The 201,947-nt window shown below is 44.7% G+C and overlaps 2 protein-coding genes and 2 long non-coding RNA genes across 12 annotated transcripts; 1 reads left to right on the top strand and 3 right to left on the bottom strand.

The window, feature by feature from the left end:
* Positions 1-635: 635 nt before the first annotated feature.
* IGSF5 (immunoglobulin superfamily member 5) lies at positions 636-119,744 on the bottom strand. Of its 9 annotated transcripts, XM_070597536.1 has the most exons (14): positions 67,318-67,457; positions 64,968-66,849; positions 63,825-63,884; positions 49,656-54,032; positions 49,287-49,564; positions 46,863-47,041; positions 38,249-38,327; positions 30,770-31,087; positions 25,669-25,968; positions 17,393-17,533; positions 12,647-12,671; positions 9,302-9,414; positions 7,979-8,052; positions 636-1,457 (listed from the first exon to the last, which is right to left on the bottom strand). In XM_070597536.1, the coding sequence occupies exons 7-14, from the start codon at positions 38,304-38,306 to the stop codon at positions 1,362-1,364; spliced, it is 1,125 nt and encodes a 374-aa protein (XP_070453637.1). In that variant the 5' UTR covers positions 38,307-38,327; positions 46,863-47,041; positions 49,287-49,564; positions 49,656-54,032; positions 63,825-63,884; positions 64,968-66,849; positions 67,318-67,457; the 3' UTR covers positions 636-1,361. The 9 variants fall into 9 exon arrangements, with proteins under 9 accessions (XP_070453637.1, XP_070453638.1, XP_070453639.1 ...); XM_070597537.1 differs by lacking the exons at positions 64,968-66,849; positions 67,318-67,457 and adding an exon at positions 119,607-119,744; XM_070597538.1 differs by lacking the exons at positions 63,825-63,884; positions 64,968-66,849; positions 67,318-67,457 and adding an exon at positions 54,700-62,272.
* B3GALT5 (beta-1,3-galactosyltransferase 5) lies at positions 111,269-155,263 on the bottom strand. The gene is made up of 4 exons (XM_070597544.1): positions 155,099-155,263; positions 136,279-136,357; positions 122,388-122,549; positions 111,269-121,718 (listed from the first exon to the last, which is right to left on the bottom strand). The coding sequence occupies exon 4, from the start codon at positions 121,716-121,718 to the stop codon at positions 120,783-120,785; it is 936 nt and encodes a 311-aa protein (XP_070453645.1). The 5' UTR covers positions 122,388-122,549; positions 136,279-136,357; positions 155,099-155,263; the 3' UTR covers positions 111,269-120,782.
* Positions 155,264-159,079: 3,816 nt separating this feature from the next.
* Positions 159,080-169,050, bottom strand: LOC139079887 (uncharacterized). The gene is made up of 2 exons (XR_011533878.1): positions 168,761-169,050; positions 159,080-159,452 (listed from the first exon to the last, which is right to left on the bottom strand). It is a non-coding gene; the product is annotated as an uncharacterized lncRNA (long non-coding RNA).
* Positions 162,344-164,077, top strand: LOC139079888 (uncharacterized). The gene is made up of 3 exons (XR_011533879.1): positions 162,344-162,493; positions 163,279-163,384; positions 163,591-164,077. It is a non-coding gene; the product is annotated as an uncharacterized lncRNA (long non-coding RNA).
* Positions 169,051-201,947: the final 32,897 nt, after the last annotated feature.

The raw sequence follows: 201,947 nt of genomic DNA, 5'->3' as shown, positions 1-201,947 counted from the left end.
TAGACATTGGATGGGCATCGACCAATCAGAATAGAAATGCTATATGGGCGTCAGCCAATCAGAAGAGAAACCTGCCCAGGCCCCAAGCTCTGCCAGCAAATACCCCTTGTTAGTTGTTGATTCATAGGAGGGGGTTCAGGGTAAGAACTGAACGTGATTTAAGATCATAAAAATATTTTATAAATCATGGTAGTCTATAGACTTATCTCCCATTTACTGGATTAGCAAGCAGGAGTGCTGAGTGATGAGAAACATCGTCACAATGAATTTGCATCTTCTACCTAGCAACTTTAAGGAATTCACTAAATTCTTAACATTTTGAAAGTCAAATTCTACTTTGGCAATAGCATGGTTGGGCATGGGGAGCTCAGAGCAGTTGCTAATTACTAACCATCGTATAAATCTATTCTAACCAGCTCAGAGCTCAGCCAAAGAATAGCCATGCCTCTAGGTTAATATGGAGCGATGGGGTGGGCAGTGAAACACACTGAGAATATCTCCATGAGAAAAAACTTTTTTTTTTTGTGGAAGTCTCCTGTTTTGCTTCTTGGACAATGTTTGATTTCTAAACACTGTGATTCTTTAAACTACCGTCTGAACAGTAAAGAGTTAAAAAAAAAGGCAATACAAGTGTCTTGGTGTTTTCTCTTTTATTTATTAAAGAACACATTACCCATCTCCAGTTTTTCACGGCGTTTGTGCTGTGTGAGGGCGGTCCCCTCCAAAGCATGATCCACATCTAACTCATTTGAGGACATGAGAGCAAGACTGACAAGGGAACAGAAAAAAAGGAATAACTTCATGTGAATATCCAATAATGAGATATTTTGCAAGGTATACATCAACTGTGGGATTTAATCGTATTTTTAACCTATGAGTTCTGATTTTCCAGGCAATTTTAGACGTCTGATTGATCCTAATTTTTATCCTCTTTTTCCACTGACAATATGCAATAATGCCCACATATTAAACATACATAAATATCATCTTCATATGATTTAAGATAATAAAGACATTTTAAAAGTCCTGGTTGGTTACAGACTTATCTACCATTTATTGGATTAGAAGCCGGAGTGTTGAATGATGAGGAACATTATCATGACGAATGGGCAGCTTTTACTGAGTCGCTTTGTGGAATTCACTGAAATCTTGAAACATTTTAAAAGTCAAATTCTCCTCTGGAAGCTGGGAAAATAGATTCCTTCTCTCACTATAAAACATCGTTCTGAGGATCCCAATATCACTTCTTCCAAGTGGTGCTGGTGAAGCGGGAGCACGGCATCGGGACAGAGAAGAAGGATGACTTGGTCGTGATGGAGGTTGTCAGCCAAGGGCGACATGGAGCCCAAGGGGCATCTGTCCTATACCAAAGTCACATTCCTGACCTTCCGAGGGCTGGCCATGATAAAGGAAACCTGTGGACGACTTGTTGGGCCCTGTTGATGGTCATCAGGTCCCTGGTAACAAAGGGAAAGAGATCGATTTAGTGGGTTGAGATCCATGTAAAAGACCCACTTGAGAAGGAAGCTCCACTCCTCAGATAAGATAAAGGGAGGGTGCAGAAAAGAATAAAGATGTTGATGCAGGCCCTGCCTTTATTTCACTATTTTCACTAACACACACTCTGGAAGTTTGCAAGTTCAGGGCCTAAAGAACCATCCGCTTCAAAGAATCCAATGGTTGTTTGCATGAAGGCAAATTACTACAAGGATTCACTGGTTTGTTTTTCAATTATCTTACGGAAATTCTAGCTTTTGTATGAAAGTAGAAAATATTTCTAACCTTCTTTAAATAACACACATTCCTGCTAAAAGAAAGGGGCAAAATTTAGAACTGACTCCATGTAGATCACCTATTGGTATCCTCGGACCATGCATGTTGCTGGCTCCCATCAGGGAGGCAAGGAGTCTTTGCCACTCTCGTTCTGAAATGTCCTCCCAAGCAAACCGCTTACTCCTCCAGACAGGCCAATGCCTGTGTCAGAGTATTGCCCTGCTTAAATATATACATGTTTCCCTGCCAGTCCTGAGAATGCCAGCTCAGGTTCCAGGGCATGGTAGCTGCATTTAACATCTTAAATAATGCAACCAGGCACCATAAATTATTTACATTCCAATGGAATGGCAGTGAGTCTTGAGGATAGAAACTCTCTGGCTCGTGGTCTCGGCTTGTTGACTCCCCATCACACCGGGAGAACTGGAGAGCTGACGGGGCTACCTCAGCAACGTGCTTTACGAATTGTGCTTCTGCTGGGGCTATACCTGACATTTTGGGTCTTGTTTTTGCTTTTTGTTGTCATTGTTGGGTTACACAAAGGCATTGCTATTTTCTAAATTTATCAGGAGTTTATTTCTGCTGATCTCAATAGGGGAGCAATTAGTGGGGAAGTCTTGATCCAGGTTTTGAGTTGTTCATCTGCTCACCCCCCAAAACTGACAGACTCAGGAGGAAAGAGAGAGTTGCCTAAAATAACCAGAAAAATTGACTGACAGTGAGTCCAGGCCTGGAAAGAAGAGAGGAAAAGGAGGGATCTTTGTTTTAAATATTCATCAAGATGCAAAATATTTGCAAACCCTGCAGCTTTGTGTAAAAATAAAAGACACTTGCCTGTCTCATTAACCGATTGCAATTTTTACTAAAAATCTCTAATTTTACTTATTGGTTTTGTCCTAATATGTTTCACAGGCAGTTACACCCGAGTTAACTGTATTTCATCAACAGAAACCCTTGTCTGGAAAATAACGTCAGTGTGATATATCCTAACTGTTGATTCATCCAGAATAGAAATAACCAGAGAAGAAAAGTGTCATGTTTTGGTATACGTCAGACTTGAAAATCAGTCTCTATTTCCTCCTTCTGATCCTTCCTACAATTCAATACATGATCTGGGGTCTCCACAGCCTGACATACCATTTCTTTCCTTCATATGGAATGCGGTGTGCCTTAAGACCCATCTAAAACTCCAGAGGTGTAAAAAAGTCTTCCTCAACTATGGTGCCACTTGCATTGTGGAGCATCTCAGACTCAAGATTCTTCCATTTGACATTCATCACTGCCCCTCACAAGCATCTCAAACTCTTCTCAGTGTTGTGGGGCCACGCAATACAAGCCATTCTAAATGCACGGTTTTAAGAAAGCCCCTAGAACTTTCTGTCAGAGACGATTTTCCCTTGGAAACAACTATTCTCGTCTGTGATGTTTTCACACTGGGCCACAAAAACGTTTTCTTCAAAGCAGATCATCTGCGGAGCACAGCAAAGATATCCATTCTTTGGCCCTATCTCCCAGAGATTATGATCCAGAAAGTCTAGAAGAGGCTCAAGAGTTGGCATTTTAACAAGCACCTGGAGAGCTTCTGGTCTACCGCTGTAACGAGCTAAGGACTGCTAAACCAGCAGGGTCCCAAGATATTCACATTTGTAGGTGCTAGATGCATCTCCACGTGCATCAGGCTTTCTTTGGGAGCTGGGATACAGGAAACACATCCCCATTTCTGCCAGCTGGTGGCGGGAACAAGGATTGCCCCATCTCTCAGCCTCTAGTGAAGAGTTCGAAGTTCAGGTAAGACCCCAGCAGAGAGTGGGCTGAGAGGTGGGGATGAGCAAGGGAGCGGGCTCCAGGCAGCCAGTAGGCACCTCTTCTCATGGTCTCTAACCTAGCATCACCCAACGGACCTGACCTGCGTCAGCCATCGGCCCCCTTGTAGCTTCTGCCCACAGTGGCTGGCCTTCTGTGGGGCAAACCTCCAGCACACAGCCTGTGCCTGATGACACCATCCCTGAGACGAGCCCTCACGCCTTCTGAAGTTTTCTAAGAACTGTCAGCACTGAAGGCATCAGGAGATAATTAGAGATTTGAAAAAAGAGCTTCCCCATGACATCTCATCTTGATCTTCCCCATGGCAGTGGGGGCCTCTGGCATTTTGGACCTTAACTGAAAGGATGTGGAAGGAGCAAGAGTTATGGGGGGCTGCTGCAGAGGCAAAGGCCATTTTCTATTCCTTCCTAAAAGTATCAAAATTCCAGCTTCCTGTGTTAGTAACTATTGAGTGTGAGATGTAATTAAATTCATGCTTGGTGATGCACGATGAAGACATGGCGTATAGAGCTCACTACAGCCTGGAGGTGTAGACACAGATGTGTAGAACCCTGAGTGGGACTGGAAGTCGTGGCATTGAAGGCGAGGGTGAGAGGAACCCAGAAACGCTGCCTGCTCCTCAGAGCCTGTGCTCAGCCCTGAGCTGGCTGTGGTCACATGCTCCAAGGCTCGGTGTCTGCAGCACTCTCCTCTACTTGTAGGGGAGGCCACATGATTCCAGCAAGAGCCCAGGCACCATCACCCCCTGGGAGGAGCTCCCTCTCCTCCCCAGTGTAGTTAGCACAGGTATCATGAATGCCTTTGGACTCTGAGCAAATCATAATTATTGGGTGGTGTGAAATTTCAAAGTAGGCAAGGTGATCTTTGGCAACGTCCCACTCGCCCTTCCAGCAACCCCCTTTTCTGTCTTGCTATGAGATAGCCAATAACCCTTGAACCCAGTTGTGTGTCAGAACCACCTCCAGTTGTCTAAAACACCGAGGTGCTCAGGCTGCCTCCTGAGCCAGGAGGTCAATAGGTGGAGACCAGGAATCTTGGCATCACAAGGCCACCTCGATGATTCCCGTGTGCAGCCTCTGGCCCTTCAGACCTCCCCTGTCTTGGATCAAGGAGACCCTTGAAGGAAACCAAAGTGCCCAAGACCATAAAGGAGGGAAACGGCAACTTGACATGGAATTATTTACCTTTTTTCAAGAACCCAAAAGAAACTGTTATTTTCATGTTGCAGACTCACGTATACCAGTTTGATAATATTTCTTGTCATGATTGGATTGTGATTATCAGCAAAGGAACTGTGTCTACATGCATACAGGCTCCTTGTATCACCTTGCTGTGACAACGTAACACTGAGCATTTAATGAGCGCCTAGGAATGCTGTGCTAGACTGTGCATAGTCAATGGTCATCCGTTGGATCTTCTGAAAATGCTGAGGGCAAATAAGGCCACCAGGTTGAGCGGATGAGAAGGCCAGCATGGGGAAAGTACAAACACAGGGACTCAACAGTTGCTGCCCTGTTGACAAAACCAAGATGGCCCTGCTCTGAGACCTATTACCACAGAGCAGAAGCTTCCATTGCTGCCATACAGGCTGTGTCTCCACAGACAGGACATGCTTCTGACCCACCCGGCCCACAGCGATGGGGATTGGGAAGTGCTGTTGCTGGAGGCTGCCTCATAGCTTGAGCTCTCTCAGCTTAATCTACAGGCTTTTCAGGACCGAAGCCCAGTGCAGATTCTCTGCAAAATAGTGTAATCTGTAGTCAACAACCCTGAACTCTAACAAGCCAGCTTTCCGGGAGGAGTCCCACTGGGCCAGCGGTGGAAACACCTCACAGCAGCACAGGTGGCTCTGTGACAAATTGGAGTCACAGTGAGGCACGTGGAGAGGAGGCCAGGATGAAAGGACAAATGAAGGGGCTCTGAATAGCTCTCAGCTGCCTCTCCTGGGCCCTTTAGGGAGCAAGGCTCAACGCAGAATGGAGAAAGTTTATGAAAAAAGAAAGCACGGATTGCGTTGCCCTTGCACCGTGGCCTAACGAGTTCTGAGGAAGGTCCTCACGGCCTGCACAGCAGGAACACGGCCACATAGGCCAGGCAAGGCTGCAGGCCTGGCCTTGGGGAGTTCTAAAAGGAAGCTGTGTGCTAAGAGTTGCCTTGACCTGATTCCACAAGCTCTGGCTCAGCCACCTGGCAGCTCTCAAGTGGCCAGTTGACCGCATGTAGGACTGCATCCTCTTGGGGCCAAGGACACAGAAGGGAGCCATCATGCTCCTAGGCCTGGCCCTTTCCGCTGCAGCCCATCTTGCTCCCTCCTTCCTTTGCCTCATGGGAAGCACAGCTTGTGTCCAGGTTCTCCAAAAGGGCATCCTGGAAACAGTGCCTTGGCTGGTACCTGCAAAGGCACCCTTCGGTTAATGATCAAAGATGGACCTCTTCAGAACTGTGCTTGTTCTAAGTTCCTCCACTCTAAGTAGAAAAATCCTGCTATTGAATAAACCCTCACCAGTTTTTAGCCCAGGCAAAAGCATCTTTCCTGGCATCCTGATTTGTTTCTTAAGGACCCTGATGCACTGCTCTCCTGGGAGCCTTACAAACACTTTAGGAAACACAGGTGTGTGTGACCAGCCCCAGGACTCAGCACCGCGATGGCCAATTTCCACCAATAGATTATTTAGCTGGTTGCATGTTTAAGTAGCAGACAGTTCTTAAATTTCTCTCCCTATGTACTTTCAAAACAACACTTGAAGCTTTCAGAAGCATCCACTCCCAGCTCTGAAATGTCATTCTCCATTCCTGTGTCCAAACGCACTGAGACTTCCCCTTTTCCCTCGTTGATTCTTCCAGGGCAATCATCTGACATGACCCCCTTCTGAATCTCCTCCCCACCTGCTCCATCACCCCACCCCAGACCTGATCATTGTGGCTTGTCTAATGGAAAGACACGCAACAGAAAAAGGTAACCACAGAAAGGCCACAGAAATAATGGTTGGCTTAAATGTGTTCTTGGGGTGACCATGTTTGGCGCTGAGTGGGCAAGGACCCTTCATTAGCCTGTGGCCCCCACTCAGGTCTAGTCATGGGGGTTCCAGACAAGAAACATCCTTCCCAGCCCAGCAATTACTCCCTTTCACCCCCACCTCTTAGTTAAGAGGCCAGACTTTCAAAAGGGAACCTATTGCATCTCTACAGCCATCCCTCCCAGTGCCAGATTAAATGCATTAAAAGATACGCATAGCAAAAGAGCAGCGTTGATGGGTAGACGTTTACCTCTTCATTTTCCTGACACCCAGCCTGAGGAAAGCAGCTTGAACTGGTAGCAGGAGCTCACCATTTGTCACTCAGGCCCATCTTCTTTTGTGCCGCAGACCCTTATCTGTCTGCCTGCCTGGCTACCTGGGTTGCACTAACAGCATCACTTAGGTCCTCTCAATGATACACGGTTGAGCATCCATCAAAGCTCCCCATCCCCCAAAGACCTGGGAGGCACACATCACCAGGAAGAGGTATGTGTTGAGCTGAATCCCAACTGCATGGGGGAATATTACAGCCTGGAGCTGCCTGGAAACTCAAGTGAATATCTATGCCAACAAGAGTGATGGGGCTGCGAAGGCACGCTCTCCGGAGCAGCACGTCCATCATGCTAATAGCGACTCCCAGGCAGAACAAAGCCAAGACCGTCTGACCCAGCGTGGTGTCAGAAATGCAATCTGTGACTTGGCGTTTCCAAAGGCTGCCAGTGGAGACCATCCGTACTTATCGCGGACACTATTGCAGAACCGCATCGAAGTACTTCTCCTTTGAAATTGCAATTATGCAGGTCAGAAAATGGTGCCCGTTATATATTTTTTGCATAATATGACTTTGCATCTAAAGAATCGTGTTTTCTGCATGTAAACTCTAATTCATTTATGTATGAAAACCAACGCTGACTCTGTATCAGAAAATTAACATACTGTGTCCTCATGGCTCCTAATCGGCTCTTTTCTTTGAGTTAATGCCCTTTGGAAGGACAGTGCCCATCAAAATTTGGCCAACAACTGACAACATCTACAACTCATGCCTCTCCTTGGACTCCAGACTTGTACATCCAGCTGCACACTCAACATCTCTATGTAGACGTCTAACCGATGAATCAAGATCTACAAGGCCCCAGGTAAACGTCTCATCTTTCCCCCCAAAACTAGCTACAAAGGGCAAGAGATACCACATGTCCCTGCCCCGTTCCCCCCAAGCTGAGCGGTTGACGTGGAGGTGAGCAAAGGTCACGTGCTTCCATCATGAACATTAAAAAAAAAAGCACTGTTTTATAAGCACTGATGACAATGCAACAGTTTCTAAATGGCAGAAAAAGTCCAAAAAGAGGAAAAATGGTCTAAATCACCTGATAAGGTTGCCTACTGCTGCGGTGTTCTGGAACACTGGGTTCAGAGGACCTTGGAGGGACAGAAGCACTCTCTGCAACAGAAGAATGATTTTAGAGCAAGAAGTGTCAAAACCCAAACTTCATATTTGAACAATTCTGTTTATAAAGAAATCCCTTTGCTTTTGTGTGGTACCCCTGGTATGAAATAATCCTTAACCATAAACAGACATTTTTTAAAGTTCCCTTGAAGTTGCATATCTTTAGAACTTTCTGATGAAATAAAAATATGCAAACAGACTCAAAATCAATTCCTTGCCTGACACGATAGTCTCATCCAGAGACAAGGATGAATTCCTAGCTTTCATGGCTGATCTGGGAAAACAAACACAGGGCCAGTGGGGGAAAAACAAGGCAGCAAGGTTTGGCTTGGGCCATGATTTTGGTCAAGCTATGGGATTAATTGCTCAAAATCCTAATGAATAAAATATTCACTCACAGGAAATTTTGCAAGAAGCTGTGATCAGATCATTCAAGGAAACAACCAATGCTTTGTGGAATTTTTTTAAATCTGAAGCACACAGATTGGACGTACATTGAAGACATCCATAATAAAATGGGAAGAATGGGGCAGGGGAGAATACAATCACAATCTTAGTGAAAATCAGTTGTCCAGGCCTCTCAGGAGGAGTTGATTAATCAAAAATCTTTTGTGGGATTTATTTTGCCGGTTAGCCGGGTCTCCCTCCCCCACTGCTAAGGAGTAATTTGCACAGCCTTCCTCTCTGATCCGCCCTACAAAGGATCTCGGTTCAAATCCTGCTCCTGCCTCTTCCTAGTGTGAGTGCCTTCAGAGATGCTCGCCCGTGATGACTGCATCCTCTAAAAGCAAGACATTTAGGGGCTACAAAAGGCTGTTCAAAATTGAGCTTAGTCTTTCAACATTCTCCAACACCCTTTAAAGTAGAATAAGAACAGATTTCCTGCTGAGCATCAGTTTTAATTGAAGTTTGGGGTAAGCTACCCTCAACATACTAAAATGCCTCTTCACACACTTTAAGGCAGAAGCTTTGAAAGAACTAGAAAGCCTGAAAAAAAAAAACTCAGAACTTTATTTTTTAAAACTCTTAGATGTCCACCTCACTGTATTTTAAACTTTAGACAATTATGTGGATTTTTACTGTTAATCTACTGCTAGAATATTTCTGGAGTTTCTCCTTCTTCTAAAAATTACCCGAAAAATAATGACCACTCGTGGCTAAGTCATCTGCCTTGTGACGCTGCTGTTGGATTGGCCAGCCCCTCTCTGGATACTCTCCTTTCCAGGTCTTTCCCCTGCCCCACCTGTCCACTCACTCGTAGTCCTTGGTTCATCAGAACTGTATCCATGGTTTTCATTTCCACTTTTTAACTTTGTCTGAAGAGTTTCTTTGTTTGTCTTTACAGTTGCAGATTTCCTAGAATTAGACAATTTTAAAAGCCAGACGTTAATTGGCCATGGATGCTGGGTTCACATGTTGAACTTACCACAAGGCCAAAGCTCAGTCGCTGGCCTGTGGGGAGTGGAGAGCATCAGGATGGACACTCACAACTCTGAGCACAGCTGCGTAGACAGCCTGCATGCTCACACACTCCCATTATGGGGAGACAGGCAACTTCATCATGATAGGCCCATGGAACTCAAACTCTCAGAAACCAGTTACCAATAAAGCAGGGTTGGCAAACTATGACCCACAGGCCAAATCCGGCCCACCACTTGTTTTTGTAAATAAAGTTTTATTGGAACACAGCCACATCTGTCTGCTTCCATATTGTCTATGGCTGCTTTCATGATACAGCAGCAAAGTTGAGTAGTTGTAACAGATAGCATGTGGTCCACAAAACCGAAAATATCTACTATTTGGGCTTTTATAGAAAAAGTATGCCCAACCTCTGAAATAAAACAAAAATTGGTGTAGGGTAAGGAAGTTTGGCATTGAATATCAAAAGATTTAAAAATATTTATTCTTGACCACTAAGATTTTATTATAGGGAAATAATCAAGGATATGTGCAAAGATTTACTTGAAAGAATGTTCATTCATGAGGTATTTATAACAGCAAAAACTGCAAACAATCCAGGCGCCGAACCATAGAGGACTAGTAAAATAAATGATGATACATCTCACCTATAAAAATTATTATAGATGAGAACTCTCATGCACTGCTCGTGGAAGCATACACCTGCTGGTACACCTACTTTGGGAAACTGTGTGGCAGTATCATCTAAAGCTGAACATATACCTCTCCTCTGACCCAGCTTTCACAGTAGATATATACGAAATGGAATACAAGACAGGAAGGAGTGCATGGGTATATGTCACCAAAAGACACCCACAAGAATGCTTAGTGCAGTAATATTCATAATGGCCCCAACCTGAAAACTATCCAAATGCCCACTGAAAGAAAAATGGAAAAATAAATTGCATACATGCCCAGAACATAGTCTTATATAATAATAAACAATCTACATTGACATTCAGCAACGTGGATCAGTCTCACAGCGTGAAGCTCAAGAAGGCAGATGTGAGTGAGTGCACACAATATGACTCCATTTATGTCAAGTTTACATGAATCTGTTCTCTGGGGCTCTGCAGACAGACGTCAGAAAACATGACCTTTGAGGCAGGGGAAGGCAATGATTTGACGGAGGCCTGAGGAGGGTTTGGGGTGCTGGGGGTGTTCCAACTCTGCACATCGGCCGTCGAGGCCCAGATACATATGTTTTGTGAAAACTGTTCAAACTCACCTTCATATCGTGTACTTTTCTGTATTTATGTCACACTTCAATAAGATACTTTATGAAGCAAATGAAATAAAAGTGTTGTGGGCAAGTATTTGTTAACAGAAACAACCTTCGGAATAGCGTCAAGAGAGAAGAACAAGCTATAGAACAATGTTTATTATGTTGCAAATTTCACAAAACGCATGTGAGTGTGTATCTATGTGCATCTATGTGAACACATGTGGGTAAGTATACACATACTCAGATGACAATGATTACTTCTGGACAATAGAATTATGGGTGATTTTAAAACCATTTGGTTTACCTATCTTTATTTTTAATCTTTTCTATAATAAACATGCACTGATTCTACAGGGAAAAGTATATATGTTCTTCCAATGCAGAATTCTGTGGGCAGCTGGAGTCAGCACGGTCGGCTCAGTGGGAGGAGAAGCAAGTGGGATACGGGAGTCCCAGTGAGTCACTCCGTCTTTCCTCCCCGGGCCTAAGTGTGAGAGCTGCATGTGGACAAGAGCACAGGCCCTGAGCAGGACTGCCTGGGTCACCTTCTGGCCTGCCCACTCTCTAGACGGACAAGCTGAGCTCCTGATCTAACATCTCTGTGCCCTGCAGTTTCCTCCTCTACAAACCCAAGACATCACGGTGAGGATGAAGTGAGAGAACAACCCTCCCAGGTGCACAACAGCCCCTGGCACACATATTAAGCACTCAGCATATGCCAGCTGTCATTGTTGCTACCATTGTCATGATTATTATTGCTGCCCTTGTTATTATTATTCTCCCCCGTTGCCCTGAGTAGCTGTTGATCACTGTGCTGTGTTTTGAAATCACCTAAGATCCCAGAGAAGGGAAATGCAAGCTGTTACACTGTCGTCAATGCTGAACAGAAGAATGCAGAATGCCATCCTGCCAGTGACAGCAATCAAGAGAGATGCTGGCGTCGTGACCAGGCTCAGCTCTCCTTCCCCTCCTCTCGCCTCCCGTCAGGCCCCCGAGGAGATGCATTTTCAGATTCCTGCTCTGTGGTGTCCTCAGGGAGAGCACGGCCACCACTCTCAAAACCAAGTTATCACCAGGGAGTGCCCAACCAGGTCGGAGGAAGAAAGGACCGTATCCGTCATGCGATGATTACACACGTCTTCATTCACCACATGTAGCCGAAAGATATTTTAAAAGCCCAGCATTTCAAAAATTAAAAGTATCAAATAAAATACTGAAAACTCCATGTGGTTTTGTTATAACACCCCCAACAAAACCACTGCTGTCTAAAAACCCCTGCTCTTAGAGCACTCATGATTATGGAAACATTGCAGACGTTTAAACTGGTTATGGTATTATTGTAAGTCCCTGACAGAGTTACCTTAAAAGTGCTTGCAGCTACTTCTGGACAGTTGTGGGGATGGCAGGAATTTTTCTGTCCCCTCCCCCATCAGTGGTACAAGCAGTGAAAACTACTAATTTGTCTGCCTGGTCATTTCATGTGCCTCAAGCCATCCAGCTCTCCTCACTGTCCACCGCCACCCCAGAAATTCCAGCAGGACCTCTGCCTGGTTCTTTCACGTCCTTGAAAATGTGCTTGAGTCCCTAGCCTTGACTCAAAGCAGGAGGGCCAACAGTCACGGCGCAGAGTGTCCTCTTGTGGAAAGAGATGCAAATGCCAGACACCAAGTAGAAAATCTGCTCCATTTTCTTAAGTGAGTGGTCTGCAGTAATAGCCCACCTACTCTGTTCCACAATTAATGCTGTCCTGTGAGTCTGTGACTGGCATACGTGTTTTTCACAGTGATCCACTTGCAGTACCTAATTCTGAGTAACGTAATCCTAAAGTCCCACAGGTTGGGAGCGGGGAGGGAGTTTGTTTATTTATTTTTGTTTTCAGAAAAATTGATGTGATTTCAAGCTTACCTTACTTCACTGTGATAACTAGATCCTGCAAAAAAAAAAAAATCACATTAGCAAAATCAAGATAGTTATTCTGAAAGCAAAAATCTCATAGATTATTATAGACCCCCTGATTTTAATACTGACATTACTGAATATTTGTGACCCACTGAGTATTATGAAGTTCCCCAACATGCAGTTATCAAATGACTTTCAAGCATAAGGAAAGTAGGATCCACTATCAACTATCATAGATATAAATAAGCCCTAGGTACCTGAAATATGGTAGGCCCCTAATAAGCACTTACTAGCATTGCATTTGATTAGCTAAATTATAAATACTCCATTCACCACCAAGAGGTGCTCTGCATCCCCAGTCTTCGCTGACATTCACTCAGTACTTACCCTGCGACAGCACCCGGCCAGCACTGTGCAGTATTATTTCATTTAATCATTACAACAACCCAAGAGGTAAGCGTTACACTAGTGTTGCTATATTTTTAACAGACTAGACATTGTTACACAAACAGAACCATATTTTTAACAGATAAAGAATTCTACTGCTGAAGCACTATGGTTCTTTAATTCTAAGATACATTTTCAATCACTATGTATCAATGGTACCAATCTATACAGTTGCGTCCACCCCCAAAAGCTGTCATTAAATTGCTAACGTTTTTACTCAATGGATTCTTGGACTAGAGGAAATGTGGAATTTGAAAATAGGGACTAACAGAGCCACACACCCGTCCCCCACCATGTGTCTCAGAAGTCAGTGTTCTTTGTAACTTTGCCTTCCTGTTGGGTCGTCTATTCATAAAGCTTTATTGGAATCCAAAAAATATCCATTTTCCTTATTTTTTAGATGATGTTATCACTTATTTTCAGTTGTAATAACATCTGCTGACTCACACTCCAGAGGGAACCTTGGGCAATCTTATTTGAATTGAAGGAGAGATATTGTCTGGTCCCCTTCTGATAAGAGGGAGATGTCGCTAGTATTCCCATAAGGGCCGGGCTGCAGGAGACGGCCTCTGGGTCCCTCTGCTGCAGAAGCTGTGATCGCAACTCCTCCAGGCCCCGCTGAGTGGGGTCCTCAGATGCCCTTAGTCAATCCCCAGTTAACCAGTTGGAGCACCGAGAATTCTCCAGGCGCCAGCAAAGCAGAATGCCAGAAAATGCTTTTAAAAAAACTTAATGTTTAATATTTTTAAGCATGGAAATAATTATCATGGGGAAATCAAAGATTTCACTGCATCCCTTTTTTTTTCATTGATTTTTTTTATTGTCACATTGGTTTATGACATTATACAAATTTTAGGTGTGCAGCATTATATTTCAACTTCTGTATAGAAGCATCGTGTTCACCACCAAAAGGCTAGTCACCACCCATCACCTTACCCATGTGCCCCTTTATCCCTTTCACCCTCCCCCACACTTTCCCCTCTGGTACCCACCAATCTGTTCTCCGTCTCTATGTGTTTGTTTGCTGTTGTTGTTGTTTTTATCATATACTTATGAATGAAATCATACAGGATTTGACTTTCTCCATCTGACTTACTTCCCTTAGCATAATACCTTCAAGGTCCAACCATGTAGCTGCAAATGGCAAGATTTCATCTTTTTTTATAGCTCAGTAGTATTACATTGTGTATATATACCACATCTTCTTTATCCATTCATGCATTGATGGGCACTTAGGTTGTTTCCAAGTCTTAGCTATTGTGAATAAAGCTGCATTTATCTTTATGCATCTTTATGCATTCATATTTTCATGTTCTTTGGATAAATCACCAGAAGTAGAATAGCTGGATCATATGGTATTTCCCATCTTTAACTTTTTTGAAGACTCTCCCTGCTGTTTTCCGTAGTGGCTGCACCAGTTTGCACTCCCACCAGCAGTGGATGAGAGTTTCCTTTTCTGTGCATCCTCTCCAACATTCGTTATTTCTTGTCTCATTAGTTATAGCCATTCTGATGGGTGTGAGGTGATATCTCCTTGTAGTTTTGATTTGCATTTCCCTGATAATTAGTGATGTTGAACATCTTTTCATGTGCCTGTTGGCCATCTGTATATCTTCTTTGGAAAAATGTCTGTCCAGATCCTTTGCCCATTTTTTAATTGGGTTGCTTGTTTCTTTATTGTTGAGTTGTATAGAGTCCTTTACATCTTTTGAATATTAAGCCCTTACCTGATATGTGGTTTGCAAATACCTTCTGCCTATTGTTAGGTTGTCCTTTCATTCAGTTGGTGGTTTCCTTTGCTGTACAGACCTTTTAGTTTGATGTAGTCTCATTTGTTTATTTTTCCCTTTGTTTCCCTTGCCTGTGAGACATGATATTGAAAAAGATGCTGCTAAGACCGATGTCAAAGAGTGTACTGCCTCTGTTCTCTTGTAGAAGTTTTATGGTTTCAGGTCTTACATTCAAGTCTGTAATCCATTTTGAGTTAATTTTCGCATGTGGTGTAAGACAATGGCCCACTTTCATTCTTTTGCATGTGGCTGTCCAGTATTCCCAACACCATTTATTGAAAGAGACTTTTCATTTTCCATCGTGTGTTCTGGCTCCCTTGTCGAATATTAGCTGTCCATAGATGTGTGGGTTCATTTCTGGGCTCTCGATTCTGTTCCATTGATCTGTGTGTCTGTTTTTGTGCCAGTACCATGCTGTTTTGGTTACTATAGCTTTGTTGTATATCTTGAAATCAGGGAGTGTGATACCTCCAGCTTTGTTCTTTTTTCTCAGGAATCCTTTGGCTATTTGGAGTCTTTTGTTGTTCCATATAAATTTTAGGATTCTTTGTTCTGTTTCCATGAAAAATATCATTAGGACTCGGATCCTTTACATTTATGGCAAGGTGAAGTGCCCATTGTGAATTACACCTGGTGGAGACTGGTGTCAGTGGGTTGTCACAGGCCCTGTTCAAAGCACTTACCTGGACCTGTTACAAACCAGGAGAACAAAAATAACTTGCTCTCATGTGAGATTTTCATCTCAAAGTTAAATAAAGGATAAAACCTAGAATGGATCACAGAACTATTTCATACATTAATTTATTTAATTCTCACAACCAATCTACAGGGTAGGACTTATTCCCATTTTGTAAATGAGGAAGCTAAGAATCAGAGAATCACCCTTCTGCACATCCTACATGGGCCACCAATGTCACAAACCTCACTAGGCTGTTGTGGAACAGCGAAAACCCTAAGAGAAGCAGAAATCCGAATAACCAGAATGTTCTCCAGCTATGCCACAATAGCTAATGTTGAAAATAATCATCTGAAGACACTGAACAATCCTGGTCACTTCTGAATTAAAATTTAAGTTATCCAATAATTTTCACTTAAAATTTGGTGTATTTTATTTGAGTAATCCATCTGTGCCATATAGAGTAACTCCCAGGCAAAAACAAATTCCCATCAAATCTGAGTCAATAGGCGTTTGCTACTTTTCATTTTATGTTTCCCAGGGAATAAAGTTATATCACAGAATTAATTCCCCAATCACAAAACAAATCTATGCAGGAGTTAAGGCTAGACCATTAAGTGTAGACCATACACTTTACATGGGATATCTCGCTAAGACAGACATATTCCATGTAAAAGAGTTAGTTAACACAGCGCTTGGCACACACACAAAAAGTTCTCATCCAATGGCAGTTAGTGTAATAAAATTAAAAATGTAGGCAGGCCCCGTGGCCAAGTGGTTAAGTTCGCACACTACACTTCAGTGGCCCAGAGTTCGGATCCCGGGCTCGGACATGGCACCGCTCATTAGGCCATGTTGAGGTGGCATCCCACATGCCACAACCAGAAGGACCCACAACTAAACGAAAATATACAACTATGTACTGGGGGGATTTGGGGAGAAAAAAGCAGGAAAAAAAAAGAAGAAGATTGGCAACAGTTGTTAGCTCAGGTGCCAATCTTTTAAAAAAAAATTAAAAATATAATTAAACTGGCATGCCACCTAACATCAAAGCTCTCATTTTAAGAAAAATGATTTAACTGTAGAAGATATTCAAATTGGAGTCGGTGAAGCTTTTATGAGAGAAGGAAAGATAATGTTGGACACTCATACCCCGCACTTGGAAAGCAGTGAGCTGTCCCCATGACAAAGATCCTTTTATTTCTGAAGTCACACACTCCCGAACTCTACAAGAAGCCCACCCACATGTGGATGAGCCCACCCCGACGTTGAGCCCGACACCAAACAAAGCCACTGCGTTCATGTCTTGGAGGACCTCAGAAGACCTCGTTCAGAAGAAATGCGTAATTATTTTTATTAATTTTATTTGTACTATTTTGATTAACAAAAGACTATATATTTCTCTCTACCACATCAACATTCACCCACCAAAGGTGATTTGGAATTATACAAAACAGCAAATGATCTTTTAATGTGCTCAGATAGGTAGGTATGATTCTAGAAAAAACACAGCATCTAAATAACAGATTACAGTAACCTTATTATCTTTGCAAATAAGCACAAAAATCAAATAGTCAGTGTCTTTTGTAAGAGAGGTGCTGCCTCAAAACTTTCTCAAAAGTGTGAAGATCTGTCTTCCTGGAGGGGTTGCACCAGGCCCCGAACGAGTGACTTCCTTCCTTGAGAAAATCCCTCCCCTCTCTATGAACTTCACACATTTCCTTTCGAGGATGCTGAAAGTCAATGTATCTTTCCAAAGAGCTAATGAGCTAATGAATTTCAACCGCTTGTACCAAAAGTTCTAAAATACATACAAATCTATACAAACAAAAAAATTACCTTTTTTCTCTCTCCCGGGGACACGACAGCAGCAGAATATTATAATCAGAACAATTATCAGGATCAAAAGCAATGAAAATGAGACTGCGAGTAGAGCTATGGCCCAGGTAGGCAAGGATGCACCTGGTTTATCAAGACTGCCTATAAGGTTGAAAGGAGAAAAAAAAGATATTTTAGTGATGTTTGCCACTGTCTAGCGAACGTAATCACTGATTCTCCCACACAAGAATTAGATCAGGTCTTCCAGACAACAACAAATAATCACATAGAGATAGAGATTGGATTGGTGGTTACCAGAGGGGAAGCGGGGAGGGAGGAGGTGAGAAGGGTGATGAGGCTCATGTGTGTGGTGATGGATTATAATTAGTCTTTGGGTGGTGAACATGATGTAATCTACACAGGAACTGAAATAGAATGATGTACACCTGAAATTTATACAATGTTATAAACCAACGTGACCGCTATTTAAAAAAAAAATTTTAATTCTTATGTTTTCTATTATTATTATAACTATTCAGCCTGCTATAGCTAGGTGTCCTAGGCCAATTTCTCTTTGTGCTTAAATACTCAACACTTTACAGTATCATCCACAATATTTATTGCTGTCAATAAATACCTGCTTAGTAACACAATCCAAGATCTAGTTGGTTAATGTCGCTAACATTCCTGAGAGGCGGATAAGGCTGGGGTGGGCAACGACTCCCTGAGATTGGGGTATTGATCACCATGTTCCACACCATTTATTTAGTCAAGAAATGCTTATTGAGCAGCTACTGCTGGACAAGACCGGAAGAATGCCATCTGGCTCTCACTTCCGTATCCCCATCCATTGAGAGTCCAGAGCCCAAAGGAAACGAGGACAAATTGAGGAAGAGCCACTCCCAAAGGAACTTAGCGAAAGGCCTCACTCCAGTGCCATCCATGCCCCACCCACAGAATTCCTTTCTCATCTAGTAATTGCTCTCTCCATGGCCCTTCGGAGGCCACCTTCACTAGTTTCTACTTTGCCCTCTTGTTTGATCCAGTAGTCACGGAGTCAGGAGACAGAAAGATTAAGGTGAGGCAGGGCCAGCAGGAAATGAAGGAGAGGTAGAAAGAGAAGGAGACAGAGAAAAAGCCATTTTGATTTTTTTTACAGCCACGCCTTAGCCAGAGCTGTCGGATAGACTTCATGTGGTTATCTAAATTCAAATTTAAATTAATTAACATTATAGACACTTAAATACTCAGCACCTCGGTCACACTGGCCACATTTCAAGGGTGTAGTTGCCGCAGACTAGAACGGTGCCTTCACCACGGAAAGTCCTGTCGGACAGCACGGCCTGGCTGTGGGTTTGTGGGAACTGCATGGATGTTCCGAAGAGCCCTTATGGGCATTTCACTCCCCGCTACTGAACCACGTCAAAGTCAAACCACGTTTAAGTTGATCTGTCTGAGTGTGAATTGCTAGTCAATAAAGTCCGTCACTCCTCCCTGAGTGTTCGGTACTATCTCAGTGTAAACGCATGCTATTTTGTTAAATTCTAGTCGTTCGAAAATAAAACAACAGACTTCCTATGAAGAAGATAAGATTTGCTTTGAAATCAATGGCCTTCCAGCACTTCAGAACCACAGGTTTGTAGCGGAAAAACAGCTCTTAGGGGTTCTTCCTTAAGAGTTTTCCTTGAAATCATAGTTTGCTATTCCTGCGTCAAAGTCAAGTGCTGGGAATAAGCTGTAGTCAGAGATGGTTAGAGATGGTCACTAATGCTCTGTGTCTACAGTCGTCAACCACCGGGGTGCTGACTCATGGAAAAGCAAGGATCTGATTGCAGAGCAATCCACAGACATCTCAAGAAGTTTGCTTTGAAGAATTACATAATATAAAAAGATATTTGTCTTCTGCCCTTTGTGCAAAGCTTCTCTGCATTACCTGTGATGGTTTTTAAAGTTTCCTTCTTTTTTTAACGTCTCACATTCATTGCCATCTTTTTCTTTTTTTTTTAAGATTGGCACCTGAGCTAACATCTGTTGTCAATCTTCTTTTTTCTTTTTCTTCTTCTTCTCCCCAAAGCTCCACAGTACATAGTTGCATATTCTAGTTGTGAGTGCCTCTGGTTGCGCTATGTGGGACGCTACCTCAGCGTGGCCTGATGAGTGGTGCCAGGTCCACACCCAGGATTGGAACCAGCAAAACCCTGGGCTGCCAAAGCGGAGTGCATGAATTTAACCACTCGGCCACGGGGCCGGCCCTCATTGCCATCTTAAATGTCCATGAAATTGACTATTGTGGCTTCCATTTCTTCTTACATATCTGCTACTATCTAAACTAGACTTTGTCCCCTCAAGGTCAAGGACTGTGTCTTATTCTACCTATGCCCCAAGCACCTGGCACATACTGAGCACCTTGAATGAATGGATGGATGGATGAATAGGTCGATGGATGGATGGATGGATGGATGGATGGATGGATGGATGGATCTCCGGATTACCCACCATTTTTCTGAGATGAGCTGGGACAGATAGAGAGAAGAAAAGAGTTCCCCAAAAAATGTAGGGGGGACAGGCTTATACCCTTCCTATGCCACCTTTCCCCAGCCCCAGAATTGGGCCTTTAAAACAAGCCAGTCCCTTCACATCCAGAGAGTAATACGGCTTATCCCTTTGTTCCACAGACAGCAGGATCCCAAGCGCCACCTGGAAAGCTTTCTGCACACGCAGATCCAGAGCCCACCTCCAGTGGAGCTGAGTCGGGCATCTGGAATGGCACCCAGGTAATTGTGATGCAGGTGGGTGGTGACCCACACTTTGAGAATCCCTAGTGTGCAGGCAAAATGCTAACACTGCCCAAGCAAACTGCCACCTTACAGGATGCTCCCATACTCTCGCTCTCATAGATGTGATAATAAGATTATGAAGTCCAGACTGCATTTATGATACTCACAATCTGGAGTTCAAAATCAGACCACCGTACAGAAGCTTCGTGACTGACAAAAAGCTTTGGGCTTCACATCAATGGAACCAGTGAAATCTCACGGCCACCACTGACTTGGGCTCCCTTTGGCCTCTGGCTCGCTCATCCATAACAATTCTTGCCCCACCAGGCTGTTCAGAGACTCGAGAGATGCATGTGAACGAGCTGAGAACACCGTAAGGTACAAAGCACACATTCGAGATTGCCGCAGCCATCCTAAATTCAGTCTGACGAGGTCTTTTACAAACCGAAGTTTGTAAATATTAGAGGTTTTCATAATAAAAGAGCCAGCTGGGGTGAAACACTAAAGTCTGGCTCAGGACTCAAGAGATAGGCCTGGAATTCTTACTGGCATAAGTCAACATACTTGTTGACTTCCCAAACACTCACTCTCAGGGTGTTTTCCTGCCCGCTAGAGGAAACCATCAGCATGCCAAGTTCTGTCAACCGAGTCCTGACATACAACCCTTCCCTCTGACCCAGCACAGAGACGCCTGCTTATCCTCAGGGCGGACCTGTTTAAAGGAAGGGAGGGGCCACCTTGCTGGGGTTGCAGCCGAATCAAGGACGACCTCACTCACTCTCATGTCCATAATTCAACCACCAAGGCAAACAAAGTGATGCCAGCACTCACCTCAAAGCCCCAAACTCTCACCGAACAGCAACTGACATCAGGAACCACACAGCTCATTCTTTCACTTCCTCTTTGCTGGGACCGCACCCCACTGGGGGTCAAATCTCCCACAGAGTTTCACATCTAGGAGAGGCTTGCTCTCCCTCTCCTCTGGTGGAGCCCAGAGAAAAGTGTGGGCTAGGTGCCATAAGGAGGCACGATTGGTACTGGAGCCACACGGAAGAAACTGTCTTATTTTCATAAAAATTTTTGATTTGTCATCTATTACATATATACATATACATATATGCAGATACATCTTGGGTATTTTGTTTAGTATGAGGCTAATTTTTTAAACGAGTCCATTTATAGTGGAGTGAAAGAAAAATAAATGATACTCATAGAGTGATAAATCAAAAGTCAATAGTGGACAGAAAACACAGAACCTTGGAATTAGCTCACCCATAATCCGACCCCTTCCTCGTACAGAAAAGACACTCAAGAGGAAGAGACTCAGTAAATTGGACAAGGACACTCAGAAAAGAAAAACCTCGACACTCTGACTCGTGTCTTTCCATCCTGCCATGTTGCATCTTCCATTTGGAATAATCCTTCCGGGGAAGATACAGCCCAGGCCATAGAGGAACGGGGAGTCTAGGTGGATGCTGGTCCCTGACTTGTGCCGTGGTGGAGGGTGTGGCATGATGGTTCGAGGCGAATGGCAGATGCTGGAGGGGACGTGTACACCATACCTGAGCAACCCACAGCCAGTGACTAAGGAAGATTACCTCCAAGCTCAAGTCTGCTTGCCCTCCTCCCTACGTCCCTGCACACAACTGCGGGCACGTTAGGGCTGCGTTACCGAATTTACTGTATAACTGTAATCTCAGCTTCGAGAATGTCCTTTTCCCATCTGTGAAGAAAAGGAAAATAGTGTTCCCCAGATGCTCTCACAGAAATGCTCAGAGTTTTTAACAGGCAACTAGAATTTCTAAAAACCAACTGGATTAATACAAAATGTCACCACCGGCACGTGCAAGCAGGCCCTGGTGCTGATGAGAAGGGAAACAGGAGATCTCTGAATCAATGTGATAAATGATAACAATCACTCACTCTCCTGTCCTGTGGGCTCTGGGGCAGGGACTGTCCTAAGTGATTCTATGTTTTAACCTGCTTCTTTCTCACACCAACAACAACCCTAGAAGGTAGGTATTATTATTATCTCAGTTTTACAGATGAGAAAACTGAGGCACAGAGAGGTTAAGTAACTTGCCCAAAGTCACACAGTGAGTAAGTGGGCAAGCTGAGCCCAGGCTGTCTGATACCCAATTCTGTGTGGATAGTAGCGCGTGATGCGGCTGGGCCAAAAGGCACGGCCTTTGAGATTTTCCAGATCAGCAACCTCCAATCCTGGCTGCCCAGTAGAGTAATTTGGAAGTTTTTTTAAAGTGTCAGTTCCCAGGCTCCAGTTAAACCAGAACCTCTGGGGTGGGGCTCGAGCATCAGCAGATGCACTAACGTCTCCGAGAGGCAGCCAGGAAAGAAAACTTCTGTCCTGCTCTTCTCCCCTCTTTTTACAGGTGAGAAAATGGAGCCTCAAAGGGTAGTGACTTGCCCAAGTCGCACAGCTGGTGCCAGAGCTACGACCCAGGACCGTCCCTCCCGCCACTCTTGTCTGCCCTCGAAAATGCCACTTCTCACCAAACTGGATTCTAACCAGGAATCGCTCCCTTCTACAAGGTGCTCCGATTTCCTAAAAGTCCTGCTTCGTTTGAACATTCCACAGCCCGTACACTTAAGCAAGTACACGGAGAACAATCCAGATGGGCAGACGGAAGGTGGAGGGTGGTTGTCTCAAAGTGGGCATGAGAGGGGCTTTCCTGCTGGTGGTATGCATGTCTGCAATGCCTGAACTTTGTATGACTTCTGGAATCAAGAAAACCGATCTTTCAGAAAACTTTAGCATTAGCCCTTTCAATATGCTTTTCCTTCAAGAATCCATAAGTGCGTCCATACAACTTCTTGGCTTAAACCAATTAGGCTTCCTAAATGCCATTGCTCTTCCTCTTTCATCGATTTACAGGGGCTATTCCAGAAATGAAGACAGATTCCTTGCACATCTAGGAAATGGGTGTGGGGGTTGGTGTTTATTGCTTCCTGAAGACGCCCGAACAGGCACCGCCTCATTCACCCCGGGCTCTCCGTCACCTGGCGGTGCGCCTTGAAGGCTCGCCGTCGCCAGCTGCGCCAGCCGAGGCTGGAACGAGGTCCTCAGCTGCTCGAACTTGCATAGAACACACAACATGCAGCCAGCCACCAGCTGCTCTGGATCTTGATGAATAATTTAGAAACAAATTACCCTTTTCCAAATGAGTCCAATAAAGCAAGACTCATGGCAACACACCCACTGTGCTTTCCTCTGAGGCTGCTGGGACTCCAGCTGCCATAATTAAGGCCGCTCACTTCACTGGTCCTAGACTAAGAAGAACTCAGCTGAATTAAATCTGATCAAGGGCAATTAAGGGCCCCTTGCCCTTCCCCTACAAAAGAAAAACTTTGCAGGCAAGCTAATCTCTAAACTCCATTTCTGTGGGGCGTCATCGATCAGACGAGAGCTCTTTGCTGCATGATTACCTTGTTAAGATGTGTGGTTTAAACAGGCAGTCTCATTCCATTTGGTGCTAATGGAACTTTTTTTTTTATCTTCCCTTTCAAAGCCTAGACCATGTTTTATCATATTTAAACAGCTTAAAAGCAAGTGAGGCTGGCTCCTTGGCGAAACGGCGGAACCCAGGCTGGGACAGGGGAAGTGTAAAGGGAGTCTGGGACATCTTACTGGACCAAGTGCCCAAAAACTAATAGTGACACATCAAAAGGACACCAGAGCCAGCTGGAAGGGATTCCCACTGGCCACACATCTAGAGAAATCTGAGCATCAAAATGAGTAATGACAGGAGCAAATTATAATGTATTGAACAAAACGAATCCATGCTAAAACTATTAAAAAAAAGAAAGAACAAAAAGGAAGGAAAGAGAAGTCTCTTTTTTACAGAAGAATGCCAACTAATAAATACAGAAAAATCAGGGAACCAGAAAGTCACTCTTTCACAACCATCATAGAAATGATAGATTCAGGCAATGACTAATGACAGAATACAAAAGTTATCAAGTAAAAGACTGTCAAGAAACGAGATATTCAGACAGTCTGTGTAGATTCTGTGTTAATTATAGTTATGATGAGGTCATACTGGATCTGGTGAGCCCCTGACCCAACATGACTAGTGTCCTTCTAAAAAAGGGAAATTTGGACACACACACACACAGGGAGAGCACCACATGAAGACAGAGGCAAAGATCGGGGTGAAGCATCTACAAGCCAAAGATTGCCAGCAATCACCAAAAGCCAGGAGAGGGGCCCCCAGGAGACTCTCCCTCAGGACCCTCAGAAGGAATTTCTCCTGCTGACACCTTGACCTCAGACTTCCAGCCTCCAGAATAGAGAGAGAATACCTTTCCGTGGTTTAAGTCCCTCAGTCTGGGGTGCTTTGTTACAGCAGCCCCAAGGTACTCATACACCACCCAAGTGACTGCTCACAGCGGAGGGCGGAGTTGATGGGTGAGCAGATTCCGGAGACACACTGCCAGGGCCACCTCCCACCATCTACTAGCTCTACAGACATGGGCAAATTCCAAGCCACACTGTGTCCCTGTCACCTTGCCTTTACAACAGGAACAATAGCAGCATCCACTCACAGGGCTGTAGTGCAGGGTAACTTAGTGAATATTTGAGAAGCACTTCAAACAGTGTCTTTACATGGTAACTGCCCTCTAGCACTGTTCTCTTATTATTATCATTATTGTCATCTTGCTTTGGATGTAGCTTTGTTCCAAACTTGGAACAATCTCATGTAATGGTGTTTTCATAGTGGGAAAAGCTTTAGATGTCCCCTCTGCCCCTTCCAGCCGTATGACCTGGAATACAGCCCAGCACTTCTCCAGGCCTCTCTTTCTTTCCTCTTTTGTAGAATGAAGGACTCAAAGTCAAGCTCCAGCCCCTTTTCCCCCCCGTTTTCTAGCTGGCCCAGGCTGACTCGAGTTCAAGCAGACTCTTGGGCCTTGGGAAGGTGTGTGGTTAGAGTTGCTGGCATACCTATGACTCTATAGCAGACGTATCTCTTGGGGATCTAAACTTTAAACTTATGTCATTTAGTTGAGTTAAAAATAGACATCTAGACTTGGTACTTTCACACACTGTGGGTTTGCTGGGTAAAAAATGAAACAGCGTAATTCCACTGAGATTGGAAGGAACCGGAGAGGACCTACACGCCCTCCTCAAATATTAGAAGAGTTCGCCTCGTGTTGGCCTAGCGGACGGGGTCAAACGAGAACAATGGGTAAAGCTAGAGAAAAATGTGGAATTCGAGTATTTATCTCTGAACTTCTTGCTGTTCCTGATAATCATCAATATTCTTAACAGTTTTCATCTGAAGTAGAAAAGAGAGAAGCTCTTGAAGATGGAATTTTAAAAGCAAGTGAAATTACAAGGTCATTAAGCCGACACTAGGAGAAATTTGTCTCCATTACCATCCCTCCCCGAAATCAAGGTCATCGTACGATTTTCCTAGGTGTTGTTGATTAAGTAGCATGACATATAAAATAGAAGTGCGAAATAATAATTCACATTCTATAAAGCAAGAGGTCTTCACTTACCCACGGGAGGCTGAACCGCGGTAAGATTTACAGTTACAGACTTGTGGACCTGCAGTGCCTCCACGGTAGCCACACAAGTCAGAGTGCCGTTGCCCTGTGGCGTGAGAGCCAGGATGCTCACTGTGCTCTGAGGGTCATCAGGCTCCCGAACAGAATAGTAGCTTGAATGGTTCACCGGAACACCAATCTCCCAGGAAATATCTGGGAGTGGGGTCCACCCCGATGCACGGCAGGTCACATTACAAGGTTCATCCTCAATGACTATGAGAACACCACTGGAGATGAACAGTTCCCCCATAACTAGAGAAGAGAAGAGAAATGTTCGAAGGAATGACCATGCCTCTCAGTTCCAGGTTTTCATTAGTTTTTCTTTCAAATTGCTTTTCATGGGAGCTGTCTTCCCAAGCCCAAATTGGCTGTGTCTGTATCGAAAACCTTAACTCAAGGTTTATCTGTGTCTCTCCTTACACCTGCCAGGTTCACAGGAGAAGGTGAGGTCGCTCACCAGAAAACATATAACCCCAGAGAAAATGAATAAATAAAAATCAGGATCCAGGGAAAGAGAGGGCAGATGCCTTCCATAGTGGGCTATGCAATCATTGAAGAGGTGTTGCAAAGTTGTACTGGGCTGTCCTGGGAGCCAAAGCAAAAAGGGAAACACCTTTACATTTTTTTCACTGGAAGGAGAACACATCTCATAGTCTCATGGGAAGTAAGTCTATCCTGGCCTTTGGTCTTTCAGATTCATTTAATTTATTTTTGGGGTCACATATTTTTAAACATAACGTCCTATGATATTGCCTTAAAATATTTTTCTAGGTACAAATTAAATCTAATCTAATAGAATTATAGAAATAATGACCCTAAATCATGTATCAGAATATTTTACTCAGATAAACTATTTTAAAGTTTTTATGAAGGACCCACTTGCGTATGCCACTGTTCACACTGTAAAGAGTCCATCTGAAAATAGCACTTGTGTTGCTGATATTACTAAAAAACCTGAGGGTTGGCCCTGGTAAAGACACAGCCTTAGTGAAATCTATACACCTTGAAACGTTCAAGGGAAAATATCCTAAACCCCCTGCTGCATGATATAATGGAAAGAACACTGGAATAAGAATCAAAAATCCATTCTCAATCCGGGCTTTCCCGAAACGCTAGTGTCACCTCGGGCAAGTCACTGAAATTGTCAGGATCTCTGTTTTCTGCCTGTCAAATGAGAGGATTTGACCAGGTCAGTGGTTTTCAAACATTTTGGTTTTGGTAATTTTTGTATTCTTAAAAATCATTGAGGACTCCAAAGACCTTTTGTTTTTGGGGAGTCCATCTACCAATATTTACCATCTTTGAAATTTGAATTAAATATTTGTTTATTTTTAAATAATAATTGATCATTAATTATTTAATAATAATAAAATTCATAATAATTAAATAAATAAATAGTTATTTTTAAAATAACAGTATTAACCAATTACATGTTAATATGGATTAATGTATTTTTATTAAAAATACTTTTTTTTTTGCAAGGAAATATTGGCCCTGAACTAACATCTGTTACTAATCGTCCTCTTTGCTTTTTTTCCCCCAAAGCCCCACTGTATGGTTGTATATCCTAGCTGTAAGTCGTTCTAGTTCTTCCAACTGAGCCACTGCCACAGCATAGCAACTGACAGACAGGTGGTGCAGTTCCAAGACCTGGAAACGAACTTGGGCTGCTGAAGCTGTGAGCGCCAAACTTTAACCACTAGGCCATCTGGGCTGGCTCAAAATACCTATATTTTTAAACCAACATAAATTCATAAGAAGAACAACATAGTTTTATATTTATGCAAATCTCTTTAATGTCTAGCTGGATTCTCATATGTGCTCCTGCATTGGACCTCTTGCAATATATTGCTTTGTCTGGAGTTTATAAAGAAAATCTGACTTCGCTGAAAATATATTTGGAGCAGTGAGGAGGCTTTTCAGATAATCACGGCTACTCTTTGATACCACACTAAAACTGGACAAGCGGTGGTTTCTTAAATGTTAGTTGCACTGTGGAATCTGAAACTAGATAAGGAACTTTCATTCTCTGTTACATTAAAATCCTTTACCCTTGGTGATTTTGTATCACTATACATCAGTCAGTTGGAAAATGCTGATCCACTGAGTTATGCAGACCTTTCCAATGGATAGTGGGAAACTCCCTGTACACGTGAGAGAAGGAGAGTGGGAAAGGCAAGTGACACCTTGGTATCATTTTGAAAATCATCATGACCTCACAGACCACCCTCAAAGAGTCTGGGGAACACCTGGAAGTTCCCAAACTAGATGGAACTGGATCGGCTCTGAAAGCTCTTCCAACTCTGAAATGTTAAATTTTCAACTACTCCTTTCCCGAATAGTCTCTTAGGGTAAGTAAAGCACCTTTGCTAATTCAAAGACTTCTGTAAACGCACTAGTAACAGAGGAATGGATTTGTCCCTTAAGACAAAAGAGTTCTGTGCTTGCTCTTTTTTGTTCACTCATTGTTTCATTGATGGAGAGGTTTAAGATGACAGAAATGGGAGGATGGTATTGCCTCCCTTAACAACAGGAGATCTTGAACTCAAGTCTTAGTGGCCCTCAAAACACAAGAGATCTAGAGTTTAGTGTGTGATTGTTTGGTGGATTGGTCAATAAACAGACAAATGCAGCAATCTGAAGCATTTCCTTTTTCTGTGTGTATTTGCAATTCAACTTTTCCTGTTGGCTTTCACAAAAGTTATCTGGTAGCATGACAGACTTTATACAAGGGTGATGGCTAGGACGTTCACATGGATTTTGGAGGACTCAGTATGGAGTTATGTAAGCTCTCTTTATTTTTCTTGTTAACACATGAAAAGGAAAAGAAAAACAATCTTTGGATAATTCACTTTCAAAATAAATTGGATGCTTCTTCCTTTTTCAGGATTCTTTTCCCTTGAAAGAGACTCTGTGGCTCAGAGGACATTTGTTCCTCTAAGAACAAAGTGCCATTGAGACCGATGGAACCAGGGTAAATGTTCGGGTTCCATCCCTGCTCTGTGGGTTCCTTCCGCGTGAACTTGGAGAAGACTTTAACTTTCCTAGATGCCTCTTCTTCCATCTGCATTAAAACCAAAGCTACAGTAATTATCAACATATCAAAATGCGTCTTAGGGATATTCAGATAACTTTGTAGGTTTATAGCTTTGGGGAAAGATGCTATAAAACCAAATGGATTTATGAGTTTGATACGCCATCAGCATACCAGTAATAAGTCACGCCTTTGACAGATGTTTCCTTCATCCAGGGGTGCCATCCTCCTCTCTCGCTTCCCCATTTTCCTATCATCTACAGACCTTCGAGGCACATCTTAAATGGTGCCTTCTCCACAGAGTCTCCTTGAAGGCTCTGCTGATTCTCTCACCTCCCTTCCCACTTCGAACCTGAGTTTGTCTCCCTCCCACTGCCTTTGCCAGCATCTACATTTCTCCAGTGTTATTCACGCACTTGCATTATCCACTCTTTCTGTAAGGTTCTTGAGGGCAGGACTGTGTCCTATTCTATTTATCTTTGAGTCCCTCTTAAATGCCTAACATGACAGTGGGCTGCTATTGGGAAGGCAGTAAATGACTCTGTGGGAATTGCTATGAGCCAGGTGCTGTTCTAAAGGCTTTGCATAATCTCACAACAGCTTTATGACAAGGAAACTAGGGCACAAGGTCATTAAGTAACATGTCCAAGGTCACACAGTTAGTCAATGACAAAGCTGGAACTCAAACCTGGCAGTTGGGCTCCCAAGTCCGCACTATTAACAGTAGACCACTCTAGCCCCTCAAGTCCGTGTGCAGTAAATTGACTCAGACAGGGATTTAGGGTCTTCAAATCATCCTCAGGCATGTTTTTATCTGATCCTCACAGTAAACCTGAGCCTTAGCCCCATTTTGAAGATGAAGAAATTGAGGCATCCCGGGGCCACCAAGGCAGATAATGGATGAAATCAAAACCAGAACTCCTATCTTTGATTCATTTTCCTGTGTTCTTTCCTTTATGCCACAAATTATTATAATAAGAATATAACCATGCAAACTAGGCTTCACCAAATGTTATCAAATTTGATTTGATAGCAACATGAATACACACCAAATTTCTGGGAACTTCTCCTAGACATGCAAATAAGTAGACATAAGAAAAAATTTGAAAGACACAATGTGGTCTATCATAAAAAATGCCACCATAGAAATCAGGGGCTCGACACGCTCTGATGCATCTAAATTGGAGTAAATACATAAATAATTGGAGTAATTACATAAATAATATGTAATTACATTTTTAAGGAATGCAAAATGATTAAACCTTGATAAAGATGTTCTGAATCCTTGTAAAGCATTCTTTTATTGTTTTCACTATATAGCATAATCTGAATTCAGCACCTTAAAATTAGCTTTGAAAGTGAAAAACGTTATCCACTATTATGAATTTTTTTCACTTTTTTCTAAAAGTCTTGGTAAGTTTGGTAAACACACACCTTTGACTACTTCTTAAGAGCCAATGGGGCAGGAAAGAGTAATACAGATTGAGGGGACTCAGCTGGAAAGAGCAAAAAGTCAAAGCATGATTTGAAGCTGACAAATTATGTAAGGATGTAAGGCAAAGAAATAAGAGTCACATATATGAAAGACTAGAGAAAGGGCAATGATTGTCAACTGTCTCTAAATCAAAGACAAATCATTGCAACTGGCCCCAGAAGAATTCCAGGATGTATTTCCAGAAAAGCTATTAGGTCCTGAAATGGATTAGATGGGAAAGTGATAAAACCTGTCTTTAGGAGTCTCAATAAGGGAAAAAGGAAAAGAAAGAGGGAAAGAGAGAGGGAGAGAAAGAGGAGGAAACGAAGTAGAAAGAGAGTCAGTGAGGAAGGGAGGAGAGAAATAAACACATAATAAAACATAAATATTAGCCAGCTCAGAATAATTCTAAGCATAACACGAAGTGAAAGTAGACCCCATATGTCACCTTATGTGACATGAGCTTCAGAAGGTTCCTTCCATTCCTGTGACATTTAACCCAATGGACTCCAAATGCTCCTTTTTGGAGCCACCTGCATACACACCTATGACTGAAAGGAAAGCGGACGCATCCCGGTCACTGTTCTGGAGACTGCATCTGACATGCCCCGCATCACTGAGTTGCACATCATGGATGATCATCTCAGAGATGAAGTTACCGCCCTCTTCATAACTTGCAGTGGTAAAGCGGTCACTGGTGATGATGGGCTCTGTGGGCGTGATGCTCAGAACCACGGTGCCATTCAGAGACCACATGATGAGCCTCCAGCCAGGCGAGATGGTGCAGTTGAAGCGAGCCTCTGAGCCCTCCAGCACCGTAGCATTCTTGGGACCTTCTATGATCTCATAGCTGGATCCAGAAGCTGGAAGACAACCAATGTTTCAAGACTGTGGATGAATCTACATAAGTCATCTGTACAATTTAACCCTTCTGTACACCAGTTGTGACCCCTGGGTGACCATCCAATGGCTGTATTAGATCAGGAGCTTCCAGTGGACAGGAAGCCACCCCATCCCTCCTTTCCACCCACCTCTGCTCACTCCACAGTCCACGGCGCTCCCAGCAGGATTGGGAGTGAAGGAAGCAATGCTCTGGAGGGATGTTACCTCAAATATCTTCCCCCAGCCTGGTCCAGAGAGCCACCACCAGCCCAACTCTCTTACTTTAGGCAAGTTTTTCAGCCTCACTGTGAAATGAGAATTTTCCTCCCAGTGAAACGGGAAGGACCTTTGCTTTCCACCTCCAAGAAGATCCCAAGGCTCAGAGGGGAAAGAAGGAAGTAGCTACTCTTCACAAAGAGGGTGGGGACCCCAGCATGCTGTGATCACGGCCCACCGCATGCCCTTGCATCCTTAGAGCCCCCAAATGGGTGCTTAGGACAGTGTCTGGGGCTGGAGGATGAACAAGGCTGAGAGAGAAGGAATACAGCTGAAGAGACACAACAGTTGGGTCCTGAGTTTACTGTCATGGAATGAAAGGAAAGTCAGTGGCCAAGGCTCAAGAGGATGGTGCTGTCGTTGAGGCCACGCCCCTCCTCCTAAGCACTAGAAGAGACACAGGTAAGGGAGACAGAGAGAACGAAACAGGTAGAAGGACACAGGAGAATGAGATCCCCTGCTGAGAACATTCAAGGGATGCATTTGGCAGCCTGGATGTGACCACATCCTAGTGTCGAATCTAAAACTTCAACAGGTGAGCAAGTGGTTCTACAGTGTAAGACCACAGACTCCAGAGTGAGGGTTTCAGCTCATTGGGCAAGTTTTCTCAATTTCTCCATATTCCACTCCCCTCAGCTGCAAAACAGAGACACTAGTACCACAGCAAATTGTTTTAGGAACCAATGAGACGATTCACGTAAAGCCCTTAAGATGACCCTCAAGCACTCAGTAAACAGTCACTATGACATGCCCTGCAAGAGGGGATCGTGTTGACCTGCAAGAAGTGATTGTGTTGACCTGCAAGAAGCAATTGTGTTGACCTGCAAGAGTGGATTGAGTTGACCTGAAAGAGTGGATTGAGTTGACCTGCAAGAACGGATTGAGCTGACCTGCAAGAATGGATTGAGTTGACCTGCAAGAACGGATTGTGCTGACCTGCAGGAAGGAATTGTGCTGACCTGCAGGAAGGAATTGTGCTGACCTGCAAGGATGGATTATGTTGACCTGCAAGAAGGGATTGTGTTGACTGACAAGATGAGCCAAGAAAACCATAGATTAAAATAAAATTGTTTCTTTCACACCTTTATCAATCTTCAGCCTTTGCTCACCAGATGCACTCTGACACTGGTTTTAACTGGAATGACAACTTCTGCCTGGTCTTCCACATCGAGTGCATCAAGGGCTTTCCAGCCCACATGAACTCAGTCACAATTACTTGAGATGGAGGGTGTTCTGCGACTGAAGAACTCAGGAAATCTTTTGACCATTTAGGACTGATATTCTTACCACCCTAGAAGAGCAAATTGGCAGCCAGAGTTTTCCGAGACTTTCCCACGTTTATAATAACAATCAAAGCAGAACTTGCAGAGCACTGGGTAGTCTTCAAGATCTCTTATTCTCATCTTTTTCCCACCTATGTTTTAACAATGAGGAAATGAAGACCAGCAATATCTCAGGACTTACAATCACAGTGGTGAGCAGGGACCCAAACTCACAACTTCCCACTCTGAATTTTCCCTCTTTCCCACTCTTTTCCCTCTAATCTCACTCAGAGTTTATAACAAAAAGACCCCCTGGCAGACCACACACCTTGGTTTCTTCTCAGCCGTGCCTGCCACATCAGCAAGACTGTGATGGGTTCCTATTACCTTCTGGAGCTGCATGATCCCTGTGGGTCGACCAGGCGGCCTGTCATACACATTGGGAGCTCCCCATAGACTGCAGGCCCCCTTTCCTCCCAACCTTAAAAGGTCAAGTTGTGCGGGCTGGCCCAGTGGCACAGTGGTTAAGTTTGCACATTCTGCTTTGGTGGCCCGGGGTTCACCAGTTCAGATCCCGAGTGTGGACCTATGCACCACTTGCCAAACCATTCTGTGGCAGGCGTCCCACATATAAAGTAGAGGAAGATGGGCACAAATGTTAGCTCAGGGCCAGTCTTCCTCAGCAAAAAGAGGAGGAGTGGCGGCAGATGTTAGCTCAGGGCAAATCTTCCTCAAAAAAAAAAGTCAAGTTGTAAGGCAGGTTCTAAAAGAATCTCGTTACACCCTTAAAGTTTTTTGGGGAGGAACCACACCACTGGACACATATTAACACATTAACACTGCACCTGAGTACCCACAATGCACTGCCCACTGCAGGAACAGGTCAACAGGGGAAATGAACCGCTGCACAGACAGGACCCAGGAAGCCAGCAGGACCAGGCCGTGAGGCAGCCGGGGGAGGAGAGAGGACACAGGCTCCAAAGAGGCAGGACTGAGGGGAAGTCAGAATTAACTATGACTAATCCCAAGTTTGGGTAAACATGCTCACTATCCTTTGATTTGTCCCTGGACGAGATAGAAAGAGAGAGAAAATGTGACTCTAAATAACAACACAAATTGGGTCTTCTCCCTTACCCCCGGGCACGTCTCTCCCATCCAACGATCCCTCTGATCTGGGATTTTAAGCAATGAAAAAAGCCTAAGGAAAGGAAGCCAGAAGTGATTCCCCAGGAAAGCCATGGCTGCCATGCCACCTTGGCTCTTTCTGAGCCCTGAATTGCATCTTAAGAAGAAGGACAAAAGACAAGAAATAGCCCAATCTACACCCCAAGGAAAGAAAGACGGGACGAGGGGTGTGCTCATACTCCGTGCTGTGATAGGGACCATCCTCCTTGCCCCTGACTCAGGTGGATGGGAGTTCACGGGACAGAGGCCGGCAGGACAGGATGCGGGAGTGCGCGGACAGGTGAGACCCAGACTCGCCATGCGAGGAGCTCCGTCTATGCAACTCCAACAGAATAAGCAAACCCATCTGAAATCATGGTTCCTTCACTGCCTTGTGAGATTATTTCACTCCTGCACGCTGTTCACTCCAAGCCAGTCTTTAAATATCCTGTGGAATGCACGCGCGACCCAGAAAACATTCAGGCTCCACACCTTACCTTGTGGCTGGGGAAGTGAGAGGGAAGGAGGGACTTGTGCTAAATGGAAACCCTTCCAGTTTGAACTTGACCTTTAAATTAAACAGGAGGGCCCAAATCCTCAGCACCAAATCCCCTGACGACATTCCCTGCGATCTTTGTTACCATGATAAGTAAACTCCCGTCCGGCTCCACCTCGTGACTCAGAAGCTGTGCTTCTGGTAAGGTGACGTCCCGGAGTCCATTCCTCTCTCACTTGTCCTGTCAGCTGGTGGTGGGTGTAACCCTGCCCCACACCCAACAAATACTAGAAAATTGTAAATAAGACCTTTAAGCAGACAGGCAGCTCCTCAGCACAAAACCGCCCTCCGGCTTTGTTCTCCCTTTCACTTTGTAGAGCAAAGAGGCAAAGCCGGGCAGAGCCACGGGAGACATCAGCATCCTACCCCCCAGGAACCTCCCTGGGCCACCAGCTACAGTGGTCCCCCAACACCAGGTCCTCCCTTGTAGGAGTTTATCCACTTGCAAGATGCTCATTCACGCCAACACTCTCCATCCGATTCCCGAATCTACATCTCCAGCCCCGTCGGTTGGCTTTCTCTCCTGCCCCACCGGCGCTGCTCCACCAGGCTTCTCCGCGGAGACGACTGGCCGCCACCCAGGACTGAAGAGCTTGTCTTCTTCTACTTGCCGCCTCCTAACATCTGCAAAACTGAAATCCTTTGTACAGCAGAACGTCGGCCAGCTTCGCAGCTCCCACCTGTCCTCCTTCAACTGATCCTAAGCAGAAGTACCCTTCTTCTGCCACGGCTTTTTCTCAGCTTCCCGGAGTAGCAGCTGGTTGTCTCCCTGGTGTGGGGGGCATGACGGGTCCACGTCAACCAACCATTCTGTTCTTGCGCTCTGCTCTTCCCCAGCTTTCCTCACTGCACCGTAGACCCGGCACCTTCTCCCATCTCTTACTTAGCGTTGGAAATGAGTAGAAAAGCAGACAATTGAAAGTCAGAAGGAACAAAGGAAAATAAAGTGGAGAGCAGTGGGTGAGAACAGCTCTTGTGAGGCAGCTCCGATGGAGAAAATGGAACTCAAAACATATCAGGGAAACAACCCAGATGCCCATCAAGGGACAAAGGGATAAAGATGTAGTATATATACATAATGGAATACTACTCAGCTACAGAAAAAGGTGAAATCTGGCCATTTGTGACACCATGGATGGACCTTGAGGGCGTTATGCTAAGTGAAATAAGTCAGAGGGAGAAAGTCAAATACCACATGATCTCACTCATAAATAGAAGATAAAAACAACTACAAACAAACACATAGAGAAAGAGATTGGTTTGGTGGTTACCAGAGGGGAATGGGGTGGGGGGAGGGCAAAAGGGATGATTAGGAACAAGTTTGTGGTGTTGGATGGCAATTAGTCTTTGGGTGGTGAATAAGATGTAATCTACACAGAAATCAAAATAGAACGATGTATGTTGAAATTTATATAATGTTATAAAAGTAAATAAATTTTAAAAACCATATCAGGGGTTGGAAGTATCGGAAGGAAACTGGGAGGGGAAGGAGGTGGTCCCCAGGCAGGTGGGAGTCGGCTACTGAGTCCTCTGACCGTGGCAGGGCTGCCAGCGTCACTTCCAGGCTACCACCACCACCCAGAGCTGCTCCCCACGTGGCAGCCAGAGGCATCTTCCCAACACAACAAAAAAAGTGGGATCAGGCACCCTCCCCTACTGCCCACCTCCACACCCCAGACTTTGTTTAAAACATTTCCATCATTTGGGATAAAGACCAGATAATCCTTAACAGCGTCTCAAGATCCTGCTTACTGTCACATCGACTTCCTCTCCAGCTTCATTTGCCCCAAACTCCACCCTCTGACACCTGACTTTAATTTATCAAACTCTTCTTTAATTTATCAAACTCACCAACTCTTTCTGGCACCAGGGCCTTTGCATAGGCAGTAGACCAACGTGGTGGGCCAGTGTCGCTTACTCCTTAGCTCCTGGCCAAGACATCTCCTCCTCAGGGAGCCTTCCCAGATCACCCTATTTAAGTTAAATCATCCTGCAACAGGCTTTTGAATCGGTGAAGCAGTTGTCACAGCGGTGTTTTTATATTGATTTTTTTCTGTCAGTTAACGCTTGTTTCCTCTGCTAGGCTCTAAGCTCTGTTAGCAAGGACGATGCCTGTTTTTGCTCATCACTGCACCCCAGCGCCTGCAACTAAATGGCACACAACAGGCCCTCAGTGACTGTTCACCGAGTGAGTAAATAAGATGGTCCAGTTCTACATAATCCGTTACACTGGGGGCAAGGCAGAGAGGAGAGGGCCAGCAGGAGCCCTCTGGGTACACGTGGAGGTTGCCCTCAGCTTTTCAAAGTCAAGTGTGTACACGAAGGTGTCTCCACCCCGAGACTTTCCAAGAGGAAGCAGCCGCGGGACTCAGTCTTCTGCGATGGACCCCATTCCCTGGGGGCTCTAGAATTAGCCCACAATACTCCCCACTGCCGGAACAGCCATCTCCAGGCCTCAACCAAAGCATCCTTGCTTTCAAAATGGTACTTTAGGAAAAACGTCTCAGAAAAACTATAGACCCAGAGTTCGTCAGTTTCCCACCAAGCCCCTGAAGAGATTTTTGCAACTGTCGCTGAAACAGGCCTGTCTGGAGCCATCTCCTTAAAACATGTGCTGAGCGTGGTCTGCTCGCCCCACGATGAGTCCCCGAGCTCCACCCGAGAAGGGACCTGTGCTCCAGTCCACTCTGCAAACTAATGTCTATTAAGCACCTACTAATGGCTTAGCCCCGCCTACCATAAGGAGGGGCTTCCAAACGTCCCTGCCCCCAAATATATTTTATCACCACAGCCCAGGGCCCACAGCCCGAACAAGCAAATACACCCCAAACCAATGGAAGTTTATGAAAGGGTCCTTACTGCCTGTAAGCCCTCTCATACTCCCTATTCTATTCTATTCCGTTTTAATTTTTCCATGCTGCCATGGCCAGACTTTTTTTCACAAAAACATTACCCGGCCGTCTGAAATAGAGTTCGTACGTATATGAAGGGCAAATTAAGCAAAATTTGTCTACACAGTTAGAAGTCAGAACCACGGCCGCACTGGGGGAAGGAGAGAGGGAGTGATGAGAGGGCGCATTCTGGAATGTTCTGATCTCACAGTCGACATGCAGAGCGTTCAGCTTGTGATGGTTCGTTAATCACTGTGTGTCTGTATTCTTCTTCAATCCAACGCCTTAACACCTCTGCAATGAGGAATATGGTGGGAGACACCCTGAGGAGGCTAAAATCCAGCTGGGAAAACAAGACAAACGCACCCGAAGCGATGACTCTAGACGAGACATAGTGAAAGCAAAGCTGGGGGTACAGACTCCAGTGACCCAAGGACGCCACGCTTGCCTGCTCTGCCTCCTGATCTGGAGAGCCTGGCTGGGACACTCTGGGGTCCACTCTGACTGACACCCTGGGAGGGTCCCAGGACCAGAAGGAGCCTGGGTAGGGGCCGGATCACACGCAATGCGCCCCTCACCCTGGCAATAACAGGACCTGGGATTATCACCCCGAAAACTGCAGGGCAAGGAAGGGTTCAAGGAGGAGATGAGGCCTGAGTCGAGCCTTCCTTGAAGACCAGATGGAAATGGAAGAGGAGAAAAACCAGACAGGGGAGGGGCATTTTGACAAGAGCGAGGACTTGTGGGGAGGTACTGAAGGCGGGCTCCCAGGACGGCGAGGACCCAATGAAGAGGACTGGTGGGGTCAGATGTACCTGGAGGACCACTCCTGGAGTCGAGAGGATGCAGCAGGAAATGGACCTCGCTGGAGAGGGCGCTCAGGGAAGGTGAGGAGTGCCCAAGGAAGAACCTTCTGGTGGCCATGTGCCCTGGCGGCCTCCTCTGAGTTCCCATCTGCCCAGGACCGTCACCCGGAGCCCCCGGGATCCCTACCTGCCAGCCCAGCCAGGACGACCAGCGTGGCCAGGATGCCTGTCCGGCTGCTCCCCATCTCCGTGTGTTCTTCCTCACCCTGGAAGACAAAGCAGCAGGGAACGGTCTGTCACAGATGGGCGTTCACCGTCAGAGTGCGGGAGCCCCTCGCAGCTCTCCGAGTCCCTGCATACATCAGTCAGGGCTTCTCAGCGGCACCTGCCTCCCCTGGGAACTTGTTAAAAAAGTAGATTCTAGGACCCACTCCAGACCTGCTGGATCAGACACGCCATGGGGAGCCCAGCAATCTGTCTAAACAATTAAACAGTGTTCCACTTCTGGTCCACGCTCAAGGTTGAGGATCACTGTGTTACATGATCTTACCCCCCAGCCCACGGATATGTAAAGGGATGCAGACGGTATGCCATTCCCACTGAATCACGGACCCAGAGGTAGGAGCGAGGGTTTCCTGCTCTTCGTTTTGGTCACGATACTTTCTTTAATCATTGAGGAAAAAATCCTGCCCACAATGAGTTTACACTCTAAAGGGAAAACAGGCCACAAAATGAAGGAATTGATCATGAGCCTATGAGAAGGTAGCCAGAGGTATGGCGAAAAATAGAACAGGGAGGAGCATGTGCGAGGAGGTGGGTGCATGAGATGGGCTGGCTAATGTTTCAAATAGGGGGGTCAGAGAAAGGATCCCCAAGAAGGTGCTCCATGAACAGTGAAGGAGGGAGGGCAACAGTCCACGTCAATATCTGCAGAGGAGCTTTCTGGGCAGAGTCACAACAGGTGCAAAGGCCCTGGGGTGGGACTGTGCCTGGTATGTTTGAGGACCTGCAGGGAGGACTCCGGGGCCAGGGCAGAGTAGGGGGAGTGGAAGAGGGAGAGGGCAGAGGTCAGGGTAGGTGAGGAAGGCCTTACTGGCCCCTTGGCAGCACACCAGGATCCCATCATGCATGCCTCCTGGCCCTCCTTCCAATCCCCTTGTTCTTTGACAACCCTCCTGCTCATCCTCCATCCTTGCATTTCCTCTTTTTACTTTTTCTTTCTCCCCTGGGACAGGCTTATCCAAGGCGGTCCCAGCACTGCCAGTCCTGCTAGAGGACTTGGAGTTCAGTCACCCACTGATTGTATCAGGAACTGCCTGCAAAAACAGCAGCTCCTGAGCCCCGGAGAAGGGTCTCTTTATTTCAAACATTTCTCAGCCCCAGCGACCTGTGGAGCACAGTGTGTGGGGGAGGACAGTCACTTTGGCCTTGGCATCCACACAGATTTCACAGCCCTGCTGGGGGATTCCAACCCCTCCCTCCAAAATACAGGGTGCCAGTTTCCATCAGGGACCCCGGGCAGGACTTTGTAATGAGTGGATGCCCCGTCCAGGATCACAAAGGCGCTCAGGCCTGTGACCCACATTGGACATGTCGGCCAGTTACTGGGTGCTCACAGCTCAAGAGAAGGAATGTGGGGTTTCCATCGTTTGTTTCTCGCTGTCTTTGGAAAGTAGGATCCAGCCTGTGTGCTAAACGGTAACGACTTGTGTGTAAGGTACGAAGCGTCTCTGCTACCGTCCATTCTGCGTGAACCCAGCCCCGTGCAATGATCTAAAACAGACCCAGCAAACCCCTAGAACGACGCCTCCATAGCGAGCTGTGCAGCAGCCGTACACAGACCGAAGTGAAATCACGGCCTTCCCAGATTGATTCAAGATCCCGAATTTTGATGCCCCAAAGAAATCATTTACTAATCTTCAAGGTTCAGCGAACACAACTCGACAAGTCAGTTGCTCTACTAGTCGTCGAGAATGCTAGAGCCGAGCAGAGGATGACTGAGAAATGGAGCTGTTGAGTTACAAAAGGTTACGCCTTTTACCAAAAGCAGTAAGTGCAAAGCATGGGGGCCAGCACAGTGGCGCAGCAGTTAAGTGCACACGTTCCGATTCGGCGGCCCAGGGTTTGCTGGTTCGGATCCAGGGTGCGGACATGGCACCGCTTGGCAAGCCATGCTGTTCCAGGCATCCCACATATAAAGTAGAGGAAGATGGGCATGGATGTTAGCTCAGGGCCAGCCTTCCTCAGCAAAAAAGAGGAGGATTGGCAGCAGATGTTAGCTCAGGGCTAATCTTCATCAAAAAAAAAATTTTTTTTAATATAAATAAATAAATGCAAAGCGTGGACTTGGCACTTTTGAAATGGCGGCAATAGCTTAAGGTCCTCTAGGAGATGCTTCCAGTTGCTGAGAGCCAAGGCAGCAGGCTGCAGATGAAGAACAGCTCAGCTAACTCTCAAATGCTCCATCCTGCCAACGTCCTGACACGCCATCCTCCCTTATTTTCTCCGTATGAGAGAATGAATGACTCCACTTCCAGTGAGCCCAGCAGAACTCAGCAGGTGGGCTGTGTCGGACCCCACTCGGAGCCACAGGAACCCAGCTGTAAGGTTGCCACAGACGTGGGTTTGTGCAGAGATGGTCTGGCGTGTGCAGGAAGGACTGTGGGAAAGCTGATTTCAAGTGTCCACTGAAGTCAGCCAAGTCGCTTTAATGAAGTGGGGACCTATGCCGAGTGATTGGCAAGTCACCTTTCTGTGGAGTGGTTTGACGGGCCCGAGATTTGACTTCTCATGCATTTCATTATGGAAGACTCGAATTACCTACTTTTAGTTGCAAAACTGTGAAGTCTTCTTAAAATCTTAAAATCTTATTAAAAAAGACAGGATTTTAACCCCCAACCAATTCCTTACTGCCCCAACAAGATGAAAACACCCAGAAGATCGTTTGGACCCAGCAAGCTATTCATCACAGGACAAAAACTGCTGAACTTGGTCATCTCACTTAATTAGCCACACACACAAACCCTTCTTGGGGGCTTCCAGGAAATAGCTGGATGTCATAACATCCAAAAGTGCCTGCCAGCGTCCTGTTTTAGGCAATAGCATGAAGCCCAAACCCTAAAAAAAAGGAGGCAAGTGCTTCTCAGGGGTGGCAAGAATTACAGGAACAACATCCATGCCAGGGGCCCGCTGCAGACCACCGCGCCTCACAGGACGGCCCAGCGCTCTCCTCCGCTCCCCCGACCCCAGCTCCCTGCACCCCTCCATCAGGAGGGGCCTCAGCGCAGCCTGCCAGACCAAGGGCCGTCCCAGCGCTTCCAGAGATGTGGGAGCAAGGCTCCTGTCCACAAGCCTTCTCCTGAGCTGGGAGAATAATGGCATTTCAAAGTCTGTGCGCTGAGCGTGAGTCACAGCAATTTCCCGGCATTTGAACCCTGACCTCCTAAACTCCAGCGAGCCTTGGCTTTCAGCGCATCCCTGAGAACAGCTCACCACGACAGGGCCGCTCGCTTGATGGGAACCCCGCTCGAACTCCTACACCCTCGGAGCAGCCAGCTCTTTTAATCTTTAACTTTGTGGAAGTTGGGAAACAAAGAATGTGTGTTGGATCGTCCAACACTTTCCCCCGGAGACGGCTCCCCGCGGTGGCCTCCCGAGGGCTCGGCGCCCTGCTCCTGGGGAGGAGACGGTTCCCCTGGAGAAACCCACCAGACACCCCCACCGGGGAGCCACACCCAGGGGCTGTCTCACCTGAGGCAGGTAAACCTCTGCAGGACATCAGAGAAGGTTCTAGTTCCCAAAAGTCTTCCCGGCCTCTCTCCATGCAAATGCAGGAACAAATCTGTCTGGCGACCAGAGAATCTCGGCCCACCCCACCCGGCTAACAGGAAGTTCCTCACGAAACGTTCTGTCACGTCACAGGCCAGGTCCTAAACCCAGAAGTGGCCTCCGCCTGCCACAGGCCCCTCACTTCCGGAAGGTGCAGGTGCCCCAGAGCGGCATATCTCCTGTTAATCATTAGCCAGCCCCAACCAGCGGCCCAGGAAGTCCAGGCCGGGCTGAGAATGCCAAGGCCACAGGGCCAAGGCTGTGCTCCCAGCCGGCTTCGGCTCGCTGTTCCTCCTCTGAGCCTTGTTCAAGCCCTGCAGAGCCAAGACGCAGCTGGGCCCCACGCCAGCCTGGTGGTCCTCGTCCACAGCTGAGCTCCTTCCTGCCTGTGGATGGCAGACTGGCCAACCCTGCTCCCTTCTGGCCTCTGACACAGGCCCAGGGGCTGGTGAAGCCGGTTCCTTCTCCCAGCCAGGCGCCTCCATGTCCACAAGAATAGGTTCTTTTATGAAAGAAAAAAAGGCCAAAGGGTGAGTCTCGGCTCTCAGTGCATCACGTGCCCCCGTGAGGAGGAAAGCGCAGTTCCCTGCGGCATATTTGCACCGGGACTGTTAGGAGGTTTAAGGCACGCCTCCCAAACCCCTGCCCCAGCTCCTCAGAGCAAAGGAGCTTGGTTTTTCAGAGCCCTGGGACAATTTCTGGAAAACACCGTCTCCCAAAACCCTGCTGCACAGCACCGTTACTAAACTGTCTGCCCCCATACGGTTCGTTTTCAATATCTGGCTTGTCCCCCTCGTTACATTCTAATCTTGTCAGGAGACTCAGGGTCAAGGGCGTCTGCACAACCCAGACACGATGTGGATCATATGTGTAGAATAAGACCCTGAAATAAATAAATAGGGGGAAGTACTGTCCCTTCCAGCTGAAGGGGGTCAGAATAGGCCACCCCAAAATGTGTCACTTTGGCATAAAGATTATTTTAAACCGAAGACATTTGAAATTCAACAGATGCAAGAAAAAGCCTTTTCAGTGCTTCCTTTTTCTGACTAAAAGCAGCAACTTCAGGGAAAGAAGGCCGCCATAGATTCCCCTTTAGAGTGGAGCCACCCCCAGAAGGGAGAACGTAAGTAAAATGTACTCAAGATCCCTTCTTCAGGAGTGTTTATGGCCCGGAATAAGATGGAAAGACCACTCATATCTGTATAGACAAACATTATCACAAACTTTCTTGTCTTTTGTTTGTTCTTCCAAAAATCTGTTTGTCTTTCCTAAATAAACCTATTTGTTCTCCTCCCTTCCCTTTCTCCTACTAAATTATGTATGTAAGCTTTTAACTCTTACCATTTAATGAGGCTGCTACTTCCTTTGTTCGTTCCCATATGCATGCAGAGTAAACTTTTTCTCCTGTTAAACTGTCTTGTCCGTTTAATACACAGGCCCCAGGCACTAAACCTAAGAGGGTAGAGGAAAACATTTTTTCCTCCTCTCCTACAAGACTCCGTGCTGGGAGCTGGTCAGAAAAACGGTCAGTAAAACGTAGACTCAGGGAGTCAATATATTAGTGAAATAATCTAACAAATATACACAGGGTTGTAGCATCTTATTCATAAGCTGTGTCCCTGAAGACCTAGCACAATTCAAAACGCAAATAATTGCAGAACAATGAGCCACAGAAATAAAAGTCTAAGACCGGTGTAGCTCATTTCTGCCCTGATGTGCTTTTTTATTTTCTCAGCTTCAGTCCTAATATTGAGACTATCAATCAGTGCAGGGAGTCGTGAGAAGGGGCCTTCAGGGCACAGTATAGCATCTGACTTTCCAGACCAAGCTCTCCAGCCCCAGCCTTAGCCTCAGCACTACTACTGGAGAATATTGTTAGAGCGTCTAGAAAATTCTAAGTTATAAGAACAATGAGTGTGTTGGGAAGGAAGAAAATTTTTTCCTCTACCCTCTTCAGTTCTGTGCCTGAGCCCTTGGAAATTAAAGTGACAAAAGATAGGTTAACAAGAGAAAAACAAGAGATTAACGAGTTTATGAACACGTGCAGTGCACATACACCCAGGAGAAACGCTGTGATGAGCAACTCCAAGAAGTGGTTAGAATTCAGCCTTTGATGGAATCTTAACAAGACAATAAGTTCGTAGAGAAGGGACAAGATAAAGGAAAAGGAGTTTAGGCTTTTAGGGGTGGCAAACTGTGGCCAGGTGAATATATAGGGGAAACTAATGGAAGATAAGGATTGTTTTTGGTAAAGTTTTTTATGTAGATTCTGGCAAGAGTCTGCAGTGACCAAGACCATTTTGCCCCTCCTGGTACAAGAGACGGGAGGGCAGAGAGTTTGCTTGGTGTCTGTTGTTTCTCAATTATCTTCAGTTTAAAATAATCCTTATGATGGGACTAGCCCACCGGTGTAGTGGTTAAATTCGTATGCTCTGCTTTGGCAGCCCAGCTTTCACAGGTTTGGATCCCAGGTGCAGACCTACACACCACTCATCAAGCCATGCTGTGGAAGCGTCCCACATACGAAGTGGAGGAAGATTGGCACAGATGTTAGCTCAGGGACAATCCTCCTCAAGCAAAAAGAGGAAAATTGGCAACAGGTGTTAGCTCAGGGCCAATCTTCTTCACCAAAAAAATTTTAAAAATAGTCCTTATGCCAAAGAGGCGCATTCTGGGGTGGCAGATTGTGACCTCCTACAAGGGCCATAACAAAGTGCATATATATAACAACAATAACCACTCTTAGAAGTTCTGTAGCAAGTGGAGGGTCCCCCACTGCCAACCCTGGGCCCTGGGTACTCCTGTCCACCAGCTCCTGAGCAGCCGCCCCAAGACCAGAGTGAAAACACGATTTGCGAAACATTGGAAGGGCAGCTCTGAAAGTGTGTAGTACTGAGGGACTTTTTTTTTTGGAATTTGGGAGGTTTGCATTATTTCAAAGTTTGAGCATAAAGAGAGATTTTACTAATGTTTTTAGCCTGTGCTATTTTAAAATCACAAAGTTCAGGTTTACATAAAACATATTCACACTGTAATTCAAACTGTGGTAAAGGCTCTGAAGTAAGTTTTGATGGGGGGGTAGGGGGGGAGTGGGAGTTCTCCAAGGAGATTGGGTTTGAGCTCAGATGGGGGTGGGGGGCAGGTTAGGAGTTAATCGGGTACAAGGTGGAGTCCCCAGAGGACCACCTCCTGCGGCAGAGGGAACCGTGTGCGTCCAGGCAGCGGGGTGGGCGGCAGGAAGCCTGGCTCAGCTGAGAAGTTAAAGAGGCTCCTGGAAACTGATGCAAAGAGCTGGGAGGCAGTAGGGCCTTAGAGGAGCCCAGAGAGGGGCAGGGGCCAGAATAAATGTAAAAAGGAATATCAGGAAAGTAGTGAAAAATTTTCAAATAAACTAAGAAGATTACTGGATTATCTGATAATAGGGCCTGAGCTGTCTTTGAACTAGTTGAAACTCTAAGTTCATGATGGTTAATTTTATGTGTCAACTTGGCTGGGACACGGGATGTCCAGATATCCGGTTAAAGATTATCTCCGGGCGTGTCTGTGAGGATGTCTCTAGAAGATGTTAGAGGATACGAGAAGACGTTAGGTTTGAATCAGTCAGTAGACTGAGTAAAGCAACTGGCTCTCCCTAATGTAGGTGGGCCTCATCTAATCTGTCGAGGGCTTGAATAGAACAGAAAAGTGGAGGAAAGGTGAATTCATCCTCTCTGCCTGACTGTTTATCTGAAACATTGGTCTTCAGCCCTCAGACGTTGCCAGTCCTGGTTCTCAGGCCTTCGGACTCAAACTGGAATGACACTGCCAGCTCTCCTGGGTGTCCACCTTGCAGACAGCAGACCGTGGGACTTCTCAGCCTCCGTAATCGCATGAGCCAATTTCTCGTGATAAACACATCCATATAGATAGGTTCTCTTTCTCTGGAGAACCTTGACTAATACAAAATTGTAAGAAACTGAGAGTAACACAAATGATTCCAGTACATAGAGATGCAAATAACCTTAGGTGAAGATGCAGTTGATTTCTGCCCTGCAGATATTGAGCAGTTTTGCCCCTATGTGTACAGCCACACATCTTTTAACGATGAGGATATGTTCTCAGAAATGCGTCCTTGGGCAATTCGGTCATTGTGCGAACATCCTAGAGTGCACTTACACAAACCCAGATGGTATGGCCCACTGCCCACCTAGGCTACATGGTACAAATCTTATGGGACCACCATCATATATGGGGTGGTCTCTCATTGACCAAAACATCGTTCCGCAGCACACGACTGTGAATGTTTCAGCACTCAATTATGGGATATATATGTGTGTTCTTTGAATTCTCCCCCGAATCAGTTGTTATATCTTGCTGGTTCCCTCAACCAATTAATGAGTTAAATAAAATCTTGGACGTGTGTTCCTTTCAGATTTGCATGAGAGCCACGATTTTAAATCCTTTCACAGGAGCCCTTTGAGGAATTTAAGTGTACACGTGGCACGATCTCTGTAGAACATTTAGCAAATATTAAAATATAAAGTAGGTCAAGTCACATAAAAATGCCCACATTTAACTGTTTTTCACCTACAGAAATGGCAATTTCATATTAGGCTCAACCTAATACAAAGAAGAAAATAAAAATCATCTATATTCTCTGTATCACCCAGAGATAAGCATTATGAATTTTTAATGAATACCTTCTATTATTTTCCTTATTACAAAAGTGATCCATACTCACTACATAAAAATTAGAAAATGCAGGTAAGCAAAAAGGAGGAAAACTTTAAAACGGATTGCTCTTAAGACTGCCTCACAGAGACAAGTACTGCTAGCACCATGGCAAGTATCTGCTAAAGTGTTCGTACAGTACCTACTGCTTAGTAACCAGGTTTCATCTGCTTAATACATTGCAAACCTCTGCCCCCTGTTAGGAAATACATTCTTTTTAATGACTAGGCATAGTTCCACCAACTGAAGGTCGCGTCACTTACCTTTGCAGGTTCCTCCTGTTGGGGTTCACATCGCTCAAGGTGGTGAACACCATCACAGCTGGATCAGAGAGTGTATGCATAATGATTTCCTTAGGATCACTTCTGAACAATGCGGTCTCATCAACTAAGGACCTCGGGGGATGATGGATTAGTGGAGACAGTAAACAGATCCGCGATCGCTGGAGAGGAGGGATAAATGAGAGGAGAGGATTCTTAGGGATAAATGTATAATACTGTAACAGTGGATCCATGTCATTATACATATGTTCAAACCCATAGAATGTACACCAGGAGGGAACCCTAGGGTCAACTATGGAGGTTGGGTGATTATGATGTATCAGCGTAGGTTCATCAATTGTAACAAATGTACCAGTCCGCTGGGGATGTTGACAAAGGGGTAGTCTATGCATGTTGGGGGCAGGGCGCATATGGGAAATCTCTGTACCTTCTGCTCAATTTTGCTGTGAACCCAAAACTGCTCCAAGAAATAAAGCCTATTGTTTTTTTTTAAAAATGCAATTGCTGGGTCAGAAGACATGCACGTTGTAAGAAGCCTGAAATATCCTGGATTAGCAAAAAGCTCTCCAAGATAGCTACATTGCCCCTAGCACCTAATGTCCAAGGCCATCAACACACTCAGCTATTTTAATTTTTGATAATTTGAATGACAAAAAAATTGTTTTAAATCATTATTGTTTCAATTATAAAAAGAATGTGTTGTCAATGTGGAAAATTCAGAAAAATTCCAGAGGTCATCAAGCAGAATCCAGAACCTTGCCACCCAGGGAGACCCACTATGATGTGTTTGTTATAAAGCCTCCCAATGCTTTAAGTGTGTGAATGTGCATCTATGCCTCTAGGAGTGTGTATGTGTGTGTGTCATGTATAATTATTAACTTTTTATTGAAGTATTATATATAATCTTAAATAGAATATCTGCATTTCTCACATAACCCACTACACTTGGTTGAACAGTGTCCCCAAAAATTCTTGTCTACCAAAACCTGAGAATGTGACCTTCTTTGGAAGTAGGGTCATTGCAGATGTAGTTAAATAAAGGTGAAGTCACACTGGATTACGGATGGCCCTAACCCAATAATGTCCTTCTAGGAAGAGAGAATTTGGACACAGAGAGAAGATTCTGTGAAGACACACAGGGAGAAGGCCATGTGACCACAGAGGCAGAGACTGGAAGGATGCTTCTGTGAGCCAAGAAACATCAAGAACTGCTGGCAACGCCCAGATGCTGAAGAGGCGAGGAAGGACCCTGCCCTAGAAGCTTCAGAGGGAGCGCGCCCCTGCCCAGACCTCGAGTTCAGACTCCTACCCTCCAGAACCGAGAGGGTAAACGGGTATTGTCTTAAGGCATCTAATTTGTAGTGCTTTGTAACAACAGCCCTGGGAAACGAATGCACCCACCTAACCAAACGGCCTAAATGTCTTTCCATCAATTTCTAATATAGAAATTTCTAATACGAAATACTTTTAAGTGGCTAAAAAGCGTTATGTTTTATGAATGTACCATCAGTTATTTAAAGAATTCTTTGTGATTAAACATGAAGTTGCATCTATGTTTCAGCTACTAGAAATCTTTTTCTTGAACAACCATATATATTTTCACATATTATATAGTAAAATAGTGTTGTCTCTGCAATTTTATATCCCTTTTAATTTAACACTATTTTATAAGCATTGTTGCATATCATTAAAAACCATTCACGAACATTGTTTCAATGGCTTCATAGTACTATGCTGCATTAGGATACATAACATCATGTCATTATGAGTGTATCATAATGGCTGTAAGAACACCCAGGTGGTTAAACATTGTGCTGTTTCCAGCTTTTCAATATTGCAAATAATACTGAGATGAATGTATTTATGTATATAGAGGGCTAGGGTGCTTTTTCTTTTCTTTTGTATTTGGTACTATATCTTACAGTAGGCTCTTTTAATTACAATCATATATCAAAACATTAATCAGTTTAAAACTATAAACAGTTAAATTAGTTTCCAGAACTATGCCGACTTGAGATCCTGCATTCAGTGCTTGAGACGACTTATGTCGCCACGCCCTCAACAGCATTGAATATTGTCATTTTTGTGAGTGTGGTTAACGAGGGTACAAAATTAATAAATCCCTCTTTAGGTAGGAATTTGCAAAATGCTCTCTGTCCGTTACATGCCTGGATTCACAAAATCCTAGGAGAAAAGTCAACTAGGAGAATATGCCGATAAAGTAGCAAGGACCATTTCTGCCCCTCGTGTAGGAATGCCTTTAATGGCTTTATTTAAGTTACTTTAACATCAACCCTATCAGTAGAGACATGATTAGCAATTTTGGCCCAGGGCAACAGCAGAAAATTCACCCTCTGTTTAAACCACCCTAAACCTTAGTGGCTTAAAATAAGAACAATTACATACTTTGCACTCTGGGCAGGGCTCAGCAGAGATGGCCTGTCCTGCTCCACAGTGTCAGCTGGAACAGATCAGATCTGCTGGAGGACCCACCTCCAAGATGGCTCGTTCACAAGGCTGCAAAGTTGGTCCTGAGCAGTGTCTGCGCTGAGGGTCTGCATTTCTCTCCATATGGAACTCTCTGTGGGACTGCTTGGGCTTCCTCACAGCATGGCAATCAGGTTCCAGGAGTAATTGCTCCATTAGACAGAAGATGGAAGCTGCTAGCCCTTTAAAGCCTGGACCTAGAAATTGGCACAGTGTCACTGCATTAGTTTTCTGTTACTGAGTAACAAACTGCCGTAAATGTAGTGGCTTGAAACAGTACCCACTTACCATCTCACCGTTCTGTAGGTCAGAAGCCCGGGCAGAGTCGGCTGGGTTCTCTGGCAAAATCAAGGCGTCAGTCACACCGGGGTCCTTACCCGGAGGCTTTGGGAACAAATCCACTTTCAAGTTTATTCAGCTTGTGAGCTGAACTCATTTGCTTCTGGTTGTAGGGCTGAGGTCCCCATTTCCTTGCCAGCTGTCAGACGAGGGCCACTCTCAGCTCCTACAACGTCAGCCTCTCCATCTCCCAAGCCAGCAGCGAATCCCCCTTCTGCTTCGAATCTCTGACTCCCTCTTGTGCTGCCAGCTGGAGAAAACTCTCTGCTTCGGAAAGGCTCATTTGCTTAGATGTGGCCCACCTGGATATTCTCGCTTTTGCCCCATAACATAACAGACATGAGAGTGACGGCACACCATATTCACAGGTCCGACCCACACTCAAGTGGGAGGGGGTTACACAAAGAAAGAGGTGATTGGGAGTCATTTTAGAATCCTTCCTACCACAGTCACTCCTGCTGTGTTCTATTGCCCAAGTCACCGAGTCCAGACTCAGGGAGAAGGGGCTTAGACCCCTCCACGGAGGGATGTCGAAGAATTTGGTGGTCATGTTTTAAAACCACCACATCCTCAAATCAGTTTGGCTGTGAGAAGAGGACATGAAGGAATGGGAGGATGTGACCTGTGTTTACAAAGGCTTCCTAGACAAGCAGGCTCCCAGCCCTGGACCTCAGGTCTCAGGGGTCACCTGTCCTCCGGGGGACAAGATACCTTGTGAGAACGATTTGGTTTTGTCAATGGGCAAAGAGTGGTGTTTGCTGAGAGCTGAAAGGGCTTTAAAATGTGAAAAATCTTTTAAAAGAAGTCGTTAAATTTGGGGGCCTTCTGCTGGTATCCTGGCCCTAAGCCAGGAGTTCCCCGCACCCTAGTAACTGTCTTGTGTATCATACGGTTCACACACTAATGGTTGGACAAAAAGCAAAATAAAAGTGGCTCTTGAAAAGGAACTTAGATCTTCAAAGACAAACAAGACATGTTTTTGAAAATGAATTCCAAAGCACAGATAAGTATAAATTGCCTTTGAAACATCATCATCTAATTTATTCTATTCTATTTTTACTAGAGAATTCTCATTTTAGGCATGTCAAATGGCTTGACACATCACAGGTGCGTGTGGCTAAGAAATGAGCACATTGCCCTTTTTTGGCAATTAGTATTTGCTTGGTAGATTAAACACTCTGGATGCTACTGTTGGCTCTCGCGGTGGCATTTTTCTCGCTTCTGTGGATGAGAGTTAAGTTTACTTTGACTTCAGATAGGAACATCCATCAAGCAAGCTGTTGTGGGTTGAATTGTGTCTTCCAAAAAAGATATGTTGAGGGGCTGGCCCCGTGGCCGAGTGGTTAAATTCGCGCACTCTGTAGCAGGCGGCCCAGTGTTTCGTTAGTTCGAATCCTGGGCGCAGACATGGCACTGCTCATCAGACCACGCTGAGGCAGCGTCCCACATGCCACAACTAGAAGAACCCACAATGAAGAATACACAAATGTACCGGGGGGCTTTGGGGAGAAAAAGGAAAAAATAAAATCTTTAAAAAAAAAAAAAAAAGATATGTTGAAGTCCACACCAGCAGGACCTCCAAATGTGACCGTGTTTGGAGATAGGGTCTTTACAGAGAAGTCAAGTTGAAGTGAGGTCATTAGAGTGGGCCCTAATCCATTATGGATAAAAAGGAGAAGTTTGGACACGCAGACAGACATATATAGAGGAAAGACAAGGTGAAGAGTCACAGAGAGAGGCTGTGTGAAGACAGAGAAAGAGATCGGAACGAGGCTGCCATAAGCCAAGGAACGTCCAGGCCTAGCAGAAGCTGGAAGAGGGCAGGAAGGAGTCTCCCCCACAGATTTTGGAGGGTGCATGATTCTGCACATACTTTGATTTCTTACTTCTGGACTCCAGAACCTTGAGACGACAAATTGACTTTCTTCTAAGCCACCCAGTTTATGGCTCTTTGATCCAGCAGCCCGGACTCTAAGAGACCAGTGTTTCCTGAATTTACTGCTCTCTCTAGTCACTTTAGATGGCCGGTGAAAATGCTGCTGTCCAATGATCTTTTGCTGGTTCCGTGCTTCTCATGGTCCCACTCTGTTTTATTCACCTTGTGTATCTCCTTCAAAAATTGAAGTCAGCATCAGTGGGTTGTTGGGGACTTTTTGGAATATCCTAAGACTCCAAAGGACTGTTCTTTAGGACATCTGTATTTCAAGTCTTGAACTGACTTAATGTTGCTTTCTCTTCCCCTCTTTGTTTCTTCATTTGTTTATTTTCTGTATTCTCCTGGCCAGGACCTGCTGACTGATCATACTCAGATGTCTACACTCCCCGTTTATTGTATTCTTGCCATTCTGTGGACCACACTGGCTATCTCTACTTGCTAATGAAACTTGACCGTGTTGTCTGCCTCTTCTGAACTCAGGGATTCCGATGTGGTCATCTTTCTATTCTCCAGAAGACTTGACACAGGGCCAAGCAGAAAGGGTGCCCCAAGAATAGCTGCTGGCTTGCTCCAACATCCATTTTTCCCCATTCTCTGGCAGTAGAACCCTACTCTTTAGCTGGGCGCAAATACAGACCCATCTCCCAGCCCTCTCTGCTCGCAGCCACGCATGGCCGTGGCTCCAAATTCTGATCAATGGGATCGAGTTGATCCTGCCCTTAAGAGAAATCTGTTCTCCTCTCTCTTCTTTTCCACCTTCCTACAGGGTGGAAAGTGGAAGTGGTCATGAGCCACCACAACTGCACCCGAGAGGTGGCAGAGCGAGAGGATGGAAGGAACCTGAGCCTTCAAAGGCTCCAAAGAGCAGGGCTGCCCCATGTGGGCTTTTGCAGAGAGAAATAAATTTCCACTTTAACTTACTGTTGTTTTGGTCTCTATAGCAGCCAAACCTATATACTAACTGACTATATAAGTGGATATATAGACAAAAGCTAGAGACCACTAGGGAAATTCAAGGTTTACTGGGCAAAGTTTTAGTCCTAGGTAGTTAGAAAGAACGTGGATTTGGAGTTATAAATGGTACAAGTTACTTAGCCTCCACCAGACTCAGTTTCTCTTTTGTAAAGTGGTGATACTAACATCTGCCACATGGGGCTGCATTGGATTAAATTTGATATGTTTGTAAAGCGTCAAGCACATAATAGCCGGCAAATGGTAAGTATCATTATCATTAAATGTTTCACAAAACAAGAGTTCATTCAGAAATGTTAAGTCTCATTTAGACACAAGTGTATCCCTCTTTACAGTTTCTTGGCCTGGGTTTCTAAAAAAGAAGATGCTAAATGAAAAAAAAAAAGGGGGGGATTGGTGAGCAGGTGGTTTATTTGGGAGATGACCCAGGGAACAGGAGAGGGGAAGAAAAAGAAGAGTGCACTAGCTTCCTAGGACTGCCATGACCACAAACTGGGGCTTAAACAATACAGATTTCCTCTCTCCCAGTTCTGGAGACCAGAAGTCTGATATCAAGATGTCAGCAAGGGCGTGTTCCCTCTGCAACCTGCAGGAGAGAATCCTTCCACGCTTCCTCCTAGTCTCTAGGGTGCTTGCCGTCGATCCTTGGTGTTCCTTGGCTTGTGGCTGCATCTCTCCAGTCTCTGCCTCTTTGTCACACAACCATCTCCCCACATGTCTTCACATCATCTTCCTATAAAGACACCAGTCGTGATGGATTATGGCCCACCCCACTCCAGCATGACCTCATCTTAATTTAACTGCATCTTGCAAAGACGCTATTTCCAAATAAGGTCACACTCACAGGTACCAGAGGTTGAGACTTGAACACCTCCTTTTGGGGGACACAACTCAACCCACAACAGTGAGATGGTGAAGGAAGAAGAGACGATCTTGTCAAGGAAACTGCTGTGGACAATGTTGCTCCGTCCTGTCTGGACCTCCTGAGAAGTGTAGAGACTGCCTCTACAACTGTTTGCCTAAAGGACAGGAAGTGTGAACACTTACTCACCAGCTTCTGCTCCCACAGGTATTTCCTGCAAGGATATTACTCCCCACATTGGGCTTCCCCATTCACAGCATCAGAGGAACCCTGGAGCAGAGGGTAAAAACCTGCAGCATATGCTTGCAGTAAGCTGTTATCAGCATGAAGTGGCTTGAACATAGAGCAGAAATGTAGTTCTAGCCCCTGCTGAAATCAGAGGTCAGGCCAAGAGGACACAAGTCCAAGCACGACATGCTTCCTGAAGGACACCCCTCTCACCTCTCAGATTGCTCTTCTCTGCGTTAGTTCCACTGTGTCATCAAGTCTGTAAGCTGGTGGCCAGCCACAATCCCTACAGACGACTCCATAGCGAAGGTGTGGGTGAACCAGCAACCTGCAACCAACCAGGAACCATGATGGAAATGTATCCCCTCCCTCCTCCACCGCTCATTCTAGACTTTCCTCATGCCCTCTCAGTGCTTCCACTGGTCCAGCTGGCTTGTCTAAGAGCTGCCCAACCATCATGCCTTCTCAGCTGGCACACTCTGATGAAGCAAGCAGTCATGTTGGAGAGGTCCATGTGACAAGGGAATGAGACTCCTGAGGGCAGACTCCAGTCAACAGCCTGCAAGGAGCTGAATCCTGCCAGCAACCACATGAGCTTGAAAGTGAATCTTTCCCCAGCCAAGCCTTCAGATGAGACCTCAGTCCTAACCACACCTTAGTCTTGTGGGGACCTGAGCAGATGACCCAGTAAGTTGTGTCTGGATTCCCGACCCACAGCAACCAGGAAATAATAAATGTGTGTTGTTTTAAGCTGCTTTTGTGGTAGCTTGTTACACAGCACTAGCTAATGAATGCATTTCTCATAGGTAAACTGAGAATAATTCACCCATAAAGAAAAATAAGGACAACAATACTGTCTATCTCATACAGCTTTGTGAGGACTAAATGAGATACTGCATATAAGCTTCTTGTGGAATACCCCATGCTTACTAAGTGTTTATTAATATTCTGGATGCTTTCAGTGATGTTGACTAATTTGCTTATTGAATACGTACTGAGCTTCAGTAGCAATGAGCACACAGAAGAAGTCTCTGCTTTGGGGAAGCCCATATTCTAAGGGGAAAACAGACAATCAATAAATGAACAGATAAATGTATGTTGGGTGGTGGTAAGTGTTATGAAGACAAATAAGGTAGGGTGCAAAAGATAGACTGTAACAGAGGATGCTGTTTTAGTCAAGGGTTGTTGTTGTTAAGTGTATCAGTCAGGATATGCTAGGCTTTGCCATGGTAACAAACAAGCCCAAAATCTTAGCAGCTTATCACAGCCCAAATGTATATCTCACTCACATAACGTGGGTTGGCAAGGGAATTCTGCTCATCTTTCTTACTCAGACACCCAGGTTGAGGGAAGCTTCATCTTAAAACTGCTGCATTGGGATAGAAATGTGACAAATCATGTGGTGGCTCTTGAAGTGCCCCCCCCCAATAGTTACACATTATTTCTGCTTATATTTCACTGCCCAAATAAAACCTCATGGCAGCACCTATCATCAAAGGGGGCAGGGAGGGCCATGTGCCTGGAAGGTAGGAAACCCCACATTTGGTGAACAGCTCTGCTGACATCACATGGACTTCAGTGGTTGTCATGGTTTCCACACACTTGTCATCTGCTTCCTGCACTTGCTCTGAGAGCTAATGAGTTGTCCTTCCCTCTGTCTGTCCTCCACACCTGCCCTCGGCAGCTTCTTTTCCTAGCTTCCTTTTCCATTGTCTGTGTTTTCTAAAAACATTCCTTTTACAATTAGTCTATACTGGGGCAAAGTCCAGCCCATCAACTGCTTTTGTAAATAAAGTTCTATTAGGACACAGCCTTGCTCATTTATTCACATGTCGTCTGCAGCTGCTTTCGCTCTGCAACAGCAGAGTTGAGTAGTTGTGACAGAGACATATGGGCCACAAAATCGAAAATGTTTGCTAGCTGGTCCTTTACAGAGAAAGTTTGCTGACCCCTAATCTATACAATTCAAAATTTTAAAAATGAGCATGATTTGTCATTCAGTAATTCCCCTTTCTAAGGAAACAACCAGAAATGTGCACGTAGTTTATATAAAAGAATGTACAGGAGAACAATGTTAGTGATTATCAATGACAGAAGAGTTCCAGCCTACCCTTCCTGATGGCCTGTCCTCTGGATTTCAGAGTTGCCTGCTGGAGAGATATATCTCTCTCTCCCACGGGTTCTGTTCCTCTGGTGGAATGTTCATTGAGATAGGCAGATAGATAGAGAGGTAGATAGATAGATAGAGTGATGTTGTGATTTACAATAATGTGTATATATATATTTGGTCTTCACCTCCATTCTTAGCACAGAGCTCCTAAAACTCTTGGAATTTCCTAAGCGATAAGAGAAATAAAGGTACCTTTGTTATTCATAAAAATTCCCGTTCAACCACACCTGAGTTTCTTTCTATGACTAATACAGTGACTTTTGGAAAGCCCTAAGGAGTGGGGCTGGTTGCCAGGGCAGCCAACCCTGTGATTAGAGGGTTGGAACATTCAACCCCACTTGCTGCCTCAACCCAGGGAGGGGAGAGGGCTGGAGGTTGAACTATTCACCAATGGCCAATGATTTCATCAATCACGTCTGCAGAATGAAGCCTCCATAAAAACCCACATGAATGGCATTTGGAGAGTGTTCAAGCTGGTGACCCAGAACGCATCCAGGAGCATAGTGCACCCCAAACTTCACAGACGCAGAAGCTCCTCTGCTCAGGGCCCTTCTGGATGTCTCCCTATGTGTTTCCTCATCTGACTGTTCATTCATATCCTTTAATATCCTTTGTAATAAACCAGTAGTCTACTAAGTAAGCTGTTTTCCTGAGTTCTGTGAGTCACTCAAGCAAATTAATCAAACCCTAGGAGGACAGCGTGGGAACCTCAATTTATAGCCAGTATGTCAAACGGCAGGTGACAACCTGGACTCGAGATTGATGTCTGAAGTGGGGGGAGGGGCAGTCTGGTGGGACTCAGCCCTTACTCTCTGGGATCTGAGGCTAACTTCAGGTACATAGTGTCGGAATTGAGTTAAATCATAGGACACCCAGCTAGTGTCACAGAATTGCTTGATGTAGGGGGACTCCCCCCCACACACACACATCTGGCCACAGAGTATTTGTGTGAATATTGAGAGTAGAGGAGAAACACAGGAGTGCTTTTCCTTTACAGATAGACAGTACAATGGAAGCAACCTAAAGAAGGAGAAATTGGTTCAATACAGTATGGTGATAATTTAACTAAATAAAAAATAAGAAATCCTTGAATGGAACTCCATGAAGTCGTGAAGATCCTAGCTGCAGAAGAATAGTGTCATGTAACAATGTACACTCTGCATTATTAATCATGTAATAATGTACGCTCTACATTATTAAATGATAAAAGCAAGATAAAACAATTTTTGCAACATCATTGTAAAAGATGTATGCATATGGGTGTTTATGTGTGTCAGAGAAAGAGAGAGACAGAAACAGAGAGAGAGAGACTGCCTTAGTCTGCCCCGGGCGCTATAATGTATACCATTGATTGGGTGGCTTAAACAGTGGACATTCAGTTCTCACAGCTCTGGAAGCTGCAATTCCACCATCAAGGTGCTGGCAGCCTCGGTGTCTGGTCAGAGCCCTCTTGCCTCTTGTGGGTGGCCACCTTCTGGCTGTGTCCTCATGTGGCAGAGAGAGAGAGGGAGGTCCCTCTTCATGTAGGGACACTGACCCTATCATGGGGGCCCCACCCTCATCACCTCATTAATCCTAGCCCCTCCCAAAGGCCTCACATCCAAATGCCATCACATTGAGGGGTAGGGCTTCACCGTAGGACTTGAGCGGACACAAATATTCAGTCCACAACAGAAACTAAAAACATGTACACGAAATAGAGACAATGGTTACCTCTGGGAGTAAAATTAGATTTTTATAAAATTCTTCTCTTTGTTCTTATTGGTATATTCCAAGATCGCTTTTGTAATCTGAGAAGACAAGGCAATTATTCCGAAAACCCTGTCGCTCTCTAGGGCTCTGCCCAGCTCCTTCCAGATCTCGCTGTCTCTCCCCACAGCAGGATCTACTCAACCCCCTAGAGAGATTCTCATCACACATCTGAATATTTAAAGCATCATCATCTGCCAAATCAAAACAGTGGAAGCTGGTTTTCAACCGCTCTGGCCGGCTTGCTCTTTGTTTATCTAACCACATTACTCCCATTCCCTTTTGGTCCTTAGGATGCTTCCAGGGTGTTCTGAAATAAATCTCCCCACTCCCCACTAGTGAGCATGTCACCTGGCTTGGCAGTGGGAGAGAAACACATTATTTATATTTAATGCTGCCTCGTTAGATCCAGGACCTGATGCTATCAGGAGAAGAGTGTGCTCCACACGGGGAAGGACACCACATTTTTTAAGCACCTGGTTATTTTAACCATAAATTAAGACCTCGTGGGTTTAGATTTCTTTAACTTGGAATTTGCGATACTATCAAATTTATAATTATTTGAAGCTATTCTGAATCAAACTAACAATGCAAGTAAGATACTGGTGTTTACTTGTGAAGGGTACAATTCTTAAAGGACTTTATCGAATCAGTTTTTGGCAGACAAATCCCATGTACTGACAACAAACAACGTAATTTTGAATTGGCATTCCAACTTCAGATAGCACGTGTACTTGAAAGAAAACGAACTCACTGAATTAAATAGGTTTTACAAACAGAATTTCCACCGTCAAACACACTGCCCTGCGAATCATCCCCGCGGTGCTCATCAGCGGTGGAGGGAGAGTGATCGCTTCCCTGGGCCAGACGCTGTGAAAGGGGCTGCTTCTATCATGTCCTCAAATCAACCCGACAGTCGTGAGAGGTGGGTACTATTATACCCATTTTACAGAGACTAAAACCGAGGCTCTAAGCATTTCATTATGTTGCCAGGAGTCACGCCATCAGTAAGCCAGGGGTTTTGCCTCTAACTCTTGACTCCGAAGTCTCCCACATTCTTCCCACTGTATTGTGCTGTCTTTTAATTCAGATATTTACGACACAGTTTATAGGCACTTCACTAATCTAACCTCCCATTTGGAAAACTGCCTTACGATAAAGATGTGACTTCAGATGTCTGTCCCACAGGTTGATTGTCACCTATAATTCAACCCACCAGCCCCTTTACATTAAGGCTCCTTGCTGTGAGGGTGGTTCTTACTCATTTTGTTTCGTTTTGAGGTATCTGGAAGTTTTTTTCATTGAGGTATAATTGACATAAAACAGTATATTAGTTTCAGGTGTACAACATGAGGGTTAATATTTCTATACATTGGAAAATGATCACCACAATAAGTCTGGTTAACATCTATCATCATACATAGTTAAAAAATTTTTTCTTGTGATAGGAACTGTTAAGATCTGCTCTTTCAGCAACTTTCAAATATGCAACAGTATCATTAACTACAGTCGCCACGCCGTGCATCACATCTCCAGGACTGACTTATTTTCCAACTGCAAGTTTGTATCTTTTGACCTCCCTACCCCACCCTCACCTCTGGCGACCGCCAATCTGTTTGCGTCTATGAGCTTGGGTTTTTTGTTTGTTTGTTTTAGATTCCACATGGATTTTTTTGTTAAATAAACTTTTTATCTCAGAGGAGCTTTAGATTTACAGAAAAAATTACGGTGATGATGCAGAGTTTCCATGTCCCTCTTCCCTCAGTTTCCCCTATTGTTAACATCTTACATGAGTAAGGTACACTTGTCACAGTTAATGACTCAGTATTGACACATTATAATTAATTAAAGTCCATACTTTATTCTTACTTCCTGTTTTGCCCTAATGTCCTCTTTCCTTTCCAGAATTCCATCCAGGAAGCCACTTGTGTGACATTTAGTTGTCACATCTCGTTAGGCTCCTCTTGGCTGTGACAGTTTCTCAGACTTTCCTTGTTTTCGATGACCTTGACAGTTTTGAGGAGGACTGGGCAGATATTTTGCAAAATGTCCCTCAGTTGGGATATGTTTGATGTTCTTCACAAACCACACAGATGTGAGATGATAACTACAGGGGAAACTGGACAGGGAGCCTGTACAAATACTCTGTGCTATGCTCATAATGCTACTGTAAATCTAAAACTATTCTAAAATAAAAAGCTTGTTTAAAAAACCCTAAGACAAAAAAAATGTTGAGCTGAGAACTAAACCATCAAGATACCTTTTTCCCGTGTCAAATTGCCAAAGAGTGCTTCGTGATTATCAGCATAATGCTCAGCATCGGATGTTACATGTGGCCCGTGGAAATGATGCTTCAGTCGGCCTCACTCGCTCTCCCTGGCCAGCGCACACAGTAGGACTTCCAACATGGCAGAAAATACACACTAATACCAAACCAAATGGATTGTTTTATACATTCTATATACAATATTTGCTGGAAAATATTTTAGGGGCAAATGACATTTATTGGGCAGCAGTGTATGGAGTAGTGTGACGCGAACTTTATGGCTATGACATGCACAGGAAATATATGTAATATATGTATTATATTTCCTGTCTGTTTCTTCTGTCTCGCCCCATACCAGTTAATGCTCGTCAATTACCAGCCTGATCATGACCTGGAACAGAACTAGGTCAAGTGGTGCTCAGCCAAGCCAACAGGCTGGCAGAGAGAGCCTGGGGTTGATTTTCTGCCTGAACTGAACCAGGTGAAGCCTCAAAGAGGTGACGTCGCCTCCAGAATTTTATCACTCAGAATACAGGAAGTCCCCACACCCATTCATTTACTCAACACACACACAGCATCCACTGCATGTCAGGGACCAGTTTTGACACTGCAGGTACATGAAACAGATGTGGTTTCTGCCCTCATGGAGTTTATAGTGGGGTGGAAGAGAAGGCGGGAATAGAAAGAAATCCCACAAGAAGCACGTAGTCTACACATGGTGAGGATGGGAGTTTGTGGTTTGACCCTTCCTGTGAGGTATTCATATTAGGGGCCAGCTGGTCATGGGGGAGGAGAGTCAAGACCTGCGTGATGTTTCCCCACCGGTACAATTCCAGGCGCTGGGACACATGTGTGCTAAGGCAAGACATGTAAGCAAGAGAGGGGCAGGTGGCCTTCCCAATGCCTCTCAAGTCATCCCCACAGGCCTCAGCTCCTCCATCCACCCATGGCCAGGTGGGTTTCCCACAAGCCTGCCCCGGGCCTAGGGGGCTGGAGGTGCCCTTGCTCCCTGAGGACACAGCACTGATGCATCCGATCAGCATTCATCGCAGGGGCTGACGATTGGCTTTGAATGGTGCATGAGTTCAAATTTAGTCGGTTCCCAGTGTCAGAAATCCAATGTGGATCATTTTAACAAAAATGACCAATTTGTTATGAGGACACCAGGGTGACTCCCAGATGTCATAGACAGAGCCAGGGTTGACTTCTGGAACAACCAGAGCCTGACACCTGGCCCCCTTCCTGCTTCTCCATCTCTGCCCCTCTGTGTGTGGGGGAGCCCAGCTCCCACAGCTGCTCTTTCAGTGCACATGGCCACCAGTCTATCCACACTTTATACCTCCAGCCCTGGAGAAAGACTGACCACATTCTTTGGGTGTCATGTCCATAACTCTGGGGGACACTCTCATTGACCCATCTCAGCTGGTTCCCACCTTCAGGCCAATCTGCTATGGCCTCATGGGCCAGGTCATAAGAGGTGATAGCAACTCCACACCAGTCCCCACTGGAGTGATGGGAAGGCAGCTCCCCGAGGAAGGGAGAGGGGCTGGGCCAAGCAAACGCGGGTGTCTACCATGTCAGCTTGGCATTTTTCACCGTGGCTTGCTGGTCAGCCTATAGGTGTAAGCCTCCTGTTTTCTGACTTATGTGGCTTCTGATTCTGCTCATCTCTAAGGCTCCCTGATTCTCATGGGGGACCCATGGATGATGCTACTTCATGGGCCCAAAAGGATGTCATCTCCATTCTGGGCACAATTTCTCCTCTGGCCCAGCCTGGCCACTAGGTGGTGACAGACCAAGAAGGGTGAGCATAGTGACCTGGGTACCCTGTCCTCTGGAACACCAGACCCCCAAATCCCACAGAAGGGATGCCTGGAACACTGGGACATGAGGTATGTCACCAAGGCAGGAAGGTAGCAGATACTTCACAGCTGCAGGGAAGGGCTCATGCATGGAGCAGACTCAGAAGGGCCCAAAGTGAGAGCAAGAGCCCCACTGCTCAGGCCGGGAGGGGGTCCCTCTGTGGAGTATTCTGATGCACAGGCATTTAGACTTAGCATGGTTTGTCGGCCAGGATCCGGGATTCACTTATAGAGGAGACATCCTGGGGAAATAGTCTACAAAGAAACCTATTTCTGGGTAAATTAATGATAACGTAGTGTTTCTGTGTTTCTAATATGAGAGAGGGACCCACTGGGTGGGGCAGGTGCTGGATGCTATCCAGGATGATGGTGCTGATGGTGTCATGCAGACAAGGAGGCTGAGGGGCTGCTGGGAGCACATGGAGGTTCCAGAACAGGAACATGATGCTCATTTGGGCAGCAGGGTTCCAGAACTGGGAGCTTGGAGGCCGCCAGGAAGCCAGCCCTGGGCTCCCCGATGCTGTTGAGGCCACAAGGTCCCTGCTTCTCTTTGTGGTTCTCCTTCCTTCTCCCACCTCCCCTGCCTCCCCCTCCTCCTGTACCTTCTCTCCAGTCAGGAACCTCCCAGCTCCCAGGTTTCTCTCTCCTCCTCAGGGGACCACCAGAGACTAACTAGTGTCTCGGGCCCCAATTCTAAGGTCCCAGGGGATGGACTCTGCTCATCCACCTTGGTCAGTGTCCCCACCACCACCTGCTGTGTGGGCAGAGGGACAAGCCACCAAGTACAAAAATGGCTGCCAGGGCCCCCATCTGCGGGTTAGAGGATAGATTTCATAAAAGGGGTTTGTGGACCAGGACACCCCTTAAAACACACATTCTAGAAGTTGGTGGCTCAGGCTCAGCCCTAGTACTCACAACCACAGACTGGCCTCCAGTCGCGGCTGGGCTGTCACAGACGTTGGTCAGAGAAACCTTCCCTCCCTGGGGGGCTTCAGTATGTGCCCTGCTCGACATCGTGTTGGGAAGTGAGCATGAGAATTCTCCTTAAGAATTCCCAGGCTCTTTCCACGCTGGCGTTGCTGAGCCGTGTGTGTGTGTGTCGCTCCAGCATTCACAGCCACTGCACAGTGCCCAGAGTTCCACGCTAGCATTTCTATTTTACCATGTGAAAATATTCTCCAGTCTTCCAGCATCTTCTAGTGCCTGGGTCTAGTTCTTCCTATGGCCAACTGTACTTTCTGCCCTAAAATTTGGTGACGTTCGCTAAATTAAACCCAACTGTGCTGTTAACCATTACAGCTCATGCCTTCACATACTACACAGTCCAAATCTACAGGCGCAGTCAGAAGAAGAAGTTCAACTGAATAGCTTGGACTTCTGCTTCCCCACCCAAACAGGTGCCTGTTGGTCAGGAGTAGACGCAGTTGCCAGAGGTGAGCCACGCAGTTAAGAGCCTCAGCTTCATTCTAGCAAGAGCTGGTTTCAAATACCAGTTCCATCTATGATCTTAAGTAAGTTATTTAACCTTTCCCAGTTAGGGTGGCCAGATTTAGGAAAACAAACAAAATAAACAACAAAAACAGACCATCCAGTTAAATTTGAATTTCAGATAAACAACAAATAATTTTTTTAGTATAAGTATGGCTCAAATATTGCATGGGATATACTGACACTAAAAATTATGCGTCACTTATCTGAATATTTGGGACAAACGTATACTAAAATGTTATTTGTTGGTTATCTGAAATTAACTGGACGTCCTACATTGTATCTGGAAAGCCTTTAATTCCCGTGTCTTCGTCAGTAAAATGAGGATAATAATTGAGCTTACCCTTCACGGGGCTACTGTGTGGAATTTATGAAGGGAGGCGTGGAAAGCATTGGTGCTCAATACGTTCAAATTATTAGTCTCGTATCTGGTGTAGGTTTGCCTTTAACAGTCTTAGTCTAGGCCTGTTGCCCCCGGGAAATTATTAATATTTTCCTTTTGTACATTCAAAACTATCCCAGTTTGGGTGATAAATTATGTGTTCATCACAGGGATAGGGACCAAATGTTCTAACTTAAAATTACCTGCGTAGGTTGACGTGTTTTCCTTCTTTCCACCACCAGATGGCACTGCAGGGCGACAAGCTGAACGAGAAGACATGGTACATATTTTACCTTAACATCTGTGGGTTGGTTCCTTCCCCAGCCCCTACACACGCGTGCACACACACGACCATTTTATTCAGTGAGATTGCGTGACTCAGTAATTCTATGAATGCTCCTGCTAAAGTCGGAACACAAAAAAAAGAAAATTGTAAATTATACTAATTATAAAACCCGTGAATGATGATCCTCCAGCCATACTCTCTTCTTGAATAAAATGAAATTGTGTTTCTACTTTCATAATTCAGGCTAAAATTAACCAGAACCTTCTCTGTACTCAACAAGAGCAAGGATCTATTTTCTTATTTGCTTACAATGTGTCTTTAGGATCTAAAACAGCGCCAGGCATGGATGGATAAGTGCTCAGTGGATTCTGAAGGAACAAAGGAATGAATGAATGAATGAATTCCAGGGCTGATTATTAAGAAGAGAGATATATGCACCTCAGTGGCTTGGACTGAAACTTCCTGGAAGTTGAAATGGTGTGGCCCAGTTGAAAACAAAAGCACACATTTGTTTACATTTAGAAAGAGGCCTTTTCAGCGTCAGGGATTATCAACTGCATGTCTTAAAAGAGAGAATTAAATGCTCTTCTTGGCAAAGAGAGGTCAACTAAACAAAAAGCTGAAATTTTCACCAGCTCTATTTTTGCGTATTCTACCCTCAATATGAAAATAAAGGGTTTTATTTTCCCTTCTAGTGGAGAGGAAAGCACGTTCAAGGGAGATTTTAAGCCCTGATGTTCAGGAGACAGCAGGCACCAAGCAACAAACTGATCGAAGATAAAAATATCTTTCCAGGCCAGTACACTAAGAAAAACATTAAATAATTTCTTTCTCGGTTCTATTAATAAATAAGACATACACCAATAAAAAGCACCTCATAAAATGTTCCTCAGCAAAACAGAAGAAGAAAAGAAGCAAGAAGCCTTTTCAAACACTTTGTCCTATTGCCTTTTGAATTTTAAGAAAAAGAAAATTTCACGTGATAACCAAATCTGTGTATTGTTTAGTACAAAAGAAATTCGCGATCATAAGAAAACACTGCAACATTAGGAATACTCACAATCTCTTCCCAGTGGCAGCCGAGAAACTGAAAGCAGTTGGAAGACGTCCTTTAAACGTCAGCGGTCAGCACCAGTGCTACGTGGTATCTATTCCTAAAGCACAGTTCTTACAGTAAAAGTGAATGTCTGGATCTATCACCAAAGCCAAAAGTTCTTGATGAGAAAGGATTCTCAGGTGTAATGACGCCTTCTCTCTGTCTGAATCTGTTCCTTTTAAGAAAAATTGCCTCACCCCGTCCTCCCAGATCTCAACAGTAAGTTTTCAACAAAACAGTCTGGAATCGGTAAATAAAAGCTAAACATGCCCCAAGTCAACACGGCAAACCTTCGGAGGAACCAGGATGCATTTCTTGGCCAACATGCCGACAGCCAGTGGTTAGGACCGTGTGCCCAGGAGCCCAAGCTGCATCTTGTCGTACCAATTCAGATTCTTTGGTTGCAAACAGCATCTAACTCTGGGTCACAAGCAAAATGTGGGGGAACATCAGGCAGCTCAAAGAATGGACGGACATGAGAACTGGATTTGGAACAGGACCAGATCTTAGTGTCTACACAGCAGGACGACTCCCTCCTCCAGTTCAGGCCCCATCAGTGGAATGAATGTGCTCCCACCACCTTTTTCAATCCTTAGATGATTCCCCCCAAGGTTAAATTCTCAGAGAGTCTGCTTGGGTCATGTGCCTGGCCCTTGGCTAGAACTGGCAGGATGCCTTGACTGACAGACCCACTGAGGCCACACACATGAAGGAGAAGTACTTTTCCGAAAGGAGACTCGGTGTTTTTAAGAAGTAGGAATGGATGCTGGAAGATGGACACATCACCAAATGAGCCACGGTGCTGAATTGAGGGAACCACTACCTCTTTCTCGTCAGAGGCCTGCCTGCCCATGGGGTGGACATTCCTAGTCTCTTGGAAGTTTCCATAGACATATCTACTCTTCCTTCTGCCTCTCACACCTTTCTCCCCCCAGGGGTGAGAGATGTAGGGAGAGACAGGGGGAGAGAGAGACCCCACACGGCTCTGCTCCATCAGAACACACTTTCAAGCTGGCCTGATCCCAGGTACCTGTGCGCTCTGCACATTCCTGTCCTGCCTGTGGGAAGCTCACCTGGATCAGGGACCAGGCCTGGGGTCTCTAAACTCCTTTTTGGGGAGTAAGTTCTGGCCTTGTGACTGACAGGATACAAGGTGGAACTGTCCACCTTAGCTGTCTTTGGAGCTGTACACTTAGCTGTCCTTGCTATGCTGGCTGGGTACATGTCACCTTGCACACCTCAGTCTTTCCCAAGGCAGACCCGTAGTGGATGCTGGAGTGACTACCAGATCTGCCCCCAGCCAGGGGTGTCATCTGCATGGCTCGCAGTGTAGTGTGTCTCCAGGAATGGCCCCCAGCCAAAGGGAGCTGCCTTGCTCAAGGTTTCACTGCCCTCCCAGGGGCAGCCTATCCAATGACCCACAGGTGTGGGGAGAAGGTCCAGCCCTGAGCCTCAAGTCAGGACACCTCAGAAGGGCCATGGGGTGACAACCACATTGCTGCTGCTCAACTCCCCCTTGACCCAGTCCTGCTTCCCTCACTCCCTGCTAGGTGCCCTTCCTGACAGCAGTCCCAGTGAAGCCTGGCACACGAGTCTCCATCTGTGTGTCCAGCTGATGACAGTGGGGACAGCGCTGGGCAAGGAAGCAGAGTCTAAAATGGGAGTAGAAAGGTGGATCATCCGCCGTCTGGCTGGCAGTGTGGACCTCACCCAGGTGGTAGTTGAGGCTCAACAGCTCCTGGGACAGTTCAGTGTCCTTGGATAGTCCAGTTCCAGGTGCAATTGTGACGCCCTTCACGAATGATGGACCAGGAGGGGATCCCAGTGGAAGGGAAGCACTGAGAGCCTCGGGACATAAGAGCATAGAGACAATGGCTTCAGCGGCTGTGGTCTGGCACTATCCACACGTTGGAGAAAACCAGTGAAAGTCTGACGATGATCAATCACTAATTTAAGACGAGAGTGGAAGAGACTCACTTCTCCCGCAGCTGGAGGGCTGAACCAGCTGAGGATCGAGCCCAGGAATTAAGCATGAGGGTGACAGCACTCCAGGGAAGGTCGACTTCTCAACCCCACAAGCCAGGTATGCCAAGCTGAGGGTCATGCTTGGGAAGGACCGAGACTCAGAGACTTGGGATGGTGACAGCTGAGTCAATACATCTGAAAATCCTAAACCCTCTGGGTTTATACAAATGGCTAACTCTTCCCTGATTAATGCACGCCTCCAACCTTGCTTGAAGGCAATGCAGAGGCCTTTGCCTTAAAAGAAAGCATGTGCTCCTCACCCCCTCCCCAGGATCTCCTCCAAACTTACCATGAGGCCAACAACCTGGGTTAACTTGCAACACGACACAGCCAAGGAAGAGTCAGGTTGGCTAAGGGAGAAAGGGGCTCTAGCCCACTAGAGCTGCAGGACCCAGCTAATATGCATCTGCAGGAGCTGGGGAAGCATGTGTGGGACTTGTACCCCCACATGCTGGATCAAGTGAGGGGAGAACATAAAGCTAGATAAGGCAGAATTTGTTAACATGGAGTCACCTTCCTGTGACACAGAATTCAACAAGCCTCCAGGAGATGTGCCAACAAGAATAGCCCCTGGAAACTCGGAGAAAGCAATCACCCATATTCAGTGAAGTAGAAAGGCCAGAACGTTGGTGGCACAAGATGAGAGAAGGATCAAAAGACTCAGAGAAGTGTGCAGGCCAGAACAAATAGACCACGCAAGTCCAGGAAAGTAACCCGCATCGGCTGTGTTCTTTGGGACTGCCTGGAGGACACTCTGCTCACAACGTGGGGAGGAATTCACAGATGAGAGGCCTCCAGCACTGTTAGGAAGCTGAGTGGTGGCTGACAGTAGGAATGTTGCGGCAGAACTGGGCTCCCTGAGAGCCATGAAGAGGTGGGAACCCTGGTGGTACTACAGAGGCCAGAGGGCAGAATTTCACCAGACAGATGCAATTATTGTGACAGGCAGCAAGATTGGAGGGGCAGCTAGAGGAGCCTAGCCCTCAGAGAGCCCTGGAGCTGGACACTGGAACAGTGACCCCAGAATCAGGACAGATGGGTGGTCGATAGGGTATTGCCCTGTCTCTGCAATCAACCAAAATCAAGGATGGGTGATGGGGACACTGAGGCCAGCCACTCCAATGACAAGTCACATCTCCTGCCCGGTTTCTGTACCTGAGCCGGTTCTCAGGGCTGAAGCCCATTGATGAGAGGAGACCTGGGTTCTCGAGAGGAAGGAGCCTCAACACCACAGCCAATGCACCTGGTAATGATGCTCCAGTCATGTCTGAAGAGACCTCTGGCCAGTTACGTGGGAGACTGTACAGTGAGCACAGGGGATGCTCACGGATGAGGACTGTTGATACCCCGGGATTCAAAGCATAATCAGAGCGCCAATGTTGGAGTGGTGGCTCCTCAGGGCTTGATAAAAAAAGACCGACTTGGCCCAGGCCCAGCAGGTCCACAGACTCACCCAGCGGTCATTTCCCCATCGTCCGTGTATACCTGGAATGGATGGACTTGGTAGTTGGTAAAACCCACATGGTATGTGGGTTGAATTTTGTTTCCTGCAAAATTCATACGTTGAAGTCCTAACCCCCAGGACCTCAAAAGGTGACCTTATTTGGGAATGTGGTCATTGCAGATGTAATTAGTTAAGTTAAAATAAGGTCACTAGGGTGGGTCCTAATCTGACATGACTGATGTCTTTATAAAAAAGAGAAATTTGGACACAGAGACACATGCAGGAAGAATGCCACATGACGACAAAGGCAGAGATCTGGCAAGATCGCCAGAAAAGCACAAGAATCTAGAAGAGAGGCGTGGAGCAGATTCTCCCTCACAGCCCACAGAAGGAACCAGCCCTGCCGATATCTTCATCACAGACTTCCAGCCTCCAGACCTGTGAGGCAACAAATTTCGGTTGTTTAAGCCACCTGGCTTGTGTACTTTCTTACCCCGGCCTGAAGACACATACATCACATGTGGATTCCTTGGCCTGTGCGATAAGAGCTCTGGAAGTGGAGAAGGGCAAGTGGAAACTTACGAAATTGCCTTCAGGCCAAGATAGTAAATCAAACACAGTATTTCCCAGGGGAAATGACAGGCCTTCAGAGACCACCATGAGGGCAGTGGATCCTATCATCTCCCTCATTTTATTCACTAATTGGGCCCCTTCCAAGTCAGAGAGATTTTGGAAGGTAGCAGTGAACTTCTGCAAACTCCATCACGCTGTAGCCCTGGAAACAGCTGTTGTGCCAGATGTGGTGTCTTTTCTAGAGCCAATTAGCATGGACATGGTACCCAGCCATTGATTTGATGAATGCATTATTTTCCCTCCTTATCAGGAAGGAGGATTAGAAGCAATTTACATTCACATGGGATGGACAACAGTATTTATTTATAGCTCTGCCCCAGGGCTATATTAATTCTCCTGCCCTCTGTCATAATATAATCCGAAAAGACCTGGACCATCTGGATACCCCTCAGAACATCACATTGGTCCACTCTGTAGATGACATATTAAGTAGACTAAAAAGTGGCAAGTATGTTGGAAGTCTCTGCGAGACCTATGTGCTCCAGAAGATGGGAGAAAAATGCTATGAAGATTCAGGACCCCAGGGCATGAGTAAAATTTTTAAGGACCCAATGGTCTGGGGCTTGCTGGGACATCCTCTCTAAAGTAAAGGGTGACTTATTGCGTCTTAGACCGCCCACTTCTAAGGAGGAAGCGCAGGTAGACCTCACTGGGTCCTGGAGGTAGCATATTCCAAACTTGGGAATATTGCTCAACACATTTACTATGTGACACGGAAAGTTCCAGCTCTTGGTGAAGAGCTGAGTGAAAGAAAAGTCCGAGTGCCAGTGTGGTGCAGGTTATCCTGCTGGTTGGCCCCTACGGCCTGTCAGACCAGCTATATCAGTGGTGGGAAAATGCACCACGTGCCATTCAAGACAAGCCCCAGCAGGAGAACCACAGTGTACACCCTTAGGATTCTACAGCAAGATCATGCGGACTGCAGCAGAGAAATATACACTATTTAAAAAAAAAATTTGTCATGCTATTGGGTCCTGATAGAGAATAATTACCTGACCATGGACACCAAGTGGTCATGCAACCACAACTGCCCATCATGACCTGAGTTCTATCAGGACCCACAAACTCATAAACTCTGGCAAGCAATCAGCAAAGAATTGTTACCATGGAAGAAGGACCTACAGATGAGGCTCCAGCAGGGCCGGAAGGCACATGTAAGTTGCACCTGCAGGTGGCCTAGACCCCCAAGTCATTTACCACTGTTACACCAGCATTTCTCCTTCAGTTTACACCTGTGGCCACACGAGGGTGAGGTTTGTCCCTTATCAACTGCTAAAGGAGGAGATCAAAGGCGAAGTTTGGCTCATAGATGGATCAGTTTGCTATGTGGTTCTACCTGAAAGGGGACTGTTGTGCTCTATATCTTCCGAGTACTCAGGGCTCCAAAAGACATGGTGAGGGAGTTCCTCCCAATGGGAAGACCTTTAAGCAGTGCACCTGTCTTCCATCTAGGGCAGAAGAAACGGTCTGAGGTTAGAACATGTATGGACTCGTGGGCAGTGGTGAATGGCCTGGATCCTTGTTCAGTGGACTGGAGGAAGAAAGATTTGAAGATTAGGGACGAGAAGGTCTGTGGATGGTCCTAGGGGAGTGGACATTAAGTGTAAAGATCTTTGTGTTCTATTCTGGCATCCACCAGAGAATGTTCCCCATGGAAGAGACAACAAACAACCAAGTAGACAGGATGACTCCACCAACTGAGGTCAGCCGTCTCCATTCATTGGCCACACCAGTGCTTGCGTGATGGATACATGAACAGAGCAGCTGTAGTGCCAGGGAAGGAAGCTGTGCATGGGCCCAACAGCTTGGGCTCCAACTCATGGGCTATTGCTACTGCTGAATCAACCTGCAAGCAACACAGACCAACCCTGAACTCTCAATGTGGTACCATCATTCAGCGACCGACCAGCCATCCTAAAAGGGATGATTCACCTTGACAGGCATTAACTCATATTCTGGTGTGAGTTTTCCTTTCCTGTCCATGGGGCTTCAGGGATCATCCCCAGCTGAGTGTTTACAGAATATTAGATACACCAATATGAGTCCTGCATAACATCTCATTGGACCCAGGGACCCACTTTACAGCAAAGGAAGTTTGACAGTGGGCAAATGACCAGGGAGTCACTGGTCCTATCACATACTGCTCCATCTTGAAGATTCTCACCCAATAGCTCCCTTTGAAGGCGCGGGCAAAGCGTCGGCATGGAGATGATACCCTACAGGTGTTTGCACTATCCTCGAGGATTCAGCATCCTCTCTAAACCAATAACCAAGACTTGGTACCATGTCCCTAATAGGTATTACATATGAGCATGGGAATTGAGGGTGAAAGTAATATGAGCCCTACCTACCATCACTCCCTTGGCATCATCACTGCAATGACTCACTTGGGGAATTGTGCTTCCCATCGTTGCAACTGGATCCTAAAGGAAGAGGTCCTGCTTCCCAGAGCCAGGAAAGGGAGTGCTCTTTCCATTAAAAGCCACCACAAAAGTCCCATTAAACCTTAAGCTATGACCTCCTCCCTGATAGTTCAGGATCTTGGTGCCATATAACCAGCAGGCAAGGAAAAGTATCATCATTCTGGCAAGAGCAACTGACCCTAATCATAAAAAAGAGGCTGCCATTACACATAGAAGGAAGGAAGAGAACTTTCAGCACAAAAGTGACCTCCTGGGATGTCTTTGGTACTCCCTTGTCCAATTTTGAAAGTAAATGGAGAGGTACAGAGCCATAGCTGAGGAAAGCGTGGTGACTAGCGGCTAACACTGTCCAAGGCTGAGAGTCTGGGTCACTCACACTCTAGGCCATGGTTTTCTAGACCCAGAGGACTAGTTGAGGGTGTGGAGAATCAAGACTGGATGGTAGAGGAGGAGGGAGCAAGGATCAGTCATGTTCAACTCGACTTCAGCGTGGAGACAGATGTTTCTCCTAATGATCTTCTTATTGCAGGTTTCTCCAGGAAAAGAAACCAACCAGAATCCTGGAGGCGCTTCTCCCATATAGGGTGAGCTTATTATTGAATGCAAATTGGTCCGAGCTATAGTAGATGTTGTAGTGTCTTGGCCACTGCCCGCCCTCAGTTCAGGGCACTCATGCCCTCAGATGGCATACTGTTTCCTGCTGATGGGTCACAGCTGAGTTCCTCTTCAAGTTTGTCCTTGGCCAAAAGGAGCTACCTTACCCTTCCCTAGAGACAGCCCGCATCTAGCAGCTCCTGGCTACTGGGATACGAAGGCTGGGCTCCCTTGCTTGAAGACAAAGTGTGTCTGAAATGCCATCCAAGCTTCAGAGTTCTCTGGGAGCTCAGCCGGGGCCTCAGATGCGTTGTATCGCAGTTCACCTCCTTCTGCAGAGTCATGCCCTCACTCCTTCATGAGTGTTGTTCCTGAGGGCCCACCCCAGTCACTACCTGCCTGCAAATCTCCATCTCAGAGTCTGTGTCCTGGCGATCCTGACCTACAGCAAGGTCTAAACTCTAGACTTTGGAAAGGCAGTAGATAAAGGAGCATGAAGGTTACAGTTCAGGCTCAGGCCTGAGTATCAACTGTATCAACCAGTGAGTAGAGCTAGTAGTTTGATGTTTATCCGACTCTACTTTTTTGCTTTTCAGTCGTTCAAAATTCAGAAAGGAAGTGCACCTTAGAAACCCCAACATGCCTGATTCCATTTACCGGTTGTATAATCTTAAGGAAGTCACTTGACTTTCCTGAGCTTCTCATCTAAAACAATTATATAAGAATCATCTACAACCCATTCGATTATAACTAAATGGTATCATCAGTGTAAATTACTTAGCACAGTGCCTGGCATATAGCTAGAGCTCTCGAAGAGTCAGTGTCTCAATCTATGAAACTCAGGTGGGCAACAGATGCAACATTTATTATTCTTGTATGTTTGTTATATCTGAATTTAATTTCTATCTCAAGCTCTCCCTTACCTTCTTCTAGCAGAATATTCAGTCTTGATAATTTTGGGTCAACTTAGTCATGTCTGGGTAAACTCAATCAACCAGGGGTTAATTTCCTCCTCCTTATCCCAGGATGGCCTCATATTTCTATGGGTCTTAGACAGCATCTCAGATGAGTGGCAGAGTCTGGTGCTCAGGTGTCATCCACCGGGGCTGGCATCTGCTAAGACATACGATACCCACCTGGTTCTTGGCCGGCGTCACCCTGAGGTGTCTGCATTCCCTCTGGTCTCTGATGGTTTGGACTGTGTGCTTCTTGAGGGCAGATTTGCTGGTTAATAGTCTAGGCTATCAAGTCAGTCCTGCATTTAAGTCCGAGCTCTGCTGTTTACTAATGGGAGATTTGGGCCACGCTTTTTTAACTTCCTAGTTTTAGATTCCTTTTGCAAAGAGAGTTCCTCCTCATAGGTTGTGTAGATGAAAGAGACAACAGAGAAAGTCAGCCAGCCCCGTGGGATAGCCAGGGCTCACAACCTGTCAGCCACTATTGCTCCCTGAACATCTGTCCCAAGGCAGGTGCTCAACAACATTCAGGGACTGAAAACACTCATTGGGTTGTGTGATGTTTTGTTGGTGTGGTTTATTTTCATTGATATGATTTCTTTATGGATATATACCTGTGTGTGTATCTCAAAACTTCTATTGCATTCCTAAGACCCTTTCCTTGCATCCACAGAGGATGGCCACGGGTGCCAGATGGGAATGGATCTTCCCTACAATGGAATGCACAAGCGAATACACCACAGTTCTAAGCGTACACTAAGGATGACATTGGGCTTTTTTGCGAAGTCTGCATCTTAAAGTGATGCACATTTCAGCATTAGCAACGAAGCCCACCTTCCACACAGCATCCTTTTTTGGCACTCGGGGAGAATGTGAGCGGGAAACTTGAGTACAACTGAATTTAATAAACCATCGTTTTGTTTTGACCCAAGGTCTTTCTCATAGATATGCCTCTTGATGTCATAGGGGCCCATCTGGTCAGCAATTAATTTAGTGACATTGTGTCTCAAACTTGGGAACTGTGAAGTCACTGCAAAATCATGCATTCTTTTATAGGGTTCTTTCATTCCCGTGAGCTGAATGTTTAAGAAAGTAATTAACACCTTGATTTCAATTGGCTTCTAGTTACGCCTTGATAAATTTCTCTATAACATCCTTGATTTTAAAATAAACCTCTGCTCTTGCCGGTCATCTCTCCAGGTCACTTGCATTGTCAATTGAGAAATGAGTTTTAAGAGTTGATGCCGCTCCACCAGCTTCTGATTTGTATAGTGAGCTCAGAACTTAAACATACAACATGGGTTTGTGGAAAAGCATAGAGTGTTTTGAGTATATTTAAATGTGGATGCTTCCAGACACCTTCCTGGAACTGCCTGCCTTCTTCTTCTGTTCATCCTTAAACTTCTTGACAGCATCGTCTGCATTTCTGCCTCTCCTACTTTATTATTATTAATTGTCCTAGTAACATATGAAATGCAGTCTCACAGTTTAAAATTCAGACACTTCAGATAACACTGAAGTCAGCTTTGCTCACCGTTCCCAATAGAATAAGAGCTAACATTTGAGGAGTTTTTACTTTATGCCATTCTTCTCTAAGCACTTTACGCCTATTAAATTCACTTACTTTTCTCAGTGGTTTTATGACATATAGATACTATTATTTTTATCCTTGTATTGAGATTAGAAACTCCAGGCCCAGAGAAGTTAGGTAACCTGTCCAAAGTCACACAGCAGTGGAAGACAAAGCCTGGATCTGAGCCCCAGCAGGCTTATTCCAGAGGCCATGTCTTAGCAGAACGGATCCCCTCAAATCCAGTCTCTTTTTTCAGAAAGTCGCTGTTACCATGTGGTGTGATTCTTTTCAGACTGTCTCCTCCACATTTAGATACATTTATGGGTGATTATGAAAATATAGATCCTTAGATGACACTTATTTTTTTCTCTCAAGGACATTTCACCTCATTCTTTGTAGATGCTGCAGAGAGTTCCGTAACATGTGTGTATCTGGTTTATTTAGTCTTCCCCTCTTGATAGACATTTAAAACCCAATTTTTCCATTCAAAGCAATGCTTCAGCGGAACGTCACTGTGCCTATCTCTGTGCACGTGGACAAGTATTTCATGTGATACCAGGGAGACACAAGAGGGGGATTGCAGGATCAAAACGCTTTAACTTTAACGGAGCCATTCTCTTCGCTCCCCGGGGAGCCCCCGCCCCCTTCTCTTCCCACGCCACTGAAGCAGCACCTGCTGAAGTCCCGTGACCTCCTGGTCATCAGCAACACTCTACTTGATCTCCTAGGATCATCTGACAGGGTGGAAACACAATCACCTTCCTCAAGCTCTTCCGTGAGTTTCTAGGAGGCTGCAGCCTCTTGGTTCCTCAGCCTCTCTACTTTTTCTCAATCTCGTTTGCCTAGTTGTTCTCAGACTTTGGGGAGCATAGAATGCCCTGGGGAGCTTAGGAAATGCAGAATGCAGGCCTCCTGTGCAAGTTGCAATTTCGCAGGTCTTCGTAGGGGTAGGGAACATGCATTTCAATGAGTCCCGAGGCGTTCTCGCGCACACCAAGTGATTCTGGTGCAGGTAACCAACAGAGAAACACGGGGCCAAATCGTGAATTCCCAGGTGGAATATGACACGTGGCTCATTGGAGCTCACTACTCCCATACTGAACTCCACGTTGGGGGCTCTTTGATTATTTAACCTCTAGAACACAGCCCTGTGAGCAAGTGCTTCAGTCCCCTTCAGAGAACCGTGTGCATCATACGGACATGAATAACGAGAGAGACACCGCCACCTTGAGCAAAGCCGAAGATGCTGTTAGTCATCTTGCCAAGGTCAAAGTCTCAGGGTTGAGCTCCCAGACAGGTTTACATACCCAGAGGTGGAGGCTGCTCCTTGCTTTACTGCACTTAGCATATGAAGCCCCAGGGAAGAATCTTTCCAAAATGTTCTCCAGCTTTAAAGAGCCTCCTGCTCTCTGAAGTTCATTTCAAAATAAGCAGAATGATCTTACTTACGATTACAGTAAATTACAGTGACGATTACAGTACTGATTCCACACATTCCATGACAACTTTCTTTGAGACATTTAAGCCATTTAACTCTGAAAACATCCTTGATGACAACATGGCAAGGGAGAATCAACCCTATTTTTCTTTTAAGAATCAACTTTATTGAGGTAGAATTTATATGTAATAAAAGACACCCGTTCTAAGTGTATATTTCATTGCGTTTTGACAGATTTGTACACTTTTGTAACCAGCAGTGGTAGGCTGAATAATGGCCCCCCAAGGATGTCCACATGCTAACCACTAGAACCCGTCAGTTTGCTACCTTATATGGGGGGGATGTCCTGACTGGGGGTAGACCAGTTGGCCCTCCCAAAGCCAAAGACAAGGGCTCAGAGCATGGAGCTTCAAGCCAGAAAGGCTTATTCTTAAACCTTGTAACCTAACAGAATTTGTCCTACTAGATTTTGAAATTGCTTGAGACCAGTAACTCCTTTTTTCCTTTCATTTTCTCCCCTTTTGAAAAGGAATGTCCACAACTGTTATCCTATGCCTTGTCCCACCACAGTACTTTGGGAGCAGACAATTTGTTTTCTCATTTCACAGGTCCACAGATGGAGAGGAATTTTGCCCCAGGATAGATCATGCCAGAATTTCACCCATACCTGATTTCAATGATTTAGATGATGAGATTTGGGACTTTTGATCCCACGAGACGTAAATGAGATTTTGGACTTGAGTTGATGCTGTAAAGATTTGAGGATCTGGGGGATTCTGGGATAGGGTGACTGTATTTTGCATGGGGGATGGACATGAATCTTTGGGAACCTGAAGGCAGACTGTGGTAAGCTGAATAGTAACCCCCAAGGATGTCCATACTCTAAACCCCTGGCCACCCAAGGCAACCACTACTCTGCTCTCAGTCACTGTAGATGAGACTAGTCTTTCCCTGAATCCTTATCGATGGAGTAAATAGTGTTAACACTTTGTGTCTGGCTTCTTTCGCTCAGGATCATGTTTTTGAGATTTATCCAGGCTGCATGCACCAGGAGTTTGCTTCTTGTTGAGGAGTGTTGCTTTGTATGAATATATCGACATTTGTTTATCCATTTTCCTGTTGATGGACATTGGGTTCTTCCTAGTTTGGGCTACTATAAATAAAAACTGTTATGAACACTCATATCCAAGTCTGTGTGGGCAGATAAACGCTGTTTTTAAACTTGAGCAAACCAAACAACAGAAATGAATTGACTAGCAAGTTATCCACACCTAAGTAAGAATCACACAGAAAGGCTACATATCTTGTTTAAAGTTAAACAATAATGTAGCCTTTATAGAATAGAATTAGTGTTTCTGTAACTATTCTTTGAAGTACACTCAAAGCTCTCATTCACACAATTTAGGGTGAAGTCACATAAATCTGCATTATAGAATAATGCAAGAAGAAATCCAACTTTTATGATTTCTAGGTGTACAAAATAACTGAGATTATTTGCCTCACAAGATGTTTCTAGGGAAAGACCCTGAGGTATTTATTTAAATAGTCAATTATACTCGATAGTAATTTACCTTTGACTCTTAATCACTTTAACATTCTCGCTGGGATCTTGATTACACTGTTAATTTGCTTAGCAAACACTTCCTTCAGAGTATAACGGGAAACATGCACTAAACATCTGTGTATAGCAAATCCCTAGTTAAGAGGCCCAATTAATGAAGTTGTAATTTAGAAGGGCATAATGCAGATCTCACCAATTCAGCCCAAGAGGATGGGCAAATCCCTATGGTACAAACAAGTGGGTGGGGCTGGGGAAGGCAAGGATCCACCAAGGGGAGGCACCCTCATGAGCGTCATTGAAAGTCGGCCATTGGCAACACTGGGTGGCCAGTCTCTGTTGGTTTAGATGCTCCCTAGTGGGAGAATGCTTTAAATGAAGTTCAGCATAAGGAAATTTTATGTTAAATGACTAAAGGTAGAAACAATTCATAATAATTCTCAACATGTCAGACCAGCTTACGATGGATCAAACATAACTGTCAGAAAAATTGGCCTATTAAACCCCCCCCAAAAAGAAATTAGAGTGAGGATGGTGTGTTTCCTAATCTGCATTACACAAAAGAAAATGGAAAGGTTGTAGAGCTCTGGCCAAGACTTTTGAGGAGTTCAGAGTAAAAGAAAACCACAGGCCTATGATCCAACCCACTCAGCCTCTGAGCAATTCCCCAGGAAGTGGATCCAGTCATCAAAAGCCTTTTATCTAGAGATGTGTGTTTTAGGAAACACACATTTCTTTCACCCTTAAAAAATGATTTTAGCAAGAGAACCTCATGTGCTCTTTTAGGGCACTGAGTCCCAGGGCTGTGTGCAGCCAGCATTTAGGATTCCCACAGACCAATTGTGTGCATCTCTGTTGCAAGCTTGAAATCAACCATGGTGAAATATTTACACCACAGAAATTGGCAAATGCACAAACTAGATCTCCATTTACAAGCACAGCACAGCCAGTGATGCTGTGAGGCTGGTTGACCACTCTATAGCTGCAGCTCAGCTGGTAGAAAGTTCTCAGAAATCACTTAAGGAGTGTAGGAGGCTTATAAGAGGTCAAAGGAAAATGAACTGCAGAAAATAAAGTACTTGTTAATCACCTTATGGCTACTGAGTGTGCATACCTTGTTCTAAATGCATTCGTGTAAAGCAGGCTAGTTTAAGAACTCTCTCCTTTATTTAACCAGAGGTATGGGAGAGGACATTTTGCAGATTAGTGAAGGGGAGCAGATTACACCCCCTTTGGCATATCGATTATTTCAAATTAAAGATACTTGTGAAACAGCCCATGCAAGAAAGTCATCTGACCTCCCTTTGTCCTCTTGAAAGCAGGTGATCAGTCTCCTATGTGACAGGGACCCTTCCTGTACCAGGAGGAGAGAAGGCAACCTCATCAGCAGAGACAGCGAATTTAGGGCCAGGAAGGCTGTATCAACAAAACTCGTCACTTCTTCAACAATTTACTACCCAAGCCCAAACCCCTTTGTCTTGTTAATTCTTCACAAGTTTATTGTTTGTCTAAAAGGTATAAAATCTTCTTGCTTTGGTCACTTCTGTAAGTCCCATATTTTTATGGGGCTCCCATAACTAAATTTGTAGTTAAATTTGCTTTTCTCCTGTTAATCTGTGTTATGTCAACATAATTATTAAACCATTCAAAGAACCCAGAAGGGAAGAAGGGAAAAGTTTTGCACCCCTACATTAGAGACACCAGGCTTTTTTTTTTTTTTTTGGTGGCACAAACAGAAAGCTTGACGAAGAATAGCTTGAGCAAACAAAGAGGTTTATTTTTCTCATGTGACTGATGTGAAGTTTAGTCGTTAACAGTCTAAGGCGAATGCCAATGCTAGAGGATGTCTGTGCTCTAAGTACCTGACAATTAGCTTTTTTGATTATAATGAGGTGCCTGACATGAAGCCTTTGATTGCCAGGCATCCTCTTCAAAGACATTCATCTGGAATAAACACATCACCAGCTACACAACTAGATAAAGAGCCAGGCTGCCCCACCCATGAAGTTCCCCTTCTAGAAAGTCCTAGGTGACCTCGATAACCGACTGTTTGAATGACCCCACTTTTGCCTTCTGATGCTTTCATTCTTTCTCTTATATTTTAAATTCACCAATAAAGAATGAGCCTGCAAAACCCTAGGCACCCCACCCTCGACCCCAATAAAGACAGAACCCCAGGTCCAAGCTCTCATACTCTCTCTACCTGTGACTTTGCTGCGTGGCCCTGGACGTGGCATGTACCACCTGTGAGTAATAAGCCTTGCGTTTTCAAAGTTCCCTGATGGTTGCTGAGGTGCATTATGCAATCATAATAAGAACCACAACAGCTGGTCCAACCTCAACATTGGCTCCAGTCAGGGAAATGTCTGTGGGACTCCACAAGTAGTACAGGCCCAGGTGAGTTCCCCTAGGCATTCCTAGCCAATAGCATCACTATCAATGAGTGACACCAACCCAAAACAATGTCATGGTTCTGTCTTCCAGCTTCATCATCATTACCATGTGACCCTGGCAGTCAAAAGATGGCTGCTGGTCCTCCAGCTCCTATGTCTGCATTCCGGGCAGACAGAGAGGGGAAGCACAGCAGAGCCTCCCCCAGGACTTCCGCCTACATCTCCTGAGCCAGAGATCTGTAAAGAGCCACCCTAGCTGCAAAGAAGCCTACAAGGTCACTTGCTACATACAGTGGATGGGCCCTGTCTGCTAGGATCTCTCAGTCTCATTGGAATAGCAAATCCATACCTATATGGGACATAGGGCAGACTCTGTGAGTGCTTCCTGGGTATAAACAATGTGCTATGGGAAAATGGAGAAGGAAAAGATTCATTAAATAATGGATTTATGGAAGGATCCAAGAAGATTTCCAGATGTGGAGTTCCAGTTGGGTGTTGACAGAAGAGAATCCCAACAGGTACCAGGAAAGTGTAGGCAGGTTGATGGGTGGGGGGTGGACCTATGTACTTAGACGTGTGGGGGTATGGGGTGGGTGGAATAAAATAAGATTGAAAAAGTAAGTAGGAACTACTTTTGGCAAGCTTTGAATGTCCAGTGCTAAGGTTTTAGGTTAGGATATCAACAGGACAGAACAAGTGGACAAGAATAAGGAGATTGGACATTGCAAATGAGTTAGCAGCCTATTGCAATAGTGCAGAGAAGAGAGAACAAGAGAAGTCAGCACAGGAGTGGAGAGGAAGAGGTTGAATCTGGAGCTGAAGTCCTCAACCTGGGCTGCATAACAGAATCAGCGGACTTCTAAAGTAAGGATGCCCATGCTGCACCCGCAGACCAACTATATCAGAATCTCTGGGGTGGGAGCCAGGCATCTGTGCTTTAAAGCTTTCCCGGTGATTTCAGTGTGTGTGAGGTTGAGAACACTATTCTAGATGGGGCGAGAGGCAAGCCACAGATTTTGATGACTAGTTGGATGGGGGAAGGGAAGGAAGGACCTGAAAATGCATCCCAGTGGTCAATTCCATGAATGTAGAGGGGGTGACGCCCTGAGATGGAGGAGCTAAGAAAGAAGCGGAGCTGCTCCTGGAGGAAAGGCAGTGCAGGTCAGGCAGGGGGCTAGGGGGACACCCAGCTGGAGGAGGATGCTGAGAAAGGGGCTGAGAAGTTCACCTCCTGTTGGTCTTGCCTCCATCGAGGCTTCGCAAAGGAGCCCTTACAAGGCAAGGAGGGCAAGAAAATGTCCCTTCCATCCTCACTCCTGCAGGACCTGTTCATTTTGCACTTTAATGAGGAGAAGACCCTCTTTGGAATATTCTCTTGGCGGCTCAGGTCTAAACAGATACCATGATTCTGCATTAGCCAGCCCCGGTGGTCTCGTGGTTAAGATTCGGCTCTTTCACCACCAGCACTCGGATTTGTTTCTTGGTCAGGGAACCACACCACCCATCTGTTGGTTGTCATACTGTGGTGGTTGCATGTTGATGTGATGCTGAAGGTTTATGCCACTGGTATTTTAAATACCAGCAGGGTCACCCATGGTGGACAGGTTTTAGCAGAGTTTCCAGACTAAGACAGACTAGGAAGAAGGACCTGGCCACCCAATTCTGAAAAAATTGGCCATGAAAACCCTATGAATGGCAGCAGCACATTGTTTGATAGAGCACCGGAAGGAGAGAGGATGGCGCAACACAACCGGGCAGGGCTCTGCTCTGCTGTGCGCAGGATCACTAGGAGTCGGGGTTGACTCCAGGGCACTAACAATCACAAATTTTTGCATTAGAACTAAAAATTGCATTTGGCGCCAGAACAATGGCAAACTCAGTCCCATATTCCTGCTCTGACACAAAGGCCAGTGACCAGCGGAAATGTCCCTGGAACGCCCTGGATGTGCACTTGGCTCTGACCTTCCTAGTTGATCTGAATCATTTTGGAAATGTGTCCATATTTTGGCTTTTACAATCTGTGAGTGTTGATGAGCTGATTAATTGTTCATTTTTTTTAAAGTTTAGCAACAGGCTGAGCTCCTTGGAAATCCTTGAGGACTTCAGTTTTGATTACAAAGCAATCTTTCTGCCCAAATTCCAATTACAGGCTATTTCAGATCTCCAGAGGAGTCCAGGGAAAGAACTTGTTCTCTCAATGGAAGTAATTTCTCTCCTGTCACTTCCACTCAACCCTGATTCCACCCAGCTTTCCTTATTGCTCCCTTAGTAGGCTTCTGAGAAGTTCATGGGGAGCTTCTCCAAAGAGCACCATTTCCTTTGTGATGTTTTTTTCCCATTAGAGCATTGGCATATTTTTTTTAATTTTTATATCCATGTAAGTCATGTGTAGAAAAGTTCATAAGCCGTAAGTATACAAATCGACAAATTCTTACAAAGTGATCACACACACTCAAGTCACAAAAAAGAATCAGCACCCCAGAGGCCCCTCACAGGCCCCCGCCCGGTTACTCTCCACTCCCTTCTTCTCAGAGGCTACCCTGTCAAAACTTCCGACACCACTGATTAGTTTTGCCTATTTGAGGACTTCTTGTAAATGCGCTTCATTCTTTTGTGTTGGCGTGATTTTTCACTCAAAATCGGGCTTGTGAGATTCATCCACACTGTTGCACATAGAGCTAGTTCATTCATTTTCTCTGTCATATAGTATTCCACTGTATGAACACATCACAATTTATCCTGTGGAAACTGATAAAAGAAACCCCAACTAAATTGGAGTCAGGAAGGCCTTTTGGGGAGCTCTCGTGCTCTACCTCACATCATCAACTACTCCAAACAGGAAAAGACAAACACTTACATCTCCGGCAAAAAGTGCAACTACTTTACTACTGAAGGAAGACTTCTCTCTACCTGGCAACAGCCCGGCCAATGAAAAACGTTGCAGCTCAGCCAAGGAGAAGCCATCACCACCCTGAACTGTTACTTTCCTCCAAGACTTTCATTTAGAACAGCCCCTTTGCTCTATGAAAGCAAGCCACTTCCTTTGTCTCTCTAGATTTGCCTATGGTTCCCCATAGCATGCACATTCCGAATTGTAATTCCTTGCTGATCTCGAGTAAACCCATTTTTGGTGGAGAAATCATTGGCTGTCTATTTCTTTAAGGTCAAGAACCAATTATACCATTTGGATTGTTTCCCATTGGGGCTAGAACGAATAGTGCTGCCATGAACTTGATGCATGTCTTTAGGTAAACATGTACATCACTGAATCTTAATCATGATTCTTGTATCTAGGTTAAGAAGACAATGCTTTATTTGAAGACAGAGAGACTAAGGTGGGGAGCAAGTCTTGGGGGAATGAAAACAACTAAAGGAGAGGAAAAGGAAACGCTTGGTTTCCCGCACACATCTCCTCTTTATTTAACTTCAGGATCCTCTCCCAAGGGCCACATTGTGGTAGGATGGAGTGGGAGACAACAGGTGCATAACCCTGGTGTCATCCTATTAACTGAAGGGGTTTGATGCCACAAAGTTGATTATCCCTTGATGTGAGCATGGCACTAAATTTGGGATTTCTTAATACAGAGTGGCATGATTTTCTGTTCCCTCGAACTTCTTCTGAAAATCCACATTGCTGGTATTCTTCTCTTCCATTAGTAACACAGCTCATCTTGGACGATGAGAGAGTGCATTTGGTATGTGAATCTGAGGATACTACCCACGAAAAACTATGGAAGAAACGCAGGGACAAACGAATTGCACTGAAAGAAAATGTGTAAAAGTATGTTTACCTGCCCTACTTTATTTCAAAGTTGGTGTGAATTTTCGTTCCTTTCACCACATCCTTTCTTTTTTTTTTTAAATAGAATTTAGGATTAAAAGTGTCCATTGTGAGTGGCAGAAACCCAGGTCAGGATAACTTATGACAGAAGGGTAATTTGTTCAAAGGATACTGGGGTAGTTCTAAGAACTGAAGAGAAGGCTAGGGAACCGGGGCTGCTCCAGGGGTCTCAGAGGCGCGGAAGGGGGAGTCGGTGCCACAGAGCTCTCTTCCACTCTTCACGCCTCTTGTCTCCGCTTGGTGTCCTGTCTTTCTACTGGCTCTCTCCATATAGCAAAGAATATGGAGGAAAGTAGCCCATCCTTCTGGCTCCCTGGGAAAAGTGTCAGAGGGCCTTCCCAAGTTCTGTAAAGAACATTCTCAAAGAAAGACTCTGGTGAGCTTGGCTTGCATAATATCCCCATCCATGAACAATTTGGCACAGAGGGAGGCTCTCTGATTGGCCAATACTGGATCACATGACCTCCAAGTCGGTCAGCAGAGGTGAGAGCATGTAACCAGAGAAACAGGGAGAGAGAAGCGTGCTGGTAGCCAAACAAAGCTGCTGTGCCAGAAAGCACATAATCCCCAGAAATATTGGATGGAATAATAGTTCTGCACTGTTTCTGGTTTTTAATAATTATGAGACAATGGCACCAAAGTTATTTTGGCCAGAAAATATTTGCTGTGCATCTGTGGTTTATCGGGGCAAAGCTCGATTCTGGAGAATGGTGTAAACATGTGTAAGACAAGAACCCTGTCCCCTCGTGTTTTCCTCTCACTGCAGGAAGCAACATGATCCTGTGAGACAACTGGTAAGACGTGACACTCTCACACGTGGAACACATCACTTTCCTCCTCCAAACGCCAACTGTTGCCTATGCTGGATGAGGCAGGTGGAAGCAGCCTGCCAGGTGGAAAGTTGCTCCATATGTATTTTTGTTGCTTTGCATATTTTTTTATTTCTCTAGATAAATATTTCTACCTTTAGAATAATAGAAGCATAACATACCTAACTACATATATGTTTCTCTAGATAAGACTACAGAGCTCATCCGCTGTTGAGGGTGGCCTCAGGAGGACAAGCAAACTATAGTTTATTATGCTGCGAGTCACACTCTTACAGTCAGGGAAAAGCTGCTCCTTTCCTCTCATCCACAAAGGGCTGTGAAGAATGCTGCCTTTGGTGCTCAATGGATTGGAAAAAGAAGCCATAAACGAAGAAAAGACAAAGGACAAAATCAGTCACAAAGTGGGTGGGTGCTTGGCAGATTTGAGGGTCAAATTCACCACACCAGCGCAGTTCAAGAAAGCTGAGCTGTGAAGTTGAAGTATACCAACCTGGTCAGGCACCTGTGTGCTATGCAGTGTGCACCTACGCACCAAACTCTCATTAGAAGGAGGCATTGTCATCCTAGGCCTCGGGGAATCCCACAAATAATTTTAAGGGCAGTGAGTAGCACACAATCAAAAAAAGTCAACCACACAAGAGCACAAGAATGTAACAACCATGACAATCTAATCAACTGTTACAGACGGCTAAAACAGACCTGAGTAGACTACAGATACTGGAGTTATCAGATATAGATTGTAAATACTTCTAAGTTCAAATAATAAAAGACAACCTTAGAAACATCATCAGCAAACAGAAAACTATAAACAGCGGTCAAATAGAACTAACACACTATATAAGAAGGACCAAGTTAAATCATGAAAAATTTTAAAAAACAACCAAACTAAAACTAAATGAATGAATTTGACAGCATATTAAATTTTCAGAAGAGAAAATGTGATCTAGAAGCCATATTCGAAGAAATTATTCAGAATTCTATACAGAGACAAAAAGGTGAAAAATACATTGAAAATGATGGTAGTGTGAGATAGTATAACAGCTGTTTAAGAAGGAGATCAGAGAGAAGAAACAGCGGAGATGATATTTTAAAAGATATTAGCTAATAGTGATCCAAAAATTGATGAAATACATCATTCCACAAACTCATATGTCCAGTGATTCCCAGAGAGGACAGATAAAAATAAATCCACATCTACAGTGAAACTGCAGAATATCAGACAAGGAAAAACATATCTTAAAGCAAAGAAATAATAGATTGATTGCTTTCTCAACAGCACCAGTGGAAGACAAAAGGTGGTTGGAATGAAATCTACAATGTATTAAAAGAAAACAATTGCTAACTTCATATATATCTGGTAAAATCTTTTTTTTTTAAGTACGTTTTTCTGGTGAGGGTGATTGGCCCTGAGCTAACATCTGTTGCCAATCTTCCTCTTTTCCCCGGCCCCCTATTTTCTCCCCAGAGCCCCAGTACATAGTTGTATATCCTAGTTGTGGGTCATTCTAGTTCTTCCACGTGGGATGCTGCGACAGCATGGCTTGACAAGCAGTGCAGAGGTCCCCACCCAGGATCTGAACCAGCGAACCCTGGGCCACCAAAGTGGTGTATGCTAACTTAACCACTACACCACTGGGCCAGCCCTGGTCTAGTGAAATCTTAAAGGTAGAAGGAAAGTGACCTCACGTGAAAGGTCTGAGATGGATAAAGATAACTAAACATAGATTATAAAATAATAGTAACAACAACAACTAATGGGGTTAAAGTGAGAGAATTAAGATATACGACAACATTAACATATTTCAGGAGGGGAATAAATATAATTAACATGTGTAAGCCTTGTATGATCCAAGAGGAGGGTAAACGTGTTGATGAATTCTAGATTTTGATCAAATAAGTATCTCTGTTGTGGTTTCTAGGGTTATCGCTAAAACAAGAGAATCAAAATGCAAAATTTCCAAACTATTAGAGGAAAAAAATAATTAATCAAACCCAAAAAAAAGCAAGATAGGAGACAAAAAGAAACAGAATAGGTAGTATAAATAAAAAGATCAAAATAATATGGAAATCCAAATATATCAGTTATTACATTAAATGTAAACAAGCTAAATGTTCCAGTTAAAAGGCAAAAAACTTCTGATTGGAAAAAAAAAGTGTAACTCTATGCAATTCACAAAAGATATTCCTAAAATAAAAGGATACTCTGGAGTTGAACATCACAGGAAGGGAAAAATATATCAAGCAAAAAACAGGCTATATTGAAATCAACTAAAGACTCCAAGGCAAAATGCTTTACTTGGATTAAAATGATGCAAAGCTCAGCAGACCAGGATGATCTAACAATTTGTAATTTGCACATATCTAATAACTTGGCCTCAAAATATATGTAACAAAATCCACAATTGCGCTGGGAGAATTTTAACTTTCCTCTGTCAGTAACTGATAGAACAAGCAGACAAAAAAATGATAGAAATGAATTTTCTGAATAACAAATATGATCTTACGAACATTTCTGGAAAATCTTCATATGTTAGATAATAAAGAAACACATTAGTAAATTAGATAATATTTGGAACTGAAAGTGAATGAAAATACTAGATACCAAAACTTGCAGACTGCCGCTGAAGCCATACTTAGGAAGAAACATATAGCCTTAACTACATATATTAGAAAGGAAAAAGGCTGAAAACTAATGAGCTAAGAATCCGTCTCAAGGAGTAAGAGAAGGAACAGCAGATAAAACCCAAAGAAAGCAGAAGATGAGCCAAGGGGATACAACACAATGCAATAGAAGCATCTGCTACATGTCCTTAGCCTCATTACAAATTGAGGAAATGCAAATTAAAACTTCAAGGAAAAACCATTATGCATTCACCATACTGGTAGACACTGAAGGAGCTTGGCAGTACCAACATCTATGGAGAATTTAAAGCAATGAGACCTCCTATAGGCCGCTTGTAGGACTGAATTGATATAACAATCTGGAAACCAATTTGATATTTTCTATTGAAGTTGAAAATACATGTATCAGATGACCCAGCAATTCCACACGTGGAATATGTACGCTAGAGGAATTAGTGTACACAGGCACCAGGAGACATAACCAAGAGTGTTCACAGCACATTGTTCTCAACAGTCAATAAACACAAACAGCCCAAATGTCCATCAACAATAGAGGGTCAATTTGGTATATTCACCCAATGGAATATATCATGGCAATGTAAACTATTAAACTACAGCTGTAAAGCTAAAAACCGAAAAAAAATAGATAAACTCAACTACATTGTTTAGGAAAGTGTACATAGGCAGTAGAACTATAAAGAAAGGCAAGAAATTAAATATCAAAAGAATTGAGAGTTATTTCTGAACGCAAGGGCACAAAAGAAGCTTGTAGCATGCTGGTTGACCCAGTATGGTTTCCTGAGTTCATCTTATAATTATTCATTACACTGTACACATGATTCATATTTTGTGTATATTTAATTTTTTAATGTGAAAAAACAGACAAAGAATGTACAGCAAAAACGCAACAATAATTAAGTGTGGGGAGCCTGTAGCATGTATTAATTTGAAGTAGAAATAAAACTCAATACACATTATTTTACTGACAAAATTTAATGAAAAATCTATGTTGAATAAGTAATACAATATCTGAAGACGACAGGGTCTGAAGAGGTAAGTCAATCACCCGTCAGAGAGAAGCAAAGACGTCTCTTGCCTTCTGTCTCTTGAGGTCAGTATCAGCCCTGGAGAGCGGTTCTCAGGCCCGCTGCACATTTAGAATTTCCTGGAGAGCTTTTAAAACTCCCCACACCCAGGATGTAGCCAGACCAATTACTTCAGACCCTCTCAGGAGAGACGCAAGCAGCAGCATTTCTAAAGTTCCCTGGGTGATTATAACATTCAGCCTGGGCTGAGAACCAGTCTCTAGATTAAAGTAAAGCATGGGGATTTACCTTTTTTCAACATCCTTTAAATAACTTTGTATGTGTAGAGGCTGCTTGTTGGCCATTTTTTCCACAATTGTTGGAGAGAGCAAGAAAGATTAACAATTAATATCCACGTAATTAAAAGTGCCCTCGTGCCTAAGGGCAAGGCTGAGAGCATTTTATAATCAAACACCTATCAGAAATATAGGTTTAGCCATTTCTCCCTCACATTCTCATTTAACACCAAGGTTTGTCTATTACAATGTAGGTGACGCAGTGAAACCTTTCCATGGATGTCACCCTTCGCATTTTGCATCGTCCATAGAGAGGCCCAGCATAGTTGCAATTTACTTGAACAGTGAAAATCCAAGAAAAACCCTGGAAAAATAGACTAGTTAATATGGAAATGTTTTCCGGTGGTGGTGTTGGGAACAGGAATGCTGAGTCCTGAGAACTTCAGTATGTGGGAAGACTGTTTAAAACCAATTGACTTCAGGGGCTGGCCCTGTGGCCAAGTGGTTAAGTTCGCACACTCCGCTGCAGGCGGCCCAGTGTTTCGTTAGTTCGAATCCTGGGCGCGGACATGGCACTGCTCATCAGACCACGCTGAGGCAGCATCCCACATGCCACAACTAGAAGAACCCACAACGAAGAATACACAACTATGTACTGGGGGGCTTTGGGGAGAAAAAGGAAAAAAAAAATAAAATCTTAAAACCAATTGACTTCAACCTTGGGTGGCCAAAATTTGGTTTTAATGTACACCTTTTCCTTAAAATTTCCAAATCTTAACTAATTTTTTAAAAGCTTTGAGATACCAAGATAATGAGATTCCATTATATGACGCAATTGTGGTCATTATTTTGGGGCTTACACAACAGCAAAATCTAAAGAAAACCCCCTAATCTTAAAATCATTGTATTGCACTAAAAACATTGCTCAAATGGTTTAAATAATCTTAAATACAATGTAATACATGGTAAAATGGTGAGTAATTTAAATTCTTCATATTTGCTGTAACTTCTGTTTTCTAATGTCCTTTTTTTTAAGTGTTATGAAACAGTGTCTACAAATTATTTTTTAACACAAAATACTACAAAAGGTGATATAGTGAAAAGGAGGCGTCTCTCCATCGCTAACCCCCAGGGTTCCTCTGCAAAGACAACCACTCTGAGGGTTCCCAGGGTACGCTTCCAGACACAGATGGGGAAGGTAGTTATTTTTAACTCCATTTCCAAATTCAGTCAAGCTATCAACAGCAATGTGGCCAACTGAGCAAGATATCAAAGCAAAGATGTCACATAAGCAAGATACCAAAAATTTCACCTTTCATGCACCCTTCCTCTGGAAGCTACAGAGAGCTGTGCTCCACCAACACAAGAGGGTAAACCAAGCAGGGGGAAGACATGGATTCCAGGAAATGGGATCCTGAATGCGAGCTGTGCAGCAAGCCTGGGGAGCGACCCGGCCAGCCCCAACCAGGGCATGAGGAGCTCCAGGAGAGAGGCCTCCAGGAAGTTACAACGGGAAAATGACCCATGACCTTTGGCCACATGGAAAATAGAACTGACAAGCAGTTGAATGAGGAAGAAAGAATTATTGATGGCTACATACATAAACTAAACACAGGAAAAATGAATAAATATTAACTCCAGCAAGGCAAGAGGAGCTTTCACGGGAAATAACCGTAACCATTGTACAAGACTTTCCCTAGCAGTCAATGATATTCACATGGTCATAAATAATAAATAGTGAATATAGATTTAACCAAAAATTGTGATATAATGAGAAGACGAGGGAGGAGAAGTCGTGGGAGCTATAGACCGGTTAAGTCGTCATCTGCAGTGATAGAAAAGGGGTAGAAAATGTCTGAAGTGACATCACAAGACAGAGCACTATAACCACGTTATTTAGAAATAGAGACTTGTAAAAATTAATTATTTTTATCCAAATGATACGTGTACAAGTCTGCCTGTAGGAAAATTAATGCCAATTGACAAGTGGAAATGATACTGCCAGTCTTCCACGGTGGTTCAACGTTCCAATTTCAGAGCTCCCAATTTCTGTGGATTCTCCTGCACACAGCTCTTAATGATACACATAGAAGGACTGGAGAGTAATTTCATTAATCAGGAGAGAATACGTTATGATGAATCAACAAAAACTCTGAAATTTCAGCGACTTCACACAGGAAAGGCTCACTTCTCACTCGTGGGAAGTGGGAGGGAGGTCACGGGCTACCCTGTCAACTGGAGTATGTGACCTACAAGGTGACTTATGTGGAGAAGGTAAGAATGGACAAGGTGCTGCCTTCCTCTTGGGTCACTGGCCAGAAGGCACTGGTCCCAAACTAATCACAAGGGAGGCTGGGAAGTCACTAGAGTTCACAGATTATTAGGCGAGCATTAACATGCTTTGCTGGGAGAACCACCCGCCAAAGCATCACCTGTAAATAGACAAGCAAGGAGGGGAAAGTGGAGCCCAAGGAAAGTGAGGCAGGGACAGTGGTCAAATCTTACCCACCTCCCCAGGAAAGGGGGATCTAACCCTTTGACCCACCTCCCAGAGTCTTCCTGAGATGTGAAAAGAGGATATGCTTTGTAAATCACTATCCGTATACAAACGAAAGCTGTTAACTTGCAGGTGGAGATGTGTGCATTTTGCCAAACCTACATTCTGTAAACACGTTTATTGTGGTTATATTGCCTTCTTGCTGGGAGAAAATTTCTTTACCATTTACTTTTTTTTTTAAAGGTCTTAACTAAGGGCTATAAAATGAATGGCTGACCGGAAAGAAGATTCCCTTGGTGGACACAGTCAAAGGGTCATGGGTCACCCGCCTCTTCTTGTGCCCTCTGCCCCTGACTGGGGTCGGAAGGTGTGTTGCCGTCCACAGTAAAACGAGCCAGCACGTCGCCGTTCTCATTGCCAAGAACGGCCTTCTGTTAGGCACAATTGTCAATTACGGCACTAAAAACATAAATCTCGAACGTGCTTTCTTATCTCCCTAATCCAGTTATATTATCATTTTGTCCTGTCTTTATAATTCTTAAAAGCTACAAACATTGCTTAGCCTCTATTCATTTTAGTCTTTGCCAAACCATTTTTTTCTTTAACGACTATGAGAGTCTCTAATAAGAAAGAAAGATATATTGGTGTCAGACTGCAGAGCAAAAATATTTAATTGAATACACACCCCTGCTCTCTGTGATCGTCTAAGATTTTGTAGCGGAAACACACACAACCTTTCATATTCAGTTAACTTAAGTGTGTCCTGTGGTGCCAGCATCAAACTGTACTTCTGTGATTAGCTAAGACCAAAGCCACTTCCAAACCGGAGTGCTACCGTTTCAACAAGTGGCCTCTAAACTCACTACCAACAGAGAAGAAAAAGCCTGAAGAACTCACACCCATTCTGTGCTCCCACCCAGAAGCCAAGCCTGGTATTTCTGCTTGTAGCCTATTGGTTAACACTGGTCACGTGACCTTGACCAACTACCCGGGGAGACACCATGTTCCGCTGCACCAGGAAGACAAAACTTAAATGGGATTTGGTGACACCACGTCTATCTTAATGAGGAACTACAAAGGCCCACTGGGAACTCACAGCCGGAGTTCACAGGATGATGTGGGAGCTGAGCAGGAAGGGCTCTGGGGAAGAAATCCCAAAGCAAGTGAGCACAAAGAGACACCTTTAATTTTATACCAGATGTATCCAGTGTTTATGAAAACAGAGTGGATTTACGCTTGTCTTTTTGCCTTAATAAACATAGTATGCTGAGCACAATTTAGCTTTTCTCTGTGGTTACAAAAGCAGCTGGGTGCGGTGGAATGAAAAAACCTAGGTCCCGTTCAACCTTCCTGCCAATTAAGTAGAAAAAGTTGAAGGGAACCTCAATCTGCTGAGTCTCAATGAACTTCTTCATCTGCGAACGGGAAAGAAATACACTTGTTCTGATCCACTCAAAGGCCATCGTGAGGTCAAATGAGACTGTATGAAAGGGTTTTGTAATCGGAAAGTGCTGTTTTCATTGATTGGTTTTGGGTTTTTTTTTTAACCAACTAGCTTCTTTTTATATAACTCACCATGTTGCAGTTTTGATTTGAAAATAAGGCCATAGATGAGGCAGACCAAATTTTACCTTTGACATCACCTTGTTATGGTTTCCCTTTCCGTTTAATGCCTTAGACGCAATCTACACAGTGAGGAGATGACAATATCTGCATTTTCCTCTTTGGTATAACGTATTAGGCAAAAATAGAATCCTCATATGCATGGTCCATGTTCAACTGAAAGTGTTTTTACCCCAAGCCTAATTGTTTGTGCCACGACTTATAAACACAGCCTAAAGAATAAAATGAGGGGTAATTTTTCTCAGGTATTTTTTGTTTTCTTACTTTTTATTATGGAAAATGTCTAACATATACTGTAGTAGGCAGAATAATGCACCCCTCCCCCCAAAAGACATCAATGTCTTTAATCCTTGGAACCTATGAATATGTTAGGTTACATGGCAAAGGGGAATTAAGGTTGCAGATGGAATTAAGTTTGCTAATCAGCTGACCTTGAGATGGGAAGATGATCCTGCGTTAAGCCAGTGGGTCCAATGTAATCACAAGGGTCCTTAAAACTATAAAACATTTCCTGGCTAATGAGAACCAGAGAGATAGCAGCATGAGAAAGACTCGACCTACCCTTGAGGAGTTGAAGATGAAAGAAAAGAGTCACAAGCCTAGAAATACAGGCAGTTCCTAGAAGATGGAAAGGCAAGAAAACAGATTTTCCCCTCGAGTCCCCGGAGAGGAATGCAGCTCTGCCCTGCTGGCACCATGACCCTAGCCCAGTGAGCCCCATGTTGGACTTTGGACCCACAGAACTGTAAGAGCTTAAAGTTACATTGTTTTACGTTACTGTGTTTGTGGTCATTTCTCACAACACTCTTAGAAAGCTAATACGTGTATGAAAGTACAGAGAATAATGTAACAACCCCATGTACTCATTAGCCAACTTCAATAATTATCAATTCATCCTGCTTCATTGACACTCCAACCAATTCCTCCCAAATACGTCAAATTATTTTGAAGTAAATCCCACACATTTTATCCTTCAATCCTTTAATACTCCACTATGTGTCTATACAAGACAAGAACTCTTCTTTCAAATATAGCCATCATACAACTATCACAGCTAAAATTTAATGATCATTGCATAATATCAGCAAATATCCAGTAGAGGTTCACATTTCCCCAGTTCTCTCCGAAATGTTTTATTACAGTTTATGTGTTTGAATCAGAAGACAAAAAACAGCCATAGATTGCAATTGGTCAAAATGCTGCTTCATTCTCTCTTAATCCATCAGGTCCCCCACCCCACCCTGCTACCACCTTTATTTCTCCTTACCACGTATTTGTGAAAGAAACTGAGTTATGTGTCCTGTATTGATAGGTGTATGTATTGTTATGTGTCCTGTAGCATTTCCCACCATCTGGGACATTACTGACTGCCGCTCTCTGTGGTTAGTCAAGAGATCCTTCTGTCTCCTGGGTTTCCTGCCCAGTGGTGGTTAGATGAAGATTTGGATCCAATTCAAGTTTAATCTTTTTTTTTTTTTTTTGCAAAAGTACTTCGTAGGTGATACTGTGCAATTCTATCAGAAGCACGTGAAATCTGGTTGTGTCTCTTTTGTCTGGTAAATGTAGGTATTTACAATTATTGCTTTTTTCCGATATTTGTAAAGTAAGGTTTGCAAAATGGTGACATTCTCATTCTCTCTCTCCTTGTTTATTTATTATCTTCACTAGAGCTATAAAAAAGAAACGTCTCCCTACTAACTATGTAGTCAACAGGCCGTAGGGCCAGATGTAAATATTTGGTATCTTTGTGGTCCATACAGTCTCTCTTGCAACTAATCAACTCTACTGTTGCAGTATGAAAGCTGCCAGACAACCCACAAACAAATGGAAGTGGCCGTGTTCCGATACAACTTTATTTACAAAATAGTGAAGAGTGCTCCAATAAATAGCCATTTTGTATTTTTACCCAGATAGCTGTGGGATAGATCTGAGAGACCTCAGTCAAAGCACAAACACATATGTGATTTTGGTAGATATTGCCTAGTTCCTTCCACACACCCTCTCTAATGTAGAGAGTTCCGTAAACGAAAACCTGCCGTAGTTTCATGTGCCAACTTGGTGAAGGTAGAATCCTGTTTCCCAGAATCCCCTTTCCCTGTGCAGTTCTGCACAGAGATGGCAAAACCAGAATTTGCGCACTATTTGGAAGGATAAAATGAAGCAACCATTATACTCTGCAGGTCGTCGTGGTCAGATGTGGTGACAGACAGACACAGACGTGCCAGTGGGTTCCAGTTTGCCCTCGCTCTCCTCAGCCTCTTGTCCAGCTCCAATCTCCAACTGGTGGCTCTGACACACACAGCCAGGCTTGTGGCTGCAGCCGCAAAGCAGTAACCCTCGTTGCTTCTTTGCTAAGCTGACCTGTTGGCTTCTCAGACTGACGCTGGTGACACTTTCTCTAATCCTCCAGCTCTGCGTTTCTAACCGCCTCTTCCCCCACCCCTCCCACAGTCTAATTCCTCCAATAAACCCCTTCTGCCATCTTGGTTCTGCTTCCCTGCTCAAACCCTGACTGATAGCTATCACCGAAGTACAAAATATTTTTAGAAAAAGCGCCCAGATCCCATCCCCCACCCAGAGAAAGATCAAGTGTGCTCTGGGAAGCGGCTTCTCACCTCCAGCTACAGACGGGCACTGGTTTATTTAGGTTTTGGACTGAGATTGTTACTGCTGCACCAGGTTCATTTTTGCCCACCACCTGGAAAGCCAAACACTGAGTCAACGAGATGGCAGCAGAGAGAGGGTTTAATCACAAGGCAGCCAAGTAAGGAAGCAAGAACATAAGTCTCAAATCTGCTTCCCCGAAAATAGGGACTCTGGGATATTTATGGGGTAGGGGGCAAGGTGGTGTGGAGAGAGGTGATTGGAGGTGAGGAGAGGTGAGGGAATTGATGGTCTGCGCAAGCGCAGTCAGACTCCGTGCCTCTTCATAGGCCCCATGCTCACAAAATGGCGGCAATAGCATCATCTGAGGGTGGAGTTTTTAGCCTCTTGATGTCAAAAGGTCGCCTATTGGACATCTGCACGGGCCCAGTTGATGGGTTGGTGGTCTCAACCAGCCTGAAGTGGACAAGGGGTTCTAATTCCTGAAAAACAGCTCACACACCCATTGCCATAGTGACCCAGGCTCCAGGGAGATGTCATCTATAGGAACCTAGTGGGAGTCAGAAAGCATATTGCCCAAACAGCACAGTTCACAATGGGTGGGTTAAACAGCTAAAAGCTGTAATCAGTAATTGCAGAAAGGAAAAAAACCGTTAGTTCCTCGCTACTGAATCATCAATGGCTAACTCTCTGACGGTTTCAAGATAGTCTATATTCAGACTCTACCCCTGCCACCTACTGGCTGGCTGCCCTCAGCTAGGGTTAAACCTCTCAGTTCTCATCTTCCAAGTGAAGGGACACTAGTTAGCGCCCTGTCCACAGGTTGCAAGAGGATGCCCTGAGGATTACACATGTAAAGACGAGGGGAGTGGGTCCCGGGACAGCACAGCCTGATCTGCCCAGAGTCTGTCTTCAGAGGAAGCTGAGGACAGAGAAAGGAAATCCTCTGGTCTACTGTTCCCACGGTGGACAGGTGCCTCAAATGGTGTTCTGTGGTTATTTCTTTAATTTAGAACAAACTCATTTCTCAAGGTGCAGACAAAATGCTTGCAAAGCGCTGGCCTTGGGCTGCATGTTAAATATGCCCAAATCAAGCCCAGCGGCTGACCAGTACAAAATGCATAATAGATAGATGAGAGCTAGAGAGATAAATCAATAGATCACTTGGTAGAAGATAGATGACAGATAGAAAGGTAGAGAAAAAGAAAGAAGGAAGAAGGAAGGAAAACAAGCCAAACGCAAACCTTGTGTAATCAACACCACTTCTGCTAGTTTTAACTCCCCATTTATCCAAGACTTCGTTCATGCCTGTCCCCTGAAAATTATAAAATCATTTTACCTCCTATGAGGCCCCCATTTTACTATGATCATTTACATTAGGTGAGTCATTTTTGTGGGTCAAAATGAACAATATAGTGCTAGCTAATATTTATCTGCTGGTTTACACAATTATTTCACACACGTTACCTCATTTCCTCTGCCCAGTGCTTTCTGAGTAGGACCACTCTGGTTGCAGACCTTGAGTAATCCCTTCCTCTTGAGTGTGGGCTGAACCTACAGATTTGCTCCTAATGCACAGAATACAGCAAAAGTGAGGAGAGGTTACAAAAGCCTGAGGCATCAGTCTTGCTTGGACTCCCTGGCTCTCCTCTCCCGCCTGCTCTGAGAAAGCCTGCTGCTGGGTTGTGAGCTGTCCTGTGGGGAGGCCCACATGGCAAAGAACTGAGGACATCCTCTGGCTGACAGCCCTTGAGGAATTTGTGATGGTCAGTTTTATGTGTCAACTTGGCCAGGCTACAGTACCCACTTATTCAATGAAACACTAAGCTAGGTGTTGCTGGGAAGGTGTTTTGTAGATGTGATTAACACCTACCATCAATCGATTTTATGCAAAGAAAATTATCCTGGATAATCTGAGTGGGTCTGAGTCAATCAGTTGGAAGCCCTTCAAAACAGAGCTGAGGTTTCCCTGAGGAAGAAGAAATTCTGCCTGTGGACTGCAGCATCAGCTCCTGCCCGAAAGATCCAGGCTGCCTTCCTGGAAGCCTGCCCTGTGGCTTGGGACTTACCCACCAGCTGCCACAATTATATAGATACAGATAGAGATAGAGATAGATAATATAGATATAGATATGGATATAGATATCTATAGATAATATAGATATAGATATGAATATAGATATTGATAGATAATATAGATATAGATATGGATAGAGATATAGATATGGATAGAGATAGATAATACAGATATAGATATGGATATAGATATCAATAGATAATATAGATATAGATATGAATATAGATAGAGATACATAGATCCCACTGGTTCTACTTCCCCTGATGGAGCCCTCACTGATACTGAACTAATCCTACCAACAGCCACTGAGTGAGCTTGGAAGTGGATCCACCACCAACCAAGCCTTCAGATGAGATACCAGCCACCACCTGATGCAGCCTTACAAGAGACCTCAAGCCAGAGACACTCAGCTAAACTGTACCTGGATTCTTAGGGAAACTGCGAGATGATAAATGTTGTTAGTTTAAGCTGTTGTGGTGGTAATTTGTTACACAGCAATGGCTAACCAATGCAGCCATCACTTAAGGTTGTGCAGGAGGTGCCTTTCCCAAGGGCACCCAGCAAAGAGGCCAGGAGGAAGGAGCACTTTTCCATTTTATGCAAAGGTGGTCTTACAGGATGGCAGTGGCCCTGAGTCAAAGATAAGGAAAGGGTAATGATCTTTATTTCACTAATGAAAAAATAAATCTTATAGAGACCCAGCCTCAGAGAGGTTAAGATCTTGCCCAAAGTCCAGAGCTAGGACTAGAAGCAAGAGTCAGGTTGCAGCCTAGATTTTTCTAGTAAGCCATTTGCCACCTAGATTCCTTGGTCTATGTCCCTACTCTGTCCTTTCGCCCTCTGTGGTCCCTACTGCGCTGTCCTTTCAACAGCTTCCTTGCCTTCTGACACAACAGCATGAGCCTCATCCTGTCCATTTTCTGCTTCAGACCACGAATCAGTCTTTTTCTCCAAGGAACTCTGATTCCTTTCACGGTGGAATTCTATTAGAAGCCACAATCTGGGAGTCATTACTTCTTAGCCTTTTTGATGGACAGAGCTAGGAAATATATTTTAAGAGAAAAAAATCCTAAGACTATTCTGATATTTCCCATTCAAATTTAATAGCAGAGGGCTTTTATTTAGCTTCTTTGACTTAATGCTTGTATCTCTTTTATATGAGAAGCCTTGGTCTCTAATAACAGTGCAATATTTATCTATTTATTTTACAATAATGAACATATAATAGTTCATAATAACACTATTAATATTACTACTAACAGTAAGAGTACCAGACGGAGTTTAAGATTTATTTGCTCTTCTTTTGATCCCTAAAACATCTTTTCTAAGGAATGTACAGTCAAAATGTTGTGTTTTAAAGTCACATCAAGGAAGTCTATTTTCTGTGTGGTTCTGCTACAACTTAATAGCACAGGGCCAATTGTTTCCAGTTTTCAAGAATTGCTTTTTAATCTTACTTTGATTTAATTTGTTAAACTACGTAAAACATTTGCATGGTTCCAAAATAAAACTGTATACTAAAAATATTCATGGAAGTCTTCCCTCCACACCATCTCCTACATTCTTGTCTTCCATTTCCTTTGGGTAACCATTCCTATTAGTTTTGTGTATCCTTCTAGTCTTTCTTGCTGAAAATATAGGCAGACAAGGAGCAGCACACCATAAACATTGTTCTGCATCTGGTGCTTTTCACCTAATAACACATCCTGGAGACCAACCCATATCTGTATAGAGAAAACTTCTCAATTCCTTTTCACTTCTTCGGAGTGACCCGTTGTGTGGATGTACCATGTTTCATTCAAGGGAGCCTTTTTGACGGACATCCAGATTGTTTCCAGTCTTCTGTACTTCACATGGATTTTTGTCCTCACTTCCTTGCCTTTGGTGCACTCCATTACTCCTTCATTTGGGTTTTCTCTCCTCCCATGCTCCTGAAAGGGCTCTTACCAAGTTCCCCATGATGCCTCTGTTGCTTGATCCAGTGGACCAGTCTCAGGTCCTCTTTTCCATGACCTTTGGCCATGTTTACTCTGCTGGTCATATTCTGGCTCCTTCTTGCTCTCGCTCCCTGGCCTTGATGACGTAGGACTCTGGTCTCCTCCTATCCCTCTGGGTTCTCCTTCTCACTTGCTTTTCCTTCTTGTTCTGCCTGTTCTTCTGGATTCCTAACTGCACCCTCTTCTTATCTATCTACTGTTCTTGGCGATTTTCATTCGTTCTTATTGCTTCTATTATGATCTAGAATCCTAAGTTTAGGTCTCCAGCCCAGATCTTTCTCCTGGGCTCTCAGACCTATATAATCAACTACCTCCCAGACATCTCCACTTGGATGGCCCCATCGGTTATAAACTCTCTGTGTCCAAACCTACACTCAATATTTTCCCTCCAAAACCCCAGTCTTCTTTCTGTGTTTTCTACCCCAGAAAGTGGAACAGTATCTACCAGGTTACCAAGCCTGAAACCCTTGGTGTCATCCTATGCTGCTCTTTCTCTCATTCCTCATATGTAATTAAGCACCAAGTTTGGTACATCTCTCTCCTTAAATATCTCCATGCAATTATCCCCATGGCTTTGGTCATTTCCTCTTGCATAGATTATGACCATGGATCTCCTTGCTTCCAGTTTTACCTGCTTTAACCTAACCCGTATAGAAAAGCCAGAGGAAGATTTTATTTGCTTATATCTTTTTTTTTTTTTTTAAAGACTGGTATCTGGGCTAACAACTGTTGCCAATCTTCTTTTTTTTTTCTTTAAGGATTGGCACCTGGGCTAACAACTGTTGCCAATCTTTTTTTTTTTTCTGCTTTATCTCCCCAAACCCACCCTGTACACAGTTGTATATCTTAGTTGCAGGTCCTTCTAGTTGTGGGATGTAGGACGCCGTCTCAACGTGGCCTGACGAGCGGTGCAGTGTCCGCGCCCAGGATCCGAATCCTGGGCCGCCGCAGCTGGGCGTGCGAACTTAACCAGTCGGCCACGGAGCCGGCCCCTGCTTATATCTTTTTTAAAGTTAACACCTGTGTACACACTACTCAGAGTTCACATATTTGCCTTAGACCTTTAACTAAAGAGCCTTTTCCTCTCTTCCTTGCCCTGCCCCTTGTGTCTCATATCCTTTCCTCTCTATCCAGAGGTAACTTCTATTTTTCAAAACTTTCTTGGGCATTCTTGGCCCTTTAATCTTCCATATGATTTTTGAGATCAGTTTGTCAAGTTCTATAAAAACCCCTGTTGGGATTTTTGTTGGAATTACATTGAATGCATAGATAAATTTTGGGAGAAGTGACATCCTACAATATTGGGTTTTTTCAAACATGAATATCATGTGTCTCTCCATTTATTTAATTCTTATTTTTTTCTTCAATTAAGACGTGTAATTTTCTTCCTAAAGTTCTTATATGTTTTTGTTAAATTATTCTTAAATAGCTTAGAGTTTTGTTGCTATTGCTAAGGGAAATTTTTTAATTATTATCTTCTAAAAACTTTTTATTTTGAAATAATTATACACTCACAAGAAGTTGCAAAAATAACACAGAGAGGTATTATTACTTTTTAAGTGGCTGTTGTTGGTATGTTATTGACTTATGTGTCTTGATCTTATATCCAGCAACCTTGATGAGCTGTTTATGGTTTTATTAGTGTTTCTAAGTATTACTTTCAAATATTCAATCATACTATATGCAAATAATAAACATTTTATTTTTTCTATTCCAGTCCTTATATCTCTTTTCCACTTGTTTCATGGTGCTTTCTAGATCCTCCAGTATAATGCTAAATAGAAACAGTGAAAGCAAGCCTCCTTGTCTTGTTTCTTACTTTAAAGCAGAGTTTCTCAATCTCAGCACTATTGACTCTATATAGAAGGTTTAGCAGCATCCCTGGCCTCTATCCCCTAGATGCTAGATGCCATAGCACAGGGTCCTCACCTCTGCCTCCCCACCCCTGCAAGATATTTCTTGTGACAGCAAGAAATATCTCCAGGCATTGCCCAATGTCCCCTGGAGAGCGATATTGTCTCTGTTCCAGTTCAGAAACACTGCTTTAAAAGGTAGTGCTTCTAACATTTCATTATGAAGTTTGATTTTTGCTGTAAATTTTCCATAGATATCAATTAGGGTTTATGGTTACAAACAACAAAATCTGACTGAGGCTAACCTTATCACAACAGCAACAAAAGAGAGATATCAGGTTTCTAACAGAATCAATGAGAAGGCTGAAAAAGCAGGTTGAGAGAATGGGCATGAACCAAAGGAGACTATGTGGGAACCCAGGGTCCAGGGAAAGTTCTAAGAACAGCCTGGTGAGGGTGTTGGCTAGTTCCTCTGCCCCTGCTGCTGGAGAGAGCCCCAGACCAGGCCTGCTTCACTGTGAGACCCTTCCCCATCAGGGTCACTAGCAGTGCATCAACTGGCTAGGCTTAAGGCACAGAGTGGCTGGGAGGGGTGGGGAGAACAGAGGTAGGATCTGCCTTTTGGGTCTTCTAGAGTGGGGGATGGGACTAGACACTCACTGAGACTCAAAGAAAGATGGATTTCCCAAAGGTAGGAAGAAGACGCAGATGCTGGGCAGCCTAAAAATATGCACAATTATTGAGATATAAAAGATAATCAGTACGCATTATAATTGCCTTTATCAGCTTAAGGAAATACCTTTCAAATCCTACTTTGCTTGTTTGCTTTTTTTCATCATGAAGGGTGTGATGGTCAGTTTGATCTATCAAGTTGGCTAGGCTTGAGTCCCCAGTTGTCCAATCCAACGCTAACTGACGTCTGGCTGTGGAGATATTTTGTAGATGTGGTTAGCATCTACAGTCAGTTGACCTTAAGGAAAGCAGATGACCCTCCATAGTGTGGGCCAGGCCTCATCCAATCAGTTGAAGGTCTTAAAGCAAAACTGAGGCTTTCCAAGGAAGAGGAAATGCTTCCTGCTGCCAGCTCCTGCCTGAGAGTTTCCAATCTGCCAACCTGCCTACAGATTTCAGACTTGCCAGTCCCACAGTCAGGTAAGCCAGCTGCTTGAAATAAATCTGTGTGCGTGTGTTTTCTGTTGATAGACAGTCATGCACTGCATAACGAAGTTTCAGTCAACAACAGACCACATATATGATGATGGTCCCATAAGATTAATACCATGTAGCCTAGGTGTGTAGTAGGCTATGCCATCTAGATTTGTGTAAGTACACTCTTCGCACAAGGACAAAATCGCCTAACAATGCATTTTTCAGAATATAACCCTATCATTAAGCAACACAACTGTGTAGTTTGAGTAGAAATACATACTGGTTCTATTTCTGTGGAGAACCCTGACTGATACAAAAGGTGTCTAATATTATTAAATGTTTTAGCTGCATTTAATGACAGAATCTTTTTTTCTCCTTTGGGGCAGAGATAGCTAGTCTTTCCCTATTATCTGTTCTCTTTTTCTTCCATAATAATAAACTTTCAGGGGACATATGGCCACTCAATACTTTCCTAAAATCCTTTGCACTGGATATGGTCATGTGACTAAGTTCTGGCCAAAGAGCTGTGATTTGAAGAAATGTCTGCAGTTTCCGTGTCTTGCCCTTCAAGGTGCAGCTGGAAATAGGGGGTCATGCTCTTGGCTTGACCATTTCCTCCTTCTTGCTAGCTGGAATATATCATGAATGTAGAAGCTGGAGCAGCCATCTGGACCACAAGATGGAAGCCATGCGTTGAAGGGGGCAAGGTAATGATTGAGTCTAAGTCAATGTTGATCAAGAGTCACCATACCAGCTTTGGACTATGTGCCCAGAGTCTTGTGTGAGACACAAAATTCTTCTCTGATTAACGTGGCTATTATTTTAGATCTCCCTGTTCCAAGAGTCAAACTTACATCTAAATACAACTTGTTGATGTAAATTACACAACAGATTTTCTAACGTTAAACAACCCATATTTTTCAATGTACCGAAACATTCATTTCAGTAGTTGGTTACTTATGATTTTTACATCTATTTTCACAGGTGAGATTGGTCTGTAATTTTCCTTTCTTTTACTGTGCCTGTCCAAGTTTTAGTACTGAGGTCTCACTAGCCTCATACTGTTCTCTGGAAAATGATCTTCCTCCTTCTACTTTCTGGAATAAGATGTACACAATAGGAGTTATTGAATCTTGGAAGATAAAATATTTCTCATAATTGCTTGAGCTGGTGGCCCTTTATTGACCACTGACCCAATTTTTACAACTGAGTGATACATTTATGTATGGATGTAGTTCTATTTCTTCTTGGGCCAATTTTGGTAATCGTTTTCCTAGAAAATTGTCTCAGTTCTTAGATGTTTTCAAGTATTTTGGCTCACACTTTCTCTTACAATTTTATATTTTCTACTCATCTATAATTGAACTTCCTCTCTAAAATTCCTAATATTGTCTGTTGCTTCTCTCTTTTTTCTTAATCATTCATACCAAAACTATAGCTCTTTTTAAAAGTACTTTCAAAGAACAATTTTTGGGGGTTTTTATTCTCTAAGTGTTTCATATTTATCTGTTTAATTTCAATTTTGTTGATTTCCGCTTTTATCGTTGCTATTTTCTTACCATAACTTCTTTTTTGCAATTATTCTATTGCCACTTTTGTATTAAGCACTTGGATCATGTTCAATCCCTCTTTTTAAATATATGCTTCTACGTTTACAATTTTCCTTCTCAGTACCATTTTAACTTCATCCAGGAGTCTCCTAGCCCCTATGGCCCCTTTGTGAAAACTTTTTAAAGGTGCTGTCTCTGGTGGACTTAGCTTTCTGGATGTACAGCTTGGCAAGCAGCTGGTGCTAGAATAGAAAAGCTTCCCCTTCCTCTGGGCAGAGGCCACTCAGCACCATGGGGCATACTTGGTGACTGAATTTTCGTGTCCCATCCCCTGCTCAGGTACCCTTGTGCTTTCAATAACCTGCACAACTGCATATTTTTGCCCCAGTCATATCCCCAAAACTATAATAGGCACATAAATTTGTATTCAATCCTACATATTTGTGACATCCATTTTGGCCTCTTTGACACATGAATTCTTTAAAGATAGGTTTTTCAGTTTCCATACACATGATAGTGAGGAAGGAAGAGTGGTTTTTTGGTTTTGCTTTTTGGGGTTGTTTGGGGGGAGGGCATTTATTTCTTTTTATATGCCACTGTGGTCAGAAAATGTGGTTCATCTGATAATCACTCTTTTGGTATTTGTTGATTCATGTCATGGGCTAAGCTGCGTCAGTGTTTATCAATGTTCCTTCTGTGCTAAAAGAAGAAAAAGAGACAGAGAGAGAGAGAGACTTAATTTTCTTTTTGTGTAGGGATTTGCAGATGTCAATTAGCATGAGTTATTAATTGTGTTAACTTTTCTGGCTTTAATTTTCTTTTTCCTGAAGTCCATCTCATAGCGATTTTTTTTCTTTAGATGTATTAGTAGTAAAATCTCCATTTTTGACAGAAAATGCCTTTATTTCACCTTTATATGTTCAAAAACGTCTTTATTCTACTTCTACACTTAATGGATAGCTTAGCTAAGTAAAAAAGTCTAGGTTGGAAACCATAATCCCTGAGAGAAAACTTCCTTCCTAGATACTGATACTGATGTTGAGAAATCCAAAGCAATTCTAAAACCTGTTATTTCTTCTCTGCAAAGCTTTTAGGATCTACTCTTTGGCACAGGTGTTTCAAAATGCCCCATTGGTTGGTGCGGCTCTATTGTCATCCAGTGTGCTTAGCACTTGATGGACCCATAAAATTTGGGAATTTATGTCCTTCAATTCTTGGGAATGTTCTTGAAGAATTTCTTCACTGGTATCTCCCCTTCCATTTCCCCCATTTTCATTTGTTTCTGGACCTTCTAGTTTAGGATGTGAACTGTCTTCTAATTTTATGATCTTTTCTTTCCTATTCCATCTTTATCCTTTTGCTCCGCTGACTAGGAGATCTCCTCAAATTTATCTTCTGACTCCCATTGAGAGTTTTCCTCTTCTGTTCTCATATTGTTAATTTCCAAGAGGTCTGTTTGGTTCTCTAACTGTTTATTTTTCAATAATCTCCTTCTTTTGTTTCTTCTTCTATCTCTGAGAACATTAACAATCGTTTTTGAACATCGACTCTCCTCCATTCTCTCTCAGTTCTCCTGAAGTTCCTGCTAGATATATTTGGGCTGCTAAAAGAGATCTTCATCTTCCTCAGATGAAGTCCAATTTTTTCTAACTTGGTTTGAATATTAGTTTCTTATTGCTGTGTAACAAATCACCAATACTATTTGTCCCATGATTCTGCAGGCTGAAAGACTGAATGTGCTGCTAAGGCCCTCACACAGTCACAAAGTGTCAGCCGAGCTGGGCCGTTATCTGAAAGCTTTGGGGAAGAACTCACTTCCGAGTTCATGCAGGTTGTTGGCAGACTTGGTTCCTTGAAGCTGTAGGATTGAAGCCCCACTTCCATGCTGGCTGTCTGCTAGAGACGCACACATTTCCTGACACACAGCCCCCTCCTTCTTTCAGCCAGCAACATGTTGCATCATTCTTAACCCTGGCATCACTCTAACTTCTTCCTTCCACCAGCCAGAAAAAACTCTCTGCTTTTACAGGGCTCCTGGGATTAGGCTGGACTCACCCAGATAAACTCCCTGTTCGTTAACTCAAAGACAACGGATAAGTAACCTAATTACATCTACAAAATCCGTTTTGCCATGAAATGTAACATAAAGAGGGCCGTGAAGTCTCCTCATATTCACCATCCTGGGGATCAGGGCAGGAAATCTTGGGGGACCGTTTTAGAATTCTGGCTTACCACATCTCGTAAAGCCATTCATCATCTGACTCCAAATTATCTGGTCTTGCCTTGGTCAGCAACAGCTGCCATAATAAATACAATAGACTGGGTGGTTTAAATGACAAAAATCTATTTCTCACAGCTCTGGAGGCTGGAAGTCCAAGATCAAGGTGCTGGCCAATTCAATTCCTGATGAGACCTCTCTTCCTCGTTTTGAGACGGACGCCTTCTTGGCTTTCTTGCTGTGTCTTTACATGGCAGAGAGAGAGCCTCTATCTTGTATCTCTTCTCATAAGGGCATTAGTTCCATTCATGAGGGCGCCACTCTCACGACCTTACAACCTCTCAAAAGGCTCCGCCTCCTAATGCCATCACATTGGGGATGAGGGCTTCAATATGCTAATTTGGGAGAGACACAAACCTTCCATCCATTGCAAGTCTTATCCCTTTGGACTCTGCTGTATTGACCAATGTTTCCTTCCCCAACTCATCATGCTTCTGCTCACATCCAGCCTCTCCACACACTACTTTCTCTCCCTGCAGCCCTCTTGCTCTTCCCATGTGGATAGGTCTTACACAGGGTTCAGGTAGATTAGATTTCACTTTCTCTGGAGAGCTCTCCTGGTCCCTGAAGAATATGTTAGGTATCTCTTTTGCATGCACTCATTGCACCCAGCATGAAATTTATCCAAGCCCTTTTCACCCTGCACTGTGAGTGCCTGCCTACAAACCATTTTCTTTAATAGAAAATAAGTTCCAGAGGGCAGGAACTCTGGCACACAATAAGCATTCAACAAAAACTTGATGAATGAATATTAGCAATCATCAGTCAGTAAACTGTTGGAAATCTAAGCATACAATTACACCTTGCCTCCTTAGAAGATGTGTACCTTCAGTTCTAATTTGAATTCCAGGCTTTACTGCAGTGAAGTTGGAGTTAGGACTCCAGGGTCAACTTCCAGCTGTATGACTTTGCTATGCACTGAACGTTCATGTCCCCCTCCCCCCAATTTCTTCTGTTGAAGCCTCTAATTCTCAATGTGACGGTATTAAGAGGTGAGCCCTTTGGGAGATAATTAGGTTTAGACGAGGTCATGAGTATGGAGCCCTCATGAAGGGACTAGTGCCCTTATAAGAAGAGAGACCACAGAGATGGGCTCTCTCTCTACCAGGTAAAGGCATAACCAGGAACCAGGTCTCACCAGGAACCAAATCTGCTGGCACCTTGATCTTGGACCCAGCCTCCAGATCTGTGAGAAATAAATTTGTGTCATTTATGCCATCCAGTCTATGATTTTTGTTGTTGTTGTTACATCAGCCTAAGCTGACTGAGACAGGCTTAGGCAAATTATTTAAACTTTCTGAGCCTCTGGGAAGGATGGTTTTAAATTTGGGGGTTTTGCTTACATATTGTTGAATCGGCAAATAATAAAGCTTTTTTTTTTTTACGTATCGTAAGTGCTATGATTTAATGTAGCGTTCAAAATCCAAATTCAGCTAAAATTATAGAGAAATGAGTAAAAAGGCTTTGTTTCTGGTGTCTTTTGTTGGCAAGTCAGATCTAACTCAGTTTCTTCATCTCCAAAATAAGAAAGTTGGACCTGCTGACGTCCAAGGTCCCTCTCTTGTCTGACATTCTTGGCTTCTTCCCTGAGATGAGCAAACATTACTGAAAGCATTGCTGCCAAGGCACTAATAAAATATTATCTTAATTTAGGTGCAGCCAGATCCTCATCACCAAACAGGAATCTAATTGTTGAGTGCCAATTTCCATCTCTACTGACAAAGGACATTATCCCCAAAGACTTCAGGGCCATAAGCCTTTTCAGACAATGAGAGAATAAGCAGAGGCATCTGTCATCAAAACGTTGGGAGTGGCCTTTTTCATACAACATTCCTGGTTGCAGGTGACTGGTGAGAAGAATGTTTTGTCATGGATCATAGACATTGGCCTTAACGTCTGAACGTACAAACTGGAATCACCTAGAATTCTGAAGATAGTCATAGGCATGGTTTTCCCACCTAAGTGATTCTCTTCTTACCTACCTTAGAGTTCTCTTCACAGGATAGTACACCTGAATACGGATTTCATCACAAGGGTAGGATGTTCCTTTGCTCAGTCACTCCTCTACGCGTAGAGAGAAAATCTTCAGGCCAATGAGAAGGGACTTGTTGATGTCACTGCTGATTTCTCCTTTGGCTTCCTAATAATCTAATGCAGGTCCCTTTGTCTGTTGTAAAGTGGGGATAATTCTAGTAGATATCCAAATGGAAATTAAAGGAAATAATGTACATAAATCAATTACTAACACACAGTAAATGAGTATTATTAGCTGACCATCTAAGCTATTTGGGATTAGTGGACTCACGAGCAGTAAAAGTAGACAGCTACTTGAGAAGTATGTTTTAAGAGGTATGCACAAGAGAGAATCTTCTCCCAAAGACATACACACACTGCTGTCTTTCGTTTTACCAGTACAGCTTTATTCCTTTTTATTTCAGAGCTTTGCCTAACAGTCTCTGTGGTTGGCCTCTATGACTTGGTCTAGGTAGCATTCTTTCCTTAGGACAAAGTATCCCCCTCTCTAATCCATGTGGTTCTGATGAGAGTGTATCAGTCTCCCTCTTTAACCCCTCAAGGCCACAGAGCCACAAGAATGGGCCATGACTCAGGCATGGCCAAGCTCAGCTCCTCCATCGGCAACATGAACTGATGTAAGGCATGAGCCTGTGACAGAAGCAGACCAATCAGAGAGCTTCATAGGGACTGAACCATAGAAGCTGGTACAGAGGCCCTCTTCTTTCACAGCCCCAGGGCCCACGGCCTCCATCACTGAGAGAGGACTTGATTCAGTAGGACACAATGAGATTATCTGCAAACAAAAGCAGGGGTGAGACTGACTGCCAGGGAGTCCTGGGGCCCTCTCCATTTATAACCCAGCTCACCCTTTGATCCTGTGGGGTCCCTGGGAGCCTGGCCAGCCAGGTGAGCCAACCAATTGTCCCTTCAGTTAAGGCTAATTGAGGTCAGTTTCTTTTACTTACCATTAAAAACACACTAACTCAAGCGATTTTTTTCAAATTTGCATTTATATGAAGATCTACGTTACATCTTTATTAACTAGTAATATCTGAATAGAGATTGCCATATCCAGGGTGGGTAAATGCAAAGTGGTAAGACAAGAGACATTTTTAATGGCCTTGTCAGAAAAACTGAAAATCTGATGACACTATGTCAGTCCCCCAAAATTCCAGGGGCCCAAATCAGATAGACCATATTCCCACAAGGTCTTTGATGATCCTTTCCTTCCCATCTGGTCTCATGAAAGAGGGGTGGGTGGTCTCAACTTGTCTTTGAGACAGCCATGTGCCCTCAGGCTGAGGCAGGGAGAGGAATTCAAGCCGACTTGCTAAGTGCGTGTCACATCACCCAGGGGAGCACATTCGGAACCCAGGGCTCCACATTCACTCTAAGTCACTGGCTGCAGGAGGTTGGTGCCTCACACCCTCTCCTGATTGGAGCCTCCACCCAGTGGTCCCACTACCTTTTAGTCTTGACCATTACAATCACCGGCCCACCCTCCTGCTCATAACATCAGGCACGCTTCGGCTCAATTCCCGCAAATCACAGGCTCATTCATTTGGTTCGGAAAAATGTATTCCTGTGTGGGAGGCACTGCTTAAAACACCAAGTCTGTGGAGGAGAGAGGCAGTAGACGTAAACGTATAAGATGGGATCTAGAGGAGATGAGTGATATAAGGAAAAACAGAGGAGGAAAGTGGAGGGGACTATTCGGAGCTGGACCGCATCCCCCCAAATTCCTATGTGATGTCCTCAGAATGTGACTGTGTTTCGAGACAGAGTCTTTAAGGCAAAACGAGGTCATGTGGGTGGGCCTTAATCCAATATGACTGATATGACTGGTGTCCTCATGAGAAGAGATCAGGATACAGACACACACAGAGGAGCGACCATGCAAGGATACAGGGAGAAGACAGCTATCTACACGCCAAGGAGAGAAACCTCAGAAGGAACCAACCCTGTCGACACCTTGATCTTGAACCTCCAGCCTCCAGAACTGAGAGCAAATAAATGTCTGTTATTTAAGTCCCTCGGGCTGTGGCATTTTGTTACAGCAGCCTGGACAGACTAATGCACATGGACACAGGTCATTTGACTTAGAGCAAGTGTCAGCGGAGAGGAAGAGAAGAGGTCTGAGGTCCAAACCTCAGAGCGCTCCAAAATGCTGGTTGGGAAATCTGGGAAGAGGAGGTGGAACCAGCAAAGGAAACCAGGAGTGGGGAGAGAGGAAACACAGCCATGTGGGGTGTCCTGGAAGCCAGGGGAGGGGAGCCTGAGGGAGGAGACTGGGTTCAGCAGTGTCAGATGGCACTAAGGGCTCCAGCAAGACATGACTGCCAGCCTGATGGAGAGCACGCGTGCCTCCACCAGAACTACTCCAGTGCAGTGGTGAGGTGAGGAGACAGTGGGAGCGGAGGATGGGCGGCAGCAGGAAGACGGTTCTTTAGAGAGGTTTTAGGATTAAGGAAAAAAAGAGAAAGGGGGCAGTGCTGGAAAAGGAGGGAGGTCTAGAAAGTTGTCTCTGCGTGGGAAGTGACAGCAGGTTTGTGTGCTGTGGGAATGTTCTAGAAGGGAGGGAGCGACTGGAGCTGCAGATGAGGGGGAGAGGGAATGGTGGAGTGGTGTCTGGGAGGGGAAGCAGGAATGGCACGTGGGGCAGGACAGGCCTTTGAGGGGACCACAGACAGCCCCACACTGTCACTGGAGGGCAGGGAAAGCCCGGCTGGAGGATAGAAAAGAGCTGGTCAAGCATCCTTTGAAGATGCTCCCTTCTCTGCCCATCTCCAGGCATCCCACACTCCCCAACACACAGCCCTGCCCCCCCCACCGGGTCCCCTCCAACTTCAGTTTTGTTTCTGGGACAGGCTAGGGATGCAGCCTGCAAAGAGCATGGGCGGACAAGGATGTCCAGGTCTGCAGCACCACAGGAACGGTCGCAAACACACACTAAAGGCGAAGAAAAACACGTCTATTTCAATCATTTTATTTCCGTTTAACGACACTTTAAAAGGTCAAGGATCCCATCGACACATCAAAGATAAGTTACCGTGTAGATTCAAAAGGTACAATCGTATCAATTCACAAGGCTTGATTTCCGAAACTTAAATGATAGCTTTTAAGAAATATAAATATACCTGAGAGAAAGAAAATTCCAAAGGATGCCTGTCTCATAATGCCCTGGGATTAAAATTCCCGACAGGCCACCACACCCTCACACTCACCCAGACAGTGCCCTACAGGTCGTCCACGAGTTAGGGCCCTGTTGTTTGGCTTCCAAAATCCAAGGGAAACAAGAAATGCCCATCTCTTACAAAGATAAGCACGGCGAGGTTGTTCAACATAGTTTTCTAAACATATAAAATCAGAGCTGAATTTAAAAATAGTTTCCCGAACACAAAATAAATATAGAAAACATCAACGTGGAATAAAAAAAAGATTGTCCAGTTTAGGCCTTCCATTGCTGACATTTCAAGAAGAGGACAAGTTTATCACATCTATCTACACCTTCGAACCAACCAAATGAAGTGCACTATGCTATTTTAATAATTTAATTTTTATTCAAGACGAATACCACTATTAATAAATCATAAATAAATACCTATGCCCACTCCCAAAATACAATGGCTTAAGAGTCTAGTAGATTCTCTCAAGATACAGGTAAACAACATTTTCAAATATTTTAAATATAAAGGCATTAAGTAATTTCCAGTCATGCTGGATTTCTCTTGATGTCTTATTTGACCAGGTGTAAAATAAATCAATTCTCTCCCATGTGATATTTTCCAAAGCAGAATTCAACTAAGGGTCTCTTCTTTGGTTTATCTCTTTGTTTGGGGACTAAAGGACTGGACCGTTGAGACAGCTGATCTTGCACTGACTTCCCAGGACCATGTGTGGGCAGGAGCTTGGGGCCAGGCTGTGTAAGTGCCACCCTGGCCATCTAAACTCTGGGTGCACCTGGCACTCATTTCTTAAACCAAAGAACAGAGGTATCAGAACCAACAGACAACGCAAAACAATGCAACATCAAAAACTAGATGTGGCTAGGGAATTAATTTTTCCACTGATATCTAGGGTTGATTATGTCTGATAAGGAAGGAATTGTTTTTTAAAATGAATTAGAAGCTAATTTTTTTGTTTGTCACTACTCCAATTGGCAGGCACCGGGATGCCTTCTTGCTTCCCCATCTCGTGTGCTCACCCAGCCCTTCCTGGCTCTTTGCCCCCCACACTGGGGGCGGGCAGCTTCACGGCTCAGTTTCAGGGCCAATTTGAGAGCCACGGGTCCTGTCCTGTCGTCACACTTGAAAAGCAGGACTCATGCTTCTAAGTTCCCAGTGGCCACAAGCTAGAAATCCTTCCACAGATTCAAAACAGAGAATGTAAATATATTTCATATCCCAGAGACATAATTGAGAGTTTATTTCAAATACATCTCCCCTCATGATAAAGTTTCCTGATGTTCACATACAGATTTTTGAATCATGTAGAACCAAACAGAAATAAAAATAAGTGGCAATAACAATCTATAAGAGGCTTCAGGAATTGCTGTTCAAAGGGACCTTACAATTCTCTTAATCCTGTGCTCTACTCCGCCATTCTGCCTGAATAACTCCTGTGTGCAATCGCCTTAAAACCCAAGAGATAATTATCGAGGCTCTCCTCTCCATCAGGCACCATGCCAGGAGAATCTCCTGGGAAATTGCTAAAATGCTAGTCCTGATATGACAAGTGCGGAAAATTCATTCTTAAAAAAAAAAATATCATGAGAAAACAAATACTTTCAAATGGAAGATATGGAGAAAAGGTAAACATCATCTCATCTATTTTAAAACGAGGAGGCACAGCAGCTGCTATGTTAAATCAGACTAGTTAATTATTTAATCTCTCACAGAGCCATAGAATCTTGGCGTGGGGAGCCGGCGAGAGTCACCAAGGCCTGGCCTTTTTCCTCTCAGCTGTGTATCCAGGCTCAGGGGAGCAGACGGCTCTAAGTACTAGTACGTGCACACTTCTTGCTTGTAAGAAATACACCCATACTCAATAGGCTGCTCCACCTCTTTCACTCTATTTCCCGCTTTCTGAATATTCTGCCTGAAAGTTGGAGTTCAGGAAGATTTCTGAACAGCATGACTGCGAACCATTCCTGCAGTTGGTGTTTCCAAGACACGGGGTGGCACGCGGCACATACTTGTCTTATATTAGTGTGTAACTGATTGTGCAAAGGTGAAAATAATCGAGAGCTCTCAAGCTCCACACTGTCCCCCTGACGGCTGAGGAGAACATCGAGGGCACCTGTTTTCTCACATCCCACATAAGCAAACATCGCCCCACTCTTCTTACTGCCCTTGGCTGACTCTTGGGGAAGGCAGATAACAGACACAAACCAGCTGCCACTGAGCATGGTGCCCTTATTTAGAGCCTCGGATCACACACACACACACACACACACACACACACACACAATCTGACAGAAGCCACATGTCTGGAGTGCTGAATCCACACTCTTGTGAGAGTTGGCTTGTTTTGCAAGAGCTTTAGGTAGAGAGAGGTGGAAGGTGGGTTGGACTCGACTGGAGGGGTTCATGTTCTGAAGCCAGACACTTGTTTGAGCCGTGAGATGAAGACTCGAGTAACCTCAAGACAGGGCTGGCTGGGACAGGAAAGGTCGGAGGACCTAGCTACACAGGAGATTCTTGGGAACGCCACAGATGAGAAGGGGCCAAGTCCCAGAAGGTCAAATAGGACTAGGAAGGAGCAGATAGAGACGCATGTCAACACTTGAAGTGACAGCAAGTAGGAAAAGGGACAAGATGGAAGGCTCTTTGGGTGAGGCCAGGCATGATCTTCCCTCTGAGTGGAAGACTCAGGATGCCTTGGCCATCCGTAGGAGGACTCCCCAACAATGCCATGGTGAAGAGCGAGCCACTGAAGGCCAAGGAGCTGGGTCTCAGCCACATCTGAGCCCGGGACAAGTCACTGAGTCCCCGTGAACCTCAGTTTCCTCAGCTCAAAACCAGGGGGTGAATTATAATAAGAATAGCTAGCTCGAAGGGCTGCTGTGAGGACTCCAGGAGACGGCAGACTGGAAATGGTTTACAACGTCTGTCCACAGACAAGGCACTGAACAAAGGCTTCTTTTTTCAGCTGTCAAGAGAACAGATGCCCGGATCACCTTCTTAGCACTGTGTTTACCCAGCTAAAGCTCTGTGCACAAAACCGCAGCCGCGAACCTCAGCTTGACCCTCATTCCTGACGTCCTGTGAAAAGCCCTGAGCAAATATGCCAGATGAATGAATAAAATGAAGGACCGAATGACTGACAGGAGCTTTCTGATGCTGGTTTCCAATCCCGGAGATGCCGCTAATTGAAGGACTTGGCGAAGTCACTCTATTTTCCTAAGCCTTGGTTTTCTCACTTGAAAAAGGAGGCTGTTTTTTAAACCACAGATAATCTATATGACACTTTCCAGCTCCACTTTTTTTTTTTAACCTGTTCAGATTTTCATACTTGCTGAATTAACAAAGTCTAGAACAATGTGGGTCAAGGTGATCCTGTTGGAGAAGGGGGTTAACCCCAGAGCATAACAGGAAGTAAAATAGATGCTTTTAAGAAATATAATATGTGGAAGACACTACAGGGTAGGTAAAGGTTTCTAAGAAAAAGTGAAACGACTGTGCTGCATGAAAAAGAACGGTTAGGATAATTTGATTAGCGCAGACTACGGAAGGAAGCTGTGCTGGTAGGACTGCCACCCAAATCACTGATGGGACTCATCGTACGTCTTTGAGACTGGACAGCAAGGGGACAATTTTCAGTAATTAAATACAAGGTAAGCATTGCAGATTGCAAAATTAAAAAGTTCTGCAATTTCTATTTGCTGTCATATTATAATGGTTTATTCCAGAGTCCAGTATACATACATAGACAGATAGATAGATAGATAGATAGATAGATAGATAGATAGACAGATAGATAGATAGATAGGTAGGTAGATAGGTAGGTAGGTAGATAGGTAGGTAGATAGGTAAATGGATAGATAGATAGATAGGTAGGTAGGTAGATAGATAGATAGACAGATAGATAGACAGATAGGTAGCTAGATAGGTAGGTAGATAGATAGGTAGATAGATAGATAGATAGATAGATAGGTAGCTAGATAGGTAGGTAGATAGATAGATAGATAGGTAGGTAGGTAGGTAGATAGGTAAATGGATAGATAGATAGATAGGTAGGTAGGTAGGTAGGTAGATAGACAGATAGATTCTTAGCTCCACTAGAACACATTTAATTAAACTATAGTCTTCCATTATTAAATATAGTCCTTGAAATCTATACAACAGGCTTGCTTATCAAGGAAACTGCCTCCTAAACCAAGACCTATTTTTGCAACCAAATCCCTTCAGTGGGGTCAGAACAGCCTCATAAGGTGACGCCCTTCCTGGGTAACTCGTGGACCATCCACATTCCCCACACGTGGGCCGACCAGGTCCCCTAAGTCCAGAATTCACCGACACAGCTCACCTACACAGCTCAAGAGAGCTGAGACTGCTTCGTAGTTCTGATCTTGAAAAATAAACTCGACTATCGGCATTGTGTGGTCTTTACCATCCACGGATGAATGAGCATGTGGTTATTTCATCCAGAAGACAATTGGACTGAAGTCACTTTAATGATCCCACACATACTTCCTGACAACTTGGTTTGCTGTTGTTAGTCTCCTGGGACCAAAAGTTGGACGCAGTTGAGGAGAAGAGGTATATTTCTCTAATCAGCAAAACAGAAGGAGGTGGTAGATGCGACGATACCAGCCATGTGGAGGCTGGAGGACGGGCACATGGAGGCATTACAGGACCTCATCTCCTTCTCAGCGTGTGAGGTTTCCCATTACAGCAGAAGGGGGCCTGAGGTCAGGAAGCACTGCTGGGTAACATTTCTGGGTTTTCAGTAAAAACACACCCATTTTCCCATTTACTGATTCATTTGGAACCATAGTGTTGGCTATGTTTTAGGAGCCCCTCACCTTTCAGTCTAGATTCACCTATTCCCCTCTAGAACCACCTTCCATAAAGGTCCTTTCAGTTCCACTCAACAAATATCTATTGAGATCCACTATGTTCCAGGAGCTGTGCTAAGAATTTGAGGCACATCGGTGAAGAAAACAAAGATCCATTCCTCCACAAAGCTTTTGTTCAAGTGGGATGAAATGTAAACAATAAACAAAAAAGATATTTATAATAAATAGATATTATATACTTTGTTAGAAATTGACATGTGCAATAGAAAAATGTAACAAGGTAAGGGGACGGGGGGTGGCACAAGTTGCAATTTCATATAGGGTGGTAGGGTATACCTCAGTAAGAAGGCAATATCTAACCAAAGACTTGATGGAGGCCAGGAGTGGGCCGTGAGAGTATCTGAGAAAAGAGCAATTGTGGTAGAGGGAACAGCCAGTGCAAAGGCCCTGGGGAGGTGGAGCATGCCTGGGATGGTCCAGGAAGAGCAAGGAGGCGGGTGAGGCTGGAATAGTAGTATTGCTGTCGAGGGAGGCCAGAGTGAGGGAGGGGAACACGTGAAGGGATGAGGTTAGGAAGAACAGAGGCAGCTCATGATATTAAAGATGTGGCTCTTACTCGGAGATAGGAAGCCACTGGAGGGTTCTGAGCAGAGAAGTGAGATGCTTTGATCCGTATTTTCAAAGGAGCACTCTGGATGCTGTGTTAGGAACAGACCAAAGGGATGCAATGACGGAAGCCGAGAGACCAGGTAGAAGGCCACCACAGGAAAACAGGTGAGAGGGGATGGGGGCTTGAACAAGGTGGCAGCTGTGGAGGTCGGGGGAAGTGGCTGGCTTCCAGACAGAACCGGAAGGTAGAGCCAACAGTCTCTCCTGAGGCACCAGCTGAGACAAAGCAGTCAAGGATGGCTCTGAGGCATTTGGCTTGAGCCACAGGAAGGATGGCATGACCCTGACCTGAGGTAGTGAAGCCTGCAAGTGCAGTGGATTCGGAGCCGGGGGAGGGGTTTGTCACAAGTTCAGTTTTGCATTTGCTCATTATGTGAAGTCAAGGAGGTGGTGGAATACACGAGACAAGCGCAAGACAGTGTTCTGGGCTGGAGATAAACAGGGCGTGGTCAACATGATGGAGGATATTTAACACCATGAGGCTGGATGAGACCACCAGACCACTGAGTAAAACTGGGAATAGAGGGGCTGAGGCTGAGCCCTGGGTGCCCCAGCACGAGAAGTCAGAGCGAAGACACGGAACAAGCAAAGGAGATGGCAAAGGAGGAGCAGCAAGAAGGAGGAGGACCAGGAGCGCCAAGCATCCGCAAGCCGGTGACAAGCGCTCGGCAGGGAAGTGGGCCAGGTGAGGACCGAGAACTGACCATAGACCCAGCAATGTGGGTCATCATCAGTGACTTCAATAAGAACCATCTGTGGAGTGGGGTGGGGCGGGGGGGACCAAAGTCTGATCAGAAGGGATTTCAGAAATAGGAGAGGAATTTAAATACATAAAACTCCCTTGTGGGGTTGAACTGCAGAGGGAATAGAAACAAGGAGACAGCTGGAGGGAAAAGGAGTGTCAAGGGAAGGCGGTTGATGGTTTCAAAAGATGGGAAATGAGAATAAGCTCGTGTGACACGTGCCGATGGGGCAATCGGCAGAGATGGGGAAATGGACATGGAGAGCGAGGCCCCATGCAGGAGTCTTGCTCTCAAAGAGGTAAGAAGAACTAGGAATCAACTCCAGAAGTGGAGGGGCTGAGGCCACAAGAGTCCCCATCGTTCTCTTCTCCAGTCCCAGTGGAGGGCAGGATACCGGGGTTCAGAAGCTGGAGGGTGGACACGGGTGGTGGTTGGAGGCTGAAGAAGTGCCCAGAAATACAGCCTGAGCAGCTGATGCAATGAGCTTCTGCATCTCCCTGAACACTGGGAGAGGGGCAGCTGACAGCCCGGGAGGATGCAGGGCTGACTGTCCCCAACACGCACGGGGGCCCCAACAGCCTGGGTGCACATCCTATTTCTGCTAATTGTCAGTTATGTCACCTTGAGCTGGCTGTTCACCCTCCCTGGCTGCCTCAGTTTCCTCATCTGTAAATCAGAGATATTGCTGGTAACCTGCCCCACAGAGTCGTTGTGAGCATTTAAGGAGATAATAAAGCCCTTATCTCAGTACCCGGCAAAGAGCATTTGCTATCAAAATCATTGCTCTCCAGATGCCTGCGAGGGAAGCCACTGTCCCACCAGCCTGGCTCCTCTCTGGTCCCATTCGGAAACTAATGTTGGACATTCTTGGAAAAGCATCGCTTTGCCTCCCAATTCACGCTTTCGCAGAGTTTCTCACTCTCACCCACAGGCAAGGTGGCGTGATGGGACACAATCTGAGCTGGACTCTGCCTTCCACGACAGTCAAGCTGGAGGCCTGGGGAAGCCTCTGGGTCTCTCTGAGCTTTCTTTTCATGCTACGTAAAGGCAGGACTGCATGAGCTCTAAGGTCGCTGCAAGTTCTAGAGTCACAAAACAATTTTTCCCCAGAGGAAAAAAAGTCTTCATGACATAAAGAAATAGAGTGGTAAAAAATGTTTTGCAGAAAACCCTTTAAGAACAGCAGAAGCTGTAGGTGGAGCCACGCCTGTGTCATGGGCCCCTGTGGCGGAGGGCTGTCACCAATGCTGAGAAGGCCGGGTCCTGAGTACCACACCTCACCCACACAGCCCGGCGGCCACAAAGACACTCACACCAGACAAGGCAGCCTTACTGCCAGACAAACTCCTTCACTCTCAAAACCCACCATTACCTTCAGAATCAGGGGCAGCCCACCCTATGGGACGGAGGGATGTGACTCTGGAAAAATCTGGCCTTCAAAAACCAAGCTCAGTCCCCAATTTTCCCACCTGAGAAGGAGGCTTTCTGAATGTGACCCAGCATGTTCAGAGTGGCCAGGATAAGAAAACATGTCTGCAAAGAAGCAGCTCGATCCAGGTACGAGAGATGCTGTGCAAAACAGGATGCCAGGGCTCATTGTGCATTTTAACATTGCCGCAACCATTTGCAACAAATAGCGCTTCCTGAGTTCAAGTAAGAGCTTAGTCTGACATTTGTAAGTCACGCAGCCACAAGAGGCCTTTGCTTTCAGTGCTGGTAAAGTCAGGTCTGATAAAGCAAAAAATAAGAACCAACCATTCCTGCAGTCAGGAGCAAGGGGACTTTGCATGTGACACAACAGTGGCTGGATGGGCCAAGACACTTGCAAAGAAGGGCCTCGTTTGCAGACGGCCCTGCAGAACAGGCTCATACAAACCTCCAGGGAGAAGAAAACTGAAGGTCACACTCCACACCACAAAACTTGGTTGTTCCTCGGCCATCTGAGAAGTTCAAAGAAGATGAGCTTGGGTGAGGCTTGCGAGGTGGCCGCCCCCCGCCCTGACCAGGGCTCACTTCAGTGCTCAGCATCCAAGGAGGTCCTTGAGAGCGTCTTGACTTAAATCCAACTGAATTCCCAGAAAAGCTCCCAGAATCCTTCACAGACAGAGCCTTGTGCCCAACTGCCCTTCAGTTTGAACTTGGAGACCTAAAGTGCAGACCAAGGGCATCTGGGGGTGCCACAGACGTCTCGGAGGAGATGCCACGCTCTTGGGGAGGTCAGCGTGGCCAAGAAGTCGGTACAACGGGCCAGGCTTTGCAATGATTTCTGAGCCACATCTATAAAAACCGATTTCTGTCTGGAGCTGGCGTTTCTCAGGGGCTGAGCTGCAGGGGTATCTTCTGGGAGCTGCTTGGTGATGAGGTGAGTGCCTAGCTGCTACCAGGGACTCCGTGTCCAGCCAGATCCATCCCAGTGAATGAAGGCAGCTGGGGGCGCATCTGTTCACCCCAGTCTTAGCACTAAAAAACCCCAAGGATTGGGTGTTGAGGAGGAGGGGTCTCTCCAAAGGGTCTGAAGGATGCCAGCAGCACGACTTCCCTCAGAGCCTCTTCACCACAGCTCTCCCCCAGGGGAGGCAACATGGAGGGGTGGACCAAGTCGGGGGCTGCCGACTGGATTCTGAGAATGCTCCATCTTCATCCCTGCTCCCACGTCTGTTGGCTGTGAGCCTTGGGATGAGTTCCCGCACCTCTCTAAGCTGCGTTTCCTCCTGCATAAAATAGGGATGGTCACACTCACCCCTTCAGATGGAGACGGATCTCTGAAATGGGAAAAGGAAGGCATCCATTGAGCACTCAGTGCCACAGTGTCCTCAAGAGATGGTATCTATTATTGCTCAGGCATCAAGTGGGAATCATCCAGCGCTTCCAATGAAGCTTACGTCCTAGTTTAGATTTGGAATGCCACAGGACATCACTCTCCATCTTCTCCCTCTTCCTTCCTCACTCTCTCCCTCCCCACTGATGATCCCCAGCGGTGCCATCCGACGATCTTTCAAAAACTATCACGCATGGGTCGTGGAGTGTGTCCAGATGTGCCGCTGGGCTCCCCTCAGACAGCTGGACACTCTTCTCCCAGGGAACTTTCCAGAGCATGCCAATAGATCAGCATATCCTTAGGCTTGACAAAATGGGAGGCCACGATCTTCCTAAAACGGCATGTGGAAAAGCTTAACCCACCTGGGAAAAAGGTCTGCTCAGAGTGGAGCTCCTCCGGTTTGATCTTCAGTTTTGCGAGGCAGAGCCCCACAAAGACATCTTCCAGTTTAAGGAACGGAACAGTCTCAGAAACTTCATACACCTGACGTGCAACATCGCCAGAAAACACGTAGGCGGTGCCCGAGCAAAAAGGTGGGTACCTGTCCCACGGATACTCGTATTTACTGACAAACCACTTACTCTGCTTCATCCTAATCGGGTAGTCGTGCATTTTTAAGAAGCCAGTAAAAAACCGAGTTGTTCTGTTTTTCTTCAGAAGCAGCTCAGTCAAATAGTAGATGTTGATAAACATGTCAGAGTCTGTTTTCATCACAAAAGCTGCCTGAGGACAGAAGCGGTGGATCCACTCTATACCCATCATGGTCTTCAGAGTTAAATTGAAATAAACATCCAGAAAGTCCTTCTGGATGATATCTCGATATTGCCGGCCTTCGTGGGCCACCGCTTTCGATGTGGCCTTACTGGTGGTGGTTCCCAAGAGGAAGAGCGTCTTTATTCGTTTTCCTTTCACAATCTTTTCTTGTCCCCACGTGTTCCGGATGACCGTGCGAGCCAATGTCTGTTCCTGGGATGAAGTCACCAGGAGGACAAGGAAGGGAGGATTCTGCCCACAGTCCACATCTGGGAGCTGAAGGAAGTTCTCCTGCCTTCTCTTGAAAACAAACGGCCCTTCTTTAAAAGGAATCAGAGTGTACATGCTCAAATACAAACAGAGGGCTCCCAGAACCACCAGTGAAAGACACAGCAACATCATCTTCACGTTGGCCATCTGAAATGGAACAAAATCAGATGTGTAGCCCTCAAAAGCAGGAAGCCATGTTTAGCTTTACCTTGGGAGGCTGAGATAGGGGAAGAGACCCAGGTTTCAGGGCTTATGTTTCAGAAACTCTGGAATCTCACTGCACACCGAAGTGAAGAGCTGTGGTTTAACGTGGAGGCAGAGACGACTGCCAGCACCATTCACCCCACAGTGTGAGATCAGGACCACAGAAAACAGGGCACTGGGCCCGGCTCCAAAGCTAGCCAGCCCTTCACCAGGGGAGTCTCAGATTCCTCATTTAGAAAGATATGGGACCACATCTCTCACTAGGTCCTTCCAGCTCCACCCTTCTCTGACTCCATAATTAACTCCAGCTCAAGAACCTGCAACACTGGAAACCGCATGTTCTAGGTCTAAATCTATGGAGCATTTGCATTCTCTGATCGAATCAAGCACCATTTTACTACTCAAATAAAAAGCAGGACCCGTAGTCTGATCTGCACAACCCCCTCGGAATTCCATTCCGCTGGCAGTGATGGTTATTTTTGGTTTTTTTTGTTTCTTTTGTAAACCTCCCAATTGATCCTTCCATCTTTTGTCCCATCCATCTCTGTCATCCTCAATGAATCCAGGAGCATCCATCCTAATGTAATTACATTAAGAAAGCAAATAACTCACTTTTTCCTTGGTAAGAGGAACCTCTGGTTTGAAAGCTAAGCCACAGGGTAGATTCCAAGAGGACGTTTGTTCCTAAGAGCTGTCAGCATATGACATTCAACACTTTCACATTCTGGGTTTGGTTTGTTTACCAAAAGTGATGGTTCCCTTCGTCAAGAATCACTATAAGGAAACAACAAAAAGAAAAGTGTCATTCAAGTCACCAAGCCTGACCGGCAGCTCTTCATCATTTGTGCCCGAGTGTTTTCTGGGGTGCTGCTTCTGCAGTCACCTACCCACGTGACCTTGGGGAAGCATCTGAGCCCCACCCCCAGCCTCACTTTTGTCATCTGTAAAATGGGTACGATCGAGACAAACCAATTCCACCACATGGTTCACCTGTTGACAACAATAACAGCATGCAAATATCTGAGAGTCTTTTCAGGTCTTTCCAAGGGGTTAGAACCCCACGGAGAGCTTTTTAAGCAGACATGGTCACTCAGAAGTCAGTTTTAGTCCAATTTCTCATGCAAATAATTTACCATCTCTACATAACAGAATCTGTGGCTGATGCTTAAAGACGTTAACACAGAGAAGAACTCCATCAATTCTCAGCTCAGTGTCTGTGTCTTCAAAATGTCATCCTGGGTGAGAGGACAGAGGAGCCAGCAAGAAAAGAAACTGACTGAGTGACATGAAGAAAGGGTTGGTTGTCTTGATGGCAAAAGAGGACCTCGGAATTTCATTGTGTTAAAATTCTGTTCCAAATATATTCACTATAAAAGAAAGGGAACAATGAGGCTGGCCCGGTGGCGAAGTGGTTAAGTTCGCACACTCCGCTTTGGTGGCGGGGCTTGCAGGTTCGGATCCCAGGTGCAGACCTACAGCACCGCTCATCGTCACACTGTAGCAGCATCCCGCATACAAAGTAGAGGCAGATTGGCACAGATGGTAGCTCAGGGCCAATCTTCCTCATCAAAAAGAAAAAAAGGAGAGAGAGAGAGAGAGAAAGGGAACAATGATGGAGATTTCCAGAACTAGCTAACTTTCTGGAGACCAACTTAGTCCAGCTCCTGTTCTTCTCGGCCCCCGTGGAGCCCCTGTCCAGCTGGAGTTCCTGCCAACTTCAGAGAAGTCACCTCAGGAGGCGAACAGACAGTGAGAACGTGTCTGAACTGGCATGCAGGATGCTGAGAATTCTATTCCCTTCTTTCTCTCTTTGTGAGGTTATTTATTTGCACAGTTAGGATGTATTGTGTATTCTGGTGGAAGAAGGGTGAGGGGGACCAAACCGCGTTCTCCCACAATGCATTTTAGAGAGAGACGTAAAACCCAAATGCAAGAGAAAGATGACATTTCTCTACTTTGCTTCCTTTCTCAGGTAAGTTTGCTCTTCTTCGGGGGTTGCCTCAATGGTAAACCTTCAGTTCTCATTCCCCTAGTGTGCTTTTTCTCAGGATCCTTTGCACGGATCTCCAGCCCCAGGGATGCTCGCTCAGCTCACTCCTGCATTGGTCTCTTGCTGGACTCCAAATGGCACCCAGGAGGCAGAGCAAGTGGCAGGGCCCTACTGGCCGAAGCACATAACCCATCATGTCCCCCGGGGCCCAAGCCAGCTGGAGGGGCCATGTGGAGGATGCCGTATTTGAGCTTGTCCCTGCAGGGCAGGTGTGATGGGACAGGTGGGACTCAGGAAGTGGGCAAGCAGTCCAGAGACCTGGCAGCCACCTTCAGGATACTTACTCCAGAGCTGTGGTCACATATCTGGGAAAACTCTCGCCATCTCCCGGCCCATCCCAGGGAATGCAGAACAGATGACATTGGGAATCTCCACCCTGAACAGCTCAGAGATTCTCAAACTCAGGGCCTGCAACAGTCACCCGGGACCCGGGTAAACATGCAGGTTCAAAGGGTCAGTCCTACAAAGATCCTGATAAAGCGGGTCTGGAGCCCAGGAATATGCATTTTTACATGTCCCACATGATTCTACTCTAGGCACCTTTGAAAACACCAGTGGGCACCACATCACAAACCAGTGGGGCCAAAGACCCCAGACCAGCATGCCTATCCTGATTTTTAAGTGGACTAGTTGTAGAGCTGAAAATATCCCTTCCCCTAGGGGAGAGGAGGAGAGCAGGAGGGGAGTGGACGAGGGTGATGGGGAGTGAATTCCTGGGTCACATGTGGCCTGGAGCCAGAGATGAGCCACGCCTCCCCGAAGTCCACCCCATGCCAACACCACCTGGCCCAGGGTCTGGAGGTTAGGCCTGGGCCTTCTCAAGGAAAGACGTTTTATGAGGAGGCTATTCCATGAGACTAATGACACTCTGCTACAGGACTACTCACCTCCACTGTTTTCTTTCTGTTCTCAACCAAAACTGTAGAAGCTTCAAGCACCGTGAAACCTGGCTCTACTCTTGGGCTCCAGTAGAGGGGAGAGCGTCCCCAAGAGTGAGCAGGAGCTGGGTGACCCCAGGTGTCCCCAAGGAATCAAAGAACTGCCGTGTGGAGGGAGGATCCCCCAACTGCCCCAGACCCATGCTGGACCAGCAACTCTGAGCTCCTACCTGGTGTCCAGCACCCCGCCCACTGGAGGAGGACCGAGCATCAGCATCAGAAGCAGAGGGAGCAGCGCAGCTCTTGGAGTCTGATGGCTAATTGTATGTGTCGACACGACTGGGCCACAAGGTGCCCAGGTATCTGGTGGAACGTTATTCTGGGTATGTCTGTAAGGGTGTTTTGAATGAGGTAAAAATCTGAATCAGTAGACTAATTAAAGCATATGTGCCTCCCTAATGTGGGTGGGCCTCATCCAGTCAGTTGAAGTCCTGAATAGAACCAAAAAGCCCACCCTCTCCCCAAGGAAGGGGGAACTCCTCCTGCCTGACTGCTTGAACTGGGGCATCAGGGGTTTTTTTCCTCCTTTCAGACTTGAACTGAAACCTCGGCTCTTCCTAGGTCTCAAGTGTGTCAGTCTTTAGACTAGAACTACACCACAGGCTTTCCTGGGTCTCCAGCTCGCTGACTACAGATCACGGGGGTTCTCAGCCTCCATAACCATGTGGCCCAATTCCTTATAGCAAGCCTCTTCTACCTATATCTTTCTCATCTCCCGTTGGTTCTGTTAGTCTGGAGAATACTGACTACTGCATGTGGAGAGCCCCTGCATCTTATGAACAGCCTGTCACTGATCCCTCAAGAGCAATTTAGTCATGGAGGGAGCAAACGGATTCTTCTGGAAGCATTCAGGAAGAGGAGTAAAGGCCACCTGAGGAAGACAGCAGGAGTAAGATCCTCAAGAATACACCCCATCACAGGTTTCTCAACAGGAGAAAACACTGGGTGTGGGGGCATGAGGCACACAATAACCACGTCATGCAATTCAGTTTGCACCCAGATGACTCCCCCAAGCTGGATGGTGGCCCGGGCAAACAGATATCTTATACAAAAGCTGAGGGGGTCTATCCAATCTTTTAACAAAGTTCACCAGTTTCCTTTCCCAGAGGAATAAGCTGATGTGCATTTTAACTGTGTAAGAAAACTGGCACAACAACAGACAAATAAATCAATGGAGCAGAATAGAGAGCCCAGAAATAGACCCACACGTATGGTAGATGATGAATGCATCATGAGAATTTAGCGGAGAAAGAGTGGCCTTTCAATCAAGAGTGCTGGGTCAATTTGATATCCACATGGGGAGAAAGAAGTACCTGACCCCAACCTCACACCATACATAAAAATCAAATCCAGATGCATTGCATATCCAAAGGTAAAAGGTATAGCAATAAAGCTTCTGGAAGAAAAGCTTTCTGATCTTGCACTAGGCAATTTTTTTTTGAGGAAGATTAGCCCTGAGCTAACCACCACCAATCCACCTCTTTTTGCTGAGGAAGACCAGCCCTGAGCTAACATCCATGCCCATCGTCCTCTACTTTATATGTGGGACACCTACCACAGCATGGCTCTTTGCCAAGCGGTGCCATGTCCGCACCCGGGATGCGAACTGGCGAACCCCGGGCTGCAGAGAAGCAGAAAGTGCGAACTTAACTGCTGCGCCACCAGGCTGGCCCCCAGGCAATTATTTTTATACAGGACACAAAAAGCACTCCATAAAAGAAAAGGATGATGAATGGAACTTGAAAAGATACCATCAGGACAGTTCAAAAGCAAGCCACAGACTGGGAGAACATATGTGCCAAACATATAACTGGCAAACAGACTATTATCCACAATATATCAATAACTTCTGTGAATCAGCAAGGAAATGGCAAAAAAAAACTCACAATTTTTTAAAAAATGAATTGTGAACAAGTTATTTTGCAAAAGAAATACCCAAATACCAAAAATCCAAGAAAGGACAACATCATTAGTCATTAGGGAAATGCAAATAAAACCACAATAGAATACCACTGCAACCCATTAGAACGACTGGGCACATACTCAACAGAAATGATTACTTATGTCCACCAAGAATGATGGCCAAGAATGTTCAGAGTATGTTGCTCATAATAACCAAAAACTATGGTCTCAGGGTCTATGGGTCCAATCAGGAGAACGAAATTACCTAGTAATTCAAAAAGAGAAAGTTTAATATAAAGAATCCTAGCAGATATAAGGAGCAGCCACAGCCCCCAGGGCTAAGGAGGAAACCTTGGGGAAAAGCCCCCAACTCAGGGCTGAGATCCAGACCTCCTTGATGAGGACAGCATGGCTCACGGAGAACAGAGAATCACTGCGGGTCCAGAGCCAGTTTCATGGGGTCCAGTCAAAAAGAGTGAATTTGGAGCCAAGAGGCAATAAATTGATATAAATGGCACAAATGTAAATAAGAAATTTCCATCAACAGCACAATGATCAATGAAATGCTAAACAGCCATTAGAAAATACAAACTTTTGGGGCCGGCCTGGTGGTGCGGTGGTTAATTTCACACATTCCGATTCAGCAGCCCAGGGTTCACTGGTTCAGATCCCGGGTGCGGACATGGCACCACTTGACAAGCCGTGCTGTGGCAGCCTCCCACATATAAATTAGAGGAAGATGGGCATGGATGTTAGCTCAGGGCCAGTCTTCCTCAGCAAAAAGAGGAGGATTGGAAGTAGATGTTAGCTCAGGGCTAATCTTCCTCAAAAAAAAAATTTTTTTTAAATACGAATTTTTGACACACCCACTATGTATTCATCCGACAGACATTACAATGAGTGAAAAGAGCCAGACATGAAAGAGTACGTACTAAAGGATTCCATTTATATGAAGTTCAAAACCAGGTAAAACCTACCAATGACGACAGGAGTCAGAATGGCAGTTACCTTTGTGGTGGGATTACTGACTGGAAGTGGGCACAAGGTCCCTTCCGAAGAGCTGGATATATTCTATTCTTGATCAGGGTGGTGGTCACATGGGCAGAGACACCTGTAAAGATTGATGGAGTCTCACAGCTAAGATTTGTGCACTTTGCCTATGTAAGTTATACCACATTAATATTTTTTAAATGATTTTAATTAAAAATAAATCTCTGGGGGCCAGCCCGGGAGAGGTAGAGGTTAAGTTCACGGGCTCCACTTCTGCAGCCTGAGGTTCGCAGGTTCAGATCCTGGGCACTCATCAAGCCATGCTGCGGCAGCGTCCCACATCCGAAATAGAGGAAGATAGGCACTGATCTTAGCTCAGTGCAAATCTCCCTCACCAAAAAAATTAATAATAAATAAATCTCTGAAAAGACGATATCTTCTATAGAACAGCCCAAATTTATTTGACCACAAATCTGATTTTTTTTCCACGGGGCATTTCAATGGCCAGCGTATCACAGAAGAGACCCACTCTGTGTCCAGGTCTTACTTCACAAAGGGGACTTGGTGATGACCCCGACAGGTCAATGTCACTGAAAGAAAAGTTGAATGCTATTTATAGTTTTCTTAGAAACAATAGTTTTCCACGCAGGACCACAGGAAGGACACTAGGTTGGGTCAGGAAGCAGAAGCAGGAGCAGGAGACAGGTCCAGGCCACGGCCTTTACTGAGTATTTTTGTGGAAAAGGCGAGACAGGGCAGGGTGAACAGCTTAGGAGGGGCTACTGTGAGATACTGCGGCGGGCTCTGGGAGACAGGGGTGGCCCCTCGCCGCCTGGCACCCGGCCCTGGGATGATGAAGGCAGAGAAATATTGTATTCCGAGGTGGGAGAGCCAGAGAGACGGTGTGACTCTGGGCTGGTCAGTCTGCATGTCCTTTGGCTTTCTCTGATAATTGGTTAGCCCTGGGAGCGGCAGTCTCTCTCCAGCCAGAAAGTCTTCTAACAGATCAAACATTGTAATATACAGAAAATTAAAAATAAGACTACTACAGCCCAGGAAATAAGGTCTGGGCTTGCCTCTTCTGTAAACCCGAAAGCACTGATGGCTGCTTTCACAGATCACCAGCCAGATACGGAAGGCAGGCTCCCTGACCCAAGGGTGAAGTTTCTATCACGATTCTACAATATTTCATTAATTGTCAAATCAGTCCCTACTGCATTTTCCATTACGAGTTAAGATGCTGCAGAGCAGATTTTAAAAGCCCCCGTTTGTTCAGTTCAGGCAGCCTGCTGGGATGGAAAGACGGAGGCATTTGGAAACAGACAATCTCGCCGACATCCAGCTCAGGCACAGCGTGATACTACTTGGCACCTGGCACTTGGATGCTCCAGTCCTGTCTCCTTGTCTCCGACTAGGGAGAGAACGCCCGCTCACAGGGAGGCCGGAAAGCATGGCCTGCGTGGCAGTGATCATTTCGGTCACAACTTCTAATCAAAGTGTGCCTTCAGTGGCACGGATGGCACCTACTAATATCAACCCAGTTCCCCCCTTCAAGTTCCACCTGGCTGGAGGTATGCTGCCCACACGCTCCTGGTTACAGACAAGCAGGTGTGCACTGTCCATGGGATGACCTGAACCAAAAGCAGAGTGGGAGGAGTGTCTACAGGGGACCGGGAGAATCTCACTCCTGGCTGGCTGCTCACACCCCAGGCCACGCTTGACGAGGCCCGAGGGCACCGGGAGAGAACACAGTCTGCAGGGCGCCTGCCCCTTGGAGCATAGTGACCTTCCCTGAGAGAGCCAGCGAGAGGAACAGAAGTGGGCCTCCTACAGTTCGCCCGGAAGGAAGTTCTTCCCAAAGCCAGTGAAGGAGCCCCAACCCCCCCACAAATGTTTTTCTATCATGGATCCTTCTAACACAGTTCATAAAACCAAACATACAGGATTACAAAGGAAGGCAACGATGTTGAAATAAATGCATCAAAACATTTTTTGAAGTGTGCCAAAGTAATACGTGCACTTCTTCATTATTACATCTAATAACGATTTCTAGCTCCAGGTCTAATAACCACCTTCATTTTGAAGGCAGCAAGAGCTTCGCCCGTATTTGGAAATGTCTACATCTACTGTAATGTGATGTGAAAATGAAGTCTCAGGCTCCAGACTGTGGTGATCAGTGCCTGTCATGGGCTGAATGGTGTCCCCCTAAATTCATACGGTGGAGTCATAACCCCCCGTACCTCAGACTACACGACCCCATTTGGAGAGAGGAGCTTTATCAGGTTATGATGAGGTCATTAGGGCCAGGTTACCAGCCCTGCTCTGGCACTCAGGGACTTCCACAGCCAGTGGTGGGCAGGCACACATACCTGAGCTGAGGAATGGGCACACTTCAAAACTAACAATGGCGCCGATTCAAGGGGAGGGAGAGTGGCATAACGGATATCCGAGGCACTGGGTGAGACCACCCCACATTTCCAGCCACTCTAAGGTTTTTTGTTGTTCTTACTGTCACTTCTTTCTAGTCTCACCTTCTGGCTGGGCGAAGGCTGAGCTAGGGTCAGGTGAAATGGGACATTTGACAGCTGCATGTTTTTTACCACTTTTTTGGGTAAAATATATTGTTTAATTTTATGGAAAAAATGGTGACAGTGGCTGACGATTTTTAAAATTTTTCCTACTCAAAATAAACCATCAACTCTATTTCAACCACTCCCCCATTTAAAAAATGTTTTCCCATCTACTCTGGCTCCCTGTGGCAGGTCAACAGAGTCCCCCACAAGAGACATCCTTTGGCTGTGGCCATTCACACCAGCTGCCCTTGACCACAGTGGCTGGGGTTGGCACTCAGAGGTGTTCAGAGAACCCTTTGGTGAGAAGGGAATTCAAGTGTCCCAAACCAGTAAGGAATGGTTCCTTTGCCTTTGACATCCTCTCTACCTTTGACATCACCTCATCAGCTCAAGCAAGAACTGTGAACCAAAATCTCATTCACCATTCACCTTTCATGCCGCCGGTGGCTGTGGGAAGTTGTGTTAGTGACGTGCCGCCGCTGGCACGGCCTCAAGGGCATCTTGCGCCCTTCTTTGGAGGCTGACCAGCTAAGACAGGAACACATCCTGTTGGAAGCCCACAGCTGTCACAAGGGAGGACAGTTCGTGCCCTCATCCCAGGCCCTTCTGCTGCCTCGGAAAACCTCTTCTGTGTGTCTCCTCGGTGGCAGCGAGGGGTCCAGGTGATTGGGGTTCAATGAGAAAGAAGACAAACCTTTGAGGGGCTCACAACCCACGGGACCAGCAGAGCAATAACCATGGAGCGATGCAGTGACGTGAGGTGAGCCTGACGTAGACTCTTCCTGACCCAACTTCAGTCAGGCTCCCCTGAATGCCCTTCTCAGCTGGGCTTCAACCTTTGGACTCCCGTATCCATCTGTGCATTGCCCAATTTTAGCAAGAACCCTGCCTAGTGGGTTTAGCCAGAATCCCCCACCCTCAATCTGACCAACTTCCTCACCCTGAGGCTAGGTATCTGACCACCTGGCCTGCCTTCAGCAAGATTCCCATCGAGTCAGTTTAGCCTGAATCCCACCCTCCACCCCTGATGTTTCCTCTCAGTAACTTCCCATCCCCCAACCCCGCCCTGCCCTTGACTACAAACCCCTGCTTGTCCGGGCTGTATTCCGACGTGAGCCTGGCTCTGAGCTCTCATTTTCCCGACTGCAAGAGTTCCAGAATGAAATCTGGTTTAGCCGCTCAGTCTGCTGTCCAGCTCCGGCTCTTCTCTGACACAGGGCAGAGGAGAGAATGGAGGTCCCGCCTGGGGGCCGTTCAGAGCTGCCCTTGGGAGGCCCCCCGGCAGAGGCAGGGGATCCGGAAGGGCCCGGTAGGTTCCAGGAACAGGGCAGGGTGCAAAGGGAAAGCCTGGAGTTGAGGTTGGAGAGCAGGCAGGGCGGGTTCAGCGTGGCCTTGAAGAGCATGTGAGGAGCCTGGCTTCTTCTGAGGACGTCAGGGGTCCACAGGCCTCCTCTAGGTCTTCGAGACTGATGATCCAGGGTCCCACGGGGCCTCCCTCTCCCATCCATGACACAGCAGAGAAGACTCTGCTTACGTTGAAGATGGCAGCGCCAATGGAACCAAGCGACGAAGGAGAGAGCGCCCGGGAATTCATACCAACGATCACTGTTCTCAGAATCGACGAATTTAGAGCTTTAGGAAGGCAACTTAGGAACCGACATTTCAGGCAGCTGGGGCTGCCAAAACCAAAGAGCACAGACGGGGGCGCTTAAACCCTTTATTTTCTCACAGTTCCGGGGGCTGGAAGCTGGAGATCAGGCTGCCAGCCAGTCGGGTGCTGGTGAGAGCCCTCTTCCTGGCTCGCAGCAGCCACCTCTCACTGTGTCCTCACATGGCAGAGGTGGGGGGGTCAAGGGGGACTTGCACAAGGGCTCTTGTGTTCTGGGGTCTCTGCTTACAAGGGCACTAATCCGATCATGGGGGCCCCACCCTCATGACCTCATCTAACCCTAATCACTCCCAAAGGCCCCACCTCCTAACTCCATCACACACGCATGAGTCTGGGGGGACATACTGCAGTCCTTTACTGAGTACCTGGTGCCGGTCACAGGGAGCAGTCCCAGGGCCTCCTCAGATCTCCCTCAATTACATGAACTTTCTCTCCAGAGGAAAGCATTGCTCTTTTCCAGGCTGTCAGCTGGGCTTCCTGCTGGTAAGCTCCATTTCTGGACCTTCTAGACTCTTATTCCCTTGGGAACGGGCAGAAGGGAACCCCACCCAGCCTCGTGCCTCAGACTCTGAGACGTCAGCCTGCCACGGGGGCTCTGGACTCATTCCGGTCCATTCCCTCGCTCTGTAATCTACCCCCTGCTGAAGCTTTCTCTATTTAAAGAAAAAAAGTGTTTTTACTTGCAGCTCCAAAACCTTAAAAAACACAAGAGCACAACTCAAGGTTTTTGAAACCTCATTCTTTTAAACCTCCAGAGCATTCTTTTCTGAACAGCCCAAATAACACCGAACGATTTTACTGAACAGTTTTATCCACGATGTCAAAAGGAACAAAAAGAATGGTGTCCATAGATTTAGGAAGGCCAATCTACCATGGGATTTTTTAAAAATAAGCTTTTGAGGGGGCTGGCCCAGTGGTGCAGTGGTTAAGTTCACACATTCCACTTTGGTGGCCCGGGGTTCACCAGTTTGGACCCTGGGTGCAGACCTACGCACCATCTGTCAAACCATGCTGTGGCAGGGTTCCCACACATAAAGTAGAGGAAGATGGGCATGGATGCTAGCTCAGGGCCAGTCTTTCTCAGCAAAAAAAAAAGAAAAAGAGGAAGATTGGCAGCAGATGTTAGCTCAGGGCTAATCTTCCCCCAAAAATAAATAAATAAATAAGCTTTGAGGGGCCAGCCCGGTAACTTAGCAGTTAAGTTCGAGCTCTCCTCTTCAGCAGCCTGGGGTTCGCTGGTTCAGATGCCAGGCACGGACCTAGGCACTGCTTCTCAAGCCATGTTGAGGCAGGCATCCCACATACAAAGTAGAGGAAGATGGGCACAGATGTTAGCTCAGTGCCACCCTTCCTCTGCAAAAAGAGGAGGCTTGGCTGTGGATGTTAGCTCAGGGCCAATCTTCCTCAAAAAAAAAAAGCTTTTGATTACTTCAGTAAGCTAAGAGTTGGGGCCTTTCTTCTGACCAAAAACTAAACAAATTAATAACAGCAAAAAAGTAGAATGTCATTAATGAGGTTGCTGATTATTCTGTGCAATCAACCACTTTAGAAAAATTTGGAAAAGCTCTTGGATTGCCTGGGTCTGGTGACATTAAGGAAGGATAGTATTCTTACCCCCATACAAAACACCTTGAAAACAAATAAAGAGATATCTCCCAGAGAACACTTCCTGCTTATTCCAGATGCCTACGCCCAAACGAATCTAGAGCCAGAGAATATAGGCTGCTTGAGTGACATCTCAATAAAGAATTCGAAAGTGACAGGAAGTCAGCATGCAAACCACATGTACGGGTGGAGAAAGAAGAAAGATAATTAAAACAAGGAAATGTCATCTTTCTGTAAACTATGGCCTGCCCAGATTCCAAATCATATGAAATGCCTCTTAAACAAGAGGCAATGAAAACGATAGCCAGCAATTCAGGTTGGACTGTGCTGCACGCAATGTGCATCTTGACTCGTTGAGGCATGAAATTTCATTTCTTGACTAACAAGTTCAGCCGATCTTTAAGATGACGATCCACGGATCCACCAGGCCCCCATAAATCAGCTCACGTCCTGCCGCATCTGTTCCAGCTGATCTCCCTTGGCCTCTACCTTCAGGCCACACTTGTTCTCTTTCCACTCCTTGAACAGACCCATGCGTTCCCTCCTGTGCAAATGTCCCATGCTGCGCGCCTTTCCCGGGGCCTCCTCCACCTTCCACCCTCACCCCACTTCTGCTCAGCAAACCCTACTCACCCCTCACGCCAAGTCCTCAGCAGAGCCGTTCCTTCATTTACTACTCGCGGAACCCACTGTCTGGTATTTTATCAGTTTCATTAACAGGACTGTGTTTCATTATTTCTTTGTGCCAACCTTGGACTTCTGCCCACCTTTCCCACTGGTTGATAACGCCAGGACAGAGCAAGGGTCCTTTTCTGTATCTTTCATCACTGTAGCATCTGTGGATGCCCAGTATTTGCCACATATAAGCCCAAAGGAAAGTTATTTTTAATTGAGGTCACACTGGTTTATAATATTATATAAATTTCAGGTGTACATCACTATATTTCAACTTCTGTATAGACGGCATCATGTCTACCACCAAAAAGCCAGTTGCCATTAGTCACCCTACGCTTGTGCCCCTTTACAAAGGAAAGTTTGGAATGAACCAATGAGAAGATGTCCATGTCTCCAAAAGCCAAATCATGCTTCTTTGCAACATTTTCTTACACAAAATCTCTCACTTTATATGGCATCTCCTAGGGACCAAACTGTTTTGCAAAACTTTTCAGTGCATTAGGTATTTTTGCTTTATGTGCATTTCATAAGACTTCAATTATTTCTCAGAAGAAACGGAATCTGGCTTATTTCAGTGGAAGAGGAAGCAACATCAAGCGTTTCACCCCCTACTGCTCACACTGAAGAGGCTCGTGGGTTATTAGAGGCAAAGAGTGGAGCGTCATTAGGACTGTTCAGAAACACAAGTCAGGATGCTTTAGCATGAAGAGGAATGAAAAGCTGTGCAGAGAAGAAAGACAGGGAAACCGATGGCACATACAGAGCATTAATTCCAGCATTTGCCTATTTGTGCCAGGAGGGAGGCATAGAATGATCATGCAGATGGAAGATAATCTTCGTTCAGGAAATAAGGCATACACAATAATAAAGAATGGCTGTCCAGACACAAAATTCAAAAGCACACGTGATTTGTCAACACAGCAGAAGTGACACTCTCAGAAGCAGTAAAACCTCTGTAGGGCAATCTCCTGACCTTCCCTCTCCACGTCCCATGTCGACCGCCCTCAAGCTGCTGCTTCCTGGACTGCAGGAAGTGTTCCTCTCCACAAACAAGGACACTTAGCCACGCCCCTTCTTGGTACCACCACAGCCCCTTGCACAGACCTTTACCAGATCGCTGTCAGAGTACAGTTATTTGCTTATACAGCGCTCCCCCACTTTACTGCGAGTGGCTTGGAACAGGAAATACTTTATTCATGTTTATTTAAATCTCCACACCTCATACCATAGTTTCACATAAGAGATGCTCAGGAAACATTTACTGGGTGCGTGAATAAATATTTACTATCCTGAGCTGAATTGTGTTCCCCCTAAATTCATATGCTGCAGTCCCAACCCCCAGGATCTCAGAATGTGGCCTTACTTGGACATAGGGTCATTGTAGATGCAATTAGTTAAGATGAGGCCACACCGGAGGAGGGTGGGCCCCTAATCCACGACTGGAGAAGAAATTAGGACACACACACACACAGAGAGAACACCATGGGAAGACAGAGGCAGGGATTGGGGTGGTGCTTCTACAAGCCAAGGAACCTCAAAGACTGACATCAAACCCCCAGAAGCTGGGGGAGAGGCCTGGGGCGGAGTCGGCCTCGCAGCCCCCAGAACCAGCCCTGCCCACACCGTGACCTCGGGCTCCTGGCCTCCAGACTGTGAGACAATCCATTTCTGTCGTCTCAGCCACTCGGTCTGTGGCCCTTTGTTACGGCGGCCCTCAAACACACACACAGTTACTAAGTGAATAAATGGATAAAATGACTCAAAGCAGTTATTCCCTCAAGATCTGCAGTGTGCTTTTGGTGCGCTTGCTAAGCAGCAAGCACAATGGCAGTATTAGGTGGAATTCCGCCCACGAGGAACATTGTATTTAGCTCTCTAAGTACACGCTTCCTCCTCTCTCTATGAATATTTTGAAAGGAAAAATGGTTTTTTCCATTTAATTTTTCCCCATTCGAGTTTTACTTCTGTTTGGAGAAAATCGACAGGCAGGGTCAGCTATCAAAGAGGAGACAAATTGTTACATTCAAGACTCGAAACCAGCTGGGGAGCTATTTCCATGCAGCTGCGTCCCATCCTTCCTTGGGTTCCTCTGCTGCCTTACCTCCCGGGGACCGCGTTCTCTCCTCTGGCCACCTCTAGGCAATCACAGCTTTGCAGTGAATCTATAGAAAGCAGCTTCCCTGAAATGGAAAAAGAAAATACAAACACGTAAACATCATCTCCTCATCAAAGGCAAGTCCTCCTCATGTCTTTCACTCTCTCACTTGAAAACCCAGCACAGGCACCAAGAATCGATGGAGGAAGGCAGAAATGTCTGAGAGAGAAGGTTCATTGACCCAGGTCACCAATGCCCAAGAAGTCCTGAAGGAGGCACTGTCCTGGGAGTGCTGGCGGAGTGTGGCTGAGCCTGTCAATGGGAGCATTAACAGAACCAAGACCCAGCTGCTCAGCAATTTCCCCCTCTGACATTTGGGTTTCTTGTGGAATCTGCTTCCAGCTTCACTCACATTCACTTTACTCAAAATCTGGCTGAAAGTAAATAGCTTTCATTAAAGATAACTTTGGCAGGAAAACCACAGATTTTAATGTGAAATGATTCACAGTGAAAATATGACACTTTTTAAAAGCTCGTTAAAATTGTTAAACATTGATGGGTTTATGAGAGAGGCCTACTGTTGCACTCAACAAACCACTTCATTTCTTCACCGGTATCTGGCTTTGAGCGCTGTGTTACAGAACAAGGTGGGGCCACTGTCCTGTAAAAACCAAAACTGGCGATGTGCCCTGAGAATTTTATTGAGAATATATATCCTACTTGAATAAGAAAAAGAAACAGAACATATCAGTTGGAGAAACAAGAACTCAGATTTAGACTAAAATAAGTGACTTATAAACACAGGTTTCAAATCCTAGTCATTTTCATTTTAAACCAGTATCTCCATAATTGTAACTACACGTACTTCTGAATAGCAATGTAAGTGTAGACAGACTTAATAGGAAAACGAGAGGTCATCATCCTGGCCATAAAGCACTACAACTAGGAATTAACATTAAGTTTAATCATCAAGTCATCAAAAATCCCAAACAATGAGAAATAAAGAAAATTAACCTTGAGGTCAAAGGAGAAATAATAAATGTGCAAGAATAGATTACTTATAAAACAAAACAAATGACAACACTAGATAAGATTCTTTTTTTTTGATAAATTCTTTTTTTTTCCAAAGATTGGCATCTGAGCTAACAACTGTTGCCAATCTTCTTTTTTTTTTTTCTTTCTGCTTTTTCTCCCCAAATCCCCCCAGTACATAGTTGTCTATTCTAGTTATGGGTCCTTCTACTTGTGGCATGTGGGACGCCATCTCAACATGGCCTGACGAGTGGTGCCACGTCCATGCCCAGGATCCGAACCAGCGAAACCCTGGGCCACCACAGCAGAGCACACAAACTTAACCACTCAGCCATGGGGCCGTCCCCATAGATAAGATTCTTTAGGATGAGTTCAAAGTCACTTTCAGAGGCAAATGTAGAGCCTTATGTACTTTCATTATTAAAGAAAAGAAAGAAATGGACTAAGCTCTCAAAGAATTTAGAAACCAAACAAAAATTATAGAAAAGAGCAAGAATAATAAAACCAAAAGCAGGACTGAATTAATTCAAACATGAAAACAAAGTTTCACAGATAAATATGCACCCATTTTCTCTCTTTAAAATGGACTAAGCTCTAGCATATCTAATAAATATAGAAAGAAAAGGGCGCAGGAAGAAATAAAATGAGAAATGACACATATGGAAGACAGATGATGTTAAGAGTTCGGTATTTGGAGCCCCGGGAAACTGGGTCAAATCTTAAGTCAGTCACTTATTAGTTATAAGATTCGGGGCATGTTTACCTTCTTAAGACTCAGTTTTCTCTAGATGAGAAATGGAAAACTTACAAAATGAGAAAATAATACTAACTACCTCTGAAAGTTCTTGCGAAAGTTAAATAAGTACTTCACAGTACCCAGGAACTAGTAAACACTCAAGCAATATTCTAGATCACCCCTAAGACTTCTGTGATTTTACTCTGTTTGATTCATAAAGCCCTACAATTCCTTCTTCTCAGGATATAATCACTTGACGTGGCCCAGGTCCACCGGCCGGGGTGACATTTGTGATTTCATCTTCAAAATAATGCAATTCAGAGCCTGGCCGGGTGGCATAGTGGTTAAGTTCACACTCTCCACTTCAGCAGCCCAGGGTTCATGGGTTCGGATGCCGAGCATGGACCTACACACTGCTCATCAAGCCAAACTGTGGCAGCATCCCACATACAAAAAATAGAGGAATATTGGCAACAGATGTTAGCTCAGGGCCAATCTCCCTCACCAAAATAAAAACGCAATTCATAGAAATTGGTGAAAGGTCCAATTCTTCCAGATTTGAAGAGGAACTGGTATGGCTGTGTAGGAGCTGGTGAGGGGGCAGCTGACATGGAGGGATTTGACAAGGGTCAAAATGTCCTCCAAAAAATACGTCCTTACAGCACAGTTTTGTGCTACAAGAAGCCTCCTACCAAAATGTAGAGTGGTGACCTGGTTAGAATCTGCCTGCAGATTGGTTTTGAAATGGCAGGCATGAGACAATGTCAAGGAAGAGAATGATGGAGAGCAAAGAACAGGATTTAGAAAACAAGAGTGAGAAGGGAGAAAAAATGGAGGTGAAAAGGGATCAATTGGATATATAAGAGAAAAACCAGATTAACGTCCAAACAGTGGCTAACATGATACTCCCTGGTGCCAGTTACTGTGCTAAGCACTTATCACGTGATCCTTATTCAGTCCTCACCACGCATCTAGAAGGTGGGCGCTAATGTTCTCTCTTACAAGGAGAAACCCACAGAGTAAAGTAAAGCCTGGGTCCTAAAGTGAGATGCTGGTCAAAGGCAGCATCTGCATACACACAAAGCACCCCAGGGTCCACAGTCCTCAACCCCACTGCTCACTCCCCCTCCCCGTGTCACAGGGAAGCATCCTCAGGGACCAAAAGAGGCTAAAGAAGGAAGGAGTCATCATCAATGTTCATCCTACAGAAAATTATGGAGCCAGAAGCTCTCAGACTTCCAAAATGCAGCTTCAGTGGAGTAATTGTGGCTAAAATCAGAGAGCAAATGACAATCCTTTAGAAGGAGAAGGAAGGTGATGGGGGCGGTTGGCTTAAATAAAACTCTCCGTCCAAGGAACCAACAGCTATAAAGAGACGATGGTCCAAAACCTGGGATGTGGAAACGGATGCAACAGAGCCGTTCAGTCAAGCCTGAAAACAGGACAAACCAGCACAGTAATAAATGATGACTGATGGAGGACTAGGGTGGGGGCAAGAAAGCAGAAAAGAGAGAAACGCCGGGCAACCTCTTTCCCAGAAGTAAAGCTCATGACTGTAAACATCTTATCTGTTAATAAGTAGGGATTTGTCAATAACAAAAAACAAACAGCCTTATTAAAAAATGGGCAAAGGACTCTTCTCCACAGAAGATATCCAGATGACCCACATGCACATGAAAAGATGCTCAATGTCACTAACCCCTAGGGAAATGCAAATCAAAACCACAGTGAGGGGCCGGCCCCGTGGCCGAGTGGTTAAGTTCGCGCACTCCGCTTCAGCGGCCCAGGGTTTGCTGGCTGGGATCCCGGGCATGGACATGGCACCGCTCATCAGGCCATGCTGAGGTGGCGTCCCACATGCCACAATTAGGAGGACCCACAACCAAAATATACAACTACGTACTGGGGGGCTTTGGGGAGAAGAAGAAGAAGAAAAACAGAAGATTGGCAACAGTTGTTAGCTCAGGTGCCAATCTTGAAAAAAAAAACCACAGTGAGATACTACTTCACACCCGCTATGAGGGCTATCATAAAAATAAATTATTAAAAAATTAACAAGTGTTGGCAAGTTTGTAGAGAAATTGGAACCCGTCCTTGTGCATTGCTGGTAGCAACGTAAACTGGTGCAGCACTGTGGAAAACGGCATGGCAATTCTTCAAAAAATAAAGCATAGAAATTATCACATGATCCAGTAATTCCATTTCTGAGTATCTGCCCCAACGAAATGAAAGCAGGGACTCGAACGGATATTTGCACACCCGTGTTCGTAGTAGCGTTATTCACAAGAGCCAAAAGGTGCAAACAACCCAAGTGTCCACAGATGGAGGAATGGATAAATAAAATGTGGTACATTCATACACTGGAATAGTAGCCCTAAAAAGGAAAGAAATTCTGACACAGGCTACAACACGAATGAACCTTGAAGACAGTACGCTAAGTGAAAGAAACCAGTCACAAAAGGACAGATACTGTATGATTCCACTTATATGAGGGACCTAGATAGTCAAATTCATAGAGACAGAAAGTAGAATGGTGGTCACCAGGAGCTGAGCACTGTGAAGAGAAGTGACGGATACAGGGTTTCCTTTCGGGGTGATGAAAATGTTCTGCAACTAGATAGTAGATTTGCTTGCACAACATTGTGAATGTACGAAATGTCATGGAATTGTGGCTAAAATGGTCAATGCAATTTATGTATATTTTACCAGGACAATGAAAAAGAATTTGGGGTTCATTGAATTGCAAACTTAGTGGGTAAAATTTATAATACTGATATTACACTTCAATAAAACTATTAATTAAAAAAATAAAAAGAAAGAAAAGAATCAAGAGTTGAAGGGAAGCGGAGATCAGAGCCGGAGGGACTGTGGAGTCCTTTCTGTCCGTATTGGGCAGGTTTTCCCTAACTGTGCCCCACCAGAGTTCAAGAGGACCCGTGTGTGTTTGGGGGCAGTGAGGTGGGAGGTGGGAGAGAGGTGGGATCGCAGATTGGGGGACCATCGGATTCAACAAAATTAAACAGGCTTCTTAACTGTAGGACTTTGGGGAAACTTTACAAAGTGAACATGTAGAGTGAATCTCAAAAAGAAGATTCATAGGCAGGTGGCCCACATTTCTCTGATCTTAGAACAGTTTGTGAGGAACACATTTTACAGACCCATTAAGAAATCAAATGGATAAAGAGAAGATTGACAGTGTGGCGGTGCAGCTGAATCAAGAGCACAGTTGAGACGGGTCAGCGGGAGAGCGAGAACCACCAGGCTCGATAAACCTGAATAACTAGGAACCAACCGCGTGAAAAATGCCTTCCTAACATCATAACTCTTCTTCCTCTAACCATTTAAATCTCCCACATGGTCTCTGGCATTATCGGTTTTCATTAGCCTGAAAAAGCTCCTCCATTTTACCTGATGGAAGAACCTGTGCTGACCACTTGGCTTCTGCACCCCACAATTACTACAGATGACCCAAAAAAGAGCATCAATCAGACAGGTGTTAACAGCATGTGTCAGAGGTCAGCAAAGTGCACATGCAACATTAGACTTGAGTGCCACACTCTAAGTCTAAAATGGGAAGCGTAAGTCTGTCAAAGAACAACTCAGAAAAAATTACTTCTTTTGCATGTAGTTTAGTTATCTTTCACAGAAATGGTTTCCTCCTGTGGGAGAGTCAGCTGGTAAAGTGACTCTCAGAGCAGAAGCAAAAACAAGATTTACAAGAGAGTGAGGATGGGGAGGAAAAAAACAACAGTCTTGGAGTAATGAATCTTTTTTGCACATTTCAGGGGGGTAACCCGATTAGTTAATAACTAGCAAACCGGGAATTTGGGCATTTGGTACCTGAGAAAGCCAAATAAAGGTATCAAAAAAAATCCAACATCAGTCATTCATGGATTCTCCAGAGATTCAGCTGTGGAGCATTCATGACAACTCGGATCCACAGAATGTCGACCACCATCCTTCCACCTACACCTCCATCTTAGTGAGGCCAGCTTCCTACCATTTATTTGCCTCATTCAAACTTCTCAATTCCTTAATTCATGTCCAATTATAACGGGCATCTGCTTCTCTCCAAAGATGCCAAACAACTCGGAATTCTGCCAGACTTTACACAAAACTGGGACATAGAACACCCCCTCTGACCTACTGCTAATGGGTTGAATAATGTCAGCAACTATTTTTGCTCAAATGTGTAATAGGGTATTGAGACATTTGTTTCTCTACTTTGTCCACACTGAAATGAAGCAGGAAGTTCAAGCTGGCCAAAAACATACAAGCAACACCAAACCAAAGGGACACAACTCTTGGCATACCCCTTGAAAGTGGTGGTCATGAAAAACCACCGAAAACAGAATTTTACACGTACCCTTTATGGGGGAGGTGAAAGTGGGGGAAAAGGTGAGGAAGTGAAATTCATAAGTCTTCCTTGTCTCCCTTCCAAGCCGGAGCAAAGGGAGCAGAGGTGGTCCACAGGAACGTGAAGGAAACAATCCTGTAGGGTAAACTGAAATTCAACCTGAAGCCTTGCCTTTGCACATTCCACAGAGAGAAGGAAGGCCCCACTGAAAGGAGAATCCTCATCTTCTGCCAGAGCTAACTGTCTCCAACCACAACCAGGACTTACATCAGAAACTTATCAGAAAGTGAATGTACTAGACACCTCAAGAGGGTCAACTTAACCTTACAAGAGTTCTTGAAGAAAGGAACAGAAGGAACAGCAGAGAAGAAATATGAGAAGAAATATCAGCAGAGAATGTTCCAGAACTGAAGATATGAGTCCTCAAATCAAAACTGCACCCTAGGGGCTGGCCCTGTGGCCATGTGGTTAAGTTCACATGCCCCACTTCGGTGGCCGGGGTTCAGAGGTTCAGATCCTGGGCGCAGACGTACACACTGTTCACCAAGCCATGCTGTGTGGGAATCCCACATAGAGGAACTAGAATGACTTACAACTAGGCTATACAACTATGTACTGGGGTTTGGGAGAGAAAAAAAATGAGAGAGAGCAGAAGATTGGCAACAGATGTTAGCTCAGGGCCAATCCTCCTCACCAAAAAGCATTAAAAAAAAACCCTGCACCCTAAGTACCCAGCATGATAAATAAAGATAAATCCACACCTCAACACATCACAATGAAACTGCAGAACATCAAGGACCAGGAGAAAGTCTCAAAAGTTATCAGAGAGAAAGGCAAATTATCCACAAAAGCCTGAAAATTAGACTGACAGAAATGTCTCAGACCAATAATTTAAATCAGAAGATGATGGAATGTGATGTTGAAAATGCTGGAGGGAAATTATTGCCAATCCAGAATTTCATACCCAGTTAAACTAACATGCAAAAGCAAAGCCATAATTAGGACATTTTCAAACACACAAATAGTATGAAAGTTTACTGCCCATATAGCCTTACTAAAGAATTATAATGGATGCACTTCAGCAAGATGTGCAAACCCAGGCGTATGTCAAGAGACACAGGACACAACAATAAGCACGGAAATTGACCACATATGTGATTAAACTTAACTAATTTATTCCATAAAAATAACTAATTTTTCATGTTTAAAAAGTTAAAACCAAAAGCTAGGCAAGAGCTACAAAATAAAGGAGAGAAGTTGTTTGCTAATTAAAGTATGCTAACATCCTTGTCATGATAGGGAAAATGATAGAAATACTGAAAAACTTTATATATGGTTAAAATACGTGACTCAAAATTGAGGATAATCACTAAAAGAATGGAAATACAGTCCACAGCTTGCAAACCAGCAAAGGGGGAAAACGGGAACACAGAAAACTTTATCAATTAACAGGAGACAAAAAATGAAGAAAAGACAACTAAAGGAAAAAGTTGGTAAGGAGAAAACACATGAGATAATAGAATTAAGTCTAAGTATCTCAGAAGCCACACTTATTATAAATGGACTAATCTCACTTATTTAAAAACAGAATTTATCAGATTGGCAAAAACAATATCCATCTCTACGCAGGTTAAAATGACACACCCAAAGGAAAGGTACAACTATAGGTGGGAAAGATGCCCGCAAGAACTAGGAAGGTGGGGGGTGCTGAGAGGGACCCCAGTGCAGCCACGTGACACAAGAGAGAGCTCAGGCCAAAAGCATCAATATGACACAGCATTCACCACATCATCTTATGACACGGAGCCTTGATAAACGTGTAAGCCTTCACAACACAGTCTCAAAACACGTAACACAAAAATTGACAATATTACAAAGATCAACTGTATTTTTCCACCTTCCTCTCAAAAAGTATAACAAGGGCAAAACAAAAAATAGTAATAATAATGATTTGATGAAGAAAACAAATAAACCTCATTTAATAAATACGTAGAGAAAAAGAGAATAACCATTCTTTTTAATTGCACATGTACCATTTATAGGAACTGAAAATCAACATAAAAACATAATGGGGAAAAATGTATGTTTTGAAACTTTTAAATCTATATGGGAAATAATTTATAGGTTAAAGAGGAAATCACAATGGATATTTTAAAACAAACAAAAATTAAAGAACAACTTATCAAAACCTGTAGAATGCAGCAAAAATTTCTTAGGAATAAATTTACAGGGCAAAAAAGAAGGATTTAAAATAAATTAAGTATGTAATTCAGGAAGCTGGAAAAAGAAAATAAACATTAAAAGGCAAGAAAAGGGGAGAAATGGTAATATGAGTCGCAAAGAATGAAATGGAGAATAAAACAAAAAGGATCGCTCTATACTCAAAAACTATTTATTAGCAAAACTAATAAAATAAATAAAGCTCTAGCAAGATTTAACTGGAAAAGAGAAAAGATGCCAAAATAAGCCAAATTAAAAAAGAAAAGGTCCACAAACAAAGAGAAATAAAATTTTTTTAAATCATAATAGAATATTATGAACAACTTTATGCCAATAAATTTCAAAACCTAGATAAAATCATTTTGTAAAAAATCACAAATAACAAAGTTCACTGAAAAAGAAACAGAACTTGAATAAGCAAAGAACAATTAAAGACACTGAATCTGTAACCAAAATCCTACCTGCCCCCACCCCAAAAGACAACTCAAAAAGATTTAGAGGTGAACTTTACTGAGTTTTAAAGGAAAAAAAATCCTTTTTTACAAGCTGTTTCAGAGAAAAACAGAAAAAAAAATTCAACTTCAGACAGAGATAGTAAAAAGAAAAGAAAATTATGAACAACAGCTCTTTCAAAAAAAAGTTCCTAAATAATTCACGAGATTATCATTAATATACTATGCCAGTAAATTAAAGGAAGAAAAAATACATGATTCTCTCAACAGATGCAACTAAAAAAAATCGATAAAATTCAGCACTGATTCATGAGAAAGAAGGGAACTTATTAACTTGACAAAGAGTATTCATTAAACACCTAGCCTAAGTATCATACTAAATAGTGAAACTTAAAAGAATTCCCATTAAGGTCAAGATCACAATATGGATGTCCACTATTACTGATTTATTAAACACGGTACTCGAGGTCCTAGCCAATCCAATAAGACCAGAAAAGGAAATAAGAGGTATAAGAATCGGAAAATGAAGAAATGAAGATATTCTTCTTTACAGACAATATTGTATCAGACCAAATAGTCTAGGTTATGCCACAGTTAACAAACAACCTCAAGAAAAAACAGCAAGTTCATTTTCACATAGGTCAGGTCCTCTGCTGATCTAGACTACTTCTGAAGGCAGCTGTCCTCCAAAAGTTGATTTATCATTTTACGGATCTTACGACATGTTCGCATCAATATGTGCTTACACTAGCAAAGCAAAGAGAGCTGGAAAATCAAGCACCTACAAGTAAATCCCTCAGGATTCATCGCTTCAGCTCCCACTTCATTGGTCAGAAAAAGTTATATGACCGTGTCTAACTTCAAAAGTTTATGAGGCCAACCTGATGGTGTAGTGGTTAAGTTCGTGCACCCCGATTCAGCGGCCTGGGGTTCACGGGTTCCCGGGCACAGACCTAGCACATCGCTCATCAAGCCATGCTTGATGCCCCACACACAAAATGGAGGGAGACTGGCACAGATGTTAGCTCAGGGCCGATCTTCCTCACCAAAAAAAGAAAAAAAAGTTTAGAGAAGAAAAACCTCCCACATGCTAGGAAGACACAAATAACCAAAATATCTAATACAATTATCTATGCAAAACATTCAAGAAGATATATATATAATCTATCAGAACCAATAAGAAAATTTATCAAACTTCTGTGGTATTATTACTAAAAAGGCGTAACTTCAATCTAATCGTAAAAAAAAGTCAGGCAGAGCCAAGCTGAGGAACGTTCTACAAAAATAACTGCCCTGGATGCTTCCCAAATGTCAAGTTCATGAAAGACAAAGAGAGACTAAATAACTACTACAGATTAAAAGAGAATAAGGAGCCATGACAACCAAACGCAAACAGGATTCCGGCTGGGATCCTAGACCACAAAAATGACACTAGCAGGAAAAATGGCAAAATTCAAACAAGGTCTGAAGATTAATTAAGAGTACTGTGTGAATGTTCATTTCCTGTTCTCAGTAACTGAACTATTAATGTTAACATATTAACTAACCATGTAAAGGGAAAGCTGGATAGAAGATACACAGAAACTCTCTCTACAATTTCTGCCACTTTTCCCTAAGTCTAGAATTCTTTCAAAATAAAGACTTTTTAAAAGCAGCAACAAAAATGTCAATCACAAGAGCATCAAAAACTATAAAAAAAGGTATCAAGGACTGAATCTAACCAAAGATGTGCAAGACTGCTGGATTACAAAATGTTATTAGAGAACATTCAGGAAGGCGGTTCAAGATGGCAGCACGGGAAGATCCTGAACCATTTCTTCCACCGAAACAACAAATCCGCAGCTACCTACAGAACAATTCCCCCTGAAAAGAGCTTGAGAAGTAGCTGAACAGCTATTCCACAACAAGAGATGAAAGGGGACATCAGGTAGGGAGCAGAGGAAGAGATGAGGTCTCACAGAAAACTCCACCCCTGGCGCACTGACCCACAATCGGGATGAATCTCAAAAAAAACGGAGCTTCTCCCTAAGGAACAAGGGGTTTGTGCCCCACATCAGGCACACCACCCCTGGGGACCTGCAGCGGAAGGAAGGATAAGCTCCCACAACATCTGGCTTTGAAAACCGATAGGGCTGATGTCCAGGAGAACCATAAGACTGTAGGAATGGAGACTCCATTCTTTTTTTTCAGACTGGCCCTGAGCTAACATCTGTTGCCAATCTTCTTTTTTCTCTTCTTCTTCTTCTCTCCAACACACATAGTTGTATATTCTAGTTATAAGTTCTTCTATGTGGGACGCCGCCTCAGCACAGCTTGATGAGCCATGCTAGGTCTGTGCCCAGGATCCGAACTGGTGAAAACCTGGGCTGCTGAAGTGGACTTAACCACTCGGCCATGGGGCTGCCCCAGAGACTCCACTCTTAGAGGAGAATCCTGCACCCAGATTCACTCGCCCAGGACCCAGTGCAAAAGTAGCAGTTTGAAAAGTGCCTAGACCTAAATACATTATAAAGAGAAATAAGGTGGGAAAACTTGTTCAATATGTCATGACTTAGTGTAAGGCCATACCAATTAAGTCAGTGAGTATTTGTGAAGTATAGACAAATAGACCAAAGTTATGGACTGAATTACATCCTCTGCAAAAAGCTCTAACCCCAACACGACTATATTTGGAGAAAGGGCTTTTAGGGGGTAATTAAGGTTAAATGAGCTCATAAACTGGGGTTGTAATCCAACAGGATTGACAGCCTTATGAGAAGAGGAAGAGAGAGCGAGCTCTCTCTCTCCGCCATGTTGAGGACACAGCCAGGAGGCTGCCACCTGCAAGCCAGGAAGAGAACTCTCACTAGGATCTGGCACCCTGACCTCCCCCTTCCAGCCTCCAGAACTGTGAAAAAATAAATTTCTGTTGTTTACGCCCCTAAGTCTATGGTATTTTGTTACGGCAGCCTGAGCAGACCAAGACACCAATAAAACAGAAGAGACAGCCCAGAAACAGATCTACACATATCTGCCAGAAACGGCATTATGAATCACCAGGAAAGCACCGACTATCGATTTAATGATCTGGAACTACTGACTATTCCCATGGAAAAATCAAATGTGAACCTCTAGCTCATCACATACCAAAAGCAAATCCAAGGAGGATTAAAAACCTAAACGTGAAAAGCGAAACTCGAAGACTTTTAGAAGAAAATATATGACACTATCTTTAAAACCTTAAAGTGGGGGAAATTTTCTTAAGACAGAAAAAAGCACAAACTGTAAATGAAAATTTGGTAAATTTGACCAAATTAAAAAAATTGGTCAACAAAAACGTAAAAACACAAGCCACAGACGAGTAGATGATATCTGCAATGCATATTATAGAAAGGAAGGATCTAGAATTTCTAAACGAACTTCTATAAACTAATAAGAAAGAGATACCCCCAGATGGAAGATGAGCAAAAGGTATGAACAGGCCATTCACAGAATGGTTTTTACATATATATAAACATACACGAACACATATATATTTTGTTTTTAGTATACATACATATATATGAAAAGACGCTTTACTGGAATCAGGCAAACGGACATTAAAACAGCCAGATACTATTTCATACCCACAATATTTACAAAAATGTAAAAGTCCAATAATTCTAAGTGTTGGTGAGGCTGTGGAGAAACAGAAACTGAGAGACCCGGTTATACAGTAGGTGGGGGAATAAACTGGCACAGCGACCTGGGAGAGCATTCTTCAGTATGGAAGGATGGAGACACGCATGCCCTTTGACTCGATTATTCTTTTCTAGAGACATACGTAAAGGAAACTCATACGTGTGTGCAAAAGGAGACCCAGACCGGAAGGTGTATTATAGCATTTTTATATGAAAAATGAGAACCATCAAAACATCCATCAACAAAAGGACAGTCAAATCCATCCTAAGATAATTGTGTAACGTAATTTTATGCAGCCATAAAAATGAATGAACTAGACCTGTGTGTCTCCACAGGGATAAATGTCAAAAAGACCACAAATGAAGAAGAGTTGCGGTAACAATAGGACAGTAGGAAACTATTTTAGAAAGCTTCAAAAATGGAACACAATACCATACATTCAGCCTGGATACCCGCATATGCAGTAGTGATGTCAATACACGCAGGGGAAAGACAAGTAAGAGTTCAGGAGAGTGAGAAGGGAAGAAAGGAGGTCCAGAGGCCTGGGGGGTGGGGTGCGGAGGAGGCGTCAATGATGCTTTGAAATCGTGTTATCTTTAAATTAGAAGCAAGTACGTCAGAGCTCAGCAAAGCTGGGTTGTGGACTCATACGTGGTTTGTCTGTTACTCTTGACTCTTTTGTCTGGTTGAAATCATTTAAAACTTGAAAAAAAATTAATACCTCCAAGCTACATCCTGAATTTGGAGGCACTCTGAAACCTGAGTGTACCCTGAAAGCCACGTTTAACAAAATTACAGGAAAAACGAATAGAGACTAAGTCTACTAATCATAATTATCCACGATTCAAGCTACACCCTTTCCTCCCTCCTACCCTCAGGCAAAAGAAAAGCAGGTACAAAATGATATCCAGCACACAGATTGAAGCTCCGAGAAGAAAACAGACAAATTTCACAGACGGAGAGAAGCAATCCAGGATAATTCACCAAATTATATCCAAGGAGACAACTGAACCTGCCCTTGTTAAATATACTGGACATAAAAAGGAATGGCAGAGAAAATATGCAAATCCACTAAAGAAAGCCAGGGGAAAGCAATGGGAAGGAAGTGTGCGAGAAAGACAAATAAAGAAGCCGGGCTGGAAGAAAATATACTCCCAGATGTGGGTTAAAAGCTCTCACATTGGTCCTGGTGAGAATCAGTAAACACAAGACAAACACCCCTGGATGGATATTTCTCCATCCCTGGGTCCATCCCTACATGGAACATTTTTAGCCTTGAGGTTGATGTGGAAGATTTCATTAGACACTGGAAGGATGAGTACTTTGAAACAATGATTTTGAAACTGTCTGTGTCATCCCAGGCACTTACAGCTTTACAAACGTGGACCACACTCTAAGCAACCCAAAAAAAAAGTTTTGAGGGGCTGGCCCCGTGGCCGAGTGGTTAAGTTCGCGCACTCCGCTGCAGGCGGCCCAGTGTTTCATTAGTTCGAATCCTGGGCGCGGACATGGCACTGCTCATCAAGCCACACTGAGGCAGCGTCCCACATGCCACAACTAGAAGGACCCACAACAAAGAATACACAACTATGTACCGGGGGGCTCTGGGGAGAAAAAGGAAAAAATAAAATCTTTAAAAAAAAAAAAAAGTTTTGACACTAACTGACTTGCCGCCACAAGAAAATAAGAACGTGATATTGGTGAAACAAGAAAGGAAACATGGGAGGACAAGGCGAAAGAATGAGATTAAAAAGGGAACCTGCAAGAGGTCAGGAACCGATAACCAAAACACCTCTATGAAAAAAGAATCCAGCAAATAAATTAGAAATAGCAAGAAAAAGAATAGACAGAGTTGTAAACTTAAGTGTAACGCCCAGGGATGGCTTCAGATAATTACGGAGAGTCAGAGATTAAATAAAATGCATGGGGACCAAAATTTAGACAACAAATTAAACCCTACGCCCCTGACATCAGTCATTTTATTCAAGCAATTCTTCTGTTGCTCAAAATAGCTTGGGAACATTTTTTGGCAATAACTTTCAAAACCAAGGGTTTTTTTTTTTTTTAAATCATTAAAAGAAAACTAGTTTCCTTACTTTCTTTTCATACCTCATTCTTGATCCAAAAGAATCTTATCTGGCATGAGACAGCGCTTGGCGCTGAATCGGAAAATAATAACAATAGCTATAATTTATGTAAGACTTACATATCCTGGCACTGTTCTAAAGCTTTATCTATATGAAAGCATTTAATCCTCATAACCACCCCTATGAAATAAGTGCTGTCATAATCTCCGATTTCAGTTAAGGAAACTGAGTCATAGAGAAATTAAGTAACTTGCCAAACACCTGGCAGAGCTGGGCTGTGAACCCAGGCATCGGGCTCCAGAGCCAAACCCTTTATCTCCATGTGAATATTTATTGAAGGAGTGAATGGATGGTCAGCTACTTTATTGACCCAACTTGGTCCCAAACGACTTCAGGCTCTTTTTTCTTCTATTGAGGATATGGGAAAACGTTCAAAATAAGATATAAAAATTCTGGTTGATTTGTTTTTCAAATGCCTCATTACACAATACTCAAATCTCCTAATTCTGGTTTTCAACTGAAGGCGACATTCGTTGTCAAAATCTCTATAAATCATCTTTCCCACCCCTTCACCTTGCCTCTCCAGACACAAGCTCTTAATCCCTTCATAGGCAAAGAAAATTCTTGTCAAAACCTGCAGGAGCCCAGCCACGAAGCTTCAACGGACTTTAAGCTCTGAGGTACCCTCTCGTCAGGCCAAGGGCAAAGGAGAAGAGTCTGGAATTAGGAAAGCTGGGAGGAACCCTCACACACCCAAGGGGCTTTCCTGGGAGCAAGGAGGAGCAGCAGAGGCACGCCATGGGGAGCAGAAGGGGAAAGTTCAACCGAACACTACAGGAGGTTACAAACCTGGGGTCACCCAAAGGCACCAAGGGCAGGGGTGCAGAAACAAGGCTGCGAGCTCCTGACGGTTGAGTTATATTCAAGGGACAGGGATGTGGCAGCTCAAGGCCCATCAGATTCATCCTTGTCAGCATCCCAGGCATCTGGAGAGGCTGACAAAGGCCAAGCAGTTTCATGGCCATTGGAACCAGGATTGAGGACCAGGATCCAGTCCTGGCAGAAAACCAAGTAAAAATTTGATCAGAAGCCGGGTCAAATGGATGAGCATCCTGGGGAGGCGAAGGTTTCCCCTGGGACAGCAGTGCCTGGCTCGGAGCCCAAGGCCAACTGCATGCCCAGGAAGGAGGTGATGGAGACCCTGAAATCCTTCCAGGGTTGAGCTGAACTGGCCTGAGTCTGTAGCCGGTCAAGCAGGACTGAGGAAGGAGGGCTGAATGCTGGCGATGGATGAAAGGATAGAGACTGTCACCCACGCGAGGAAGCTGGGCCAGGTGCGTACAATCTCATAAAATCAGACGTGAACGATGAGCCTTGTTCATTCAAGCTACCTACTAAGAAATCCTACAAAAGAAAGGATGCCCTTATCTGGAAGAAGCTTTGCAAAGACAACACTGTCCTTGTCAATTTTTTGAGGTGACAGCTTAGTGAAACATCTTTACATTCTGAGTCGCATTTCCAGGAGCTAAATGTCAGTGGACTCTCTGCACATATCAGAGTCTAATTATTTTTTGTTTTACCTAACAAAGGAACGATATAACATGAACTGACTTGAAAAAAGAAGGAAAATAGGAAAGAAGAGAGAAAACAGGTCTTAACAGATACGCATCCATTCCTTAAAAGGAAGATATAGATATTTTTTTTTTTTGCCATGCTGTACATTACATCCCCAGGACTTATTTATTTCATAACTGGAAGTGTGTACCTTTCAATCCCCTTTACCCATTTCACCCACCCTCCCCACTCCACCTCTGGCAACCACCAATCTGTTCTCTGTATCTATGAGTTCAGTTTTTTGGGTTCTTTTTAGATTCCACGTATAAGTGAGATCACACAGAATTTGTCTTTCTCTGTCTAACTTATTTCACTAAAAGGAAGATATGAAATGCTCTCTCTTTGAAGCGATTTGTATATGACATGTACCTGTTTAAGAGGAAGCACCATAAAAGATGGGCGTATCCTAGACTACATAACTTAATTGAAATGTTACATGTAAGGATGGGCAGAATCAGCATGCATTTACCCACAAACATGACTCTAGGAATTTCCTGTCTATAAAACACTCTACACAGCAGACATTCCCCACCCCCAGCACTCATTGGAATATGATACTTCCCCAGAACCCTATCTTCATTAAATTCTACTCCTCCGTCTCAAGAAGCCAGGGCAGAAACAGCAAACGAGAGGGACATGGAGACAGGAGGTGATGTTAATATTTACAAAAGGCAAATTCATAACAAAGAAGTTTTTCAGTTTGCCGTGCTAATACAAAGGAAGAGTGAAAAGTAACTTCACAACATCTGATCACTGCAGATGTGGAAAGGGTTTTCCATAATTGGAAGTTGTATTTATCCCCAACAAGTCAGACACCTAAACAAAAAAAAAGGTGAAACAGAAACAGGATTTTAAAAAAGGTAAATGCAATATTTGTCGTGCATATTTACGACACATGTTACACACACACATACACACACCAATTGGTAGAAGTGTTGTTAAAAATGTTGATTATAAAATCTTAAGGCGCCTCACTGCCTTGAGGAATGACCTGAAGAGACTCGCTGCCCGCCCTCTCTACGAAGTCAAAACCCTGCGGGCACTTCTTAGTGAAAAGATGTCTTCACCATATTGCCCGTCAGCCCCTCCACAACTCCCACACTCTGCTGGGAGCTGTCTGTGCAGAATGCTAGGCAGTTGATTTTTTTCTTTTTATATTGGGTTATTCATGTTAACTGTGAGGGGGAAAAAAAGGAAGATTGGCAACAGATGTTAGCTTAGGGCCAATCTTCCTCACCAAAAGAAAAAAAAAAGACAAGCAATAAATGCAGGCAAAGATGTGGAGAAAAGGGAACCCTTGTCCACTGTTGATGGGAATGTAAATTGGTACAGTCGCTATGGAAAACAGTATGGAGGTGCCTCAAGAAATTAAAAATAGAACTACCATATGATCCAGCTATCCCACCTCTGGGTATATAATCCAAAGGAAAGGAAAATGTTATATCAAAAAGATATCTCTACTTCCACATTCACTGCAGCATTCTTCACAAGAGCCAAGCTATAATAGCCAAGAAACAACCTAAATGTCTGCAGACAGATGAATGTTTAAAATGCGGTAGATATATATACAAGGAATATTATTCAGCCTTAAACAAGAAAGAAACCCTGCCATTTGGGACAACATGGATGAAACTGGAGGGCATCACGCTAAGCGAAATAACCCATAAAGAGAAAGACAAACACTGCAAGATATCACTTATATATGCAATCTTTAAAAAGGGGGGGAGGGTTAAACTCATAGAAACAAAGTAGCAATAGCCAGAGGCTAGGGGGTGGGAGAAATAAGAAGAGGTTCTAAGGATCTAATGCATAACACGATGACTATAGTTGACAACACTGTACTATATAACTGAAATTTGCTAAGAGTACAACTTAAACGTTCTCACCCAAAAATAAATAAATAAATACACTGTTAGATCAAGTTTGATGAAATTTGGTCTGTAACCATTTTCTTTTCCTTAATTTAAAAAGAAGACAGAGAACCAGCCTGCAATACGCGGGGATCAGAAGGGCCAGGCGGTCAAAAGAGCCCCTGGTCCCCCGCCTCACCTTTCCCAGGGCGCCGTCCCCACGCCCCCCGCGCGCCCAGCGCCTCCCGCGTTCCCCTCGCCGGCACCACCCGGGCCCGCTCCCCGCGCGCCCGCACCTCCCTCGGCCTCCGCGCTCCCCGTGCCCTCCGGCCCCCGTCTCCAGCGCCCGAACCTCCCCCGGCCCCCGCTCTCCTCGCGCCCCGCCTGCCGTGCCCCCGGCGCCGGCACCGCCGGCACCACCTGCGCCCCCCGCGAGCCCGCATCTCCCCCGGCCCCCGCTCTCCTCGCGCCCCGCCTGCCGTGCCCCCGGCGCCAGCACCGCTGGCACCACCTGCGCCCCCAGCGCCCAGCGCGCCCACACCTCTCCCGGCCCCCGTTCTCCCCGCGCCCCGCCTGCCGTGTCCCCGGCGCCGGGACCGCCGGCACCATCTGCGCCCCCCGCGAGTCCCCATCTCCCCCGGTCCCCGCTCTCCTCGCGCCCCGCCTGCTGTGTCCCCAGTGCCGGCACCACCTGCGACCTCCGCGCCCCCCACGCCCCGCGCGTCCGCACCTCGCCCGGCCCCGCTGTCCCTGCGCCCCACCTGCCGTGACCCCGGCGCCGGCACCACCTGCGCCCCCCGCGCCCCGCGCGCCCGCACCTCCCGGCTCTCACGGTGCGCCCGGCACTCGCTCGGCGGCCCGGCCGGGCTGCAGCCGCAGCGAGCTCACAGCCGCATCGCGGCGAGCAGAGCCGGGGACCCGCGGCCGGTCCTCGGAGGAGCTGGATGCAGGCCGAGCGCCGCTGGCCCCTCCGCACGGCATTTAGGAGGTGGGAGGAGCGGCGCGGCGATGCGCACAGGAAATCTGATAGGTTCAGGAGGCGGGCGGGCGGAGGACGCGGGGCGCTGCGGCTTGGGATGGGGGGGAGGGCGCCCCGAACCCCGCCGCCGCTCTCGCCGGGCTCCAGGAACTGGCAGGACCCTTATGCTGGGTGCCCGGGAAGGCCACAGGAACTGTCTGCAAGGTTCCGCCTCCATAGACCCAGGGCAAGAGCATCTTTCACCGAGCACCAGACATTCACGATGGTGGAATTTGCTCATCTCCCCTTAGGCCGATTCTTCGAGTTCCTCGTCCTGCCTTCCCCGTGGACGGTCCCAAAGTTAACTTTGAAAACATTCTCTGTGCCGGGAAGGCAGCGCGGTCCTGTGCTACTCAAATTCAGTTGGCTTTGAGCAGTGTGTCACGTTCTGATAACAGGATGGGGCGTTATGGGGGCTGTTTGTGTTGGGGAGCCCACAGCTGGTGTATCAAATGAAGATTACGCAGATTCTAACCCGCTCAATGAAGAGGCACGAGCCCTCCACACGGGGTCAGCAGGTTAGTTCCCTCAGCACCCAAGCTCCCCGCTTGGGGAAGTGAAACCCCAGGGTTGATGAAGGCGCAATTTCAGTATACCCACACGAAGGGAGTCAAGTCTCCTGATTGATTACTTACAGATCCCAGAAAGAGGGGGCGGGCGCAGGCGCAATGAGCCAGGGGGCGGCGAAGCGGGCAGGTGTGCCAGGAACGCTAACTCAGTCCGCGAGCGAGGAAGGTGAGCGGTGAGACAGACGAGATGCTGCCAAAGGGATGCCAGCTTTCTCTGGCGGGAAAAATATACATTTCCCATGTACAAAAATATACACATATATTTTTTAAGAGTTAGGGGCATATCATTGATCATCTAATTCATTGATTGTCAATCCTGGCTGCGCGGTACGATCGCCTGGGAAGCTTCGAAACTTCCCAATGCTCGGGCCCCCTACCCCAAGCCAGATGATTTTGACTTCTTTTCCTTAATCTCCTCTCTGCAGTAGCTTCAGAACAATGCCAGGCCTGATTTCCCCCACGTTAGCATGTGGTCCTTCTTGCGCAAAGATGAAGTGAGCTAATGGGGGGATGGGGCGTGAAGAAGACCCCCAAATATTTAGCGAGATGGAGCGCCCAGGCCCGAAAGGTGTAGAATCGTTTCAGAGAAAGGAAGAGGCCCGGGGAAGGCGCGGGGCGGGCGGAGCCGGCGCCCTGGGAAGAGGCTGATGAGGAGGAACGTAGGAGCGGGGCAGCGCAGCCGCCGGCCTGGGTGATTAGACTCCCCCGCGTTTCGGCACCGCGCTCCGGCTTTCCTGCAGCAGGTTCTGCAGCACGTTTCCTGGGGTAACCAAGTGGGCCTGGAGCGCTCTCTGCTGAGCGCTCTTACGGCGCAGCCAGGCAGGATGCAGCCTCGCAGCCGTCAGGTGGGGTTGGCGCCAGACCAGAGCGTGGATGAGGTAAAGCGTGCCCTCTCCTTCCCGGAATCCCCTCCCGACCTGCCTCCCTTCCTTGCGCCTCCCCGTCCGCTCCCTAGCAACACCTCTGTCAGCCTCAGACGCCTTAGTTCAGACGGCTCCCGGACTTGCTTCAGGCACCCCGGGCATCCCGAGGGGCCCAGAGCCAGGGCAGGTGTGTTTTAATCGAGGTGAGGCGAGCTGGGATGGTGCAGGACCCAGAGAAGGGGGCCTGGGGAGGACAGGACTGAGGTGCGGAGGGGCAGCGTCCCAGCAGGGCCTCTGCAGGGAGATGACGTTCCAGCTGAGCCCAGAATGATGAAAAGGCCACGAGAAGGTGAGGAGAGAGGCTTCCAGGCAGAGGGAAGGCCCTGAGACAGGAACTTGTCTGCCCCTGGCTCAGTATTACCGTGTGGAAAGTGGGCTAATAGAACAGGCAGACGAGGTAGGTCCGGGTGCACAAAGGGCCCCTGGACCAGAGCTCAGGTTCTAAGGCTCTGACATTGGCCTCTGCTGGGCTGCCGTGTCCCCTGCACGGTGGAGGGGATCTCACCTGTGAGCCTTGCAGACCACACCCCTGAGGGAACGATTTTGTGGGGGCAGTGGCACCTCTGCCCCACGTGTCCCCCACCCCCACCCAGTACCTTCTCCAGAGCGTGGGACCCTGACTGCTGCTCAAAACGTCCAGCCTTCCCAGGTTACTGACCCAAAACAGGGGTTGCCAGAAGCACCGCTGACGTTTTTGGTCAGACCAGTGTGTTGTGGGGACTGCCCTGTGTGGTGGAGGGTATTTAGCAGGATTCCCCAGCCTCTACTCACTAGACGCCAGAGCACATCACACACACGTGTGCACACACACACAGACACACACATGCAAGTGGTTGTCTCCAGATGTTGTCAGATGTCCCAAGAGGAGCAAAATTGCCCCCCGGTTGAGAACCGCTGTTCTGACAGGAAGGAACGGGACCGAGTGCCCCACAAATTGCTACAGAACACATCATTATTAGTGATGGCCCCATGGAAAAGGGCCACCTTCCAGATACATAATAGGGCCCTGGCCAAAGTCCTCTCCCTCTGGTGGCACCAGCCTCCTTGTGCTCCTCGAAGGAGCAGAGCTCATTCGCATCTCTGCATCTACGTGCCTGTCTTCCTCCCTCTGTCTGGAATGTTCCTCTCCCAGATGGCTCTCTGCGGCTTTGCTCAGACCTCCACTCAGATCCGCCTCCCAGGCAGGCCTTCCCCCAGCACAGGCTAATGCACACGCCCTCCTGCCCTCGTCACCCCCATCCCGTGACCCTACTTGGCCCAGCATTGCTGCCCGACATCGCCGAGGCCATTTGCTCCTTTGTGTGTGCCCTGTCTCCCCTTCCAGAACAGGACTTCAGGCCAGACCACCACAACCCCAGCAGAGCGCTCGGCCTGGCAGAGAGTGGATGCTTGAACAATACCTGTTGAATAAATAAGCGGGGGGGATGAACAAATGGCAGAAATATGTGCGGCATCTGGAAGGAACGGAGAAGGTGGGGAGCTCTTGGTTGCCATTGGGTTGGGTCTTGGGGAGTTGTGGGAGGCACCGAGAGACCCCTTCCCCCTCATCCCGGCTGGTGATCACAGGAGGTGGGGGCGTTGCCCCCTTCTCACCCATGTCAGAGAGGTTAGAGCTGCTGCTGGCAGGAAACCCTGCATTTCCAATTACAGGACCTGGGTGGAACCAGCATCTGTGGCTGACAGTCCCAGGGACCCTATGCAAATTTGAAGAACCCAGCAGAGGTTCTTTGAGGCCTGGAAAATGGCATTTCCAGGGAAGCCACTATACTGATTAGAATTACTGTGCCAGGAAGGTTTTTCGGGCCCACAGCAGTTTCCTGAAACGTTAAACAAAGCTCTCACGGAGCAAGGAGAAGGGCTGTGGGAACTGAGGTTCAGAGCTCAGAGGAAGTAGCTGCGGCTTAGAGAGTCTGGTGTACATGCTAGCTGTGTGGCTAACCCTCCTGGGGCCCCAGTGAGGCCCGTCACTGCTCCCCTTGACATCTGCGGTGAATGCTGGAGCATCTAAACGAACCAGATTCTAAAGTCTAAAATAAGATGTTCGTCTTGAATCCTGAGGATAGAAGCTCCAAGCCAGGGAAGTGATGAAGAGGTAAGGACACAGAGAGCCTGGGCAACCTGGTTCTACAACCTTCTGGCTCTGTTAAATTGGCTCCACCATCAGCTTCCTCATCCACACAGTGGTTGTGATAATAGAGTTGTCCTGGGGGTCACATACAATAGTCCAACCAGAGGCTGGGGACGCGCCTGTGCTCTCTCTCTTAGTAACACTTACCAATTCTAAGGGAGTTTTTGTTCTCTCGTGTGTTTGTTTTAATTCCATGTTTCATTGTCATCTTAGGAAGCCGCATCCTTCTCTCAACATTGCCTTCAGAAGCATTTGCCACCCTCTCAAGAAACCCATTCCTTAGATGTACACACCGTTCTTGTCAGAGAAGCTATCCACCTGGTGCTAAATGAATTTTTTGAGGTGTGTCGAAAATCAACTTCACACTCAAAGGTTTTTCTAGGACCGAGGAGGTTTTCATGTACACTGAGCTGTGCAGACGGCTCCTCAAGAGGCACGCTGAAGAGAGGGTCAAGTCCCGGGGACCATTTGCAAGCGAGGACGTTCATTTCAAGCGTATAAATTCTGGAGCGTGGGCTCAATACATCGATCATCCTTTGAAGAGGGCACAAAAAAAGATAAAAGGCATTATTATCTTTCTGCTTCAGGGACACCCAGTGGCGGACGAGAAACCAATTTGCCAATAACTGACCATGTTAGGAGGTAGGCCTGGACTTGAATGTTGACAGAAGTTTAACCAAATGTGATGGGAGCACAGAGGAAGAGCCAGCTGATTGTCCCTGGGGGTTGTTGGACTTCATCCATTGTTTTTCCATCTTGCTCTAGCATTAGAAACTCCTTTCTCAAATGGAATGTGGGTGTACCTCCAATATTCGGAAACCAGCTCCGTCAGAGCTGTTCTGCTGGGGGGGGGGGGGGGGGGCGTGCCCTCCAGCCCACTCGACACCTCCCTTCCTTCCATCACCCCAAGATACCGACTCTCACCCCAGGACTGTGCCCAACGCTGCTTCCATGTCTCCAGCCCCGAGGATGAGGAAGTTTCTTTCCAGTTCTAACCACACCTGTTGGTTAATGGGACCAAAGTACAAAACACAGAGGAAGCTAAAGGAAGTCAGAGTCCAGGCAGCTTCCTGGGTTTGTCCTGGGGCCCTTCTGCTTCTCCTCAACCTCCTGCCTTTTAGAAAAGTCCTTCCCTTTAGCCCGCGTGTGGGTGCACCGGGGCAGGGCAAAGAAACAGAATACTAACCAGCAGTGTGCTCCTTGTCAGCTCGCTTCCACGGAGCGAGATCACACTAAAACCGAAGCTACAGAGAAGTGCTGAGGACACTTCCTTCAGTGAACACTACAGCTTCCAAAGCCCTTTTTATGTAAGCCATCCCATTCACGCTTCTGATAATCCCCCCTCCCCAGGAACAGTGCCCACGAGGTGTTTTTATTTTCAGATGAAACTGAAAGCCAGTGGTGCCTGACAGCATGGGCTTCAAAGCCACTTACTCACCCTCTGGCCTCTTGTCACCGCAGTGTCCCACCTCCGCAATGGAGATGGCAGGAAAGGTGTTGTGAACTATGCCTGGCCCGTAGGGAGCCCTCGGTCCACGCCAGTCTGATGAGTAGGTAACTGACCCAGGAGCTCATCCCTGGGCAGTGGGGTGCGGAGGACCAGAACCCAGGCCTCCGATTCCCCCTTGGATGCCCTCCTAGCCCGGATGTTCCACGGTCCTTTGTGTGGTCGTCTCAGTCCCCACAGAAGCACTTCTGATCCCCCAAATAAAGTAAAAGTGATGACACTACTTAGTGAACATGTGAATAATACTGTGATGTGAAGGCTGTTTAACAGAATTTTTTGTCGCTGGTTTTATTGAAAGAATTAATCATAGCCAATTGAAGAAAACTCACTTAAATCTCTTTTTTAGAAGTGAAATTATTATTCATTATTATTAAAGCTCTGTGCCAGTCATTATTCTAAATGTTTGACATGCGGTAACTCATTTATTTCTCAGTACAGTGTGGGGAGGGCGGTGCTGTTTTATCCCCATTTTACAGATGAGAATACTGAGGCACAGAGTTCTAATAATTAGCCCACGTAAAGCAAATTCTCGCCGACAAGAAACAACTTAAAGTTGTAGTGTATGTATGTGACTTTGTTAGCCCACCTCGTTCCTCCTCCCACCTCTTATCCTAACTGTTATGAATCTAAAGCAGGGGGGGGAATTGAGAACGCAAACGCTGCGCACTTTAGCCCGAAGTGGACGGGGAGCTGGCAGATGTTCGCAAAGGTTTGTTTCAAAGGAGGAAATCCGTAAAGCCATCATGCACCCGTGGGCTGGAAGAAGATGCGATACCTTTAAAAAAGAGATCAGGAACCGATTACCCTGCTTTCGTCTGAGGCAAAATATCTAGGAATAGTGGGGAGAGCAATACGAAAAGTTAATTAGAGACCAGGTAAAATGGGTGAGGGAGATAGTGCAAAAAAGGGTACGATCGTCTGTAGAGGCCAGGAAACAGACCTGTAGGCAGTTACCCGTTCTTCAACTTTTCTTCCTCTTTTATGGACTCAAGAGCATGGCTTTTAAAGGTTCTCATGGTTCCTGAGTGCTAGGGCGGCATTTACAAAAGTCTGCCCCTTGGACGTTAGAAATGTATTTTAAAAAAACAGAATCCAGGGTCTCGTGTACGAATGACTTTGGGAGGCCCTGTCTGTACGGTTTTTAGTGCAGGACTTCTCAGAGCCTTTGTTGTGAATTGTGAATGCTCAAGAGTGACGTAAGGAATGCAGCCTGTTCCAAACTTGTCTAATAATGCAACCAATTTTTCAAAGAGTATGTTGTGGGACTAATGTTCCAAGATCCCCACGTTGGATAATGGTGTTCTAAAACTAAATAAGTCAAAGGGAAGTGAATAATGACGTGATACCTCTGTTATTCCTGCTATTATCTGACACCCATTTGGCAACGTGACATTTAAGTTGGAGCACACGGAAGGGAGGAAGGCTGTTGACGCACTTTGAGAAGTGAACTTCAGTTTTCCACGTGTTATGGAATGCCTTTGGGGCAAGATCCCTGTCTCCTAGAACCAGGAGCACATTCTTTTCTCAGCCCCTTCTGCCTTGCCACGCCCCCCAGCGCAGCCAAGGAAGGACGGAGGTGTCACATGCTTTGTCCAAGGACAAGCCGGTAGAAAAGCAGGACACTCCAAATGTACCCAGTTGGATGAGATCCAGTCCCCAGTCAATGGAGCGACTCCCGTTTATAGAGTGTCCAGGCTTGAAGACGCCAGCCCAAGCCAAAATTCCTGCCATGAATGAAGCGTCTGGGCAGGCTTTCTCCCGGCCACATCGTGCCTCCTACTGGCTGCCTGACCTCGGAGCCCAGGCCTGCCAGGGGCGGCTTGCACCACGGGCTGCCTCTTTGTAGAGTTCCGCCATCTTTTTGTTCTCTAACAATTGTCGAGGTTCACAGGACTGTGACATAGGCAGGACAAGGGGTGAGAAGCAGAGAAGGCGACAGATGCCTTTGGGATCCTTTCCTTCAGAGAGGGAAGGACCCATCCAAGTTCACAAGCTTCCCCACCAGCCAGCCGACCTCCTATGACCACCTTTCTGGATCTACAGTGTCACTGTCCAGCCTGATGCCCAGGTCAGTAGCCTGAGGTCCCTCCTCTCTCTCCTTCACAGAATCCATTTGATTCTCCCTAAGCCTCTCTGTTGAGTCCAGCTCCTCCTTCCACTCCCAGCTGGTCCAAGCTTCACCATCTCCAGCTGGTGCTTTGCAACCAGCCCATGAGTGGCCTCCTCCTGAGCTCCACTGTTAGAAGAATCTAATTAAATCAGACCTTTGCTTGAAATCCATGTTTGCTCTCGGCAAGACACATGTGCACCCCGAAAGACAACTCATACTTTGGCCCCAACTGCTCACCTGGCCTCAATACCTGCCAGGTGCTGCACCACCCCTCTCGTCAACCATGCTGACAGTCTGCCACTTGTGACACAGCACCCGGGCATTATTTATTCCTCTCCTGTTCACTCTTCCCTTCCACAGGTCCCTAGAAAACTCCTATTCAGCCATCAAAACCCACATCAAATGCCACCTTCTCTCCTTGCTCAGAGTTAGTGACTTCATCCCCCTGCCACGTTTGTCCCTGCCTCTGTAGCAGCACTGGCTACACTGTGCCGCTGGAGCTGCTGTCTGTTGGCTCGTGTGTCCATCCCCTCACTTGGTGACAGAGACCTCAGATCATTTGTTTTTATGTCCTGGAACCTCGCATGGTGTTAATGCATGTTTTAAATCGTGCATGAGTGGATGCTGAGAAAATCTCTGTCTGCCTTGCTGTGACCCCCAGAAGCCTCATGCAGGTCGAGAGGGAGGAAGAGGTGACAGCTCTTCCTTTTTTCTTTGTTTCTCACCCCCATCGCTGGATACAGCCAGTTGTCAGTCATTCGGGCTAAAATATGGAAGAGCTGTGTTGGAAACTAGAGTATTTTTGCAGAAGGGGTAACGCACGAGGCTGTGTGCTGGGACACAAGACAGGTACGTTTCAATAGAAGGCTGGGACTCAGGCCACGCCTGGCACGACCAAGGACAGCAGACTTAACTACATTTGAAGTCCCCGGATGCCAGGGTCAGTGGGACTGAGAACACGGGGAGGGAAGAGGTTGCAGCGACGGGGGCCCAGGAGGGACAACAAAACTCACATCTTGCTTCACCATTCTGACTCTAATCATGGTCCGTTTCAGGGCGATGGCATTTTTGTTCATCCTGCCACTGACTTCAAGCCCTGGTCACAACAAAAGGACTTTTGGAAATTATTGGATCCTATGAACTCTTAGTTCTTACGTATCTGCTCCAAAGCAGGGGCATTGTCCAATTAATATTTCAACAGCGTGTCCTGCTGGGAGCCACGTACAAAGAAATCAGGGTCCCTTCTCCGAGTTCCAGCTACAGAACTCCAAAGAGGACGTTTTCACACATTCTCATAGAGAGAACTATCGTCAACTATAAAAGAACTGCCTCAGGTGACAAGTGCAGTGTCACACCCTTAGGGAATAAAATTCTGGAATGAACTGAATCCTGGGAGTTGAATCAATAAATTTAGAGAAGCGAGGAAACGGAACAGACAGCTTTCTTTATTGAAATGAAGGGAGGGGAGAGCTTTGCAGTGGACACAGGTGTCTGTCATGGACAGAGATTAAAGTAAGTCAGCCAGGTCTCAAAATAGGGACAGGAACACGTATTTTCCACAACAATGGTTTCCATCTTAGAAAAGAGATCATTTAAAAAAATCATTAATCTTATTTTGTAGCATAAGAACATGGTTTAATTGTTTACTGCCCAGATTCTTCAGTCTCTAATTGGAGCAGTAGGTTGCACTACATCTGTATTTTTAGTGATAATAACAGCTGCTCTGGAATTGGTATGAGTTCCCCGTTGGTAAAAGAAGTTGTTCTTCAATAATTTACACTGCCTAATTCTTCCTTGTAGGGCTCTATGAACAAGCAAGTACAGGACCACCATTTTCATAGTCTTTACACTCGACTTGCCTCAAAGGCTCTTAAAAGCGTTGGAACCAGCAACGTTTTTATTGGGCATCCTCTGCGCTGACCCTTAGCTGCCACCTCAGGGTACCTGCCCAGCTGAATCCAAATTGAGCGTTAAAATCCATGCTACAAATTCCTCCTGGCTTTTCCCACTTCAGCCAGTGATTCCCCAAAACCTATTGTGCGTTATGAACAAAAACTGTAAGACTGAAGGCGTGATTTGCAAACTGTATTTCTTTGTATGTGGATGCATATGGATGCCCTGACAGAGAGACCTGGCCAATTCCGCTTCCTGGTGATTGTGAATTCCTTGATCCCAGGACATACCAGTTCAATTAACTCAGCAAATGTTTATGGGCACGGTCTCTGTGTAGTCTATAAGCTCCGTAAGGACAAGGCTTGGGTCTGATTCGGGTATCACTGTATACCGAGCACCCAAGACACGTCTGCCCAGCGTGACTTAGTCCCTCGATAAATATTTGATTGACAGACTGTCAGGCACTAAGCTAGGGACAAGGACACCAGCCATTAAAGGTTGGAGTACAGCAAGGAGTGGCCACAATGCAATCAACGAGCAGCCTGCACTATACTCGGGTGGGAGCACAGTTCTCTGGAACAAAAAGGAGGATGTGATCAATTCTGCTCGGCCACTGGGAGGAGGGAAGCGCTGCTCAGGGGGACTGCCAGGAAGGCTGGACCTTAGAGGACAGGTGGAATTTCATCCTGACTGCAGAAACGGAGAAGAGTTGTCCTGGCAGCAGGATAGCATGAGCAAGGGCATGCAAATGAGGAAAGGTATAGGGCATGGCGTTCTATTGCTGCCGAAACAAATTACTACAAACTCGGTGGTCTAGAATAAGACAAATTGATCCTCTTACAGTTCCTGAGGTCGGAAACCCAGTGCTCCTGGTTTCTTTGCTTCAAGTCTCTCAAGCCCAGAATCAAGACGTCACCAAGACTGAGCTCTGGGGGAGAATTCGCTTTCGGCGCACTCAGATTGCCGGCAGCAGAGTTGTGGGAAAGAAGACCCTGTTTTCTGGCTGGCTGCTGGCCGTGGGGGCTCTCAGCTTCTAGAGGCTTCCTCCCTCCCCTGGCTCGTGGCCCACTTCTTCTTCACAGCCAGCAACAGCAGTCAAGGCCCGCTCACACTATGACTGTCTCCTGCCTCTTCTTCCAGCACAGCTCTCTGCCTCTTCCACTTCCCTCTCTCCCTTAAGGGCTCGCGCGGTTAGATTGCGCCCACCCAGACAATCCATGGTAACCTCCCTATCTTAAGGTCTGTACACTGAACTGCACCTGCAAAGTCTCTCTTGCCATGTAAGGTGACATATTCACGGGTGTCGAGGATTAGGGTATGGGCATCTCTGGGGACCATAACTCTGCCAACCACCCACAGTGTCTCCTGGGAGACAGAATATGTGGAGAGGAAGGGATGCAGGAGGAGGAGGAGCCCAAGGCCGTCCCGTGGAGGCCTTCGAATGACTTTCTATAGAGTTGACTTATGATCTTGCAGCCACTGAGACGGTGGAACTTTACGAAGAGGCAGGGCGAGGAGTTCGCGTTCTCCTCCTCCTAACAGGGTCTTTCACAGAACAAAAGTCTTCCTTTCAATGAAGTCCAGGCTATCAATTTTTCCTTTTATGGATTCTGCTTTTCAAGCAGTCGAAGAACTCTTTGCCCAGCCCTAGATCCCAAAGATTTTCTTCTGTTTCTTTCTAAAACTTTTATAGTTTTACGTTTAAGTCCATCATCTATTTTGAGTTAGTTTTGGTATAAAATGTGAGACATATGTTGAGCCTTACTCTTTTACCTATGGATGTCCAACTGGCCCAGCACCATTTGCTGAAAAGGTTGTCCTTCCTCCACTGAATAGCGGTTGCAACTTTGTCAAAAATGCCTGCTTGCGTGGGTCTGTTTCTAGGTTCTCTGTTCTGGTCCCCTGATCTGTGAGTCTATCCCTTTGCCAATAGCACACTGTCTTGATTCCTGTAGCCTTATAATAAATCTTAAGATACAGTAGACTGTCTCTTCCCACTTTATTCTTCTTTTTCAAAATTGTTTTAGGTATTCTAGGTCCTTTGACTTTCCATATAAATTTTAGAATAATCCTTATTATTTTCTTCCTTATATTTACTTTTAGCTTTTTTTGTTTGTTTAGTTTCTTTTTTTTTTTAAGGAAATCCTTGCTTTTGCTTTTTTTTTTTTTTTTTTGCTGGGAAAGATTTTCCGTGAGCTAACATCTGTTGCCAATCTTCCTCTCTTTTCTTTTTCCCCACCTCAAAGCCCCAGTACATAGCTGTATATTCTAGTTGTAGGTCCTCCTAGTTCTTCTATGTGAGCCACCACCACAACATGTCTACTGACAGACGAGTGGTGTGGTTCCATGCCCAGGACCTGAACCCAGGCTGCTGACATGGTGGCAGCACCAAACTTTCACCACTAGGCCATCAGGGCTGGCTCTATTTGTTTAGTTTCTTTTGTGTGTGTGTGAGGAAGATTGGCCCTGAGCTATCATCTGTTGCCAATCTTCCTCTTCTTGCTTGAGGAAGATTGTCACTGAGCTAGCATCTGTGGCCATCTTCCTCCATTTTATGTGGGACACCGCCACAGTGTGGCTTGATGAGCCGTGCTAGGTCCACAGTGAGGCTGGACGAGTACTACTAAGTCTATGCCCAGGATCCGAACCTGCGAATCCCGGGCCACTAAAGCAGAGGGCATGAACTTAACTGCTACGCCACTGGGCTGGCCGCAATTTGTTTAGTTTCTTAAGGTGGAAACTTAGATTATTGATTTGAGACCTTTCTTTCTTCCTAATAAAAGCGTTTAATACCATAAAATTCCCTCTAAGCACAGCTTTAGCTGAATTCCACAAGTTTTGATGAGCTGTATTTTCCTTTTCACCCCACTCAAAATATCTTCTTATTTCCCTTGTCACTTCCTCTTTGATCTATGGGTTATTTATAATTTCCAAATATTTGGAGATTTTCCAGATAGCTTCCTATTATTTATTTCCAATTTAATTCTATTATGGTCAGAGAACACACTTTTAATGATTTCAATTCTTTTAAGTGTGTTAAGGCTTGTTATGTAATCCAGAATATGGTCTATCTTGGACAATGTTTTGTGTGCATTTGAAAACATGTACGTTTTACTGCTTTAGGTAGAATGTTCTATAAATGTCAGTTGTGTCAAATTGCCTTATAGTGTTATTCGGGTCCTCTATATCTTTCCTGATTTATTTGTTCTATCAACTACTGAGAGAGGAGTGTTAAACTGCCCAAGCAGATTTATGGATTTGTCTATTTCTACTTTCAATTCTATCTATTCTTGCTTCATGTATTTTAGGAGCATACACCTTCAGGATTGTTATTCTTCTTGGTTGATTATCCATTTTATCACTGTATATTGCCCCTTTATTTCTGGTAAGTTTCTTTGCTCTGAAATCCACTTTGTGTGATATTAATGTAGCCACTCCATATTTCTATTGATTAGGATTTTTATAGTATATTTTTTTATGCTTTTAACCTAACTGTATGATTATATTTAAAAATTGGTTTCTTGTAGTCAGCATATAGTTAGGTTTTGTTTTATTAGCCAATCTGACAACCTCGGAATTTGTCTTAGATTGGCACCTGAGCTAACATCTGTTGCCATCTTCCTTTTTTTCTTCTTCTTCTTCTCCCCAAAGCCCCCCAGTACACAGTTGTATATTCTGGGTGTAGGTCCTTCTGGCTGTGCTATGTGGGAGGCTTCCTCAGGACGGCTTGATGAGTGGTGCCATGTCTGCACCCAGGATCCCAACCAGCAAAACCCTGGGCTGCTGAATCACAGCACGTGAACTCAACCACTCGGCCACGGGGCTGGCCCCTGACAACCTCTGACTTTTAACTGGTGTTTTTAGATCATTTACATTTCATATAATTATTAATATGATTAAATACCATTCTATTAATTATTTGCTGTTCATCCCTTTGTTTATTGTTCCGGGGTTCCCCCTTCCCATCTTCTTTCAGATTATTTCAGTGATTTTTAGCTTCCCATTTTATTTTATCTATAGGCTTTTTGGCTATAGGTATATAGAGTATTATATATATAGTATAATTTAGTGGTTGCTCTAAGAGTTATAATATAACATTGCACAGTCTACTTAGAGTTAATGTTTCACTATTTCCAGTAAAATGTAGAAGATGACCTCTAACCATATAGTTAGATGTGGTTTATATGATGAACTTCACTTTAATTATAGTTGTCATATGGATTATATCTTCATATATTAAAAACTATATCAGTGAGTGCTATCACTTTTTCTTTCAACAGCCATACGTATTTTAAAACACCTAAGAAGAGAAGAAAAGTCTGCTATATTTACCATTTTTTGTTACTTTTCCTTCACTCATGTTCAAAATATCCCTCTGGGATCATTTTCCCTCCACCTGAAGAACTTCCTTCAGCATTTCATTTAGAGCAGGTGTGATGGTGACAAACTCTCTTAGTTTCCAACCATCTGAGAATGTCTTCAGTTTGCCATCAATCCCAAAGAATGTTTTCATTGGATATGAATTCTGTGCTGAGAGTTCTTTGCTTTCAGCATTTTAAAGATGTATTCCACTGTCTTCTGGCCCCCCATGGTTTCAGAGGAGAAATCTGCAGTCATTTGAATAATTGTTCCCCAATATGTAAAGTTTCATTTTTCTATGGCTGCTTTCAAGAATTTTTTCTTTGTCTTTGGTTTTTATCAATTTTGTTATTTCATGTCTAGATATGCTTTTCTTTCATGTTATCCTGTTTGGGGTTTACTGAGTATCTTGAGCCTATGCAGTTATGTCTCACCAGATTCAGGAAGTTTTGGGCCACTATTTATATCCCTCTTCAAGTTCCCTCACTCTTTCTTTACTTCATCTTCATTCTACTGTTGAGTCCATCCAGTAATTTTTTTTGCTAATTTCAGATAGTCACATTTTTCGGTCCTAAACTTTCCATGTTACCTTTTACAATTCCTATTTCTCTGCTAAGAATTTTTAACTTTCCATTCATTTCAAGATTGTTTACCTTTACTTCACAGAGGGTGATTATAATAGCTGCTTTAATGTCTTTGTCTGATAATTCCAACATTTGGGTTATGTTGGGTTTAGCATCTGTTGATTGTGTTTTCCCTTGAGAATTGGTCACGTTTTCCCGGGTCTTTGTACATCAAGTAGATATGCATTATATCAGGGACAGTTTGAATATTACATTGTGAGGCCCTAGGTCACGTTAACATCGTTTGGAGAACATCGATGTATTTTATTATTATTATTTAGCAGTCAATCAACCTGATTAAGTTTAGACCCCCAGTTTTGTTTCACTTTCTGTGGCCGTGGTTTCAATGTCAGTTCCATTTTCAAAGTCAGAATTATCTCCATATATTCTTCAGCTCCCAGGTGCCCCCTTTCCTGTTCTTGTGTCCAGAAAAGCAAATATCTGTAAGAGTTTTAGTTCCTTGCATCGCTGCCATGCAGTTCTATGCAATTGGAGCTCTACTCAGGGCAAAGCAGTGAAAGAAAAGAGAGAGAAAAAATCACTGTTTGGAATACAGGAGCCCCTTTCTCCAGTTACCCCTGCCTGCCGGAAAGATGGGGTTTCTCTCATGGTTTAGCTGTCAATGTTGTCTTCACACCGTTCTGCACTAGGGCCTCAACTTGAGCCACTGGCAGTGGGCCTCAACCCTGGGTGCTTATTAGAAGCAGGAGGGAAGCTGTTAAAACTCTGAGAAGCCCGGGCTGCCTCCAAGACCAGTTCAGCCAAAATCGCTGGGAGGCGAGCTCCAGGAAAAATTTAAAGTGCTACTAATGCTGACAGCCACTTACGTAAAGGGAAACATTGGAATGATAGTGAAGTCAAGAATTCTAAACTATCTCAGGAAAACTCAGGTGTTGTGGGAAGGTGCACGTGAGAATAGAGGTAGAGAAATAAAAATACCCCAAAGAGTTGTGGATTGCATCCTGGACATTGGCAGTCTTGTGTTTTGGAGATGGAGTTCTTTGCATTCCTCTGAAGAGTGTGCATGTTTGTTTGAGGGTTTGTTTGAATGAGCAATTAATATCTTTGGACTCAAGCTGCAAACTCTGTCTCAGCAGCAGAAGTTCATTTCTCGGTTGACTTCTTTCTTCCCTCCCCGGGGTCTGTCCCATCTATGGATGGTTCAAGGATTTTGAAGCTTATACTCAGAATGGGGACACCCCTCTCTAGCTCTCTCCTTCCCAGGTTCCCCCCTCACTCTCCAGTGGCTGTGGTTTCACCAAACTCTGGCCTCTGATTCTTCCGGCCAGAAAGGAATAGGGATTTTTCTTGGGGTTTTGTCTTCTCTACAGCACTTGGCCTGCTGCCAGGCTGAAAGCCATGAAAATGGGTAACTCAGCCTGTGCCATTTTCATCTTTCAGCTCTGAATTGGCTTGCTTTTGTTCATGTCCCTGTGCCTTGAGGCAATTTTTGTTGTTTGTTCAGTTTTGCTTTTTTGTTTTCTGGTCCAGAGTTTATATTTGCCATCTGTTGGAAGATTGGGTCCCATAGCACCTTACTTGGCCATACTAGAATTGGAGTTTCCAGTAAGCTTGGATTTTAGCATAAATTGAGCTCTATGTTATTTATGAGAACACAAGAAAACGATGATACAAAGAAAAAATTGAAATAAAGCAGTGGGAATACAGACAGAAAGAAAGCTGGCATGGCATTAATAATAGCAGATAAAGCAGAATTCAAGGCTAAAAGCATTAACTAGGTAAAAGATTTTATGTGATAATAAAAGGTAAAGTCACAAAGCAAATATAGCAGTCATAAATCTTTACGTATCACACAACGTGGCAGTCAAATACGTAAATTAAAACTCCAAATGTGAGCCAGCCCTGATGGCCTAGTGGTTAAAGTTTGGCACTCACTGCTTCCATGGGCCGGGTTCGTTTCCCGGTCCTGGAACCACACCCCCCCTCCCGTCTGTCAGCTGCCATGCTGTGGCAGCTCACATAGAAAAACTAGAACGACTTACAATGAGGATACACAACCATGCACTGGGGCTTTGGGGAGAAAAAACAAATAAGAGGGAGATTGGCGTAAGATGTTAGCTCAAGGCGGATCTTTTCCTGCCAAAAAAAAAAAACTCCTAAAAATCAAACAAAGACTTGTTAAAACCACACCTTTCAATAAAACACTCACATTGTGCTGAACCGTAAGTCAGGCATCCGTCTAAGTACACACACAAATATAATCAACAAAGCCAGCTTGATAGACATGCATAGAATATACATATATACTAATGGATTTTAATTGAACATATGTCATTCTCTTATACTTGTTAAGCAATTTCTAAAGCACTCATGTTTCTGGCCATAAAAAAAAGACCTTGACAAATTATGATGCTAGCTCAGAGCTAAGCTTTCTCAAGCAAAAAAAAAATAAGAGGAAGATTGGGAACAGATGCTAGCTCAAGGTGAATCTTCCTCAGCAAATAAAAAAATTTACTGACTTTCAATTTCTGTCTCCTACAATTCATGTATTTTGAGATTCTGTTGTTAGATATGTATACATTTATCACTGTAATATTTATCTGATGTACTGACACCATACGCAAAAATTCACTCAGGTTAGATCATAGACATAAATGTAAAACCAAAAACTACAAAATTTCTAGTTAAAACATAGGAGAGAATCTTGATGACTTTGGATTAAGAAAAGAGTTCTTAGATACAACACCAAAAGCAAGATCATAAAAGAAAAAAAAAGATAAATTGGACTACAATGACACTAAAAATTTTTGCACATCCAAAGACATCATTAAAAAAAGGAAAACGCGAGCCACAAATTGCAGGAAAATATTTGTAAGTCATATGTCTGATGAAGGATTTGCATCCAGAATATATAAGGAATCACACAATTCAATAATAAAACTCACAATCCAAATTTTTAAAGGATAAAAGATTTGAATAGATATTTCATCAGAGAAGGTATAGGAGCATGCTCATGAAAAGGTGCCCAGCATTATTGCTCATTAGGAAAAGCAAATGAAAACTGCAATATTGAGATACCACTACACACACCCCAGAATGACTATGATCAGAAAGATAGTAAGTACCAAGTGTTGGTGAAAATGTTGAAAAATTAGAATCCTCGGACATTGCCTACAAGAGCATCACTCAGTCTATAGAACCAAAAGAAATAGAGGATGGATGGGTGGAGACTGAAGGCAGCCACGCCAATAACGAAGCACAGGAGATTCAGAACTGAGGAGTTCGAGGAGATCTGGAAGGGGCGATAAGGAGCAGGAGGGACACCTGCCCCCACTCTGGTCCAGCAGAGTGTGTTCCAGAGGGTAAAGTGGGATGGCATAAGAAAGTGAGGAGGAATGAGAAATGCAGAATATACAGGGGATATTCAGACACCTCTGGGTGCTAGGAATGAGAAGAGCAGGAACGGCCCGGGATTCTCATGGTGACTGACACAAATGGGCTAAAAGATGCATGGAGATGAGTCACGGTGGACGCAGCCAATGTTTGCTGAGGGTGTGGGTGTAGGAGGTGGAAAGAGATGGATGATTCAGGTTCCATCCACCCCCTGCAGATGGAGGCAGGGATACCGGGAGAGGAAAGCATCCAAGGCTCCTCCCTGAGCCTGTTGAAATCCATTTTGATGGATTATAGAGACGAGGAAAGGCATGCTTCAATTCTGAGGGCAGGAATAATCTATTTCAAGCACTCAGGGTTCACCCTTGACCCTTGTCTATGGATGTCCATGAAAGATGGTGCTTAGATGGGAAAATAGTAGAATAAATACATCCTTCTCTCTATATTAGCCTGTAAATGCAGTACCATTGCACTGAAATTTCCAGCTGGGTGTTTTGAGGAACTCAATAAACTTACTTTAAGATTTTTATGCAAGAAGAAATGTCTGTAAACGCTAAGTCAACTTTTAAAAAGCCATGCGAAGTAGTGGGCTCGTCCAAGTAAACATTAAAACACACCTCAGGGGTGCAGCTACACAATGCACTGGCGTGCATGTCCCTACTTGTTCCGGCCTCACTCGGAATCACGTGTCGCCTTCCTTAACAGTCCCTGGTGGCTCTGCCACAGCCTCTGTCACACTGTGATCTGCACTATCCCTGGGGTTGTAGGAAGGACTCACGGGGATCCAGGAGACCTAGAAATGGACTCAGTGGCCATTGAGGATGTGACTGTGAACTTCACCCCAGAGGAGTGGGCTTTACTGGATCCTTCACAGAGGAAATCTACAGAGATGTGATGTGGGAAACTTTCAGGAAGCTGGCCTAAATAGGAAAAACATGCGAAGTTCATGACATTGAAAACTGGTACAAAACCCAGGGTGAAAACTAAGAAATCATACAGTAAAGAGATTCTGTGAAAGTGAAGAGGGTAGTCAATGTGGAGAAAACTTCAGCCTTATTCCAAATCTCAACCTGAGGAAGAAACCTGCAGGAGCTATACCATGTGAATGCAACGCATGTGGAAAAGTCTTCATGCATCACTCATCCTTTGATAGGGACATGAGAAGTTACACTGAACACAAACCACATGACTATCAAAAATATGGAGAGAAGCCAGATAAATCTAAGGAACGTAGGAGAGCCTTCACTTTTCCCAGTCTTCTTCAAATACATGAAAGAACTCATTCTGGAGAGAAATCCCATGAATATAAAAAATCCAGTAAAGCATTCACTTCTTTCAGTTCTCCTCAATTACATGGAAGAATTCATACTGGAGAAAAACCCTTTGAATGTAAAATATGTGGTAAGGCCTTCAGGTTTTCCAGTAATGTTCAAAAACATGAAAGAACTCATACTGGAGAGAAACAATATGAAAGTAAAAGATCACTAAAGCCTTCTCTTCTTCCAGCTCTCTTCAAAGACAAGAAAGAATTCACACTGGAGAGAAACTCTATGAACGTAAGAAAGTGCAGTAAAGCATTCACTTCTTCCCCTTCTCTTTGAAGACATGAAAGAATTCATACTGGAGAAACACCCTACGAATGTAAGGAATGTGGGAAAGCCTTCATTTCTCTGAGATCACTTTGAAAACATGAAAGAAGTTACACTGGATAGAAATGGTTTGAATCCCAGGAAAGTGGGAAAGCCTTTATTTCTCATGAAAACTATTGAGGATATGGCAGAATGCACAGTAGAGGGAAAATTATGTAAATGTGAAGAATGTGGGGCACTCTTTTGTCATCACAGTCCTTTTTGAAGACATGAAAGGAGTGACATAATAAAACTCTCTTGAATGTAAACAGCATAGGAAAGACTTCAATTGGCCTACATCCTTCTATGTCAATCTTCCACCAAAAATAAATATAAATGTAAGTAGTATGAGAAAGCTTGATGGAAATTTATTTGTGTATAATGTTCTAGAAAATTTCCAATATGAAAGAGCTGTTATAAAAGTCGTAAATAACACTGTGTTTACTGAGCATGTTTCTTAAAGTGCAGCATTGGATTGTGGATGTCTTTTAATTACTTTCAGAAATGGATATTGAGGTGAGATAATTCTGCAAGTCATCATCAGTAGTACATAAGATTAATAGGTAGTGCTTTACCCTTAAATCAGTTAATAATCTTTTCTCCTTATTTTTTATAATGTTATAATTGTTCTGTGTTAAGGGGTCATTGAAAAATGACAGCTTGAATTTGTTGGGATTTTCTTACTGGCCTTGCATTGCAGTCCCTAGATATGACTAACCCATTGTATATACTGTACCTTTCTTAGAGAAAGCTCCTTTTTTGGGGTGGTGGGTAGGAGCCTGTTTCCATTTTCCATTCTATTAAACTGTTGGAATAAATTTTTTTGTACGGCAAGTTTATCAAACAGCATACTTACCCATGAAATCTTATTTTCATATTTGGGCCTTTGCTCTTTGTCCTTGCTTCTGAATGGTATTTGGCAAATAGACTTTGAATTAATTAGAGGCCTGTTATAGGGCAACAAAATGCAGAGGTGGACATATAACCCCTATATTGCTTTATGTCAATGAGGGTGATATTAAGAACTAGGTCTTTAAGATCCCCTTGAGGTTCCACATTGGAATTCACCCATAGCCTCACTTGCATGAGGGTTTGAAGGCAGAAGCAAACAAGGCAGTAGGTTCATTTGAGAGCCATCCTACTAGAAAAGAGACAGTTACATAGGAGCATCGAGGACACCATCTTCCATCCCATTATCTGGATTCTTTGCCCTTCTAGTTGAGAGTATCTTGAAAACCACCAACGACTGTTTGATTTTGATTTTCATGGAGGTGTACTTTCCACTGATGTCTTCGCAAGTTTCACATCAAAGATCCACTAGAGTTAGGATTTTTCTGTAAGTTCTCTTGTGTCCACCAGGAAACTACTTCAAACTTTTGTGGTTGGGAGTATTTTCTGATTCCCTTCTTCTCTAGATGATATCTGTATAAGATGTAATTTGTATAGGAAACATCTTATGCTCTTAATAGTGCTAGCGAGTGTGTTTTCTTGATTCACCATGACATCTACAATGGGGCCGTAAAAAGAAGGACATCGAAGTTTGTTTCTCTGCTGCATTGTGCTGAGGCTGCCTTGAGCCAGTTGTCCCACGTGAGAACAATCACCTTTCTCAAATCAGGAAGAGCGTGTGTGTTTCCTGTTACTTGTAGCTGAATGTATTCCCTCAATGAGTTTTCAATAATGTTTGATTGTCTGTCATTAAAACTGTGTGCATTTCCTTGTGAAATGAAGACATCTGTAGTTGCTTCGCTGATATATTTTATCACCTGTTCTAATTCATTGTATGCTAATAAATAGTATTGTGGCTTTCATTTCCTCAAAAAAATCAAAATCAAAATAAATAAAACACACCTCAGAGTTACAGTAATAAAAATCAGTGTGCCCTTGGTACGAGAGTAGAAAATATATCAAGGAGACAGAATAGAGTGCAGAACAAAACCCGTGTGTATAAGGGAATTTAATGTATGGTATAGAGGTAGCAAAAACGAGTTAGGAGAGAGCAGATTGTTAGTAGATAGTCTTGGGGAAATTATAATGATATCAAGCAAAATAAAATTGAATCTTTACCAAATACATAAATAATGGTGAGCTCCAGATGGATTTAACATCTACATGAGAAAGGTAAAACTACGAAATTAATAAAAAGAGATATAAGAAAACATCTATATCATTTATATAGATAGGAGAGGACTTCTTAAACAGAATTCCAAGTGCACAGAAAAACTATGGACAAAAACAATAGATGACAGAATGGGAGAAGATTTTGCCACAAATAAAACCAGCAAGGTATAAAATATGTAAAATAAGAAATATCTGCAAACCAACAAGAAAATTTCAACAATCCTGATAGAAAAATGGTTTGTAAACACCTTATACAGGAGGAGGCCATGAAAGGTGGCCTGCATTGGAAGAAACGCTCAAAATCATTAGTAGTCAGAGCAATGGAAATTAATACCACAAAAAATCACTTTACACCTATTAGCCTGGCACAAATTCAAAAGTTGGCTAATGTCAAGTATCAGTAGGGAAATGGGGATACTGGAACCCTCATACTGTCTCTGCTGGTGGGAGTGAAGGCTAGGGGGCCATTCTGGAGCACAATCTGGCCCATTAGCCAAATTAAGCCAAATCACACCAAACCACCCCTATGACCTGGCAATTATGATCCCAGGTATAGAAATTCTTACAGAGCCCATCGTGAAGACATGTCTTAGAATATTTATTGCAATAAGCCAGTCACAGAAAGACAAATACTATATGACCCCACTTATATAAGGTACCCAGAGTAGTCAAATTCACAGAGACAGAAAGTAGAACAGTGGTGGCAGGGGGCTTGGGAGAGGGGGAATAGGGAGTTATTGCTTAATGGGGACAAAATTTCACTTGAGGAAGATGGGAAATTTCTGGAAATAGATGGTGGTGGTAGTTTCACAACAATGTGAATGTACTTAGTGCCACTGGATTATACACTTAAAAATGGTAAGACATGGAGGCCAGCCAAGGGGCACAGTCGTTGGGTTCACATGTTCCACTTCCATGGCCCAGGGTTCACTGGTTTGGATCCCAGGTGTGGACCTGCACACCACTTGTCAGGCCATGCTGTCGCAAGTGTCCCACATGCAAAGTAGAGGATGATGAGCATGGATGTTAGCTCAGGGCCAGTCTCCTTCAGCAAAAAAAAAAAAGGAGGATTGGTGGCAGATGTGAGCTCAGAGCTAATCTTCCTCAAAAAAAAGGTAAGATGCTATAGACAGCTAATCTTTGACAAAGGAGCTGAGAACATACAAAGAAGAAAGGAAAGTCGCTTCAACAAATGGTGTTGGGAAAACTGGACAACCACATGCAAAAGAATGAAAGTAGACCATTCTCTTATGCCATTAACAAAACTAAACTCAAATGGATCAAAGACTTGAAGGTAAGACCTGAAACCATGAAACTTCCAGAAGAAAATATAGGCAGTACACTCTTTGACGTCAGTCTTAAAAGGATCGTTTCAGACACCATGTCTTCTTGGACAAGGGAAACAAAAGAAAGAATAAACAAGTGGGACTTTATCAAACTAAAGAGCTTCTACAAGGCAAGGGAAACAGGGTGGAAACAAAAAGACAACCCACCAACTGGGAAAAAGTATTTGCAAATCATATATCTGACAAAGGGTTAATCTCCATAATATATAAAGAACTCACACAACTCAACAACAAAAAATCAAACAACCTGATCAAAAAATGGGCAGGGGATATGAACAAACACTTCTCCAAAGAAAATATACAGATGGCCAACAGGCACATGAAAAGATGCTCAACATCACTGATCATCAGGAAAATGTAAATCAAAACTACGCTAAGATATCACCTTACACCCATTAGAATGGCTATAATAACCAAGACAAAAAGTAACAAATGTTGGAGAGGATGTGGAGAAAAGGGAACCCTCATACACTGCTGGTGGGAATGCAAACTGGTGCAGCCACTGTGGAAAACAGTATGGAGATTTCTCAAAAACCTAAAAATAGAAATACCATATGATCCAGCTATCCCACTATTGGGTATCTATCCAAAGAGCTTGAAATCAACAGTTCAAAGAGACTTATGCACTCCCGTGTTCACTGCAGCATTATTCACAATAGCCAAAATGTGGAAGCAAGCTAAGTGTCCACCAACTGATGACTGGATAAAGAAGATGTGATGTATATATACAGTGGGATACTACTCAGCCATAAAAAAAGACAAAAATCATCCCATTCACAACAACATGGATGAACCTTGAGGTTATTATGTTAAGCAAAATAAGCCAGACAGAGAAAGACAAACTCTGTATGACTCTACTCCTGTGTGGAAGATGAACAAACATGTGGACAAAGAGAAGTATTTAGTGGTTACCGGGGGGAAGGTGGGTGGGGGTGGGCACCAAGGGTGAAGGGGCAGACCTATAAGATGACCGACTAATAATAATGCACAACCGAAATTTCACAATGTTATAAACTATTATAACCTTAATTTTTTTAAAAATGGTAAGATGGTAAATTTTATGTTATGTGTACCTGACCAAAATGAAAAATTTTTTTAAAGTTTTAGAAAAGCAAAGTTGGATATTTTACAGTAAAGTTACTCTAATATATCCTTTCAAAAAAGAAATGATATTTATTTCAGCCTTATTTTTGGCAGCAGGAAGCTGGAAGCAACCCGCCCCCATCACTGGGAGAGCAGCTAGGGAGAACCTTGCTCAGGAGAATGGGAGGCAGACGCTGTAGTGAGAAGCCATGGACCAGATGTGCGCAGAAGCGCGCAGAATCTTAGACATGTTGTTTATTGAAAAAAATAAGAAATAGAGATTTATGACAATAATTTTGTGCCTTTTTTTAAGCGACCATAAAACAATGATGCCCATTTTGTAAGAATGAATAACAAAATGACCTCTCTTAAACCCAGAGTTGGGAGGAGGAGGGAGGGAGAGGAGAGGCGGCGCAGAGCGGGGCTTGAGGCTCCCACGCAGGCCGGACCACCTGGGCTGAATCTGGCTCAGCAACTTAGGCTGAAGGTCTCTTGGTAACGGATCTCACGACGTGGCCGAGGGTTAAATGAGTGAATAGTGTTGATACGGGTTCAGCGATTATTGCTGCTATTATAAAAGGGAGTTGTAAAAGGAATTAAGGAATAAAACAAGGAGGTCCTTGCATGAACCAGCTCTGAAAATGTGCCAAGAACTGAGGATTGGGAATAACTTGAGCTTCTGAATGTGATGTCCGAGTGGGACAGAAAGAGAGATGGGGAGGGGGAAGGGGGGGGGGAAGGAGAGAAGAGGGAAGGAAAGGAAAGGGAAGAGGAGAGGAGAGGGGGGAAAGGGGAGGGGAGGAGAGAGGAGGAGGAGAGAGAGGGCGGGGGAGGGGAGGGGAGGGGAGAGGAAAAGAGGTGCGGAGGGAGGAAGCAGGAGAGGGAGCAGGGGGTTGAGACCAGCTCTCCGTACCTGTAGTGTCAAGTAACGGGACTGGGGCTCCTGAACTGTGACTTTATTACACTTTGGGGGTGAAACTATTGAACATCTCTTAATTCCCCCCACTCTTGGATGCTATTCCCTCCGAAGGCAGAATCAGTGCGTTGTTTTGTTTTCTCCTGGTTTCTCACGTTGTAGGCTCTGGCGCATCAGGGATTTGCAGCAAGCCTATATTGCGAGGGAAAGGTCTGGGTTAATTGCGGGATTGTGTCAGTAATCCTGCAGTCTACTGACCAGTTACCCCTGTGCAGCACTCACCCTGCCCCAGGCCGGATCCACCTGCTCCCCCGGGGGTCCAGCCAAGGCAGGAGCGTTTGGGTTGCAGGTCCTGGTCCCATCTCAGCAATTACTCCTAACTGCCTGGACCTGTCCATAGCACCTGGACCTTCGCATCTCCCAGGATGAGGACGTTCCCTGCGGAAGGAGGGATGCCGTGTCTTGCCTTCCGGAGAGGGTAGCATTCAGACAAAGAGATGTTTAACCACCCTGTGCTGTTCCTCCAAGAGGACCTGCTCATTCTTTCATTCAGCACCTGCTGATCTGGCTTTATACGCTGCTGCTCTCCTCACGCCCCGGCCCCAAGGGACCCCTCTGGACTTGCTCCTCCAACCACCCCTCTTCCCCCACGTTCCTCGCCTTCTTTGCATCAGCCATCCTGAAGAGCTCGGAGCCCCTCACACCACCGATGGTGGCCCTCTCTCCGGCTCCTCTGCGCATGTCTGATTTGTTCATCCTCCCCTCTCTTGCCGCCTTCACCTTCCTGCCTAGCCAACCACTCAAACTTTAGGGCTGGCTCAGCTGTCACCTCCTGGGAGAGAGCCTTTCTTGACACCCCACACACACAACCCCACACTCTCCACTGGGCCAGGGCGACACCCTCCTGGGTGCCCCCATAGACCCTTTTTTCACTCCATTGGAGTCCTGTCCCACCTTCCCAAAGCAGCCTGCTGTCTCTTCCATCTTCCCAAGAGGCCATGAGCTCCTGGAGTTCCTAAAATTGTGCCCAGAGCCCGTGGACACACTGGACGCTCCATAAACAGCTGCTGAATCAGTGAATGAGCATCCTAGGCTGGACTGGAGAGAGCCTGGAGGGAGGTCCAGTTTAGATATAGAGAAGGAAAGAGAAGACTTTCCATGTGACTGATAAGTATGGCACAGGGCTGAGCACTGTGAATAAGTGTGTGGGCGTGGCTGGAGGGCGGGAGTTTGTACATGCAGGTGTGCTCTTGATAGGAGAGTGTTACTTGAAAATCTGGGCTCAAGTAGAAAGCCTGTGTTGGTCCATAGTGGGAGATAAATCAGGGACACAGTTTGAGCCAGATTGAGAGCTTGAACTTGACTTCTGAATTGCAGGTCAGTAAGGTTTCAGAACAATAAAGTGTACTGTGTTGGCAGAAGGGTGTGGAGAAGGCTGGAGGGAGCAAGATGCCATCCAGGCAGCCTGCTCCTAACGTTGTAGACGAGATCAAGGGAGCAAGTGGGGTGCCACGCTCATAGCCTGCACCCCTTCTCTCCACCTGCAGCTCCATCTCTTACCAGCCCCCAGGTCCAAGCAGCCTTCTGGCCCCCTTCTGGTCTAAGCTGGACACCCTGATGGTGCAGTCTACCTTCAAGAGGAAAGACTCAGGAAGCACTCAAGCCAGCCCTACAAGTGGCCTGGGGCATTTGGGTTGAGGTGTGCTCGGTGGTGACACCCCCAACCTCCCAGACTCAGGAAGTTGAACTTGAATCACTCATCAGCTACCCTGCCTGGAGTGTGTTAGGCTTTGGAGAGAGTTTCCACTAAGTCACCACATCTTCTGGAAACTGTCTTGTGGAAACCCTAGGGATAAACAGGCTGGTGGGAATTTAGGCAGCAAACAATCAAGGGATATTGAATCCTGTCCCAGATCTACCCATGCTCTAAGTAAATAGGAGCGCAGAAGAGAGTGGGACGCACGAAGGGGAAATGGACCAGTATTGCCCAGTGCCAACTAGTGAGACTAGATGCCATCCTGAAGGCTTCTCGAGGAGCCAGGAATTAACCTTTTGGTCCCTAGATTGCTGGCCTCCAGGAAGAGTTACACCAGACCACATCCCCTGGCAACAGGGCAGTTTTGATTATTCACATGACAGTAAGCCCAGAAATGGTATCTTATTGGGAGGACTCAGGGTGAGCAGTCTCGGGATATGGAAGTATCTGCAGCCATGCCTGAAAGTGCCATAGACTGCAGTATTTTCCACTGCATTCCTTTATCCCTTGCCAAAGTGGGCAGATACCATAAGCCCATCACTGGAGGTTTGGTGGTTGTAACTAGAAGCTATGCCCATATACAGTCATCCCAGATGATGCTGTGCCACCAGTTGCCCATCATTCAAGAGAACATTCTCGAATATTATTCTATAGGAGAGACAGTGGCACAATCTGACCCAAATGATAAAGAGTGAGTGAGATATCTTTCAGTGTGCCTCCCCAAGACCGACACCCCAACTTTCTCCACCCCATTTCCTGCCCAAGGGAGTGTGTTTACATAGGGGCTGGGTTGGCCACACATGGCCCTGGCAATCAACAAGCTCCCTTGCTCTCTGGCTTCAAAACTGATTCAGCAAAGGGGAGCCCAGCAGGAGATTAGAAGGAGGAAAAAGAGTAAACTCTTGGCATTTATTCCCTTGACTGCCTCCTGCAAGGTGACTTGGGTCACTGATCCCATTAAGTCAGAGTAAATCATTCTCTAGAGATTTGACTGACTGTCTCCTTCCAGGTCTTTGAACCACTCCCTCTTTCTCATTCCTTTGATTGTAGGGTGGTGACAGCTGTGACACCCCCCCTCCTGCTCTTATTGCTGCACTCACCCTGATGGTTTTCCTATACCCTGCTTATATACCTTTCTACCCAGTACTTTTGTTAAGTTGTTCTTGGGTTTCCCTAATTTGTGTGTGATATTTACTTCCTGTTGGGACCCTGACTGATTCTGGTGCCTTCTCATTATGATAAAATCCAGCTGTCTATAAAGTAAGGCTGGGCCCTTATACGGGCTCATTTTGTCACTTGTTTTTAAGAAACACCTGTATCCCCAAACATTTTCACTGTATATTCTGTGCTGGAGTCTTTTCTCAGTTCTTAAGAGTTTTAAAGCTGTCCTTTCTGGAACATTTACTATCTGCCAAGTCTGCACCAAACACTCCAGATGTATTTTCTTATTTAATTCTCACAAGCCCAATAAATACAGCACGTTGCCATCCTCCTTTTACAGATGATGACTGGAAGGCTCTTGCCAAGATCACTCAGTCTTTAAAGGCTGTGCTTATCTGTGGGAAGTTACCAAGAAGCTTTGATCAAGATCCTCATTGATTTTGCATTATCATTTTGGGGAAAAATTTGTCGGTGGTAAGTTTTTCTCAAAAAGGCTCAAGGAGCCTGTAGGACTATTTCAGATTTCAGTCTTGACACTGACAACTCTGCACCAGCTACTGGCAGCTCTCAGATTATCAGAGTATTGAAAATGAGTCTACAGTTACCTAAAGTTTTGAGATTTTTTTTTGTCTTAATGGATGTAGTGGACTAAATTGTGTCTCCCCGAAATTCATGTCCACCCAGAAGCACAGAATCTTAGCTTATTTGGAAATAGAGTCTTTGTGGATATAATTAAGTTAAAGAGCTCAAGATGAGATCATCCTAGATGTAGAGTGGGCCGTAAATCCAATGGCTGGTGTCATTATAAGAGGAGGAGAGGACACCCACAGGCATAGAAGGGAAGATGGTGTGAAAATGGAGAGAGGGATTAGAGTGATGCTGCCACAAGCCCACAAGTGCCTGGAGCCCCGGAAGCTGGAAGAGACGAGGGAGGATCCTTCTTAGAGCTCTCAGAGGGAATGGGGCCCCGCCAACATCTTGATTTTGGACTTCTGCCTCTTGGTACTGTGAGACAATAAATTTTTGCTGTTTTGTGTCACCAAATTTGTGACAGGAAACTAATACAGTTAAATTAAACATGGAGGCGTGAACTTTGTTTGAACCATCACAGAAACACTTCATAACCTGAAGCAAGCAATCTGGAAGAACTATACAAAATAATACAAAATAAGGAAAACCTCAGAGATTGTGGTTTATTAACATGCCATTCCATGTCTGGCAAGAGGGAGTCTGGCTGAATCACCAGTGGGCCCCGTGTCTCCTGACTTGTCTTAATTGACATCCCTTGGGTTTACCCCAGAGCTTACGGGGTAAAAGGAAAGCATTTTGGAGGCTGCTCCCTCTACACCAATCCTTTGGGATTTTCACCAGAGCAGTTGTCTGGGTGGGAAACTCAGGGGCTGGATCAAGCAGAGCTTGTCCTATTAATTGAGACCAAGGTCCACATCACACAACATTCAATAATTCAGGCAGAGCAAGGCGTAGGTGTCGTTTCTGTAGGAGACACCTACAGAGGTGTGCTCCTGCAGTGCGCTGATAACCACAGAACCAGAAGCATTCCCGGAGCTGTAGGGTGGAGACATTTCAGTCAGACTTCCTGAAATTTCTCCAGGGACATAAAGTGAGGCAAGCAGCCATTGTTCTGCAATGAGCCAACTGCTTCTCCAAACACAAGACCTTCTACACCCATCGCTAAAATCAACCTGGGGAAAGGGGACTGCTCCCTTACTGTTTAAAGACTGCTGATCCCAGAGGCCATCAAAGAGGCTGATAAGTTAACTCCATGACCCTTCCCAGCTCCTGCATGAGGGAAAAACCACAGCATTGTAACCAAAGTCAGAAGGCAAGTGACAAATGATTAACCTCTTCTCAATAAGCATGGCATATGCAACAAGGACCTATTTCTCCCCTATACAAAGAGCTCTTACGTGTCGGTAAGAAGGCACCCAATGGGGAAAAACACATACAGGATCTGAACAGGTAGTTCATGTGAAAGCACAGGAAAAGAGGCTTAGCCTGGCTCATAATTAAAGAAACTAAGACAAAAATGAGTTACTTTCAACGTTGGCAAAAATTTAAAGTTTAAGTATGGAAAACAGGCATTCTGGGGAGGAATTTCACAACACATATTAGAAACATACAAACTAATCCAGCTTAAATTCTTTAAATACGGCTTAAGAATTTAGTTTATGGATATCTGCATAAATCTGCAGTAATGACTATACATAAATGTACAGGTAACTTTATTTGTAATACCAAATCAGTAAAAACTACAAAGTCTACAGTATAAGCCTAGTTAAGTCAGCATAGTAATTAATACTATATGGTTTTTCAAAAGAATAAGAAAAATCCGTATGTGCTGATATGGAAAGATTGCCTGGGTATTTTAAGTAGAAAGGAAAAAAGTCAGAACAGAGTGCATAATCTCATACTCTACTATATTTACCATACTAGACTCTTCTTACCATTCTACAATTTGCTTTTTCACTTATAGGAAATACACATTTGAATGCTAGAAGAATGTACAAAAACTGTGTTAATAGGTTTTATTAATCATTACCAAATTGCTAATAATCATTATTAAACGGTTACTTCTAAAGACTGGGAAGAAGATCAGAAAGAGAAAGGGAATTTTTACTTTCTGTGCTGTTTCAATTTTTTTTTATCATGAGCATGTATTATAGTTTTAATTTTTTTTTAAGGTATGATTTTTTTTGGTGAGGAAGATTGACCCTGAGCTAACATCTGTTGCCTATCTTCCTCTCTGTCTTTTTTTTTCTCCCCAAAGCCCCAGTACATAGTTGTATACCCTAGTTGTAAGTTCTAGTTCTTCTATGTGGGATGCCGCCAGAGCATGGCATGATAAGCGGTGTGTAGGTCGGTGCCTGGGATCCAAACTGAACCCCAGGCTGCTGAATCGGAGCATGAGAACTTAACCACTACACCAGCAGGCTGTCCTCTATAGTTATAATTTTTTTTAAAGATGATGCTGATGTTGAAGGGGATCGAGGTGGGGAGGCCCACCTCGTAGGTCAGGGGCACCCATAGGTAAGATGCAACATTAAAGGTTTTGTTCCTCTAAGTCCCTGTTTGTTGATATCCCAACATAGTTCATACCCACATGCTGGGGCCTTTACCCCTTCGAGAAAGTTCTCAACCTTCTTTAGTTTGTTATTACAGGTGTGGGGGATGGGCATTGGCCACCCCAAGATATGTCTCTTTGGCATGAGGATTATTTGGGGCTGGTTACTTTTAATAAACTGGGGTGGGAAGGAGGCTCTGAGGAGTGGAACTTGCTTGCCCTTTGTTAGGAGACATTTACATTGTAAAGGAAATCTCCATCTGTAAAGATGTCTCCCTCTCTGTACAAGGAAGAAGAGGGGGATGACTTTATCTCTAGAAACTCTTACTCAATGCCAAAGGCAAGGACTTAAACCTGCATTTGTTTACTGTACTTGTATGGTAATCTCCCAAGATCAACACCCCCTCCACCCCCAACATCCTCCTTTGTTGTTAGCTGATGATGATATTTAAGGTGGGGGCTTCAGCCATTTTGGCGAGTTGCTCAGCTTGCCTGAACCTCTCCCATGTATACATGTCATAAAGCTGCGTTTAATTTTCTCCTGCTATTCTGTCTCATGTGAATTTAATTCGTTCTCCAGCCAGATGAACCCAGAGAGGGTAGAGGGAATGTCTTCCTCCCCTACACAGGTGTGAACAGTTAATTCAGTGTTTTTGAGTCCAGAAGGATTTGCTCCTGTAGCTTTGTTGTGGCATAACGGAGAGAAAGAGATGGAGAGAAAGAGTGAAAGGAAAAGACAGACACAGAGAGACAGACAGACAGAGACAGAGAACTGTAAACACCTGTCAAGCCCCAGCCAGCCTTGTAGAGGTGTCGGGGGTCCTGCCATAGGGACCCCTGAAGGCATTAAGAGCCTAACAGCCCCCAGGGCAGGTGGTTACTTGTCCGAGTTGGAGGCCCAAGGAGACTTCACCAATTTTTGTGGCCAGAGTGGGTGGGGGAGGCAGTGCCCTTGTGCCTACAGCCTAGAGTCCCACAATTCCCCCCACACCCAATGCCAGCCCCACAGGGAACTTGCATAATTGGGAGCTACAGTGGAGAATTGGCAGGGAGCACAGGCCTTAAGACAGTTAGAGGCTCCCAAACCCCATTAGGTCCCATTTATGCCCAGTTTGAGCTGAGGGCTTTGGAGGCACCGTGAGCTGTGCCAGGCACTTCAGGTAGATTTTCGTATAATCTGCTCATCACCCCTGTGGGTTAGGCACTAGGATTCTTCACGGCTCTCCTGTTGACACTGAGGCTGCTCAAGGTCATGCTGTCACAAAGCAAAGAGCCAGGAGGCAGACCCTGCCCTTTCTCCCCTAGACTCCTGCACCTCACACACAGCCCCTGGCAGAACCCACCCTTGTGACTTTAGGAACCAAAACCCAAGCCATCCACTGGAAGACACAGTCAGACCTTCAACTGTTTTCATTTTTGAGTTGAAGATGCACAGCACACTCTGCTGTCAAAGATTTGTGGCCACGGTTCAAAGCTCCTGAGGTAGGAGATGGGCCTGGACCCTGGTCTAAACCCCCTGCCCTTGAATTCTCCTTAGTGCTCCCTCTTCCATGGTCTAGACCCCAGGCAGGCAGTTGCCAAAGGAACATCAGTCACCTTCAGACATTTTTTTCTAATTCTTCTTTGTTGGAAGAAAGAACATCCTTCTCCTCACCAGGATGAGATGCTGTGTACAGAGCAGAATGGTCTACCAACCCTGTTATGAACCCTATGGTGATCTGTAAACTCCAGAACTCAATCCAACATCTTGAATAACTTCAAACATAAGCCAAGAATTGGGCTAACTTCTACTGTTCCCTTCCATCACCACATTCTATGCTGCAGTAGCAGTTTCCGAAGAAATATGCGCATGATCTGATTAGCTTAGCTGTGACTGAGCCATTAAGCATGTCCCAACGTTATAAAGCAGGTCCCTTACTCTCACAATGCTAAGCACATCACATAGATTACTTCATTTAATGCTCACAACATTCTGAGGTTTGGTGTTATTTTTATCCCCATTTTAGAACTCAGGAGTCACCCAAAAAAGGTTAAGTAATTCACTCAAAATCTCACACCTAGAAAATAAGGAAACCAAGATTGAACCACAAAGCCTAGGATTTTACCATTGTAACTTCTAACGTAGCTATTGTCATAGATCGGAAGGAACTGGAATTCAGGCACATTTTTACCATCACTAAAATTTCCAAACTAAGCACTCCTCTTTCTCTAGAATTCAAAATTAAATCTCCTTTCTGTCTCAATATATCCCATCCCAAACATTTTATTAACTTGAGATCTATTTTCTCTTGAATTTATAACACACGGATTATCTGATAGTTGACAATAAATTCCTTAAATGATGTAACGAAAGTAGACAACCTTGGGAGTCACACATCATGGAAAGGGTCCTGTTTTTAATGCTGCTTCGTTTCTGAGTGGAGAACTGATGGAAAAACCAACCAAGACAGCACCTACAGGAGGTAGAATATGCTAATAGTGGGAGTTATTTAAAACAAACTCTGTAGAAACCCTGGAGTGTATAATCCCTTTTAGATATTCAAGACAGCTTTCATTACCATGCACTTTGTACATAGAACAAGAAATATTTTTTTTTAAATATTGGCACCTGAGCTAACGACTGTTGCCAATCTTTTTTTTTTTTTTTTAATATTGGCACCTGAGCTAACAACTGTTGCCAATCTTCTTTTTTTTTCCTTTCTGCTTTTTCTCCCCAAATCCCCCCAGTATATAGTTGTATATTTTAGTTGTGGGTCCTTCTAGTTGTAGTACGTGGGACGCCGCCTCAACGTGGCCTGATGAGCGGTGCCATGTCCGTGCCCAGGATCCAAACCAGAGAAACCCTGGGCCGCAGCAGCGGAGCGCGCGAACTTAACCACTCGGCCACGGGGCCAGCCCCAAGAAATATTTAAAGAACATGTCTGGACGGTGTGGACCGTGAGGATTAAACGTGCTTATGTGGGAACAAGTCGAATGAAGCAAAGATACGGTTTAGACGAGGAGCCCGAAAAATGTGGGGACATTCATCAGGTGTGCTCACATCATTCACTCATCTTTTCACAAAATAATAAATGGTGTGAAGATTAAGACTCACATTTTTTCCCCACAGGTCCTCAGGGTGAAGGTTTGTGTGACCGCTGTCACAACGGCGGCTTTCCTGGGCCCACTTGAACACAGAAAACGCTTTGTTATAGGAATTAGCCTCCAGACCTCAGCGCCCTGGGCTCTGAGAGCCACTTTGCTGTGGCAATGCTGTTGCCATGGTTACCAGGCCCTCCCGCGTCCATTTCTACATCTCGCCACAAAAGCCTCAGAAAAAAATAAAACTTAAAGTTGAGCCACATGCTGGCAAGTTAGTCTATATTATGAGTTTTTGATGTCACATATAAAAAAAACCGTTTTGGAAGAGGAAAGAAATACGCAAATAGGATTTTGGAAAGCCATCGGTAATTACCAAACCGTTTGGATTTTTAAACTGAGTGACACAGTTCATCAGGGAAAATAGGGTGCTTTTCAGGTTACAGACACGGCTTGAAAACAAACTGGTTTCTTGGTTCCTATTCACACAATTTCTATTGGTTGTATTCTTGGATTCAAAAATATCGTCACCCTCCAACATCGAGAATAATCCACCTCAGTTCCAGGATTCAAGAGCGCTGCAAACACAGTGTGGTCTTAGTGACGTCATGCACACAGCTTGGTTTGGCCAATGGAATCTATGTTTTTTTCATGAATGTCTTTACATCGTGTCTAGTTCATGTCTTGGTGGGACTTCCTTCCAAGGAGTTCCATGATGAGTTACCTCAGTAAGGAAAAAAAAACACTCTTTTTCAGATATGTATTACTGATATAATAAAGTAAAAATAACAGTGACCAACTAAAAACCGTAATTTATGTTTTGTGGGGATAAATTCTTTTCCAGAGATTAGAAGTACTCAAGGTGAAGCTCAGCTGTACTATATTGGACCCAAGAGGAAAGCAAAAGCCGTGGGGGGATGGTCAGCATCACTTTAGCAGCTCCAGGAGAAGTCTCTCAGAGAGTCTGCCAGAAGCCGGCCCCGGGCACCAATCACGGTGAGTGTAGCATGTGCGGAAAGACATGACCAGCTCCATGTGGGCACCAGCATCTCAACTGTCATTATGAAGGTAAGGTCAACCCAATCCGCATAAATACAAAACAATGCCAGGGGCAGGTATTATTTACCTTGGAATTTTATAAAACCTATAGCAAGACCTGAGGACAACTGAACCCATGCCAAGAGGGAAAATTATGTGCTTTTTTCTGCACAATTAAGACTCAATGATAGGGGCCGGCCCCATGGCCGAGTGGTTAAGTTCACATGCTCAGCTTCAGTGGCCCAGGGTTTCACTGGTTCAGATCCTGGGCACAGACACGGCACCACTCATCAAACCATGTTGAGGTGGCGTCCCACATAGCAGAGCTAAAAGGACCTGCAACTAGAATATACAACTATGTACTGGGGGGCTTTGGGGAGAAGAAGAAGAGACAGAGAGAAAGAGCAAGAGGGAAGGACAGATACAGACAGACAGACAGAAAAAAAGAAGATTGGCAACAGATGTTGGCTCAGGGTCAATCTTTTTTTTTAAAAAAAAAAAAAAGACAATGATAAGTGGGCATCATGCCCACAGTAGTTGGAGCACACAGCTTTGAAATCAGGCAAATCTGGCATCAAATCCCAGCCCCTCGCTAGCCGTGAGAACTTAGGTGACTCACATGTTTCTGAGTGTCAGTTTCCTCATGGTAAAATGGAGATTATGATACCAATTTTATGACCTAAAGAGATTCCATAGGGAGACTGCTTGACACAACGCTTGGAGCACAGTTGACACTCAATAAGTGGTAGTTAGAGAAATAACGAGAAGAAAAAGTGAAGGAGGAAATGGGGAAAGAAGAGGAAGAAGAATGACAGGGAGAAGAGAAGGAAAGGAGAGAAGGAGAAAGAAGAGGTGAGCAGGAGGAAGATAAAAGAAGAGGAAGAGCCCTAAGCAGGAGGAAATAGAGAAGGAGAGAAAGGGGAAGGAGAACCAGAAGGAGGAGTGGTGGGAGGGTTTACAATATTTCCAGCATCTGGTCATGTATAGACAGAGCCAGGGAAGATGCGTCGTGGCCATGGGATATGGAGTGACCTTGGTTCAAATCCTGACTCTAACATGCACATATTCATAACCCCTGAAAGATCTCTGTTAGTTCCAGAATTTACCCTTCGGCTCTCCCTTCAGACCATACAGGTTTACTTTTTGGCTTATAGTTTGACTAAAGGAAAGAATCCACCCCAACCACCATCACATCAGGTAGGAGAAAAAACAATGCTCTAGCTTGAGGGGGCTTTAGAAACTCTCAGTCTGGTCTTGCCCACTTTCTCTTCTTGTCTCTACAGAACAGTCCTTTTGTTCCAAAGGCCATTCTCCAGAGCAGAGCCAAGAAGGAGGCCTCAGAGCCTGGGTCATTACTCAGAATTACTTGGGGCCATTTAACCACCATCCTAGTAAAACTGGCCCCTCCAAGTGCCACCAAGCAATAAGAGGCAGTAAAATCAGGTATTGGCTGGATTTTAAGGCTCAGGAATTATATGATATGAGGTCATCTGCTGCCTTTTGCAACATTTATTGGCTTCAGAACTGGGCCTGGGAGGTAGGGAGTAAAGATTACCAAAGAAACAAGGCTTAGGGAAAAAATACTGCCCTGATTTTAACCTTTTGTTGAGACATCTCCCCAGAATGTTTTAAGCTAAGAACCAGAGTTATTTCTCTGATTCCAAGAACGGGGTAGCTGTGCCATTTTAGGAATTTGGAGTGGCGGCTCCAGCTGTGTGTGCGTGTGCATGCATGCATTTGTGTGTGAGCTAAGCATTTGCCAATACAACTCACGGATTGTTAAAGATCAACTCTCATTTTTCACACACATCCAACACTTTATTCAATAAAGATACATACCGGGCAGAATAATAAAGAACTATAGACATTTACAGCCTCCAACAGAACAACTTGAAAAGGTCTAAAAGATATGTAGAGTAGTAATGCCTGTTGGTGTGGGCCAAAGTTTTAGTGAAGAGCTCATAATTTGGTCTGATCATTTTACAGTACACTTACTTGAGTGTAACATTAACAACCTGTGAGCACCACAATCACCATATGACACGGGGCACTTTGCTATCCTCCCAGATCTGTTCAGCATCTTCATGGACTTAAGATTCTTATAGACTCGGCTTGTTCTCTCTGGCTCTTGTCATTGCTCTTAAGACCCAACTCCTCAATGCTTGGCCGCCCCTCGTGTTGGAAACCTCTTCATAGATGGCCTCCATGCCCATTCCAGCAGTACCCTCAAATACTTTCGTGTTCCCAAAACAAGGCATTTCAGGGTTATTTTGGTCCCCAAGATCTAAGATCTGGTGTTATTTACCCTTCAGGTCTATTAGCCATATCTTATTTTTGTGGTCTGATGCAGGAGGAACTCCCCCTCTCAGGGTCAGCCAATCCCTACAGATAGTAAACAACTTGCATGCTTTTCAAATGCAAACCAGCCATTCTGAAGCCCACACCTCTGACCACTTCCTCTCATACTCTGGGCCACTATGCCCCTGCCCTAATCACCCCAAGGCCAGGTCATCCCAGATAATTAGGAACAGTCCCTATGCCCCAGGGTCTACTGACATTATTCAAACAAGCCCACCCTAAACCTATTTGCCCTGCCTAGGCTGTTCCTTCCCACAGCAACCACAGTCAAGGCTCTTTCCCACAATGCCCCTCTCCCTCTGCCTCTTAACCCTCTGGTGCTTCCCCATGCAGGCGCCCAGGGCATGGCAGGCCCCCTCCTTTGGGAACTGTGAGTAACAAACCATCATTTCAATGGCACTTGGCTCCTGATCTGGTGGCCTTACTGAACCTCCAATTTTCTATGAATACGGTATATTTTAAAACATCAAGGAACTAAGTTTTCCTGGGGGGAGGAGATAGTAAAGGACTGAATGTTAGTTTCAGGGAACCTCACAGTCGTGGGCAAAGTGACCCCAGAAAGGAGTCTCCAGTTATTCGCTGAGAGTCTAGAGTCTTCATCTTACAAAGTGTGTGCTAAGGTTTTCAACCCAAACCCAGTTTCACTGAGTCATTTCTGATAGTCATCCAAAACAAAAGTGTCTCTGTTCTTATTCTCTTTTCCTCATCTGAGCAACCATCTTTTTATCACTTTTTTGAAATGACATCCTTGTGCCAGCCTCAATGTATAAAATAAATAAGTAGTTTACTAGGCTGGGATTAGCAGGACAATGAAGCAGGAAAGGGACACAAGGAGTGGCAGGAGGATAGAGAGTTCAATTTCTTTTATGACAGTTTATTGAGATAGAATTCAAATACCATAAAATTCTCCCTTTTCAACTGTCCAAGCTTGTGGTTTCTAGTGTATTCTCTAGAAATTTCTCGCATGCAATCATCACCACTATCTGTTTCCAGGACATTTTTTTCATTGCCCACAGCAACTCCCCCCACCCCACTGGAAAAAAAATACCCATCACTAATCACTCCCCATTGCCTTTCTCCCCAGTCCCTGGCAACCACTAATCTACATTTTTTCTCAATGGATTTGCCTATAATGGACATTTCATATGAATGAAATCATTTAATATGAAGCCTTTTGTGTCTGGCTTCTTTCAATTAGCATAACGTTTTTAAGGTTCATCCATGTTGTGTTATGTGCCAGGACTTCATTCCTTGTTACGGAGGAACACTATTCCGCTGTATGGATATACCACAATTTGTTTATCCATTCATCAATTGATTAAACATTTGGGTGGTTTCCACCTTTTGACTATTGCAAATAATGCTGCTGTGAACATTCATGTATGAGTTTTTGTGTGTATGTCTGTTTTCATTTCTCTTGAGCTAACACCTGGGAGAGGAATTGCTGGGGTCCATGGCAACTGTGTGTTTAATTTGCAGGGAGAGAGCTCCATTTTAAATCGAGTGGTCGGGGGAGGCTTTGTTGAAAGGATAACGTTGAGCAGACGTCTGAAGGAGGTGATCCAAATAAGCCATACATCGGGGGTGGGGGAGAGGGCGAGCCAAGCAGAGAACGGCAAGACCAAAGGCAAGGACGTACCTGGTGTGTCTGAGGAACAGCAGAGTACGCTGTGTGGCTGAAATAGTGGGAACAAGGAGGAGGCTACAGGTTGACCTGCAATGCTCACCACTGATTGAGAAACATCACATTTAAGTGGAAATCTGTTAATTCATTTTGGAGCGAATCAGGCTACGTATTCCAGCCTGCTGAACTAAATTCTTAACTCAATTAACCCATCCCAGTTTCCTTAACTGTTTGATTCAGATTTCATCCAATTTCTTCTATGATTCCGGCTTCTCCTAACATGTTTCATAAAGTGATATGCAGGATATGAGTGCACAATGATTGTATAACAAAGACTAAATTATAGGGGGCGGTCTCTGTGTTTGGGGGCAGTGTGTATAGGTACACTGCTGCCCCTTCCAGATAAAGGAAGGTGAACTGGAAAGCCCAGCCCCAAGTTCTGTTATTGCCCACCATCTCTCAGCCCTGGTAAAGTAAACTAAGTAAAAATCCTGGAATAGCTACATGATCACAGGCAGCAGCAGGCTGAGCTGGTGGTCCTCCACGGTCTCTAGACCACCTCCTCTTCCTGTGCTCGTCAAACAAGAGAACTAAAGAGTAAGCAACTGGGCTTGACTACTTGCTTCTCCAGGAAGTCTCTTTTGCTGTGGCCATCTCTTGATTTTCCCAGGATGGCCTTGGGTTCATGATTTAAGAGGGCAGTGGGAGTTCTAAACAAAGAGTGTATGAACTGCAGAAGAGGCTAACTGGGCACAGAAGAGAGTAGAGGAGATCGGGGGAGGCTGCACTGAGGAACTGATGTCTCAGCTAAAATATGAAGGATGAGGTTTTTCTGGGCATGGGATGAGCAAAAGCATTCCAGGAGAGAGAAGAGCAAGGACAACACCTCGGAGGCAAGAAAGAACATAGGACACTTTAAAAAGCAATTAACTATGGCTCAAGAGTGATGAGGAAATGCAGAGAGAAGAGCAGCATTGGAAAGCACAGCCTCATCACCTGGAGTCTTGTTGGACCTATACAGTCCGTACTTCATGCTGAAAGCAATAGGCAGGAAATGAAGGGTTTCCAGCAGTGAAGTGACATGATAAGGTTCAGTGTGGCTGATAGTAATGGATTGAGCAAGGGCAAGATGGGAGGAAAAGTGCACAGATAAAATTCACTGTTCTCTCCACAACAGTGGAGGGAGCGTCCAGGATCACCTGAGTGTGCCACCTTGGGGTGTCACAATATCCAGATTTGAGTCCCAGCTCTGCCACCCACTGTGTTTAATACAAAGAGCATAAACAGTCATCGAGACAACAAATATATTGCAGAGAGCCAAACATGTCACCCAAGATCAAACCAGTCCAAATTCAACCACATTGATACATAAGTGCTGTAATTATTTCAAAAAAGACTCATATGAAAGGGATTTGTTTACCTTCCAGCCCTTGTTGGGTCATTCTTTTTTGTTAACTAAAAAATTATTTCAATCTAATGAGTGAAATTATGCCACTTGTCTTATGAGGCAAAGCAACCCTGACAGAGACACGCGTAGGCACATGTTATATATATACATAACACACAATCATTGCAATTTTCTCTCCACTAAATAACATTTCACCAAGATAATATTTTCCCTTGGAAAATTCCTAGGGAGGGTCAGATTTCCTTCTGTGAATGAAACAGGAGTTTGAGCCAAATTTAAGTAAATCTTAAAGGACAGCTAACCTTAGCTGACATCAGGTTTATACTGGTAAAAGGAAAGAGGACTCTGAAACCTCTATTATGTTATTATTTTTAATAAAACCTTATCTTCAAATGCATCTTTAAGAAGAAACTTCCATCATCATGGATCAAAAAAAACTTTCTATTCTTAGGTATATTTCTAGTCTCTTCCTTTGTCTTCCCCAAGCGAAATCAAATGAACTTTTAACCAAGAATAGATGTCCACAAAGGAAATAGTGTTCTAGGAAAATGATCGTGATCTTTTAGAAAACATACCCACTATTTACAATAATTTCTCCTTGGGTCTGTGTGTGACTGAAGGAAGACCCAGCGGCTCAATGCCCTGCCAGCGTGAGAGCTGTGCACTGGATCTGGAAGCGCCCTGCTCTCCATTTCCTGCTCAATGTCTCCATACATAAGAATATACATAGCTTAAGGACGAAAGCAATAGCAGTCTTCATTCTAAAACATGGGGTCTGCCCACACGCCTAGTTGCATGAGCAGTATGGGATAGGTTGCAGAGAGAACTAAAAAAAGACCTGGAGATGGCGTACAAGGCGTATGGTTTTATTGGGACTTACGTACAGGGAGTGTCCAGAGGCGGCTGGCTGGACGGAGTTGTGCATCCGCTACTGCAGGTTGCTTATATAGGCAGGCAAATAAAGACTACGTGCTTACCAAGAAGGACTGTCCTTGGTACGACCAGCGTTCCCAGGGACAGTAACTTATGTGGAAGGGCTCTGTGTTCCTTCAAGATGTGATGTCCTTTGAGTGAGATACATTAACATCGGGGTTGGCCAGGCCCTGGATCGTTACAAATCCCAGATGGTTGGCGTCCTGCCCAGAAGGGGCCAAAGGGACACATGGTTGTTATAGGGTATGCAGACCAGGGCTGGGCAAGCGTGACCCTACACCTAGAAAATGCAGGTAAGTTTTTTAAATCCAGCTGATGATTCTCTTATTTTCAACAGTAAACAGTAAACGACAAAATGGTCAGTGTCCCGGAGTTACGAGCTGACTCCTAGACTTCCTTGTGGCAGGATCTGACCTACTTTGGTGGCCACAAAGGCTCTGCTGATCCCATAGAAACTGTCTGGAGAATTTAAGGATGCTCCTGCAAATTAAATTGCCTTAGCTGTTTGGGTAGGCAGCCAAAAATAGTAGTACCAAATAAACCTGGCCGTTGGAGTCAAACAGAGGATTTGAATCCTAGTTCTACAGCTTGCTAGCTCTGTGCTCCTAAGCAGGCTGCTTAAATTTCCTGAGCCTCTATTTCCCCAGCTGGAAATAAAATTCTGTAAAACTAACACAGAAGTCTCATGGTCACTGGAAGCATTAAATAAGACAATATACGAAAAATCTGTTAAAGAGCATCTGACACATCGTAAATATTCAATACGTATTAGTTCTCTTTTTTGACCAGGAAATTTATTTAACACTTCGGCTCAAGGCATTGTGCTCTGGGTCGCAAAGAGGAGTGACATGTGCATTCTGTCCTCAAAAACCTACAGTCTAAATTCCACTACTTTACAGGCTGATAGAAATGTTCTATATCTTGATAGGAACATTGGTTACATAAATAGACATATTTGTCAGAACTCATCAAACTGTACACTTAAAATGGGTGCCATGGTATAATAAGTATATCTGGTCTTAGTCTCCAGTTCCTGGCACAGAGCTCCTAAACCTCTTGGAATTTCCTTAGAGGAAATAGGAGTGTCCTTTGTTACTCATATTGTTACTCATAACTAGCCCCTCTGGATTATGAGATGACTCCTGAGCAGTAGAGGGGATCTACACAGCTGCAGAATGGAATCTGGCAGCCAGAAAAGCCAACCAGGTGATTAGAAGGTTGGCATTCTCAGCCCACGGCACCCCCATCCTCATCTCCGGGAGAGGGAGAGGAGCTGGAGACTGAGTTCAATCACCAGTGGCCAAGGATCTCATCCGTCATGCCTACATAAAGGAACCTCAGTAAAAAACTCAGAGGGGTTTGGGAGAGCTTCCTGAGGCGGAACACATTGATGTACTGAGACGGCGGTGCGTCCCTACTCTATAAGGACAGAGGATCCTGTGTTCGGGACCCTTCTGGACTCTGCTCTATGTACCTGTTCATCTGGCTGTTCATTTGTATCTTACATAATAGCCTATAATAAGTACAGTACTTCCCTGAGTTCTGTGAGTCATTCTGCAAGTTGTCCAACCTAAGGGCAGGGGAGATCTGTGGGAACCTCTGGATTTGTAGTCCACTGGGCAGAAATTCAGGGAGCCTGAGGATCCCACTTTCAGCTGAAAGTGTCTGAAGTGGGGGCAGTCTTATGGGACTGAGCCCTCAACCTATAGGATCTTCACTAACCCCGGGAGTGAGTGTCAGAATTGAATTATAAGACACCCAGTTGGTATCAGAAAATTGGAGAATTGGCTGGCGCTGGAAAACAGTACAGGTGCATATTATCGTGTCAATTAAAACTCAGTGAAGTTGTTTTAAAAAGAAAAACCCACAACCAAGCAAAGGCTTTTCAAACTGTACTCGGAATTGAATTCCCTTGAGGGTCAAGGTCCCTGTTAACTATACACAGAGCAGCTCTCCTTTCATCTGATTTTTATACCAGACGTCCATTTGAACAATGCCTTCCATAGCTTAAAAAACGTATTTGAAAACCATTGGTCCCTTTGTAAAAGTCCATTAGGAGTGGCCAATTTGATCGGCCCATACATATGAGGGAGGAAGGACTTGGATGTTTCCCAGGGTCTGAATTCCTCCTGGCCAGCATTTCTTAAACCCAGCTGCACATCTCAACCATCTGAGGAGCTTCTAAAAACATTCTGGTGCCTGAGCCCCACCCAGGATCTTCCTGGTGGGTCAAGGACATCATCATTGTGCTGAAAACTTCAAAGGAATTCAAGCCTTGTGGAGAACCATCGACAGGTGCAGTCAGACGCCACCCAGACCTCCCATTCTCCTGCCTAAATATTTCACCTACCATGGAAATCCTTTTGTAACCACTCTGAAACACCATTAAGGTGCATATTGAGCGGATTTGACCTAACCGTATCTCAAAGTTTACCTCTCTCTGAAGCTAGTTAAGGCTGGAGAGGGGGATCTCTACTCCTTAGAGAAAAATGAAACAAGGTTGCGTTTCTCTGCTTCATTTTCGCAGAATCTGAGAAATTAATCTATGAGTTGATGTCTTTAATATGAGATTTATTTCCCTCCCTAGATAACTTTTGTTTCTTTCCAGGGGTAGACAAATAGACATTTTTTATAAAGGGACCTCAGAGAAACCTGACCTGCTAGAAAACAAGCAAACTGAAATTCATGTCCTAGGACTAAGGTGTATTTCACCTCATTAAATCATTGCCAGCCGGGAGCCAGAAGGAATCGTCCTCACGGCTAAAAATACCATGAGGGGCTGGTTGCTCTGCTGGTGCATCATTGGGTAGCAGTTGACAGCTAAGCCCCAGAGGATTCTGGGTGTATCCTTCAGCATCAGTGAGTGGGGTGCGCCCAAGGACATCCAGACTGGAAAAGGTAGATGATGATTTTTAGTTCTTTCTCTCCGCAACTACGACTTTGGATCTGAAGCCACTAACCAATTTCTAGAGGACTGTGGGTTGACAGTGGTTCAGTCCCCTCTGTAACTGGGGCTGCCATTGGCAGCCACAATGAGCGGCCCACGAACTTGAGATGGAAGGGAATGGAATCGCCCTCTGATGATCCAACTAAGAAACCAGCACATAATGGATCACAGCCGAGAAGCGAGAGTCATCTTACTCCAGGGCCTGAAAGTCTTGACCGTGGCATCAAGTCTAAAGACAGATTATGTGGACCAGAGGAGGGCAAGGAAGGAGGCACTCAGAGGGCAAAGTGCGTCCTACCCACTGCCCAGCCAGGCACTGTCCAGGGGGCGCAGCCGTGGTCCAGGACAGAGAGCAAAGGTTCTGTCGGGAAGGCTGGTCCTGGCTTTGGAGGTGGAGGCAGATAGATCTCAGTCCCGGCTCAGCCATTTCTAGGCTGTGCGGCCTTCCACAAGTACTGAACACTCTCAAGAAGGCTTGAAACAGGGAAAGACGATCGGCCGCTTCGCCAATCAGGGCTCCATTTCGACTTCTGTGAGGAGCTAAAAACATTTACAGGCTAAAGCAAGACCCTGTGTCTTTATCAAAATTGTCAGTCGGCAGTCCATTGCTGACTGAGTTTAGACTCTTCCTATGTAATGCCAGGGTGTGAAACTCAATCAGTTAGTGGTTTTAATGGCTTTTAAGAATGCACAACATTTTGCCCAAAATAAATTATCTTGGATAAAAGCTTTATAAATGATACACTAATTAATGGGCCGATTGGTGTGGAGGGGTTTTGTGTGTTTTTCCTCTGTCTGGTTGACAAATACCTTACACCCACCTTCCAATTTCCACAGCCCCCTAACTTGTACACGTGCCGGGGGACTCTGGCAAGAGACATTGTATCAAGAAGCTTGTCTTTTATCACCACCTAATGGTCCTTCTGTGTCATTACAATTCACTAAGGTTCCTTTACACTTAGCATGTTTGCACTTGTGTAAGTTAATCGGTTTTTTAAAGAAAACATTTTTAATTATTCCTCAAGAACTTGGCAGGCAATACATTTCATTTTCTTTCTATACCTCTCGCATTTAATTGAGAAAACGAAGAACTGAGTGACAACCATAAACCGTCCTTATCACACATCTTGGATCCTTGTACCAAACGAAGATTTCAACCCAAAGAATGGGAGGAAATCCCCCAGAGAGGAAAAAGGCAGGGTGGAGAAGGGAGCATGTATTCTTCAGTGGTTAGAATAATGCACTCAAATTTTTATGTAGTTTTTTTCAAATTAAAAAATAAAAAAGAAACAGTTACTCCAAACGCTTAGGCTTTCTGTAGACTAAGAAATCAAACTCTTTGAACCTCTGTTAGCTTCAGATCATCAAATAATTATTCCATTTATCTGGTGTTTTCTCCTTTTTTGCAAAATGATTTGCTTATTCACTTGAGTTTTTCTTTAGAGTTATTCTTTTTTACATATTCCTAATGCTGTTTAGTTTCTAGAAACTTCCTATATTGATAAAGCATGTGGATTTTTTAAACTATATTTTGCTATCGCACAGTCTATATTTGGGGACTTTCCTCACTGGGCCACTGGACCCGCTAGCCACTGAAGGTTAGAGTGACAGGTGACACCGAATCTGGTAGAGAACTGAGGCCAGGTATATGGTATTATTGATCTAAGTTATTTTTGCATTTTAATAGTAGTTTAGAGAAAATGAAATGTGAAAATAAAAATACTCTCCTAGAATGCTAATTTTCTGACTACAGAATGACACTGTGAGAAGAAATTAGTTTAATTTAAATAAGTAGTCTATTGTTATCTTTGCTCATTATTTGCACCAATATTTATTTTCACTTTAAAACAGGAGAAATACGAGGAAAATTGGCACCTAGCTAAATAAATCTATCTCCTTCCTCCTCGAGCACAGAAGAGCTAAAAGTCAGCCGAAGAACAGCAAAAGCTGAAGGCCTATTTGTGCGTGGAGCTGCTGTGAAAATTGTGTATGCTTTTTAGATGGGATATAATTTCATGCAATGAGGTAAAAAACAGAAATTAATTTTTAATTATATGTTTCCATTTCACTGTAGTCTCTCACCTTATTTTTAGCAAAGGGAGAAACGTTTTCAAAGTAGTCGATTTGGAACAAAACAATCTTAATTCTCTTCATAATGCCTCTTTGTTACTAGGGTAACGAGAAAAGAGCTGTTTCCCAGAGTTCATGTGACCCACACAACTTCTGCCACCGCAGAATACATTCCCAAATGACCCAACAGGCTTAGCTGCAAGATCAATAGGCAGACTCAGGAGAGGAAAAGTTTACGGCCACTCCAAGTTGAACTGCCATGATTGTCATTAAATAGGAAAACAGCGAGGAGAGGAGCTCTTCTGACAGTGCAGAAGCAATGTTTGCTGCAAGAAAAATACAAACAATAGCAATTACGCAGAGAGGGGAGGAATGTCGATAATCTGAGGTGGCACAGGTGAGCAGAGAAACGCTTCAAACCTACCTGGGGAACAAGTCCTCGGGGCTGGACCGGCTCTTGGTGAACAGACACTCTGCATCAGGAGGCAAAATTACAGTAACGGGCTCTCCATGTAGCAGCGAGGCTGCAAATCAATCAAGGGCAGAAGGAACCAAAGCAGCCACTCCCTTCAGCTCAGAAATATGCAAACGGCATTGGGTGGCAAATTTCTTCATCTTTACCATCATCCCTACA

This window comes from Equus przewalskii, chromosome 27 (genome assembly GCF_037783145.1).
Source record: "Equus przewalskii isolate Varuska chromosome 27, EquPr2, whole genome shotgun sequence".
Lineage (NCBI taxonomy): Eukaryota > Metazoa > Chordata > Mammalia > Perissodactyla > Equidae > Equus > Equus przewalskii.
This window is presented reverse-complemented; position numbering and strand designations above follow the sequence as displayed.

What these genes read in the sequence shown, in the direction of transcription:
- IGSF5 (XM_070597537.1), bottom strand. Translation starts at nt 38,306, where the DNA reads ATGGGGAGCAGCCGGACAGGCATCCTGGCCACGCTGGTCGTCCTGGCT. An exon ending in CGTCCTGGCTGGGCTGGCAG is followed by an intron (nt 31,088 to 38,248) that starts GTAGGGATCCCG and finishes GTTGTCTTCCAG; the next exon opens with CTTCTGGATCCAGCTATGAG. An exon ending in CGCGGTTCAGCCTCCCGTGG is followed by an intron (nt 17,534 to 25,668) that starts GTAAGTGAAGAC and finishes TCAACCTTATAG; the next exon opens with GCAGTCTTGATAAACCAGGT.
- B3GALT5 (XM_070597544.1), bottom strand. Translation starts at nt 121,718, where the DNA reads ATGGCCAACGTGAAGATGATGTTGCTGTGTCTTTCACTGGTGGTTCTG.